We start from the raw sequence: 286,302 nt of genomic DNA, 5'->3' as shown, positions 1-286,302 counted from the left end.
CGTATGAACCTTGAAATACAACAGTTCCCACTGTTACAGTATTCAAGCACCTCTGTCTTGTTCAGGTCCTAAGTCCACCATTCAGGTATCACTGAAATAGTTAAAATCTCCATTCTTCTGACCTACAAGGCATCACCTAACTCCACAGGCATTTAAATCCCTGGAGTGCCCAAGTGTCCACGGGTTGATGCCTGCTAAACACAGGGGCTTTCTTGCATCTGATCTGCTGCTCAGAGCCCCACACCACGGTGACCAGGGGACCCAAAGCAGGACCTTCAGTCAAGGTGGACAAATGTTTATTTTCCAATACCTGCCAGCTGGCAGCATCTACCTTGCATGAGCCCGAGGCCACTAAGAGGCCAAGGAGTAATAGCCTGTCTCTGCAACAAACCGCAGAACTTACAGGGAAGAGGATAAAAAGGAGCTGCCAGAGCTGGACATGCAACGCTGTAGAGTTGGCTGACGAAACTTGCAATGGTTGGGTTTACTAACCTGGGAGAAAACACCATGTTTCCCAACTGCCATCACTTCCAATGTCCGAAAGTGAGTGAAGCCAAGGAACGGCATGACAAGTGGAAGAATGCAGAGGCAGGGCTTGCTCTGCTGACGATTCATTCACTGGCCTGCAGAGAAAAAGAAGGCTCAGAAACATAAATCTTAGGGCCAGAAAACTGTTAGGAGCTTATAAATGTGACCTCTGCAGGACACAGATTTTTAAAATGTCAGCTTTAGTTTCTTACATATCCTCCAACAGAAAATAGCAAATGATGCCTGGAAGCTTTGCAAAGCTCTCAAAGGCCCTGGGATGATGGATATTACGCTAATATGAGCAGTTACTGTTGTCATTATAGCAGTGGTCTCTGCAGCAGAGCCCCAGCTAGCTAATTGTTGGGTGTATTACCAAGAAGAAATAGAATGAAAAAAAAAAGTGAAGCAAAGGCATTGTCTCTGGAGAAAGAAAGAGAGAAGCAGAGGGAGAAAGTAACCAGCAAACACTTTGATAATGAGCAGGGTCCCTATATCTCAATCCTTCAGAGAGTTTGGTTTGTCGTCCCTCTGCTGCTGTGGCAGGCTGACATCTCTGCACCCCAGAAGCAATTTGAGATGTGTCATACTCTGGATCTTCCCTCCTCATCCTCCTCCTACATCTTTCCCAGATCAAATTTTCAGAGATTTATACTTTAAGTAATAAAGAGCTTTGAAAACAGAAGCTAACCTGGAGGCAAGTTTGTTGATCAGAGTGATATTGCTTTGGGACTAGGCATTTACGTATCAGAGAGCCTGTAAGCTCACTAAGGTTCACTTCTCTCTTTGCTTGGAGTAAAAAGATTCCACTTTTCCCCCACATCCTTTGAAGCAAATCACCAAGGTTAAACTTCGTGAAACACAACAGTTTAAACCATTGGCAAGAGCAGACTCGATTACCATCCTGCACAGATGAACCAGCACCCCAGAAGCCATAAACAGTGACCTAATCTTTAGCAGGGGCTGAGTCAGAAAGTTGATTTGATTTTAACTTTCCTCAATTCTACCTGGAAAATAAAAGTATGAGCCAGGAAGGACAAACAGTGCAGTTTTTGCTTTTTGGCCCCAGTCAGAGCAAGGGGAGTTGGAGCAGGAGCTGAGCGGAGACCTGCCCATTTGCCCACACATACCAGCAAAGGGAGCCCTGGAGCAGCACCTGAGCCCAGGTGGAAGCTCCTGCTCTGCTCCCCATTGCGTGGCAGAGGCCAGGCTGTTGCTCTTCTTATGAAGAGGAGCTTCCCTGTCAACAAACCACCGCATCTGCACTGCAGCTCCCACCTGTCCTCTCCCCTCCTTCCATCTGCCACCCCAAGCATCGCTCTCCTTCCACACTTCCCAGGACTGTGTCTCTTTTAACTGACACCCAAACTCTCTGTCACACAGCAACAGTTTCAAGAATTTTTGAAATAATTTGTTGAAAAGAGAAGGAATAAAGAAAAAATCATCAACTCTTTTTCCCAGAGTTTATTGCTTTCTGGGAAAGATGCTTGCACCAAGCAACCTCTACCAGAGCAGAGTAAAAGCAACCCCTCTGCCTGGCTACTGCCAGCCCCCCTGGAGCACCACCTTGCTGAGAAACCAATAGCACAGGAGACAGGGCTGTCCACCAACCTCCTTCACAAACACACATGTCCTTCACTTTGGAAATCTTGCTCCACGTTGTTAAGCTTGCAATGCCCTCAGGAGCTGTAAAGCCCTGCTGCGGATTGCCACCCACAAGGGAACGAGGATTTCTTCTGCTCCAGACCCTGTGTTTCCAAAACTGGAAGCAGGGATGGCCATTTGTCAAGCTGGACCCCTTCTCCAGGAGGACAGCAGGCTCCCCCTTCCAGGTGTACAAGCTCAGCAAGCAAACAGTGTCACATACCAGGAATAAACAAGGCTGCATAGCAACCCCTTCTCTGAAGAAATCTTGAGCGTGAGATGCAAGGAATATGTTTTGCCTGCAGGGCTGGCAGGCAGGTCCCTGAGTGCTGCAGCCAAAAGCACCCAAGGGACCTCAGCAGCACCCAGAGCTTCAGGCAGGGACACGCTCTGAACCACATTGTGCTCCTGGTCCCTCCCTGCCTACCTACAACCACTGTGTGAGAATCATCCCTAAAGCTTTGCACAGCGTGCGAGCAAACAGCAAAGTCTGCAGCTGCTGGAAACTGATAAAAGGGAGGGGGATGTTTCCAGCCCCCTTGCTGCAGGATTTGATGACATCTCTGCATGGCAAATGGCTCAGCTGGGCAGTGTGAGTTTGAAGCCCCTCTCAGATCGTGTTAAGTCCATACCAGCCCTACAGAAAGCATTGTATTCAGGCAAGATTAGGAAAAGCGGAGAAATTATTCCTTCAGCCTGGCCCTCTCCAATGTGTCATGGCCACATTCACTGCAGTCTCCACTAAAAGCTGCCAAACAGCAATTCTCCACCACCCCCATTACAAATATTTTATGCCTATCCCCTCTGCTGTGGATAATTGTGCAATAGGCAATGCAGAACAGAAATTTAGCTTTGCTGTAGTTATGCTCACTCAGAAGATACTTTCAAATGTAAAAATCATAATATTTTCATAATGTCCATGTTGAGTTTGGATATCGTCCACAACAAGGTTGCTTCTGGCTGTATTTAAAAACCCCATGTATACAAAAAGAGAAGGAAATTTTGTGCAGAAGTACAAGGGCACACCTGAGGTTCTCTGTTAACCATGAGGAGCAGCAGCTCAACCTGTCTTTACAATTATTTGTATGGAAAGTGTCCCCATGAGTGTTATGAGAAAAGGAATTCAGACAGTAAGCAGCGAGTCTCAAGCCAGTGTACCCAACCTGTAAGCCAACAGATAAGTAGGGAAGGATAATTAGCTGTAAAAATGCACAATAATTCAGCTACTACAGGAGAAAAAAACCCACAGAAAACCATCTGCAGGAGTTAACAATCCTTCTCCAACTAGCACAGGCAGCACACACACCCTGTTGCGATTTGAGGAGGTGACTGTCACATCACTTGGTAAAAGCAGCAGCAAAGCCAAAGGGAACTATCTTCTAGTCACTGCCAAGCCACCCTGTTGTTACCAGCACTGTAGGAGTAAAGGATTCCGCCTTACAATGAGTCACCTTAAACCACACCATTCTCTCAGCTTCTCCAAGGCTGAGTAATCACATATATGAGAAAATAACAACCCTATATATATTGTAGAATGGCAGAAAATGAACTGACTGCAGCAAATGGGTCTCCAAATCTGCCATCTCCTGCATGAAACAGGAGAATTCTCCTGAAAGACTTCTTGCTTTTGCTACAAACAAGAGGCAGAGGACTGCCCTCAGACTCCTGCACTGCTTTAGACCTTAGCAGACACAAGAAAAATTCTGCCTCAGCCGTGTTGCAGGCTTCAGGTAAGACTTAATCTGCTCCAGCCTCTGTCTGCAAAGCAAGCATAGCAGAAATGCTGCTTGTTCACCTTTCTCCGTGTTTTCTTTTAAGGCAATAAACCCTTTAAGGGAGGGAATTGTCTCTTCCTAAACATGTGTGCATCATCTAACAGAGCTGGCGCAGCAGTCAGCTAGAGGCGTTACCATAAAATAGTGGTGTGTAGTGGTAGTAAATTCGACGAATCCAGACGCCGGCATAAGCTCTTTGATCGAACGGGCGGGCCGGGCGAGAGTAAGGAGTCTAATTCAATGTGAATTTACCATCCATACTCTTTAATGAACTCTTAAACAACACTGAATATCAATGTCCCCGAGACCACGTTTTTCCAAGCCTTATATACTCTATACCAAAAGGCCATGCGGCAAGTGCAGGCTACAATTGGTTACACTCACAGTCACTCATCCCCCCCCACTATGGTGATTGGCTGCAGGGCACTGTTCACAGACTGTTCATGGGCAGCGGCAACGCCCCTCCTGCAGCCTGGGTCGAGGGCAGAGCAGCTTCTGTTTACTTTCCTTTTGTCTCTGGTGTCTCAGGGAAATCCTTCCGTGTAGCACAGCCGCATCAAGCCCTGGCTTGTTCACAGCACACAGCCAGAGACTCTCCACAATTCCTCCTTTTTTTTTTTCTTTTTGGACAAGCCAGGATTGATTAGCTGTGTGTTCTAATCCTTCTTTGATATGTGATAAAAAACAACTTATACATAACATATAAATAACAATAACAATCAACATAAACAGTGCACTTTGCAATAAACCTGAGGTATTCCATTGCCATTTAAATATCGCAATGGATTGATTAAACAAATTCCAAGAACTTTGGTTTAAAGATACTCAACTTATAACAAACGATGTGCTGGGTGTTGATAAACTTACTCAAGAGGTAGTGGTGTTTAAAGATCTACTTATATAACTATAGTACGCATACATGTCACAGCTAAATCAATGCAAAGGTTACACCTCACTCTGTGACCTCCGAGGGTTCTGCTGCAGGGAGTTGACTTGGTTGAGTTTGTTTCAACTCCGGCTTTACTGCTCGGCTTGGAACCCACAATGGACCTTGATCTGTGGAGAGACACATATACCCTCTACCATTAAAAATAACAGGTACTGGTCCTTTCCACAATCCAGTGGTGGGATCACGATATCTCACCATGAATTCCGGTAAAGTGTTTTTCCTTCCTAGTCTGATCTGATAATGATGAATGATCACAGGAGGCTCCTCATGGTCTCCAGTTAAACATAAATAATTCAAGGTAAACAACACCTTTGCTAAACGCTGTTGACAATCTAACTCTTCCTGCTTCTGTTTGCTCAAATACCCTTTAATCATTTGATGTGCTCTCTCGATGATTCCTTGGCCTGTTGGGGAATGAGGTATACCTGTAACGTGTTTCACTCCCCATTTCATTAGAAGAGTTCTAACTTTCTGGCTAACATAGGCAGGGCCATTGTCTGTCTTAATCTTTTCTGGGACACCCATTACAGCAAAACAAGCTGTGCGATGTTTACATACATGTAGTGCTTTTTCTCCTGGTAAAGCAGTAGCCCATATCATTTTTGAAAAAGTATCAATTGTGACATGCACATATTTAAGTTTTCCAAATTCTGGCACATGTGTCACATCCATTTGCCATACTTCTAAGGCTTTTAAACCTCGAGGATTGACACCGATTCCTATACCTAACATCTGGCTTCCACACTGAGGACATGCCTGTACAATACTTCTTGCTTCATTTAAAGTTAAATCAAATTGTCTTTGGAGACCTCTGGCATTCTGATGAAAGCTCTCATGACTTTGTCTCGCTTGTTGGAATTTATCTGTTGGAGGCATGTGCTGTACTGAACTTACTAAACTATCTGCAATTTGATTTCCTTCACCTAGACCAAGATTCCATTGATGACTGCGGATGTGAATCACACGACAGGGTTCTTTTCTTTGATTTAAAATAGCTCTCAATTGTACAAACAATTTTCCTAATCGAGGATTATTCAATTGTCTTAACAGAGCATTTTCCATTCTGGGTATTACACCTGCTACATACAAAGAATCTGTGACAACATTTAAAGCAGATTTCAGCCAATTATTTAAGGCCCATATTACTGCTGTGAGCTCTAAAGTCTGCAATGAATCCTCTTTTGAACCTTCAGTTAAATGGTGTTTCCATTGACTATTCTCTTGCCAGACACATGCTGCCTGGTGTCTTCGTTTTCCTGCATCTGTATATACTGTAAGGCCTTCAACAGGTTTTGCTTTTACTTTGCTTCTCTCTAACCACTGATTTGTTCTAAGGAATTGCCATAGTTTACCTTTTGGTTGTCGTGAATGTACCTTGCCTATAAATCCTAATAATGCATTCTGTATAGGCATCGAATGTCTCAGCCACCATTCTAAATCGGCTCCATTTATCGGAATACTGATGTCATCTGGTTCCTGACCGCTAATTTCTAATATTCGAGATCTTCCTTTTTGAATCAATTCTCCAATTGCTTCTGGTCTCGTTTGAATACTGAATTTTGGTTGGACACTGAGAAAAATCCACTCTAATAATCGCAAATCATTTTCTGTTTTCAATCTGACAGTGGCACAAAAGGAAGAATCTGTAGCAACATCTATGGGGAATTCCCCGTTTTTGTTTTGCCACTGGCAGATGATTGCACACGGATGTTCTAGATTGCTAATAAGGAGGGAAATTGGTCGATCAGAAAGTCTTCGGCTAGACCAATTTGTCTGTACTTTTTGTGTAATATCAGAAAGACATTTGAGATGCACGGACTCTAAGCTTATTTTCTTAGCTGGATCACCTCCTTTTAGAAGTGAAGTAAGAGGTGCTATATCATTGTTAGTAATGCCTACGCAATTTCTAATCCATTGTATGTCCCCTAACAATTTTTGGACATCATTTAATGTTTGTAAATCAGTATGTAATTCAATTTTTTGTGGACGAATCTGTGCATCACAAATGGACCAACCAAGGTATTTCCAAGGTGCAGACTTTTGAACTTTCTCTGGAGCTATAACCAACCCCTTTTCTTTGAGTTTGATCGTAATTTGGACTATGGAACTTTCTGTGAACTCAGCTTGTTGACAGAACAGAATATCATCCATATAATGATAAATAATTGTTTGTTTCCATGATGCACGAATAGGTTGAAGTGCCCATGCAACATAAATTTGGCACAGTGTAGGAGAATTTTTCATACCTTGCGGTAGCACTACCCACTCATACCTTTTAGCTGGTTCCGCTTTGTTTACTGAAGGCAGTGTAAATGCAAAACGCTGTGTATCTTGCTCATGTAAAGGAATGGTAAAGAAACAATCCTTTAAATCTATAATTAGAATATGCCAATTTTCTGGTAACATTACAGGTGATGGTAATCCAGGTTGTAAAGCACCCATGGCTTGCATTTGATCATTTACCTTTCGCAAGTCATGTAATAATCGCCACTTTCCACTCTTTTTTGGTATTACAAAAATTGGGGTATTCCATGGACTAGTAGAAGGCTTGATATGGCCTGCAACTAATTGCTCTTCTACTAATTCACGTGCCTTTTGCAGTCGCTCTTCTGTTAATGGCCACTGGTCAACCCAAACTGGGCTATCTGTTAACCAGGTCAATGGAGGGTTGGGCAACTGCTTTCCAGTGACCACTAAGGAAAAGGTGAAGTAGTTAACACGGCACCAAGTTGCCCCAAGACGTCACGGCCAATAAGCGCCTCAAGGCTGCTTGGCAATTCCATTATATACACCCTAAGGGTAACACACTGACCTTCAGGGAAACTGATGGAAATGGGATCAACACTTATATTTGGAGTAGTTCGACCCCCTACTCCAGCAACAGTGGAAGAGATTGATTTTTGAAGTTTCCAATTTCGTGGCCATTTGAATTGACTAATGATGGAGACATCAGCTCCAGTATCAAGCATTGCATTTACCTCTACAACAACAGTAGAATCAGACTGAAATAGTTGCACACGTAACATGGGACGCTGAGTCATTGATGAGGTGAAGCAAACTGCAGGACCGGTCAATCCAAATCCTTTATCATGCCTTTGTGTTGAGGATGCTGGAGGAACTCCTGGAAGCATTGGTAGGCAGTTTTCCAGTGCTACTACCTGAGCTATTCTACTCCCAGAAGGAATAAAAATTGGTGGATGCAGAGTAGTAGGCCAGAATTTGAACAGTTCCTGTGAAATCTGCATCAATTATACCTGGTATTACTAGAAGACCTTTGATACTAGCAGAAGAACGGCCAATCAATAGGCCTCCAATGTGACTATCTTGTCTAAATAAAGGTCCTTTAGCATTAGTTGGTATTCTATGAATTGCAGTATTGGTCAATGTTATATCTACTGCTGTCTCCACATCAACTCCGAGGCTTCCTGCGGTGCTTGGCTTGTTGAGGTGAAAGAAGCCTGGTTCACAGTTGGGTCGCTGATTGTGATACAGGTTCGGAGATGTTCTTTGTGTCTGGTAGCTGCTGAACGTACACCATAGTTTGTGATTATTTGTTTTGCTTGCTGCAAAATTTTCCAATCATGTGGTTCCCATACCGCTGTCTGAGTGTTCATATTTTGAATTACCGGTAGGGCTAATTTTGCTGGAGACCAATCACCTTCTAGGATGGCATCTTTGATGACCCCTGACCATCTGCCACGTCGGGGCTGCGGCTGGTCAGTAGAATCTATAGGCACCTTTGATTGCATTGTTTGTGAAGGGCAAGCTGGTTTTTGAAACTCAATTTGTTCCTTATTTTTCTCTACATTTGACACTCTTGAGTTGTTCAAGCTTGTTGGTAATGACTTGCAGTAACTGCTCTACTGCTTGGGGTGAGCCCAATGATGTAGGAGGAGGCTCACAAAAAAACTTCCGCGGGTGCTTGCGGAGGCAAAGTTTGAGGCGGCCCCGGCCCTCGCGGCGGCGGCGCGGCCGGTCCGTGCCCGGCCCCCACGCTTTTCTCGGAGGGAGGGGGGGCGTCCGGCTCGGGGCAGGGCAGAGGCGGAGCGGTAGGAGGAGGGCGGCACTCAGGGCCTCCCACATCCGGACAGTCGACGAGTTGCACTTCCGCCTTCTTGGCACATTGCCCCAGAGACTCGGAGGGGGAAACTTCCGGTCCTTTGTTTACGAGCCGCGAAGTTTCTAATCCGCGTTGCAGATCGGATTGTGAAAGTATTGGCTGAGCCAGGACCCCGCGACCACCCCGAACGGCAGGCAGACCCCACAGAGTAGCCCACAGGCACCTCTTTTCTTTTGGACAAGTTTTATCAGTCCAGGTTTGTTCTGGGACAAGCGCCTCCGCGGCTCTTAGGGCGGCACGTTGTTCCAATTTCATAACTTCTAACGATTCTAATACGGTTTTCCACAATTCTCTCACAGCTTTAATTTCTTTCTCTTCTTCCCCTCTGATAGTTTTGTCCCACATAGTGTCCCCCACTGATCTCCATTCCGTTGGGGAAAACAAAAGTGGAACTTCTCCAAAGTGTCCCCACTTCTGAGCTAAAAAAATCAATGTGATTAGCTTTTCCTGTGGCGATTCAATACCTCTCTTAGAGAGAATAGTCGTCAGCAGTGCCGCGGCTGTTTCAATATCCATTATCTTATCAGCGCGGTCTTAACGTAGGATGCGAGTGGCCAGCTCGACAGGTGCCCGTCTTTTGATATCGGACTAAGCACACTATCCCACACCCCGGCTTGGCTCCGTTTTTTATGAACGCTGCTTACCGCAGTAATTTCGATCCGGAGCGTTATGCTTTGCTAACGATCCATCCTTCTGCTACCATTTGTAGATCCGGAGCGTTATGCTTTGCTAACGAACCATCCTCTGCTACCAAATGTAGTGGTAGCAAATTCGACGAATCCAGACGCCGGCATAAGCTCTTTGATCGAACGGGCGGGCCGGGCGAGAGTAAGGAGTCTAATTCAATGTGAATTTACCATCCGTACTCTTTAATGAACTCTTAAACAACACTGAATATCAATGTCCCCGAGACCACGTTTTTCCAAGCCTTATATACTCTATACCAAAAGGCCATGCGGCAAGTGCAGGCTACAATTGGTTACACTCACAGTCACTCATCCCCCCCCACTATGGTGATTGGCTGCAGGGCACTGTTCACAGACTGTTCATGCGCAGCGGCAACGCCCCTCCTGCAGCCTGGGTCGAGGGCAGAGCAGCTTCTGTTTACTTTCCTTTTGTCTCTGGTGTCTCAGGGAAATCCTTCCGTGTAGCACAGCCGCATCAAGCCCTGGCTTGTTCACAGCACACAGCCAGAGACTCTCCACATTGGCTTAGTACAGAAACAAATTACTTAATGTGTAGAGAACAAAACCGTAGCAGAAAAATAAACTTTTCAGCGTAAGAGTTCAGTTTTTCAGATACCTAGTGGGGCAGCCTTTTCTGCTGCTTTCATGTAATGCTGTAGTAGAGAAGGGCTGAGGTGGTGAGCTGGATGCCTCTTGTGCATCAGCAATGGGATCCTTGTGGCATCCCAAATAATGGCAGCATCTGTTGGTGACCTCCTTGGGCTCTGGGAGCTGCTTCTGTGCATGAAACCCCAGCGGCTGCCACATCGGGTCCTGTAGAAATGATGCCAAACTGACCACAGTAACAGAGTTGGGGCACCCTTGAAAGTGGCTGGTTTGCTTATTTGTTGTTTTGACACCAAAGATTCCTTAATAGAGATTATTTCTTGTGTGGCTGAAAGAATTTCTTCAGAGCACTCTAAGCAAACTGATTTTATACTGTCCAAATCATGGGCACAAAAATCTGTCATCTTAAACTTTTATACATTGTACCCTTCAGAATTATTTGCAGGTTCCTCTTTTCTGGTTGTTATGCTATTCTCACTTTCCAAACTCTGGGCTGTTTTTCCCTTCCCCTTCTTCAGACCTTGTTTTAAACATTTCTTGTTTTCCTCTCTACCTGAGGCTTCTACTTCGATTTTTAAAAGTCAGCCCAAAGCAATCTGTACAGCCCCATGTTGATGCAGGCCCATGTTGCTCTTCCTATCAGTGCAGACATGCCAGAATGAATTTCATTTTCTTAAAACCTGAACAAGCAGCAGTCTGGTACATATACACTCAAGACCCGGCCTCCTCTTCCCAAGCACATACACACACTTCATTTTGTTATCTTTCTTTTCTTTGTTTAGGTATCCCTTCTGCTACACAGAATTACAAGCAGTCTCTTTAGGATCCTTTGCTGCGTAGCTTCGAAGTATGCTTTCCCACCACCAAAATGCTTCCAACATTTGTTTCCAGAGACTAGGCAACACATCTAATTAATATTGCCAGCCTTGTTTCTAGCTATTTTTCTGCTGCCCTATTGCTAAGCTCTCTGTTGTTCTGCTGTTGGCAAAGTTTTATAGCTAGCCTGAGGTATAATCACTTTTTGTATATCCTACTTATTTATGACCTTAAAAACCTCCTTCTGAGTTCTGTGCAGCCTCCTGTGTGGCTGCCCCACCTTGGAGTGTGGTTTTGTCGTTGTGCGCAATTTCCTCGGGGCTTTCTCTGCTGATGATTAAGAATCTTCTTATTCAAGGCAGATCTACCTTGTGATAGTAAGTATTACAGAAGATTTACAAGGTAGTATTCCTCCCTTCAAATTCAGAGAGAAATTATTAACTAGCTGCTGATAACCTTGCAAGACTTAAAGATCATGTCCTTAACCCATACAGCTGCTAAGAGTGTTAGTGCAGTGCTAATGCCGTTGATCCTGCCTCCTAAGCCAGGGTCTCAGGTCTTGCTCTTAAATTATCTTGTGACTTGCACCACAAGGTTCGAGTCCCATAGGGCAACTTTGCACCTGCACTTTCAAGAGCACCGTCTGTATTGCTGCCTCACAAAATATGGTGCCCGTTGTTCTCAAGTGCTGGTCAGTTAGCTGTTTTCCACTCAAGAAAGAAGAAAGACAACTCTGATAAACGTAACACTAACTTACAATTTACTTCTGCGTATTAAAAAGAAATCAAAGATTTATTGAAGAAGAATTTGCAAGTTAATTCTCAATAAATTCCAAACTTGAAAACTGAAGGAAATGAAGTCTAAGAAACTATTTAGATTCTGATACTTGCTGTAGTGGCAGAGGAGGAGGCTTGGGGTTCTTTTCTGTGATTGAGGAAAGTGCTGAACAGGCTTTCCACAGGAATACAGTGAGGACTGGAGTGTGGACACCAGTATGAAGCACTTTGCAGAGATTGTCCTTTAAAACCCATGTACAGTATTTGTTAACTAGTATTGCTAATACTTGAAAGCATTTTTCTGTCATTTTTCTGTCAAATAGCTACCTTGTTTTGCTTTGCAATTTTACAGTTTTCTATGGCACACATCTGGTACAGTAGCAATTATATTCCTACAACAAAGTACTGTCTCAAGGGCTCTTTTGTACTGACGATGTCAAGCCATTAATGTCAGAGGCTAGTCTGGCAGAAACATGGGTTTGGGTCAACACCAAAGGTACAGATTTCAGACAGGGTTGTCAGATCTGCTTTGAACAAGGCTTTATACAGCTTATTTCTTGACCAATGCACTGTGGCAGAAGGCTTTTCCACACACTGCTGGATAATGCTTGTTCTTAAAATGAATCAGTGTTGCGAAGCCATGAACATTCATGGCTTGCACAGTAGCATTTTGGTATCTTGTATACAGGAATGAACAGTCCTCCCCATCGCATTTGGAAATACTTGCCTTTTCCCTACCTCTTTTGCAAGGATTGTGTTCATCTGTTTTTCTTTATGGACACTGAGTTCTCTGAGTCACTGAGTACAGTTGCCAGCTCTTTATACGTCAGTCCGTAACCTTATGATATTTGTTGCCTCTTCTATCAGGCTGACTAAATATGATTTTCTGTTGGAAATAGCAGCAGCAAAGTTTGTTTACTGAATGTAGCTGGAGCTTTTCCTGATCATCCCTGGCTTGGTGTTCATGCTGATGGATTGAGTCCATAAAGATGCATAATCAAGTTCCTTTTGACAAAACAAAGCTATTCTAATCTGGGACTTGAATCAGCAGCACTGTCTGCCATCCTTGATGAACTTTACCTAAGGACAGGACTGCAGAAGATCGGCGCAAGTCTAAATCTTTCACGAGACAATGAAGTGTTTATGACTCCACTTCATCTAGCAAGGAATACAAGCAGTAGAGTAAACGAGACAAACTCAGCTGTTTCTCATATTCAGATCACTGGCCAGTTATTATGATGCCTTTATAACAGGATAAAATGACACTCGGGAAGATTTTATCAAAATATTTACATTGAAATACTTTTTAATAAAGAAGTCAATCTGATTTTCTTCAGCAGTAGAAAAATACAAAATGTAGAAGAAACTTACCCTGTGCAATGTGCTTGCTCAGAGATGTTAAGATGACTTTAGTTAGAATCTTGCTATCAGTACGTTAAGTGCAATGTATGATCTGATTATTTTTAGGATGCTAAACATCCTAGAAGTGTCCAGTTAAATGTACTACCACACCAGAAAATAAAAACCTGAGGTCATCCATCTGGATATTGTCTTAGTTTGAATGGAGACGGTGTTCTCAATTCTAGTAACTGGTTTTTGCATCCTCGCTCCTTTCCTTTCTAAATGCCTGGCTTTCAGGAGGCCATGATGTGGGAAGTGCGGGCTAATGCTTTTGACAATTCAGACCCATATCAAACCCATGATGATTGCAATTTGTTATTATTTCATGCCAGATGAGCTATTCAGAGGCTCATTTCTAAGAGGTCTCTAGATAACATCTGACACAAGCTGATTTCCTTTTTTTTTTTTTTGTTTTTTAAAGCCAGTTAGTTGTCTGGAAATGTGGGCTGCTTTCATTCCTTTCAGCAATTTCTCCAGGTGAAGGCTGGGGCACATATCTGGACTATTTGAAAGGGAATTGACTCTGCTCTTACTACTTCTATTTTAGATAGGGGATTTTGATTGCCAGTATCAAGGCAGTTGCAGCTGACAGTGTCTAGTAAAACAGCTCCTCTCAAACAAGGGGAGATACCATCAACTTCTATGGTTATCAACAATCAGACCACCATCAATTTTTGAATGTTTTATTCAAGAATGTCTTGCTTTCTTTTCACTTATTTCTTGCCACCAGTACTCTATTACAAAAGGAAAAAAAATACTATCTAATTTTACTGACTTCTTTCCATAATAATTTGAAAACAGGGAGAGTGGTATTGTCCTGGACAACAGAATTTCTGTCTTTCCATCAGCTCTTTTATCTCTTCTTGGTTATTCCAAGGGCTCACTTGTTCCCTGCTCCCTCTGTCTCAACATACTCTTCCCTTCTAGTTTTGTCTTCCAGACTTTTCTTCTAAACAGGCTTTCCAGCACCTCAACAGGTCTCTTTCTATTTCTCCTTTCATCTTCACTCCCTGTCTCTTGCACCTGTCGTGCTTGCCTTTGACTTGAGCATATCTCTCTTCACCTTTCTGGTCTGAAGGCTGGGGGAGGCACAGAGCAGCTTATTCTGTGTGCCCAGTTCTGGTGCTGCCCACTGCAGCCCAGGGTGAGTGCTGCCCACCTTCTCTTGGGCTATTCAGCTGCCACTTCTGGGGAAAAATGTCTGCCAAGAGGACATGAACATCAGGTTGTGAGAGGCTTGAAAACTGGCCTCATGGAGGTGAATTTCACAGAAAGGGCCATGCAAATGAAGCAAGCACTTTCATCAAGTGATCTGAAGGACTCTCAAGAACATTAAGACCCTGCTGAAGTAGGTGGTACTACGCAGATGGGCACAATCAAATGTTAAAGAGATGTTCTAGCAGAACATTAGTGAGGCTGATATTCAACAGAGTGTGGCTGAGTGGCATTGCATTTACAGCATTATTTTTAGTAGAAGAGTGCAGGTTTTAATGGGGAGAAATAAATCTGATGTTTCCCTCACCTCTGGCACTGTTTGAGGAGCAGGTATTAATCCACTAAATTTCAGCATACACACAAAAATCTAGATTCTGCATTTATTGCAATGCAGAAACACTTGTAGAGGCAAAGTTAAGAGAAAAAAAGCGCAATGGATTGTTTGTAGACTAGGAAAATCCTACCTCTGCATCTGCTCCTTAGTCCTCATCATGAGCAGCACATGGCAGATGCATTTCTACCCTGCAGGTAACAGGCAATGCATGTACTCCTTCCATGTTCTCTTCCCCATTTCCCTCCCAGCTCCCCTTATTGTGTTCATACTACCTACTCCTAAGACACGGATGTCTGAATCGTGTCCATCTAACTGAATTGTGAACATTTCTTTCTCAAATTAGTCAGTACCCAATCCCAATTTCCTGTGCATTTGATGCCTCATTTTAATTACCTGAAAGTAAAAAGCTTCAAGAGCAGAGAAATTAGAATTGCAAAATCTCGATGGCTTTTTTTTTGTAGTTATTTGACTCTGCAGTCAACTTGAATAGTATGCCTTTTGGTGTTGTGTGGTTGGTGGGACTTTTTGTCTTATTAGGTTTACGTTTCTGAGAGAGCCACAGGCTTAACCACAATGGAAAGGCTACATTCTAGCTCCAGAACACAGAACATGTTCTGCTTTACCTATGTTCTGGGTGAGATGTTGCAAATCAGTAAAACGAGCACTCTCTTTCTTTTGAAGGTGGACTCCACATAGGAAGGAAACTGCCATTTGCAAAGATGAGAACACCTAATATATAATGGAGACTCGGAGATGTATCAGAGGGGACAAAATGGGAGTGAATCATGTTGTGTCCAGTTGAAAAGCCAGAAGTAATTCAGAACAATCACACAATTTCTTTTATCCAGAAATTGAATATTCCATGAAATCAGAACTTATCATGGGAAAAGTATTTTCCCTTAGAGTGACCTAGATGAAATATTGGTTTTGTGAACTGACCTTGAATAGTTCTTAGCTATCTGTCCAGGATTACAGTGGATGTTTTCTTTATAGAATCATTTTGATGTGAAGACACCCTTAAGATCCTTGATTCCAACCATAACCTAAGTCTGGCACTAAACCACGTCCCTAAGAACCTCATCTACTAATCTTTTAAACACACCCAGGATGGTGACTCAACCACTTTCCAGGGCAGCCTGTTCCAGTGCTTCACAACCCTTTCTGTAGAGAAATTTTTCCTAATATCCAATCTAAACCTCCCTTGGGACAACTTGAGGCCATTTCTTCTCATCCTATCGCTTGTTACCTGGGAGAAGAGCCCAACCCCCTCCATGCTACAACCTCCTTTCAGGCAGTTGCAGACAGTGATAAGGTCTCCCCTCAGCCTCCTTTTCTCCAGGCTGAACAGCCCCAGTTCCCTCAGCTGCTCCTCATCAGACTTGTGCTCCAGACCCCTCACCAGCTTTGTTGCCCTTCTCTGAATGTTCTGCAGCACCTCAATGTCTTTCCTGTAGTGAGGGGCCCAAAACTGAACACAGGGTTAAAGGTGGGGCCACAGCAGTGCTGAGAACAGGGGGACAATAACTTCTCTACTCCTGCTGACTGCACTATTCCTGATACAAGCCAGGATGCTGTAGGCCTTTTTGGCCACCTGGGCACACTGCTGGCTCATGTTCAGCTGCTGTCAATCAACACCCCCGATCCTTATTGATCAGGCAGCTTTCCAGCCACTCTTCCCCGAGCCTGTAGCGCTGCCTGGGGTTGTTGTGATCCAAGGGCAGGACCCAGCACTTGGCCTTGTTGTACCTCATACAAGTGGCCTCAGCCCAACGATCCAGCCAGTCCAGATCCCTCTGTATGGCCTTCCTACCCTGCAGCAGACCAACACTCCCACCCAATTTGGTGTCATCTGCAAACTTATTGAGGGTACACTCAATCCCCTCGTCCGGATCACTGATAAAGAGATTAAACAGAACTGTCCCCAATACTGAGCCCTGGGGAACACCACTCGTGACTGGCCACCAACTGGATTTGGCTCTGTTCACTGCAACTCTTTGGGCCCGGCCATCCAGCCAGTTCTTCATCCATTGGAGAGTGCACCCACCCAGGCCATGAGCTGCCAGCTTCTCCAGGAGAATGCTGTGGGATACGGTGTCAAAGTCTAAGTACCCACCATCCACAGGCTTTCCCTGGTCTACGAGGCGGGTCACCTTGTCATAGAAGGTGATCAGGTTGGTCAAGCAAGACCTGCCTTTCATAAACCCGTGTTGGCTGGGCCTGATGGCTTGTTTGCCTTGTATGTGCCGTGTGATGGCACTCAGGAGGATCTGCTCCGTGACCTTGCCTGGCACAGGGGTCAGACTGACTGGCCCGTAATTCCCCGGATCCTCCTTCCAGCCCTTCTTGTAGTTGGGCATCACACAGGGATTGCTGAGAGATAATGGAAAGTGGCGTGGTGATCACCTTGATCAGCTCCCTCAGCACCCTTGGATGTATCCCATCTGACACCATAGACTTGTGGGTGTTTAAGTGGTGTGTCAGGTTGCTAACCATTTCCCCTTGAATGATTGGAGCTTCATTCTGCTCCCCATCCCTTTCTTCCAGCTCAGGGGGCTGGGTACCTGAAGCACAACTCTTCTGACTGTTAAAGACTGAGGCAAAGAAGGCATTTAAGTACCTCAGCCTTTCCCTCATCTTCTGTCACTATGTTTCCCCCAACATGCATCAGGGGATGGAAATTCTCCTTAGCCCTCCTTTTGTTGCTGATATATTTCTAGAAACATTTTGTGTTGCCTTTCGGAGCGGTGGCCAGGCTCAGCTCTAGTTGGGCTTCGACCCTTCTGATTTTCTCCCTGCATAACTTTGCAGCATTCTAGTATTCCTCGTGAGCGGCCTGCCTCTCCTTCCAGAGGTTATAAATTCTCCTTTTATTCCCGACTTCCAGCCGCAGCTCTGTATTCGGCCAGGCGGGTCGTTTTACTCACAAGCTCGCCTTTCGGCACATGGGGACAGCCTGCTCCTGCGCCTCAAAGATGACGTTCTTGAGGAGGGACCATCCTTCCTGGAATCCTTTGTCCTTTGGGTCTGCCTCTCAAGGGACTCTGCCAGCCAGGCTTCTGAAAGGGTCAAAGTCTGCCCTTCACAAGTCCAAAGTAGCAGTTCTGCTGACCGCTCTTTTAACTTCTCCAAGAATACAAAACTCAATCATTTCGTGACCACTGTGTGACCTCCAACAGACACGTTGCCCATGGGTCCTTCTCTATGTACTTTGGTAGCATCAATGCAGGGCTTGGTCACATCAGAGCTCAGTTGTTGCTGGTGGTGGCTTTGCTGTTGGGGACATGACTCTCCAGCAGCCCATGAACCCCACTGGTGCCCAGTGCCCTGACCTCTGCAAGTGGGACCCGATCTGTGCACAGGGACCCCCTGCCCCCCAGGTGGCCGTGCCAGCACCCCCAGCTGCCTCCAGTCCTGGGAACCCAGAGCAAGCGGCAACCACAATCCAGCAAATACAAGAAAAAGACAGAGAGCTCAGGTCGGAAAAAACATAAATATATATATTTACAGAAAAAAACCCAACTAAATATAACAAACCAAAAATCTCCCTCCAGTAAGGCCCACCCTGTCCTACCCCGTCCCACCCTGAGCCCTGGGGAACACCACTCGTGACCGGCCACCAGCTGGATTTGGCTCTGTTCACCACAACTCTTTGGGCACGGCCATCCAGCCAGTTCCTGATCCATCGGAGAGTGCAGCCATCCAGGTCATGAGCTGCCAGCTTCTCCAGGAGAACACTGTGGGATACAGTGTAAAAGGCTTTAACTGAAGTCTAAGTACACACCATGCACAGCCTTTCCGTCATCCACTATGTGGGTCGCCTTGTCAGAGAAGAAGATCAGGTTGGTCAAGCAGGACTTGCCTTTCATAAACCCCTGTTGATTGGGCTTGGTCACTTGTTTGTCTCGTATGTGCTACATGATGACACTCAGGAGGATCTGCTCCGTGACCTTGCCTGGCACAGGGATCAGACTGACTGGCCTGTAATTACCTATATTCTCCTTCTGGCCCTTCTTGCAGATTCTCCCTTAGTTCACGCACAACCAAGTTTTTATGTCCTTTTTCACAGGGTTCGTTCTTTATCCCTCTAATGGGAAAGCGTGTCTCCTCCAGCCACAACGTGGCATGCCATGGAAGTTGCATGATATGAGAACCATCATCATGAGTGCTGATGGGAAAACTCTTTATACAAGGAATATCGACACCATTTGAGTGTCAGTGTATGACTGTGCCATCCAGTACTATGGCATCATAAGGGAGTGCAACTGAATGATGAACTGACTCTGAGAGAAATAACGCAAGTCAGCTATGTAAAGCAAAGCAAAACATGCTGATGAATGAACATTCCTATTTTGCTTTAAAAATGCAACTGTGCTGCTGCTTTACACAGTGTTTAGGTGTTTTGAACTTAATGAAGTGTAATAGCAAAGCCGAAGGGTCCCGTGTTTTCTCAGACTTAAGTTACTTTGTGGATAAAAATCACTCTGGTATAGGAAAAATTTATTAATTATTGAGTGAAAAATAAATGGTTTGTCAAATTGCTAAATTTCAAATCTGGTATTTGTTGCCTTTTACCAACTTGTTTTGTTTCTAGGACTGATGTGACTGCTTTTTCCCAGTATTGACTGTTTCTTAATGACTTTTGCTTGTAGCCTTCTGTAATAATTTATCCCGTGGTCGTGCTCAGTTATTATCTACTGGCTGATCATAGAGTTTGTGTTACAGACAACATTCATTGTAATGGAGCTGTTCAGTACTGGCACAGGAAGCCCTGGAAATAACTTTTGCAGGTTACTGCATCAGGAAGTATCTTGTTTTCTGTTCCTGGTCTGTGACAGCTCTAGTGACAGTGGTTGGAGTTTGTGGTTTTTTTCCTAACATTTAAGTGTAGAATGGATTTTGATGCCATTTTAGCTCAGAAAAGTATTTTAAACATCCTCTTGGAAAGTTCAAGATGTTCTTGGGGACAAAGACATAGCCTTTATTGACTGTCTTTTTATGCAGTTCCCTGTTCTGTTGAGAATAGTTATGCAGATTGAAAATCCACAGGTTGTCTTTGTCAGGAAGAAAAGTTGGCAGTGAGGCCAGTGGTTTTAGTTATCCTGTTGATTGGAAAGCCTTGTGTTCCTGAAAACTGGAGACATCAAACACCATAATTTTTTTTTTTTTTCCACAGCTTGTGTAGGCCAAAAGCCACTTTAGTCTTGCTTCTGGGCTACTCCCAGTACTTACTGAGCTATGTTTGATATTTGCTTCTTTCTGTATGTGATATTCCTGGTTTTATTTGTTTGGTTTTGACTCTGTTTCAATAATCTGTACTGTATCATCCTACAACCTTCATCCTGGAATGACTGCTGGAGGGTGGCTTTGCCGATCCTTATTCCCTTTTGCAAAAGCCATCAGTATTATGCGAGTCCCATCCATTTGCTAGGCAATGCAATTCTAGAGTTATTTTTTAATGTTGTAGAAGAGGTATAAGCTCTTTATGTTTTCATTGACAGAAGGAGAAGGAAGGGAGAGAGTGTTCCTCCAGCTCATTAATCAGAATGAGAATGAGAAATGGAAACAGCTTCCAATTTATTTGCTCCAAAGTAAATCTATCTAAATATCAGTGCAGTTATGATAGTGAAAAAAAGGGGGGGTAGGGGGAGGGAATCAGGAAAAAAGCCTCGTCAGTAGCTTGTCACACTCTGTGGTAAGGTATATGGGAGACCAAAGATATATGTACTATGCCACTTCTGTAATGAAAACTTGAGCAATAAAAGTATCTTCTGCTATGTCCTAGAAAAGGGACCCTCAGAGGAAACACATTAACAATATTTCACATTACAAATTATTATTGCATATTCAACTATTGTTTCAAAGGAGAATTTTGTCTGTTACAGGGAAAGCAATGAAAGATACAGTTAGTATTTCTTCTGTAAGCATAATTAAGATTTTATGGATCTGGATATATTAGTTCTATCCTATAAATTTAAGTTAATACTTTCACAGAATGATGAGCCAGTTTGTTATAGGATACTTGACAGACTTAGGCATGTAGTTTGGGTTACACTAATAGTGGCTGAATATATTAATCTCTTTACTTACACTGTGCTTAAATGGAAGAGGGTATCCCTGTGTGCCAATGAGACTTGCTGGATATATCTGGTAAGAGGTGGTCTCCCACACTGGATCTACAGACCTCATGTCGTAGAAGTTGAATAATACCAAATAACAGTATCTGTGCTCTAAGTGCAAACTGCATTTTTCCCACCATGCCTAAAAATTTTGAATTAATTAAATGCTTCGTTTCATCCACTCCCCTCTCTCCATCCAGGAGGGATCTGTGTGTGAAAAGCTGGTTATTTTAATTCCTTTCTTACACTAATTTCATGACCTTACACAGGTGATCACAGTTGTCTTCACAACCATTTGGAGAAGAAGTTTCAATTAGCATTGAGAGTTTCTGTATGAACATGCTGATAGCAGAAAGCTATTTTTGTGTTGTTGAAATGATGACTTTTCTCCTTCTTTCTCTAGTCTCCTTCCTAGAGGAAGAAGTGTCGTCTCTTCATCTTTACCTACTGTCCTCCCCTGACTGGAGAGCCAAGTGGTCCACCACTTTGTTCCCTTTATGCTCCCAAGAAACACCCTCCAGCTCTTCTCTGAGCTGAGTTTAGCTGGCTCTGACCACACACCTCAGTTTCCAGCTTCTGATTTCTGAATGAAATTATTGTTATGTACTTGCACTTTGGAATTTGGCTTCAAATATGTGTGAAAGTGAGAGAGAAATTATTTTTTGTAGTGTGTTAGTTTCGGGGTGTATAAATTGAAAAGTCTTAGAGACAACAGTTGTTCCAAAGGTCGCTTGCTGCCAAAGTTCCTAGTTCTATGTTTGCTCCATTAAGGATCAGAAAACTGAGTGAAGGGAGAACTGGGTCCTATTTCCAGTTTCTGCATTAGCTTATATAAAAGGCAGGAGGAAGAAAGAGTGTTTTATCTTAAGGTTCTTCAGTTTGGCAGACTCTCAGGCTGACCTAAGATTAGATGGGGTCAAAGTAACATCTCAACACTTTGACTGGCAAATCACTCTGAACTTACAGAAGACCTAGGCTGACATTAGCAGAAATCAAGAGATGGGGTTCACATGGGTTTCATTCTGCTGTTATAATTGCTGCATTCTGGCAACACTCCACTGTCTCACCCTGCTCACCTTCCTTGTGGTCTGGCAGGATGGGATGCTGGACATAGTTGCCTTGGAGGAGGCTCCAAAGAAGTGCTGCACAAAGCTTGCCTTTTCTGTCTTACCTACTGCTCGTGTTTGTGTCTTAATGATGTTGCATCAAGACAGTAGGATGTCTGATCCATATCAGCAACACCATTCCTTCATTCATATTTGCATTAAACTTATGTTAACAAGATCATTAACATCTTACTGATATTATAGTGTTGCTTTAGTAGTGTATTCTCAAAATGCTCTTCTCGAAAGAGGTTTGCTAAGTACTGTATTGCTAGCCAGAAATGATTCTAGCAAACCACTGAAACACTCTCAAATTAAATGAAAGTAGTTAATTTTCCTTTTTTTTACATTGAGATAGCAAGCCATAGTGGCACCCCCAGTATCCTGTCTCTATATTCAACATTACAGTGAATATTTTTCCTCTTCACATTTGTCTGGCAGAGGATCTGAGCCACTCAATTTACTTGCAGTCCCATGTGTTGTCAAGAAGGTACGAGCCCCAAAAGTTCTGGAGAAACGAGGGTGAGAGCGACAGTAACTCAAGTGTTGATTTGCCATGAGGTTTCCCATCCAAAGTAGGTTAATCTTGGAGCTCAGGTGTGAAGGGAGACATCTTAATTAGCACTGCACTAAAGACATACTGTGATGAAATGAAGTTATTTACTTTTGTAGAGGTAATGCAGCTGCCAGTCTATATAGTAAGTACAGCATAATACACAGGTGCTTATCAGTGTCCAGCTGATTAGAAATGAAACAGCTTAACCTAGGAAAGGTTTTTGGGTTTCCTCCTTTATTTATTTCAATATTTCTAGTATTTGGAAATTAGTTTTCTTCCTGTGGTATTCATTTTTCTCCAAAACAGAGAGATCAAAGAGGGCTTTTTTATGAATACTTTGCTGTTTCTTTCACAATTTCTCATCCATGACCATTTGTAGTAGTAAATGTGTTTATAGTGATATTCGCAGGAAACAGGTACAATCTGAATAAAAGCAAACTGATTTTAAAAGATCAAATAGGTGCTGAAAACACACTTGTTGCTTTCTTCTGTATATTATAACCTGTCAAGTGTGGATGCTGTAAGGCTGAATTCAGCAATGTGTGTAAAACATTTCAGGCAACTGGCAATGGGAAGAGTGTCCTCAAGTGTGCATGGCATCACTTAAGTGGAACATGAGGTTTCTAATGTATAGGAAAACAGGTATCTTATGCTGTGTGTCTTCAGTGAATTAACATCAGGTCTTTCATGTGTCCATTTCAAGCCCTCTTGATTATGAATCTGTCCATAGAGTTTAGTAGTCTTTCAGTCGAGTCTGAAATCATCAGCCAGGAGTGCAGCTCTGTTTTAGATGTGTTTTGCTTTCCTAATGTGCTTTGAAATAGGTGGAATCGATTACTGCATCTATGAAGTATTTTTACATCTATCTGGTTTTGTATCTACTGTGTGGCAGATAAGTCTGGAGAGAGGTTCTTCTCCCCCTCTACTTTGCCCTGGTGAGACCACATTTGGAATATTGTGTCCAGTTCTGGGCCCCTCAGTTCAGGAAGCATAGGGAACTGCTGGAGAGAGTCCAGCACGGGGCAACAAAGATGCTGAAGGGAGTGGAGCATCTCCCTTATGAGGAAAGGCTGAGGGAGCTGGGTCTCTTTAGCTTGGAGGAGACTGAGGGGTGACCTCATTAATGTTGATAAATGCGTAAAGGGTGAGTGTCAGGAGGATGGAGCCAGGCTCTTCTCAGAGACAACCCATGATAGGACAAGGGACAATGGGTGCAAACTAGAACATACAAAGTTCCACTTCAATTTGAGAAGAAACTTCTTCTCAGTGAGGATCTCAGAACACTGGAACAGGCTGCCCAGGGGGGTTGTGCAGTCTCCTTCTCTGGAGACATTCAAGACCTGCCTGGACACCTTCCTGTGTAACCTCATCTGGATGTTCCTGCTCTGGTGGGGGGATTGGACTGGATGATCTTTCAAGGTCCCTTCCAATCCCTAACATTCTGTGATCCTGTGATTCCCCGTACCATCTTTGGTGGTACAATTTGAATCCCAAAATGTCCAGTAAGAGAAAGATTTATGCAGAAGGAAGGAAATTTAATGATAGATGGGATGCAAATACATGTTTGTGTTTCAAGGACAAAAACCAGTATGTCTTTTGTGTTATGAGACAGTGTCAGTGATAAAGGAGAAAAATGCACGTAACTGAGTGGCAAACACAAGGCCCACAGGCTGAATCCTAATCCAAATTACATTCAGCCCTTTGAAGGCAACTGTGATGGTGATGTGGCCCCCAGTGAAAATGAATTTGACACCCCTGTGCCACAGCAATAAATAAGGTACTCTAATATATGACATGAATTAGCCATATGTAATTTAATGCTTTGCACTTCAGCAATAACTTTCAGGTAAAAATCTGAAGGACTTTATCAAATAATAAGGATTTTTATGACATCTTTTCTGCTGACTTAGAGATAGCTGGTTAGGAGAACAGCAAAGCTAAGGGACTGTTCACAACTCTGTATTCAGAGCCCAGCAGTCCTGTGTCGCAGTTGTGTGTGGCACTGTCAGACTTCTTCATTTCTGAGCCGTTGTCCTGCTGAACGCTTGCTCTGACCCTTGAAGAACTTTTTTTCATCACATTATTTATATTTCTCTTTTTTTTTTTTTTGTTCTCTGTGAGTGCTGCTTTGTCATCAAACAGCTGTAATCAGGATCCCAACCTTCAGCTCTTTACGTGCTAAAAGGAAATTTTGTAATGAGAGATTTTATAGCTTTAGTCTGATAAAACAGAACAATAGGTGGGCTCACTTCACTGATCAGGGTAAACTGTTGCCCAGAGCAGGTATGATGTCTTAAAATATCTTCCAGAGTTCATTGGGAAATAGGAACAGAGATATTCGTTTGCATGAAGAGAACCTGCCCTAATTCTGAATATTGTACAAAGCGTGAAATTTATAGAGATTCCAAAATGTTTGATTCTTAGAGAGAGTATAGCACTCTGCACCACCACCACCACAGAGGCTGGAGCGGTTTTGTGCCTTCAGACAGACTGGAGGAGGCTGGAAGATAATCTTGTGACAATTTCATATTTTAGTATTATTATTATCCATTTATCTTGATATAGCAAGTGTAATCCCTTCAACAAACAAGTGGTAGTGCTGGACTCTTGCCAAGTGTAAATACAGATTGCCAGCACTAGTCAGTATGGTGACATGGATAGAATATTTTCCTAGTAGCTGAATACACTGTCTTGACCTGCTGGCGTGTTCTCTTCCTAGCACAGCTCATAGCCTTTGCTGTTGCCTTGCCTGAAAAGATGGTAGACTTCAGGTGATAATTTTATAGCATAGGGAGGGTTAGGTCAGACTTGGGACCACTAGCTAACCCTGTGTCCCTGTTGTTCCCTTTTGTACTCCTCTTTCTCCTTGCACAGGGACTCTTTGTTTCCCTCATCAAAATAACAAATACAACTCAGTAATTAAAATTATGAGACCAATCCTAAACATTCTATGCAGAGTCTCTGCTGCTGTAAAGACTGTAAGATTAACCTGAATCTCTACTCATTATAACAACTATTGACATTCATCTCTCTCAGAAGCTGTTGATATAAGTGCCAAATCAATCCAGGTTTCCTCAAGTAGGACAAGTGGCAGGAAAGCCCTTCTCTGGGAAGACAAGTAATACCAGTGGTGCAGGCATACAGTTATAAAGAATGACGTTTTGAAGTCTGTGGAGCTCTCTTTTTATTCTTTAGCTCTTTTTCACTCATCATTATCAGCTTTCAAGTTCAGCATGATTCTTCAACGGAAGTTGAATCTTCACAGCACAGAGTGCTGGTATTGAAAACTTTCATGTCCTTGTGTTACACACAGTTTCTTCAAATCTCAAGTGGTCTTTGGAAATTCATTCATTCATTCATTGTTCCTGACTGAATCAGTGGAGATGTGTCCACTTGCAACCTGCTAAATTAGGTATCCTTCCTTTCTACTGTTTCGTTTCTAATTTCTGGTGTGTAGTATAGAGATCTCACACATGGCATTCAAACAGAAATGCATATAGCAATTTTGGAGGGCATTTAGCCTTCTGCATTATGTTCTGCAGGCTGCCAGTATCCTGTGATGGATCCAAGCACACAGGTGGTAGGATTGTGTTGATGGGCAATGTGGCTTGCCCTCTTTTCCCATGTGGACTTGGAGAGTGGGCCAAGCATGGGAATTGGACCAAATGTGGAAGCTGAGATTTGGCTTTGTGAGTTATTGGGAACACAGACTAGATCAGATCTTTCTCAGTCTAATATTGTGTTTCCAGGAGTGGAACAGGCTTTTTGAAAAACTTCGCATTAAGTTGATGCTGGATTATCTGCTTTTCTACATCATAGATTTTATCCTGCTTTCTTAGCCCAGTATTTTCTATAGCTAAAAACTGCTTTAGGCTTTGAAAGAATTAGGTTCATAAAAGAATATCTTAGGAAAGTTTTTGTTTGTCATTAATTAATTTTTTACCTTTAATTGTTTTATGTTGTAATGAAGACAACATCTTTTCAAGTGCTAGGTGTGTGTTTCCTTGTCAGGCCTTTCTCTCCTGTCCTGCAGAGCAGCCTGGCATATTTCCTTGCACACACCGTAGACCCACAGCCCAGACTACTTGCTTCCCAGTGAGTATCAGCCTTGAGATACGGTTCTGTCTGGCTTATAACTGGGATTTGCCCATTTGAATGGTGTTTGCAGTGAGGTGAGTATTGATCCCTCTTTCTGCTAACAGAAATTCCGCTTAGAGATGGAAGTACAATTCAGATTGGTATATTTCTATCAAAAATTTTGTTCTTATACATTTTCAATTTGAGACGAAAACACCTTTAGCCAGATAATTCCCAACAGAGTGTCTTCTTAACAAATCCTTTTTATTATTTTTAATATTAGGTACTGTTATAAAGATGTAGTCCTTCTCTGACTAGGTAGTTGTAATGCCATGTATTACAAAAGACAGCTTGTTTGTTAGTATTAGTTGTCTCCCAGATGTAATGTTTGGAAGTATGAATAATTGTCATTACTCTGGGAGGAGGCTTTGAGTTGTGACAACTGTTACAGCTGTGTGTTGGTTCTATGAGGAGTGAGTGAATGTCTGTGCAATGAGTTAACAGCTTAATCTGCTCCCTTTCTCCTGACATGACTCACTAGAGCATTTCTGTATGCACTGCTGTCACCTCTCTCCTCAGTTGCTGCTTGATTGACATCACTCTGTTTGAGCTCTCCATACATGTGTTACTCTCTCTGTACCATACAATTTTTGTTGTGGTGCTGGTGCTGACAGCTTTCAGATTCTCATGTGAGATTCCCCTGAAAGAGAATCTGACTCATAGACCCCTCCTGAGATCCATTTAATGCACTGAATAAAATTCAAGTACCTCTTGATGCTTGTTAGCATCCTCTGTCTGACTGACTAGGATCTGACGCCTCCTTAGTCCTGATATTGTTTGTAATATTACATGTGTACATGGTATATCACAGATTTACATTGCTCCAGGGTCCTAATTGCCTTCTTTTTTCTGACTGTGTCTCTATGAAGAGATACAGAGTATGTGGTCTCAGTTTACACTGTGTCCTTAGTGTGCAAGAATTTCTCTGTTTGCTTTCTTAGCAATTTGTCCTTCTGCAATAATATGTTGTACTCTCTGTTTTGCATACAATTGTACACTGCAATGCAGTCCAGTGTCATTGACTGAGCTGGGAAGAGAACGAAGTTCTGTGTCTGGCTTGGCTGTTGACCTGCTCCATGATCCTGAGCAAGGCTTTTGATCTTAATTTCCTCAGCCTTGAAGAACATTAGGACCTTGTTGAAGAATATGCGGTGTTGTAGCACCCAAATTATAAACATTTGGCTGCAAAGTCTTTTGGAAATATTTGAGTGGTCACATGTAGTTTTGAAATGACACCCTAGTGAGACCCTAGATAGGTGTTATTTCCTTTCACAGAAATAATAGTCAGGAGGTGCTATAAACCACACATTTATATCTGCTAAGTCTGTCTGAATTTTTGATTGGCCAGCTAGCAATGCCATTGGGCATTTTCACACCATTTCCCCGACTTCCAACCTCACTGTCTGTTGACTGTTTTGAGGGCTTAGATTCCTTACATAGATCCCCTAAGTTGAGTGATACCCTAATCTTGTGTCAGTTCTTGCCTTCAAGTGAAATTATGAAGCCAAAATAATGGTCATTTTTGAAAACATTGACCTAAGTAATTAATCCAAAATCATATCAAAGCCCAGCTGGAGATGAAAGAGTAGCAAACGTGAAAGCCAACAAGAAGGTACTCTAGTAGTACAAGCAAGTTCAGTGGAAGTATTTGTCCACTGGTAAAAGGCAAAGGTGAAAGTGATGGATTTTTTTTTAACCCGAGTACAAAGCCTGGTCTGAGACCTATGTGCATGTGATTACAGCTTGGAAATGAGAAGTGAGGCCAACATCAGAGAAGCAACAAGTCAGGGACTACCTTACAGGAGGTGCATGTATTCAAACCCATAGATCTGTATGGACCCAAGCGTCCTGAAAAAGCAGGCTGATGTGCTTGTGGGGCTGTCTATGATGTCTATGACAACTTATGGTAATTGGAAAGGAGGCCAGAAAATTCACGACTGAAAATAACAAGTGTTATGCCAGATTTTTGGAAAGGCAAGAAAGTGAGGACCTGGGGAACTCATCAACCCCATTCCTGTCTGCGGAAAGGGCACGGTGCACATCATCTTAGTATCTGTTGGACTAGATGACTTCCAACCAACATTTTTATGATTCTCTTGTCTGCAAATGGAACCCTGATCTCTGAATTTTGTCTCTTCATTTCAGTTAAAGCTCTGTTTTGTATCCCCAACTGTGTTTTCCTAAATGTTATACGCTCATGATGGGCCTCAAATCGATGCTGTTTGGAGTAAAAATTCCTGTGAACTTTCAGAAAAGTTGGGTCAGGTCTGAAGCTACACATTGCAGATTAGGTGGTTTGTATTTCAACTTTATTATCCTTAGCAAACCAATATTCAAAAGGGATTTTCTTTCTTTCTGTGAGATCATTGAGTCTGAGTTTGTCCAGTACCTTGGAAGAGAATAAATGCAGCAAATTTAATATCTTGCAGGGGTCAGAAAAGACTGACCTCTTTTCACTTTATGATGCTGTAACAATTGTTTAATGTGTTACAGCACTGCTGGGTTTTATCTCTTTCCCAAGCATTGTGTAGCAACTGTGTGCTGGAGGCAGATCACAGAACTAGTGAGATCAGTAGATTGACACATCTTATGTTCAGGTGATATGCAACTAGGAAACATACTGCATTAAGAATTTTAAGTTTTCTTTTGCCTATTACATGTTACAGTTTCATATCATTAAACGTTTCAATGTATACTTAAATACTAGTGGCTCTGAAATGCGGAGAGGCTTCTCAGTTTAATGAGAAGGACACTTCTATTGCTGTTTGTACACTTTGATTAAATAGAAGATACAGAAATTTAAGTCTGATTATGTTTTCAGGATGACATAATTAACAATAATTTGCTCTTTTCCTAATCCAGTGAACACCTTTGAGAGATAATATTTTTTGAAATGCCAGTGTGCTCGGTGAAATGAAGTCAGTGTAATCACGCCAAAAAGTGAACTTCACATTCCAGGACTCTTTCCGTTGACGCTAAACTGCTACCCTGGCAATCTCAGGTTGTAGTTCCTGAGCCCCTGTGTCTTACACGTCTTTTACTGCAGTATGGAATGTCAGGGGGCACAGGAAAGTTCAGACTCCTGTCATCTATATCACAGCTAACCAGTCCTGGGTCAATCAGCTTGCATGTACGATGAAAGTAATTAGTGCAAAAATGTGGAGATGCACTGGAAAAGTTAGTGCCAAGGCTGATTTTCATCCTTACACTCCTGTGCCTTTCCTAATCTTCTTCTTTCATACCGACCTCAGTACAAGCTGAGCAGGTACAGCCCAGGCTCCCAGACTGGTGACATCTGCCTCCGCATGGCCAAACACCCTGTGGCCACTTGGCATGGGACTGGGTCTGGCTGGCCAGCCCAGCTGAGGGGACAGGACTTTGCCACCCGGGCCTGCCAGGGTGTGCAGGTGGCACCAAGCAGGAGTCAACGCATGTTGTGGCTGCAACCCGGGGTGCATGAAGCTGTCACGCTACAGTCCACATGCGTAGGTGTGCTACTCAGAGAGGCTCCAGGGGGATACCCCCCAAAATGTGATGAACTCCTTGCCCTTTCGGGCAGAGGGAGAAGACCTGAGACAACCCCTGCCCTGCCGCTGTCGAGCAGAGGTAGGGGACAGAAACGATGACGAGGGCTGGAAGCTAGTTCCAGTTTGGGGCTGTGGGCAACCCCCTCCCACCTGCTTTGCTTCCCCAGGTGCCCCTCTGTAATAGGTTTGAGGCCCTGGATCTTGAAGAGGAGGTAGGTGAGAATGTGGTGCAAGGCCCACCTACAAGGTCACACAGAAAGAGGCAGTTGACCCCACGCCTCAAGACTGCCTCAAATAAGAAAGAAAGAAAGGTAATTGTAGTAGGCAATTTGCTTCTGAGAGGGACAGAGGGCCCAGTTTGCAGAGTTGACCCTCATCATAGGGAAGTGTGCAGTCTACCTGGAGCTCAGATCAGGGACATCACCAGGACGTTCCCCAACCTGGTGCACCCAACGGACTACTACCCACTGCTGATCTTCCAGACAGGTGGGAAGGAAACTGCATCCCACAGTCTGACAGGAATGAAAAAAGATTTCAAGGCCTTGGGATGGATAGTAAAAGAGTCTGGGGCTCAAGTGATTTTCTCTTCCCTCCTTGCAATTTTGGATGAAGATATGGGATGGAATAGAAAAATCCAGTCCCTAAACAATCGACTACAGGACTGGTGCTACAGGCAGGCCTTTGGGTACTTCGATAACGACTGTTTTTACAAGACACCAGTCCAGAGAGTGATACGTGAGAAAGGTTTATCTCCCAGGGGCAAAAGGATCCTGGGGCAGGAATTAGCAGGGCTCATTTGGAGAGCTTAAAACTAGACTTGAAGGGGTATGGGGTTGTAGCTGGGCTTGCATCAGTAGGGCATCACTCTAGAGTTCATGAAGGCTGGGAGGCCTCCCATACCTGTGAGGAGAAATTGGAGTGCTCAGCTCGCTCTCTGAAATGCCTGTACACCAATGCAGGCAGCATGGGGAATAAGCAGGAGGAGTTAGAAACCTGTGTTCAGGCAGGAGATTATGACCTAGTGGCAATTACAGAGACATGGTGGGACAGCACACAACTGGAATGTGGTCATGGATGGCTGTGTCCTCTTCAGGAAAGACAGGCCAGCCAGGCGTGGTGGTGGAGTTGCTATTTATGTGAGAGAGCAACTACAATGTATTGAGTATTGTCCAGGCATGGATGAGGGCTGAGTTGAGAGTCTATGGGTGAGAATTAAGGGGCAGGCTGGCAGGGCTGATACTGTTGTGGGCATCTGTTATAGGCCACGAGATCTGGGTGAGGAAGTTGATGAGGCCTCCTACAGGCAGCTGAAAGCAGCCTCACAGTCACAGGCCCTGGTTGTGGTGGAGGATTTTAACTTCCCTGATGTTTGCTGGAAGGACTGCTCAGCCAGCCAGCCACAGTCTAGGAGGTTCCTCCAGTGCCTTGACAATAACTTTCTGATGCAAATAGTGGAGGAGCCAACTAGGAGAGGTGCATTGCTGGGCCTCATCTTCACTAACAAGGAGGGTCTTGTTGAAGCAGTAAAGGTTGAGGGCCGCCTTGGCTGCAGCGACCATGAGATGGTGGAGTTCAGGATCTAATGTGGCAGGAACAGGATAGCAAGCAGAATTGCAACCCTGGACTTCAGCAGGGCAAACTTTGGCCTTTTCAAGCAATTGCTAGGGGAAATCCCATGGGCAAGGCTGCTTGAAGGTAAAGGGGCCCAAGATAGCTGGTTAGTGTTCAGGGACTCTTTCTACTGGGCACAAGATCAGAGCATCCTGACACGTAGGAAGTCAAGGAAGGGAGCCAGGAGATCTGTGTGGTTAAACAGGGAACTGCTGGGTAAGCTCAAGTGGAAGAGGAGAGTTTACAGATCATGAAGGAGGGGCTGGCCACTTGGGAATATAAGAATATAAGGCTGTTGTCAGAGTGTGTAGGGAGGCAACTAGGAAAGCTAAGGCCTCCTTAGAATTAAACCTTGCAAAAGGGATCAAGGACAACAGGAAGAGCTTATTCCGATATGTGGCAGATGAAACTAACACCAGAGGCAATGTAGGCCCACTGATGAACGAGGTGGGTGCCCTAGTGACAGAAGATATAGAGAAGGCAGAGTTACTGAATGCCTTCTTTGTCTCTGTCTACTTTGCCGGAGGCTGTCCTGAGGAGCCCCGTATCACTAAGGCCCCAGAGAAAGACGAGACAATGGAGGAGTTTGCCTCAGTTGATGAGGGCTGGGTTAGGGACCAATTAAGTAATCTGGACATCCATAAATCCATGGGTCCAGATGGGACACACCCGCGGGTGCTGAGGGAGCTGGCTGAGGGCATTGCTGGACCACTCTCCATCATCTTTCCCAAGTCTTGGGAAACGGGAGAGGTGCCTGAGGACTGAAGGAAAGCAAATGTCACTCCTGTCTTCAAAAAGGGCAAGAAGGAGGACCCAGGTAACTATAGGCCGGTCAGCCTCACCTCCATCCCTGGGAAAGTGATGGAACGACTTATCCTTGGTGCCATTTCAAGGAATATAAGGGATAAGAGAGTCACTAGGGGCAGTCAGCATGGCTTCACCAAGGGGAAGTCATGCTTAATCAACCTCATCGCCTTTTATGAGGACATAACAAGATGGATGGATGATGGCAGAGCGGTGGATGTGATCTACCTTGACTTCAGTAAAGCATTTGACACAGTCTCCCACAGCATTCTTATAGCTAAATGCAGGGAGTGCGGTCTGGATGATCGGGTAGTGAGATGGACTGCGAACTGGCTGAAGGGAAGAAGCCAGAGAGTTGTGGTCAATGGGGTGGAGTCTAGTTGGAGACCTGTATCTAGTGGAGTGCCTCAAGGTTCAGTACTGGGGCCTATATTATTCAATATGTTCATCAGTGATTTGGACGAGGGAATACAGTGCACTGTCAGCAAGTTTGCTGATGAGACGAAGCTGGGAGGAGTGGCTGACATGCCAGAAGGCTGTGCTGCCATCCAGAGAGACCTGGACAGGCTGGAGAGTTGGGCGGGGAAAAATTTAATGAAATATAACAAGGGAAAGTGTAGAGTCTTGCATCTGGTTAGGTACAACCCCAGGTTCCAGTATAAGTTGGGGAATGACCTATTAGAGAGCAGTGTAGGGGAAAGGGACCTGAGGGTCCTGGTGGACAGCAGGATGACCATGAGCCAGCACTGTGCCCTTGTGGCCAGGAAGGCCAATGGCGTCCTGGGGTGTATTAGAAGGGGGTTGGTTAGTAGGTCGAGAGAGGTTCTCCTTCCCCTCTACTCTGCCCTGGTGAGACCCCATCTGGAATATTGTGTCCAGTTCTGGACCCCTCAGTTCAAGAAGGACAGGGAACTGCTGGGGAGAGTCCAGCGCAGGGCAACGAAGATGATGAAGGGACTGGAGCATCTCCTTTATGAGGAAAGGCTGAGGGAGCTGGGTCTCTTTAGCTTGGAGAAGAGGAGACTGAGGGGTGAACTCATTAATGTTTACAAATATATGAAGGGTGAACGTCACGAGGATGGAGCCAGGTTCTTCTCGGTGACAACCAATGGTAGGACAAGGGGTGGTGGGTTCAAACTGTAACGCAAAAGGTTCTACTTAAATTTGAGAAGAAACTTCTTCTCAGTAAGGATGACAGAACACTGGAACAGGCTGCCCAGGGGGGTTGTGGAGTCTCCTTCTCTGGAGACATTCAAATCCGCCTGGACACCTTCCTGTGTAACCTCATCTGGGTGTTCCTGCTCTGGCGGGGGGATTGGACTGGATGATCTTTCGAGGTCCCTTCCAATCCCTGACATTCTGTGATTCTGTTATTCTGTGTGCGTGTTCTCTGAGAGCGCAACACCGACTGGACTCTCACAGAAGTTGTTGTACTAGGTTCTTGCCACCTCTTGGCTGAAAATCACCCAAACTGTCCCGTTCCAGAAACAAACCTGCTGCAGGACAAGAAAGTTACCATCTCCCTGCCTTCTGTGCAACTTCAATGAGAGAGGGGCTTTATTTTATTAAAATGAAGAACTCCAACAAACCAAAGCAAAAACCCAAAAACCTCCACTCTGTTATTGATCAGCATGATACCACTGCTTCTGGCTCTGTATTGCTGTTCCATCCTACCCTGTATATTACAATTCTATCAACAAGAGTGATCTGAGAGGATAGAGACATGGGAGAAAATATCCATAGGGTCAGCATGTCATTGTGGAGAAGGAATCACTATTGTGTTTTATCAAGTCCTGAACAGCTTGGTCTGCTGGGGATAAATGTTTTTCCTTTACTGCTCTCTGGAATCTTGGCATTCTTCATCCGGCATGATCCCATGGTGTGCAATTGAATTGAGATTCATATGTTGTGGATTGCCATCACAAAAGCATACTTGAGAACTGCCTGAAAAACTTGCCATTTGAGGGGAGATGTTCACAGGATAAATGCTTTCTCCAGCCTCAGTTACCTTCAAAACTAAGTCAGAGGTTGCCATATCAGATATACCAAAGTCTGTTGGGTAACTACTAGCATTACAGGGGCCTGGTTGCCCCTGCAGGCAGGACTCTGGCCCCGCCAGCCATGGCTCAGGGAGGGTCTGCCTTGATTTAGTCTTGCTTTTTCTTAAGAAGCCTTGGGGAAATGCCTTCAACTACAAGTGCTCTAAGGCTGTAAATCAATGCCATTGGCACTGAGTACCGCTAAAAAGATCTTTTCAGGGCTGGTGGCAGAATTTCGGTTTTCTTTCTTGTGTTGTTACAGAAGTGATCAAAATTGGGCCATTAAATGAAAACAAAGTTAATTCACACACTGTCAATTTTGAATAAATAAATTATTTTTCACTCGCTTCGCTAGCACATTTCAATTTGCAGCTCTGGAAGAAGGAGGAGCGGGAGCTACCCGAGCATCTGTAACTAATGCCTGCTTGTGTTGGAGGTTAATTGTCAGATTGCCTTAAAATATCTGTAATTTATAATGATTATTAAAGGAGACTGAGGCTTTGGGTTGGGTTCTTATATATTCAAATTATTTATTTTGTGTACCTAGTACTCTTAACTAGACATGAGCTTTATAAAGCATATGCTTTTGTACTGAATTTATCTCTTGTTTCTTTTTATTAGTCATATTTCAACTCCCTAGTATTCATAAATCATGTGTCTGTCTTGAAACTAATACTGATGGCAAGTTCTGTTAATTTGCCTCAGGCTTTTGAAACCTTACCTCATATCTTTAAACCTTTTCTTCCCCCAAAGCAATGATGACTAGAAACTTTTAAAGATAAATAGTTTTTTGACATTGAGGAAGACATCAGATGTTGGAAGGCTTGTAATGAATTCACAAGAGATGGCAAGGCAGAGCATTTTGAAGACGTAAATGACTATGTACCTATTACATCCACTTTTCTAAATTATTAGTAAGTAGCTGTGTACAGAAAGTGTCACTCAGTAGTGGCTCATTTTCCCATTGAAGCATCTGTCTTGCTTATAGCCCGAGGGGTCTGTTTTGGGTACAAATCAGGCAACTGCATTTGAAAACCTGGCTGAAATCTATCATGCGATCAAGAGGAATATCTTCTCCTTATCACAACAGAAACCATTTGTACTTAGTGCCAACACTGTTGCTGGTACACTTCTGATGGAAGGCCAAATGCCTTAAATGATCAGCAAAGCGAGGTTCTCATCCTCCACCTCCTATGCTGACTGCTCCCTGCGGGCTGCAGCCCAGCGTGCTGTCCTGGCCTTGTGTCCCGTGTCATTGCTGCAGAGCAGCCTGGCATTTCACCTCTGCTCCTGTCAAGACATGGCTGCATCTGGAAAGACTCAACATGCAGCTTTAACAAAGTGTGCTTCGTTTGTGTGTCAGTGCACGCATAGAAACATAATGAAAGTGTTGAACCTTCTGGATCTCAATCCCATTGGTCTGGGGTAACATGGGAGTTGGAGGAATGCCTTAATGCAGTTCCGTGGCTTGTAGATGCTGTGGCAATGTAAGTACTAATGATTAAATAAGAATTCAAATGTTGCAGGGATTAGACTGAAGTTTACAGTTGCTTCATGTGCTATGTGAGGACTTCTGAATTTAAGGACAAACTTGCATTTCATTTTCCAGCTGTCTGTCCATTTACATGGTTCAAAATTCAACGAAAAGTTGGAAAGTAATAAGTCTCTAGCTGTGAGATGCAGCCATTTCTGATGCTGTGCTTTCTGTTTTTTAACAAAGGCATGATAAATGTCATTATTCTTTGATGAAAACTGAGTTAAACTTGTTTTCTATTAACAGCAAAGGAAAGCAAAATTATGCTCATTTTTGTATTCTTTGCACCTTGCAGCACTTACAGTGTTCATAGTTTCCACCTGTACAGAGTTTTACACTTCCTATATTTAATTTTCACTTCTAAAAAACTCCCTAACCCCTTTCCCATTTTTCTGGGAAAAAGAAAATTCAGCGTTACTATCTGAAATTGGGGAGATGCAATATTAAATGTGATACATCAAATACATAATTCTGATATACTTGTAAGACTTTGCTTACTGGTTTTAATATGGCATTAGACTGTACCATCATCAAAATGTTTGCTTTTTCATTCTGTGCAGTATCTCCTGTCTCACAGTGCAGCCTGGTTCAAGCTGAAATGACTTAGCACACTATCTAAAATTGTGCTGACTGTGCTTGCAAACACAGAAAGCATGTGATTTAAAACTACCAGTAAGTGTTTGACTTTCTGTCCCTGCAAATAACTATTGAAATGTTAAGCTTTTTGCCTAGGTACCAAAACAGTATAAAGCTTTTAGGCAATTTAGCCATCTTCTGCAGATACCAGAAACCAAGGTATGAAAAGCAGAGGGAATGTCCTGAGGCCTCACATGCCTGAATGACACCACCAGAATTATTATTTTTTAGCTGATTATCCTTTCATTGGTCTCTCCTTATCTTTATATTTGTTTTACTTGAATTTTCCCTTCAATAGTGATTTTTTTTTCTCATTCAAAAATTGCTAAAGGTAGCGATAGGGTCGCAAAATGTTGGATCCAGCCACTTGAATACATCAGTATCAGGATATTGAATCCCTCTGAATTCCCCTTTAATGGGCCAAATCTGCACATTCAATGTGAACACCTCAAACTCTAAGATTGGATTTCAATTTGCATTCAGATCAGATTGCTGGCCATTTGAATCTGTCTACAGTTAAAGCTGATTTGAAAGAAACATCAAGTACACATGTCCAATTAAAATGAAGGTATTGTGCAGCATATCAATTGCAATCCATCATTCTTTTCAGCCTTCCTAAAATTCACTGACTGTACTTAATTCAAAGCAGCTATCTTTGTGGTTTAGGAACGTACTGCAGTAGGGCAGAGGAGAAATGAGCTCAGCTCTATGTGGTGCTTGTCTTTTGTGGTCTAAAAATGATGTGTCTTGACATATTTGTCATCAGCTTAACAGTAGAATAGGCAGCATCTCACTGCTTCCCCCTGCTTCCCTGCTGCAACCACGTCCTTCCCTTGGGCTCTGTTGGACGTCTTTCCTACCTTCATTGCATTCTGCTACCTTTATGGATTGCATTTGTATAAATCCCAGGAGCTAAACCAAAAGTGGTACCTAATTTGAAATGTCATTTCAACAGCTTCTTTGCGCTGCTTGCTCATGGTCATGAGTGCCAAGGGGCTTCTCAGATAAATGTTCCAAAAATACACTTTCATGCTTTTATTTTTTTAATAAATATTTTGTGTGAAGAGGATGAAGAGAAGATGGCATAAATCAAGTCATGCTAATGCAAACAAAGTACCTGATGTGGAGAGGAGGACTACAAACTGCTTTGATCCATGCTCACCTGTAAGGGTGATGGAGAAAACTAGTTCCACCACACTTTCGTATTGTTTGTATGAGTATCCCAGATGTCTTTGCCTTCCTGTTTCATTTAATGTAACTGTATCCCATTGATAATGTAAAACCAGAAATTTTTTAAAAAAATCCATCTAATCCAAATGGTTGGAGTGAGAGGCTGGGCTGCTGTGTAGTCACGACAGAATCACTCTGTCACTTAGTAAGAGAGGGAGCTTAATCAGAACAAAAGCTAAAAGTTTTTCTCCTGGCCCACTGCTAGGGGTGTGTAGTGACAGAGCATTTAATGTGTAACAAACTTCTCTAAAACACAAAGACTAGAGATTGAAGATAACTGGAAGTAGAAACTACTCCCCAGTCTGTAAGTGAAAGGTTCTGGTTCTAGTGGTCTGATTCATTGTCATATATATAAACAGTAATTTAAGCAAAGTAAAAAATGGAAGGAGGAATTTTAGCCATCTTTAAATTTTTCACCAGCATGCTTAAGACAACAAACTGAGGCTGAGAAATATGTAAACTGCCTTCTAATTAAAGTAGTTCAATATACAAAGGCTTCCTGGTGCTGTAACTTTGAGGTACAATATGCATTTAATTATCCTCAAGGCAAAAATTACTTTCGGAGTGGTATAATTCTCCCCATTCACAGAATAATATGGTTTACTGAACTGGACCAGGCTTTAACAAGGCTTGCAACAGCAGTAACTTTAGTGGCTCCTTGGAGGTTACAGAGTAAACATTTTAAAAACTCATTTATAGGGAATGCATTACTATGTTTTTGGTCAAGCCTAATTTATTGTTAACAGGATTATTACAGGGATTATAAACCAAGGATCATTCCTGCTGGGTATTATGCACCCTCTGCTCCCAGTCAGGTTGACCAAGACTCGGCATAGTCATTTCACTACTTTATGCAGATGTATAATAGTCTCATGAGAATATCACTTAATTCTTTAATTCTTCCATAAATAAAATTCCTTATCCCAAAGCAGCCCACCTCTAGTTTGTTGTGATTTCTTTTGCCTTGACATTAGAACTAAACAAGGTTTGGAACATGTAAAACTGTATAATAGCAGTCATTTTGATTTAGTGTAATGGCTGTGCTCTTTTAAGATCAATTGAATTTTTTTCTGTACTTAGCATTTAATAATCACACATCGTAAGATTTTTCAGGAATAGGGTCTAAGTTGCTTCAGAAACTTCAGAGCAGACTTTAGGTTTATTTTTTAGTTTAACTATAAAAGTCCAGGCATAATATTTGCTCTTTCAAATTCTGATTGTACTGCCTGTTTTTTTTAGGCAAAGAATCTGAATCTGCTTACAAGTTGGACTCCTGCTGTTTATTTCTGGGGTTTGTCCTCTGTAAAATGACCTACAAAGCCTGATTGACTGAAGATGTGCAGACCCTGGAGCAAAACCTTATTTTAAAGTATCTTAGTACCATCTTAAAATGACCAGTAGATTTATTGAGGGACATCAAAGTGTTCTATGTGCAGTATTTCTTATTTAGTCTTTAATTTAATTAAGGAAGGAGGTAGAAGCAGAGGGAGAGATTTCCAAAGGTTTGATTCCCCAGAGCTGCAGGTAGCAGGGTGTGTAGTAGCTGAAGTCACTAACGCATGGAAGTGTTTGAGCCCTGTCTCTTCACAGGTCCTTTTTACCCAGTTCTATTTCTGTTAGTATTCTATTTGTTCTTGCCAGCTGATCATGGAAGAAGTAGCTTACCAGGTTACTTCTAGTAAGGCACTAGTTAAGTCTAGTGATGTACCTTGCAGTACATTAATAGTAACTGTGACCTGTCGTAGCTGAAGAGGGACAGACAGGGTCACGTCAAATGTGAGTAAGAAACTTCAGTGCAAACTCAACCCTGTATTTTGCAGAAGTTCAGGGTTTGCAACTGACCTTTTATAAGAAGTAGAGGTTTATTTTGGTGTTTCTGGTTCCTTCTGTGACCAGGAGTTGAACAATTCTGAGCAAGGATTTGGAACAGCTTCTCAAGAAATTTCCATCTCTGTTTTACAAACGAGAGTACTTGAAAAGGTTCACATGCTTCTCAGAAGTCTTTGTTTTAAACCTGAAGCTATGATGTATTTTAAGCTACTGATGTTGTGGTAAATGTTTTGGAGGTCAAGCCAATTTGCAGGAAGTTCTGAGTTGTGTGAAATTTGTTTTCAAAGGTGTTTTCTCAAAATACTGTTGTTTGACCATGATTTCATCTCTGTCTGTCCTTTGCAAATGATAGTAAAGAACAGGTTACGTTGAGTAGTGGTGATTTCTTTTGTGTCTTGACTTCTTTCTGGAAGTTTATGTAGCTATTAGGGCACTATCTGTTGCTTAAAAGGAAAAACAGAACAAAGGTTAATCAAGCTTTTTGCTGCTTCTGTTTTTCATTTGCACAAGTTATTGTTTTATTACTTTTCCACTGCAATAGTTATTTCAGTTGAAGGGATTAGGGGTCATAGGTGTGGAAACTTATTGTTTGTGGTGTATTGGTGATACTTTGGAATAAGGACAGCAGAAGTGCTCGGAAATGAGAATTTATTTCTTCAGTATTTATCATTTGAATTCGTATCAGGCGTTCAAATAAACAACCCTCGGAGGTCACACCTGAGAGCTGCCCCCCACCTCCACTTCTTCTGTCTTAGTAACAGGGAACACAGTCAAGAATCAAACTTCAATGTCTTGAATTCTAGTCAACTGTGATATGTACTAAGCTGTCTTTTTTTCACTGGTAAAAGGGAAGGAAAACAGCAACAAAACCCACTTGTGGTACTAAATAGATGATAAAATCCTGATAGTAAACTGATGATTATTTGCAAGTCTGTAGAGCAGCTTAGTAAAGTGCTTGTCCATGTTTATGTTAAAATTCTAGATTTGAAAATGAATAGTTTTCCAACTCACTGTCCCTTAAATCAGCTAATCATCAACTTTGGAAAATTGTCCACAGCTCTTTGACTGTGCCATTGGTGTTGGTTTTGTATTCTGGGGGGAAAGTTCATCACCCTTTCCCCTTGCATCAGGAGGAATGCAGGTACACAAGAACACAGGCAAGCAAAAGAAATTATTGTGATTTTTTTCTTTCTGTGAAATGTTTAGAATTATGTAGAACGTCAATATATTGAAGAAGAAAATAAGACATATGACACCTTTGTTCCCAAGTACTCTAGATACAAATATATAAATAACATACACAGTTAACTAAAGTCTCCCTGGGTTTTCATTGATGTACCAAAGCTCTGCCTTTCTCAGTGCACTTTGTGATTAATTCCCTTGTTTTATACAATGGTTATTAGAACCTCAATGCGGTTGGTAATGTTACTGGTCTAATGAAAACAGATAAACGTCAACCTTGAGAATTCAACAAATGAACTGGTCAGGCAAAAAACAAGTCTCCAGGTTTTAATTTTATTTCTGGAGTGACATTTAATTTGAAGCATGTCTTACACATTTCATTCTCTGATTATCTGCACCAGGTGTTTACCCCGTTCTGAATTTGTCTCTTCTTTAATTAACTGCGGATATATCTGAACTTCTCCCTTTTGAATGCTCCTTAGCCTGTTCTGAAGGAACGCCAGAGCATCTAGTGCGGGGGGTTGAGGCTGCTGCTGGCAGCAGACCCCTGAGCACAACTTCATTGCATCTGATGCTCTCCTAAATCAAGGGCATTCTGTAGCCAAATGACCCACCTTTGAACCAAGTGCTGTCTCTCCAAACCCCTCAAAGAATGGGTGTGATCTGCAGCGTACTGTTGATGGTTTGGGCACGTCTGGTTCAACCGCTTCCTTAAAAGAAAGCAGCAGGGAGTATCTAGTCGAAGATGTCCCTGCTCATTGCAGAGGGGTTGGACTAGATGACCTTTTAAGGTCCCTTCCAACCCATACTATTGATTCTATGATCTGATGCACACAGAAATAGCCTGCGATCAGGGTTTCTGAACATGACTGTGCTTTAGGAAGTACCGTAGGGCTCTGCTGGGGAATGAAACACAACCATGAACCTGATGGCCCTTTGTCCAAGGCCTGGGAGTCGATGCATCACTCAGCTCTGCTGTTTCCTCCGCCAGGCAGGGCCCTGCCATGACCACTGCAAGCTTCAGCAGGGTTTCCCACAGCTGTAGCTCATGAAAGTGAGGGCGGATATGTGATAGGATGAGAGGAAATGGCCTCAAGTTGTGCCAGGGGAGGTTTAAATTGGAATTAGGAAAGATTTCTTCGTGGACAAGGTTGTCAGGCATTCCAACAGGTTGCCCAGGGAAGAGGTTGAGTCACCATCCCTGCAGTTGTTTAAAAGATGTGTAGATGAGGTTCTCAGGGACATGGTTTAGTGCCAGTGTTAGGTTATGGTTGGACTCAATGATCTTGAGAGTCTTTTCCAACCAAAATAATTCTATGAGTCTATGTTTTGCCTTTTGATGACTTGCAGTCCTCCCTACCCGAGTCTGGCCTGCCTTCGGGAGTCGTGTCATGGTTGAGCGATATCCTACTGATGGGTCAGCTCTGTTTGGCAGGAGTCAGACTTTGGTTAACAAGATCTGAAGGCAATCCCTGACTGGTACTGCAAAATACCTTAATGAACAGAAGAACATAAAATCCTCCTAAACTTTGTCCACTGAAAGAGAGGGATCACTGTGAAGTTTTCATCTTAGGGCACAGCTTATGGAGGGAGACAAAAATATATTCTACAGTGCCAAAAGTTGCAGTTTTTATTAGAGCTGCTCAGAAACTTGTGCTGTAAGTTTCTGTGAAATACTGCATTTTGACAGAAAGAAATTTTGTGGAAGCTTTCAAAAAAACTGCATAGTACCTTTTTTTTACTAGCTGTAGTTTATATTTAGACTAATACAGTGCATCTTTATTAACTTTTGGACCACTTTTTGTAGCCCAAGGCATTTCATCATTTAAATGATAAAATTTTGAAAAGCATACCTAGCAGAGAAAGGACAGTATTTCAAATCTTGTTTGAACACATGTTGCAAAGTACTGAGGTGAAGCTGTATGAGACCTGTTCCAAGTGGCACGATCTGCAGTACAGGGTGGCTTTTGTACCGGCAGTGATGGGCATAGGAGACATGGTGAATACATATTTTGAGTTTGTGTTTGAGCGGAGCAAGAGATATAAGACAGAGATCTGAAAGAAAACAAGTCTGGCAAGATAGGCTGGGAGCATATAGAAACAGGTTTTAAAGAAAGAGGAGAAATGCCATCATTCTCAAGGTTAGATGGGCTCCCTGCCCTTCTCCCTAGTCTGTAGCAGCATGATTAAGCTCCATATTCCATAATTACATTCTCTCTGTGATACCAGTTCAGTGGATATTCTGATTTAGCCCCTTACCCGAGAGCATGTGAAGCAATTCACGTACAGTTGGTCCTTAAGGGATTTCTTGGGAGAAATGTGCAATACAAATTCTCAATGACCTTCTTTATCCTTGTGGTTTAGTGCCCTATTTAGAACAGGGAGGGCCTTCTGGCGTGAATTCTGGTTCGTTTGCTTTCAGGAGGAGTGAACCATAGTTACATCTTACTTATTTTATGTGGCCCCATGCAGGACAGGAAATTTTAGTTGTTTCAGCAACACATTAGTATTTCTGGTAATTTTATCCTATGCATTGTTTTCTGATGTTCTGCAGTCAAGGAACAAAATTGTTAATTTTTTCCAAATGTGCATCTTAAAAGGGATTGATATTTTGAACTGAGTATGGTGATCCTTTAATAACATGGGGTGGATTTTGCTTCGCTGTGATGAGCTGAGCTTGGGCATCCAGGCAGAACACGCAGGCTGTAGGCTTGCGAATTGGAAAGTTCTATGTCTTTAAAAGTAGAGAAAAGTCTATTTTCACATGTTTGGTGTAGAAGAGATCTTTATCCTCCTATGTATTGTCTGGTTGCAGACTTTTTAACCTGTCAAGAGATAAATTTAAAACTTAAACTGGAAAACACATGAGTATTTTTGTTACCTGACTCTAGAAATATATTTCCAAAACAAATAACAGGTTTGCATTTGTACTGCTTTTTTATTTGGTTGTGCCATCTGAAAAGGGTTTTTTAGGGGGATGGGTATTTTTGTTTGCTTTGGGGTTTGCTTGTATTTAATTAGATAGCAACACTAGAGCCCCTAATCTTAGCCTATTAAGGTGTATTCAGGCCTTTCTGTATTCAAATCCTTAAATCTAAGTCAGCTTTTTACTTCTGGGTCTGCCTTGGCACAGCAAAAGAAAAACAGGGGCATTTCTCTGGTTTTCAGGCATTCACAAGGTAAAAACTACTTTCATTCAGTTTTAGTATAAGACGGCAACGTGCAGGAGGCATCCCACATTTTGACCAAAACCACCGTGAGATCTCATGACCTCTTCCCCCGGCACTGTGGTCTTATTCTCCAAGCCTTGTAATTAAAAATGAGATTAAAATCTGTGTTTTCCTCTTAGACATTATAATTTATGTTCTTTCCTGCTTACTATACTCTTACATATATATGCACATTCAAAGTATATTACTGAAGGATAAAATCAAGTATTCAAAATTTATGAAATGCCAGAATGTTTTCGTGTCCAATCTTAATTTTACCTCTTGTAATTATATTCATTATGGTACAGTCTTTAATTATATGAATCACAGTATTTTTAGTACAAGATACACACTTGATTCAGCACAGAGGATAGATGATGCTCCCATAATGAGTAACTATGCAATATTTTTTTGCTCATTGTTCAGTTACTGCCTCTATGGTTTATTTACTGCAATGATTCAAGCCTTGTTCAGAAGACAAAGTTGTTCATTCCTTTAGGGCTTTTATTCTTATCACATTCACAACTAGAACTTTGAATATTCCAGATACTGATTTGTTTCTACACCAACCCAGTCAGGTGGGGAGATTATTTTTATTATAGGTTCATAAATCTGGTCATAAAACCTGTGCATGTTGCCATTTTCCACTGGGGAGCTGAGAAAAATGGGGCTTCAAAAGTATTCACTGATTTTTTAAGAGCCCAATTTGAGACATGTATGAGAGACTTTTATTATGTGACACTGAATATTTGAAAAGTATCTCCCATGTATTTCACTGAGACAGTGAAAAATCGAAAGGCTTTCTGCACAGTTTCCAGCTTTTCCTGCCTTTCCTAAAAATTCGTCTTGAAAAAAACCCAAACAACCAACCAGGTAAAATAGTTAACCTTGGAATTTGGCCTCAGGTGACTACTTATCATGGAAAAAGTCAGACTGGATGGGAATCTACCCCCAAGATTCCCCCAAATTGAAATTCACATTTATCAGAGGTGTTGGAAAATATTAATATGTCATTATGGTATCTCATAATTATTGTAAACTTTTTATTAATAGTTTCTGGTGAATACAGGCATTATAAAAGTGCAGTGTATTCTTTTCCTCAGCTCTTATCCAATGTCTTTGTCATTTCACTGTTTCATTTTACGGTGTCTTATTTTTGTATGGGGAGAAGGTGGTTTCTCATACAGAAAAGATTCTTCTGGAATCTAAAAAGTTTACCAGCTGAACAATGTGTTCATAGGAGAAGCTCTCCCATAAACAGAACAGCATTTCTTGAAAATGAATTAATTATTAAAAATATCTTTGCTGACTGTATTGTGGAGTTTATTTGATCAACAGCTCATTAGATGGGGCTTGAGGAACGACCAGTGACACCTCTTATGCCTCTATCTTTTTCCTTTTATTTTTTAATTGACTGATTGAAATTGCATCCATGAACCATTCCAGTATAATTCTGGCATTGTAACTCATGTTTGATTTCTTGAAAATCATTACTTACCTTTTCATTCACATAAAATGGCTGCATGTTGAGTAGTTAATTTTTTGTCCTTATTAGCATGAAAAATGCTTTGGCCTGATTGTGATCATTTTGCTTTAAACAAAAGTATGAAAGTCAGTAAATATCTGGAACTAAAGGATATTCAGAAGTAGATGAGATTTTTCTCTGAGGTGATATTGGTTTTCCCTAGAGCTGTGCGGAATGAGTTTCTGTTTCTGGTACAGGCTAAATGCTGCAGTTTCCGCATAGACAAAACACCCACCTAAGCTGCTTGGGATCACTTCTGGCATAAGCCAGAGTTTTGCTTGAAAAACAGAATGAAGTTTGTCTTGTATGATCTTAGCTTAGCTTTCTCACTTAAATGAGGGGAAAAAAATTCTCTCTCTTCAAATGACAGGGAGAACTGGGTAAAGAACTGTCTGGATGGCTGGGCCCAAAGAGTTGTAGTGAATGGAATCAGATCAGCTGGCAGCCGATCACGAGTTGTGTTCCCCAGGGCTCAGTGTTGGGGCCAGTTCTGTTTAATCTCTTTATCAATGATCTGGACGATGGGATTGAGTGCACCCTCAGTCAGTTCGCAGACAACACCACATTGAGTGGGAGTGTTGATCTACTGGAGGGTAGGAAGGCCATACAGAGGGATCTGGACTGGCTGGATCACTGGGCTGAGGCCAATTGTGTGAGGTTCAACAAGGCCAAGCCCTGGGTCCTGCCCTTGGATCACAACAACCCCAGGCAGCGCTACAGGCTCGGGGAAGAGTGGCTGGAAAGCTGCCTGGTGGAAAAGGATCTGGGGGTGTTGATTGACAGCAGCTGAACATGAGCCAGCAGTGTGCCCAGGTGGCCAAAAAGGCCTACAGCAGCTTTACAGATTTCTGGCATGCTCTGCAAGACCAGACAATTTCTATCGGTAGGAGAGACCAGTATCAGAGACAGTATAGTCCACCTCAGTGAGACCCTCGACATGTACAACTGGGTATAAATAGGTCTTGTTTGTGCAAAAGAGCAGAAATTTATGAAGGCGTAACCTGTGGCAGCGGACAGACTACTTTGACGTATAACTACAGCAGTCCTCTGTCCTACTTGTTGTATTCTTCTGCTTTTTGTTATACTTGTGTTACCAGTTGGTGATGTTTGGTTTTTATTGGCCACTTAAAATGATATCAAAGAATCCCAGGGTTTTAAGGTAAAACACTGCACATTGGAGAATCTACCAGTTTAGATTTTGCTCCTGTGTTCAAGAGGAAAGTCAGGTGCTGGTATAAATTGCATTGGTTTAGGCACTCACTGGACTTTTTTAGTGTTTAGGTCAGTTTCTGAATTTCCCTGTGCTGCCTGTGGAAACTATTCTTCCTCAGTACTCAAGTTTGTCATTTAAAAGGAGCTTAATTTTAATATCCTAAGAGGGACCCATCTATACCTTCTGTCAGCCAGTGACTCCTAGACAACATGGCACAATTGACAAAGCAGCTGAGACACTTTGCTTCTGTTTAGGCTAGATAAAGAATCATTTTCTCAGGAGTTGAAAAGTTCAGAAGGAGAATGAAATAAGATCATTTTTCCCTCTGTACTTTACAAAATCCTACAAAGTAGACTAGACCTTTTTGCTCTTTCATCATCATGTACAAAGAAAGGTTAGGCTTTCATTGCAGAATTGCTCAAGGCACATTATGTGAACTCCAGAAGAATGTATGCTTGAAATTGTCCAGCATGATTTTCAGGAGAAAACAGCAAGAGCAACAATAAAGTCATATAGACTTGAGCAAATGCTGAAGTAATGGATGTCATTCTGTGTTTAAAAACCCTGAAGCAGATTGAAGTCATCAATCTCTGCTTCACAGCTCCCATCCAGTGTCTCCTCGTTTTACCTGCACAGTGATCTGCAGTACTTGAGGAAAGGACATTAGAAGATAACAGAGAACTCTGACAAAATATGTGGAGTGTGCTGTCAAAGTGCAGTGTGAAGACAAGCTGAGGCTCTCCCGAGAGTTGCTCTTCCTTCCCAGAGCCTCCTTGTCCTTGCCTAGGGCTTGTGTTGCTGACGGAGCCTCCCCTCCACCAGCCGGTTTGGTATCGGCCCTTCTTGTCACTGCTGGGCTGGCAGCGACTCCCTCCTGGTCCCATCAGCCTCCTCTGCCTCCATTGCATGTCGCCGCAGCAGGACCTGGGGATCATGGTGGACATCGAAGTAGCTCAGCGATTTAAAGGTGGTGAGTGCAGAAAACATGTTTCTTATGTTCACTGCTTTTAAAGGGAATTTCAGTCTCCCACCCTTCCCTCTTGACACTTTCTAAAGGAAGGGATAGGATTGTATTTCTGAGGCAAGAGAAAAGCAAAACCAAATCTTTATTTCTTTATCTTTTGGTCTGGAACCTCCTTATCACAGTTGCCACAGCTGCAGCTTCTTCAGCCTTCAGATGAGTGGCAAGACAGCTTTGCAAAGTGTTTTTTTTTCCTAAACCTTGTTTCTCAAGAGTACAAAATAAACCTCCTGTCTTCCTGACTTAGTATTCCCTTGGGGGTGCTTGTAAAGCAAGGTTATAACTTTTGTGGAGTCATAACCTACCACCTAACGAGCCTCTCAGCACAAGGGGAGGCCTGATCTTCTTGTAATGAAAGACAGGCAGGAGAGAAGAAAGAAACAAAACAAAATCCCTGAATAAAAAACTTCTGTAGTTTCTCTGTTCCTCAGAGAGACATGAGTCAGTGACCAAACTTTTCTTTTGCTTTCAACCTTTTGGCTGCTGTAAAAAGAGCATGACAAAGACAATGTCATGATTATCTTTTAATAAAAAATAAAAAAGTTGGAAGACAATTTTATTGTCTGATCCTACTGAAGTGTTGATTGTCTTCTCCCTTACACCATCAACACTGGGGAGAGAGAGGGGAGGAAGGAAGAGAAAGAAAATGCTGAAGAGGAGAAAGACAGAAATAAAACAAAGAAGTGCTTTCGACAACCAGGAGCATTTTTGTAAGTTACGATCTGTGTAGTTTGATGGGGCAAAACTTGGCTTTTATTTTAGAGAAGGTCTCACAGCCAGTGCTGGTGTGTGTTGGCTCTGCAGCTCTGATCTCTCCTGGTAGCAGTACCAGTCTGAATAACCAATATGGAACACTCGCAGAACTGGGGATTAGTGACTTCCAGGCGAATATCCCAATCAGCAGAGCCTTTCTCACCCTCTTGCTTGCTTTCTCCTTGCACGTATTTAGTACGTTACGTAAAATGAAGCGGGTGTCACAGGGGGGTGCTTTTTGGAATGTCCTTGTGCTGATGATTGAGGTGGGATTTTGATTTGACCTTCTAAACTGACAAAGGGATTTTCAATTGAAGTCCTCTTTAGCCAGACTGTCCTTAGCATTAGCTAGCAGTGTTTCAAAGTTTTGGGCAAGGAAATTTTTGGAGAAATACTGTTAGCACCTTTGAGACCTCAAGCAGTCTTAGTGTATTTGCATGGAACAATGTGCACTACAAATTAGAGTAGCTTAATTCTGTGTCTGTGTTGAAAGGGACACGGACAACATAGTTCCCACCTTCCCCTGCATCAGTAGGAGCACTGATTCACTTTTAAAGTTACTCAAAAAGTGGAATGATGAGCTATCTGTAATTATTGTTAATTTTGCTTTTCTTCTTACTTCCTGTTTTTCCTAAGACTGAGCTATTCAGTTCTCAAACAATAAGTAGAAACGCATCTGTTAACATTATTAGTCTAAGCATTTACTTGCAAACTATGACCTTTTATTCTAAGGTAACCTCCCTAAGGTAATTAATTTGTACAGCACATTATTTTCCAGCCTTTACCTGATAGAACAGAAAATACCAGTTGAGCATTTAGCTTTATGGTTTCTGGCAGACTTGGGAAAAGATGGTAAACATGTACTCCCATCCTCTCACTCCCAAAATCTAAAAATCCAATAATAACCAGTGTTATTTTGATGTTTTATGTTCTTGCTGTACTGTGGGAGATTTTGCCTTTAAAACCACAATACACCTTATACATTGAATTTCTCAGTATTTTCTTTTTGCTGTTTTAAAATGAAGCTAGACATAACAGTGCATGTTTACTAGAGGGAAAACTGTTTCCTTAGAGGGAAAAATGAGGTTTTTTATAGAATTCTTCAACATATGCCGTTTATTCTGAGGGAAGAAAAGATATAAAAATTTCATGAGGTAATCAAAACTTTAAAAGAGCAGAGAAGGCTTGGCCGATCAATGGCTTCGAGAGCTGTGTTTGCCAGCACATTCACTCACTAACTGAGTTTGACACTGACAGCATCAAATTTCTGTTTTTAGGACACTGCCCTGAGGATTTAAGCAACACATGTTACAGAAAGACATGTTCTAATGCTTTGTAAAGCGACAAAATTTGCTTTCATTCTGTCACATTGTAGTGTTGTGAGCATTAACTAACTGTGGTGGCGCTGGAGTGGACCCACGTGAATCAGAAACCGGGATTATGGTCATGCCCTTTAGTGAAACTTTGTATGTCTCCCAGAGCTGTGGTTTGCAGCCTGATACACCAATTACCACCAAAGAGATTGGTAATCAGTGCTGATTAACAACAGCAGGCTCTTTTGAACACAGAATTGTACAGAGAGAAACATGCCCAGCAGGTGCCCTCTCTGATATTTAATTATAAGAGAATCTGATGGAGAGAGGTGTTTACAGGACTGGCTCTGGATTACTTACGAGGGGGCTTCTCACAGGAAAGGTTTAAAAGAAAGCACACACTAGTGTCAGAGAAAGGTTAGGGCATTAGCTCAATTAGAGTTAATCAACGTCCTGCAAGAGCTTTGTTTTTTCAGCCACGCTATGTAACATCACGTGTGGTGCCGCACTGCACAAGAACTTTTTGCTGTGGGCTGTAAGAGTCATCCTAAGTGCCTTAAATCAAAGAGCTCCAATATTGTGCTACTGTAAGTCATAGTTTGCAAATGATCTTTGAGGGATTTAGAAGGTGTCAAGGCTATGACTAATGTTGGTTTTCAGGTGTGTGGGTGGACGCTTAAGTACCTTATAGATGTATGAGGTACTGCAGTTAGTGGATTGATTTGGTTGATCATGGGTGTTCTGGTGAAGTTCAGGATCAGGTGGTGTGTAGTTCCCTGATGAACTGGGTTAGAGTCACTGGAAGTTAAATAAAAAATTGAAATATTATATTCTTTACGTGAAGAAAATCAAAAGATTTTGAACACTTGATCATCTGCTGCATGGATCAAAAAATATTTTTGTTCAAAGGCTCTTCAGTTTGTTTTGAAATGAGCTGGTGAACTTGGCATAACTCTTAATGAACCCAGGTGGGATTTTCAAAAGTATGAACATTTGTCTGACTCTTGTTCATCCCTGGCTTCGTCTGGGGTAAAGTTCAACCACATCTCAGTGCCTGTTTTTGAGAAGCTTATGTTTAGTGCCCAGATGGCAGCGGTCTCCCTTACACCTGACGTTGCTTGGGCACCCTTGTTTGCAGTGCAAGCAGGTAGGTCAAGGCATAAAGAGGACCTAGACGCCGACCTTGCTTTCTGCTTTTTAATAAAAAGCTGCTGTTAAGGGGTCAAGCTGGGGGGCAATGCACAAATACTTGTAGTGCTGCCTCTAGTCCCTAATTGCTCTGAAGGTAACAGCCAGGCTTGTCAGGTCAACACAACCAAGATGAAAATGGTGGGTCCAGGCTGAGTGTATTGTGCCAGAGCTTACACATAAAGCTTTCTTCAAGTGCAATTTTGCAGATTATTTGCTCCTTTCAAAGAAAAGCTGGGGAAATAGGAGCATCGGTTTGAACACATTTGCAAATTGAAACAGGATGACTGATGGAAACATGAGCAGTAGCAATGCCGTTACGTGCTTCTGACACTACTGGACTGTGAGAGAAAGGAGACCCGCAGCCCTTCCTCAGCACCTGCAAATAGTTCAGGTACTTTGGGGCAGGTGTATCATTACAGTTTCCCACACAGAGGTGCCTCAGACTTGGTCAGATCATCCAGGTATTACCACACTCTTAATGGAAATTAATTCTTCCCACCTTTTCTTTCTGTCTCCTTATTTTGAAGACCATTTAAGATATCTTTTGAGGTAGCTGAAAAATCAGTGTCTTTTGCTTGTTCCATGTATTTGACTGAAGCCAGACAACGCACTTACTTCATCTTCCAGATGGTACATTGATAAATACTTGTGTTTTTTTCCTTTTTTTTTTTTCTGTCAATTTCTGAAAGCTTGAACAATCTAAACCTCATTGCTATTATTCCCTGAGTTAGACACCCAGAAGGATAGGACACAAACACTTAGGCTTGAATTACTGAAATATGTGTGTCTATGCAATGGTGTCAAGACTTGCACATTTTTATGCCCAAGGTAAAAAAAAAAAGCACCTTAAACCAAAGTTAAAGTTACAAACATGTCAAGATTTTTGTCAATTAAATCGTCATTTAAACATGTAATGAATATTTCATTTTCACTAGAGAAATGTAAGAGGATCTCTGATCCAAAGGTAATTGCTTTGAACTCAAACTGTAATTTGAGGTTTGTTTCACTTGTCACCAGATTTGCTTGTAGTTTACTGGGCACCTTCACTGAACCTATTCTGTTAAAGGCAGAAATGCAATTGTTTTGAGGTAGATATAATCAGTTTTTTCTAATACTCTTCTGAGCAAAAAGAATGAGAATTACCATTGAGAAATCTCCATAGCAGTGGGGAAACTCTGAAGCATCTCGAACAACAGGGCACATGTGAGGAGTTATTGTGCATCTTGCCTGAGAGGCAGGATGGACCAGGGACAATGTAGGAAGTGATGCTTTTAGCAGCTGCACCTACCTCAGGACTGTTTGAGTCCTGGTGGTGCCAAAAGGCACATTAATAGCTCCCGCTGAGCCCAGGCCAAGCATGGAGCAGTTCACCTCTCCGGGCACCTGCTCATGTGTAAACCCACCAGCCTGTTGTTTTGGCTGCATGTGGTCACAGGTAAACGAAGGTGAGAGGTTGCCCACCAGAGAGTGCGGAACTTTCTCTCAACCCAGCAATGTGCTCATACCCAGCACCTGTTTGGAATGAGCCTTTGTGACTCTGGATGAAAAGCACTAAAGAAATGTCTTAAACAGCTACCTTGGCAGGCTAGCAAATGATACTGAACTTTCCACATTAGTGTTTTGTTAAAGGAGAAGTCAGTGATGCGAAGCCTGAATTTATGCTGAGGAAATTGCTTTTCATCCTATAGCATGGGTTCTTGAGCAGAACTGGGCTCAAACAATATGTTGAAAATTATCTTTTCACAGAACTTTGATCAAAGTACAAATGTCCTTGCCTCAGGAAGCAGTTTGTTTTCCCCTGAGAAGTGATGCTAGAAAAATCAAAAAGAGCAAAGTCTGCTTTGCTGGCCAAAATTCACCCATGAATAAATTGCATCACAAAGCTACCAACAACATACCGTTTTCAAAAACCATGTCATGCTGTTGCTATAGAAAAATGATCCGTGAAACTCAGCATTGTGTGGGGACTCTTGCCGTAAAAAATATTATTAGAAAATATTTTTGTTTATAATACAACAGAGTATAGACATCTAATAATAATTGTTCTAAATTAGTGGGATCCAGACCTGAACCAAGTTTTGCCAGTTTCATGGTTTGCCTGTTTAGAAAGCTTTGTGTAATTTTTTTTTCTGTGAAATTATGTTGAGGCCTTTTGTAGGAACATACCTATATTTAGTCATCTATTGTTTAGAATAGCAAAAAAAATTGTAAGTACGGTTAGATATTTGAATCCTGAAGGATCCAAAGGAGCTATTCAAATAATGCTAAATGCTCACTGTTGCATCATTTTACTTATTTTAATTTTACTTGTTTGTTACAAAGCTGAAATTCAAGGCTTTTATTGCTCTTAATATAAATTTTTGAAACCCAGGAATCTTCATGTGTCAAGAGCCTCTGAATAGGCATAAATCATTGTTCATGACATGTATTTTTTCTTTTTTCTCTTAGAATTTACCTTTTACTAAAAATACCTGCTTCTGATTCTGGTGTGGAGTGACACAGTTCTAAACAGAGAAGCCCTAGTGAAAAACGATTCTGATGGTTTACTAGTTTGTTGGGGGTTTTTTTGTTTTGTTTTGGTTTTTTTTTTATCCCAGCATTTTTTTCATGTATTTTTGCATGCATACAGACTCTCTCTGTAAAAGGACGTCTGCACTGCCAGAAGAGTTTCAGCTCAACTTTCGTTCATCCTCCCCTGAACAGAAGGATGCGTCTGCAGCTGAGACTTTTAATGTGTTTGGTTGAAAGTCTAAATTCTGTTGGTAATGGTGACTTCATCTCTAATTCCACACCAGACTGTAAGGTTGAATAATACTGTTGAAGTCCTTTCCCCAGTAATTGACCAGTGGAATCCCTAGTGGGTTACTGGTGGGCGCGTTAAAGGAAAACTTTTCAAATGCATGTTAAGTTCAGCTGCTGGCAGCTTTTGCTGAGTGTTTCCAAGTAGTGGTGTCCAGCACAAGGTGGACACAGCTGCTCTACATTGTCAGCTTGCACGCACTTTCTTAGCAGGCTTAGCTGAAAGAACATCTCGAAGTGCTCTTCCGGCCACCTGTTGGTTTCAGACATTATTCCCACAGAAACCCACCTCTGTGGAATAGAAATGCTTTAGTCCTCTGCTCTATGAAAGTGAAGAAGCATGAAGAAAATATGCATTAAAAAACAAACAAACAAACAAACAAACACAAAAAAAAACTTGAGAGAAAACTTTCTTACAGCACTCTAAAGGCCCTGTTCAGAAACTTCCTTTGGATCAAGGCTAAGGGTAGGTAAATCTATTCAGATAAGATAGAAGAATTAGGTAGGAATCTGAACCATTATGGAAAACTTGTACAAATACTTGCTGGATTTGTCATTAGGGCAACAAAGATGATTAAGGGAGTGAAGCACCTCCCTTATGAAGAAAGGCTGAGGGAGCCGAGTCTCTTAAGTTTGGAGAAGAGGAGACTGAGGGGTGACCTTATTAATGTTTATAAATATATAAAGGGTGAGTGCCACGAGGATGGAGTCAGGCTCTTCTCAGTGGCAAACAATGATAGGACAAGGGGTAATGGGATCAAGCTGGAACACAAGAGGTTCCACTTAAATTCGAGAAAAAGCTTCTTCTCAGTGAGGATACCAGAGCACTGGAACAGGCTACCCAGGGGGGTTGTGGAGTCTCCTTCCCTAGAGACACTCAAAACCCACCTGGACATGTTCCTGTGTGGCCTCACCTAGGCGTTCCTGCTCCAGCAGGGAGGTTAGACTGGATGATCTTTTGAGGTCCCTTCCAATCCCAAACATACTGTGATACTGTGATACTGTGTGTGATACCCTACTTGTGGCGGTTGGTGCAGTAGAGCGGAGCTGGTGGTAATCCCAGATCTGCTCAGAAGTAGAGTCATGCCCATTTTCATTATTTTTCAGGCATGACTCTAAAGACTGCAGACACTTAGTGTGTTTCTGGTGGTTTTTGCTGGTTTTAGTGCATTAAGTGGATCTAGCCTCTTTGGAGACTTACGTGTTCCATTTATTTGGAAATGTATCCCTGCAATGCCAGTGGGTTTCAACCGTAAACTACAGGAATAATTTTTGGTGGCAAGAAAAGGATTTAGTCTTCACAGTCTGCACAGACTCCCAGCATGATTTTCAAGAGAACCTCTCTCTGGAATGGGGAAGAAATAGCTAGGATGAAAATATGAATCTTCATCTTTTGTGCTTCATCAGACATCCCGTAAGTATGAATACAGCATCCTTGTCTATTGGGATTAGGTCTGTCTGTATCACTTGTACCTGTCTCCAGAAGTTCTCCTTCTCTGTGTGCCTCACCTGACTGCTTCTGGCTGTCACCTCAGCTGCCCTGGCCCTATACATACCTTTCTGTTGACACTTCAACTTTATTGCTGATATATAATCCACATATTGTCATTACCTTTTCTTCAGAATAAGTTTAGAAATGAGGGATTTTTGAAGTCAGGTGCATAAAAATAGGTGGCTTTTTTTTTTCATATGTAGTGTTTTCCAGCCAAATTTAGAGACATGGCTGGAAGTCCAACATCCAAGTTCAGTTTGTCACCAGAGGGTGAAAACCTGCACAAGGGTTGGTAAGCTAGAGACTTGACACAAGCTTTTTGTTTGTTTTGTTGGTTTGTTGTTGTTTTACTTGTGTTTTGGTTTTGGGTTTTTTTAGAAAAAAAAATAAAGAAGGAATGGGGGAATAGGCTTAACCCTGCTGAACTTCTGAATCTAAAAAGCAAACAGCTTTTGATCGCCATCAGCTTTTGACTGAGTTAAAACATGTAACTTAAATTTACGAACATAAGACTGGGAACAATCCCTGGGATTGCAAGAGCTGTGGCATTAGTTAGTCGGTGCCTTTCTGGTCCCTGCACTGTAATGGAATATTTTTTTTTTACCTCTCTCCAAATCAGTTGAAGTTCAGTAGTCTCACCCATTTGTACACAGATTGCTTATTTCAGGAGGCTGTGTCGTGTCTTTAATCTGCTGTCTTCACCTTGTCCCGTTCTTCTTTCTTTTCCTTTCTCATGAGTCCTTGTCTCCATCCCCTCATTTCCTAGAAAGTGATGATGTTGAAATTCACTACTAAAACTCCTTTTGGTATGGTATTGTTTTCCTCAGGCATTTTTAGATAGGATTTCTGATACGTGTCTTTAAGTTTCAGTTATGTGCTGTTTCTGATACTAACAGATATTTCTGTGAAGGTTGTAAATACAGGATTGTTCCTAAAGACAGAGAAAGAACAACAGCTGAGGTCTTCTCTGGACTGTAATTTGCGCAGCTTGGGTTTCTGCCATAGAGATCACTCTGCTTTCTTTCAGTGGCTTACTTCCTGAGATGTTTCACAGGTTGCCTGGAGCCGTTCAGAGAATGCTAAATAGTGCACAGAGTGTTTCTTTGCTCTTGACTCACAGCTGTAACCTGACATCCCAGGGGCTGAAGGGAGAACAATACAAGGCTGAGGCAGAAGAAGTTTACCTAGAAGAAGAATCAGTCTGTGCTGGCCTTCGAGTGTTTAAATAGATGGTTTTGTTTGTCTTGATCTAGGCTGTTGTTTTCACCCAGAGGCATTTGAAAGAGCACCCGTTTTCCCATCCCATGTGAACCACAAACTACAGCCTCAGGGAGAATGTGGTCACAGTCTTGGCTGCCTCTGGGCTATCGTGTCTGCGGCAGCTGGTCTCTGGGATTTATTTTGGCCATCCTGCTCTTATCCACATGTTTGTCTGTTCCGGCCTGATCCATCACTTGCCAGTGGAGTGGCCCCTCAGTCCTTCTCCCTGGCCCCTGCTCTTTGACTCACTTGCCAACAGATGAACTTTCTGGCCTGGATATGATCTGCCTGTGTTCTTCAGTGCCCTGTTCACAAAGCCATGTATGCATTTCAGAATTTTGAATGTTTCCTTTTGCTAGCACAAAGTAACAAGAAATAACCTTTTCTCCTTTCTTCCTTCTCCCTCTGTTCATAGAGAATAGTGACCAGGAAAACAAACTACAAGGTGAACAAACCACACAGCAGAATGTCTAATAGGGTCTGAAGGGTCTCCCTCCAGGGAAGAACTGCTTGAGACTTTCAAACTTCTGCACAGTTAACAGGAAAATGGTTCTTTCACTCTGAAATTGATTTCAGAGAGGACTGAGGTTTGAAACATATGACAGAAGCTTCATTAATAATTCTTTATGCTCTTCTAGTTCTTTGCATTTTCAAGGCCTACATGAACAGGAGCAAAGCACAGATTACTTCAATAAGCTGATAATAATATGCATTTTCTTTTTCATGTATCCTGTTTCAGTGCAAGTTGGGTTCATTCAACTGAAGCTCTGAGTCTATAACTGATAAAGAAAAATGAAACATGTGGCTACTGTTGAGCCTCCAGTACTATTGATCTGGGAGCACCAGCAATCCAGCATGCTTTGTTAAAGAAAACAACAGTGAAGACGGATATCTTTAGCCAGAGGAGCATCTTCTATACATGCAGGATCACAGAATAGTTGAGGTTGAAGGGTATCTCTGGAAATCATCCAGTTCAGCCCCTTTGCGCAAAGCAGAGCCAAGGCAGGGTATTTACACAGATTGATAAGATGCTACCTGAGCCTTCTCTTTTCCAGGCTAAACAATCCCAATAGTCTCAGCCTCTTCTTGTATGTCAGATGCTTCAATCCATACAGTCATTACCTAAGCTATTAATCTAACATCTACTTATTGAAGTACCTCGAAGCTATTTTTCCGCTTGTGGCTGTAGGGTTGAGAAATCTTTCTTCTTCTGGCAGAATTCATGTCTGGGTCAACTGAAGTGGGATGTTCATGGAGACAGAATTCAGGCCGTCCAGTAGAAGAGGGCCTGCCCCATCCATCCATCCTGGAAAGAGTGGTGCTGCTCCGTTTGCCACATCAACTGTTGTGACCTCAGGCTGCAATTTCTGTGAACCTTTAGCAGAGTCTTGTGGTGGACTCTTGTGTGTTGCACCTCTGCTTCTCCACTTTTATAATAAGTGGACGTGAAACTTTGTTTAGTGATATGTTGAGGACTACGAAGTGCCTTTCCCTGGTAACTATGTTCAAGCTGAGGGGATTACATTATGCTATAGTGCTCTTTTAAAATGCTGGCAAGTCTCAGTCTGGAAGTAACTACACTATGCTGGTGTATCAGTATGGTCAGAGGAATAAAACTGACTTTTTGTTTAGGCAGAATTTAGTGAAATTCAATTTGTTTTGTTTGTCCACTCCATTGTGTGTGGTTGAACAGAAATTCTCTCAAAGGAGGAATCTCTGTGTGTGCTTTTGAGCGAATTGCATTATTTTCTGTATAATAAATGCTGTCTGAGAACTTAGATGTCTGACTAACAGAAGTTGTAAGGCAAGTTCTTGAATTTACACGGTTCACATCAGCAGGCTGAAATGTAATACATAGATTCACCATTTCTCTCTTTGCAATGGAGAGATGATTACCTGCTTGAAAATGAACATTTTGCATCCACTAAGCACCTCAGGATTCAAATTTGTCTCTGTGAAAGTAGGAGAAGAGAGGAGAAGGTGCCTAAGTGTTTTCTTTTTTTCATGAAGCAGAAATTGAAAAACACATAAACAGCAGGATAGGAATGCTGGAGTTGCTTGTACTTGGCGTACTGTGAAAGGGGTTTGTTCACATTTGCAAAGCAAAAACAAAAATCTGGAAGGCTGAAACGGAAAACGACCAACTGCAACCAAAGCATTTGCTGCCTGTTTGCTGTGAATGTGCAATTGGCCTTGGTCTTTTAATTATAATCCATAAAGATGGCTCTGTTCCCTACCCACCCTTGAGCTTCCAGTAGCACTGAGTGCTTAGGACTTGGGCTGCTAATGCTATAATTGAAACAGCTGCTCTGCTCTCTAAGTACTTTATTCATTCACCTTTGAAAATGTTGATGGATCTGTGGCATGTTCTGGGCCTTTTCTGTAGATACGTATCTCAAACACAGCCACTTGCTAGATAGAACTAATGAAGATTATTTGCTACAGCTTTTAGTGTGTTGTCTCAGTTGTTAAAAGGAGAAGAAAAAGGGAGGGGGTGAGGCAGGGGGGGCTGCTTTTAGGCCATAAAGCTCTTTGGACTAAATTCACTTTACCTACAAGACCAGACACTGTAATTCTCTATTATTCTCAATGACTTAAACTACAAGTGAATGTAAAATATTACTAGGCCAAAAGGTCATTATTTTTACATTCTGCACTGATTTTTAAATTAGCGCACACAGAGAAGAGCTACTGGGAATTGTGCTTTAAATGAGCAGAGCATTGAGGGGGACCACAATAATTCATGAAGGCCTCAGGCCAGTGGCTGCTCTGCAGCCCCCCATTTCTCTCTAGCTTTGAGACTGCAGTGAAAGGGCTAAATTGCTGTTGCAGTGCTTCTTGCTGAAAACATCAGGCCATCAACAGAAGCTCAAGTACACCCATAGCCTTTCTCAATATACTTTCCTTTACCTGTCGTTTTTACTTATCCTTGTATTCAGCTGTTTTCTGAACTACTGTCCAGAAGATGTTTGTTGTCATGTCAGATCAATTCATTTAATCAGCGGGAAGTCATCCGGGTGTGGGCTAATGGCGAAGCCGGAATGCAGCTGGCAGCAGCTAACATGGATGTGTTCAGCAGGGCTGCGGCAGAGATGGAGTTACTGACCAAAACGCAGTCACTTGACTGCCCCGATAGCGCTTCAGCATGATGGTGTCTTCCCTCCGGCCCATTGCTCAGCTCAGCATGTCCTACAGACTCCAGCAGCTCTAACCTCCTTGTGACTACAGTTCGGTATATCCAGAGGCAGTTTACCCATGCAAACAGGGTTGTGTGGGAGCATCTGCAATCTTAATTACCCAGGAGCTGGTTCACCCAAGAACAAGCTGGAGCTGTGTAAAACCCTTGAGCTAGGCAGAGGCAAGGGCCGCTGTGGTCCATGGGCTGATTTTTATTCAACAGTATTGATTGTTCTTGGCAGATATGGTGCCTGAGGGCTTTGTGGTTGTGTTTGTTAGGGAAAATTAGAGGTCATTGTGAGACTTTGAGAGTCGATAAATCTAAATTTTGATGAAAAAGGCAAAATCCAACTCTGAAGCAAGTACTCAGGCAGCCCATGTGGAAAAGCAGTGAGGGAGCACAGAAAGGGCTGGAAATTTTACTGTGTTTTACCTGTCACCCTGCAGCACTCAGATTACAGTTGTATTCTGTTCAGGAGGAGGAACAACAGCGAGGAAACCTAGAAAACAGTATGTCCTAGAAAACAGTATGTTGTGAAATCCTCTCCATGTGACATGAAACAGACGATCAGTGTCAGGAAATGCAGTCTGGCTGTTGCTACCCGGTTTATGCTGCATGCAGGTGAGCTGACAGTGTGTACCCCTGCACAGATAGCGGGCAGCACTGCAGCCTTTGCTCTCTGAAGTGCTCAAGGGTTGTTGCAAGTCAGTGTACCAAAACTCATCCTTGGTCAGAGTTTGATTTATAAATTCAAAATAGGGTTTAAGTCAAATCTGAGGAATGATGCCTGGATTAATTTGGCATTTTTTGCTGAGCTGGGTATTGTTAACTTACTCGAGCCTTACAATATCCTCAGGCACCAATTATGCCTTTTTATACCTAAATTCACAGAAATGTCACAATGTTTCTAAAGTCACACTGGCGTAACATAGGAGGGACCTTTTTCCCCAACTCAGCCTTGTGAGGGAATTGTGGAATTATTTTCTTTCCAGGCTTTGCTTAATACAGGTTAGCTTGCAAGCAAGACTTCCTCATTGAGGCTGAGCTCATGTTTCTGAGCTTTCCAGGATGCTGCAGCACATGGTCTCCTTCCCAGAATGGTGTCTGAAGGCAAGAGCCATTCCAGCAAGTGTACTTGAATTGCAATTAAAGATGTTATTTAAACAAGAGAAAAAAAAGACTACTTGAATTTGAGACACAATTTAATGTGATACTGAGACGAGTAGCATTGGCAGGACTGTTGTCTTTTGTGAATGCATGAAAAGGCTTAGGTATTTTCTTTATCAGTAAATAGTAATGACAATCATCATCATGTTTTTGTGCTGTTTTAAAATCACTGTTCAAAACCACCTTCAGTTTCATTGGCAATATTAACCCAAAGAAATGAGCTTCTTGGTCTAGGTACCTTTTTATTTGACTGTGAAGAGCCAGTAAATTGTACTAGAATATCTTGTGGAGTCTGTTTTCTCTGCATGTTCCTTGTCAGGGCTTTTCTTATTTATGCTCAAATGAAGAGTGTATGCCAAATGTTGAGACTAACAGGCAAATGTGTGCTGAGCTAAATAAAACATCTCTGCTCTCCAAGTTCTGGGAAGCTGAGATCCCAGACAGTGGCTTAAACTTGTATTTCCAGGCAGTGGCAGACATGGTTGGCAACTTTTGGCTTCCCTTCAGGAGGTTCAGCATGACCTGCTATGATTCTCTTCCTGAGAAATACCCAATACTAAATGAGGGAGATTAGATCAGGGGGACAGAAACAGGCTCAGCATCTCTGGCAAAAATTAGTCTTGAATGTAGGCATCATTTTTTCCGTTTTGACCTACACAGCAGATGTTATATATATTCCAAATGTAGTAAGATAGTGAAGACATTGTTATCACATCTGATAGCATTGCTGTGACTGCTGCCATGTTGGAAGCTGTGCACACCTCGCTTTCATGGCAGTTCTCTCCCTTTCAAGTTGACATCTCAGTTGTTAAGTAGGTGCTGGCCTCCCGACTTCCATTTCTTCGAGTACACTGACCAGGTGATTGGTTTTAGTCACTCTTTTATTTTAAACACCTTTCTCCATTCAAAGTTGAGTCAATTCAAAAGTCCCCTTCTCCAACAGGTTAGCTCTTAAAATACCCGCTATGTAAGCAATAATGAGCACAACCTTTCTGCATTTCTAGCCTCATCTTTCCCCCTTCAGATCCTTCCTAGTGAGTTGTTTCTTTCAAAAGTCTGTTTGAAGGATGCAAATTAAATTGGAAAAAGGAGCTGTTCATCAGGAAATACATCTTTTGTCTTCTTCCCTGCAATTTCCTTTCCTGCTACCCCTCACATGCTTATGTGTAGACATCTTCTGTATTGCACAGTTTTATGGGCAACATTTCACTTCTATTTTTTGCACCATGTTTTATTTTTATTTACTTCTCTATTTTGCACTGCACATGGCACACCCCATGCCCAGTGTAATCACCTGGCCTGCCTCTGTCTTGCACCCAAACACTGGATAGCTGAAGTTATGGGAAAGGTGGCATTTGCTCAGGATTGTCTGCCAGACCTTTTGGTTTCTGGGAATCTCTGGAATGTTGTCAGTTTTCTAACTAGACAGATTTTAAGGGGTTTGACCATTCTAGGAACCTCTTACGGGAGATTGGAGACTGGTGTGCAGTGGACAGGAAAGCCTGGAGTGAATGTTCTATATATACTTCTGAATCTTATGATCCAAACAGTCCTTTATCTAGTCCTTAATCTTTCTTTGGATATACTGATACCTTATTTTGAAGTCTAGGTTATTAAAGTGGCTAGATAATTTCAAAGTCTCCCTAAAGGATACAGAGTTAAGCACAGCTGTTCTATTAAGTAAAACCTTCCCTCCCATCCACTCTTTCAGCCATTTAACCTAAAATCTTTCATGGTTTTTATTCCACCATATAGATGGTAAGCAGACACAGTATTCGTACTTCCCGTTAGCTGTAATGTAAAAAGCCCTTGCTGAGTGCTGAGGTAAAAATCTCAGTTTAATTGGTCACCCAGACACAGCTATTGAGAACTCTGTTATATCAGAATACGTTGCCACTACTCTTCTCTTTGAAATGACATCCTGTCTTTCTGAAGCCTTGAGTGTACTTGACTGTAATTAAGATTAGATTATTTTTTACTTTCAATATTTAAATAAAACCCCAAAACTACTCTTTGGCACACCGAAGCAGTGCTGTACATTGGGTTGAAAGGATGGATTTCCTTCTGATCCTCAAAGACAATTAAGTTACTCCCTGAAGCATGAAATTTAATTACCCTCATCAGAAGCGGCATGATGCAGTGGATTAGGACATAGAAATAAGAATCAGGAATTTTTATTTCTGATCCTAGTTCTACCATCTAGTTATTGACTGAGTCATATAACCTTCCTGTGCCTCCTGTTCACTCACCTGAAAAATGAGGTGTTTGATTTCTTTGCTAAGGGCTGTGAGGTCTGTATGAGCATCTAAAGATGTAACAGCTTGTGTGAATGCTAAGTGTTCCTGGGATTGCCTCGGCTTACATGCTGCCAGCAGTTATTGCAATTTGGTTTCATACAGTGAAATCTCATTTTTTTGGCAGTGTTAGTTTCATTAAAGGAAGTATAATCAAGTTCACATGCAAATAGGGAGAGGACTACAAGAGGAGGTGACACTAAAGAGCCATTGCGCATCAGAAAAGTTTGCTGAGCTGTCATTCTTTTCACATCAGTTTTGGTGCTGTGTCTTAGATGGGATTACTAGTTGTAGCATCCAAGGGGTGCCTCCAGCTGTGCACTTCTCAAGAGGTGGAAGAAAATGTTCTCCATCTTGCATGGTTTAACTAGGGAGCAGAAAGGAATGTTCAGTGCCAGATGGGCATACTGCTCTGGGCAAGTTGTTTAGCTCTTCCGTGTTTGAAATTGCAGCAGTCTCTTACTGGAGTGATTAGTCATGTCATGTCAGTAGAGAGCTCCCATGAAAGACTCAGAACTGTTTATTGGAGGTGATAAAGTGGCTAATTAAAATAATTTGTTCTGCTGTTTAAAAAAAACAACAACGCGTTCTCATATCTCAGTCCCACTTAACCAAGAGAGCTTTTGAGTAGATGACCTTCTTAATATGCATTTACCATTGTTTAAATTTAAGAATTGTCAGTAACAAATATCGTCCTGTAAGTATCCAGATTACTCTTTCCACAGACATTTTAAAAAGGAAATCTGAACTAATAATAGCCCTGCCATTATGTTCCAGTGCAAAGGTGCCAGTTTACGCTGTTGGAAAGAAGTTTGCCCTCCACCAAACTGCATAATTTCATTGTCTGTCTTTGAATCCCTCTGCAGTTCCTCTGCTCTTTCTTCCAGGGCCTCTCTCTGTATTAAACTCCATTAAAAGATTCTCATATGTAATCTCAAGAATTAGATTGAGTTGTGAGACTGCAATTCTTCAGTTACTTACCTGATTCAATTCTTTACAGCACTCAAATGTAAGTCTTCAAATTTTCAGAGCAGGAAATTTACTTTAACCAGGTTAGTAAAGCAAAATCTTTGTAACAATGATTTTTCAAAGAGATCCTCAGGAAAGAGATTTAAAAAAAAAAAATCAAAAAAAACCAAAAAAAAACCAAACCTCTATGGAAGTTAACAGGAAAATGTATTTTTCTGTATCTTTCATCTTCTGCCATTTGAATACATTTTCCTGTGTAGAATAGTTGTGTTGTGGTCTTGTAGCACACTCTAAATATAGGAGGAGATCCTATAACCAATGAAACTCTAGTGGCTTAATTGCAAACTTCCACTGTTATCCAAGAACAAGTATGACATAAAAATAACCTTTATTGGTTACTTGTGTCTCACTGAAACCTAAAGCAATTCATGCCATATTGTGATATCTCCCCAGTTGTACAATTTTCAGTGGAGTAGCTGTACAGAAGAGCCCAACATTGCAATCCTAAAAGAAGCTTCTTTCCCAGTGCACGTGAGGCAATGTCATTGCAGTCTGGAGCCAGAATCTTCTTGGTCTCCTCTTCTAGGCAAGGTAATTGCACACCATATCTGAGTCATTGGTCAAACCTAGCAGAATTACAGAGCATTTTCTTGGAGGGGATGTTATTTTATCCTAAAAGCATAAAAAGGTAAAAGGAAAAAAATAATTACTATTATTTAATATTTTTTATGACAAAACTTTTGCAAAGCCGTCTTCTAAAGGCATTATGAGGGAAGGACAGGGAAGCATTCTTGGAACCAGTCACAGGGATGTTAAAGGTCTAATGCAATGACACTAATAAAGGTCTTAACTGTATTTAACCAACAGTTATGTCTTGCTTATGCAAAAGGCCATAGAAAAGGGTAGAAAGACAACTGGCATTAAATCAATAGACAACAATGTATACCACTTTTTTTTCCTCTTATTAAGTGGAATGATGCATGAGCAGAAGAGTTTGCATCGCAAACTTCCTGCATTGCACATCAAGAATTATCTCTTTTAGAGTTTGTCTCTTGCATTAATACATAGTAACTTTGTTGCCATTTTAGAAAGTAGATCCTTTTCAAGACTGTATCATCCTGCATCAAATTCAGGCCCTGATGTCTTTTAAGTAATTTTAAGATCAGTAAGCTGAAATTAATTTAAAGTTGATAATTTAAAGTAATTATAAGGCGGTGTATTGTATTGTTTGAACTAATGAGAAAAGAGTCTACACGGACTCTTATGGATCATTGTATTTTTTCTCCCTTCTGTGTTGTAGAATTGTAACGGCATCTTCTTGAAAACAGTTTTTAATTTTCTGTTGGCTGCAGCCTGAAGGGTCTGTCTGGTTCTTCCTTTGTGCAGTACCCATTAGTTGCTGAAGCAAAAGAAAGTCTGCAGCAGCATGGAGGCAAGATGCAAACTTGTTATAAACTCCTGTATAATTATGCAATGGCACACAGGATGGAGAAAGTTAGATTCTTTCACCAATTCATCTAGTAAAGCGGAAAAATCAACTTTTGAGCTCCTACTGTTAATTTTCAATTCTGTCCTTAACAAGGTTTCATTCTCAAAAATCAGCTTCTAATTTTTTTACTGCCTTTATAATGCCACAGGTGAATTTTGATGTGAAGTACTCTCACACAGCTGCTATTATTGCTATTTAAGTTTGTAATTCCCAAAATTTTGCATGGCGTTTTGCCAAAGAGGTAGACTAAGTCCTTGCCGAGATACGTTGCGTTTTGCTCCCAGGCTCACCGTGGTCAGTGCTGGTAACAACAGAAGTATTTCAGATGAGAGGGAGCCTGTACCAGGAGCAATAAAATCAGACTGTAACTCAACTTAGTTATGAGAAGTCTGTTAAATTCCACAGTTTATTTCCTGTGGTGAGTGGAGATGAGAGAGCAAAACACAGCTTGAATTCAGAGAGTTTTTTCTTAAGGTGAAGGGATAGTTTGAAGTGCCTCTTTTCCCTCAGCCTCCCATTAATAGCTGCTGGGGGTGCACAAGACGAATTGGGACTCGGGGGCCCATGGAACTCTTTATTTCCCACCCCACAGCTCGGGTGCCTTTTGCCCTCATTTACTATATATAAGGCAATAGAATTTATGAGTTGTTATTTGGGTTTTGCTCATTGTTTCCATGTTTTTCTCATATGTTGAAGGCTTCAATTTCAAATTGGTCTCTAAATGTGAGAAAGCAGTGGCTTTACGAGAGCCAGGCTGGGATAGCATTCTGGGTAAACTTAATTTGTGCCTAGGGAACAGTGCAAACTGGCAGTGCACGGTACTGAAGAAACGGGTGGTAACACAGGTGTCAGGCTGGCTGGCGGCACAGAAATGAATTCTACCTTTCAGATGTAGACAAATGTCTGGAGAATGGTCACAAATATGGTTCCTGTATAGGGGATGTCAAGACTGAAGTCCCAGTGCTTGCTGGAATCAGGCATTAAGAAGCACCTCTTTAGCAGGATGAAAGAGCACCCAACGTGTATGTGTGTGTTAATTGGATTCAAAATCATTTATCTGTGAAGACAGACAAATGCAGGATTCAAATATTCTGGCTGGAGATTTTACTTCAGACTTCTAGCACTTTTTTTTTTTTTAATTCATTGCCTCTGAGAGAGCATCCTGACTTGCACTTGCAGTTAATCAGTGCTGGCATTACCCAGAGGAGCTTGCAAAATGGCATCTAATGCATTAGTGTATTGATTAGAATTAATCAGGAATGTGTTCCTCCTGAAGCTACAAGCGGCATGAACAACTGAAGAGTGTCTAACTATAAATACCTCTCAGAAGTTAAGTTTCCATGAAAACTGGATTATGGCTTCTGAAACTGGGTAACTGCATATGAAGTAGAAGCTGGAAAGTAAAACCTGTTACCTGGAAAACTGAGTCATAGATAGGAGGAGTAAGAATGTTTGGGTTACAGAGACATACTTTGGCTTGTTCGGGTTCTATTTGCTCACCTAACCACTGGAGGGGCTGTGCAAGGCCTGAGTTTGTTTCTATGATACCTTCACTCTAAGGAGTGCGAATGAGTACGGTTCTGTGCACCACACTGTAAAAATATATAAAGCTACTGAAGAGTGTTCAGAAGAGGACTACAAAGTTGGTGAAGGGTTTGGAGGGGAAGCCATATGAGGAGCGACTAATGTCACTTGGTTTGTTCAGCCTGGAGGAGACTGAGGGGAGACGTCATGGCGGCTACAACTTCCTCAAAAGGGGAGGAGGAGAGGCAGGCACCAAACTCTTCTCTTTGGTGACCAATGACAGAACCCAAGGGAACGGCAGGAAGAGGTGCCAGGGGAGGTTTAGGTTGGATGTTAGGAAAAGGTTCTCCACCCAGAGGGTGCTGGAGCACTGGAACAGGCTCCCCAGGGAGGTGTCACAGCCCCAAGCCTGACAGTGTTCAAGAAGAGACTGGACAACACTCTCAGACACACGGTGTGAACTGTGGGGTTGTCATATTGCAGGGACAGGAGCTCGACTTGATGATCCTTGTGGGTCCCTTCCAGCTCAGGACATTCTGTGATTCTGTGAGTATACAGAAGGTTGCTTGAAAATTCAGTCCTTGTACTATGATGAAGTTCCATCAACAGTATCTTCTGCTTTGTGGAAGAATAATACATCCTCATAAGAGAAATTCTGGGTGTAGCCCAGGTTTTCTTTAAGCAACACGTTCTCTGTAGTTAATATATCCAGATCTGAACTTGCCTAAATTCTGAAAATTTTTGAATCTAGGATTTTGAGATACTTTGTCACTGAAGGCTAAGGTGTTATTAGTTTGCATCTAAATCTTTATATCCTGCAGATTCTAGGTGTCTGAGCCAACTCCTTTCTGTTTGTAACTTCAGTGAAGGTCCTGTTGGGTGGATCTGACCCACTCTATCAAGATACTGAGCAGTGCCTAAACAACACAATGTAGTGTGTTGCTTTGCAGCATAAAGCTTTAAATTAAGATGTTAAACTGTGGTCTCTCTTATTGCTTGGGGCAGTTATCTAGAGAGGTCATCATGGTTATTATCGCAAATGTTGTTGTAAAAATAGGCTTTGATGTTGAAGGCTGTGTGGAGATGATAGTTATGTGCACAGTAACTGATGCCTTTGTCCTTGCAGTTGTCAGTTTACCAGTCTGATTCATCACTCTGTAGCATGCTTGGGGGTTATGCAGAGGATAAAAGGAGCAATCTGTTATCAGCTGTAATTTGCTTTTGGGTGCCAGGTTTCACAGAATCAAAGAACGTTTGAGGTTGGAAGGGACTTCTGAGACTGACTAATCCGACTTCCCTGCTCAATGTGGGGTCAGCTAGAGCAGGTTACCCAGAACCATAGCCAGTCAGGGTACGATTGCCTCCAAGGATGGAGATTCTCTAAGATTTCTGGGCAACTCGCTCCAGTGTTCAGTCACCCCTAGAGTAAGCAAGTTTTTTCTTGCGTTAAATTAAATTTCTTGTATTTCCATCCAAGCACATTGCCTGTTTTCCTTTCATTTGATACCACTGTCTGATTCTGTTTTCTTGCGATCCTCCCACAAGACAGAAGCATGGATAAAATCATCCCTGAGCCTCCTCTTCTCCAGGTTAAGCTGAGTTTTCTCAACCTCTCCTCATATGTCAGTTACTGAAGTCCCTTAATCATCTCTGTAGCTGTGTGCTGGACTCACTTCAGTAAGTCCCTGTCTGTCTTGTGCTGGAAAGTCCAGTATTGGACCCAGCACTCAGATGTGTGTTCCCAGCACTGAACAGAGGGGGTCACCCCTTCAACCTGCTGTTCCCAGTGCAGCCCAGGAAGCTATTGCTCTTCCTTATCAATGAGGACACATTGCCAGCTTATGTTCAACATTTTGTCCACCAGGACCCGCAAGTTTTTTTGGCAAAGCTGCTTTCCGGCCTGTCCTGGTGCCTGGAGTTATTCCTCCTCAGGGTCAGGACTTGGCATTTCTATTTGTTGAACTTCATGGTCCCTGTAGGCCCAAATTTCCAGCTTGTTAAGCCCCCTCTCAGTGGCAGCCAAACTGTCCTATGTATCAGTTTGGCTGGAAGCTTCCTGATCGTGCAGCCTGTCCAATTATCCAGGTCATTAATGAAGACAGAAAACATTACTGGCCCCGCTGTTGGCCCAGAGGTTTACCACTAGTGACTGGCTTCCAGCTGGACTTTGTACCATTGATGATAACCCTCTAAGCCTGGCAGTTCAGCCAGTTTTCAGTCCACTTACATAGTCTGTACCTCCATCAGTTTGTCAGTAAGGATGGGATGGGAGACAGCATTGAAAACCTTACTATAAAGTCAAAATAAGCAACACTCACTGCTCCCCTCGGCCACCCAGCCAATCATCTCAACATAGAAAGCTATCAGATTATTTAACATGATTTCATGACAAGGAAGCTCAACACAGAGTATTTTCCATCTATATCAAAAGATGACTGAAATAGCCTTTCTGTTACCTTGCTAAAATCCTTTCTAAAATTAGATTCTTAACATATAGGCCACTAATAGAAATTTAATAAAGTTACTGCTAATTAACCTCCAGTGCCTATCAGTTATGCTGAAGTAGATCTTGCTGCTGCCAGGCATCCTGTGGTACAGGATCTGCAAATGAGTATGGGTGTGTTAAATACAAGGTGTTGTATGGAAGGGTCTGGAGATCAGAGTACTCATTCAATCATGGAATGACAGCAGAACTGAATCTCATCCGAATTGCCTACAGGTCTCTCTACTGACCCAGCGGCTATTTTTAAAGTCCCTGATAAATCCACCAGTTAGTGTCATTTTTAGCTCATTTATTTTTGTGTCTCTGAAGAAAGAGGCTGATACTCTGGATTTCTTTTCACATGAATCTTTGAAATTCAGACAACCTATTGTAGGAATTTGTACCACAAAGTATGAATATATTTTGTAATGAATCTCACTCACTTGAGTGAGTCTGCCTTTTCCCTTCTTGCATTGCAGTGATATAAAATACCTGCTTGGCAACAGCTCTGGGAGTTAATAAAGTTTCTGTGGTAAACTATGAGAGGCCTGAGAATTTCAAACTAAAGTTATTGCACCAGTAACTCAGAAAAGCAATTCCTAAAACTTCTGGCACATTTATCCAGAGGGTTAGCAGTAGCACAGAAATGGAAATCATTGTTGAGAGCCACTGCATACTTGGAATTAAAATCCATCAGTCTTCTGAAGCTGAGGAGAACAATTTTCATGACATATAGATGCTTCTGTGTTTTATAACAAAAATTAAATCTGGGGTGGTTTTTCACTCTATTTGTAGGGAAATTCGTATCCTTTAATCCCTATAATATACCTAACTTGGGATGACATCTAAAGAAATAAAGCACACAGAAGGTAGGCATTTAAAATACTCTCAATGCTTTATTAAATTTCAGTAAAAGCATTATCTATTTGGGGGAGGGAGGTGGAAAAAGAGTGAGGATGCCAACAATCCTTTCTTAAGTGGGAACCTCGAGCATGGAAGATGGGATGTGGAAATGAAGATACCTGTAAACAAAAATGGAACTTAGCAGTCTAGTTTTACTCTTCTTGCTGGAAAAGAGAGGTAGGAAGAAACCTAGTAAATAATTAAAAAACAGTATTTGATTTTCTAAGTTGCAAGTCGAGCTGCATTAGCTGTCAGCAGGGTCTTTATGCAGCACTTGCTTAGGACTTTTCCGTAGGTCCTTAACATTGCTCTTAGCAGCTTCCTTACCTGCTGGGAATTTTGTCCACTTCAGCGGAGTGTGATGACACCATCGTGTCCCCGATGAGACACACAGTGCAACTGACTGTGGAGCAAAGAAAAGTCTCCTAGCTGGTAGCAGTATAGATCTACAGAATCATAGAATCATTTTGGTTGGAAGAGAGCCCCAGGATCATTGAGTCCAACCATAACCCAACTCTGGCAATAAACCATGTCCCTAAGAACCTCATCTACCAGTCTTTTAAATACCTTTAGGGATGTTAACTCAACCACTTCCCTGGGCAGCCTATTCCAATACTTCACAACCCTTCCCGTGAATAAATTTTTCCTAATATTCAATCTTAACCTCCCCTGGCACAACTTCAGGCCATTTCCTCTTTTCCTGTTACTCAGTAGAAGAGCCCAACCCCCTCCATGCTACAACCTCCTTTCAGGCAGTTGCAGACAGCGATAAGGTCTCCCCTCAGCCTCCTTTTCTCCAGGCTGAACAGCCCCAGTTCCCTCAGCTACTCCTCATCAGACTGTGGATTCTTTGATAACAGCTGGTTTTACAAGACACCAGTCCAGACAGGGATACATGAGAAAGATTTATCTTGCAGGGGCAAAAGGATGCTGGGGCAGGAATTAGCAGGGCTCATTTGGAGAGCTTTAAACTAGACTTGAAGGGGGATGGGGTTGTAGCTGGGCTTGCGTCATTGGGGCAGCACCCTGGAGTTGATGAAGACCGGGAGGCCTCCCATCCCCCTAGAGTGAAATCGGCCCGCTCTCTGAAATGCCTGTACACCAATGCGGGCAGCATGGGGAATAAGCAGGAGGAGTTAGAAACCTGTGTTAGGGCAGGAGATTATGACCTAGTGGCAATTACGGAGACATGGTGGGACAGCACACATGACTGGAATGTGGTCATGGATGGCTATGTCCTCTTCAGGAAAGACAGGCCAGCCGGGCGTGGTGGTGGAGTTGCTCTTTAGGTGAGAGAGCAACTACAATGTATTGAGTATTGTCCAGGCATGGATGAGGAGCAAGTTGAGAGTCTATGGGTGAGAATTAAGGGGCAGGCTGGCAGGGCTGATACTGTTGTGCGTGTCTGTTACAGGCCACCAGATCAAGATGAGGAAGTTGATGAGACCTCCTACAGGAGGCCTCCTGAGAGCAGCCTCACAGTCACAGGCCCTGGTTGTGGTGGAGGATTTTAACTTCCCTGATGTTTGCTGGAAGGGATACTCAGCCAGCCAGCCACAGTCCAGGAGGTTCCTCCAGTAGACTGATGATAACTTTCTGATGCAAATGGTGGAGGAGCCAACTAGGAGAGGTGCACTGCTGGACCTCATCCTCACTAACAAGGAGGGTTTGGTTGAAGCAGTAAAGGTTGAGGGCCGCCTTGGCTGCAGCGACCATGAGATGGTGGAGTTCAGGATCTTGTGTGGCAGGAACAGGATAGCAAGCAGAATTGTAACCCTGGACTTCAGCAGGGCAAACCTCAGTCTTTTCAAACAGTTGCTAGGGGAAATCCCATGGGCAAGGCTGCTTGAAGGTAAAGGGGCCCAAGATAGTTGATTAGCATTCAGGAACTGCTTCTTCCAAGCTCAAGATCAGAGCATCCTGAAACGCAGGAAGTCAAGGAAGGGAGCTAGAAGACCTGCGTGGTTAAACAGGGAACTGCTGGGCAAGCTCAAGTGGAAGAGGAGAGTTTACAGATCATGGAAGGAGGGGCTGGCCACTTGGGAAGAATATAAGGCTGTTGTCAGGGGATGCAGGGAGGCAACTAGGAAAGCTAAGGCCTCCTTAGAATTAAACCTTGCAAAAGGGATCAAGGACAACAGGAAGAGCTTATTCCGATATGTGGCAGATGAAACTAACACCAGAGGCAATGTAGGCCCACTGATGAACGAGGTGGGTGCCTTGGTGACAGAAGATACAGAGAAGGCAGAGTTACTGAATGCCTTCTTTGTTTCGTCTACTCTGCCGGAGGCTGTCCTGAGGAGCCCCGTACCACTAAGGCCCCAGAGAAAGCCGAGACAATGGAGGAGTTTGCCTCAGTTGATGAGGACTGGGTTAGGGACCAATTAAGTAATCTGGACATCCATAAATCCATGGGTCCAGATGGGACGCACCCGCGGGTGCTGAGGGAGCTGGCTGAGGGCATTGCTGGACCACTCTCCATCATCTTTCCCAAGTCTTGGGAAACGGGAGAGGTGCCTGAGGACTGAAGGAAAGCAAATGTCACTCCAGTCTTCAAAAAGGGCAAGAACAAGGACCCAGGTAACTATAGACTGGTGAGGTCAGCCTCACCTCCATCCCTTGAAAGGTGATGGATCAACTTATTCCTGACACCATCTCAAGGCATATCAAGAACAAGAGGTTCATTAGGGGCAGTCAACATGGCTTCACCAAGGGGAAGCCTAATAGCCTTTTATTAGAACGTAACGAGGTGGATAGACGATGGCAAAGCAGTGGACGTGGTTGATCTTTATTTCGGTAAAGCATTTGACACAGTCTCCCACAGCATCCTTGCTGCTGAACTGAAGAAGTGTGGTCTGGATGATCGGGTAGTGAGATGGACTGTGAACTGGCTGAAGGAAAGAAGCCAGAGAGTCGTGGTCAATGGTGCAGAGTCCAGTTGGAGGCCAGTATCTAGTGGAGTGCCTCAGGGGTCAGTACTGGGGCCAATATTATTCAATATATTCATTAACGATTTAGATGAGGGAATTGAGTGTACTATCAGCAAGTTTGCTGATGACAAGAAGCTGGGAGGTGGCTGACACGCCAGAGGGCTGTGCTACCATCCAGAGACCTGGACAGACTGGAGAGTTCGGCAGGGAGAAATTTAATGAAATATAACAAGGGAAACTGTAGAGTCTTGCATCTGGGCAGGAACAACCCCAGGTTCCAGTATAAGTTGGGGAATGACCTGTTGGAGAGCAGCGTAGGGGAAAGGGACCTGGGGGTCCTGGTGGACAGCAGGATGACCATGAGCCAGCACTGTGCCCTTGTGGCCAGGAAGGCCAATGGCATCCTGGGGTGTATTAGAAGGGGGGTGGTCAGCAAGTCGAGAGAGGTTCTCCTTCCCCTCTACTCTGCCCTGGTGAGACCACATCTGGAATATTGTGTCCAGTTCTGGGCCCCTCAGTTCAGGAAGCATAGGGACCTGCTGGAGAGAGTCCAGCACGGGCCAACAAAGATGATGGAGGGAGTGGAGCATCTCTCTTATAAGGAAAGGCTGAGGGAGCTGGGTCTCTTTAACTTGGAGGAGACTGAGGGGTGACCTCATTAATGTTTATAAATACGTAAAGGGTGAGTGTCAAGAGGATGGAGCCAGGCTCTTCTCGGTGACAACCAATGATAGGACAAGGGGTAATGGGTGCAAACTGGAACACGGGAGGTTCCACTTAACTATGAGAAGAAACTTCTTCTTAGTGAGGGTGCCAGACACCAGAACAGGCTGCCCAGGGGGGTTGTGGAGTCTCCTTCTCTGGAGACATTCAAAACCTGCCTGGACGCCTTCCTGTGTGGCCTCATCTGGGTGTTCCTGCTCTGGCGCTGGGATTGGACTGGATGATCTTTTGAGGTCCCTTCCAATCTCTGACATCAGTGAGAGACTGAGAGAGCTGGGTCTGTTCAGCCTGGAGAAGGGAAGGCTGAGAGGAGATCTCATCAGTGTTTATAAATATCTCAAGGGTGGGTGTTGAGAGGATTGGACCAGATTCTTTCTGGTGGTGTCCAGCAATAGAATGAGGGACAACAGGCACAAACTGAAGCAAAGGAGGTTCCATCTGAGTATGAGGTGAAGCTTCTTTACTTTGAGGGTGCCAGAGCACTGGAACAGGCTGCCCAGAGAGGTTGTGGAGTCGTCTTTTCTGGAGACATTCAAAACCCACCTGGACACATTCCTGTGTGATCTGCTGCAGGTGAACCTGCTGTAGCAGGTTGGTTGGACTAGATATTCTCCAGAGGTCCCTTCCAAGCCCAACTATTCTGTGATTCTGTGATCCTTTTCCCCCAGGCACTTTCCAGCCACCCTGAGCCTGTAGTACTGCCTGGGGTTGTTGTGACCCAAGTGCAGGACCTGGCACTTGGTCTTGCTGAACCTCATAAGTACAGGGGCTGCAATTTGGGAATGATCCATGGTTGTAGCAGGCATAAGTGATGGTTGGTCGGTGCAAATGTCATGCATATGTTGTTATATTTCCTTTTGGAAGTGTTTCTTCACTTGGTAACACGCACATTTTGTCATATTTCTGGACTAGGAGGTTCTTGTTATGGATACCAGATAAACTGTGGTTTCTTTTGTTCAGAACATCTGTTTCATTTCCATTGTCCAAGAAAAAATGTCGCCTTCTACACAGCCCACGTACTGGCACAAATCCATACGCTCAGAGTGACAGGGGAACTTGATGAGGAAACGTTGTAAGAGCAGTGAAAAATGTATTGCCCCTGACCCGTTATGTCAACCAGAAAGTTAGTCTTCCTCAAAAATGCTTAATATTGGTGTTTGAAAGCAACTTAAGGAAACATACTAAGTTTTTGTTCTCATCTTTTAAAAATGGCAGCTGGAGCTGTAAAGAACATTTCGTAATCGGCTTTATTAGACCCCTGTTGTCTAGTTTGGGTCCAGCTGACCAGTTACAGTTCACTAAAAAGAAATCTTTTTTCACTGGTGCTGCATTTTTTCCTGTAGCAGAAGAGAAATATGAAGCAGTGGATTAGTAGGGACTGAGTGACTTTACAGAATCTCTTGTGTCTGGTCGTGTTTATGGTTAGTGAGTAGCCATGGAATAAACTGGGGTGAAATGAGTGATAGGCTCTGTATCGCTGCCGGAGTAATACACACCTCGTGGGAGGCAGACCTTCCCAAATGATGTCAACAGATGGTTTTACTGACAGCCTGTCCCCAAGCATGAAAGGTGAAATGGGCATGTTATCGTACAAGTGTTTCATTCCTTAAAGTTTTCCTTGAAGATCAGAATTTCAGTATAACAGGGAAAAAGCTTACATTTTTACTGTCTGTCATTAGACATGTCTTGCTGAACACAGAACATTTGAAAGTTAAATCAGAGGGGGATGTGTAAGAGCTGAGGGTCTACCCATAGTTCTTGTGCTGCCCGGTGAGGTGTTTTGGGTGGACCAGCAGACCCAGCTGGCCGCAGGTGAGAAGGGGGACATCAGAGTCAGCCAGGCCTTGGTGCCTGCTAGCACCTCAGAGAAGAAATTAAGCTTATACAGAGTTCTTGTTCTCATTTACTCCTAGCAGCAAGCTAAGTTGAAACACTCATGGAGTGGGGATGTTAGGCTCCGGGGCTGCCAATCCAGTCTCTTAGTTCCTTGATTTATTCGGTGGGAGTGTTTGTTTGTTTGTTTGCGAGGTGGTGAGGGAAGGAGTGCAGAGGAGGAGTGTTTTAGTTGTAGTGCTTCATGCACTCGTAGACATTCCAGCCAGCTCCATTAGAAGCAAGGCGTGTTACCTCAACCAGTGACGCGGTGCTGGGAATTACAGCTATTGCTCAGGCCCTGGAGACTGGCTTATTGCCGGAGTGACTAAGAGACACCACGGTGAGAAACAGGAGGAATAGTATTTAGAGGGGGTGTGCACGTATACTGCAGATCTCACAGCTTGCCTTGCAAAGAAAGTTGGGTTTCTTTTAAAAAGCAGGCAGACATCTGTGAGAAATCCAGAAGCACAGAAGTGTGACAGAAGAGAGCAATAAGCTACTATTTAGCTGGGTTTTCCACATCTTAGCTGGGTGGAAATCTTGGCGATTAGAAGCGTGCTTTTGCAAAATCCATTGGAGGGAAAGGCTTTGACCATGGGACACCATGAGGGGTGTGAGGTTTGGGGTAGAAGGCACGGGGTGACAAGCCACTTGTGGAGCTGCTGCTTTGGAGGATTTGGTGCTTGTAAAGTAGCCTTTCTTACCACTCTTCTCCTTTGTTCTTTCCTCTCGCTGTATGATGAGACCAGATGGGTGTTGCTTCAGAGGAGAGTTGGACATCTAGAGAAACCATTTCGAATCTCACTGGAGTATGTTGCCAATGGGAACAAGAGCGTAGCAGCTGTGGATTCCTTTGCGATGAAGAACTGCAGTACAGGTAACATTTTATTGCTTCTAGCTCATAGCGTTTTGGTGCCTTTTTGGAGGGGAGCATGATTTCTGACTGTTACAGAACTCTCACAGAATGAAGGCATCTTGTCAAATCAATCTTTTAAATTAAAAAAAAAAATTCCCTTCCAAGGAAAAATTTTTTTGATGTTACCTTAGAAGTTTTTAACTTCTTAAACGATGCAAGTTGTTTTTAGTATAGTTTGTTGGTGGGTTTTTGTTTTTTTTTTTTCCCTTTGGAAAGAATTTCTAGGAAAATTTCATTTTGGGAAAACCAAAGCAGTATTCATCCTGGCTTGCCAGATGCCTATCATTTCTGCATCAGAAAGCAGAACAGATGAGCAATTCCTAGACAGATAACTTGCAAGCCATCTTTTTGCTGTTTCTAGTAACAAATTTCATGGTTATTTTTTTAAACAACTGTGGAAAACTTGGTTATAATAAAGTATGCCTTTCTTTGGCAATGTTCCAAAGTAGTTATTGCTGAGTAACCCTTAATAGCTCAATGTGTGTGTGGAATTTTAATGATGGGCAACCTTAATGGGGGTAACTTTTTAAAATACGAGTTCTGTTATCAATTCCAGTGTGTGAATTTAGTGCTTCATGCCAGAGGCAGCTGCATTTTAGTTCTACCGGCTTTATGGATCTTCTGAATCATACTGAAATCTTTAGGTGGCATGTCAGTGAAGAACATTATTACTTATAGCACTTAACACATTACCTTTCGTCCGTTTTATTTATTTGGAGTACTGCTGAGTTGAGCTGCATGTCCTTCTTTCAACCTGTCTAGGACAGGGAAATTGCTGCAGAATATACATTACTTCGGTTATTCACGTTGCTCTCCACAAAGGCCAGTTGTATTAAGGGGTTTGTTGCACTATCTGCACGCAAAGGTGTTCTCTAAGTTCCAGCTAGGAACCACCTGACGTTCTGCCGAAAGCACGAGGCATGTTCAGACAGAATGCTCCTGTTCTGCTGCTGATGCTTGGAGCCTGTCTTGGTATCTCTCTCAGGCTGAAAATAAAGTGTTTCAGCTCCCCAAAACAAAGTGAGCAGGACAGGAGTCATTCAAATCTACAGTGCTTTGGGAAATCAGAGCAACAAATATTACCACAGATGGCGGGAGATACTCAGCTCCCATGAGGGTCCATGGATGCTCCTCTTGGGAGTACTTGAAGGAGAGCTGTAGGTGAAGGACGGTTGGCTGAGGGAAAGGATAATGTTCTGCCCGTTCTGCTGGGCACCCATTTGCAGATGACAGATGGCAGTTGCTGAAGCTATTAAGATACATTGTGAGAAAAAGAAGGAACAAATCTCCCATTTTGTCTACAGATTTCTGGCAGTAGGCTACTCCCCTTCTTTGCTTACAGGACACGGTGTATGAATAATACCAGGAGGGAATAAAACCACTTGTTCTTTTTCTGTTTGTTGAAACTGCCAAGCGTTTTGCACACAGCTGAAGATGCGGTGCTGTGTCCTTTTACTAGAAAAGAAGGTGATGATGAGCAGCCAAAGGTGGCACCTTAGGCTTGGAGGATATAGGGAAAGCAATAAGAAAAGATTAATCTAAACCTGATTTTTCTGCAACTGTTAGCCTTTGGGCAGCTTAGCTACTTGGGTACCTTGATGTCACTGAAGCACCTAAAACATGAGTGAATTTGGGAAGGAAACATCTGAGAAACACTAAGAAGCTTCAACCTAATTTTTCTAAGCCTTTTAAAGACCATATACACAACTTAAAGATAAATAAAGGCACGTAGACAATCTTAGGAAATTAGGCTACCATTTCCGTAGGTGAATACAGGTTTGGATCTAAATTAAATGCCAAGATGTGAAGAAGGTAGAAGTTTGAAGTTGGGGTTTGCTTCTGAGCATTGGGATTTCCATTTTTTGGCTTCTTTAATCATGGAAAAGATGAGATTTTTATTGCGTTTGAACTGAAAAAATAATAGCCTCTTTAGGATTGAATGGAAAATTAAGATTTAAAAAAAAAAATTCAGATGCGGATAAAATTCTTGATTCTTTTTTATTCCAAATTTAAAAATTCTAGATTGATATACCATCTAACTAAAAATGGTTGAGTACAAACATAATTCTATCCTTGCATTGTCTTCATTGTACTCTGTATTTCCCTTTCTTCATTTAGCAGTGCCGCAAATTAGAAAATCAAAGGGCTTTGTCACTTGAATATCTTCGCATTTCCAAATTCCCATCATACAATCGATCTTGATTGGGTAAAGATTGATAGAAAAAAGGAAAGCCCTTGCAAATTGAGGGATTTCATTTGGTTTTGATTGGAGTTGGTTGGTTGGTGTGTTTGCTTTGTTGTTGTTTTTTGTTTGTTTGTTTGTTGGATGAGGTGTTATTGTTGGGTTTTTTTGTGTTTGTTCGTTTGTTTGTTTGCTTTTTAATGCTCAGGATTGGCCACAACTCTATTTGCTTCATCTCTTCTCATGTCTGTAGTTCATCATCAACATACTCCATCCCCTGACTTTAATTCTTTAAAGGCTTTTTAGCACTTGATAGGTGCTAAGTGTTTGGGGTTTGTTTGGTTTGATTCAGTTTTGTTGTTGTTTTGGGTTTATTTGTTTGTTTGAGGTGGGGTTTTGTTTGGTTGGTTGGTTTGGGATTTTGGGGTTTTTTTGGTGGGTTTTGTTGTTGTTGTTGTTGGGGTTTTTTTTTGTTGTTTTTCACATAAAGTTTCCTGAACCATATAATTACTTTCAATCAGAAAGCCCCTGCAGTCAACAGAAAGGCTGCTTGGACTTCTATAGGTTTTGGATCAGGACATGAAACAGGTAGCATTGCCCATCATCCCACTGCCAATTGACTTTCAGTTGCTGTCTTAAATGTGAAGCAGACTGTGTTTCTGAGTAAAACCTATGCTATTGATTGTGTGATTTTGTTTCTTACAACTTACTATTTAAGTAAGTGCAATATCCAAAGCAAAAAAAAAAAAAAAAATTACAAATTGCAGAGAAGTAGTAAATTAATTTAATAACGTCAGTTAAGAATTCGTTCCTTCTACGAATAAAGTAGTTAGTACAGTGGCATTTTATAGTTGATGGTAATTTCTAGTAATAAAAATAGAGTTCATTTCCTAAGTAATGTATTGATTTATTAATGATATTTAATGGGTTTCTTACTCATTTTGTACTGCAGTTGTGAATTAATTAATTTGCTAACTTATTTCCAAAAGTCTTAATTAAAGTACTTAATAGTGAGCACAAGTAAATGACAAGACATTGTTTTACTTAGCAATGTTCGATTTCCCAGTTCTAAGTAACTTTTTAAGTAAGAGGCGTGGACATCAAATGCTTCTAAAACATGTTAAAGGTTTAATGTCGCTCCGAGGCTGTTTAAAACAGCTATTTCAGACACTCAGCCTGTCCAAGAGGAAGCACTTAGCTTTCAAGTTTTCAAGCTCAGTAAGCAACATAAAAAACATATTTATTTTGGAGTGTGTTGTGGATTAAGTTAATGTTTCTGTCCACTCAGCTATATCTTTTTTCAGTACATACTGAAAGTACATAGGAATACACTCATTATCTTCAGAGCTGGTAAGCAGTTAGTTCTGTAATGATGTCATGGTTATAATACTTATGCAAAGTTAAGGTTGTACTAAAAGCAAAATCCTTGATCCAAAGCAGACGACCTCTCAAGATAGGAAAAATTTTGAAGACTTAAAGGTGGTTTTACTGGAGAAAAAAAGGCAGTGGGGGTGGAGTACGCATATGGACTTGCAACATGTATGAAGAAATATGGGTAACTTCCAGATAGAATTTTTCATGATCCCATTTGATAAATAGTCGAGCAAGAGATTTATGAATCAACTACAGGAAGTCAATAAGGGCTTTGTCCAAACAGGATTACTTATGTATCTGAATCACTACTAAAATGATGTTTTTGTGTATTCAGACAAAACCTGAATATGTATCATTCCAGTTTTCCCACATATTCTCGCTTTTGCAGTTTGTCTTATAAATTAATTTGCTGACAGGGTGCTGTGGTTAACTGAACTTAATGAAGTACCAGTGAGCCACTTTTCAGAATGAGTTCTGGATGCTTCCTACTGGAAAATTGCCTAGCAAAGTTAACCTCTTCCAAACCAAGAACTGAAATAGTATCAGTGTATCCAGTGGAACTGTAAAACAGCCCAGGCTGGAATCAACCTCAGAAGATCATCTGGTCCAGCCTTTCATGGGGAAGGGAGTTTGGGTGAGATTATCTGCATCCAGACCAGCTGTATCTTCAAAATGTCCCGTGATGGGGACTCCACCATGTCCCCCTGTTCCAGTGAATGTTTGTTCTCACAGTAAAAAATTTAAACACAGGTTTCTAATGGAAGTCCAACATAACACACAGCTAATTGGGATGTTAATAATCAATTAATTATAAATGTTGTATTACTTTTAAGAAAGTTTCACTTGAGTAAAATTGCCATATGTTTACAGAAGATTTGTGAAGTCAATATTTTTTAATTAATTATTTGCTTAGTTGTGGCTATGGGGCAGAGGAGAGAAGACATGTACCTTCGCTGGAACCAACAATGTCATGTGATATGGTCTGGTGATCCACCACTGCTCCAAAATTCAGGAGATGGGTGAAAAGGACAATGAACACAGTTAGGATTGTGCCAGGGTTATGAAACTGAAAAATAGACGTTATTTAAAAAAAAAAAAAGGTAGTCTTAAACTTTAGAAATAGTTGTCTCTATTTGAGGTTTTGGACCAACATATACCGTAATACCTACTTGGCCTATCCAGGTCATTTTTATGTAAAGGAAGCTGGAGAATTTTCTTTGGTATTAATACCATGGTTAAGGAGCTTACCAAGCCACAGGATAGATCCAGTGCTAATTGAGGTCAATGGGAATTTTATTCAGTATGTTTGGATTAAGTTCTGAGTAGCCTTAATTTAAAAAAAAATAATAATAATTAGGCAGATTGGCTGCATTTTCCTTGGAGTGGCCTATCCTATTTATACAGTTCCACCGAGCTGTTTTTCCTGTGAATCTAATTTCACTAAGTAGGCATTTGGAAAAGCTTTACTATTTTAATATTTGCCTCCAAATTCTTTGGCAACCACCTTCCTCCCCATTCACCTCTGTTCTCCCATGAGATATGACTGATTATTCTGACTTCACGTTGTGTGCCAAAACCCATCTCTAACCTGATAGTGTTTTAATGCTGTAAGGATCTTGTGTTGGAGAAAAAACTGCTTTACAGATGAGTGTGGTGGCTGTAGTGAAGCTAAATCGTTTTAAGCTAATTCCAAAGTGAAAATTATTTCACTTGTGAGTTTGTGCTCGTTTAAGTAAAATAAATTTAATGCACTTGTTATGGAGCTTATATACTACTTCATTTTTCATTTTCATCTTTTAAAAATTAAGTTATAGTAATGCTGGGAATAAAAAATTAAGCAAATTTAGTCTTAATATTGCTTCTAGAAGAGGCACAGTAACTCAATTAGTTTCTTACAGTAGTTTCTTACTGTAGTTTCTTACAGTCATGAATTAGTGATTTAGCATTTCTGTTACTGACTGTGAACACCTGCTTCTTGTGGAGCCAAGTTTAGACAGTTATGGTTTTGTTAAATAATTTAATCTATTTAAAACATTAGCGTACTCACCAAAGGAGGGGTGGGAAACGAACCTGGATGACTAAAACATTTGGTTTTCATAGGTCTGTCGTGCCAGTGTGTTGGTCAATGGGACGTAGTACTCTGAGATATTTGGCTTTTTTAAGATATGAGGAGGGATATATAAAGAAGTGTTTTATATGGTATAATAACGCTTGTAAAACTGGTCTTTAAAATGGATGCATTCATACAGAAGGTGGAAAGGCTGAATTTTGCCACAGAAGGATGGAATTTGGGTATTAGACAGTCTTACCAGAGGGGACAGTTTCATCTGCTCTAATTCTGAAAAACACAGGTGACTTGGGATAAGAAACAGAATTGAGAAATACCAGCCTTTAAAATTCAAAGCATTAATAATCAAAAAAGAAGGGCCTGTTCATAAGAGGTACCAGGAGCTGCTTGAGAGACACTGCAAATCCCTCAGTTCCTCTACCAATGTTGGCAGTTGTGGCTCTTAAGTACTTTTTAACACCTTGAAGAATTGGCCAATACATTATCTTTTTAATGCTGTATATGATTTTTATACTGACCTTCTCCCTTAATTGAGGCTTATTTCAACAGGGGAGCCATTGATTCAGTGAAAGAAAATGAACTCTCTAATCTGCTTTCCCCAAATTGAACTTATTTTTATTACTATTAATTGCTGCCACTTAGTTCTTGTGATGTTTTAACTACTTGGATTTATTGAAACAATCATAGGATTCACTATTATCACTTGAGAAATGGGAGGACACTGATGATTTATGGGTGACCCAATGATTTTAAGCAAGTATTACTCCAGGTTCAGTGATTTATGCAAGCTCATCTGTTGCACAAGCAGATGATAGTGTCTCTCTCCCTTTCTCCCTCCATAACAAGCCCTTACCCCTGCAACAGAGGGAATGCGGAACCTTGATTTTGCTAAAACAAGGTCAGGGGTAGTTTTGCTCTGAGCTTTGTTTTACATAGATGCAGGAAGTTCACTGTTAACTGTAGGAAGGGCTTTTGATTTAGACAGGACTGATGTTTGAAGATGTTAAGACCTGGCTATGCAACTTGATTCCTGTTTGTGAGGAATTGCAGTGGTCTTTGAGAAGAGGTGAGAGACAGCAGGGAAACTTAGAAAGTAAGAGCAGAAGAGGGAGATGATCAAGCAAAAGGGAGGGAGTCGGACTGTGTGAGCAAAAGAATAAATGAGAGAGGGAGAGGTGAGGAAAGGAGAGAAAGCGATAAACCAGTAACACTGAAAACAAATGACAGGCTATCAGGCAAGAATAATTGGTCTAGAAACTGAAAATGTTTAAAGAATTTGACCAGTTAGAAAGTGATTGGAATAAACACTTACAATCCAATTAATTAAGTAGAGCAATCAAACTTGATCAGATAGCCACTCAGTCAACCAGACTGAATTAACTAGATGGATAATCTGTTGAATCAGCAAAGAAACCAATTGAGATTGAAGGGAATTCAGTGAATTGTGAAAACTGAATTTAATGCAAAAGGATTAGACAATTAACATTTACAATTATCAAATGAAAAGATAAATATCTGGATGTTCAGGTGAGTGCTAGCCTGTTTTTCTGGCATGACTCATGAGAGCCTGAGGGGCACTGGTGAGCAAAATCATTTTTGGAAGATGAAGAACAAAAACAAGGAGAAGATAGGATAAGAAGGAAAGAAGGTTTTCCGTGTGTGCTTCCAGGTTGTGGAAGATGAAATAACGCCAGCAGCAAGAACCTTATTTTTTGAAGGCCTGCATAGGTATCGTACACACCAACACTGGACTCTGAGGTACTGCTGCTCTGTAGCGGTGCAACACATACAAGATTCAGAAAACTTATATTTCCTCCTCTTTCCCACAGTGAGGACTTCTTTTGATTTTGGCTCAGGGTACTTCTATACCTCAGGGCTTATCGTCTGAAGTATTCAGTTTCAGCTTTTCTCTGTCTGAGAGGTCTTATTGCAGATCTGCCCCAGTCTTGCTATAAGACCCTGTCCAGCTCTTCCCTTTTCTTGTCCAAAACCTCCCTTCTTGTCCAAAACCTGCCCCAGGGAGCCCTGCTTGCTTTGGACTGCTCTTCTGTTTTTGTGTGTCTACTGCAGCCAGCTTTCTTAGCAAACCAACCGCTGCACCAAACCACCAACATTCTTTAATAATTCTGCACTGTATCTGTTATTGGAGGGGTATGGCACGTTGGTGCCAGCAGTGGTGGATACAGTGAAGTAGACACTCTGGAATAGAATAATTAAAACCAAAAAGCCTTGACCTTGTAGTTGCAAATCAAATCCATAATACATAAATAGAAATGCCAACTGACTAGACCTGGTACATTGATTTTTCCCTGAAAAATTTAAGAGTCTGTAACAGGGGACCAAAATTTTCTGAAAGGGAGTGCATGCCCTTTCAACAAATGAGACTCCTTTATGCTGTATTTGGAAACTCACAACCTGTAGCCACACATCAGAATCTCGGTCGAGATCATTAAACCTGTGTGTTGCGATTCTTTTGCTTTGAGATAATGAAAAATGTGGGGAAAGAGAGGATCTTTCAAAAGCTGCCAAGTGACTTAGGAGCACAAATTAATGGGAACCATGTTCCTTAGTCCCCCAGGAGTTTTCAAAAGTGCTGTCATTACTGAATTTTCCCGAGGCGTGCCTTCCACCTGTGTGGATGAGAAAGGACAGACACTGCGCAGTGCTTCCATGGAGGCAGTTTTACGGAGTCCCTCCATAAATGAAGCATGCAGGGCTTTTATGAATCGAGCCTTTGAAAGCCTTGCTAGTAAGGCACATTGATCCAGAAGTCACACAGGGATGGCAAGATCTTAAATTACCCGTCTGGTTTTATTACATGAAAGAAAATTTAAGAATACTTTTACCCCTCCTTCTTTAAATGATTGCCAGCTGAGGTGCTGAAGTTTTGTACAAATGAGAGGTTGTAAGCACTTAAATGAGTCGGCTGGGTTCTGGGGCCAGTTCCAGATTGAATTGTGTTGTTCATGGGGTCTGATTGACGGAGTATCAGCATATTTGTAAGTGAAATAAGAGGTTTGGCAATATTCTTCAGAACTACAAGGAAATACAATTTAGTCAACTCTTACAGAGCGATTTATCATGTTCCAAAAATGGTATCAATGGTGGATTTTTCATTTTATGTGAATGAAGATGTCCAAAGCAACTATTTTGATACCTCGAAACTTTGAGGGTTAAGAGACAATCTGTCTGGTTCTGTGAGATGATGGGTTGCGGCACACTGGGATCTGAGCTCTTTCGGTTGATTTGTGTGAGCCACAATCTAGAATAAATGATTTTGAGGAGACTACAGCAGTGAATATTCCATGCTCTTAAGCCTAAACTATGTACCCTGTTTTTAAGATGCCATTTAGGGCTGTAAGCAACAACTGCATAAATTGAGCATCATGTTATACAGCACAAAAAAAAAAAATGCAAAGGATCGAATTTCGATATTTCTGTAATATTATCAGTGTTGCTATTGATTTAGAGAAAGTTACTGTTGACTCTTTAAGCACCTCATGGAATAACAGTGTGTGTACATCAGTTTGTGAACATATGCTGATGAAATCATAACGAAAAGAAAGCTATCGTCACTGTAAGATCAGAAACACTAAGTGTAAAGTTTCGGCAATAGTGTTAACTCATCAGGCGCTTTTATTGTACACATCAGTAACAAAACAGTAGTAAAGTGACTCACCTGTCTAGAAAAATTTCCAAGTCACTTAGACAGCAAATTAACGAAAGTGTTTATTGCATGTGAGGTGTTTCACAAAGTAAAAGAAGTGAGTAAACTATGAAGTTACTTGGGTGGAGCTTCTGCTAGCAAAAGCCGTAAAAGCACATTGCGTGTCATCCCATTAATTGCTGGAGCTTTGACTTCTTGAATAAGCTGTCTGTATACAGTTATCAAAACTTTTGAAAAAGGATAAGCCTAACAAGATGTTTGATAGGAACATCACTGATTTGGACTTCAGTTTCTTTGTCATTGCTGGATTCTTCACAGCCAAAAGAAGAGTTTGGTTTGGAAAACAGAAGAGTTAGGTTTAAGTAATAGCTGTTCTTTCATTGTAGGTCAAGGAGGCTTGAGCCGATGCTTACTGTTTGCAATGGTACATACTACTATACAGTTACACTGATTTTTTAAAAAATGGATTGCAAAATGCATGTTGTACAAAGTATATTTTCTAAAAGTATGACTTTAAACTGATTAAGACAAATGAGAAATGCAGAATAACCTTTTTGATCTTATGTTGGAAAAAATTTCTACTCCAAGAGATGTTTGACCTGCTCAATGACAGAACCCGAGGGAATGTCAGGAAGATGTGCCAGGGGAGGTTCAGGCTGGACATTAAGAAAAGGTTCTTCACCCAGAGGGTGCTGGAGCACTGGAACAGGCTCCCCAGGGAGGTGTCACGGCCCCAAACCTGACAGTGTTCAAGAAGAGACTGGACAACACCCTCAGACACATGGTGTGAACTGTGGGGTTGCCTCATGCAGGGACAGGAGTTGGACTCGATGACCCTTGTGGGTCCCTTCCAGCTCAGGACATTCTATGATTCTGTGATCTTTGCACAGAGTGGTTTGCAGAGATCTTCCATGCTTACAGTGTTGTCTTCTGTTTTCTTCTAACTTCATCTTTGGAGCACCTCCAACTTCCTCTGCTCCCAAGTGAAATCAGGCAATTTCTCTCAATTGGGCAAGCCTATTTCTCCTCGTAAAACATTCCTGCTCTAATCTCATCACAAAACCTTTAGGGCAATTATTACTCCATTATAAGTTTATATTGTAAAGAGTAGTCTTCATCTTAATTGTTGATTTGTAGAATGTGGGCTAATTTGTGACTTCATGTAGCTCCCCTTAAATTATAATAGATGTGTCCACTTGCTGCTTCTTTTGCTAACAGTACCAAACATCAGCAGTGTCTGTAATGCATTACAGTTGTCTTTCTCAAGTATAATAGCAGTCAGAGCATTCTCTGGTTCATATTATTTTTTGACTTTTCAAGTAAACAGTGCATTTCTTTCCTGGACAATTAGGATAATTGCTGAAATGGAACTGAAGTGTCATGACCGGGCAGGATGCCACCAAATGGAAGTCAGTCATGCAAAATTTCCCTTCCTACACTGCAAGCCCACAGTGATACTGTTCTGTAAATACTACAGAGGAGTTTATTACTGTTTCCATTTATTCACGTTGCTGCACCATCTCAGAGCAGTACTCACAGGTGAGTCTGGTCTGTGCTGTGCACTGAGTACAAGCAAAGGACAAAGAAATGAGATTGTGAATTCCTTAGCATGCATATTACAAAGGCAAGCGACAACAGATTAATAAAGATGACCAAAGCCCCTTGGCTGGGCCGCAGTGGGTGAGCATTAGATTAGCTGACACCTGGGATGGAATTATTTGGGTGGAAATGGAAACAATTTTAAACAGCCTTTTCATCAATCTTAGAAATGAGAGACAAGTAGTGAGTGAACAGAGGCAGGCCAGTTGTGGTGGCAACAATAACCAGCAGTTTACTGGTGGATCTCTAACAATTTTAAGTCAAGGGATTTGACTGATGCAACAGGAAAGAGTAGACTTGCCGTCAGCTTTGAGATTTTAGTTAATGCCGGGCTCTGCCTAAGCTGGGACTGTGTTGGTATAATTGAGTGCTGTCACTGGGGAGTTTTCTTTAGAATATTACACTCAGTCCAAAAGTTACTGGGGCAGAGAGCTTGGTCATGGCAGAGCTTCCCTGTTTGCCTGAGGAATCTTGCTGTACTTGTGTGGGTTTTACTAAGTGCCAAGTGCCCATAAAGAGTGCGTAGGAAAGGCATTAGATGAAACGAAGACAGTTTCTTTTCCAGTTTATAAAGCCGAGCAATGGATTATTTCTTTGACTTAATAGTGTATAGGAGAACTCATTTTAACACTTCTACATTCTGCTGATGCTGTCTGCTCTTTTTAGCATTTGAACTAAGGTCAGAAAATATTTTCACTGGATAGGAAACAAAAAAGGGCTCTCCTAAACTCCAACTTGCAAAGCTAATTCCCAAGCAGTTCAGTGCAATTCTCAGCCTAGACCTCAACTGAACTGTCAGGAAATAAAATCTGTATAATAAACCAGTCATCTAATTCACGACGTCACGGGATTCAATCTCCCTAGGCAAGATTTAGTTCAGACATTCAGATGCTTTGTTGTGTGAAGTTAGACAAGGTGATATTCATCTTTTGTGACTTCAGCGATCTGAAAGTTAGGCATCATGTCAAAGCCAGTCTCCAGGTTCCCTCTGTAGTCAACAGAGAGAAAACGAGGCACTTCAGAGAGCAATTCATTCCACCTTTAACATCATAGCATCATCAGAGTGTCAGGAAGGGGACAATGCTTTGCTTGAAGAATTGTAGCCTGGAATTTCTAACAGAACTATCCTTTTAAAACCGATGGGTACTTCAGTACCTGTAATCTATAAAGTCTGCCCACCAATTCCTCACTTGTGAATTAATAGTGTCAGGCAAGGAATCTTTAACAAACAGATTCTCTATTGAATGTCCTCAGTGCTCACTGGTTAGCTTGCTAAACAAATCATTTTATAGTAATTATTTTGCAGGAGTTTATTCAGAGTCTGTTAGGATAAACCCTGAGAAAAATTAAATGGCTGCTGAGTGCAAGATTAATAGTGCTATCCAGGAATATTTTACAATACCAGCATTACCAAAGCAAGCTTCATTTGTGCAGTTTTGACAGGATGCTTCCAGTCAGACCTAGAAGCCTCTCTGCACTAAAAGCAAAGGCACCAGCTGTTCTGGGAAACCTGTATAAGCCGGAAATGTTTATCCTCTCTAGATACTTTATGAATGGGGATAGAGAAGGAAAGTAAATTTCTAAAAACAAACAAACAAAAACCCCAGTCCTTTCACACAGAAGAACATTAATCAAGAACAAAGTGCTTGTTGGTAGCAGGGCTATAGCCAAGAGCCTTCTAATGGAGCCCTGTAGATCGTATTGCTTTTCTGCATCCTCACAAAATCACTTACATGGAAAAGCTTTGATTTTTTTTGTTGACCACATTCCTTTTATGGGAGACCTCAATGAAGGCTTTTTGAAAAATCTACTTAAATTGAGTTGCTTTTGGACACTGGATCACATTATGCTTTCCACAGAGTGGTAATAGAAGAGCCACCTAGTCTTTTCAGTTACTTCCTTACCAGTAGGTGCAATTCCCTCTCTTGCATTATCTTGTTTATTTTTATTACCCTTGTGAATGACTCTGTCACTTCTGCTTAAGCAGAAGCAGTAACTCAATCCCTTAATAAAGCCTTAAACAACATTGCTGCTAAATGAGGTTAAGATCTATATTACATACAGCATTTGCCTTGAACCTTAATCTGTCCTCCTTCTGCAAGGATATCTGGTTACATTCAGGAATTAGTCATTCCAAATCCAGTTTCTGGAGATCATTGAGTTCCAGCCTAAATTTCAACTGACTGGACTTCTTAGGCATGATATACCATGAAGAGTCATGTCAGGGAATTTCTATTCCATTACATTAGTGTAATCAATGTTTCTTCTTTATTGGGAAAATGTAAAACAAAATGTTGCTTTCTGAACAGAAAATTGTACCGAGTTTTCTTTTAGTTATACGTGCATTGTGTTTTAATAATTTTTAATAGTATTCTGAAAAAAAAAAAGCTGTACATAAACACACCCTTTTATGTCCATCTTTGATTTAAAGAAAGTTCCCTCTTGTGCAGTTTCAAATTGAGACAGAATTTCGTCTGAACTTTAGCTTGCTTGCATTCTACATGTTTTAGAAGCAGACTTGAGCTGAATCTCTCAAATAAAGACCAAGCTGTATTTACAAGTTTTCCCAAAGCTGCAAAGGTGATGAGAGTTAGCAGTCCGATGTCCCACAGTATGCACTCTTTAAAAAGGTAAAGGGACATATTCCCTCTTCCATAATTTTATTTGCATGGAATAATAAGAATATTATCACGTATTGGAATTTTCTCACATATTAGAATGATACATTTTAAAAGTGACTAGAACACAGCCACTGAGTTGCTCCTCTACCTTGTAGCACCACTGTATTGTAGCTTTTCTCCTCTTGCCTTTGGGCAGGTCACAAGAGTCTGGAAGATGTTTTAATGCAGCCCAGAGAGCAGCTGCCATTTGAAAATGAGGCAAGTTAACATAAAATCCCCGAGTAGGTACGAGCTGTTGTTCTGGTCTCACCTGTCTGACTTTGCCTGCCATAAATCAGGGAGCACTCACATGTGCTGCTTCATCAGCAGATCCGGAGGGAAAGCAGCCCTGAGCAGATGGAGGCAATAACCTCTCCTGCCAGTGCAGCTGGAGGAGGATGTCCACCTGCAGCCAAAGGCACTCACCTGTACCACAGCCACAAATAACTCAAATAACTCCAGGATCTTGTTACCGTCCAGTTTAATTCATTAGTGTTGACAGCTGTGAGCTGGAGTGTTGTTGCTAAGGCTTAGAGCCTTGCATGGCCTGGGATTTGTGCAGGGCAATACCTTCACCTTGTGAATTTGTGACTGCATAGCTGAAAGTACTGGGAGTCTGTTGACTCATGGAGGGTAACATCCATATAAAATCTTAAGAGAGGAACTCTGCCTTGTTTGTAGTAGTTGGGCTAAACACGTCTAACTAATCTCAGGCCCCTTCTGTGGCATTTCTTGCTGCAGTTTCTTCAAGCAGCAAATCTATATTGTATTGAACATCAGCAAAACTCAGAGCTGGGCAGTTCTTGAAAGCACCTTTTTAGAGAAATAAATCACGTTTCTAAAGCACCTCTCCACCCTCAAATGCTTGTCCACTAAAAAGAAGCTTGGGTCTGGACTTGGTGCTGGTAGGTTTCTTTTGCTATTTTCCAGTACAATGAAAAGCAATTTCCACTTGAATTTTGGAAATCTGAGCAGTTATAATAGTATAAAGTACGCTAGTGACAAAGTCTGGAAGTAATTTTGGTCGGCAATTGGAAGTCTCTGTTCATAATCTCATCCTAAAACTGTAACAGATACTCAGTGCTTCACCTACAGAAAAATTAATGACTTGCACAGCATCAAAAATTGTTTGACACCACATATACATTGCTGAGTGAAGTTAGTGATTTATAACATTGCATGTGAGATGCTAATATCTAATTTACTGCATTAATCAGTGAATGCCAAATCAGTTTGCAGATTGCATGCGGATCAGTTTAATCTGTCACTTTAATTGTCAGTGAAATTTTTAATGTCGAGTTTACATTACCTGTTTTCCATACTGCATCTGCAATAGCAGCGTAGTACCTCCATAGCGCTCACGTGAAACTGTGCAGGCTCCATGGTTGCTTTTCACTACTCTCCAAATCTGAGGTTCTATCAGTTTAGTCTGTGTTTTGCTAATATTTGCACGTTTTAATACATGCCAAAAATGGAGAGAATGTTGTCAGTTCTGTCGGTGCTAACATGGTAAAAAGTTGTGTCTTTGGTGCACTGGCTGAGTGGGTACACTTCAGGGGACAGGACCAAGCTGCAATGACCCGGGGCTTCCTCAGACAAGATGCTGCATTAGCATGTGGTAATGACTCACGGGACTCTGTCATCTTCCGTGCTTCTCATTAGCAGTTGGTGATACACTCAGAATAGCCTTTCACTTGAGAGCCTCCATGTGTCACACAAGGGTAAGCAGCATCTCCATTTTTATCCTACATTTGTTAAAAATGCAACTTAGAAGGGAAAAAACTACATTTTAATACCTTTTCCCTGGACTTCAGTTTTTTGTTGGTTTTTTTTTTTTTATATATATATATATATTAATTTTTTTATTTGAAACAGTGTTAAAAGGCATAAAATAAGGATGAAAAATCTGAAATGAAACAAATTTTGATAACAAATATCCTGCAGCTAACCAATATTTTATTCCAGGTCAAATAAAATCTTTTGCAGTAATGCTGAGCAAATGTTTTTTTCTTCTACAGGGGACATTTTCATTTTAGATAGTTCTTAAAAATGAGATTTTTTTTTCTGTGCACACAAATATATGTAATTTACATAGTGCTAGTTCTGAACAATAATGGAGCCCCATATCTGTCTTTCTGTCATGGGCAGCAAGATGGAACCTTGAAGAAGTGAAGAGACTTATCCAAGATCACAGCATAAGAGCCAGTTCGGAAATCCTGATCCTCTGATTCCATATTTGATAGGTGGCATTTCTGAAGGTGATTGATTTGCTCACAACTCAAGGCCCCTGCACACACAAATGGAGTGCTGATTTGACATACCTCAAAACATGGTGCTGGGCTGCTGTGTTTTGTCTGCTTTTCACTCAGCCCTTGCTTATTTAATTTTTTCTTCCTTTTGTTGGGTGGAGGATGCCAGGGTTTTTATTTCCAAGAACACCCTGAATGAGCTTGTAACTTAGTTATGGTCCATCTGGAAGAAGCCTAGTGACTGCTGAGATACCTTTAACTTCTACTTTTTGCTAGCAGAGATGAACAAAGTTATCCAGACATCCGCCCAGCAGGGTTGTCACTGAACCAAACAGGAGAGCGAGGTAAAATAGACATAGGATGGATGAGTTCTCACAACGTGGAAAAACTTTGAACTGTTACTGTCTGTGTTGAAACTGCTTCATACACAAGGGGGCGATAATTTGGATTTGCTACCCTGTATTCGGCAGGTCTTAGTTTGCTTAGGTATCCTACTGTTGTGCTGAAAACCTTTCAGAAAACACAGAGGTTGTAGCCCATGAACCTGACTGCCATGGACATAGAGGCCTCTGAGCTTTTTATGTTACTGCCTGTCGAACAGTGGATCATTGATTTTATCCATAGGAGATGCTAGGGCAAGGCACTTTTATCATCTTTGTGATACCTCGTCGACAGACTCTTTAAAATTAAATTGCTCACTGAAAAGCAGCGGTCATTGCCTGTAGGGTAGGAAGGAAGGACACGGTCAAAGTAGCTTTGAGAGCCTTTGCTGGAAGTGCTGCTGTGTGAGAGTCCTGCTGCTGTTTGTCAGGAAATCCTGGAAAAGGGAGCAAGGCATTTTTCCTGGTTCAAGTACAAATTCCAGGGCAGTTGATTTTGTTGATAGGATTTCACCAGACTTTCTGAATGTAGATTCCCCATGCACTGTGGGTTACACTCCAGGCTGTGAGGTAGTCAGTGATGTGAGTAGTTGCCCGGTGACATTCATTATAGCTGGTGAACTGCGTCCACATCCCATTAACTTAAAGCCCCAGGAGGGCTGGAAGTCAGGTATTTTAACTGTTCTCTTTGTAAAAATATATAGCGGGTATCTAACACCTTTGCACTTGGTATAACTTAACTGTACCATGGAGAGGAACATGGGCAGCTTAAGATGAATGGAAGTACAAACAGCAACCCATGGATCACAGTAAAAAGCAGGAAGACTTTGTGTTCCCTAAGATGGCTGACTTTCCCAAGATGGCTGCTGCTTACCTAGAAGGCCTGATGAAATGCGTACTCATTATTTGGTCTTTTAAATTGATGCTTCAAGACCAAGGGTAGACACATCTAAATATAAAATACCTTTTAGGTCTCCCCTAATCTGTTTTATGGCCAAAAGAAAGTTTAGTGTTTCTTTTTTATTATTCAGTGTGTTTATGCAGTTTGTGCTGTCAAGTGAGTCCTGTCCAGTACACCTTGTTAAGTGTAACCCTCTCCTAAACTGCTGAGGTTTTTTTCCAACATTTCCTTTCAAGCTGCACCACAGTCCAGTAGATCTTTGGTGGAAACTATACAGAATTTCATTATTTCCTGAAACTGATTTATTTTTCTGTCCTCTTCATGTCTTATATGTCTAATTATTTTTTGACTGCAAGTCAGTCAGACTGCATGGCTGAGTTGGGTTCTGTGTTGGGTTCATGTCATTTCCAGGTGCTCTGCTTGTCCTTCTGGACCTTCCCATAATTATTTATGGCCAGTGTACTACCTCTGTTTGCCCTCAGACCAGACTAACCCTATTTCCTTTGCAATAGGGCTAGCAGACCCTGTTTTATATTCTCTTTTTATTACTTGTTTTGTACCCAAATGTTTATGTTTTCTAGGTCTCGATGAAGAATGAGCGATAAGCTGTGTGTCCTCGTCTCTATTTTGTATAATGAATCATTTTGCAGTTATAAAGGATTTAGTTATAAAGGATTTGTCTGCCAGGAAGAGGTACATTTGCATTGTAGAGATAGATTTATCTGGAATCAACAAGGTGTTATGCTTTCCTGAAAGCTACCTAGCTGGGAGAAGCATTTTACATAGTAACAGCATCAGAAAATTTGTGAGATTTTAATACTGTTGCTGATGATAGCTAAGAGATTAATTAATGGCCAACTGAATCAGTTAGCAAAATGGAGGGGAAAGGGCTTGGAAGAACCTTGAAGGGGAGCTTGCACACAACAGAAAGCCTATTGGCAAAGTGGGTAGAAAGGAATATTTTGGGTTGACATACATTTTATGGTGCTGAATTTAAACATGAGAGCAGTAAAAGAAATAGTTGTCAGTTCTGAGTAATTGTGTAAAATTTTCTGAGAGTTTGATTGCACAGTCTTAAAATCTAGAGTCATAAAGAGAGAAAAGACATGTTCTGTCTCCTTGATCTGCCTTTACACACAGTAACTGTTTTATTAAGATTCTATCACAGTGTTAAAATGAATACAAGAGCCATTTTAATATTATTTAACATTTGTCTAGCTATTCTACTGTGGCTAGCAACCCACAGGCATCTCATCCTCACGGCACGGTAATTCTGAGTAATGATACTGGTCAACTCTTATTGCAATTCTTTCTGTGCCTCAGTAGATGTTTGGGAAAGAGATCTTGCATGGAAAGCATTAACCAAAGTGTCCTTTAACATACCACAAGACAGTAGAGAGATTGCCTTAAAACTGGGTGGTCATCTTGTAATTGTAATGTCATCCTTTCTGGTGTTTTTTCCCTAATATCTTCAGTACATACCTTGGCTTACACAGAGCTGATTGCTTTGTTCTTCGCTGACATCTGTTTTTTTTCTGTAAGCGTTCCCTGTTTGTAAGTCTTCCCATGTTCAAAGATTAGCAGAAATCCTCCAGCAGAAACACAAACTCCAGGCAGGAGTCCTTCTCCAGGCTTTTTTTGATGCTGAGAGCCATTGACCTTCAGCAGTTACACTCCTGGGATAATTTCATTCAAGTGCAGCAAGGCCTTGAAGCACAGCCTGACACACGAGAGCAAAGAAGGGCTGCTTCTCCATCCCCCCGGACTGGCTTCAGAGCACTGAGACATAGGCAATTGTCAGTGCATTCAGCTGGAAGAGTCACCAGTGAGTCACAGCATCCACCAACAGACGGATGTTAGGGATGTGTGGAGCTGGGGTAGCACTGCAGCATTTCCTCTGGCTTCCCTGGGGCTGAAAGCTGGGTAGCCTCCGTCCCTTCCAGTGGCAAGCCGGTGATGTGTCACCAATACTATTGCTCTCCCTCACAACAAGCGCTCATGTGCAATTTCATTTTGCTTATGCTTTCAGTTTTTGAGGTATTATTGCTGAGTTTTTCCACAAAGTGGAGTATTGCAAAGGTTGGCACAATGGAGAGGGGCACGACATGAAACTTTCTTCCCCAGCAAGCTCCTGCTTCTGCCTGGAACAGCTATTGCTCTTTCACTCAGGGGCCAGCACAGGAAAGCATTTGGCTGTGATGTGAGGATGCATCACTGCACCCTGCTGAAAGGGACCGCGTCAGCTCGTGATGGTGCTGATTCGTGATATTCCACCCACCTCCCCCAGCAACTGATCTGCAGTAAGGCCATCAACCTTAATTCAATACTACTGACAGCTGAAGGAGAGATACTGCTTTAGACAGTTATAGAAGCAGAATTGCATTTTAGAAATGAAAAATAAGATTCCTATCTAAAATGACGTTTGAATACAATTAAGTGTCTTACCTCTGTTTGTGGTTTTCTTGACAGGGCATACAAATATACCTCTGTTGACTGTTTTGGCAGTGCTAAAAGTAAATGACTGAGAGATTACTGAGATGCAACTATTGCAGGGTTTAGAAAAGGTTATATGTGACCTACACGGAATCAGCTCTTGATGCGGTCTTCTCCAATCTCTCCTTTCCGTGGCTGTTTTCTTGCATCTGGGCAACTTCAGTCCAACTGGTAGAGGTAGAGCAGGAGTCGAAGAGTTACCCTGGTTTGGGCAATTTATTGTCTCATTTAAGTAACTGAAATTGGTTGATGTGTGCTTCAGTTTCCTCATCTTTACAATATTATTGATTTTTTTTGTGGTGTTTTTAGGAACCAATAATCGAAAAAAATCCACTATGCAGTGTTGGTTGTGCTTGGGACTGAGGGGCCTGAACAGGCAAAGATAAAACTTACTTTAATAATTGAAAATGGATTTAAACCAAACCCTTCTCAGAAGCAAAATGTGGAAAATTACGTGTGTTTCCTGTCTAACCAGCTCTTATAGTTTACCCAAGAGGCACACATGAAGTTTGGAAGCACTATTTTCACGTCCTTTCTCCAGCAGCCTTGTTTTATTTCATATTCAGCTCCATGTCTGACGTTGAGAGTGGCCCTGTGTTAAATCTGCTCCTGTTGTCTATAAATAAGCTTAGCGATCTTAACCACCTCATGATTGTGTCAGCGCCTGCCGCATGTGGCAAGTGCCATTCATCTTCCAGCACCGGCAATCAGTCCGGCCGGCGTTTCCCGGGGGTGAGCTTGCTGCCTGAAAAGAGACGGGTTCCCAGCCTATTCAGACCTGGAGAGGCCTGATGGGAATGGCAGAGCTAATAATAGAAGTTGAACCTTTTTATTTTCCCTCTCCAAGGTTTGTATGTTGAAAAATTCACTGAAAAATCACAGAAAAGGCTTTTTGGCCTTTATTTTTTTATTTTGAACCAGTTCCTTACTGTTATAAATACAGTAATCACTGCTTTTAGGAGAGATATGAAAGCTGGGGGTAGGGTTTTGTTGTTGGTGGTGATGGTTTGTTGGGGTTTTTTTCATCTCACAAATATGCAACAGTACTTGAGAGAAAAGGGAATCAAATAGCAAACGCAGTCTGATATCGAAACAAGGGCAACAAAAAACAACCAAAATAAATGAAATTTGGGTTTTTAACAAAATTACTCTATCTCATTGTATAGTTTGAAGGCAGGATGTTCATATTTAGGGATAAGAACCATAAAGATCTGCTGTGTGAGATGAAATTTTTAAAAAAGCCCAATTACTATACATGCACGGTGTTTCATAGGTATTTGGGAATAAGTATTTTCCATCTCTTTTGGTCCTTTACAATTTTGAAGATACTGCAGAATGTATAATTACCACTGCATGCTGAAAAATCAGACTCCTTTGTAAAATTCGCTGCTTCTGTTTACTTGCTTACTATTAGTTTTTGGATGTGCTGTTGGAGATGCTTATTCATTGGTTAGCAAATCACGGGAAAAAATACATATGTTACCTTGAGTCCTAATGAAAACAAAAAAGTAGCTAAATTTTGTGCAAGCTTAATAGGGAAAAACATTATCATCTCATTTGTTGCACTCAACAATTATTTGCTGTCTCAGGAGCTATGAAGATAAATATTAGATCCTAAGTCAACTTCTCTAATTGAAAAATGCAGAAGTGTGAAATATAGCTGAATTTCTTATTCCACATTCTGATTTCATTATAGTTTTAAGGAAGCTAGTTGTTGCTGTTAGTTCAGGAAGGCTACATCACACCAACATTAACGTTGGGAAGTCATTCAGTCAAAAGGCAGGAAAATGAACTAGACCTGGTCAAAGGCATTTCCAAGAGAACGTGGCGGGCCTGGCTGCTCTGAATGCTGCACGGCTCTGTGGAAAGTTCATGCTGCCGAAACGTGGCAGTGAACACGTGCCGGCTCCTTGGGTGTGCTGTGGAGCTTGCTTTGGTGTAAGCAATCATACAGGCATTAGACAAGGCTGAAGGAGCAGATGTTTTAAAATTTGTATACTAAGCATAATATCCCTACTTTGAAACAGCAGCAGTAGAGAGGGAAAACAGTTAGAACTGAGCTGGCTGAATTATTGACATGTGTGAGTTCCAAATCAGTAAGTTTCCACCTCAGTTTCCTGATCAGTATTTTATCTTTGTCTGAATTTACATTTTTAAATTTTTTGGGTTTATGATGATGTTTAGTTATGTGTTGAAACCTCTTAAGTCAGTATTTCCAACCCAGAATTGTTTTGAAACTTTTGTTCTGTGAGAAATTTGGGCATTTATATTTTATGTTTAGATACATTTTGAAATGTTGACATTTTCCATGAAATGAAAAATCTGTCTCTGTGTGGCTCTAATGAGCAAGATTTCTCTCCTTGAAGTGGTTCACTGTGGGAAGGCTGCGCCCTCAGTGTGCAGGGCAGGGGCTGCTCCCTCAATGGGAAGTTATTTACTGTCCTGCCTTCATCAGCTCTGTGGCCCTGTTCATTTTATACTGTAAATTATTCAAACTGCACTCTGAAGATAGAGTAAATAATTTCCTGACAGGTTTTCTTCATAGCTCTGTTATCGTAACATCTTAGTTCCTTACAAATGTTAATTAAATGAACATCACAGAGCTCTTGTGATGAGTTTATTCCCATCTTATGTATAGGAAGTGAAATAAGAAAATTAAAGCCAATGTTTGTAACTGGAAAAATGGGTAAGCTTCAGGCATATACAAACATGTGCTGCTTTTTCTGCCTGTGTGAGGCAGCCTAATAAAAAGAGATGGCCTCCTCCTACAAATGTGGCTTCACTTGCATCCTTAGGCAATGACAGCAACAGTAACGAAGCTGCTACAGAGATTAAAGCCAGAAATTATGAAGTGTTGACTAATTTTGGCTGCCTGGTGTGAGAAACCTGGAGCCCAGTCTTTTTTCAAAGCATTTTTTGAGGACATTGTGTTTTCCAAGTATCTCTCTCACTGGTCTCATTTGCAGCTGTGACCACTTGGCTTCTTTGCAGATCTGAATACAGGTGTCCTGGGGTGGGTGCCTGGAACACGAGAGCAGCGGAGCTTGCTGTGAAAGTTTTGATTTATATCATCTGCCCTGTATCCTATTAGAGTTCAATGGCCATTTGCCAAGGATGGCTTCTGTTCCCTTAAACACGAACTCATCTTTCTCTTCTTCCACTTTCTTAACTCCTTTATTTCACACCTTCCAACTTCTCTAATGGTAAAAGCAGGAGTATTAATGACTTGTATCAATAGAAATTTTTTTTTTTTTCTAGAATATGGCTTTCGTCAGCGCCAAGTGAGCCATCAGCCTTCCAATGTCTGCACTGCTATAAGGCTGGAGGGTTGGAGATGCAGAGTGAGGAAATGATGTGCCTGTCAGAAATGGCGAGTCATAAAAAATCCATAATCAGAAACTCCCCAGAATTCTCACTATCCCTTTTAGCTAGACACCAGCTTTCCTTTGTTTCACACAACCTTTAAATCCCCCAAGGACTCTCTTTTTAAATATCTCTGAGTTGAGGCCTTGAACTCAAACCAAAGAAGGAGCAGATGAAATTGAGAAGTTAATGAGAAATACTTGTGACAGACAAGCATTGTCAGTGAGGTTGCACAATCCCTGGGTTTTGGTGGCATTTAGTGGATGAATGTTAGGCTGCAGCACTAGCCCATTAGAAAGTATTTTAAAGAGGTGTAGTTAAGTAGTAGGAAAGTTTCTCTTTTTTGAGAGGTAGCACGTATGGTGAGATAAGCATGGTGGATTTCCTTGGGTAGGTATTTCTTACTACATACATGCAATTCAAAATGGAAGTTTTTCACCTTGTGTGCAGACAAGGTCTTGCCCCAAGAACCACTGGAGTCAGTTCAGCTGCATCCAGCTGGGATCCTTGGGGACAGTTCAGGGAGCAGCTTCTTCTTGGTAAAACATGCATGTGGGTGCACATTCATCCCAGGTCTTTGCAATTGCTGCCCACCTGTTTTTGCAGAATACAAATGACAAGGTTTTTAAGCGACAACCAAGTACTGCCCTATTAAGCTCTCTGTTTTAATGTGTGCAGAGTAGGAGAGCTTTACCTTATTGTGTTGGTCCCAAAAACTTTCAGTAGCATTAACAATTACGGCCTGAGAAGTTGAATGTAACACATGAAGGTATAATTATGTTCAACTGGATTAATTCTGCATGGTAATTAGCAGCGTAACCAGTTTGCAAGATAAGGAATACCTTTGTGAATGCCTGTAAGAACTTCAGTCTTCTGTCCCTCCTGACCAAGTGTGATGTCAGTAAGTTGGAGGTTCCCATTTTGCAGCGATCAGGTATCACAGTCTTCCTGGCCACATCCCTCAGAGCCAACTTCACTGGAACTTGCCAGCACAGTTCTATTTCTGTGCTGGTCAAGGGAGCGGGGAGGAGAGAAGAGGCAACCCAAGTCGCAGAAAATCTGCTGAGGAGTGAAATACATTCCCTTTGGCCCCACAATCTGAGCAGTAAGTTGCTTATCTCATGTTAGGCTAAGACACGTGATTTTGCCCTTTTGTGCTAATCCTGCTACATGGAAATGAAGTCCAAAAGCGTGGGCAGTCGAGAGCCCAGGCTGTCATTTGTGTCCAGGGTCTGGTACTGGGTTTGAACACTGCCAAGGTTGGATTGTGTTCAGAAGCAGGACCTGGGAGGTACAAAGTCAGCATGTGTTCCCCAAGGAGATGTTTGTTTCTCCTTTCAATTTAGAGCCTGAAATGCCATTTGTTTAATGTTGCTGTTTAAATAATGATTTATAAGACTCCAGGCCAGCCATGGTGCAGCTTAATGACTGCTATAATTTATGTATGCCACTGGCTATATAAACACTGCTGTAACTATAAAGGATGTCTCCCACAAATTTTGCCTTGATACTGATTTGATACCATTCATTTTCCTTTCCTTGCACATCTTTTGTGTGTGTTGGTTGAGGCCACTTGACTCAGTGATCCAGGTCATTTTGGCTCACCTTGCCAGGAGTCATTGGGGCTGGGAAATGAAAAGAGCAAATATCTATTTTTGTTACAAAATATTTTAATTAAGAATCAAGTTTTCTTGAGCTTGGATGCAAACAGCTGCATCAAGTGGCCTATTAAAAAGGTCATTTTTATTTGGGCTTTTTTGGTTATCCATTTGTTCTACTAGTTAATCATCTCTTTTATCCAATTCATTTTGCGTTTGTGCACACAGTAGGCAAACAAAAAAGAGACAGGAATAAGTCAAGCATTTTCACAGAGCCCAGCCGTTCCCCAGGCTTCAGCTTTGCTATTTGTGTTCTCTAACCTATACAAGGAGCATGTATATACGCATCTAATGTAAATCTGAGCTAATTCAAGCCCCGTCTCCACAGAGATGAATGAGCATGCAAATCTGCTGCTTTGTTTTGGAGGAAAAGCTCCTGGAATTGCTTGATGTCTAGTTGCAGCCGATGGCTTTTGAATACAACAGTCAGTTGACTTCAGGAGATTTGTGCTCCTGGGCTGCAACAAAGACAACTGGGAAGACAGTAGGTGCTCTTGAATGCTTTGGTTCTGTTATAAATAGTGTTAATGCAGTAATGTGCTTGGAAAACTGAGTGCCTTTAGAAAGTTAAATGAATTGAGTAAACAGAAAAACTCCATTGCCTACAGTAACCCCTCCTCTGAATCTCTGCATATCATATCCCAGCAGCTGCTGGGATAAAATATGGACGTTGCTGAAAAGATTGCAGATGAACTGAGTGGGCCGTGAGAGCTGGTAGTAAACGTGGGTGTTTCTTCAAAACCATTTGTGCAGTAATTCAGAAAGACAAAAGTACTTCTGATTTCGCGTAAAACTTTTTAAGAGTGTCATGATGTTACTAACCTCATGGAAGTGCTCTGGGCCTTGTTGCTTAACTTTTCTTTAGGTGATGCTTCCAGCAACATGGTACCATATAGGTTCATTGCATACCCCTAGGAGAAGGGATCACCTGCTGAGTTACCAGAGTTACTTCCTATGGTTTTCTGGCATCGTTTGCACACTGACCTGAGCCCACTGTGACTGACTTGTGACATGCGAAGAGCTTTGCTTCTGACGCAGGGAAGGCTCTCAACGGTGTCTCCAAGAGTGCACTTTTGCAAGGAGCACGGCAAGGCCAAGGAAGATATCTTCTCATTGCTTTAAACCCTCACTGAGGGGCCTGCAGAAATTGTTAGCAGCCAGCTCTGAGTTACTTGGTCTATTTTTTCTCCAAAGCTCTCCTCTGTAGTCAGCCTTGACCCTGACTGAAATACAAGGGCACTGTGCAGCCCGTATGCGGCAAGCCAAAATTGCTCAAAGGCAGGTGAAAAAAATTGAGCTGACAATAACACAGAGCACCCTTTTCAGGAGCCAGGGTCCTTTATTAAAAAGGTTTGGCATGTATTCCCCCCACTCCTGAATTGATTTGCGCCATAAAATGAGCCTGAAGAGAAATAGTGGTTGTTTTCCTACATGCTTCATTAATTTTTAGTTTTGGCAGGCAATATAAATAAAAGTATCAAGTGCACATCTAATTGAATCACCAGTGATTCCCAACTCCCTGTAGTACCAGGGAACATGATGTAGCTGTGCTGTTTAGCAAGCACAGATGAGTTAGGCAAACAGTGGCTCAGTCTGCCCACAGGCTTTGGTTTAATCTTGAGTATTTACCCATTTAATATGAGACAGGGCAGGAGCTGTTGCAGTGTGGGGTTTTCAGCACAGACCTCTTCCTACCTCTAGGAGCAGTGAACTGGAAGCACATCTTTGCAGAAAGTCAGGAGGTTCCAATTAATTGCACCTACACCCAGATTTTTGTGGAAGGGCCCTTGCACTTCTCAAGCTTGACCTCCTCCATACATGCTGACTGTATGATGTTGCTAAACTAATTCCTGCCTCCTTCAGATGGCTGATCTAGACCATCTATCTCTTAAAAAAATAAAAAAGACCTTGTCCTAAGTAGCTCACTTGGCCAAAATCAAAGGATGAGAAAACTCCTATAGGTAAGGAAAATTATACCCCCTGGGCTGGATGATCTCTGACTCCTCAGCTGTCAAGGGAACTGAGTGCCTTCAGAAAAAGAAGTACTCAAGTTCATTTCTGAGTGGATGGTACTGGCCTCTAATTATAATGTTCAGTGATCTCTTTTCATAAGAATTGGCTCCTTTCCACATTGCTAGCTGCCTTTCACTGCTTGGCATAGGTAAAATGTATTAGCGATTTTGGTATCTTGGTAGTTATAGTCTGCTGTGGGCTCCCTGACTCAAGAGGAGGGGAGTGCAGGATGCATGAGCAGGAGTGAGTATAGAAGAGAAAGAAAACGACAAGCAGAGATCAGGCTGTCTTCTCTCTTGCAGCGAGGATATAACAATGTGAGATATCTAAGTCATAGGTAGTATGTGCTGACAGGAGGGCATGATGAAAGCTTGTGTTCTTTCCAAGCCATGTAGTCATGTTGTTCCTGAGCTAGATAGAGAAGCTAGACTTTAGGACTGTCAGTATAGCAGTAAATTCACACATAATTAAAAATCTGTCATGTGTATTGTGCTGGTTTTGAGAAGTACCACAGAGCAGACTGCAGGATTTCAACCCTCTTTTCAAGGGTCAAAGATGGCTTCCAAGTTAAAATATCAGGAACGCCTGGGGAACTGAAGGTCACCATTAGGTGGACTACTAGATATTTAACAAGATTAAACAGGCCAAACAAAACAAAATAATTACTTTGTCACATAATTACTGGGTTGAAGGAATTTCACAAGGTGTTTTCCTCTTTGGTGCTCCCCAGGATCCTATGACCTGTTGGAGAAGAAGGCCCTTCAGTAACCTAAAGTGGTTTTTGTTTTCTTTTTCTCTAGGATCTGCCTCTGGCTCAAAAATGTCTCTGGAGGGTTCCTTCAGCTGCTGGAACGGAACGGCGATCAGGCTGGGGCAGGCGTGTGACTTCATCAGGGACTGCGCCCAGGGAGAAGATGAGGGAGAAATGTGCAGTGAGTAAAACGGAACCCCCAGGCTGCAGCCTCCTTTTCCAAAAGCACTGATCCTTCTGAATGCTAATGCCTGAGGCTTTAGCACTAATTTAGCACTAACAAAAGACCAGTATGCTGACCAGTATCTATAGGCAGTTTTACTGGATGTTTGTCTGGAGCAGACCATTTGAAACGTTCCTTTACTCACTTACATTACAGAATCACAGAATGTTAGGGATTGGAAGGGACCTTGGAAGATCATCCAGTCCAATCCCCCTGCCACAGCAGGAACACCCAGATGAGGTTACACAGGGAGGTGTCCAGGCGGGTTTTGAATATCTCCAGAGAAGGAGATTCCACAACCTCCCTGGGCAGCCTGTTCCAGTGTTTTGTCACCCTCACTGTGAAGAAGTTTCTTCTCAAATTTAAGTAGAACCTCTCGTGTTCCAGTTTGAACCCATTGCCCCTTGTGCTATCATTGGTTGTCACTGAGAAGAGCCTTGCTCCATCCTTGTGACACTCACTCTTTGTATATCCGTAAACATTAATGAGGTCACCCCTCAGTCTTCTCCAAGCTAAAGAGCCCCAGCTCCCTCAGCCTTTCCTCATAAGGGAGATGCTCCACTCCCTTCAGCATCTTTGCTGCCCTGCGCTGGACTCTCTCCAGCAGTTCCCTGTCCTTCCTGAACTGAGGGGCCCAGAACTGGACACAATATTCCAGATGTGTTCTCACCAGGGCAGAGTAGAGGGGAAGGAGAACCTCTCTGGACCTACTGACCACCCCCTTCTAATACACCCCAGGATGCCATTGGCCTTCCTGGCCACAAGGGCACAGTGCTGGCTCATGGTCATCCTGCTGTCCACCAGGACCCCCAGGTCCCTTTCCCCTACGCTGCTCTCCAACAGGTCATTCCCCAACTTATACTGGAACCTGGGGTTGTTCCTACCCAGATACAAGACTCTACACTTTCCTTTGTTATATTTCATTAAATTAGTTCTGCAGCAGGTTCTTACAATGCTCTTAGTGCTTTATCTCTTCTAAAGTCCTGATCAAAAATGCAAATGAAGTATAGCCTGAATAGCTAGATGCCTTATAGAATTAAGATATGTGTAGTTTGTTAGAGCTTTTAATCAAAATGTAGCACAGCATGTGGTAGAAGGGGGAGGAAGGAGAAAAATTCCAAGGTGAAAAATGAGTAGAGCCAGTAGCTTGTCTTTGACCAATTCCTTTGTCTTTGTAATTCCTCTTGTTTTCTATCCTCTCTTCTGCAGTAAGTAGTCTAATAAAACACAGTGGAACATAGATAGCAACCTGAGTTTTCTTAAAACTTCATGTGTCTGAATACTTTGTAATTGTGTTGCATAACCTAGATGCTTTAGGACTTTCCCTTAAGGAGTGGTGGATCGTCAGCTGTATGGTTATCCAAAGGGCAAACGTATTAAGAAAAATAATCGTTGGAAGTTCATCATTTATCAGTTTGAAGTTGCCAAGGGTTTAGATTGCGGGGTGACAATAAAACCCTGGCAGATGTATTGTTAACCTCCTCTCCCCCTGCCCCTTCTCCCTTTTGCCCCTCCCTCTCCCCCCTTCCCACTAAGGACAGGTGATCGGGAGGGAAAGAAAGACAGAGAGAAGAGAGTTGGAAAAATTAAAAACGTTTTACTAATGCTACTAATAAGAATAGAGAAAATAATACAAAATATACAAAACAATCTTGAAAGTCCCAGCAACTGCAGAGCCAGCACCCAAAGTCCTGGATTGGACTCTGCAGCCAACCAGAGCTGGATTCAGTCTGTCACTGGGCCTCAGTTCGCAGGGACGACTGGCAAGATCCTCTCCTAATGTTGGCCATAAGCAGAAGGGAAAAAAGGCACGAGATCCTCGTGATCTCCCACTTTTATATGAAGTATTCACGTGAATGGAATGTTATACTCAGTTGGTCAGTTTCTTGGTCACCTGTTTCTGGTTGCCCCTCTTGCAAGATGTCCATCTGTGCTTATCAATAAGTTTGCATTCCGTTGCTAGGTTTACCAAAACATGTATCTGGTTCTCCAGGAAAATGCAGTTAATATGAAGGCTCTAGCTGACAGGCAAATTCACTAAAAGAGAAACTTGTTTTTCAACAAAAGCAGGACAGAAGTGTATGTGTCACAGCTGATCTAGCCTATGGACTTTTGTCAACAGAGCTGCATTGATTTGGTATGCAAAAAATGTGTTCCCTGACCAAAGTACCAGTACTGGCAAAAGTTTTTGGAATAGAAGAGGCAATTATTCTCAGTTTAGCTTTCTATGTGACAGCTAGAGCAGGGGAGAATCTGGGTAACTCAAGCAAGCTGTGTTGATACAGGTGATGTCCAGACTTACAGACCTTTGCTGTTTCTTGTAGACACTTAACATAAGAGTGACACGTAACTTCTAGCAAATTCCAGTTATTTGCTGCTAACAAAGAAATAAAAGAATAGATTTTATTGGTGTGGAGAAGAGTAGTTTGATCTGGGATCATCTAGTGAACTAGTTAAAACCTTGCAACTGTACACTTCTCCATTATGTTAGACATTGTTATAATTTGAAGTTGTATTAATTAATGACACACACTCAGTGAATGTTAAATTTACTTTCATAGGACCAGCGTTAGTATAGAGAGAGATTATTTACCAGCAACTGTATGTCCAGATACACTGTCGTGTTTATCTGCTGTAAATGGCTCTGCCTTATGAGGGTGATCCTGTACCAGTGGAACCAACAGAGCTCGCAGGTGGAGCTGGACCAGTCGCTGATGCAAACTAAATACAGCCATGGGATGAGGCAGACCTAGAGGAAAACACTCGCCTATTCCTTTCAAACATCGGGAGCACCTGTGGCTGGTGTCTTGTCCATATTCACATATCAGGAGGCTGCTTTTACCCCTGGCTGCCACCCTGTATCCCATGGTTAGACAGCTGCTGAAGTCCCCTGTCTCTCTCACCTAAGCCATCCACAGGGGTTGGTTTGGGTGCCTTTTCCTCTTCCATGCACCATTCATCTGTAGCTGTTTGCATAAAGCAGTAAATAGCACTTACAGTTGTATCAGCAAAGAATGTATGGAGAATGTAAATGAGAAAATGTAAAACAGCAGAAGATATTTAACCACCTGTTTAGCAGAGCACCACTCTGCAGCTTGAGGAGAAGACTACACGTCTTGTTTTCAACCCCAGATACTGGGAATGAGAGTTCTTAGAGCCAAAGGCCCAAAAAGCACCGTCTTCCACCCAAACAACAGAAAAGACTGGCTTGCCAGAGCAAGAGCTCGAATTGTGGGTGTGTGTCCTTATCCACATATAAGCCTGCTCCGTTGTATGGCTGATTTCTCTGCTTTTTCCTTGTTACTGTCTTGAATATTGTTGGCATAAGACTTCTTACACAAAACAGAGAAATTATCTAATGTTTTACCTGTCAGTACATCCACATGGCAGCCTAACACAAAACATATGTCATCTTTCAGCATATCAGCTGTTATTTTACTCCTGAGCAACACGGATGTTTTCATCAGTTTTTTGCAAGTGTGGCAAAAAGTGATTCAGATATATAAAGCAGAAAAGTGGTTCCCCAAATGCTTCTGCTTACACAAAAGAGCTGTCAGCAAAAGATGCTCGTGAACTGAGGGGAGAGCTTTTAAAATGACCATTAACCAAAAGCTTCTGTCTTTGAGCTTGAAGGAGATGCTGGATTTTTTTTTTCCTTTCACAGTCAGGTGAATCAGTGCATGTACTGATTTTGTTTTTCTTTTTTCTTTTTTGCTGTGTGATTTTTTTTTTCCTATTCATTGGATTTTTGCTCTTTTCTTAGCTGAACAAAATCTCCCTAAAGCCAGCTGTTTGTTAACATCTCTTTACTTATTAATGCTCAATGAAATGTCACGGTGCTTGTTCTGCATGCAATCAACTGGTCTGTGTAGAGAGTATAATATCAGAGGGATGACTCCTAGAGAAAAGCATATTCTTGTTTGAGTCATAATCTAATATTCTTCCAGGAACAAAAGACAGTTTCAAAGAGGCAGATGTGGTATTGGATGCCAAACTGTGTTGATTTGGGATCAGACATATAGATTTAACAGACTGATGAAAGTGCCACACTGAAAATTACTTCACCGAAGAATACTTTGCAGACATACATTAACACTTCAGATACTGATTGTCTTATGTCTTTGCTAGTAAATTCATGCTTTTATGGATTATAACTTACTGCAAAAAAAATAATGTACTTATTGTAGTAGAGAATCATATGTCTAGTATACCTGGTATGGTACAGGACAGATGAAAATTCAAATTATTTACTAATATAGATTGGCACAGCTCTACTTTACAGAAAGGGAGAATTTGTTTCAGTGCTTTTGTACTTCTGTTTTTAGTTAACAATATATTGGATTTTGGTTCAGGAATCTTTTATCACATGAGAGCAAGCTTGGGCAAAAAATGAAAGTTTTACTGAGAAAAAGTGCATATGCTTTTGGCTAGTCCACAATTATTTTAATTCTGGCTCAAATTCACCAAAGAATTTCAGCCTGGGAAAATAGTGGATAGGAAAGATATGGATGTATTAAAAAAAAGAAAAAAAGGAGATGCTGACTGCTGACAGTACATTTATTATTTAGAGATCCAGAACTAGGAAGATTCACCCAGGATATCAGAAACCCAGGTCTGATTCTTTCTTCTGCCTAAGTAAATGTGAACCCTTATTTCCTATTTCCATTAAGAGTTTCCAAGACATTGTGGTCTGGAGTTCTGGTCTAGTTCAGAAGAAAAAGGGTTGCTCAAGTGTGTCCTGAGGCTCCTCTTCCACGTTTTGCAAGTTTTACCTGGAACAGGGATTGAAAGTAATGTCCTCCATCTTTCAAATAAATCTCATAACCACTGGATTATAGCGTAATTTTTACTCTTTGCCTCATTGACTATATAAGGCTGCTGAACACATTACCAGGTGAGGTAAGGAAGACGAGTATCTGATTTGTGAAAGGAGGGACTCGAGCTGGGCAGTTGGAGGAGTGCGTGCACACACCTGGCAAAAGACAGCAGCTGGACCAGGAACCTGTAAGGTTTGAATTTGTGATAACATGACCAAAAAAGCATAGATAAGTAATTCCACAGGGGCCAGTTTACTTTCCAGGCAAAAATGCATGAACGAACCGCTGGATTAATTTATAGCCTGGTGACAGATACAGCCCAGCAAAGTCTCCCTGCGAGCAAAATGATGAAGTAACAACCTATTGCCCTGCAGCGCTCTCTGAAGGTTCCTGTCTTGCACACTCTAAGCCTTTTGCTTCTGTCTTGATCAAAAGCTGTACTTCTAGCAATAAATTCTAACCTGTGGCAGTTCTGAACTCAGCAAAGCCTTCTGGCATTAAAGGATAACTCTTCATTGACTGTGTTGAAAAGTATCTTCCCTTTTTATGCTTCATTTCTGGTAGCGTTTGGCTGACCAACTTTGCTAGGGGCAGCCATTGAAACAAGCCCACGTTTAAGATTCATGTGTTTCTTTAAATTGTTTGAGTAGCTGATCTATTTGGCTTCCGAGATTTCCTCCTAAATTTATTAAAGGTTCATACGTACGAGAGTAGTCTTTTATGCTTGTGTCCTTTATAATATGAGTCTAGAATTTCACCCAAAAATTTAAACTGTAGTACGTGGTTGGTTTACACTTAGTTTGGAATCAAGAGCCTGATCCATTCACCTCATAAATTATCCCAGTTGCTAATTTTTCTTGCTGTTAAAGGATGAAAAATCTGAGTGAAAACAAAAATCCTTGAATTTATATAGATTTTGCTTGAAAGATAATTCATTCTGAAGGCTTGAAAGTATTTACCTAGGAACATGTTTAACACCCTATGGCTTCTCTCTACTTCATCACTCAAATAAAAGCAGAGACGTTCCCACAGTGCTCCAATCTCACTGGATTACTCTAATCTCTATCCTGTATCCACAAGCTACACCTTAATCCTGCTAAGGTCTAAGTCTTCAGAGGTTCCTGTCACTAATGATAATATCCAACATGGCACGTTTCAATAGACTTAACTTTTGCCCCCTCGTTTACTTAATTCTCCAATAAAGTCAGGTTAGCTTTCCCCCATCAGTGCAGTGTCTGCACCAATGTGAGTTTGAATTAAAAACATTCAGAAAATTGAGAAGCACTCATCGACAGAGAAGCACCAGGCAAAGAGATCTGTGTGGAGTAGCAATACGTGGAATCGCAAATGCTATATGTATTCAAAATAAGAAAGAGCAACTGAGAAAAATGCATCCAGTGCATGGGACATCTGAAAACTCATAAAAAATTAATTTGTGGAGGAGGAATGAAATTTTCTGGGAAAGTAATAGCTTCTTATTTATGCCCTTTACTGTCCATCTACAGTGAGCTTTTCATGGCCTCCAGGCAGGGTTTGCTACTTAGATGACTCCTCCTGCTGCTCTGACTTGTTTACATCATCCTAGGTAGTGTATGGCCATGAAATGAATTTGGTTGGACACTGAGCCAAGCTGCTTCAGTAGGAATTCAGGACACATTATAATTTGTCATTTTATTTCAATCCCAGCCTCAGGCTGCACGATGAAATATAATCAAGTTCTGTAGAGGGGTACAGCACAAGGAAGCAACTCTCTGCTTAACAGCTCCACATTTAAAGACTAGGCTGAATGAATTATGCGATTTTTAAAAGGAAAAACTTGAAAAAGCTTTAAGTCCAGGTTTCCATCTTTTCATAGCAAATTTGTATGCTTGCAGAAAATAAAGATAAAACATTGCTCTCACCTTCATGTCAGGTTCTAGGTTCAAATTTGGCCCTACTAAAAAGAGACATATGTAAGATTTGTTTCAGTTTCCTCTATGAAGTGAGATGAGATCCAGGCTACTAGAAAATCAAATACTCATGGTCTAGAAGCTACAGTTGTGGGATTCCCCAGCTGTTTTCTACAGGGTAGACCAAGGAGAAGGTGCATGTGCCACTGGCAAGGAATTGCCTTTTGAGGTGTGTGAGTAAAAGCAGAGGCCCTGTGAGTAGGTATTTAATGGACCTGCAGTCTCAGCCAGGGAGTTCTGCTGGTATTTGAACATTTCGAATGATCTGGGCTTTGGGTACTGGTGCCTCAGTGTCTGGCACCCGCTTTACAGACAGAATATTTCAGGCAGAAAAAATTTAATAGGCACAAGAAGACCTGAATTCGGGAGCCTCCTCTTTTCATAGAGAGAATAATGAAATTGCCCATATCACCTGAATAACACATCCTTTTGCTTTAGGAGTTTGTATTCTATCCTCCATTTTGTAAGTTAAGAAATTTTTACTCTACTTTTGACAAGCAGTTGAAAGGAAAAACTGATTTCCTGGATATGGAGTTTTATGATGTGTTTGCACATGAACTTTCATTTTTATCTTGCAGTTTTACACAGATTTCTTGTCTCATTTTCCTTTATTTCAAAAGAAAAAACAAAACAAAACAAAACAAACCCCACAAAACAAACAAACAAAACCCAACAAAAACGACCCCCAAACCCACAAGAAAAAAAGGAAGATAGTTTTAGGGGAAGTTTTAGGGGAACATGGAAGGAGAAAACAAATATGGACTAAGCTTTTTTAAGGGCAGATATGAGTATACAGTGGTGTAAAAACTGTGCGAAGTCAGAAGTATATCATCATCCCTTTTGCAGCTACATCTGTTCATCACAGCAGTTTTTCGAGTTTATTGGAAGGAGGACCGCCCCAAAGAGCAAGCGTGTCCAGGGGCTTTGTACTGCCAGCCCCAAGGACTGGTTAGTCTGGATAGCAGGCTAAAATGACTGGTTGCTGTTCTTCTCTTCTGACAGCTTTCTTGCCTAATGTAATTCTGTATTAAAAAGACACTTTTTTCTCCCAGGCTAGCTTTGTGCTCTATCTTTTCCCCGGTAAAACCCAGTTTTTGCCCTTTTATTATTGAGAAGCCCTCTGATATCTGACAGAGTTGTCAGCAGCACCCTCGGTGCAGAATCTGCATGAAGAATCGTTAGAGATTCACTAAAGGTGAAAAATCATGTTATAGTGATAGTGATTTTACATGGCATTTTATAAGGTTTGTTTTCTGCTGAGGTTACTTAATAAGTACAAAGTCTGGCCTCACATTGAAGAAGAGAAATGCAAAGGCAGAACTAGACAACAGTAGAAACTAGGGAGGCAGTGGGTGTTTACTGAGGGTGATGAGTAAAATAGCTTCATGAGTTTTGAAGGAAATGTGTGATACATGGCCGAGTAGAGGATGTTCACCTGTGTCAACGTAAGTAGGGCACGAGATGTGCTTTGCATCCTGTGTAAGAACTTGCAATGTAGATAGAGAAGGAGAGGAAGGCATGAAGTTACTTCAAATGAGATGACTATTACTTTAAAGCTGGTTAATTTAAAGGTAAAAAACTAGTGTGCCTTTATTGTTTGGAGCTGGAAACTTGCCTGAAATCCCAAACCAGTGACAGAATGAGTGGGCTTCAAAGCCTGAAAGTATGGCTTAAAATAAACTATCCTCTTCTCACCAAACAGATCCACAGGTTCAAAAACTGAGGCACAAAATGATTCAGTGCTTCTTCACCTGAGACCACAATAGTGTTGCTAAGCTGGGCTGACCAGAGATCTAGACTGTAAGGGAGGGGAATCATGTCAGGAAATTATCCAAGATCTCCTTCCATCAAGCTGCAGAAGCAAGGGTTAGGAAAGCCATCTCCAAGGTGTAACCTTGGGTGGGTGGAGCTGTAGAGACCAGGTATTTAGGAGACTCCAGAGTGTATAATGAGATGCATCTTTTCACTCGGATTCGTCACAGTCTGTGGGTTGTTTCCCTTGCCACTCCCATCCCCATGGTCAGGCAGGTACGCGACCCCACACAGAAGGACAGTGGGGGTGACTGTGTACCCTGGGCATCTTGGTCAGAATAGACACTGCAGCATTTCTGTGTGCCCAGGAGTCTCCTCCTCAGCTCACCTGGGTTCTTCTGTGTGTGTGTGTGTGCGTGTTTGTCTTTCCCTCTTGCAGAAAATCTTCCCTCTGGCTTTTACTGTTCGTTTGAAGAAGGAGACTGCGGCTGGATGCAGGGCCCTTCTGCGTCCCATCCTTCTCCATGGCAGATTGGGAGCCCGGAGCACAACCGCTTTCCTTCAGTAGAAGGTGTGTGAGAGCAAATAGTAAGTGCAGAGAATGAGCAGTGGAGAACAAAAAAAAAAAATTACACAAATTGGTTGGGAGAAACAATAAAACACAAGGCGCGTTTTCCTGTGTATTTATATATCCAGCCTCTGGTGGAAAAAAAAAAAAAGCCATCTTTCTACTCTGAGTGCTTTGAGGAAACGACTAACCTGCTCACTTTCTGTCTTGAGGGTATAGACTGGTACTTCATGTCTCCATGACTGACACCAAATACTGATCTTGACGCTTTCTAAACAACTTCACACCAAATATTCATCTGCATGACCCTCCTCCATACTGATCTGTGTTTTTCTTTCCAGTTTTCCTTTTTACATCCTATGTTTCCCTGTTCTGCTTATTTTTTCCCCTTCTCATTTCCTAATTCTTCTTTTCTTTGCTCCATTGTCCCTTGAGTTCCACTTCTATGGATAATTACAGCAAAACTGGTGGTTTATAATCCAAACATTGCTTTAGAATGTTAGATTCAGAGTGAAACATGAAGAGAAAGATTCTCTACTTTTGTGTGAGCTGGTGTAGGCTACGGTGCGTTTGTGCCATCTGATGGCTCAGACCACAGAGTGACAGAAGGACAGGTGAAAATGAAGGCAAAGAAAGGGAGTACTGTGGAAAGCTGGCAAGTGCTGGTGATTCATGATTTGTCTATGCTGTAGAGGCAATTATTTCAATGAAAGCCCAAATAACTGGACTCTAAGTATTGGTACCCTCCTGAGCTGGGGGGGGCAGAGCTGAAATAATGCAAATAACACACCTTTTCATGCAGAGCTGCCAAGGAGGAACCCTGGTGTTACTACTGCCCTTGTTCCTCTTTTTACAAGAAGTGATTAAAGGACTAAAGAGGCCTCCAGCTGCATTGATATTACTCTGGTGGTGTCTTACCACAGTTGTATTTTGTTTTGGGATTGGCTAAGATAAATATTCTCTTTCAAGTTACCTTTTTTTCATAAAAGATACATTTTGTTATTCAGCCTTGCAAGGATGATGACTCTGAAGTTATGGAGAAAAAAAGAAGATAGCTGTAGGGGGTAGACAGACTTTTTAAGTGTGTTTCCTGAGTATGTTTGTTGGGTTGGTGAAGCTGCATCCCTTGTAAATTGAAAAAGCCTTCTGCTCTCTGTAGCTGGAACCAGCTAACATAGGTTCTGAGGACGTTTCACAAACCCCGAAACCAGAAGGTGAATGCTGCAGTTTGACTTTCTTCCTGCTCTTTTATCCAGGTTGTGCACTTCTCCTTAACACCAGCAAAGCACCTGCAGTAGCAAACACTGTCATGACCAGCACTGCGTTTCCAGCTCCTCTGAGGAACTCTCCCTGTGAGGCAAGTCCCAATGTTCCCTTTTCTTTTGCAACTTAGAGAGCTTTTGTGTGCTTGACTCTGGTTTTCAAACATAGGCACTGGGTCAGTAACACAGCAACCACTTTCTCTGATGGCTTATCTGTAAAATACATGAATTTAATGCTTCTGTGTGCAGGTGAAAGATATGGTTATCTACTTGAAATGCTACAAAATGCGCTCTGAAAAGCTTAGCGTATCTTGTCCTCATTGTATGGCCTCACATGATGTATTACAATCTTCATAATTAGGTGTATCTGCTGTAGGGGTATTGCAGCCAGCATGACATAAACGCAAAGAGGGAGAAGCTTACTGTACGAACAAACACTGTATTTGCAAGATCTGAGAAAGCGTAGGCTTCAGGGCTGCCCCTGAGCTGCTCACAAAATACAGTGCATGCTTCCTCTAGCACAGCTGAGATTTGAGCTGGCTGCTCCTCAAGCTGCTCCTCAAGCTGCTCCTCAAGCCTACCAACCCTCCCGTAGGCCTTGTTCATAGGTGCACTGAAGTTAACAGCAGCAGAGATAAATTGATGTAGAATGGAACCAGGTTCTTATTCAAGCAGAAAAGCTGTTGACAGTTTTATGACATCAATGTAAGCACGTATATCGAGGCTTGCCAGCTCTACACAAATGGTTGTCATTTCTGAGTCAATTGTACTTAACCCTTAAACTGCAGATTACAGAAAGATGACCTGTCTGCATCGCTTTAGTCTATAGCCTCACATATTGTATTATCACTGATAGGACTTTGAACCATGCCTGGTGACTTAGACCATTTCACATCTTGCATGGTCACCCTGAAGTATCACACAAGCTCCTGGATCCTAACAAAGCAGAGTCTGGTGTTTGTTGGCTGAGCACTGAACAGACAAAATAATCAGATTCTCTCTGTTCCACTGATCTTAAAATGCAGAAAGGACGAGAAGGGATGCATTAGAAAGTCCTCTGGAATGAAAGCACGTAGAAATGTTTCTCTGGCTTACAGTTTGGTTTGGTTCACTTCTGTTGGATACCTCTCTTCATATAGCAAAGCTCGTCTGGGTTTGCTGTCTTGATATATTAATGTCCTCTTTCTTTAGGAAATACTTTCTACCTTGTTTTTCCTCCCTTCTATGACAAAGGCATATGCAGGTTCTCAATATTTTAAGGCCATGTTCTGCTATGGACCGGGAAGAGCGAGTGTTTTTCATAATCCACCTGACATAGGAAGCAAAGTGAATGATTTCCCAATATGTGATTTTTTTTTTCTTGTGTATACAACAGTGCAAATAATTAAACTTGCCGTCGGGGGAGAAGCTGCCATATATTTCATCTGCTCACATGCCATCCCACCTCCGTCACTCCCCTTGGCAGTTAAAAGGCATCCGCACGCATCCAGCATTGCAGCTGTCGGTAATAAAGAGTGAAGGAGTTTGGCAAGGGTTTTGTCTCTTGCCTTTTCATATAGTGTAAAAGCTTCCCTTCTCAATGAGCCCCTGGTGGCTTCAAGTTCTATTTTACTGGAACAATCTGTCTGTGAGCAGAATAATTTAATTCCACTTTTCAGCACAACACAAGAGGAGAAAGGAGATATTTCCACCCTATGTACTTATTCCTCCAGTAGGTGCCAACAAACTTCCTTATAGTGAAATTATAGTCAGAAAAGAGCTTGTGAAAATACATAGTGCTGTCCTGTATTTATTCACCCTCAATCACTTCTCAGTTGAACTGGCTCAAGTTCAGGCATTAAAAGATGAGTTTTCTTCTACCTGTCGCTGCTGACAGCTCCACCTGGCATGTCACAACCAGGACAGATTCTCTGGCAACTGAAATCCCACAGACAAAAAACCCTCTCATGATTCATGTGGCGAAGGGATATCAGCGTGTGTGAATTAGACCCATTTATTCTGCCGAAGTCAGAGTGAACCATAAACCTGCCCTCCCTCTTGTGTTTGATCCGGCTCACATGCTTCTTCAGATACCTGCTTGCTCTCCTTGCATGCTCACTTACAGAGTGGCTGGTGTTGACAGCTGATTCCAGCATCCCAGAGAGATTCAGCTCAGATTCACATCCTGCATCAATATATGTTAATGATGGAGGCTGTCCTGCAGCCTGTCATTTAATACCCTTTCTCCTCCTTGTATGGCGTGCCTGCCCCAGTGGCAACAGGAGAGCAAAAAGGAGCCCAGCAGACATCCCCAATTTGCTGATCTGGACTCCTCTCTCTCTGCCACATAGAAGCTCTGGGGCACTACTAGACCCACTGTTTACCAAAAGCTACTATTTTTCCACCTTCTCCCTCAATTGGCTTTTATTTTATCCAGTCATGTTAGACAATTACACCCACCACAGCAAATGCTGGCACCCTGCTTTTTAGCCTGAGCTGTGCATAGGAATTAATTACTTATCCTCAGCGTGAGGAGGATTACCTGCTGTAGTGCTGTTTACCAGGCTGGAGGATGCTGGTTTTTGGCCAGAATGTCCATGGAAGCAGGACTCAATGTTGATAAGGAAACAGTCAAGCAGTGTACAGTGGGTACCAGCCACAAAGAGTTTGCTAATGCTTCAGGCTTGTTTTTTCTCTCTCAGCGTGGCTGTTTAATCTTCTACTGTGATAGACTGACAACAAAAACAACTGAATAGTCTGAAAAAATGACTACTCACACCTTGGAGACTTGTGGGGTGGTCTGGTCCCAACATCTTCGCTGCTGAGCTTCTGCGCAGCTGTTTGCATCAGGGCTGACACTGGCTTGGGGGCACTCCAGAGCCTGGGTGATCTTTGGTGTATGTGTTGCCACTAAGCATAGGACAAGCACAACCATCCATCTTTGTGCTTTCCCTGGCTTGGGTTTGGTCACGGGGAGCGTGCTGGGCTGTGCTCCCCTGGCGTTTCCCATCCCTTGTGGGAGGCTTCTCGTTAACTCAGAAAGGGAGAAATCAGCCTGACCCACTCTGTACTGCCCCACATGTATCAAAAGATGAGATGAGGGTAAAAATGCATTCAGGGGATACAGTAATACACACAGCCTATACTTTCCCACACGTTTGGGATTGGCCCCAATGTGCCTTGTGTTTTTTGTGTAGCTTTGTATTGAACTTTGCTCCTGTTTGTTTTGAGCAGCTTTATGTTTTCATTTTCTTGTTCTTCAGTGCTTTTGTCAGGTCAGAGCGGTTAGTTTGTGATGCTGCCCTTTGTTCTTGGTTCAGTTAGTTTTTCTCTTTCTTTTTGTTGTTTTATTAAATCTTGGCTAGAGCATCCTGGCTTCAAACAATCTCTCTTGTTTGCAGTCCAGACAGTCCTTGTTATCTTTTTGTGTTGCACATTCAGTAGAGTCCTTTGCCTGTTGACCCCACTAACTGTGTGTTTAAAATCCAATTTATATGGAAGAGGGAAACTGTGGCACTTCTACTAAATCTTGGGGGAACGCAGGAAGTGGTACGCGTAGTCCATGAAAAGATGCTCGATTACCCAGAAGTAGCCAGAAAGGGGAGATGCAACAAAAAGCTCAGGAAATGCTTGAGTGACCAAACTGAGTCACAGTAATCAAGAGGGAAAACCTTTTAACCCACATGTAAAAGTTCATTGGAAACAAAGCACGTGAAATTGAGCATGCGGATGCACATAAAGTGCGAAGAATTAATACAAACAGTGGCCTGATTTAAAGGCAGAATTTATAGAGCTTGAGTAATAAAATGCGGCACTGTTCACCCCTTCTCTTCACACTGTGATTCCCCTCCTCTGAGTGGGAATCAGTTGGCCTGCACAAGGCTGACAGGGCGAATAGGATCATGAAGTGGTTAGACATTTCCTCTTTTTGAAGAATAAATCCATATGTGTGTTGTTAGTAGCTGTACTCCTGTCTGGGAATCTGGGAAACCACATTGCAATTAAAATCCAAGGGAAGTGCTGTCATCTCAGACACCACCCTTGGCAAAACTAAATTGCTTTGCCACAGCATATAACCCCTAGGTGCGCACAGTTGCAAGACTATGATGGCCACCTACTTCTCAGTACTTTGCAAAGGTGTCAGAGAACTGACACAAGTGCTGCAGATGTCCAGGGAGTGCTCACCTTCGTGTGGGAGCTGGAGACTCAGTTCTGGCCCCCCATCTGGACAGCGAGGCAGTCCCATCTCCCTGAGCCCCAGCGTTGTTGCTGTACAAGTGCCGAGTCGCACATGTTGACTCGCTTTTTATTCCATTTTTCAGAGATGCTCCCTGCTGTCTGCAGCCTCAGGTTTTGAAGGATGTGGTGATGCCTGCAGATCATCAGAGTCATAACTGTGTCTTCCCAAAGTGTTTGGGCTTCTGTCATAAAAATAAGGAAACCGTGTCTAGGACTGCTGCGGTCTGTGAGGGCTTGGTACAGTGTGTACCTGCCTGGGCAGCAGTAGTTGTATCTGTCCTGCGAGGTTTTATTTTGTGGTGCATTGTGACTATTACTTCCGTTTGAAAGTCACTGCAGAAACATGAACAGTCAGGAGACTGATATTTAAAAAGGCTGCACTTTGTTCAGCACAAGGGAATCTGCGATCGACCTTAGTGCCCTATTTGAGAAATAAAAGCCGTGCAAGCAGTTTTGGTGTAGGCTATAATAGAGAAGGAGAATGAAAACAGAGATGGTGTTGCCTGAATGGTGATGGACTTGAAATTAGCCTTAAATGTTATCACATGCATCTCCAAGAAAGGTGACTCCTTTGCAAGAGGGACTACATTGTGATTGGGAACCACATTATTTCATTGTTCTGTTAAATCCTGGGTCAAACATTTTTGAGGATATAGGTCTGCTGAAAAACAATGAAAACAGATTCCTATGATAGTAAAAGAGCTTTGTGCCTTTGGCCGTGTTTAGAATAATGAAAATATTTTTCTGATACTATTTTGACATTTCAACTAGCTATTTCTTGAAAGCCACCATTACATTATGTAAGTAAGTACTAAACTGAGCCAGACTTCTTTTAAACCTGAAATTACTTTTCAAATGTAAACATATTCTCTCTAGAAAATAAATATAATAAGTTGATATAGAACAGTATAGTTGAAGTTTGCCCTCTTGTTCACGTTTATTGATATAAAGATGTTTTCATCCTCTGTGGTTATTAATTCCGTTTTCTTTTCTATGCAAAGCATAGAAAGCATGTAAATCAATAATATAAATCATTCGTTGAGTGCATTCTGAGCCCCATGCTGACACCTGCAGAGTGTATCTCTTTTTCTCCTCTATTCCTTAAGCTTTAAATAACTTAGAAGGATACATGGTAATAACATTGACTCAGAACATTTATGAGCATGAAAAACGCAACATGGATACGCCGCTAGGGCAGCCTTTCATGTGCTTTATTTTGCAGAATGTTGTTAGCATCCTTTTTTATTTTAAAGTGTTGTTTTTACAGTCTGTACAGCTTATTCACTGTTATCTGCCTGTATAATTTCTAGCTTCCTTTGCCACCTGGCTTCTGTGTTGGATTAGATGATCTATAATATCCAAAATTTCTTAAGGCCCGGTCAGTCCACGCTACTCTGGCAGCAAAATTATGCACATTTTCTCTTTCTCTTTTGTCGTCATCTCTATTTTGTTATGTTGTTGTTTTTTTTTTTCCTGAAATGTAGGTGCTTTTATCAAGTTCTTGATTTTATGAAAGTAGATATAAGTAGGAAATAATGCGAGAATAAATAGCATGAAAATCTGTTCATACAAAATACAAGGTTCTTTTGCCTGCCTAGGTTGTGTGCAACCATTTCTCATTTCTAGTAAGAAAAACAATATTGCCAATATGATAAACTTCATGCCTCAAACGTAGTTCATATTCATGGACAAAACTTACTAAGACTTGGCAAAGGTGCCCGCAGCTGTTGTCTAATTCTGTGTAAACTGTATTCCAACTTGCAACTTCAGTTTCTATTCAACAATTAGGTGTTTTCCAAGCTCCTTTAATGTCTCACTTCATTTATTGAGTCAGGGCATTCACATCTGAAAACAACTTCCACTGTTTCCTGTCCCATGAAGAAGACCCAATACAAGAGTTACGTTTTTCAGAAAAAGTGTCTGTATTTCAGAATTCCACAGGTCCTGGTCAGAAAAATTTTGAGGAATTCCTTTGAGCAAGGATGATAGATGGGAGGAAACGACTGGGGGTATGAGAACTAAGTAATGTGGGGTCTCACAAGATATAAGCCTGTCATGCAGAGTTGGGGTGTGGGCAGCAAGAGAACCACCAGTGAGATCCAACTGCTGCAGATCCTTGGGAGAAGGATGCCTCTAGGGTCTTCTCCATCTTCTTAAAAATACCTTACTCCAAGACATGCTTGAAGTGTGTTCTTCTTTTTATCTTTCTTTTGGTTATTTGTGCTAAAGACAGATAACTAGCTTTTCCTGCCAGGTAGCACCATTGTACTAAAAGCCCGGGGCATTGCCACCCAGAAAGGGAGGGAAAAGAAACAGCAACACTCTGGAGTGCCACTGGGGAATTTTGTATTTATGCTGCTGTGAATGTGTGTCATTGGTTCTCAGTCAGGCATTTAAGCACTGGTTTCATACTGGAGTGTTTCTGGCCATTAAACTCACAGGCATAAGCAGGCCCCAGCTTTACCCAGAAGGCTCTGAGTGTTTCTTTTCTTTTGTGCATAAGAAAGTAAAATACAAGTCTCAGTTCTCAGGTGTTCTTGAAATTACGCAACTTGTGCTAGAAAATCTGCCCTCCTTGTTTTTCTTCGCCTCTCTGTTAAACCTGCCAAGTCCTGTTCATATTGATAAGGACTAGGTTTTTGCTCTTTCTTGGGTGAATTTGGTCTCCTGTTTGTCATTTCAGAAATTCCACAAAGTCAGAGGCTAAGGGGATTCTCAGAAGGCATCTTTCCAGATGGTATTTGCAGTATAGTGCATATGGCTGTCTGACCCAAGTTGCCTCAGTATGCTGTGTATTTACCATGGGCTCTCTCTCCCTTCAATTTTCCCCAAATCAGTTTAGAGCATTTCATTGACTGAGTCACTGGGTTTGCATCTGAACAGCTAATCGCCAGCTATGGTGAGTTCTAAAACCAGAAAACAAGGTGCTGTTGAGCCAATGTCTACCTGCAATGCTGAATTAATTTCTCAGTGATGTTTCTAGATTCTGAATATTGTCCTGCTGGTTTAACACAGAGGAAGATGTTTGATAACATAATGTTAGGGGTATGCCACCAACAGCCCAGATTCAGTTTTTTCCAACTGTGCCACTGCACTACTTACAGGCCGCATGGTGTATGTAGTACCATCTGCCACCGCTGATGCCATGTTGTGTGGAATGAATGCCAGCCCCATTCGTAAGTCTTTACTATGGCATCCAGCTCATCATCTGCTCTGGTTCACTTCAGCAGGTGTGAAAAGACCTGGACTGCCCTGCTGTGAAGCTCAGAAACCATGGAAATCACAGCCAAAAATGCCCATTTGGACACAGTGCCAGTCGATTCACTCGGAGCCAGTTCATTAGACTCTGCATATTGCACTTTGCCAACGAGCTGATCTCCCACATCTAATGCCAGCTATGTCTTTCCTTCAAACAGCTGACATGTGTGCAAAGGCATCCATTCCAATTCCTCAATTGCTTCAGCTTTTGCTCTAGTGTTACGTTAATAGCTATCAAAGGCTCACTCTTTTCTCACTCCTGACCATGCAGATGTTGGCTCTTACTGCCTGGCAGGTCTCCAGAAGAGGCAGAGGTCTGAAAGCTCCTGCATAGTAGGAGCTTCAGGTCTTTACCTCTCAAATTTTGAACTGTCAAAATGGCACAGTGAAGTCGCTCCAGTTTACCTGTATGAGAAATTTCACATAGTGCATTACAGCAGAGTTGGCATTAGAACCTAGAAGTGCCTCACATATGGGCCCTCAGTAAAAGGAGTTGCTTTAAACTGAGATGAGTGCTTTAAATGTCCACTGGCATTCCAAAGTTATTTAAAAAAAATAACTTTTTTCTTGAGGGAAATTACTGAAGTGGATCTGAAAGGTATTCTAATGATATTTAAGGGCAAGAGCAATCTTCACTGTAATTTCAGTAGTCTCACTTTATAGAACCCTGAAAGTATAAAATACCCAACAGGTTATTTAATCTTGATTGTCACCTGACACTAGGATCATGTATGCACCAAGAGTTAGGAGCAGCCATGCAGATATCAAGATTGAAGGCATCAGCCTCCTACACCATAAACCTTTGTCAGCAGCCTCTTCCACTGGTGTTGGTTCTGCTGAATGTGTGGGTGTGAATTCAGCCCTCCCCCAGCTGCCTCCTGCCCATCACCTCGTGTCAGGTCTGAAGCAGTTCTTTGCAGTCCTGCTCAACTCTACTTTTTCTCTCTGGTGTCTGCGAGGTGAAAATCCTCACAGTTCATCCCATGGTTTCCACTGTCTGACATTGTGGAAATGGACATGGGACTCCACAAGTCCTTTCCCAAACTTGGGGTGAGAGGGAGCTGGTAGTCAGAGTTGAGCAGTGGCTTGTCCCAGACGTGCTGTGGTCTGGTAGGCCCCACTGGTAGTTTGTTGGACTACTGAAAACCTACGTGTCAGTCTTGAACATCTGTGATCAAAATGAGGTAATGGGATGGATTCAGAGACCCATACCTGCATATCAGTTTGTACACCTTATCAATGCTTGTGTCATATGCACTAGCAGTTCACACGCAGGAGGGATTCCAGGCAGGTGCAGTGAATTTTGGACTGGATACAGAGAGGAACCACATCTAGATTTTTTGGTCTCTGCCATCGTCAAATTCAAAGTCACTGCTGTTTTTGCAGCTTTGCAGACAGCAGGTGAACTGCACTGTTTACCTAAATTCAATACTGATCATTAATATAATGGGTACTCAGAATTTTGTTTCATCCACCTCAGAACTGTGAGCATAAACTAAGAATAAAAGCAGAATTTCTGTCCTTTCAACCCCTAAATCTGACTTATCTGCCAGGACAGACTTACACCATGACATAGGAACAGCAAGGAAAATCTAGCAGTTCTGTTTTATGCTGGGAAATGGATATGAATAGTCTATGCTATCCAAGCAAGGAAGTAAGTAATGTTATCAGATATCCCTGTGTAAAATATAATTTTAATTTCTCCTAACTTAGGTCTTTGCTTTGAAGTATTACAAACCAGAGACCTATTTTTTAACATGCATAGATGCTTGATACTGTGCTGAACAGTTTCTTGTGTCCAAAAATCCATAATTAATGTGCCTTTAATAAACTCATTCCTTCAGCATTCTCACTTCTACTGGTTTTGAGATGAGACCCAGCTCCTGCATGTAATATATATGTGTATTTTACTTATGCTCTTCATTAACAAAGACCTAGGTTGTCTGCTTCCCAAGAAAATTAGAAGACTATATTCATGTAACATGGATTCTGAGACTAGCCTGATGCGGAAGGGATTGTTTTTCTTTTAATACAATGAGGGAGAGACAGTCATAAAATGAGAAAACTACATGAAATAGTTTTACATTTGGGAATAAATGCAAAGAACTGGACTCAGTTAGATTAAACTTGATAAAAAAATGTTAGAAATCCAGTTCCCTAAGGTATTTTAATTAATAAAACCTCATTGTTACTGAACTTTAATTGGAAAGTCTGTAGAAACTTGGAAAAAGGTAAGGAAAAACTTGATTGTTGAAAAGAGTATCTAGGGGGTGAAGTTTTGATTACTGGTGATGCTTGCTTCTTGCAGCTATTCTCCTTGTGATTTTGCTGCTGCAAGAATATAAGTTTATTGCTGAAAAAGTGGTAAGTCTTAACTTGAATCTTTTAGGTGGCATCTTAATTGAGTGTGATCTTTGTACTGTAGGTAAGAGAAGTATTAGCTTATACCTTTAAAACTGCAGACAAATATGTGAAAGCTAAAGCAGGTGTTTTGGGCTCAACTTTACCTAGAAAAAAGCCCAGTAGTTCCAACAGTAAATAGCATGACTAAGTATTACAAGCTTCCACATTTGTGGAGTTTTCTAAAATGTTTACATGAGCATAAGAGAGGAAGAATCAACTTTTTGGTGACTGGAAAACAAAGAAGTCAAAGAAGAGTTGGGAATTTTGCTAACTTTTGGATAATCTTTGTGAGTTTTAATCTCATATGTTCTCTTCCTTCTAGCTACGAATGTCATGGCTCATCCATGGTGTCTTGCTGGGAAATATATCCCTGGTGCTGGTCGAGAACAAGACAGGAATGGAACAGAGCCGGACGTTCTGGCATGTGGATAACAGCGAAGGTTTGGGAATATGGCAGTGGATGATCTTACCTCTCCCAGATATTCTGGATAGGTATGAGTCTCCTCATCATTCTCCTTCATGGTGATCAGTCATTCCATCACTAGCTACCTGGCAATGGAAATGGCCAGCAGCGCTCCTGGAAGTGGCTCCCACAGGGAGAAGCAGCGCTTTGTCCCCAGGAGGTATCTTCTGTTACAGGTGGAGAAAAAGAATGACTGAGTAGTTAGAGCAAAGCACTCAATTTTAGAACTCCTGAGTGGTGGTCTTGGTTCACAAACTGGGTCTCTGAATAGTATACAGCAAGGGGCTTAAACTTACGTGTCTCTGTTTCATTGACTGGAAATAATCATTCTCCTCACATACTGCTTCATGTAGTGTGTTTGATCATCTTACGTGGCTTGCTAAAGTTGGATGTGAGCTGCACAGCTGATTACTTTTCTGGGTATCAAAGTCCCCAGTGTTGAGTGTGTCTAGATCTGAGGATTAAAATGATGGGAGAAAAACCTGCTGAAAATCAGGTAAGGATGTATCTGAACACCTTTGTGTTAGCTGTAGCAGGAGACTCAGCTTAATAAAAGTCTGTCTCAGTTACGTCTGTATTCTGGCTTTAAGCACAAACGGTTTATCTGGTAGCATATGCTTAATCTGGTAGCATATGCTTATTTAAAGAGTGTTGTTTTAGCTGCTTCTTACAATTCAGCTTTAAGGGAATACTCCGTTGTTCACTGTTTACTTTTTATGTGTGCTCTGGCCTCTGGTGTTTGTGGAGAAGACACAGACATACTTCACCTCCTGCTGCCCTGGCCCCTAGGCTGTAAGATTCATCTACAATCTGTGTCATGAGCACTAGTGTCCTTTGTCTTTTTGGAAATCTGTGCCCTAGAAATAATGGATTTCATTAAGGGATAGTTTGCCTTACAAGAAGTTTGAACAAACATTGTATGAATATGTCTTTTATCTTGCTGGCTCTTGGGGATGCACGTAGGCTGCAAATACAAGGACACTGCCAACGCTTTGGTCCTGAATGCATAATTAATATTGTGCATCAAAGATTTAAAAAATACCAGCATTAGGCTTATTGTGCAGCCACTGCTGAAGCACCATTTGTAAAAATACCTGGTAGCTTCATTCCCATTCAGTGTTTCCTTTGAAGAATGGTATATTTTGTCATTATTATTTATGTGATTTATTTTCTAATGTTGCCAGGGGAATGTTTTGTACCTGAATTATTCTGTATTCTTATACTATTGCTTTCCTTTAAATTCTCTGTGGTTGCACAGTCAAGCAGAGACTACTTTGATCTTGGAAGCCAGGCTAGCAGGTTCATGTAGAATCACAAATCCAACTGCTACATGGGAGGTTAAGTCATAAGCAAGGAAATCTTTGAACTTTTGGTGTCTCCTGAAAAGTTTTGTCTGTATTTATTCACAGAAAGTGCACTATTTTAATGAATTTTATCTGAGTTTGATTTATTTGAAACCAGTCCTTCCTGAGAAGGAATACATCTTCCATGAGATTTGGAAATACTTCAGGTGTCTTTTTCATCATCTTGGAACCCATTTCTTAGGAAATATGAACTGATGTACAGATTAAGAACGAACTCCTACTTTGGAGATAAATGGCAGTTTTATTGAACTGTAAGAAGTGTTTAATTGATGTGAACGCAATGCTGGTGCAGCTGAAAGCTTGCTGTGTCTGTCTTTTTCTAATTGGTTCTTGTGTCAGTAGCTGTGAAGGTCTGCGTTAGAAGCATGATATTACAGATATTCCTACAGAAGGAGCTAAACTTTAAATCACCCCTCAGAAGTAAAGCTCTTGAATAAAGCACACCAGTATGCCAGTTCCACAAATAATTAAAGCACATTCCATTGTAATTGGGAAGCTGGATGAAAAGTGTTATTAATAACAAGATAATATGCTCTAAAACTGCTCAAAAGCATGCATGTTCAAAAGCTGCTTAGCCATAATTTCCATGTTTGGCTTATAGCACTTCAAAGAATCATTAGGAAGACTTCCAAGAAATTAGATCAGCTCTATCTTTAGAAACAGACATTTCTTAAATGTTTTATGTCCCCTGGGCTGTTCAGGGAAATTATGTTTTGGCAAAAAATCACAGCTAGAACATTTCAGGTGATTTGGCAGTAACGGCAAGTAGGGAGGAGTATGACAAAGATGCTAAATTGGGACTGAGGGATGTTAGATTTCTAGCACTGCCTTATCCTGGGCAACCCAGAATACATTCCTCATTTCCAAGAGTACGATGAGGAAAGGATTGTCTTCTTTCCTCCCATCTGATCCTTAGAAAATCATCCAGTTGCAATGTCACCTTGTGTGAGGTCTTTCCTTTCTTGCATGGCCTTTAAAGAGGCTGAAGTCCTGGCTTCTTACATCTTTCCAAAGTTAGCTATTCTTCCTCATCTTGAGAGTTTGCTCATGTGTTGTGGAGGTTAATGGAGCTGTAACCTAGTTCCACATGCTCGGTGTCCTCTGTGGAGGGGGGAAGGAAGGGTGAAGGGCCTGGTGAAGGATGTGCCACCAAAGCAGCCACCACCAATGAAGCCAGTTGTGGGCAAGAGCTTCTTGAGCTGCTGGATGAACAAATTGTGCTTACCAGAGGCAAAAGGCAAAGTCTCCAGAGGTGCTGAATTTTAACTTGCCATTTAAATATACTCAGCATGAACTAACAATCCTCATTTGGCCCCCATGGAGTCACCTGCCCCTCCCTGAAGGACAAATCAGATAATCAGCACAGATTAGTGAAAGCCAGGGAACTGGTAATTTTTGCATACTGAAATTTACACATTAATGCAGTGCTAAAGTGATTGGGTTGAGAGTAGTGTAGAAAACTGTGTTATTGTAAAACTGTTGTATTAGATGGAAGATTACCATTTGTTTTCCAGAGATGAGTCTGTTGAGAATTGTTCTTTTTCACCTTCACAGATATGCAAGTAGGAGACGGTCTTGAAAGCTCTGTCGTAGTTGATAGTTTGGGCTTGCTGTTTTTATACATTTGGTTTTAGTTAGTAAGTAAATGTGAGTTTGAATTTTAATAATGATATAGTCATGGGAATGTGACAGCAGGAGCAAACAGAAGCCTCATGTAATTGAAGATGAATGATTTGTGTAGCTAATAATTAGACATTTTGTTAGTTTAACAGTATGGTTAAGGTATATTGCATAGATAAATTGCAAGCACGTGTAACAAAGTGATTCTCTAGAGCTGGCTGTAGGCTGATGCTTATTGCCACCAGCCCACCTAACAACTGTTTTTCCAGACAGTGGAAAAGGTGGAAAAGGTTTAGCTCTAACAGGCTGAAGCCTGGCTGGAAAAAATTACTTTAAGAAACAAATACTAATTCTCTTGATTTCTGCTCTCTTGGAGAAGCTGAGGCCAGCCACGTGGAGTGACATGTAGACTAAATGTTCCGTGGGTCCATCTACCGCCTGGCTGGAGTTACCTTGAAGTGGACTTCACATGAGCCAGCCCAGCCCAACTCTGGTCTTTTAAGTACTATATTCTCTACTCTACCTGTATGTTTCTTTAGAGATTTCCCTGTAACTTCTGTTGAGAGGAACTTTTTAACAAATGGCAACTATTAATAGCAACATGCCCAACCTCAGTGCAGTCTTCTGATAGAAAAAAGATTGTATAGAAGTAAAAAAGGAAAGTAAATGTGTCTACTGGTTAGAAAGGCTTCCTTGGCCTCCTTCATCCTTAAGTTTATTTTTTTGGCATTACAAAGGCTAAATTCGTAGCCAGTCTTAAGTAACAATGGCCAGATGGAAGGAGGGCTGAGAGAAGGAGTTTACTTGAAGTCACTAGAAACTACATTTTTGATCATAAGCAGTGGCACCATTTGCCTTCTCACTGATAGCAGACTGGACTCTGTGTCCTTTTAGCAGGGCAGTACCTTCAGAAAGTGAAAAACAATTTTCTTTTGGTCTCATTGTGGTCAGAGAGCTTAAAAATTATTTTCTTGCTGATGATCTTCTGAACACAGACTGAGGAATTTTACTATGTTGGAAGAGAAAAATGTGACTTACTAGGTAGGTAGTATGGATGTGACTTTCCTGAGGAAGAATGCAAAAGTGTCTACAAACTTAAGTTACCCCAGAAGGTGACCTTCTGTTGCAACAAGTCAAAATTCATGTCCAGATGATTATATTTTCTTTCTTTAAACTGGTTTCTTTACCTATTCCATTCTTACTGGTTTGCTGGGTTTTTATGGACTAGGCTGGTGCTCACTGGTTTTTCACCTGTGTGCCAATGTGGGGTTCTGTTTCAGTCCTCAGGAGTGATCCCCTTTGCTCTGTCTGGCTCCTTCAGCCGTGCTGATCGCAGTGGCAGCCAGAGCAGCTGCGGAACCTCTCACTAATTGCTGCAGGAAACAGAGCAGTCAAAAGAAGTTGTCTCAGTCATACCACTCTGCTGCATTTCTGCCAGTTGTGGCTGAGCATTCTTCTTGTCTAATAATTCTGTCTTGCATTGCTCTGTCTTTCCCTTGCACTGCTTTCAGATTATCTTTCTAATGAGTTTCTGAGAATTAGTTTTCCCATCAAGGAAGAAAAAGAAAAAGAAAGTTCTTGGCAACATTTTGTACCCAGAGACCTGTTTGTCTCCTGTTATTCCTGAACTTTCATCCCATTCTATGGTGAAGAAACAGGGACCCTCCATACAAACAACAATCACAGAATCACCGAATGTTAGGGATTGGAAAGGACCTCGAAAGATCATCCAGTCCAATCCCCCTGCCACAGCAGGAACACCCAGATGAGGTTACACAGGAAGGTGTCCAGGTGGGTTTTGAATATCTCCAGAGAAGGAGGCTCCACAACATCCCTGGGCAGCCTGTTCCAGTGTCTGTCACCCTCACTGTGAAGAATTTTCTTCTCAAATTTAAGTGGAACCTCTTGTGTCCCAGTTTGAACCCATTGCCCCTTGTCCTATCATTAGTTGTTACTGAGAAGAGCCTGGTTCCATCCTCGTGACGTTCACCCTTTACATATTTATAAACACTAATGAGGTCACCCCTCAGTCTCCTCTTCTCCAAGCTAAAGAGACCCAGCTCCCTCAACCTTTCCTCATATGGGAGATGCTCCACTCCCTTAATCATCTTTGTTGCCCTGCGCTGGACTCTCTCCAGCAGTTCCCTGTCCTTCTGGAACCGAGGGGACGAGAACTGGACACAATATTCCAGATGTGGTCTCACCAGGGCAGAGTAGAGGGGAAGAAGAACCTCTCTGACCTACTGACCACCCCCGTTCTAATACACCCCAGGATGCCATTGGCCTTCCTGGCCACAAGGGCACAGTGCTGGCTCATGGTCATCCTGCTGTCCACCAGGACCCCCAGGTCCCTTTCCCCTACGCTGATCTCTAACAGGTCATTCCCCAACTTATACTGGAACCTGGGGTTGTTCCTGCCCAGATGCAAGAATCTACAGTTTCCCTTGTTATATTTCATTAAATTTCTCCCTGCCCAACTCTCCAGCCTGTCCAGGTCTCTGGATGACAACACAGTCGTCTGGCATATCAGCCACTCCTCCCAGCTTCGTGTCATCAGCAAACTTGCTGACAGTGCACTCTAGTCCCTCATCCAAGTCATCAACGAATATATTGAATAGGACTGGTCTCAGTACCAACCCTTGAGGCACTCCACTAGATACAGGCCTCCAACTGGACTCCACCCCATTGACCATGACTCTCTGGCTTCTTTCCTTCAGTTACCACATTACCACATATGCATTCATTGGTCACATCTACACCTAGCTCTCTTTATTCTTTGTTCTTATATCCATCCAACAAGCATAGCCTCTGTTGCTCCAATGTGGTCCCATATTACTTTGTTAAAAACAGAGTGAGACTTTAATGGCTCTATTGCTGCTCTTCTGCCCTGTATTGTTAGCTATGTCTGCTTCTGTCCTGCTTTTGAAGTAAGAGTTATTCTGCTGATGGCTGATGGCTGTTCTTTTCATCTGAAAAAGGGGGGTTTGGTGACAGTGTGTGCAGAGTATCTGTGACAGTTTTTGTACGTGTGTATATTCGGTATGGTTGCCTTTAATAACACTTTTTAAAATCTCTGCCTTTATTACTGGCTATTAAGTAACTTCCTGTGTGACAATCCTGTCCCTGTAACTGAGTTTGGTTAAGATGCTTGTATTTCTCCAAATAATCTCATTCTACCTAAGTATATCTTTTATCCCAAATAGTAAGTATTCCTTTGTGAAGTGAGCTAACAATGCATCATTTGTAACAGAGAAGTTAATGGGAACCTGAATGTAATAAGGGTTAGTGACCTGAAACTTCTCCATTCTGTAAGTACCTTGATCTCAAGCAGGTTCAGCTGTAATTATTTTAGCTAGGTAGAGAGAGAAATCACTTCCATCAGAGGCGAAACATTACAAGATATGAAATGGGATTTGTACGTATAGGCATGCTGTGATCGTGTCACTGTGTGGAGGATTGAGTACAGAGGAGATTAACATTCAATCTTGGTTAATAATCCCTATCTTTCTGATAAAAAGAAAAAAAATAGTGATTATGAGCTTTTCTAAAATAATAGCATGAAGACAGCTGCCTGAGTCTGGCTAATGGAAACATGAAATGTCTGTGTGAGCCAGGGACAATATTTAGGTGGAATTTGGAGTTGTTACTGAAGGGAGGGAGCTGCAAAATTTACACAAGGTCGGCTCTCTGAGGTCTTCAATTCAAGGAGAATGTTTTTTATTTCCTTCCAAACAGAAGAGGACATAATAAACCCAACAGCTAACATTTCTGTGTGATGAAGACTTAAGAATAGGTGACATAAGCAGAAGAGTTTGTCCTCATAGAGGTTATACCAACATAGCTATAGAAGTATTTTCATATTTTTAGCTCCGTATTTCCCTATGTAAATAAGCCCCAGATATTTTGGGAGGGAGCCAGTCTTCTGTTAGGATAAAGGAAAAAAATAAAAAAGTGAGCAAAAAGAACCAACTGAACAGAAAATCCTGGATGATGTGATGAAGTTCAAATGCTGACAACGCTGAAGTAAAAACCAAGATTTAAAGATCCTGAGGAATGAAGAAAATTACAGCCCAAAAGCTCTGATGTTATCCTGTTTCTGTCAGCTTTAACTGAGTTGGAATATGCTTGGTCCTACCTTTCATGGAACTGCTCATCTAGATTCAGATTTCATGGGCTGGGCCAAAGAAACAAACCAAAAAGCTTACTTGTTATGCCTTTGGTGCCATTTCTAATCTGTGACTGAAATATTTAATCAGTAGTCACCTTTGAGTGGTTTTTGAATTTATGTAAAACTTGTACCCTTCAGACAGCCTCACTGAGGTTCCCCAAGGGAGAGACCTGAACTAGGTTTTTTTGTCCACCTGGTACAGCAATTCCCACCTGTCTCAAGGAGATTTGAAGAAAAAAAAAAACAAAACAAGAAGTCCTTTGTATGAGTTGTATTCAAAGCTCAGCTGACACTCAACTCTGCGGGGTGTAACTTGCACTTCCCAGTTATCATACATCTAAGGAACATTTTTTCTAGCTGTACTCCTGGGGTCAAGTAGGACAAAAGAAGAGACAGATAAGAAGTAATTTCCACCAGTCCTCACATAACATTTTTTTTCTAATATCCAAGCCATGAAAGACTTTTGTAGCAGCCATGTTTTCGTTCCTATGAAGAAATCTAGCTTAGAAACACAGATTTATCTTATGAGGAGTTGAGTTCCATGTGAGGAAGTTACTGGGATTTATTAAGCAACAAAGTCACAACAAACTTGCCAGGGCTAATCTTGCTGTTCCTGTGTAATTTCCTTCAGGAATGCCCTTTCATGGCCATCCACCACAGTATCTGTATTCGCAGTGAGTGTGTCTGTTCAGTGCTGTGGACCAGTACCTGTGCTGTACGAGTGCCAGTTGAAGTACTGGATGTGCAGTCATCGTACCCCACTTTGATCTGTGCAAAAATGTCAGTGAGGTGTTGTCACCTCCCCTGTTAGAGTCATTGCAATAACATACACTTCTGGTGTGTCCATATCAGCTTTCACCAAAGTCAAAGGGAGTCATTTTTTTGATTTCACAGATCAGACAGAAAGAAAAAAAAAAAGGGGTGGTGGGGGAGGGAGCAAGGGAATGAGATTGTCTGTGAGATTTTTTCCATTTCACTGATGTGTGACATTTCCATCTTCAGTTTTGATTAAGTTTCTCTTAATTAGCCCATTAAGCTAAAACCACCAAAGCTAATGATTGAAATGTTGGTTAACTGATGATCTTGTTTCAATGGAACCTGAAAGACATCATATTTCTAAATTAATAGTGGCATTAAACTGGAGAAGAGAAAAAGATGAACTATTTGTTGCAGAAGTGCTGATCTCAAGAGAAGATTTATACAGAAACTTCATTCATGTTAGAAAAAAAAATCAGATTAATAGACAACCAGAGCGGCACTGATGGTCCTAACAGTGTTTGACATTCACATGATTTTTCTATTTTGGAGGCATTTGTGTCATTTTTTTTCATCCCTGGTGAACTTCAGAAAACTTCTGAAGTGTTCTGGTCCCAACGCTCCTGCAGGTGAGATCAGCATGGCTGTCTCTTAACTTGAATGAACTGCAAATACAAAATGCAACCTATTGTGTTCTTATATGGGCACGTTAGATGGCACTCCCTTCAATGACAGAAATACTGGCTTATATCATGCCTTTCTGTTCTTAGGGGCTGAACATTTGATAATTGTTCTAACTCTTTGTTGTCTGAAAAGGCATGACATGCACAGCGCATCAAAGGATAACACCTCGGGGCATGAAGCTTAAATTCTGTGGAGGAAACTGCCTGAAGCTATTTTCAGATGTATTTAGTTGCCAGGTACAAAGAAAGGTACATAGTAGTCTTTGCAGAAGTATCTGCCTCTTCTTTTATGCAACCTGAGCTAAAGACTGCAGAAGTGGAGGGTAGACACATCTAAGAACTGCTTGTCTTTTTCATTCATTTTGCAGCCTCAACTTAGCACCTTACAAACATAAGTACACATCAAAATATCCACATCTCCAAGTAGCATTTAGTGTGCACCCCCAGGAAACAGGCTGAAGATTAAATGCATCAGAGACTCAGTTCCAGTGGTCCCTTCCATGCAGCTCCAACGTTCACTGTGTGCAGGGCACTGATTTGCAGACACAGCCAACTGAAAGACATGTAGCTGAATCCATTTCCACCTTACCTCTTCCTGGGGGTTTCAGCAACACACAACAGAGAGGGAGAAGCTTCTGCTGAGCTACAGCCTGTAGTTTACAGCCCAAGGTAGGTCCTGGTTCTCCATCACATACCAGACTGTGATCTGTGGTGGTTCAGGACCTGTTTCAGGTAGGGTTCAGTCATCGCTGCTGCTGCCACAGTAACTTAGAGGGAGAAGTAGATCAGAGCCCCCTTTGTCTGTCCAGCAGCTGTTGTTTAAGCCTCACATGGCATGTCTGGAACTGAACAGTTTATGTTTATGCTAGAGCTTGTAATTCCATTTGGAGTGTTGTGGGATGTCAGCCACGGAGCAAACGGAGGGAGGAGGCAGGGGGAATAAGTACTTAGAAGCCAGTTTAACATCCAGTGATTTTATGTTTCTTCCGGTTCTCCTCCTAGACATACCTGCAGTGGGTTTCAGGTATACCAGCTAAGAACTGTGGGGATTCTGGCAACATCAGACCGTACCTGCACTTTGTGTGGATTGGAAAGTCAAAACATACACTTTTGTGGTCTCCAGATTTGTTTGGATGGAGATGCTACCTTTTGAGCTAATAATGATGCATCATTTAGCAAAGAAAATTATGTCTTGCTCTTTGGAGTTTCATTTAATGCTAGGGATACTCTTCCTTCACTATATCCACTGTTCTTTGTGTCAATTGCCTGCTTTTTCGTAGCAGTTGCTCATGTCTTTAGAGTACATAAAATCCATTTTAGAAATGTCTCTCCATATATTCAGTGTGTATCTCCAAGAAGCAAGACATTTCAGTATTGAAGCATTATTGTTTTACTTTACCAGAAATAAAGAAGGAGGAACGTAGTTACTATATCAACTCTTTTCTGTTGTGAACAGACGGTGCTGTGTTCTCAACCCTTTTGCACCCTTCAGGGACTGCTAGGATTTTTTTTCTGTTTGAAGCTTTTGCTTTGGTTGGGTCAGCTTTTCTCACTGGGTCCCCATCTGTAGCTTAACAAGAACATCAGTTGCAGAAGAAGACAGCACTTCAATATAGGTATCCTCAAAAGGCACAGATATCCCTGGGGTCTGTTTTAGCTTATGTCAAACCTCACTGTCATCACTGGTGGTGAAAGCTGCGCTGTATTTCAGAACAACATGGAAGATGATTGTGTTTGTTGACAGAGTCAGACGGCTGAAATAGTAAAAACCCTCATTGAAAACACAGGAAATCCTGTCCCAAAGTAAATGCACATATAAACAGAGAAGATTGACTTGAATTTTGTTTGAGGGGGATTGATTTTCTGGTAAAGGAGAGGTAGCTTTTAAAAACTATAGGAGACGACAAGACCAATGTAAGAATACTGGTAGCAGACAAAAAGCTAAGAGAATATTTTAGACCCATTACTATGCATAAAGGACTAGAATCTGCAAGAAGAAAAAAAAGTCTGCTGGTGTTTGAATTCTTGGTGCATTGAAGGTATGGGATTTCTACAGCCTTTCTAAATAAATAAGACTGCTCCTCAAAAATATCTTTTCCTGTCACCAGTTTCTGGTCCAAACTGGAACACCTGCAAGAATTTGCATTCATGGCTCATATGTAGAAGAGCAGAAACTGTCAGCCACAGATCCACAGTAAAGTGACCCACGAATGGCTTAACTTCTGGTGGTGTAAAACATCAAGATACAACAGAGAATGAAGTTTAAGTAATATTTCGCGTTCTCTGCAGCTTGTTCTACAGCATATGATAGTTTCATGTTTTTATAGTCTTGGTGCAACTTCTCAGCATCTTATCTCATTTCTAGGCCACGGGTGACTGCTTTTAGAAATTGTTCTCTTTCCTAAGCAAAGTATTATAATTTTATGTGGTAGATAGGGAACGGGAGAACATGAACTTGCTAAGCTAAGAGAAAATCTAAATCCATGAGTGCACTCTATTAATGCATGGTCAATATAGTATTAGATTAGAAGTGTTTGATTGTGGGTTATTTTTGCTCTTGCTGTTGACTTGTTATATCACTGAGGGTGAATTTACAGTGATCTTTCTTCTGGTCGTGTACGAGCGGCAGAACTCGCTGGCAAAGGCCAGCTGAGAGTGTGGAAGTGATTTAAGGCAAATTTGCTCAGCTTCTACAAGGAGATAATGAGTTCTGCTCCTCCTATGGATTACCCGATGTCAGGTCCTTCCTTTTGTGACTACCAGGACTGTCAGCCTTTGCTTCATAGACAGTGGATCCAGACCAAATACTTCCTCAATTGGTTTCAGCCTTTGATTGCCAGTTCCTTTTAGAAACTCCAGATGATTTCATGAGCCCCAGTCTAGTTATTTTTATTAACACTTTAGGGTGTAAATCACTTGTGAGAATAAAATCATTTAGTTGTCTGTTTTTTTGTTTGTTTGGTTGGTTTTTTGATTGTTTTTTTCCCAGAAGCTAGGGGACTTTATTTTCTAGCCTGGCACCCACACCCACACACATGCTTACACTTGCTTCAGGCTGTGTGCCTCTGAAGGGAAGACGGGCTGTATTCTTTTTTCAGTTTACCTATACTCATGCACAGCTCCCTTCCTCAGATCATCATGCTTGTTAAGGGCGAGGATACTTTCTCTGTCAATTTTGTATTTTTTTATATGAAAAGTTTTTTTCTCCATTCTAAAACAGCTTTAATTGTGAAGAGTTTTGAGTTTCATCTCTTTTAACAGAATTTAATCCCTGTTCTTCCAATCTGTGCAGGTTTTGGTTTCAGATCATAGCTTCATGGGAAGAAGGATCTGATGCTGTTATTGCTTTTGACAATGTCTCCCTTAGTCTGGACTGTTATTTAACAAGTAAGTTTTCCTTTTATCTGCGAGTGACTTGTCTTTTATTTGCCATGTAATTGAAATTTTGAAAGGGGCTGGAACTGTGGGGAAGGGATTTGGCGTTGTTATCTTCAAAAGACTCTTGAAATGTAAAGGCATGTTTCAGAAATAACTGTGCTTAGTTGGAAGAGGCCATTCAGATGCAGACCTGATTTGTGGAGCCGACCAGTGAATGGGTTCCGAGCTTGGCAGTAAATGGGTTGTAAGACATATGGTGTGTGAGCATCAGCTTCCAGATGAGACAGTGGCATCGCCTCTCCACCCAGGCTGATGCAGAAGCCAGTCTGTGATTATAGAGTTCCACATGACCAGGTCTGCTGTGTGACAGTTATCAAAATGAATGACAGTTGGACTCTGGCTAGGGGAAGACTGGCATCCTGTGATTGACACTAACTTTCCAATAACATTGGGCACAATACGCCAGTTAAATTAGAACAAGCTTATTTTCTTTGGACTGACATGCATTTAAGTCTGAATCAGAAACTAGGATCTTCAATCTCTCCTACTCTTGGGAAAAATTTGGATTCTGATCCAGACTTTGTGACTGACTGGCCTCTAGAATATGCCCAGTCTGTACCTCAGCTGCCAGATTTCACCCCATTTAGATTTTTATTGAACATTTGTGTCTGGCTCATCTTTCACAGTCTCATGCATAGTGAATTGGTTAATTTGTAAATGTGTTCAATGATCTGTCAGTCTGTACCTCAGACCAACAACTTACATGAGGATTGGAGGATTGCTGCTCTGAACATATGAAACTTCTACGGTGGTTTGAGCGGTAGAACTTGCCTTCTTTCATCTCCTAGGCTTGACGCTACAACCTGTGTTCAGATTGAAAACATCTAAACCACATCTTCATACAACAGCAGTCAGAATATTTCATCTGCTTTGTGTTATGTTAATTTGCACTGGCTGGGGCTGTGAGTCTTTCCATTTATGCAGTGATACCCCTTGGTTTCTGTACATGAGTACAATGTACCTCAGGTTCCAGCGTTGTAAAGAGGTCTTAAGGTTATGCTGTAATTAAAAAAAGTTGCACATGCTTTTTTATTGGATAAAAGAAACTTTCTAGCAGTTGCTAAAGATTGTGTTCTGTATTTCTGCTTTGTGTCTTCATTCACTTGCTATTTTTCACACCACTCATTCCTGTTTATTTTTCTTTTGTCACAGTTCCCATAACAGCAATGGAAAGACAATCTGCCCTTTCCTTTTAATAGTGTTATATCCTGTGGCTGCAGGCTCTTGCTCTCAGCGAAGAAGCCTCCAGCCCTTAATTTAGCTTCAGTTTTGGATTATGTACTGACTTAGCCACCCCCAGTGATAAACCAGTCTGTGGCTTCTTGTTTTCCAGTTAGTGGAGAAAAGACACCTCGAGGTACCACTCCAGACTCAAGCAATTTACTCACCAGCAGAGGTGGCCAGAAGAAGTTTGGATGGGAACAAAAGCTTCTGGGAAATCTCCAGCTCAACACTGCCCCCATTTCTGGTCCAGCAGGTAACTGTCTGGTCTGAGAAGCATTTTCAGACAGCAGAGATTTGCAGCTAGTGCAGATTTCAGTTAGATGTGGCTAAATGCAATATGATTCCTTTTTTTTTTTTAACCAAAGCCTTTGTTTGGAGCTTTTTTGCAAGTCCTTTACAAACGTAACAAAACAAGATGTAGAAAGCAATTACCTTTAGCTGTTAACTGTACCTTGGATTTTGATTGCAAGCTGGTGAAAGAAAGATCCAGAGGGAGCCTCTTCTTCAAGTGAAAGGTGCTTTTAAATGGCAAGAAAGGTTTGTTTGGTGTTGTGGTCATTTAAAAATAGTCAGGAATCAAAGTGAGATGTCCAAATTGGCTGAGTCCAGCATGTGATAACCTGAACACCCATCTATAGTTAATATAGGCTTGGTTTGAAATAACACAGTTTTCCTTTTTCAGTAATATTTTCATTGCCCATTTAAAAGAGTACAGTATTGGACTTTGTTTTAAAACATGATTTTTAGTTAGATAGAAATGTCAGTCATATATGGTGAATGTTGTTTCATTTTTCCTTGTCCCCTAAGCTCCCCTTTCCAACTTAACTGTAGTGGCATGGGCCCAACAGATGCAAGATTGCCATTCCCTCCCTTTCAGATTACTGTTTCCCAAATGTTTGTCTCTTCCCTCTCCCATGCTTGCCACACATTCAAAATATCTGTTTTGGGCCCTACATTTCTATTTAAACATGCTTCCTTTCCTTTCCTTTCCTTTCCTTTCCTTTCCTTTCCTTTCCTTTCCTTTCCTTTCCTTTCCTTTCCTTTCCTTTCCTTTCCTTTCCTTTCCTTTCCTTTCCTTTCCTTTCCTTTCCTTTCCTTTCCTTTCCTTTCCTTTCCTTTCCTTTCCTCTTCCTTGCCAGCTTTTCTTCCTGGTTTGAATCAGGTGGCCACAACATCCAGCCTATCTGGGGGAGCAGGGCTGGCCGTGCAAATGAGGGGTGATTACACAAGAGACGAGCACTTGCTATAACTACCACCCTCAGCACTGTGTGCAGCTGTTTCTTCTCACTTAGACCTAGGTGATTACCAATTTGAAGTACCAGCCCTTTTAAGGTAGAGCTGTGGTTGGTATATGCCTCCATAAGCCCAGGGGTTTGTTCCTACTGCCTCCTTCTCTCCCACTCCTCCATCTTAGAAAGTCTTCTTTGAGTCAGTTCTGTTCGAGTTCATGTTTCACTTTGCTACCTGCAGCATCCTGTTGAAATGCATGAACTAGTGACATAAGCTCTGATAGCAACAGCAGTCTGGTCAGCGTGATCAAAAGCTCCACACAGTTTTCAAAGCCTGCCTGAAAAGCTGGGTGTATTAGCCCACTGCATGCTGCTGCAGCAGGGTTGCTGCTGGTACCTGAATTCTCTTGTGAAGTGAGCTCTGACAGTGGAGGCCAAGAGTTGCCATCAAGTAGAGTTTGTTGGTATTTTATATACCGAGCATCATACAGCAAGAGAAGTGCAGGGGCATTGACAGGAGTCTTGGAAGAATGAGACAGAGGGAATAAGCCTGTATGAGGGGATGCTGGGCTGGGTGGGCCTGTACTTCAGCTATGAAGGTTGTGTCTAGCTCTGTTGCAGATGTGTATGAGCTTGGGCTGGTCACAAAGGTGTGATTTCCAAGAAGACCCTTACATCCTCTTTGCAGATCCTTTGCAGCCTTCCATTCAATATCTGTGTCTCCCTTCCCTGCCTGTAAGTGGAACCCCCTTTTAAGTGCTTTCAGTATTGCTCTTGGGTCAGTGATCTAGTGGCAGGATGCATACACAGGTATAGATTATGGACTTCTGACTGACTTCCCTTAACAGTATTAGTGCTTAGGTGGTGATGTAGTTCCCCAAGGTAGCTGCACATTTCCTTTCAGGGTACCTACTGGTTTAGTAACACAAAAGCTATTAGGTCGGGTTCTGGTTAGAGAAGGGCCTGAAGTTTGGATGCAAAGTTAATGTAAAGTGGCTGTGTGGGTGATAGGCTAGAAATAGGCTGTAGGTTTCTTTGAGAATTTTGGTACTTCCTACTTTTCACTAGACCTGAGATAATGGAACATCTTCTAGCTTTTCTGCTCCCTGTCGTATCTGAGGAATGCAATTTAAAGAAAAGCTTGGATAGTAGAAATAATGGGAATCAAATTGCATGGGAGTAGAAGGTCACTGAGGTATTTAGAGCAATTCAAATGATTTGTTATGACCTTGGGGTGAAAATTCAAGGCAATTCCTGTGGATTCTAAGACAACTTGTCTGATTTCTGGGCTTGGCCCTTGGTCCTGTTCGTGTTCTGTCTAAAATTGTCTCCAGCCTCTGAGGTTTGAAATCACTCCTACAGTAACTTTCTATTCTTTGTGCCCTCAGTGTAGACAGAGCAGAAATCTGAGAAACTAAGCTGCAGCTTCTTGCAGTGGGAAGTCATTGCATTGCTGTGGGTCTCCACAGCAAAGAATCACCTTTTTCCTTTGTGTTGCTGGGTCCCTGCTCTCAGTAAATGCTGCAGATGTTTGTTTGATCCGTGGGCTATGCATTTTGCCCAGCTTTAATCTTGTTTCTTTCTGCATCCTGTAATGCATTTGAGAAACCTCAGACTGAGTCTGTCAAGGCCTTTGCTTTGATCACCACATATTTACTTTTGTCCGAGTGAACCGACAGCATCAGTGCCACCCTGAAGTCCCAAAGACTGCATTGACCAATATGAGCTCATCCAAAAGTAATTACAGCTAATGTGATCTTTGGCTTGCGTGATGGATCGTAGGCTATAATATTTCCTTCTTAAGAAATCATATTAAAACAAAGAACTTTGTTCCTATAGCTGAGGAGACAACAGGCTAACAAAGTGCCCTCCCCAAGTCCCCAAGCCAGCTCAGCCTACACAGCAGGAAGTACAATTTGAAAGACAGGTACCACTTTGTTTACGTGACAGTAAATCCAAAGAAGCTCCATTACTTCCAAGGGCCTGTTTGTAACTGAGAACAACCTCATACATGCACCTGCTAGCTTTGCTTGGAAATGCATTTTCAGCAAAAGAGATAGTCATCACCACCAGCCTCCCTGTCCACTCTGTTCCTAGGCCCTGTACCCAGTGAATTACTTCTTCAGCCTTGCCATTTCTTAGCATGGCTTGGTGTGCCTCTGGGAAATGTACACTGAAGGTTCAAAAGACATAATGCAGCCATGCTGTGAAAGAGCCTAAAGCTTTCAGGAATCTGTTAACTACTGTCACGTGTCACACATGGAATGATGGATGCTCTGTGTAGAGAAAAAGATCCAACATTGCTACAACTAATGTGGTGGTGTTGCTCTGTCAAGTTTCTTGATGATGACCAGAATGAACAGAGAAAAATTCCTGTAGGTTTCAAGTCACACCATTACTTGCAGTGCAAGTTGGCCATTAGGTAGATGATCACCAAGCAATGCAAATGCTTTCCTTTTCAATTAATTAATGATGTGTTATTGCTGACATGCCAACTTCTTGCTGAAAGGTTGCAGGTGAAATTTGATTCAGAAAGAAGCCTGCAAAAAAGTTGTAAGAAAACCTGTGTGTACCAGAAGGTTGAAACAACTTCATGTGGAGCTAGGATTTTTGATTGAAATGGTTAAATCTGTGCACTGTTTATTTTGATGTAAACCAAGCTTACTTTGGCTTTATTTTTTAAATTTATTAGGTATTAGCATAAGTAAAACAGAAAGCTGCTCAAACCATAGCATTTCTCTACAGGGAGTTTAACTACCAATTAAAAAGCCAATTTATATCAAACTAATGCAATTTCCTTTTATAGACAAGGCCAGAATATGGGAAATTCAGGCAAATAAAGATACAGTGAGCAATAATGAGGAATTCTAGGTAAACAAATTACTATCATGGAAACTGGAGGAAACAAAATAGGATTCTCAGTAGGCAAAAGGAGATAACAAGACGCAGAGCAATCAAGCTTTAATTAAACATTTCTGTTGCTTCTGAATAGGCTGCAAATGCCATGAGGATAGCCTCTCTTTTGATGTTTCAGCTTCTCATCTGTCCCACTGACAACTTACTCATGTCAGGGCACACAGAACAAAAATGGTGTGTTGTGAAATGTACAAAAATATTAACCTTTTTTGCCCTCAAGTCTTGCGTTATTTTGTCTCATCTGATCTGTGTATCCACCAGCCATTGTGTGACCATGGTTTGTTGCATGGAAACTGTCATCAAATCATTTTCTCATCCAGACTGGATTGCTGTTTTTCTTCAGCTCCGGTCTCTTCTTCCTTGGTCGTTGCACAGATTTTGTCTTTTGCATCAGGGAGAGTCCTCTTATGAGTACTCACATATCTGTTTCTTGGAAGAACTCTGAGTCACGTTAGTTAATCAGATGAAAGAGCCGAAAGGAACAGCGGAGTGAGTATTAAGTAAAAGTAAATTACATTTAGTTGCTCTTTGTGTGCAATTATACTAACTGAACTGTTGGCATAATGCAATAAAGGTATCTGCAGAATTGTATTTTTGTATTAAGCATCAATTAACACAGTGAATAACTGCTCAGTGCCCTCCTCCCAACAAAAGTAGCATCCTGAACAGTAACAGAAAATGTTCAAAGATGGGTGGTGAGATCTCATATTATGTGGGCAAGAATTTCTTTCTTGCAGTGTTTACATTCGCTTTCTCTATAGGATTGAAAATAGCAAAGGTGCCATACTGAAAATCAACATGCAACCAGATCCCAACATATCAAGTTGAATTGACGTAAATGCTCTCCAGAGTTATTCATGCAATTGGAGTAAACAGGACCTAAATTTGGACCTAAATTTTAAAGCTGTCCATTCTTAAGAACAGCAGTTTAAATTGTGCAGAAACTGCTGTAAATCTCAGGAAAGGTCTTGAGATAATTTTTCCACCTCCACCCAACTTGGTCTTTATTATCCAACACACATTTCTACTAATCTTTGTAATTCTGAACATACAAATTCCAAAAAGTTAGTAGCATGTCTCGCTTTATGGAAGACTCCTGCTATCTCTTTAAGCAAAACATAAAAGGTAAGAGAAATTAGTTTTCTTCATGCTGCTAGAATAGTTTCTGGTCCCAGAAGATACCAAGAAACAAGCAATTCTCAATGCTGTTCAAAGTCAGCAATGCCCTTGCCCCATTCTATTGACCACAGATTCTTTCCTACAAAGATGCCCTGATAGTGTTCACTTTGTATGGACACATAAGAAAAAGCTTTGAGTATTTCTTTGAAATGATACTTAGGATCAGTCTGGCATACATTTGTCATGACTGCAGATGCTCTTCTTGTTGGACTCAAAAACATGTCCAAGTCTTCCATTGCTGCCCTCATTCTGAAAATGGAAAGACAGAGGTAGAAATAGTAACTCCATAAATAGTTGAAAAAACAGGGTCTTCTTAGTCTAACCGTACCTGTGTAACTCGTTCTGGTATTGCTGGCAAGACTCACTAATTTCTTTGGTCATCTTATATCCCATTAATGTCATAGTATAGACACATTTGTACATTTCCAGTTATTTTAGGCGGAAGAAAATGTATCTAGGGGCTGACTCTGTGCAAATCTTCCACTTCAAGGCTGCACATATTCTTATGCATGGGGTTTTCAGAAAGATCTGTCATCTTTATTGCTCGAAGAACAGGTTCAAAGACTGTGATTGTCAGCACAACCTAGTTCTGCCATTTACCATTATCTTTCAAACCCCTGCCCTGCCCCAGTAATCTCTGGCAAACTTAATATTGGAAAAGGTAATAATCTCAAATTACTGCTCACAGGACACTGTTAAACAACTGAACACAAAGAAAAAATTGAGAGGTTTTTCCTTCTTTACATCACTGAACATGTTTTTTAGATATGCTTGTAGTATATTTTGCCTGCAGCCTACCAGCACAGACCAACCCTGGACTGATGGGTAATGTATAACTGAGATTGCTTATGCATCAAGTAAAAGGTGTATCCCTCCACACACACCATGATGCTTAATGGCAGCCGAATGTTGGTGAAGGTTAAGATGGGCAATTTTCTGTAAGCCTCTGATTTCTCATACTGGCCAGGTATTGTAAGGGAGCTTGTGAAGTTTTTATAAATCAATGAAGCAACTATTCAGCTTGTTCATGTCATCAAGTTTGATTCCATCTGCCTTGGAGGAAGAACTAAAATGAGCTTCCTGAGGGACAGCTAACAGAATTGCGCCCAGAAGTTTAGTCACCGGGGTTCTTACATCCCTGAAGCATGAGACCCTGTAGCACTTATTAATGTTTTTTTTTTTACTCTGTTGGAAGTAGGAATAACCTCTTGGCCTGAACATGAGTTGTGGCAGCAAATTCCATAAACTGCCTACACATTTTTTAAAGCACTTATGCATTTCACTAGTGCATTACTCCAGATTCCAAAATAAGCCAAGTACCATGGTGCTTCATTGGTCATTTTCTCAAATCATAGTAAAATTTTTGTTCTAAATGAGTTGAACCTCAATTCAAACCAGCTTAATTTAACAAATTACATTTAATACATTTAGGCCCTGGAGGTATAGCTAAAATGCCTCTGTCTGTTTTGTGATATGGAGTTCATATGCTATACGTACCAGTGAAATAACTTTCCCTGTTAGAAGTACAAATGTGCTTTAGACTTTGCTCCGCTCATTTCTTTTTATTGTTGCTCGTTGTTATTTGCAGCATTGCCGGCAGCCATGCTGCCTGCAGCTGCAAGTGGTATCAGAACTTCACGTGCATTAATCTTTTTAAGTCTTGTGGGGTTTTGTTCTTTTTGTTTTCCAAGAGCAGGACATCAGTCTCTTTTGCTGTGGCTGAAATCCAATGCCTTGGTTGTTGTGCATTTTACATATCTAGTCAAGCTGTTTGAAAACTAGAATTTCAGCTGTACAAAAGAAAATAAGCATGAGTGACTGTGTCTTTAAATGTGCCAGTAAATTTGGAAAGAAAAGTTGAGAAGAAGGAATTTTTAAAAATCTGTTTTAATAGAGCCAAAATGGCATTTCTTGCATAATGTTGTTGCTGAGACCTTAGCAGTGTGTTGGGGACATTGCCAGTGAGCTTGAGGAGGGCAGGTGTGTGGGTGAATGGGCAGAATACCAAATGTTTCCTCTGCCATGTTTCTTGTGCAAGTGAGGATTCCATCCAATGAGTGATGTATAAATTATTCACTGAAGTGTAGTACCCGAATTCTGAATTTCAGTGTACTCTTCACTACTTTTCTTTTTCCCCCACCTTAAACAGGAATTTCCAGTTTTTAAACCCAGTTAGTATCTTGCAACTGCTAGTGACAGAATCTATAGGGACCCTACATTTAACTACCTGTTAGTTGTCATAATGGGAATGCTCAGCTGTTTCTGGAAACCAGGCGTCTGTAACTTTTGTGAAGTTGGGCAAATTTCTGAAATCTACTCATTGTTTGGAGGGATTTAGACAGGAGAGTCCTGCTTTTCTTCCCATTGTGTGAGCATGAGGTGGCAGCGACGTTGTCTTGTCGCAGCCTGCGGAAGGACCGAGAGCTGTGCCCTGCAGTATGCGACAGCCCACACTTGTGTACCAGTGGAAAAAATCGATGCTTCTCACCAAGCTGCTTAAGGAGTTTCAATTCAGCACTGCTGCTTTAGTCTTTGGAGATCAAAATAATGCTTCAAATTGAATTACTGTAAACTGCTGTGGCATGCAACAACCTGTAGAAATGCTCTGTCTGAGCTCATGAGAAATGTTGCAGTCATTTCTAGGATCAGGAGAAAATCAATACTTTACAGGGAGCGAATGGGTTTTCTTACTTCAAAAAAGAAGTGGTGTGTTATCTAATACGGGCAGTACTCTGTTCTGTTACTAGTGGTTTAAGATCTTGGGCTGCTGTTAGGTCTGCAGATTGAGGGTTGGCTTTGGGAAATTTTTCAGAGACCAAATGGAGGGAAGTGCGAGGGTTTTAGTCTGTATCCAGAATTGTAACTAAGGCCCATCTGTCCTAATTATGTTGAAATGAGGGGTGACTTCTTCCCATGCCATATTCTGTCCCATTTAATTCAGTGACAAAGCTGTTAAATGTTGGACAGGCTTTCGGTATTGCATATGAAAGTGGATATCAACAGGAGGAGGACTGCTTGCAAGTCAGTGCAGCCGTGACAAGTGAGGAGACCACACAACACGTGGCTTTGGGTTTTACCGAAATCCTTGCTGGTTCAAATCAGGTGCAGTCTCCCCATAGACTTCGCTTGGGTCAGACGTCCTCCTGCAATGATTAGGGCAAAGGTCACTACCCAGCTCTGCTACTTCTCCCGTTCCTGCCTGACATCTACCCAAACAGAGCAAGTAAATGTGTCTGCTGGCACTGACTACAGCAACTGCAGAATCTGAGAGGCTTTACGTATCATCTTCTGCAATATCACCTTATCGATTACAACAGGACTGCTTTTGAAATCTGAGGTAGTACCTCCTGTGCTCACTCATCTCCAGGTTCCTTACATCACACTCCCTGGCATAATGTATCTGTGGTTTTTCATTCCCCAGACCTTCCATACTCTGTTTTAGAAGCCAGATTCTAAGAGCTGAGATGCACTTTCACTTATCTGAAAGTGCATCTCAGCTCTATTTGCTCTATTTGCTCTTACCCTGGTACTGCCTCTGCACTGAAAGTGAGCCCCCTCTGTTCTGTCCAAGAGGCAGAAAATACAAAAGTTGTTCTGGATGCTTCAGTTCAAAGTCTGGAGGCATAATGTTTGCAGCAGGAGGGCATTTTTCTTCTGTTCCACCAGGGCATTGAGCTTTTAAGGAAACCAAGGGCTATTAAAAGGCATTTTGGAATACAACGTAGTTCATTGATGCCCTATCCCTGGAACCCAGTGGGAGTCAAGAGCTGCCGGTTTCAGGTCCAGCTGTGCTGTGTGTTACATGTGTGATATCTAGAGATACTTTCGCCAGGGCCAGTAAGCAGATACATAAGCAATGAGATCTATTTAAAGGGAGTAAAAAATAAATGTAAGGCTTAACCACAGCAGTATGCATATGCTGTGGTCTGTGCTAGGTTTTATCACTTCCAGTTTTCCATTTTGATTCTCTTGTGTTTTGAGCTTATTGTCCCCTTGAAGGTCACCTGCTTCTGCCTTTGGGAACATATTTGATGTTTCACCAGAGACATCCAAATGGTTTCTTATTGTTCCAAACGAAGACACTTACCTGCCTGCTTTACTAAACATATGTTTCAGTGCAGGTGGCTTAGCCCACTGGGATACTGCAATGTTAAATCACTCTGATAGCTGACAGAATGAGTTTCTCATCTTCTATTTTGTGTTAGATTTTGCTTGAGTTTGGGGATTTTTTTGAAAAATAAACATAGGTAACTTCTGGTGCAAAACACAATATCAGAGGTAGTGAAGCATTTTGCTTAGGAACTTTAAGACCTTGCGTTCTCAGGTGCTTTTCCCCCTCTTACCTGTTTTTCTTGGGGCTTTGGGGGGAGTGCATTGGAGACAGAGGAGGGGGGTAGTTCTTCAATTCTTCTATTTGTTACCTACTAATTTTAAGACTTCATACTGCCACCTATTGCAGAAGGATGGAGAAATAAGTAAAATAAGTATGTGAGTATCCATATAAAACAAGTAACAGTAGCAAAGTCTCTAGGGGACTCTTGCAGGGAAGTTTTAAGGAGGGGTGGCATAGATTTTGCAATAAGAAGGAAGAGATTGTTCTCTCAACATTGGAAAGCTTTCCTAAAGTACTAATTTTACATTGCTTCTTGGAATAGCCAAGACTATATTGCAAAACTTTTTTTTCAAAAATGCCAGCCACTTTCTTCTTAAAGTCCTGCCAAATTATTTGATCCATTTCATGCATTGCACTTTTTTATGAGAAGGAATTTAGCTCAACTTCAGAACTAGTCTGTGAAAAGATAACTCAGACCTTGTGCCTGGCTAAACTAATGTGTTTCCCTGTATATTTGGTGGGTGAACCCGTCCAGTGACAGTAATGATGGAACTGTTGGCCTCTCCGGTCCAGACACATGGAAACTATCATTTCTAGACCTGATCTGCTTAGAAAATAGCTCCACATTCCAAGAAGGAGATCAAGCTTTTGATCTATCTGACCTATCATTGCTAAAAAAGTGGAAGCTGGGGGGAAAATGCTACCCTTTGAAAAACCCATAAGGAGAGCTGGCTGACCCAACATCATTCGTAGAAATAATGTTCTTTAGCTGTATTTCAAGTCTTTTGTCTTCAATGACAATAGAATTAAGTAACAGAGTTTATTGGATTGTGTATATTAACTCATTAATATAATAAATATGAATGATGAATCATGTAGTGTACATAAAAAATGCTTAGTCTACTTATTTGCCCTATAGATCTTAGTTTTGATTACACATGAAATATTTCTGGATATACTAGCAAATATGTTAGGATGGGTGTTACAAGAGCATTGTGGTCTTGCAACTGCGATGGCCCTAATAATGAATCTTTAAGGACAAGAATGGCATTTTCAACATAATCTATTCGAATTTTTAAAATTAGATTTTTGAGGCACAAATTAGCAAAGTCTTATTTTATAAATCTGTTTGTATAGAACTGGTACTTCCGGTTGATGGAAATGGCTGTAACAGGGATGCATTTATTTACACCTGTAGATCTGGCCTAGAACATGCAGAGCTGAATGCTTGTTTTGTAGGCCTCAGTTAGGTGGTTTGCCTCTGAAGTTTAACTTGAATCTCTTGTGAGCAAATAATTATTCAAAATACAATTAGTTTATTGTTATGTTTTAATCACCGAGGTGATGTTGTATTTACAGGGTTTTATGTAATTAACAGCTACTTTCCCATTTTAAATAAATTCAATAATCAAATGCCTGTAGAAGCTGGAAGGGCTAAAATGCACTGGTCTTGAGGTTACCAGCGTGCATTTTAACAACCCAGAGACCACAGCCTGAAACTGGTTGGTCTGTGTTGCGTTTTACTCTGTGAACTTTGCCTTTATGAACCTTAGAAACAGTAAAGCTATGTTCGTAGTTGTGATAGCTTTCAGGATATGAAAAGCTGTCAAATACTGAGATACACAGTGCTATGAGTTTTTTAAAAGAATTCTGTGGGTATTTGTTTTGCCTAAAACCTAAGGAGCTGGGTTCTTCTCTTGGTGCAACAAGAGAGTGAATAAAGCACTGAACAGCTGCTCGATCTTTGGATGTTCAGACGATGCTTTGTATATATCCTCATTTCAGATCACTGGTTATTCACAACGTGTGGTGCCAGTGGACCCTATGGCCCCACACAGAGCCAATGCAACGATGCCTACAGGAACTCCAACCTGAGTGTGGTTGTGGGAGCTGAAGGGATTCTCCAGGGCATTCAAATCTGGAGAGTACCAGCAACTAACACATACAGGTAAGGGAACCATCTCTGATTGTCATGATATATCTTCGCATTTGAAACTAATCCAAGCTGCAGATACATGCTAAGCATGTATAAAGTATTATATTCAGAAGTTGGACCAGACCTACAGGGGTTATAATTCTCCCTGATCCTGTGATTGCCCATCCTCCCAGTCTCAGATTTGTTGTCTGAAAGATGCAAAATTTTGTTGAAAGAGAGAAAAAAGAGAAACAGCCACCTGAGGCAGACAAATCTTTAACCTGAATGGTTGCAGGTTGGGAGACTTCTATAAGTAACTGAAAATTGAGTGTTTTGACCTCCTTAGGCCAAGGGGCAGACATATCCCGTATGCTGTCCGTCGAACTCTGGTCTTAGAATAAGTTTTTCCCACTGTCCACCTGGCATAGGAGGCACAATTGTATGTCAACATTTCTTATGGGACAGCTTGCATCAAGCTCTGCTCAGCATCTTGACTTTTTTGAATCTAGGCATATTAAGTTGAGCCTGTAAGCCTGGCACACCACTGTAGAATTGATTTTGGAAACCAGCCATCTTAATGTTCGGCTCTGTGATACTGAGGGCTCTAATGCTTGAATCCCTCTGTGGAGTTATTTTCAATGGGAGATGATCAGATACGGTTCAATGCCCCTTAATCAGGTTTTTACCAATCATTTTTCTCTTTTTGCTCTTTCTGGGGAAAAAAAGTACAATCAAAGTTTAGTTCAGTCTCTCTTAGTGGTAACATCAAGCCATTACATGCATCAGTTTGTAAGCAGAACTGTCTGAATCAATGACTGTCTAGTGGTGTTTTTTTAGTCACCATTCCTTGTTGAAATCAATGATGGCATTGTAGATTTCAAAGCAGAACATTCTACTGAAAGCTTTGAACAAATTTCAGTTAAAGCTTACTACCACCTTCCTTTTTTTCTTCTTATTGAAAAAGAGTATTAATATTGAGGGATAGATGTCAGTCTCTAACTGAAGTCTACTGCAAAGCAGTTTTGAGAAACTGGGTAGGCTAGGCTGGGCACAAGTTCTGCCTAAGTGCCTATTACCACGAGGATTGATGGTAATGAAAAAAGCATTAATGATGTTTTACTCAGCTATCAAAAATGAGTTGCCTGAGGTTAATAGAATTTTTCAGAACCAGCATTCAGTAAATATGGTTATAAAGTATAGCCCAAAAGAGAAGAGGCAATAAACTTACAACCTTGTCATTTCTTTAATATCACAGCCCAGCCCAAGAAGAGCCAGAATTCCAGTGTTAACTGTGGGCTCATTTTTGCTCCGCAGTAAAAACCGCAGGTCCCGCAGGGAAGACCTGTCTATTTAAGTCCTATAAATGACCTAAAAGGCTTTAGGTTCTGTATATCTAATAGATAGGTAACCTATATATGTGGATGACATTCTCTTCTATACCTCTTAAGGCTGTAGTAGAGAATTCACAGCCTGGGGAAAGGAGGAGGCAGTTGTGGGCTTAAATTAATTTGACGTCTTCCTGACTCTGGGCTGCCGAAGGGGCAGCGGAGTCCCCCAGTGCAGCATAGCCCTAGGAAAATGTCGAGTTGCGATATCAGTTCTGGACTTCCCAGAGTCTGGACCCACAGCCTGTGTCTAGCTCTCCCCTGCAGGCCTGCTGCACTGTGGGTCCTGTCAGCCTGAGAGCCATCTCCAGGATACCAGACCCAGAGATAAAACCCTCCAGCTGGCTGCTGGGCTCTGAAGAAAGCTGTTATTATGCTGTAATAGCACGTTTCACACTGCACAATGTAGAGCAGTGAGTTACATTCCTGATAATTGCATAAGAGGGATATAGATTGTGTGAACACGAGGCAGAATATGCATTGTTAAAATGCAAAGACGGAAAGCTCAACTTTGCACAACTTTCTGCTCACACAAGCTAACCCCACCCAGAAAACCCCACCATCTCTGGAGCTCTGGATAATCTGACACATACTGTAGGTGACCTCATTTGAAGACTGGAGTCCTATGAGCTCCAGTGATTGATACAGACAAAATCATCTGGTTTCCTTCCATAAGTACTACACAATGTATAACAATAAAGATAGGCAACATAAAATACTATTTTTTTTTCAGATTTCCTTCTAAGCATTCAGGAGGTCTCGTCATCCCATATCTAGGCTTATGATCAAGTATGAGAGAAGTGAACTGTAATAAATTACACGTTACCATCCATTATCCTAATTCTTTATAAAAACAAGAATCTTTGGTTCATTTGCTGAGTGCCCCATTTGTTATCACTTCCACTGCCCTCTTTTGTCTGGTCCCTTCTTGTAAGGTGGCACAAGAGTATGGCACAGTGGAATGCAAAAATGTGTCTTTCTAGGTTGGCCAGCCTAGGCACTACATTTTCTCATATTGTCAAAACTAGCTCAAGCATTTGCCCTGACTGTCTATCTAGAGGTGGGGTTGTTTTTTCCAGTGCACAGTGATCCTGATCCTTCCTGAATTGCAGTTTTCTTTTTCAGCTCCTACAAGTAGTAAAAGAAAAGGAGGAAGACAGTGGAAGGTATTCTGTGTTCTGGATATATCTGCTCAGGGTGGTCTGAATCTTTCTTCAAGGCCAATATGGTTAAATGGATTCCTCTTGTGAAAGAAAATTGTGCCTAAGGAAAGGGATCCTGCTAACACTTGAAGTCGAGATAACCCATCTGTTAAAATAGTGACACACGTTTTGAATAGGGAGTGACTGTCATCTCAGTCCACTGGGTTTTATTTGTCTGCAGCCTTTGAATGAGGCCAAAATGGGTTCTTCTGAACTTACTGACATCACTGCTTGTATGTGAATCTGTTTATGCACAGAAAAATATGGCCCCTAACTGCAGCCGATTAGCCCTGCCAGGTTGCCGTGCCTGATAGTGCACCTCATTAGCCATTGCCAAATCAACTCAGTCTTCAGATACATGCAGCATCTGTTCGGTACAGCCCAGTACTATGTCCATCACTTTCTCTGCTGGCTCCAGTGCAGCATTACTGAGGAATGATTGTTTTGGATATCGACAGTGGCATGAACATAATCATGTCACATTGTGAGGATCTAATGTGCTTTATGAGTCACTTGATGCTCCGTAGTTGCTTCGACATCAGAACTGCTCGATGCTGGCTGCCTCAGAGCAGGACCACGAGGTGAGTTCCTCATGCTAATGGTTCAGACAAGTTGGGGGGCTGAAAGCGAGCTGCCTGCCCAGCCTGTTCAGGGTGCTCACACACAATGAGCACTGCTGGTGCATTCTGCTTGTGACCTGTTTGCATGCAGGACTGTGCTGGGCAAAGACCAACCAGGTGCTGGAGGGAAGGAGGAGTTAAAGCAGAGCAGCTGTACTGTAATGAATAGGAAGCCAAGAGTAAGTTTTATGCTCTCAGCCCTGCAGTCACCGTTCGCGTGCTCCAGCTTGAACTTCGCTTTCATGGAAATAGCTGCAAAGTTACTAATGTCAGTGGAGAACCACCTTCTTATTTCAGTTCTAAGCAGGGCTTGCTGTATCACTTGCTCAGAAAGTTGAGTATCTCTTTCTTTTGTTGCAGCAGAGATGCGTGTTTTATAATGATTTTTATAAAGCACTTTGAAATTCTTTGATAAAAGAATTGCTTCAAGTATGTAAATTGTTTACATACTTAGAAAGTGAGAGGGAAGAGCTGAGACATACAGTAGTACAGTCAAATCTTTGAGTACATCAACAACAGTAAGGACCTCTCAGTCATGACTGCCTGAAATAAAAGCTCCAGAGCCTGAACTGGGACTGCAGCAGCCTGTGTGTGCAACCTGACTGCTCCTGGCTGGAGACAGGGACATGTTCCTGGAGGCTCTGAGTTCAGCCAGGGGCTTTTTGCCTTCGTTTTTCACTGCAGGTGGTGGTGTGCCCATCTACTCTTCTAACTCCCTCTGATCCTGGGAATAGGAGGGCTGTTTCCCATCTGGTCCATGCTACCAGGACCAGTTGTGTTGTCTCCTTTCTCAAATCTCCCCGTCAATCTCGTGCTTATTGTTCTCTTTAGCCATATGTGCTGTACTTATCGGTTCTCTTGGTTCTGTTTTTTCTCTTCCTTGCTGCAAACCTCTCAAGGGTATGCCTTCTGGGAAACAAGATGTGTTTCGTATATTAAAGTTTGAATCTACAGGGGCTTGCTCACTCTATCCTCAGCAAGTGTTTGCCTATGAATCAATGTGAAAGAAGCTGTTTTGTAGCTACCCAAGTTCATAGGTCCATATAGATCAGACAACCTCAGTCTTCAAGTTTGGGTTTAGAATTATTTATAGCAGGGATGTCAAATTCGTTTTCACTGGGGCCACATCAGCCTCACAGTTGCCTTCAAAGGGCCAAATTTAATTTTAGGACTGTATAAACGTAACTACTCCTGCATTTATACAGTCCTAAAATGAAAATGAAATTAATTTGACACCCCTGATTTAGAGCGTCAGGTCTTCAGGGCACAGCCCCGTGATGATGTGCAAAACATGCAGTTTCCAGTTTGTGCTACTTTCTACCTGTCTGGGACAACTCAGATGCTGGACTCTTTTTTTTTTTTTTTTTTTCCTTTTTTCCTGCAGCATCTCAGGCTATGGAGCTGCTGGTGGGAAAGGTGGGAAGAACACCATGGTGCGGTCCCATGGCGTGTCTGTGCTGGGAATTTTTGACCTTCAGAAGGATGATACTTTGTATATCTTGGTAGGACAGCAAGGAGAAGATGCTTGTCCTAGTGTAAGTCATTGCTCTTTCTGTTTTGCCTTAATTCCTTCTTACAAATCTGTGGAGTTTTGTTTGTTTGCAGAGAAAACTGTTGTCCTTGAGGAGTTTTGGGTTATGTGGTTCAAGGGTTAGCTACAGTTCTATGGGGAGGGTGTGAGTGAGAAAAGGCAAAATGCCATGTCACTGTGCTCACTTCTTCAACAGTCAGGCCCCACTGATAATAGACTACAGTTTCCTGATTGATCTGCGTATCTCAGAGCATCTTTCTGGGGTTTGGGAGGAAAAAGACAACCCTGCCTTCCTTTCCTCTGGAGATCAGTCTTCAAGGTTGATTTCACAGGGCTTTGTCTTTGCTCCGCTGTTGAGCCCAGCCCTGCCTCCGGAGACACCCACCTCACACGGCCTGTTTGGTTATTATCTGTATGGGAATGGGAGAGACAAATTAATCGCTGCTAAATCAGTCCTGATTTTTCTGTTACGAACCAATCATTGCTGCAAATGCCTTGACAGAAAGTGCAACTTTCACCATTTGCAGGCACAATAATCTATTAATCATTTAGTATTCTTTGGAGGATGAGGGAATAGGAGATTCTTATGGAGGAAACTAAGCATTATCTGATGAAATTTCACCTACAGGTTTGAGCTGGACATGTAAATGCTGTGCATTTCTCACCTGTTAGTGGCTGGCATCCAAGAGATGAAAGCTTAGCAGTCTTTTACAGCAGAGAAAGGTTGAATGATGTAGACAAGAAAGAGGGGTTCTCAAGGTTGGGTGCTGAAGTAAATAATGTTAAAACTGGAATTATACATATCTACAAACAAACCATTAATATGAAGCCTCTTTGAAATGAGAAATGCCCTAACTCAAACTTCCATCTAACGTCTATAACTAGGACATTCCAGCTGAGTGTAATATATGGACTCATTAAATTGCAGGCCCCTGTAATCTTAGTGAGAATTTATTGAGTGCTAATGTAATTCTTTCATTGAGGCAAAGAGATTGCATAGACTTGTAGAAGGGACTTTTACTAGATTGGATTGTAATCAGTTATGTCTCTGCCATGAAGGATTTTTTTTTTTTAAATTCAATTGTAATCTAGTGGTTCCTTTGGGTCATTGACTTTGTCATTTTATTAATCATACCCACCCAACTCCAAATCAATTAAGGAGAGGGAAGACTAAGGAAAGGAGGATTGTTTAGTTCCATAGGCAAGTCCACACACACAAAATGGATGCCATTCATTCTCTGGCACAACCTAGGACACGTTTTATGGCCAACAGAATAATTTGTAACTTGAGGATGCTTTTATCAGGCTCCTTCTCCAAAAGAAAACACAGAAGAAGGAAGTAGAAAGAAGCAGAAGGTCAATCCTACTATAACAACTGTTTGTGAATTTTTCCCTGAAAGTGTTGTTGACTTTGTGAGTTCAGTGTACATAAAAAGAGATTATTTCTGAGGTGAAACATACAAAGTAAAACAAGCTAGAAGCAAAGCTTGAAGCTTACAAACACAAGAGTCCTTCTTGTCATGCACAATCAAAGCAACAGTTACCTCTCTTAGATCATAGTCCAGAAGTACTTATAAACGATGGTTGAATGTTTTGCTTGAAATCAGTTAGTGAATTCAGTGATTTGCCTAATACAAAAGGTTCATTACATTTGGTGCTAATTGGTGAAGGGGAAAAAAATGCTAAGTAGGAAATATGGAGGCTTTTTAGTGAGGTATTTCCCATAACATTAGGTCAACATTGCAGTCAAAGGTGGGATTGCAGGTGTCTTGGTAGGTTTTGAACTAGCTAGCACTGGTAATTACAGTAAAACTGCTGCTACAATGTAAGCATCGGATCAGCATCAAAACTTGCTTGGAAACCTAAATAAACAGTGGGTGGCCAGTCTGTGCCAAGCTTGTTGCTACAGTCCATGCTGTGGCAACCTAGGTTAAAGCTAGCTCTGGTACATCTGCACGAGCCACCAATACACCTTCATTCTGGATAGATGCACACTGTCTGCCTGGCCCCAACCCATGGGGTGCTGGAAGACCCCCCAAGAAACTTGGATTCTCTCTATGTTGCTACCATTTGTCTGTTGCTTGACATGGGGCAGGTCACATCATCACCGAGTTACTCCCTCCTCCAGTTGTGAAATACAGATAGTTAATGCTGGGAAGTATTTGCAGTGAATTCTGCTACATCTTCTATGTTAAAAGCTTATGGAGCTGTTTTGCATGGTAATAGATACCAGCACTGAGCTTACTTCGAAATAATTCAATTAAAATGGCAACAGATTATTCTGATGAAGGTTGAAGCAAAAAGAAAGATTCTTCTAGAAGAGCATTCACTTGCTTCTGCTTATGGAGTTTCACTGGAGGACAATTTATTGGTTTGGGAGGGTGAAGGGTCCATGAGGCTTGTGGGTGTACAAGGACACGGCAATTTATTCCCAGAATTCAGACCCAGTCTTCTGTTTGCAGACTAACGATGTTATACAGAAAGTCTGCATCGGAGAGAACAATGTGATTGAAGAAGAGATACGTGTGAACAGAAGTGTCAAAGAATGGGCAGGAGGAGGTGGAGGTGGGGGAGGTGCAACCTACATATTTAAGGTATGGAAACATAGTCCCTGTGCACCTTCAGCATGAACACATCCTGCCACTTGCCTCTAGTATCACAGCCTGAAATACCTGAGAACCCTTTATACATCTCTGGGGAAGGGTCCATAAAGTGAGCTCTGGGTATGGTTAATTTCCAGTTGATAGCAGTAGTGAGCTGGGTTGGCCCTTTATGGTTCTTAGGACAGCTACACAGTATGGCCACACTTGCTTCTGTGGCTTGGAGTTTCCTTGGCAAAGAAAACAGCTTGAATTGGATTTTTTTCAATGCAAGCTGAGATGCTGAAGCGTAATTCTACAGTAAAAGGCAAATTCCACAGGACTTCATTCAAATCTGTCATTGCAGAACATTAGACTTCAGCTACACATTTGATCTGTATGGTGTAATGACAAGAAAAGTTGAGGATAGCCTGTATGTTTTCTGTTGGCAACCCTATAGCTAGGCACCACTGATCTTTTCTGTCATGTACTAGCTGAGACAGTACTAATTCCAACACTGGTTTCAGTCATTAACAATATGTTTGGATCACCCAACTTCTATGTAATTCTACATAACCCTGCATGCTCGGACAGTTTCCAGTGTAGCAGTCCTTTACCAGTGGAGACACTATATTGCATTACATAGAGCAGCATTCCTCAGCTGTTTCATTTGATGGAAGTCATCACATGGTAACATTACAATCTTTCTAAGAGCCATCAGCACTGCAGGTACAATTCACGGAGCTGCTGATGCCACTGTTCTCTGTTGCAGAACGTGGTTGAACTAGCGCCATTCATTAATCTTTTGGATGTGGTTGCATAAATAATGCAATGGTAATTTGTAGTGCTGAGCAGCCCTAGATGCCTGATTAGTATAACATTACAGTAGCTAGCATGTGGTTGAACTTCCATTTGTGTGTCTGACTCAGTTTGAACGCTGCCTTTATTTCTGAATTTGTTAAGATAGAGAATGGAGAACCTGTCCCCTTGATAATTGCAGCAGGAGGTGGTGGCAGGGCCTACAGGGCCAAAACAGATACATTTCATCCAGAAAGGCTGGAAAATGATTCCTCCATTCCAGGGTTGAATGGAAATTCAGGAGCTGCAGGTAAGGAAAGTTTAATCTTTTAAGAAAACCTTTGTGAATATGTGATACTCCCAGATTCCTCCTCACAAGGAGGTGAGGTGAAACTCACGAAAACACAGTTCAGTGGGAGCAAGGGTGTTAAACAGATGGGCTAAATACAGGTATTGAAGATGATATAGCCATAACAATGGCAATATTTTCCCAAAATAATGTAGTATTTCTCATAAGAAAAGATGTTTGATTTTTTGGTGTGGGAGTTTGCAGTGCCAACTTAGCCATCCTCCTCCTTGCACCACTTCCTGCTGTGTAGACATACAGTTTCCCTGGCTTATGCAGAAAGAGCATAATTGCACCCTCGTTAGAAGTCTCTGTGAAGAGACCTTGGACTGATCATCCAGCAGAGATGAAAGTGAGTCACTGGTGAGTATGTTGTATTTAGAGCAGGACTGGGACCTGTTTTCACATCCTTTTCACTAAATATGCTTTTTTCTCCACTTCAGAACTGACATAAGGGTTTTTCAAAAGTATTTTTTGCAAAGAGAAGGAGAAAGCTCTGATAGCCAGAAACAGGTGACTGGGGAGTAGGCAGGGATATCTTTTTACATTTTCCATAGAAAATACTTGTCCTGTGTGGTAGGTGAAAAGAGGTGCAGATGACTGATGTGGTCAAAAGCCCTACAAAAAGGTCACTGTAGCACTGTGTAGCAAGCACATCCCCTCTTCTAACCAAGGCATGAGACTCACTTTCAGCTGAGGTGCTTCCAAAGGAGGGCTTGTTTTGCAGCTCCCTGCAATGTTTTTTTACACAAAATAATCCCTACCTGTGCCTTTTCTCTTCTCTTAACTGCAGGTGGTGGAGGTGGCTGGAATGATAACACTTCCTTCCTGTGGTCAGGAAAATCCTTGCTGGAAGGTGCTACTGGAGGAAGATCCTGCCCCCAGGCCATGAAGAAGTGGGGGTGGGAGACAAGAGGGGGTTTCGGAGGGGGTGGAGGGGGGTGCTCCTCAGGTGGAGGAGGCGGAGGATATATAGGTAAAGTGGCTTCATGTTCAAGGTGTCCCTTCCCCTCCTTTAGTGCTAATGATCAGCAAAACACTGATAGCTAATTCTCCTGTAGCTAGTGTATTTGACTGTTATGTACTAGTATGTCTGTGTTGCCTTTTTAGCATTACATGAATGTATGGCGTTTAGTCTTTGAGCAAATAGCCGGATGTCAGTCCTTCAGCTGTAATCCTGGCTTTGCACTCTGCAAAATGTGCCATCAAGATCCTGCTGCGATTCTTGAGCCTTCCATTGGCGGGTTACAGTGCTGAAGAAGGAGGAGCCACAGGCGATGTGCTCCCATTGCCAACACCTGTGGTTGGAGGACTTTGGTCCTGGGGACCGGCAGCCAGGCCTTATGCCAGGGGAAGGACATGGCTTCTTCTACCCTGCCCTGCTGTGGTCCTGCGCAGATGGCCTCTGGGGACAGGTTCAGGCTGCCAGCCAAGACCCCTCTTAATAACGATGGTAGTGTTGACTTCAGTCAACAAGGAGCTCATTTCGTGTGCTGTGGGTCTCAGGACAGCTGTCAGATGGCATTATGTTGATTATAACTGGTGTGGGCCAGATTCGAGATCTCTACTAACTTGTAATCTCCTGGGCCACATAGTTTCTTCAGCCATCTGCACTGTGGTGAATGTTTTAACCCCTGGATCCCCACAGCTTAAATCAAGTGTATGATATACTAGAAATCCTGAGAGGAGGTAAAGTGCTTAAACCATGGGTGTCAAACTCATTTTCACATCAGTCTCGTGGTTGCCTTCCAGGGGCCGAATGTGATTTTAGGACTGTATAAATGTAGGAGTAGTTACATTTAAATGATGAAGTGCATGTTTTGTACCAATGTTACTGTGTAATGCTGCTTTTTCCAACAGAATGCCTCACATGACATAATTTTAATGTCACTGAAGATGGTTAAAGGGGAAAAGCCATTTTTGGGTGGAGTGGGGGACTCTTTGCATGCTTGTACTACATAATACATGGCCCCTACTGTGCTTCTAATATGTTCTATGTATTGCCCATACTTTGTTCCTAATGTGTTCTATATGCCCAAGCACAAGTGAGTAACTCATAAATTCCTTCAGTCCCCACTCCTGGTGGACCACCCTGCTTTCAGGGTGTAAAGAAGAGAAAGGATATCGAGTTATTGATTCCTGACACAGTACATACCTTGATCAGCAAGGGTACTGAACTTAACCCTTGAGCACTGGTCTTTTACCATCTCTTGACCACATTAATTTTAAGAAAAACTTCTGTGTTTTCGCAGCATCCAAATGGTTAAAGGTGAAGTTTCTGGTTTAGGTGTGCCTTAGTTTGCAACAGTCTGCCTAAAACAGAGCTAAGAAATCGATTGTCACAACGTGTTGTGATCAAATTGAAGTTCTAGAGATGAAAGACCAGTGGTTCATGCCACAACTCACGAAGTGTTCCCTATATGTGAAATACTTTGATTTATTTCTTTTCTCATTTGGATGCCTCCCTAAATATACTGAAGTTCTGCATGTTGCAATGCTTATCTGTATTTTAGTGCTAATGAGCCTCAGTCTGTTAAGGTAACTTCTGGTTTGATGTAGGTGGCAATGCTGCAGTGGACAATGACCCAGAGATGGATGGGGAGGATGGTGTGTCCTTTATTAATCCAATTGGTACTTTATACACTCCAGCGCTTAAAGGTATTAATGTTGGTCAGAAGTCTTCTAGTGGGTTTCTTTCATGTTAAGAATAGTTTGCATCTGTAGGACAATTTAAAAGCCTTTGGGTACAGCTTAGTGTCATTGTGAGCATAAGGAGAAAGAAAGATAGCATAACAAAGTCCAATGGAAAATAAACAGAAGTAGTAGGAAGACAGCAGGTGGAGAAAATGTCATGGATGTTAGAAAACACTTCCCAACGAGATAACCTACCAGACTATAGAATAATTTTGTCCAAAAAAAGTAGTAACAGAACCTCATAGTTCAGGTAATTTAGGAAATAAGCAGATAAAGTACCTGAATATTCAGTAACAAACATGTTCCTTAGAGCATCCTTCAGCAAAGTATCCAGGCTGGACCAGGGAGTTTCTACAGAAAACAGTGCAGTGCTGCCCAGCAGTCTGTGGGAGTGATAAATACTGCCACTCCAGCCTGTGTTTGCTCAGAAGTCATCATCTTCAATATGTTTGAGATGTGTTCAGAAAATACAAAAATATTTCTTTATTCAGGAAAAAAAAAGTTTGCTTCAGAACAGCCAAAAGTATTTTCAAATACCGATGAACTCTGGCCTGACAAATTCAGCCGGAAGGTTTTGAAAACATTGCAGTGTTTGATCTCAAAGGGAGGAAAGGCCAGGATGAGAAGGGTGAGCCTCAGGGACTGCTGAAAGGGCAGGTTTCTATTAGGCTGGGCAGCAGACTCCTTCCTAACCTGGTAGGACCACTTGCTGCAAGAGAGTCGGTGCACCTCAGCTGCAGTGGGGCTTATTTAGCTGAATGTTATTTTCTACATGAGAAAGTACAGGAGCCATGGAAGGTGGGGAGAAATCAGTTTCTTAAATGGGTCCCACCCTGCCACATCCAGCAATTGTGTCTACCGTGTCCCCTGTTTCTGTCAGAGCCCAAGGGAACGATATGAATAATCTTTACAGTAGTTAACTCAGCTTCTTTCATCCACTCCCTAGTGACAGAGGGGCATGGAGAGGTGGATATTAGGCTGCATCTTAACTGCAGTCACTGTGAGATGGACGAGTGCCGTGTTGATCTAGAGACTCAAAAAGTCATTTGCTTTTGTGAACCAGGCACAGAGTTGGCTGAGGATGGTGTGTCTTGCATAGGTAAGTAGATGTATGAGGTAGGCTGGTAGCATGTGAAACAGAAAATGCATGGTAATAATCTGTATTCTGGACTGTAAGACATCCTGAAAGTGTTCTCTGGTCTCTTTCTCAAAACTGGCTCCTGTTGAATGTTACCTTCTTTCCTGATGGTATATGCTGCAGAGTTATTTTGCTAGGCTATGGACACATCGGTGCTAAGGCACTGGTTTGCTTTACAGCAGTATGTTTGGCATACTGGGCAGCACTGAGGAGAGTCAGATTTTGCATCTGGTTGTGCTGATGCTCACATTCTGCTCTGAAATCATGAAAGTTTGCACACTGAAGGAGTTGTCCAGCTAAACTTAACTTCCAGGTCTGTCCTCTTAGAAGGGAAAAAAGGGCAATGTGAAGCAGAATATACTTCCTGTGGGTTTGGACATAGAAGGTGCATGTGCAGAATTGATAAGAAGTTCTGAGTGAGTGATCTCTGAGGAAAAAAAAAGGCAGTGCCTGTACTTGCCTTACTTAAAAAGCAAGTGCTCAGAGCTCCATTACTTGGTTTCCTTCATATTCTTGCCCAGCAGTTAGAGCAAGTGCCTCCAGGATCACTCAGCATCCTGCTCTCAGCTTTATCACTGGCATGGGAAAATTGTTCTATATTTCTACCATTCCCATCTGTAAAATGGGTAAAAAGCATGTTCATATTGACAAGGTGAAGTAAACCTTAATAGATGCCTTGTGTGGTCCCAAGTGAGCATGCAGCTGTGGGATACTTAGTACTGCACTTACTGTTATCAGGTTTTTCTGCCTGGATTAGGTGCATTTAGGAGATTATATATTGCAGTCCTCTTTCTGCTTTTGCTGTGGTTTGGCATTGGTAGCAGCACTTTAGTGCCCTGACAATGTAATGTTCTTTCCACCTCCCTAACCTCCTGCCCCTTGTTTTTATGGCCTTGTTTTCATACCCAGAGAGTGCACATGTTAATTCATTGATAGCAAACCATCTGTTTTAATGGCTTGATATTAACTGAGGGAAGTGAAACAATGAGCTATTAGAGGTCATAGATCCTGAGAACTGCTCATGCCAGAGGTTGCTCCTGCACTACAGCAGCAGCAGATGAGTCAATAGAAGGAAGAGGAGAAAAATCTGAAAAAAAAAAAAAAAGTGGTTGCTGAAAGATCATTTCAAACGTAATTCGTTTTTCTCCTGCCTCCATTACAGCTGAGCCAGTGGTTCACCTCCCTCTCTCCTTGGTCTTGTCTGTAGTGACTTCAGCATTGGTGGCTGCTTTAATTTTGGCTTTTTCAGGAGTCATGATAGGTGAGTGTTTCTCTGCAAAAGATATTTTCATATGAGGGCTGGATCTGAGCCAGGGATAATTGGGCACTGGCAGGCAAAAGGATTCAGATCTTTAGCTACTGCTGTATTTAATGACACCTTGGCACACACACGCCTTAACTTCAGGTTTCAGTAGTTGTTTCTAACTGCAATGGCCAATTTGAGGAGGTTTCAGTTACTGACTGCATCTTGAAAGAGACATTACTGCTAGTGTTGTGGTGTGAAGCTGTCAGAACACAACTGCCACTGTTTTTGTGAGAACTGTTGGTGCATAATGCCTAAAAGCAAGCTTATATTTGTGTCCCTATGTACAGATTTGCCTCTTAATGTGTGACATTTAAGTTTGAAATTCTCACATAGGTTCCCCTTTTACTAACCACTGCTTGGTAGGATGTGAGAATTTTTGGCTTCTTTATTTGAAATCCTAAAAGGTATTTTTCAACCTTTCATTTTCTTATTTTAAAGTTGCTCACCTGCATTAAATTAAAAGCAGAATAGATCTGAATCAATGAAAAGCAACCAGGGATTCAAACCACAGCTTTGCCAATTTTCTTTGTCCACGCTCCCTGGGAGAGCAGAGGGATGCAGCCAGAGCAGCAAATGGCAACTATTAAATTAGATTTGTGCAGCTGTTTCAGTTTTAAGAGTTTCAGGAGTTATCAGTTGTGCACACATGGTCCTACATGTATGACATCTGGCCTGACAGTACTCCTTTAAAATTACTAATTACTTCTCAGGGAGTGGAAGAGTAATCCTCTTTCCATCCAACTAACCTATCATTGCCATCTCAGGATAGAGCAGCAATTTAAAAAATCAAAGCAAAAGCAATGAGGAGGAAAACGGAGGGCAGGTTTGTGGGTAAGTCATTACGTCCGTCTGCCTTTGCCAGTGCATGTTTACCCCTTAAATTCTTCCCCTGAGCAACATCTGCTAGAGAAGATGTGATAGCTATTACTGTCACAGTATTTGGGCTCAATCCAGCTCCCACAGAAATCAATAGTAAGGGTAATAGTGATTTAACCTGCTCACAACTGGCATCTTGCTTTGAAAAAAAGTACTCCAATATCAGTTACTATTTCAAGTAATATCCACAGGATGTCTTCCTTCAAGGTGTGATTTCTAATGACATTTCAGAAGTATCAGTGAGGTGATTCAAGAAATATAACACTACCATAAACTGATTTCAAATTTAATCCAACTTTGTTGTTTAGAAACAGGAAGTTTTCTTAAATGAGCTAGTTTAATGTACAATGTTATTCTTGAGCTAACTGTTTAATCTGTCCATTTCGAACAATATGATGCAATAAATCATTTCAGATTTTAGTCACCTCTGTGTGATTTAGGAAGGTGGATTATACCCCAGCTCCCTCAAGTTCAGGTCTAGACTCATACTTGGAAGGTCCAGTTAAGCTACATAGAACAAAACAAAAACCTCAGAACTGTGAAATCAGAGATCTCTGTAAGTGAAATTCATTTTACTTCTTCATGAGCAAGCCTGTTTCTTCATAAGATGTGTAAATCGAAGGTTCCTGGATAACTTGAGATTCCATTTTCTATCTGTAATTATTTGACGTACAGAAATATGACAGTGTTACTGTCTGGTTTGATTCGCTGAAAACTGGCCACACAGCAAATGCCAGTGACACGTGCTGCTGACCTGTTCCAAAGTCGCTCTGTGTCTCTGGTTTACTGTGTTCTCCATATTTAGTATATCGTCGGAAGCACCAGGAGCTACAAGCCATGCAGATGGAGCTACAGAGCCCGGAATATAAGCTGAGCAAGCTGCGTACCTCCACTATCATGACAGACTACAATCCCAACTACTGCTTTGCAGGAAAGACCACATCCATTAGTGACCTCAAAGAGGTGCCTCGAAAAAACATCTCCCTCATCCGGTAAATTCACCTTTGCCTTCCCCGTGTTTCACACTGTACACTCACATATGCTGTCTCTCTTACATGGGTGTGAACTCATGTCCTTGTGCAGACACATACAAATTCTCATGCACTTCTAGACTCGTGCTCCTTTTTGTGAGAAGAATGTAAATCTGCAGTAGTTAGGCTTCTGAGGAGGGAACTAGACTTTGGCAGTCTCCTTAACCTTTTACAGGTGCAGTGTTAATCTTCTGAGATTATGAGAGGAACTGAAGAGTCATCACCAGTAATTCAGACACACCTTTTGCAGACTGCACAATGAATGGCCCATTTCCACTTTTAACTGATGAAATGCTGGGAAGTCTGAGGCTTGTAGGAGGCTTTTTTAAAGTCTTTGATTTCATCTTTGGTAAAGACAATGACATCCTTAAGTACAGTAGCAGGAAAAACGATGTTTTGAGACTGCCAGACAGTATTAAAAGGACTGGAATGTAAAGCAAGCAGGATAGTCATGTCTAGACCAGAACTTCTGGAAAGTTTGAAATAGTCTCTTAAGAAGAAAATAGGAAAATTCAGAATTCTTTCCCACCTTGCTCTCCTCCAGGGTGCAGTGCATGCCATTTGTGAATGTGACGTTACCCTGGTACTGGTACTGTGCAGTTTTACGCAAAAAGCCAAGAAGTGGAAGCATGAAAGCTTGGAAGACTAGGGAACTTACAGTGCTAAAAAAGATGATGTTAAGAGCAGTCTGTGCAGTCGGCAGTGTTTTGCTGTCTCTTACCTCATTTCCCCTTACCTGCACATCTTGCTGGTCTATATCTGGAAGTTTCCAGGGTACTCTGTGCTGCTGCTCTCCTTTGTCACTTGGGCTCTGAAAGGATTTTTGAAGTGTGGCAAGCTGCAGAGAGCACAGGCTACAGCCAGGATTTGATAAGTGCAGGGGAAGATGGGCATTTTGGGAGATGGGTTAGTCATAACTAACTGAGCTGTAGAGATCTGGTTCATACCCTCAGCTTGTAACAAGTTGGTCAGGCATAGCCAAGAACAGTGTCTCAAGCTGATACCTACAAAACGTTATTAAAAGAAGCAACTGAGTCACAGACAACGCAAGTCCTCAGTGCGGTTTCACTGCCTAGACTGGTCTTTATCCTGGCAAAACGACAGACAGAGCTTATGCAACAACTGAGCAGGTTGCCCTTAGCAGCGCCTGATTGAACTGCCAGCAGGGCAACAGCCCATGCAAAACCTGTCCACTGATATACCAGAGAACAAAATCAGTGCAGCTCTCATGCCAAACCTGGCTCTACCAGGAAAGTCCATGTCATAGAAAAGAGCCTTTTGCCCAGATCGAGATGCAGGCATGCCTCTTAGAGGTTCAAACCACAACTACCCGATGTGCAGCCCATCCAGTGTTAAGAGGGACTAAGGATCTGGGATGCAGCCTCATTCTCTGCCAGAGTTCGCTGTGTTGTTACAATATGCCACCTGTGTGGTATAGCTGTTGTAGCAGTTGACTTAATGTTAAGCGAGTGAACACTGAATAGACAGGTATGCAATATCTGTGTCACAAGGGCATAGGATAGGATCTGTTGTGTAATTACTCTTAATTCCTTTCTCTTTTTCTGGTACCCTTATTCAAAATAAAACTGTAAATTTCATAATATGATCAGTCCCAGAAACAAATCTCAGCCTGAATTTCCAGAGCTGAGTGCTTTATAAAGCACTATCATCACCATTTACTGGCTTAGGTGCTTATCCAGAATCACAAAATAAATCAGGAAGATACTTGGTTAAGAATTCAGGTCCTTTGAGAACCATTGTGCTTCCTAGTTTCTTGTTCAATGTTTTCTTTAATGATGATGCATAAACATCATGGGAACTCTTAATGTGCTTAGAGTATGGGAACACCAAGGCTTATGACCTATCTTTATTGACCTGTTATGGAGCACCCAACACTAAAGCACTGACACCAAAGCTGTAGAAGAGTGCTATCCATTACACATTGCACTGCCAGCAGCTTGATTGCACCAAGGACTGTTCACTTTGGGAGATTGTTTTCCCTACCAATTAAATACATTATAGGTGAAGGAAAGAACACATCAAGCTCTGGTCCCCCGTGTAGTGTGAGGAGTGATATCCTCAGTGTCAATATCCACTTCTCCCTGTTTCACTACAATGAAAATTGTGAGCCCATTCTGTGAGCTGTGACCATAGTGTTATAATGTGTGTTCTCTGTAGTAAAACCTTCTTGTCTTCTCTGGTCTGTCCAGGGGTTTGGGCCACGGAGCCTTTGGTGAGGTATATGAAGGTCAGGTGGCAGGGATCCCCAGCGACCCCACTCCCTTGCAGGTGGCTGTAAAAGTAAGTGACAGTGTATGAGTTATCATGATGGTTTCATGCACCTCTCACCCAAGAGTCCCAATGCATTATAAAAATGAAGATGAATTAAGTATTACTGAAGGATGTGGCTGGAAAGGTTGCTGCTCTACTGCAAGACTTTAATCCATCATAGTGATGGTACACCTCATAGTATATGGGCTTGTGAGTCTATTAAAAGGGGTCTGTAAGTAGTAAATAGGCAAAGATTTCCCATACAGCTGCAGTAGACAGCAGGTACGAGAAATAAATCCATCCTCTGTCCATCCTCCACATGCTACACCTGGTTTTGTTACCTGTCCAAAGCCTTTGAGTCAGAGACCAAAAGTCTTCACAGGGTCAAGAGCAGCTGGCATGTACATCGAAGACCATGCAAGTAGGAGACGTCTGGTTTTCCAGGGATCTCACCACTCCACTACAAGGTGGATATGTACTGGATGTGAAACTAAATCCTACAAGATCCTGGTAGGGTTCCGCAGGCCTTCAGTAGCCCAGCTAGCTTGTTTTTACCTAGAGGTTACATAGCAGCACAGTCATACTGCTGGTTATAGTTCATAGTCTTGCTGGGAGGTAGCAGGATTGAACTGTCTGAGAGCTCAGGAACTGTGGTTCTCATTCTTCATCCAGCAGAGTCCCATATATTGAGCACCGTTCCCTGTATGCTCTGAGCTATTTCCTTTATTGAGAGGAAGATGACAGTGGCATTAATGGGCCATGTGTTCTCATCTGTATCCCTCAACAGGCTTCACAATCTACTTTAGTAATGGTGTAGCTATTACCTTAGAATGTGGTTTATTTTAGTGAAACAATCGTAGAAGCAAAGAACAGTTTGGGTTGAAGGGACCTTCAGAGCACATCCAGTCCAACCCCCCTGCAATGATCAGGGACATCTTCAACCAGATCAGGTTGCTCAGAGCCCCGTCCAGCCTGGCCTGGAATGTTTCCAGGGATGGGGCATCTACCACCTCTCTGGGCAATCTGGGCCAGTGCTTCACCACCCTGATTGTAAACATTTTTATGGCATGGAGGATTGCTGCAGACAATGCAGATATCACAAGGATGACTGCAGACAATGTCAGTGCTTTTGATTGTGTCAGGTATTCTGTATCTGTAAGTTTAAATATATTCTCCTTGTCAACCTGTTTTTTCTTTTCCAGACATTGCCAGAAGTGTGTTCGGAGCAAGATGAGCTGGACTTCCTCATGGAAGCTGTCATTATTAGGTGTGTGTGAATAAGATCAAACACTTGTGTAGGCTTGCAAAGCCCAGCACTGTAAGGAAAATGATGCTTTAAGAGTTTATGTCCATGCAACACATCTATACGGTAATTTTAGCCCATTGCTGTCACTATTTTACAAAGAGGATAGGCATTACCAACCTTTTGTATTCTTCTTACAAATGAAGACACCAAGGCAACCAAATTATTAAGGGCTGAATTTTCAAGAGACTCCACAGCGGATTTCGTTATCCAGATTGAAAATCTTTAGGCCCAGTTTTCGGAATTAATAATAGGGTCCCTTGATTTGTCTTAGAGATCAGAACATGAGATAAAAAGAAACCTTAGGAGTTTTGGTTTGACCACTCAAAACTCACATATGGCATTGACCTAATGCTTCTGTCATATCGCGTCTCAGTGACTGAGTCCTAAAATCCACAGAAATAGTTTCCCATCATACTGAGGTCTGCAGAAAAATGGAAATACTAGTCTAGACCTTGAGGAATATCCCCTACATAAGCAGATCCCTTTGTCAGCATATTATTTTGAACAACTCTGCCCTGGCTCAGCTTCTACCCCTTGAACAGTGAAATTAGGAGGAGACTTTTATTTTAGCAGACATTCTTTGCTTCGTGTGACCCCTGAGTCTTGCTGTAGCCCAAAAAGGATGCAGAATACAGGAGGTGGAAAAGCGGCCAAAAGCTGTTACTTTCCCACCTTGATTTCTGCACTACTCGGACAGAGAGTGCAGGGGTAGCACTTTGGCTTGATCCAGCTACCCTGCCTTTGAGATTTGTTACTTATTCTGAAAAAAAAAAAAATCCCCTCAGCAACACATTTTTATTCTTTTCTGTAGTTGTGCTTTTTGGATCAAAGCTGCTCCATAATTGAGTCTCCCTGTCTCCACAGCAAGTTCAACCACCAGAATATTGTGCGCTGTATTGGGGTGAGCTTGCAGGCACTGCCCCGTTTCATCCTGCTGGAGCTCATGGCTGGAGGTGACCTGAAATCGTTCCTGAGAGAGACACGGCCTAGACCAGTAAGAAAAGAGAAAATTGAATTTTATTTAGTAAGCTGCTGCCACAAGGCAAGTATGTAACTATAAAAGAGCTGATCCTGCAGCTGCTGTTTCCCACCATTTTAGAGGGTTGGAAAATTTCTGTTGCTAGAAGACGACTCTGTTGGCAGGATGCTACTGGGGTTATGCAGAGGTGCCTCATTTCCTGGACTTTGCTACATAGCATTACAGATACTATCTAAAGAAAGAATAAAATTAAAATTAAAAAAAACCCCAAACTTCTACTCTTACCTTCCTCACACCCTCTGGGGGTGGATTGAGGGGAAACATTAAGCTAGTAATGATAAATCCATTCTTTAAATTACTGATCAGGTGCATTTCTGTGGCTAGCTGTCAGTACCAAGTTTGACACAGGCAAGAAGAGAATCAGGCCTGGAGCTGTTGACTTAATAGAAAATATCTTTATTCCAGAGTTTTAAAGATTTTCCCACTGTAATCAGCATCAGTAGGAAATGAGTCAGTTAGAAATGTATGAGAAATAAATTATGACTTGAAGAGAGGAATCAGTAGTTCAGAAGAATAAAGTTTGCTCTGAGCACCCAGATCAGGGAAGCACCCAGATGTTGTTGGAGTTTAGCACCATGGCCCAGCTTCATACTTTGCCTCTACATTTCTTTGACACAGGGCAAAATGCTGGATTTTATCAGTACAAGAGAAACACAAATTGAATCTAACACATATAAATAAGATTATTCTTCAAGGCATTTGGAAACAGATTAACTTTGTATTTTTTCCTTGCAATTTGGTTTTCAGACATATAAAATGGTGTGTTGCCCATGAGCGGTGCAGTCTTGGATAGATTGCAGTGAAGTGGCTCCTGCCTGGATAGAAAGCTAAACACCCAGAAAGTTGAGATGTTTGAAATCGGAGCAGTCTTTATAAACAGAGGTTGGCTTTCTGTAGCACCTAGGGATGCTTTTGTTAGCTTATACAAATGGGCTGAACTTGGTGGTAGGTGAGTGGGAAAGCTCATGGTTGTTTTCAGTGTGGGCTCCGTTCTCATCCAGTGCAGAGCAGAACGGCATGGGCAGGATATGCTGCCTGGGAGGTGCTTTGTTCAAAACTGCCAGAGCAGGCTGTGCTAGATGGATGAAGTGGCAGGTGAACCAGGATGGTGTAGGGCAAGGGTATCCATCACTTTGCAATGGAATCATCTTTTTGGCTCATTAAATTAGAGGGAGAAGCCAGCTCAGAGTCTTGTGAGGAAACACCAAGAACATTAGTGTTGAACAGCAGGAATTTTTACCTACTTGCAGTAAGATGAAGCAGTTGCTTTTGTGGATGGAAAGCCTTTAATCTTCATAGGATGCAGTCACAGGAGCCTTCTGAGCTGAGGGATTTCTTTCTGTCTGCCCCTACCCCAGTCATCAGTTCCTCCTTGCATGCGAGGGCTTCCATTTCTGTTAGCAGTAGCTCTGTGCGACCCCTGTGAACGCTCATGTCAGAAGAGGTGGGCAGTTCACTCCAGGCACAGCATACACTACTTCCTTGCTGTTTCTCTTTTTGCCTTTGCTCTCCTTCCCTGCCTCTTCTTTCATTGTCTTTCCTGACCTGTCTGAGGTTATCTGGGACTGACCATTAACTACTACTACACACTTCTGTTACCAGCACCTTGAAATCCTCCCCTATTTCTGCTTTTAACTTTCTCCCAGGACTGAAGCAGACCTGGGACTGAGGCTGCTGTTTTCTGCTCTGTCCCATGCTTGTCACTCTTGCGGAAAGCCTGAGGTTCAAAGGCAGGTGGGCAAGTACAAGCCAGAACTGATTCAGAAAAATAATTTCCAGTCCCTCTGTAACAGCTGGGTGAATGTGCATGGCCTATGTGCAGACACAGATCCCTGTGTTTCATTTCCACTCCCAACAGCTTCCTTCCCCTTGCCTTGCCCTGCTTCTGCTGCCATCCCATGCAGTGGATGCCTGGTGAGAATGACAGGGTAATTCATTCTCTGGCTGCTGGGGCAGCTTCTGAGGGGCTAATGGTAGCTGTGAGTGCTGAGAAATCAGCCTCTGGTGCACAAGCTTGACTGCTGGCTCAGAAACTACGAGGCTAGGAGACTGACTCACTGACAGAGGTGAGATGTGTCAGGGGCGTTGTGCTCTGCGAGGTACGGGATGCAGCTGTGGAAATGGATTCATCCTCTGCATGTACTTGAGATGTGACAGAGCCTCTGCACATGAGGCCCATGGCTCAGTACTGTCAACTGTATCTTTGCATTGCTCTTAGTGAACCGTGAGCTGCTTTGTTCCTCTTATTCCTCATTCAAGGACTGAAGGTAGAAAGCAGGCGTAGCAGACTGGATGTCTAGTTTTCCAGGTCCATTAATGGAAAGACAAGGAACACTGCAGAGTAAACAGGCTTTTGTGAGCTTTGCTTCTAACAGGAATGAACTGAACACACAAGACCTGGTTGACTGACTCAGTAGCAGAGGTGCACTGCTCACTGTGCAGTAAGCACCATATGAATTACTGTTGTCATTTTTGCTTGGTTTCTCTTTTTTTTTTTTTTTCCCCAGTTTTGGCTTTTCTATCTGATCTCCTTACTACCTTGTCTTTTTCACCTACTTCTGTTTTCATTCTGATTGCAGAAGATAAAAGACTTACGTGCTCATTCTCTACCTTCATCCCCCAGGTGTTCTCCCCACTCCCCTGCCACTAACCTCAAATTCGTTGGCCAGTTTCAGTGAAAGTTAATAGAGGTGCTGAAGGCATTCTTATCTCCCAGGGCTCCTGAAAGGAGAAAGCGCCATCCTTGAATGACCACTGAGCACAACAGTTGTCTTGTTTGGCTTGCCAGCAAGAACCTGTGTGACTTGGAGCAAGACACACCAGCACACTGCTGTGAGCTCAGCCACGGAAAAACATGCAAGAGAGCAGAGGGAATGGAGGAGAAGGAGGCAATGCGAGGGAAGGGGGAAGTTAAGATGTTGTAAGGGACATGAAGTGAGAAGCTAGAGCTTCTGCAGAAGGTATCAGGAAACGGGATGCAACTTAATGGGAGATCAGGATACTGCCAGCGCACAGGTTATTGTATGTTATTTGTCTGTGTTTTTCACATAAATAATGAAAGCAATGTTCAGCCAACACGTGGTGATTCTTCTGGACTCTAAGCAAGAACTGATGATATGTGTAAACCAAATATTCATCCAACATCACTGATACAATACCAGTGACTTTTGTGGAATATTGTCGATTTGTACCAGCCACATCTACTCTGTAAGCTTCAGACTGAAACTTCTCCATGGGTCAAAGGTTTACAGTCCTGAAGGGCTTCTCTGCCCCATTTCTAATAAAGTTTCACATCTATTATAGGATTACCCCTTCCTCCTCATCTGGAGAGAGGCATTCTGGTAGATTCAGAAATGCCTGGAATCAGAGCCTTCGCTCCTTATGAGTGTTGCAGAATTGTCCCTTCTGGGAAGTTCAGTGCTGATCTTTCTCACGCACACAGCACAGCAATCAAAGAACAGCTCTGGAAGATAAATTGTATATGGATAAATGATTCCCCTCCTTTGTGTTGTGCAGCCTGTTGCACAGAGCAGTGATTACGCTGAACAATACACAGAATTTCCTTCACCTTTAGCAAGATTCAGCCTCACCCAGGGAGATGTCACGCGAGCACTTCCAGCGTGCCCAGTGCTCTGAGCAGTGGTGCATTGCAGCTGCCATTGTCCATTCATCTGGGGAGCAAAAGCTGTAAAGCGAATCCTTTGGTGCCTCAAGGCTGCTCCCCTTGCAAAATGTATCCCAAACCTCCATTTTTCAAACAAAGTACATGGCTAAATTGTCCTTGGGTGGGCAGTCACATCTGTTTTAGGACTGTATTTAGCCAAATAAAAGGTGGAAGGAATCCATCCGTGCAGGAGAAGGAAGGGAAAAAAAGGGAAAAAGAGAAAAAAATGCTATGCTGTTGAAATCAGCCTGTGGCTTCAGCCTACTGACTGCCTTGCTGTATAGCTCAGGTCTGGAATCGATTGCACGTAAAGAATTGAGCTTTTTACTCAGTTTTCACTTCAGGTTTCTGACCCTTGCTCAGAAGAGGAAGGAATGGATAGAGATATTCATTTCCCTTTGGTTATGCCCTGAAAGTAAAAAAAAAGGCATCTGCGTCCTTTCTTACTGTAGCCATATTGTGTAGCTGGTGAGTCAGTTTAACATGCAGAGATAAAAAAAGATTATTCCCCCCTCCCCATGAAAGTGGGGTGAGAGAAAGGCTTTGTGTTTTCAGGAAATTGTTAGTCTACAAAAAGAAAGGTTTTAGGGGGAGATGCAGTCTGGTGTTTTAAAGAATCAGTTAAGTATATATATGCAACGAACTATACTGTGTTAATAATAAAATATAGGCAGGTGGTACGTAGTCATGAACAGGCTTTGTTCACATAAAGATGCAGCATTTTTCAATTATTGCATTAGTTGAGTGTTGAGGCCAGGTTTTTCCTAATCTCTTTAAGACTTTTCTTAGGTTTCAGCAGCCAGTATTTACTGTTTAACTACTGGCTGCTGCCTGCTGCAGAGCCTGGACTTCTTTCCAGTCCCAGTTAGCAGTGGTTTAGATCAGGTGGGATGGCCAGCGCAGCATCATGTCAGTCTAGAGATACGTTTCATCACAACTGATGGGCTGACAGGGCCAGCAGTCCCTGTCACTGGAGAACCCGTGCTGCTTTGTGCATTGGTGGGAGAGACACGTGGGCAGGTGTGCCTTTTGGGCACTGGGCATCATGGTAGGTGTCACAAGAGAGAGCCAGAGGGTGGGACAGGCTTGTTTGGTCAAGTGACCAAGGCCACAGAGAAACACTTAGCTAGCAAATGGCAGCTGTAGAGTAAGCAGTCACAGAATCATAGAATGTCTTGGTTTGGAAGGGACCCACAAGGATCATCAAGTCCAGCTCCTGTCCCTGCATATGACAACCCCACAGTTCACACCGTGTGTCTGAGGGTGTTGTCCAGTCTCTTCTTGAACACTGTCAGTCTTGGGGCTGTGACACCTCTCTGGGGAGCCTGTTCCAGTGCTCCAGCACCCTCTGGGTGAAGAACATTTTCCTAATGTCCAACCTGAACCTCCGCTGGCACATCTTCCTGCCTTTCCTTTGGGTCCTGCCCGGTTGTTTGTCACCACACTGGCAGCAATGATCTCCTCCTCGCCCACAGGACTGGCTGCAGGGATCACTGCTTCACACCTTGGTGCAGAAGCTGATGGTTTTGTTTCAGAGGCCAGCAAACACAAGCTGGTACTCAGCCTGCCCTGCTCACTAAAGCATCTGCTCCTGCTGGCAAGGGCTGTAGCCTTCATCAGAGGGGCAGGGACCAGGAGTTGGCAGCCTTACTCTTCCATAGCCCTTGGCTACACAAACCTGTGTCAGTGCTCCAAGGGGCAAGATAAAACCTACACAGATGTGGAGGAGGGAAAGAGCAAATGTGACTCATGCCATTATACCAAATGTCATTCTCATTGTTCAAGGTGACTTTAGAGAAAATCTAGCAAAATTACAAAGAAACTGAGTGAGGACCAGTTCAGGCTACAGATCTCCTCAAAAATCTGGCTGAAAATTCACAAGTGTTTCCCATGAGAATGGGGAGCAATTCTTACAGAGCTGGAAATTCAGATCCAGCTGTTCTGATTCTGTCCCTGGGATTTGCATGACATTGTGCCTGCACATCCTTCACAGAGTTCATGCATATGAGCTCTCTATTGTGCATTTTTGCTATTTTGTGTGTTAACATCTGAGCTATGTCACATGTTGGAGAGTTCCCAGTTCTGTACCAGGGATGAATCATGTCATGTTCTTGCTTTTAACCCATGTTTGTTGCTTGCCTTTTGGTAGAATCAGCCATCCTCCCTTTCCATGCTGGACTTGCTCCATGTGGCTCGTGACATCCCTTGTGGGTGTCAGTACCTGGAAGAGAACCACTTCATTCACAGGTAGGTGAACACACCTGTGTCAGCATGGGCATGGCTTACACACAGGCCAGCACAGACTTGTAATGTGCTGCTTGATATGTTTATGTCCTGCTGCACTCTAGTGGCTGGATACCTTTAAACAAGGTAGATAAAATCAGCATAATAGAAGCAATTAACAGACAGGCTGCTATAAACCAGGGTGCAGAGGACTGAGGTTTTACCAAAGTCTCAGTGCATGCACTTGTGCAGCCTGTTTTGCTACTCTGCAAATGGAAACACAATCGTGTGACAGAAGTCTTCAAAGCTCTTCCCGTCGTAAATTTTGCTTAGTGCCTTTCTGCTCATTCTGGAACCCTTTTCTTCTCCCTCTTGAATAATGGAAGTACAGCCAGAAGTGCAGCACCTTATGACTATCATTACCTGGTCCTGCAGAAAGGGGTGTTTGGCAAATGTCCATTATTCTACCTGGAGCATTATGTAGAGATGAGTAGAGAGAGATTGTAGTTCACTCTCCTGAAAGAGCTACCCACAAGATATGCCACCACATTATTCAGATCTCAAGGTTTACTTCAGCCCAGCAGAGGTGAAGCTGGAGCTTTACCTGCACACATGGATTCAAGCCTGTACCTTCAGTCTTCAGAACACCTGCACATTGTTGTTCATCCTGTCCATGACAGTACACCCATTTGACAATGTTTGAACAAGCATGGTAGTAACAGGTCAGCGGATCATTCCCCAGACAACTTAGTGTTGGTACTGGCACATTGCTGAACTCAGCCCCACTCCTTGCAACTCCTTAGAGACTTAAAAATAGCTCCTGGTGGGAAGGGAGGCTCATGGAGGTCCATCCTTTCAGCTGAAAGTTGTTACATGGAGATTAAAGAGGAAATGTTAAAAAGCTAAACTATTCTTGCTTTTGGGCTAGATTGGAATTTGGGACATCACTAGTTATCCATAAACACTGCCTTATCTGGCTTTTGTGGGCTCTCTGCAGCTCAGGAAAGTAGCTACTATTCTTTGTTTTCTTTTTGGCTGGCAAAACGGTTGAATGATTAAGTGGTTCTTCTCTTTCTCTTGCTTTTCTTCCCTTTCCTTGTAGGGATATTGCTGCCAGGAACTGCCTCCTTACCTGTCGAGGGCCTGGGAGAGTGGCTAAAATTGGAGACTTTGGAATGGCCCGGGATATATACAGGTAGCAGAGCTAAGCCCAGGGTATCTGCAAGTGGCAGCTGGCTGAAATGAGTGAGGAGTGGTGTTTGTGCAGGAGAGCAGGCTCTACCCTGCTCTGCATAACGCTAGCAAGGCAGAGTGGAGAGATCCCACCCTGCTGAATCCCAGCTAATGCATTTTTGGTGTTTGTCTTCGTGCGTAGTTTAACTGTGCTCTGCAGACTTTTCCTACTCCTGACAGCTTTCTTCTGGGTGATGAAGTCTGATGGTCATGGAGGGCATTTTTCCTCCCTCTTGTACTATGTCCTCAGTTTCTTGTCTTTAGCTTCTCCACACTGAATGGCATCGATGTGCCCTTTTGTTTTTGTGGTCCCAAATCATTCTGAGTTTAATCTCTCTCCTTGATACTACCTCTGCCCCTTTGGTTTGATGTCATCAGTAAATCTCCTCAATTTACTGCAGATAAAGGAGGAAGGTGCAGAGGAAGGTCAGGAAAATGTAATCAACCAAACTGGAATTCAGCCAGGATGCAGGGTTAACTACTCTGCTCTTGCGGGAAGTGCCAGGAAATCTTTAATGACCACAAGCAGTCAGGGCTGCAGTTTGATACCTCATCTTCCAGATAGCACCTCCAGAAGCACAGCACCTTGTCCTGCTGTGCTGAGGAACTGATTTGCCTCTGACTCGGAAGAAGGAATGCCTTGTTCTCAAGTCACCCACACTGTTTATTCCAGTGCCTTGCCTTCTTTTTTACCTGCTTGGGGATTCTCCTGTGCAATTACTAAGCCAGGCCTGGCTCTGCTTAGCTTGAGATCTGACAGTATTACAACCTGAGGTGATGCAAACAGTGTGCTACCTGCAAAAGCCCAAGTGTGTCAGAGCTGCTTATTTTTTTTCCTTCTCTCCTCCCTCTCCCTTCACAAAGAGCCCCCGCTCTGCCACACTGTCTGATGGGACTCTGCTGGGGCAAAGTAGCATCTGTCACACAATCAGCAGAACCAACTGCCAAGATGAATGCTTTGGTGCTGAGTTTTCAAAGATGCCTTTGAAGTTTGCACATGTTTCTGTGTCCAGGAACATCCTTTGGATGCTCTGGCTGTGTAGTTATGAACAGTGATACCACAAGCAGCCTACTGCAGCTGCCAGTATGGGATCCGAGGCTTGTAGATTTTATTGTAAATGACGATGACACTAAAGGACGGATGTTCTTCCTGTCTCAGGAGCACGGGAGGTGGTTTGTGTACTCCTGTCCCAGCTCTAACAGTGAAGCATCTCCCTCATTAACCCCTGGTTCTCAGGGTTTTGCATTTCACTTGCAGTTCTTCAGACTGGGTACATATGGAACAGACCTTGTTCATTTTTGGTGGGGGTGCACAAGTTGACCATGTGTGAGGCAAGGTGGAGATCTTGCTGTGGCTGAGAGGTGCAGGAGGATGGCCCTGCCAGCAGCAGAGCGGTGTGTGAGTAATTCAGTAGGAGTGTGCACACAGGTAACCATAACTTGGGTTCACCAAATCAGGCCTAAAGCGAGGGACATGAGAGCAGTCATTCCCTGGTCTGCCCATTTCCGCTGTTTTTGTGAGAAGGAGCAGATCTCTTCAGCTGTGCCATACTGTTTTGTCTAAATTGGTCTCTCCTCTGGCTTATAATTTGGATATTTGTAATTATAAAAATTCTAAATTAATTATATTTTCTGAATTCTTGGCTCACTCTCTGTTTCGTTTGTTCTTTGCAGAGCCAGCTACTATCGGAAGGGGGGGTGTGCAATGTTGCCTGTCAAATGGATGCCTCCTGAGGCTTTCATGGAAGGGATATTTACATCAAAAACAGACACATGGTGCGCTTCCTTTCTTTCTTAGTCCCATCTGTCTGTCTGTGTTGTAACCTCTTTTGTAGAGTGTGAATATTTTGTAAAAAATGCATGTTCATTTCTCATTTACTAAAAAGACAAGCTAGGTCTTTCAAAGCCACTAATCTTGGAGGAGACAATAGAACAGAAAGATCAGACCTGTGTGAAGGCAGGTGCTGCCAGGGAGGTGAGCAGGCGGGGAAGGGAGGTTGAGGCAGGTGCAGGTGCCACTTTGCTGCTACAGGGAGGAACATCTTAGTTCCACGCTGAGGAAAGCAGCACGGGAGACTGCAGGCAGGGTCCATCCTCCAGTGAGGAAGAAGAGCATCATGTACACTGGCCCAGGTTGCCCAGAGAGGTGGTAGATGCCCCATCCCTGGAGACATTCAAGGCCAGGCTGGACGGGGCTCTGAGCAACCTGATCTGGTTGAAGATGTCCCTGCTTATGGCAGGGTGGGTGGACTAGATGAGCTTTGAAGATCCATTCCAAACCAAACTATTCTGTGATTTTATGTATTGTGGCTTTCATCTTTCTCCTGGCCTGCAGCAGCACTGTGAGCTCTTGAGTTGCCAGTGGCCACAAGAGGGCGAGGGAGATTGGGTGAGCAGGAGGCAAGAGCTCGGGAGGTGTGTGGAGGGGATGCAGCTCCAGAGCAGGCCCCGGCAGAGGGGTGTTGATATGAGCTCTCTGTGGCTGAGCTGCTACCTGTTGCAGCACCAAGCACAAGAGTTTCCCATTGCTGCACATAGCGCTTTGCAATTTGAATCAGTAAGGGGGTGATTTCCAAGCAGCTGAGCAGATTTGGAGGGAGTCCTGTCCTGTTGTCCCCAGGGCTTTGCAAGCCACACCACACAAGCCCAGCACTGTGATATTAGCTGATGAATATTTTTGTTGTACTCTGAGCTACAGGTGGGGGCTGTGGGGCTCAGAGCATCAGTGGGTATTCATTGGTGTGTTATTTCATGCAGAGTAGCTTAATCGAGAGGGAAAGTTTGTTGTAAGTGATCAGGCCACTGCTCCACTCAGTGCTGTCTCCAGCAGGGACTGATGTCTCAGAAAAGCATAACCTGACTTTCTCATTTATTACATCTAGTTGAGCAGTGCTGAGTACAAGGGTAAAGCAACCATATTTACCTACCTAGGCTTCACTCACTTAACAGTCAACTATTAGCATTCATTAAATTACTCAAAGTCCACTGTTACAACTATGCAGCTTATTTATGTCTGAATCCTGCAGCGGTGATTTCCACAAGCTGCCTGAGAACAGACCACAGAGAGCAATGTTGACGGTGCTGCATCCAGGGGTGTTGCCCCTCAGTGATGGTCATTCCCATATCCTTCACTTTGTTTTCCTTCTCCTCTGTGTTCAGGTCCTTTGGCGTACTGCTGTGGGAGATATTCTCTTTGGGATACATGCCCTACCCTAGCAAAAGCAACCAGGAGGTTCTGGAGTTTGTAACCAATGGAGGAAGGATGGATCCACCTAAAAACTGCCCTGGCCCTGTGTATGAAATTTTAGCTTCGATATATTCATACAAATAAGGTTACGTTTGGATGCTGTTCTCTAGTCAGAAGTTAATCATTTGTAAGATTTATCTTATCTTGACTGATCTACCTTATTGAATTTAAGTGCCAGTGACTTCCCTACTAGTTAAATTTTCTGTGTGCTTTGGAGAAGAATTCCGGGCCCCTTGGAGAAGTACTGGCTACTGCTTTTGCAGTCAAAGATGGTGCCATATTTCTGTGTCTTAGGTTAGCCCTGAAACCACTAATATATGAGGTTCTTCACAGGTAGGGAAAACTGGTCTCCATTACCTGTAGCCTTGCCTATCTCTAGTGAATTTCCCAAGGGATTTCAGGTGGGTGGGTTATTTCTCTGATGTGCTGTGGACGTCACCCCACTGGTGGCCACATTCCCGTGGTTACCATCACCTCAGCTGTCTGACTCTGGGGAAGGCAGAGCACTTGTATTTATTAAAGTCAGAGTGGTGATGTGTGCTCGTGGTTTCTAGGATGCAGCAAGTTGCTGTTCTGTACCAACAGGATCTGCTATTTATGAGCATCTCCCGTTCTCCTCTTCCAGGTACCGCATTATGACCCAGTGTTGGCAGCACCAGCCGGAAGACCGGCCAAATTTTGCCATAATCCTGGAGAGGATTGAGTACTGCACTCAGGTATCAGTGTTCATTTGACTCGACTGAGAGGGGTGGGGAGGGTTCCCGTTGAGGAGCAGTTTAGGCGAGGCAGAACATGCAATGAGCAAGCAGTACTGCATTTCTGCAGTCAGCCTGGGACCATTACTGTGTCAGCCTGGGACCAGTGGCTGGGGTATTTACCCCAACAGAAGGCTGATCCTTCTTGTCTTTTACTGCCAAAAGGCACAAACTTAGCTTTACAAAGAGTAGACCTGTAGTTCTGCTCCTAAAGGCACAGATTCTAACAAGCAAAAGAGCTAAGACAGGTCAGCACCCATACATGTTTCCCATGTGTCATGTCAGCCACTCCATCCCAGTGTTCACCCTTAAGGTGTGGTCAGCACTGAGCAGAAGTGGTCCTGGCTTAGAGCACCTTTTCCAGGTGGTTTCTGCGTCTGCGCACATTTTTCTAAATCTGGCCTCAGTCAGTTTTCTTTCCCTCACTGGTCAGGAGGCTTGTCTGGTTTTCATGTGTGTTTGGATCCTGGGATGGAGAGGCATTGTTTTCTGCTATCTATAGCTTGCCATGTCATCCTCAATAATTAAAAGTTGCTCAGATCACCACATTTTCTCTCAGTTTAATTTTCAAAACTGCTTAAATAGCTCAGAACCGCAGTCCCTATGGATTCAGGATTCAAGGGGTCTGGCAGTATTGCCTTCTCTCTGCATTCCCATTCCTCCCTTGTTGTGTGGAAGCAATACTTTCATGGCTGAAACTTTCTCATATTATCTGAGAATGTTATGAACTTCGAGATGATATAGATTCCAAAACAACATTCCCACGGGAAATCTGGCTGGACATAAAAAATGTTTTTCATTGGCTTTGTTCCTCTGCTGTTCTGTGATGAGTTTTAGGGTTGCTTTTTTTTGAAGAGTTCAATTTTAAGGGTATCCTATTGCATCTCATGGCTAACTGTATTTTGCCAGCATCCTCTACCTATGGAATATGGGCTCTGGGTGGTGGGAAAGATGCTCTGTGATCATAGCACGACAGCTGTCAGGCATGTCAGGTTTTTTACCAAGTCTGAGTATGCATGATGGTAGCAGGCTTTGAGAAATCCTCATTGTTCTCCCCGGCAGGATCCAGATGTCATCAACACTGCTTTGCCAGTAGAATACGGCCCATCAGCTGAGGAGGAGGAGAAGGTAGCGATGCGCCCTGACGATCCAGAAGGAATTCCTCCTCTCTTGGTCTCCACACACCAAGATAGAAAGGATGACAAGCAAACTCTGCCATCTCCACCACCCCTGCCATCAGCCACTGCTGCTGGAAAAGCTCTCGGCAAAGTGGGAACCTTGGAACCGCCAGTCCCGGGGAAGGTGCAATCATCCTCAGTGGGGGGACATATCAACATGGCCTATGCCCAGTCCAATCCTCCTTCTGAGCTGCACAAAAGCCGGAGCTCCAGAAACAAGCCCACCAACCTCTGGAATCCAACCTACGGTTCCTGGTTTGCGGAGAAGCAGGCCAGCAAGAACAGTTCTCTGCTGGAGAAGGAGATGCCCGAGAGGGAGAATTTGGGACAGGAAGGAAACTGTACTGTGGGGCCCAACATTGTGACTGGCCGACTGCCTGGGTCCTCCCTGCTGTTGGAGCCATCTTCCCTAACAGCAAGCATTAAAGAAGTGCCTCTCTTTAGGCTCCGCCACTTCCCCTGTGGGAACGTCAACTATGGGTACCAACAGCAGGGCTTACCCTTGGAAACCTCCACGCCACCTTGCACGAGCAGTTACGAGGACCCCGTCCTTAGAAACAAGAGCCACATAACCCAGCAGGGGCCGTGAGAGCCCTCTACCCTCTTGACTTTTCCCCCTGTGGCCCCTGAGCATTGAAGAGATGTCCTGTTACCCAACACACCATGAGCAAGGGATCCGGCTGCATCACCTTCCATTCTGTGCCAGCTTGCTCCAAAAGTGCCACCCTCGAAGCTGTAATTTCAACTGACCTGAGAAGGTTCCAATCATTGGAGTAAAAGAACCAAGGGGGAGGGAGGATACAGGAAAGAGATGCTATCTGCAAGGCCCGGCTGCTGTTGCATCAACTCATACGCATGGTTGTTGTCATGCCCTTCCTGTGAGCTTTTCTCAGTTGTTCATTCTCTGCTTAAGTGTAAAGCTGCAGCTCACCGAGTGTTTCATGTCTGGGGTTTCCTTGCCAAACCTGTGGTTGCTGTGGAACACCTGGAGGTCTCCGGCAGCTGCCAGAGGTTGTAGTGGGTTTGGGGAGAGCATCCTCCATCCAAACTGAAAAAGGATACAAGAGCACTGAATGGTGACGCGATGGCACGTGCCCAAGTTGTGTCCCAGCTACAGTCCGGTCTTCGAAAGTCCTTGAATGCATAGTGGTGATGGCGGCAGGGCAATACACTGGTCATACCACATTCCTTGAAAGAGAGAGGAGAGGAAGCACAGAAGATGGGTGTAGATGCTATGAGGTGTATTCTGGGTTGGGAGTGGGGAGGGTGTTGTTTGGCTGGGGTTTTTTTGTTTTGTTTCCTTTTTTTTTTTCCTTTGCTTAAGAACTAAAACGGAGTAAAGCCCTTTAAAATTCCTTCTGGCCTACGAAAGTAGGAATGTCCTTCATCAGGAACTTGTGCATGTCAAGCAGAACCAAGGTGAAGTTTTAAAGGACCATAATCATGAGAGGAACTTTCACCATGCCCTGAAAATGGACAGCCACCCACGTACCTCAGAGGTTTACAAGAGCCTTTGATGTACCCTGTACAAACGACAACATAAAAGCAGAAGACTACATCGTGCCACAACCTGGATGCCAGATACCGTCTGTATTTGCGAGGTTTAGCCCTTGTTCTTTAACAAAAAGTGTATGATACTGGTTTAAAGATAAGCACTGCATTGACTCATTTTGTACACCTCGTGCATGAAAAATATTCCAGTTAAGTGTATTGTCAAAACATAGGTGTAGGAAATAATTCATGTGTAAAGTTGTGAATTAGTAACTTCAACTTAGGGTTGCAAGGAGCTGTTTTAGCATGAATGCTGTCTGAAAAAGGGATGCCTGTTTCCAAGGAAATAGGTGTAACGGAGCACCAGCAAAGGAATGTGGATGTGTTCTTCAGTCTGAGACTCTTCGTTTCAGTGAAGTGACTGAATCTGGCCCTGGATCCAAACATGGAGGTAAGCTCCTGTCCTCATAAGGGAACAAACCAGAATCCATATATGCTGCTCCTAGCCTTTGACACATGCAGACCGACAGCAGAGGGCTAGGTTTGGGCCACCATCCTTCTAAAAAAATAATAAATAAGAAGGGGGAGGTAGTGTGCTATCCTAACCTGCCCTTCTGCCACCTCTGATACACAGAACAAAAAACCTTTTTTAGATGAATGCCAAAGCTGAGTGTGAGGGTCGGGTAATAGGGCTCTGTTCTTGTGTTGGGAAGCTTGAGTCAGGAGCTGCTCCAGATTTCATGTTCATCTGCTAGTAATCCAATGCTGCTGCGTGAGCTTGGTGGGGATCACAAGGGTTACACGCCTCGGCTGCTCTCCTGCTGCGTGCAGGCTGCTTTAGCTTGCATTAAGAGAATATTTGTGATCTGCGAGATTATGAGGCTCGCAGCTCCCATCGTGGAATAGCCACTGGGGAGGGATTCAGTCCAGCGTTGGACTGTGTTCCTGTCACACGGGCCGCTCATTCAAGCTCAATGGGGTAGTTTTCCAGAGTCTCAGGAAGGCTGATTAATTCACCAGGTAAGCACTATCAGAACAGTTTCTTACACTGGTCTGTTACTCACATATAATAGCAATTTTCATTTAAATATTTTAGTTTTCTCATTTTCAAAAGGGCTGAATCTCGTCATCATTGTTTTATTTGGCTCTTCTCTGCATAGGAGCACTCTGAATGTTTGCTGTCCTGCCTTTTGCATGTTACTGAGTGCAGGATCTGACCTGTACACTGATGAATGTTCTTAAATAATACACAAGAAGTTGCAAAGTTAGTGATGTTTGACTAGTGGAAATTATTAATTCTTAGATCTGGGGCAGAAGCTCTGATGTGGCACAAAGGCAGATAGGCTGCCAGGTGATGATGTCAAAAGTAGCATTTCAAAAAGAAGCGTTAAAAGAGCGAGCAGCAAGATATGATTGTAAGTTTGTGGGAGTGAAGGGGGTAAAAGGCCCCTGCCGTGCTAGGCAGTTATTTTATCCCAACTGAAATACTATTAGAAGAATGAGAGTTGCAAACAAAGGAGGAGCTAAACACATTACTGCTTCTTACCTATGGAATACGTGAGGAGATAATTCTGGCCGAGGGAAATGGTGAATTACTGCGGAAATTCTCCAGTCTGTTGAGTATGGTGCATTGAGATAAATCCTGTTCCTGCACTAGCAGGTGGTTTTCAGTAATCTTCCTGCCAGTGTCTCCAGTGTACAATGCTTTGTTGTGGGGTTTTTGTGTTGTTGGCTTCTTTTGAATCCTCCCCATTAACTCTTGGAATTGAGAGGAATTCAGAAATCCAGTTTGCGCATATTGTTAATATGAAAAAAAACCAATTCTGAGCTCTTCCAGAGGAAGCATTCAGGCTGGTAGCCCTGTGTGCTGTCCAAGTACAGTACTCCAGTTTGCAAAAATCATTTTGTAAATATTGATGCTAATCAAATCTTGCCACTCAAAAACAAGGCTTGGAGCATTTGCCTGTCCTCTTTCTTAGAAAACAACTAATGCCATCAATGACAAATGATTTCCATGAATTAATTGCCTGTACTAAAGGCTGCTCTGCTACCTGTGTGCAGCTGCACCACAGAGTTTCCTGGTCGTTCTGCAGTGGCATTGCTTAACTTTAAGCACCTGTCCTGTTGCCAAGGCATTGCCAGGATTTCAGTGACAGTGCAAGATTTTACTGGTATGGCTGGGATGCTGTGAGGAAAGCTTTTCTTAATGGTACCCAGTTCTTCCATCACTCAAGTAACAATTCACACTCAGGCTCAATCCATTACTACAGCATCCCAAAGGGTAAGGCCAACAGACTGCAGTTCAGAGGTTCTAGACTTGGCGTGCGTGTAAAGAGCTGAGTAACTTACTCAACACAGTTGTAAGGAGACTGGCTTACATTCTGTACAAGGAGGTACTTGATAGAATTTATCATTTCTTTTGCAACATCTAGAAGTGTTCAGTGTCCATGTTTCTTGTGTTCCAACTTCTAGCAGTTTCATTCTAGCACATTTTCTATAGCTGTACACCATTAGCAACAGCATTTTGTCCAGTCATAAACCAGGAATTTTGAATTTGTGTCCTGTTCAGTTCTCAGAGCTGCAGGGAACAGAGGGGCTTAGTCACCATGAGCTATCAAGACCAAAGCAGCCCAGCATGTGTTAATGCCAAATTCCCTCACAGTGATGTAGGAGGGAAAAAAAAAAATATCAAGTTATTTTAACCCTCTTACTTGTTTTTGTCTATGACTTTTTAAAAAAAAAATATAATTCATTGAGACAATATAAACAGTTTTAACGAACTTGTTTTTAAGACTTAATCTTTTCCATTGGCAATGATTACGTTCTTGTCTTACGTGTCTTCCTCACTCTGCAGGGGAGCAGCAGGAAGCAGTATGAGCTACAGGATGTAAAGCACGACTGGGAGAATCCTGTGCTGCCACTCTTACTCTGAAAATGGCTGATTTCCACCTGGATTTTAACTGTTTCCTGTAAATGTTAGGTAGGTGTCTGATTCTGTAAGCTGCTGAAGGTAAATGAGGTTGGGATGCCTGTTTGTCTGCCTTTCCACCTCTCCATCTTCCTTTTCGCTGCTGAATCTTGTTTCTCCATCCTGTGCCTGGAAATGGAGGCAAGAAGTTTGGGTGGTTCTGCTTCCTCGAGTGGTGGCAGGAGAGGGGCTTTGCTCTAGCGAGGAAGGAGGTTTTGATACCACGGGTTGAAGGCAGGGGGCTGCGTTAATGTGGCTGAGCCCCTCTCAGTGCTGTGGGTCCCTTGGTGTCCCCCCGTCTGTGCCCAAAGGCCACAGGTTCGGCACCAGAGCAGCCACAGCAGCGCTGGGGGCAGCTGCTCACGCTGCCTGATGTAAGAGGTGTGAAATGGGCTCTGAAGGACTTAACTTTGCGTGTCTGCTCCTGTTACTGAGCCCGTCTGCTGGCTGACAAGAACCTTGAGATAGGAATAACATAAAACAGCCTTTCACTGCAGCAAAGACATCAGCGTTTGTCTGTCCCAAAGCTAAACCCATCACAGGAAAATGTCCGAATTGTCTGCATCTGGCTTCTTTTAGTAACAAAGCTTCATTATAGGAGTGTCTGTCTCATGTACAGCAGTTTATGCAACATTGTTTATAAAGGAAGGGCCTGTGGGCTTCAGGGATACTATAAAGAAAAATACTAATATATGGTCATTGAGTATTTTGTATTGAATAGTGTATTTGTATTGTAAACAAGTGTAGTGAACCACAAGGCATGAAGACAAATAAAATGGCTTTCTCTGTGTTGCGCTGTGTAATGATTGGGTCAACGTCACATCATTTTTGTAATAACCAAGGGATGGCTCTGGAGATCAGTTTTCACTTGGTAAAGCTACAGAAGGACAGAGAAAGGAGTTGTGGTGTTAAACTGAGAGTCACCTTCCTGGTTGGCAGCAGCAAGTTTGACTTGTTTGCATTGCAAATGTCGCATCTCCCAGTTTCTTCCAGAGAAAGGTGCCAAATCACCAAGGTTGGCCTTTACCTGTAGGAGACTGGCCAGTATAAAGAGAACAAAGTATATGGTTGAAGAGAGAATCTAGGTGTTTGCATTCTTTAACACTTATATCCCAAGACAGCATTTTTCTTTGAGTCTGTATGTGGACTTTGAGTAGGTCTAATTACAAGCTGCATTTTAATACAGTGGAGTGTCCTACAGTCCTGTGACAAACATGGGAAGAGGTTGCTCCTGCCCTGAAATGTTCTTTTCCCCTCTCTGTACCACTCCCGTGCTGCAGGTAGCTGCTTTCTCAAGAAATGCTCCTTAAAATGAGGACTGACTTACCTATAAACCGTATTCTCTTGCACTGGCTTGGCCATATGCTCATTCTCCTGCAAGACTGATCTGTGGTTTAGTTAACAAGACTCTTTCCTGAGCAAGTATCTGGCAGGCACTCCTCCTCTTCCTCCGTTTCCCCCCTTCCCTGAGAAGGGAGCTCTCCTTTGCCCTCCCAGGAGCACCTCCAGTCCCTGGGCCCCCACCACATCCTGGTTCAGATCTGGCACTGGCTGGAAACCTGTGCTCTGATGTACCTTTTTTTTCCAGAGTTTTCTGTCTGCAGCAAGGCAGGAGAAAGGATGCAGGTGGGTGCTCTGCTGGGTGGCTTTCATGGACATGGTTTCAGTTTCCACCTGGTGTTGGACAAGGCTTCTGCAAAACTAGAACTCTAAAAGCTGTGACTTAAATACTGGACTTGCCTCCTCTGCAACACTCACAGGTAACAAAGCTAACTTCTCAGAGAAATTAGGTAATGTTTTGAAAATCTGCAGAGCCAATTTTGGATCCTTGTGCCTCAGATCTTCCTAGATAGCAGCACTTCAAAACACAGGCTTCCTGCCCAGAAAACCATTACTGTCAACATCTGGAAAACTATCCCTGAATCCAACAGGATTGAACTCTAGAAATGAGTTCTCCATCCCAGGACACTTCAAGAAAGTGACTGTCCTATTGTCACACCTGTGACCCTTCCAGCCAGTGTCCAACAAATTTTGAAAGATGTCATTGCTGAGAGCACTGAGGAAGTACCTTTTCTGAAACTGGACCCCAGAAATGTGCTGTGGCACAAGGACAAGCCTCGAAGTCTGCACAGGCAGCACAGAATTGCTGGAGACCATCTCTTTATTTATTTATAAAACAGATAATATCTATTTATATGGCTTAAGGCGACTTTGAGGATCATTTGTCTTCTTTTCTAACCAGTCCTGGGCTGTGATTGCACAGACCTCAGGACAGCACCTAATTTCAAACTTCACTGCCAGTTATTTTCAGAATCTTGTTTTATGACACAAAGTGTCCTTCTGCAAGAACTGGAGAAAAGGATTATGGCAACTTACCTTGGATTTAAGGAAGCACAAATCCCTTCACATCACCAACTTGAAGACAGCCATCAGTAATCCCTTCTGGAACGGAGGGCATGATTTATTTCTGTTTCAGGCCACATAAATTTACAGAGCTTCTTGCTTTGGTACAGAAGATTCTCAGCTCTGTACTGATAACAGTCCTGACTTGCTCCTGTAACCTACAGTGCTAACCTACAGGCAGAGCTTTCAGGAGAAGGGTGCAGCAAGCTGAAGCTGAAGGGAGAGCACGCTGCCCCAGAACTCAGGTGGCACCTGTGCCCTCTTGGCTGCCCCTCAGACAGGACTGAATGAAGTCCTGCAGGCTTTGCTACCCGGGCCCCAGAGACTCCCACTTCCAGCTGACCTGGGTACAGCTACAGACCTGCAGAAGGTGCAGCCTGACACCCTTGGAGGAAAAAAGAGTTACCAGTGAATCAGAGCGCTCTTGGATATAACTTATTTCCATGTGGTTCTTCCTCTGTGCAAGATACACAACATAGAAATGGTGTGACTACAACCAACTGCGTGAGCTTGCTGCCTAACCCTCACGTGCCTTCTGCGGAACTCCCACCGCCCGTCAGGAAAAGCAGGTACAGCCATTCCATCGTGTCAGGCAGGAAAAACAGCAGCTCTGACAACAGGTGTTTCATCACAGAAACTGAACTGCCCACCTGGGAGCATGGTGCCGGGACAAACCAGCAAAACATGCACAAATGCTTTGTTTGACAGCTGGCGGTTTGGTACCAAACAGCAAGAAGATATAAAAACTACTGGTTTATATACCACAGTTGTTGTTCCACCCTTTATCTCATTTGCCTAATTTGTACCTAAGAACAGAAGTGAGAGGATGTACATCCTGTAACAACCTAATGGAAATTATTTTTGCCAAACTATTCACCAGGGTTTTATTTTACTAACACCAGCAAGAAACAGATATTGGACAAAGTTCAGTAGATGACTGAACATCTACAGCTTCAAATACAAAGCACTGATTTTTTTTTTTACATTCAAAATTTACAGCTTTTTTTATTCAGTTAAAAATTCACATAAGTTAGAATACAATACGCATTATTTTAAATACAGCTCAGGAAAAATAGCTACAGCACTATTTAAAAGAAGGTAACAGCAGCAGAATATTGTCTAAAAATAGGTTATTATGATGTAATTTAAAGTGTCACTTCTTCAAGTAGGTAAGAGTGAGCAGATCATTTAAGAATAAAATTACTGTTCTGGAACACTAAACCATCCTGATAATGTTTACATATGCTGAGCAATTAAAATACAATATATGTTTAAAACCTGGACAAAATGTTAGCAGTTTTAAAAAGCTGATATGCAAATAATGTCACATCAAGGTGCGTTAACAATGCTGTACCTAAAACCATCTTTAATTTCTCATAAGACTCTTAAAATAAATTTAGACTGCAAACTGTTCCAAAGGAAACAAAAAAGAAATGTATTGCAAACAAATCAAATCATGGTAATAGCTTACTTGAAAACCCTGCATATAATCCATACCACTGGCAGGAATTACCATGCTGTATTTATACAGTCTTAATATTAATGATGAGGCTATTATGTATAGTTCCACTCTGGGTTTATTTGCATTTAAAAACTGTGATACTCATAGCCTGCAGCACACCAAACAAAAAGTCTTTAAAAATGAGGGAAAGCTCTCCAGGAGAGCACAAAGTGCATTATTTTAAAGAGTGCTTCTTATATGTAGCTCTTTCTACAAATGCATCCAGCAAAAAGTGCTTTTTACTATAAAGACTGACATGCAGCATTATTTGTGCTTTTTTAAGGGCTTTGTATTTAATTGCTGCTGTACACTAGGATAGCCACAAATACTTCTATTTATCAGCCCTTTTGTGTTCCGGAGAGGAGAACAGGAGGGGCGAGAAGAGGAGGGATCTGAATGATAACATGTAAAAATACTTCACAACTGCTTGAAAAAATTGATCTTTTCTTTTTTGCTTTCTTATTGCTAGCAGCTGACATTGGAACTGACAAAGTGCCTGGTGACCACACTAATGTCACTCATTAACCGCCTCCTCTGTCAAAAGCGGGCAATGTGCAAAGCAGTATCAGTTCGTTACTACACGGAGGAAAATACCACATGAATCACAAAGCAGCTTCAGAGAATGTTGGTGATACATTCTCTAACTGGAACATTATTCGAATAATTCAGCATCTCAATCCCAAGATGCTTTTGCAATAATCTTCCCAGTCAGAAGCTGAAGAGTGGTTTTACTTCTTAATGAGACTGAACTTTGTCTCTATATATATTTTTTTATTTATGTTAAAATTTATCTTAGATATACTTATATAGAATTAATAATTTAAAAATAAGTTTGCATTCTAGATGGGGTCTTCTGTGCTTTAAATACTTATTTCCTATTGTATGAGGACATTTTGGCTCAGCAAATATCATCTACAAGTTTTGCCCCATTAATCCCACGATACGTTACTCGGCTGGGTCGAACCAAGACCCCATGGTTCAGCTTACAGGTGAAATAGCGCTTGTCCCCCACAGAACCGTCATTCTTTCCCTTGGCACTTCTGAGTTCGAGCCCCAGCCATATCCCTGGTGCAAAGTCTGTAGGACCAATGTACCTGATTGTCCCCATTTCATTGGAGCTGGTCAGAAGAACCTGAGAGCCTTCGTGCAGCTTCACCGGTCCCTCCATGGTAGCTGTAGTGGTGTTACTCCAGCTGCGCCGCAACACGGAGCTCTTAGATCTAGTTAGGAAAAAAAAGGAGGAGAAGAAAAAAAAACAAAAAAGATATTTCTTTCTATAAAGTATCCAGGCAAATCTATAATTTTGTGAAGTGCAAGGGCAAAAAAACTCAAATTCCATTCTAAAATAATTGGTTTGATCTCATGTTACTAGCAAAACATGTAATAACATCGCCAGGCTAGAGCACACAGCAGTCTGAAATGCTTGGAAAATCAATGTCCTCTCACCTGCTGCCAGGCTGTACAGTATTTACTGCAGGTGATAGTATTGGTAAATTCAGCAGTACAAAACATTGTATTTGGGGCTTCAAAGAGTTTAGCCAAAACTACTTTTAGTGTGCAAGGATCAGTCACAATCACCATGACAAAGTGGAGGCCTTTACAAAGAGCTCCTGAACTTCACCCAGCTGTGTGAGAACACAAGAATTTGGAGCATATGCAGTGAACTGGAAAACAGTTTCAATGCCAACCTGAATCCAAGGACTGTACTCCTGTACACAGAAACAGAGTCTACTACTGGTCCATTTTGGAAGGAAAAAAAAAAGGAACATGTAAAGATCTAAATATTATACACAAAGGTTTTATTTTGAAGAAGACACGGTAAAGCTAACAGCCAGCTCACCCAAACATTTTTAATTCAAAACACTCACCTAACAAAGGAGTTTCTTCTGTTTATCTCCTTTTGTGAAGACGCAGAAGTGGTGCTTAGACTGCGTCTAAAACCTAAGTGGAAAGGTTAAAAAGCAGTGTAGTACATTTTTATAATATCTTTATGAACTCATATTCTTTGTGGGTTTTTTTATATTCCTTCTTCTACATTTGATACACATTCTCTCCTCCAATTTGGAACTTAAGTGATGAAACTTCTCATGAAATTAAGTGCCCGTTACATTTTCAAATGTTCAGAGAGCACAGAAATGAAATTAAACAAATGGGACAAGGGTAATTTGCAGCAGTCTTTTCACAAAAAGCTGAGGTAAGGAAAAATAAAAATACTTCAAGTTTCTCACAGGAGTTTCAGTAACTGCATATAGATCCCTCCCCACACTTCATCAATCTCAGTTTAGATTAAGGAGAGTTTCAATTTATGGTTAACTCTGATTAGAATGCAATACGGTGATAAGGGAAGAGTGGCAACAGTCTTAACTCTGACAATTATTTCTGCCAGTTCAGGGTTAATAACAACGGCAGTACTCCACAGTTCCTTTCACTGGCTACATTCTTAGGAAGGGAGCAGCCAGACTATTGGCTGGCATTTGAGTTCCTTGAAAACCCGTTGTGCTTTTGGAGAAGGGGGCTTTGTGCTGTGGGTTCTGGTTGTAGGACGGTCACCTGCCCAACCCAAGTCACTGCATCTTACGCTCCTACCTGGAAAAGTGTGATTTAGTTTACTCGATGAGGTCTCTGTGAGTGAATCCAAAGAACCTGTTAGTCTGAAAAGCAAGAACATAATGAAGAATTCATTGCAACTCAACTCTGAACTGCTGGAGTCCTTTTTGTCAAAGTTCTCATTCCTTCTCTTCTCCATCCAACTCCAGGAGACACTAAACTTTCAGTTGTAATCAGGCTGCTATGTAAGAGGTGCCTGGAGCAAACTCATTTCTTCGAGTTACTTGCCTTTTATTCAGCAAGAAAGCATGTATAATTTTGAGGCAAGGTCTTTAAGTTTGGTGGAGGATATTCAGGGATAGAAAAGCAAGAACATGTCTGGCAGAATGATGAGATACAAATGCAGGAGGAAAAAGCATGGTATTCCTCAAATGTTCTTCCTGAAACCTCACAAAGAGACTACGAAGTGGTGGATGCTTAGTGCAGTTATCTGGAATGAGAACAGCATTTCCATTCATGTCCAAGGCAACCTCCTTTTATAACCAAATTCAGCTTAATGCATCAGGATTGGGTTATGGAACTAAGATTTAATGAACACAGAATGTATCAGAAATGGAGGCCCTGGATTGAAAATACCTGAACAGGTTGCAAGAGAAATAGGGAGCTGCATTTCTAATCTGCTTTAAAAAAGCTGATCTAAAACCTACTAGTTTTTTAATGGATGCTATAAACTTTCATCAACAGAAGAAAACATTTGTTTCTTCCATTTCTGCTACAAAATGTTTCTCACTGGAAACGTATTAAGAAAGCGTTTGGCGACACAAACATTACAACAGCGTCAGTGCTTACCTCTGCACACGAGATGGTGGTGCAAATATACCATATCTGGGAAGACAACTGAAGTACTGAACGCCTCCAACAGAACCATCGTTCTTCCCGTGAGGCTTGTCCAACTCAATTCCGCACCAGAATCCTACATTTCAAAACAGTAAAACCACAGTATTTCGAACAAAACACCACGGGCTTTTCTTCATCTAGATAGCTGGTGCTGTTGGCATTTATCCACATCAAGGAAAATGGTTTCTAGTTAGAAATTAAGAGTTGTAATATATATATTTATTATTATTATCATCTATGTAACTATGCAAAAACGCATATCATAACCTAAAGAGAATTATCTCTGCATTTTTGTTTGCTTTCAAGAAAATTATTGACATTTGATTTAATGCAGAAAAGGTAAACCCCTTGATATACGTACTAAAGGCAAACAGAATGTTGCTGAATGTAACAGTGGCCATTTGACAAAAAAGGAGACGAGAACAAAGAGCAGCAGTGGTTCAGGTTTTCCTCTCCAATCCTCTGACCACACGGTTTATGCCTCATCTGAGATCATCAACAGTAAAATTAAAGTTTTGATATTAATTCATTCCTTCTCTCCATCTAGCAAGTTTTAATTAACACAAATTGCAAGGCTGGTTGTATGATTTTGGGAGAAGGGTGTAAGAACCAGACCTGGCCAGCAATTCATCTCGTACAGAACACTGAGCAGGCATCAAGATGGTAATAAGCTTGATCATTCATAACCTGTGATAAATGTGAGCTAATTATGTAAAGGTGCTAAATTTCATACTCCATTAGCAGTCCTTATGCTATCCATCCCCAAAAGACTCAAAATTTAATTCAAGTCACTTGGTACTAAGGCACTGGATAAAATGGTAATTGTAATTAGCAGCCCAAGAAACGCAGGGCTGACAGCTTATCAATTAGAAGGGCTCAGAATGTCAGGTGTTGTTCCCTTCCTGTTTTCCAAATGAAATAAAGACCTGCATTGCAGTAAAAAGAAATTAAATTTAGGTAACTTCCAGAGCTTTGATCCACATTAAAATTGAAATACTTAAAAATGCATCTGTTACATTTGCTATAAATTTCTGGTTTTGCAAATGGTGAAGACTTGTGATCTTTCCATCCTCACTTCTTACAGTACCATGTTTTTCTAGGAAAAAAAAAAAAAATAATTTCTTAACTTGGAGGGAGAGGGAGGAGACTCACATTGTCCAACAGCTTTCTGATTTTACGCTTATTACAGTAAATTTGGAAAAGCAATCCTTTTCTCATTGTTTACTTTTTAAGTAACAACACGAAGGTAAGAATGATCACATGGAAGTGTAGAATCAGTTAACTGCAATATCTTAAGCAAAGACTTGCCTACAATGAAACTGGGGAAAGGGGCAAGAATGAAAAAAGTATGTAGTTTGTACCACAATCTCACATTCTGTCATTCTAACTTTTTCTTCTTTTGTTTTAAATATTGATGCCACAAAGTGTCAAGACAGAGTATTGCCGCTCACGTATCAATCAAATGACCCTCATTTAAACTAGGCACTTACACCAATACCAACTGGTTTTGCATTACTCTTGCAAGATTTTAGATAAGGACTTAAAGAACATGGACTTCAGTTGGAAAAAATTAGTATTCATAAATCAGTTTCCATAATTCAGAATAATGCAATTCCATCTGAAAACACCTGCTTTCACTGCAGTGTGGTTTTTAGCAAGGGTAAGGGAGGGAGGAACTGAAAGGGAGAAGGATGAGAGAATGGCAGTTTGGGGCTTTTTGAGATGCTCGTAACTGCTCATCTGTCTGACCTAAACACTTCTTAGTTAAGATTTAAACGTTCACAATTACCCTCTTAAAGATGCTAAAATGATAAGGATGAGACATGTATAAGACATGGTATGAGCACCAGTATTGCAAGAGAGGAGCTGTCTCAAAAAGACTTACTACAATAAGTAAGGAGTAAAGGCATGTGTTTTCAATAAACTATATACCACTTCGGAGCCTAAACTGAGGATTTTCAGAAAGCTTTGTAACAATACCTACAATTTCAACATCAAAATATTTCTCCTGATTAAGATAAGTTAGTGGACAAGTAAAAAGTCATATTTAAAACCATTATTTTTCCTGGCAGTTACATTAAGTTAAAAAAAAAAAATCAATTAAATTTAGGAAAGAGGAAGGAAGAACTTTGAAACAACACAGTAAATTTAGATATTTGTTTTGGAGGGAGTGAGGAAAAAGATGGAGTTCTCTTAATGTTCACGTGCTCACATATAGGTTATTCCATATTGATTCTACAACATACGCGAAGACTATTGCAAATACCTGGTGCAAATTTTGTCATCCCACAAAATCTAACAATGCCTGTTCTCTGTCCAACCACCAGCACTCTGTCTCCAACCTGAATTTCTCCTTCATCAAAACGATTTTTTCTTGTAGCAAGAGAACTATACAACCCTGTTCAACAGAAGAACAAGATCTGCAATTAGTGACATTATATCTTTAAAATTTTAAAAATACTTACATAGTGAGCCAAAGGATTAGTAAACAGTATCTATCTTTAATGTAGTGTACCTTTAACCCATGGCAACATACCGCAAATTTTGCTTAGACAAGGAATTGCTTTGCTTCCTCATGAACTGTGGACTACAGCCTTTTCTCTGCAGTTGAAAGGCACAGTGACCAGCTATAAAAACATTTTTTCCTCTTGAATGTGTGCTAAAACCTTTTTTTGAGTTGCCCAACTCAAGTTTATGGTTAAACTACCTCCCAGGTGTCTTTCCTGAACTATCTCAGATTCTGAAACAGCAGAAGTAGTTCTACATAAGTATTCACTACAGCAGTAAACTCCCACCTGTCAAAATACACCTCAGTAAAACAGACCATACCAGCACTAATTTTAGATGAGGCAGAAGAGACTCTAGTCACTGCTTTTTTATTGCTGCTAGTTGCATTTCACTTCTTGGAGTAATTCTGTTTGCCTTCCAAGGAGGTAGTAGAAGAGGAAGAGCTGCTGTACCCAGGAAAACCTAAAAGACAGAAGTGGAAATAGTCCTTCAGAGATCATTTTTGGAAAAGGACAGATGAAGCAGAAGGGAAAGCTTCTGTATGAAGGACGTTATCTGTTCTCTGTGGTGGGCAGAATACAGACTAAAGAGCCAAAACTAGAAGTTGTTAAGCAGCACTTACACAAACACCTGTCAGGAATGAGACAGGTGCACCTCACCCAGCCTCAGGAATACGGTGATAGCTGAGTGCTGGAAGAGGTCTCCAAAAGCCCATTCTTTTTCACTCTGCAAAAGTTCTAAATAGTCCCAAGCAAATTTATTAAAATATGGGAGCCTTACTAATAAGAGATCACACCACCACACTTTCAGCATCCAGCCTATTAAAGATTTGATGAGAAGTAGAAGGAAGGTGATATTATGTGAGTGAATTATTGTCTGGATTAAAGCCTACTATATTCCATTACATACTGTATTAATATTAAAAACTGTACTCTAAAGTAAGAATGGGAAATAAATCACTTTTATCTGCATTTGCAAACCCTGATGTCTAAACTGTCTGATAAGATTTATGTTCAGCTTTCCTCCTTCCTTTTCAAGGCTCTCCCCAGTTCCTCCCTTTCCTACCCTCAGGAAGGCATGCCTAGGCCTCAGTTTCTCAATGTGAAAAATTTAGATAGTATTGGATAAAAGTTACTCCTGGGGAGATCTTGATGGGACACAAGAGGGAAATTTTTCACTATGAGAACAATCAGCCTTTGCAATAATTTCCCCAGGCAAGCAGTGGATTCCCCAACACCAGACACTTCTAAGTTGCCGCTGGACAGGGTGCTGAGCCATCTTTTCTAGACAGTATTTTTGCCAAGAAAGCTGGGACCAGATGACCCTTGTGGTCCCTTCCAACCTGGTAGTCTATGATTCTATGGCTTATAGAGGTTTTCAGCATTCTGAGAGGCTTAATACTTTAGGTTTCACAAAGCAAAAGAGTTAACATGTTCAATTTTTTAATCCTTCAGTTTGGCAAAACAGTAAAGAACTGCAGAACAGTAAATTCAGTGGGTCAAAGCAAAAGCTTAGGTACTTGGAGATATCAATCTAAAGACTGAGATATTGGCTGCAGCTGTCCTACAATGAAGAAAATGCAAATTACTAAATGATTGGTGACTAAACAGGCAACCTTCAAGTCAAAGGTATTATATAAATATTCACCTGCGTTTGTGAACACATACTGCAAGTCCATATTTAAAAGTCAGTCCAGTAATGGATTCACTGGAGGTCAGACCATCACCAAGCACTTTTACATGAGTGTAACAAAAGCTGCTGAAACTAAACCAGCCATTGAGATGCTTAATTTTGTAGGAAATCATGGGGCAGGAGAAGGAAGAACAAAAGGGACTTCAGCAGGTCTTACAATCTACTTCTCTTCATCAGGCAAAACACCTGTTTGTTAGCTCACTCCTGAGAAGCGAGTGTTTGACCTGTTCTTAAAAATCTCCCATCAGGGCGATCTCAGGACTTGTCAGCAATATATTTCACCACATCATTATCTACACTGTTCAAGGGATTTTTTTTCCCCCCTAATATAAAGGCCTAAATTACCACAGTTTTAGCTCAAGATTTCTTACTCTTGTTACACATGTTGTTAATCACACAATCACAATTCCAACAGTCTCTACTCCTAAGTCATGTTTTATATCTCCAGTTACTGTGGTGGCTTCTCTGAATTCTCTCCAGATGACTCGCATCTTTTTGAAATGTGGTATTTAAAGCTAGATCTGTATCCTAGCAGAGACCTTACCTGTGCCAAGTGAAGCATCCAGGTCACTTTGCATTACCTCATGGCTGACAGCCCATCGCAGTGTGCTTCCCCTTTTGCAACGGGACAGCATAGATGACTCTCGTTTACCCTGTAATCCTCAGTATCTCCAGGTCCTTTTATGCAGAATTATTACTGGGCATATCATTTCCAGGGTGTATTTATAGAGTTGACTGTTTCAGCCTTGCTCCAGAACTTTGTAGTTGGCCTTACTCCTCTCCATCTTTTTCCCTCCCCACCATCCCCCCAAGAGTTTTTCCAATTTGTCAAGGGTTTCTGGGGAGTTTGTTTAAAAACAAACAAACAAACACCACACAACAGAGTCAGCACAAACTCCAGGAAAACCCCAAGCTGAACTACTTTCTAAGTTGGATTTTTCTAAAGGTTCTGCACCTGCTTTATAGCAGTATCAGCTAAACCACTAAATCACAAAATGAGGCTTCACATCACTTACAGCCTGTGAAGCCTTTGGAGTCCTATTAATTGCAGATATCATATATCCATCAAACACAGACACTATCCTGCCAATTATTTTCATCGCATGACCAGAACCTGAAGACCAAGCCATTAAGCGCCCTCCATGAACAAAATGTTGGAAACCTCTGTCTACACAAGTTTTCTAGCTCACCTCTGAAAAAGTACCTGATTGGACAGTACTTAAATACCTTACACTAGCCTCTTGCCCAAGTCTCTTCCTTACAACTGCTCACTGACAGAGGATATAAAAAGATGCTTTTCTTCAAAGAAGGTATACTGAAATTCACACTTCAAGTTATTCAAAGAAATATTGCTTTTACCAACATTCATAGTATGATTCTAAAGAGAAAACCTCAAAGGAAACCGGATTGTTACAATTCGTTAAAGACAGCCCTGAAAGCGACGTCCCTTTATGTTTTCATTTGGCAAACAACATACTGATGCAATAGAAGTCACTATCCCATTCTGAAACTAGATAATTGCAGAGGATGATTTGTATGTAAAAGGAACTTTTGAAAATGCTAGAGTTTCATTTTTCATATTTGAAGTTCGTTATTATGAGGCTTCCATGATACAATGCCAAGACTGTTAAGTACTGTTAGATGACAACACTTTATAATACAAGTGTGAACATACAGATACAGGAGAGAAAAAAAATTCCAACAGAAGATGTGCACGACTCTTCATTAAAATCTAGGCAGTAACGACACAGGGCAAAAGGTCTCCTCCCCTCAGAAACCCTAGAAGGTAACTCTGCAGATCCTCTGGAAAATCATTCACTACGAGACACCTTTCAGCTCTAAGGGCTTGTCAATATTCTTGGCCACACATATGGACCAAAGCTGTTATCAAACCAACACAGAACGCCAGCCAAACACCCACACAAATTACTCTTGCTCCTGGGAAAATAAATGTGTACAGCGTGCTTGGGACTTGAATACAGACAGGCAGGGAAACTCTTTCCTATAGATAAAGGACTTTTTCAGAGGTATGGCAGTAATAATACTTCCTCTGGTCTACTCAAAATTTTTCTCAAGATGTTAAAAAAGTTTTAAAAATTTCATTACCGTCTTTTGCAGGTACAGCTTTGCCCCTTTTAGGAGTCATAAAGTTGGTTTCAGAAGCACTGTCTTTTTTTGGCATATTTAATCCTATAAAAAATAATATATACAATTAAATATATACATCCTAACAATGAAAAATAATTTTACAGGTAAGTCATACACAACAAACATTTGACAGATCTGCAGATGAGCGGATGCATGGATAAAACAGACAGAACCGTACAATTTCTTAGACTCTTGATAAATGGGTAAGACAAGACTGCAAAATTGTTCTGATGGATAAGCACAAATGTTTAAACCCCTTAACACATTAAACCAGTGCAAACTATCTTGACCAACAATAAACAAATTATCTGAAAATTATTAATGTTTATATTGAAGGAGCTTTACTTAAATTTTTGAAACATTTATATTTATTATATATGCAACATACACTTTCATAGTACTTAAGGTATACTATTCACTAGGATTAATTTCGCAATTTCTGCATTAAAGATTATGCATAAAAGTTTAGAGATCAAATCTTCAGGCTGTCTACAAATACTGAAGTATGGCAATAGCATCTCTTAGAGCAGAAATGTTGTGATATGCATGTGAACTAGTATTGCCACAAAGTTATAATTTGTGAACAGTCATTTTGCATTTCTGACAGTTTCCTACCCTAACTCAATGAAGAACAAGCTTATCTATGATGAATCCTCTCCCATCATGAAAGAAAAATCGTATCTTTTTTATGTAACTATTTCTCTCAGCTTAATTCAGCTACAGGGAGTGAAGTAGTTCACAAATCTATTATATTTTCAAAAATTGTATAGTTTAGCCATTAAGGCATCAGAGCTAAAAACTAGTGTTTGTGACAGATAACATATTTCTCAATTTGATCACAATAATCCTTTTTCTAAAAACATGAAAAAGACCTATTATCATCAATTTGATGGATTGTTCAAATCCAGTAGAAACAAATCGAATTTGAAAATCATATACAGTATTATATTTTACTTTGTAGATATGATTATAAGCTGAAAAAAGCGTATTATTTTTTCTTGGATCATTGCAAACCAGTGTATCGCAGGGATGAAGTTTAAGAGAAATAAATGTAATATGGAGATGGATGTAAACGCTGCAAAACAAAGTTCTGCCTCTGCAGCCTTATCCTCCCACTCCAGCCTGTGGATCAGCCAGGCACATTAAATGCTAATGGAAATTTCAACACAAGAACATCTTATAAACAGCAGCTTCCAGATGACTGTTAGTGGGTGTAACTCTGCTGGGCAGATGATGCATAACTCACTGATTTTTTACCTAAAGCAAGCATCAAATGTTTAAAATTTACAAAGACACAAACGCACCTTTGTGACAGAAACTGCCCGGAACACGCTGTCTGTGACAAAGGAAACAGTGCTGCTTTCCATTTTAGATTAGTGAGTTACAATCAGTTCACAATAAACTGAATCAACCATTGAAAAATACTAAATAGAAAAGTCAGCTCAGATCCGCTCCTCATTTTTCTGAGAAGCTTTTTATGCAGGATATCCATTCATAAATAGCTTAAATCTTGTGCTAAATGTAAATACACATAATTAGGGCTTGCTTCCCCCTCAATCTATGTAGGGAAGAGTTACACAAGTCATCCAAAATGCTGCCAAAACCCATCTTTTCTACCAGCCTGGCACATTCTCTCTGTGCCCTGCATATCACTGGTAAAGAGCAGAGTGTTTTAGGGTGCTTGAGTAAATTCCATGAGAATGTGTGCATATCTTCCATCCCTTAGCATGTCACCTAAACAGGGTTTGGAAGGGAAAAGAAATGCTAATGTAATATGCTTAATGGCATCATCATGTAACCAGCCAGACATGGGGCCAGGCTATGCATGGTGGGCACTGTACAGAGCAGGAAAGAGCCTGAACTCCAAACACCTGGGAACCTAAACAGGTGAGAAAAGATGCAGCATTCTTCCTTCACAAGAAGAGAATTCAGAAGGATTGAATAATTTGAATTAACTACTAAAAGACTAAACCAGAGACTGAGCCTAGAACTCCAATGAGTAGACCAAAGCCTTATTACAAGGACATCTTTCTCTTCTAATTCCCCTCTGGTCTTACTCAGATAAATTAATTAGCAGATAAAATGCAATCCGTTAAATAGTTCCCTGACCATTTTGCCAGAAAATAAACTACATTTCTTCAATTTCTATACATAAAATTGTCATAGATTAGTTTCTAGATTTTCACTGATTTCAGTGAGAAGTTTCAAATGACCCAGGATGATCTTAATAAATGAAATCACATTAAGTTTAGACATTTAACTAATATCACAGTCAATCAAAAATTAACTTTAAAGGCTTGAGAATAAACGTTGAACTTTTTTTTAACAGACTATAAAGTCTAGTCTATAAAGACTAGAACTTCTTATAGTACATCAGACCACTATAATCACTAAGCGACTACACACCATCTCCTTCCAGTGCCGGTTTAAAGGCTAGTGAATGAGAACACATAGCTAATGAATATCAACTTCTCATCCCAAGTGATGAACTAAAAACAAACAAGTATTTTAATATCAAAATTTATAAGATTGGTGGTAATTCTTGAACATTAGTATCCTTCTATCCTGTCTCAACACACAAGTAAATACCCACCAGAGTTCACTTTGGAAGTTATGTGCGTCACGTCTATTTTCTTGGATTTGACCAAAGGTGAAGACCGCGTGGAAGAACTTCGTAAAGAGCTTTTTTTGCGATCGGAAGCTTTGCTTATTTTAGAAAGAGGTGCAAAGATACCTGGAGAGAAAATCGGATGTGCCAAAAAAAAAATCAGGAGTAAAAATAATGTAACAAAACTTTCCAGCTACTATCTCTTACACCATTAAGTTTGGGTTTTGTTCAGCTTGTTATGCTGCTGAAGCACTTGCAGGGTAGGAAGAACTACCTCAAAGGAACAGTGAAACCAAGAGACTTATCAAGAAACTTGAACAGAGTAATTCAGGAAGGCAGTAAAACTATCGATTAGAATCTCCTTTTTGTCCTAATAGTAACATTCAGTCTCCACTGTTACAAAATGCAAGACTTTGTATATCTGTGAAATACCAATTGAAATACCTCAAACTGGAGGTTAGAAAGCTGTTAGAAAACAGCTACAAGTGTGAGCCTCTTAAATTAAAAGGAAGACAAAACAGGTAAAGAAACATGGGCCATTACTGTTACAACACAAACAAATAGCGTCAACAATACAGATGGGAAAACAAGAAAGACTATTACCTTACACTTTCAAAGAAGTAACAGGAAATTTTGACTAGTTGGTTGTTTGAGTCGTTTTGCAAATAGTTGCAGCTAAAAAACTACACGCAGCTAAAAGAATCAATAAAACAAACAAAGCAAGCACTACAAAGAAGAAAAGAAACACAATCCATTATCTGTATTTATTCTCTCATATCTTCCAATACTTTTTTTAAATTCAGGTTTCAAAATAATTTAAAGAAAAATATTGAAGGTCATACCGCGTTTCGGTGCACACTTGAAGTATTGGACTTTTCCAACGCTTCCATTGTTCTTTCCTTCTGGTTCATCCAGCTCCACGCCAGCCCACTGGCCACTGGCAAATTCTGTTGTGCCACAAAATCTTAATGTACCAACCTAAAGCAAAAGCATCAACATAGAATGACTTTGCTAAAAACTTATTGTCCACGAGGACATAGTCTAGACTACAAAGAAGAAAGCAAGTCACCACCAAGCTTTCAACCAGAACAGAGAAACGCAAACATAACAATCTCCCTTGATTATTGACATTCCTATCTTTGGATGCCAGCCACTGCATGTTCCAAAACGCATTAGTTTTTCTGCATATATTTTTGTATCAAACAAATGCAGAGGTTATTGACAGATCTCATAACAGGCAACAATGAGACACCACTACTGTACAATACAGCTCCAAGTCAGTAAGATACAGCAGTATATGTCTAACTAGAAGTTTTACTTCCAGTGCCTTCCACGACAATAGTTCCAGAATCACAACTGGGTGTCTTGCTGAACTGGACATTCCATGGAAATACTAGATTAAAAACTCCATAAATATATATTTGTGTGTATAAATATAAACACATATGTATTCTTATATATATTGCAAAGGTTAAAGGGTAAACTTCAGAGCATACTTAATTTTTTTCTTTGGAAAACATTCAAAAATCTTTTATTCCATCTGTATGATGGAAAAAAATTTAAAAAGGCAGGAAATGTTCTAACATTTTTTGCTGTTGCAATATATACTATATAGACTCTGAACAGATAAGTATATCAAGAATATCAAGACAGACCAGTCCTGCCAGTGGGCCTCAGTCTCCACAAATATGCATTATAAGCTCACACACTTCATCCAAACGGAGGAGGAATAACTAACAGAGGTGCATTTAGCACAGATTTAAATTCATTTTTATATTTGATTTTTAAATTAGTATTAGTAATAAAAACCTTTGATCTTTCAGTTGCTCAGTTTTCATTTACCTCATGTGACCTTAATACTATTAGTTCACTTTTACCATGACTGCACTGTCCAATCCACCCTCAGATATTACAAAGACAGAAACCCTTTATTTTCTTTACTACAAAAACTTCCAGTTACTCTTTCTTAATGTTCTGTAAAGAAATAAACGTGATCCGGACCCTATTCTTCTTTTACTCTGAAGGTCTCTTTTAAACTTGATTGTTATAGGCAAGTACATCACACTAATCTAGACCTAGATGTTTTCAGGCCCAAGTACAAGCACAGATCAAATTCAGCCAGAGGAAGCCTGGCCAAGCGGCCCAACAGATTCCTCTACTCTCCAGGCACCAGCCAAAGGGCACGTACTGGGCAGAGGAACAAGAGCAGCAGGCATCTGAAACAGGAGATGGAGTTGGCAAAGCTGACGCTCCAATTTTGCACAAGCCCTAGGACTTGTGCAAGCAAGGAGCAAAGGATATCTCGCACAGGAGAAACGGGCCAGGAACAGGAGGAAGTTTTCTCCCAGCTGTTAGTTTCCCTGCACTTGCATTTTCATTGAATGTCGGTTTGATAAGATATAATCTAGCAACAGCAGGAGCCTGTGAAGCTGAAGGGACCTCAAATCACATACACAAACACGTGCTTACACAGCTTCCTACCCTGTAAGACAACTAGAATGACAGGCACAGTAGGAATCGAGAGAGGAATCCATTTTCCCTCTGGCATCTGCTGTGCATGGCTTTCAAGCTTCATTACAGCTGATACGTTAGGAGACTGCAGAAGCAGGAATGAGCACAGGAATCCGTAAATATTGCTCGTAAAAATACTGCCATCCCAGCGCCCTCATCCCCGCTCCTGTATTCTGGAAATGAGAACTGATCCAAGAGGACATCAAGAATCGGGCACCATTTTCATCATCCTGTTCACACTTTTGCTCTACCCTGCATTTGTGAGTATAAAAGGGGAGGGGAAGACAGGGCTGAGATCCACATATTCATTTGGACAAATGGAGAAAGGGAGTGGGAAACAATGTGGGAGTAATGCAGAACCACTCCTCACATACAAAGACAGGAAGAGAGGAAAGCAGAGGTGGAAAAGGAAGACCAAAAAGCACAATCATAGTTTTGGTTCCCTTAAAAAAACTGGAAAGCCCTGCTGGCCTTTGCCAACAGAAAAACAGCCTCCAACAACTTCTTAAAACCACTGCCTTTAAAGAATAAGCGCCTTCCTGTATGTACTTCAGTTAGAATGCATTCTGCATAGTTACTGATTCCTTTACTTTTCCTTACCCAGTTTCAAGAACACACCAAATGACAATACAGAACGGAAGCTGCTTCGTGCTCTCGGTGTGGTTCACTGTAGAACACTTCAGTTGTGACAATTACAAATCTGAAGTTAGGCTAGAAAACTTATTAAAGCTACTCAAACAAATTTTGCTCACAAATGCCTTCCGTATTTACCAGAAAAATATTTGAAATCTTCAAAAGAGTTCTGGCATTCCTAATTCATTTCAGAGCCCTTGCCATCAGAACAAATAAAAGGTGTGACTACTAACTGCAATATCAATGTTGCATTTTGCAAATACATTTTTTAAAATGTGTCTAGCAAAGTAGCTTCTTAAAAGCTATTCACATTGGAGCTGTACCAGAATTAGCTACATTCTTACACTTGCACAGAATCACGTATTATAACAACGCTGTTGGCACAGCATTGCTTCAAAGATTTTAGCTGCATTGCACCAGTGAAATTGGGTTACTACAGCAGAAGCAGAATCAAAGTTTTCTTTTACTGCCTTCTGGAAACTATCAGGGGTAATTCACAAATGCATACTCAGAACTGAAAGCTGGGTAACACACAAAGTAATCTGTAAATTTTACCATCATTTTGATGTGACACCAAAAATGTTAATAAAATCTGAGCCACATTGATGTACTACAGGAGAACTGTTAAAAAAATGTTTACAGATACAAAATGCAGTCTGTGCCCTTCAAAACAGCTTTTCATAGTAGTGACTGTAACAAATAACTGTTCAGCTTATTACTATCTGTAACTAGATGCTTACTGCCATACAGAGTTCATACCTTCCATAAAGTATTTTACACCCTCAAATTTGAGGTATGTCTCCAAAGGGGTAAATAAATTGACTGTCTAGAAATCGTGAAGGTAGTATCAGGCTGGTTATCATACCTTCTGTCCTGCAATAACAACACGATCTCCCAGTTTCAGACCAAGCGATAAAAGCATGGCCTTGCCAGTGACGTGATCGTAGTTTGGAATCATGGCTTTTGAAATGTCACATGAGAGAGGCACTGCATCCAGCAATATCTGCTTGATTTCTTTTGCGCTGGCTGCTGCATCTGCCATTTCCAGGGGCATATCCACTGGATCAGGCACCACATCCGCTGGAATCTGCCCTTTGTCATTCTGTAGAAACATAACATAGCATAGGACTTTGTTTTGTGACAAAGATACACCTGGTTAGCAAAACTATAGTAGCTTATGAAGTTCATTAGATATTTGATAATATAAACAGTTATAAAAACATCCACATTTTCACAGAAGGATACCAAAACAGCCTTAGATATACAAACTAGCATTTACAGTGACTTATTTTCAAAAGTGCTAAGTTACCGAAATTTTACTTTAAAGAACATTATTGCTACTCAGAACACATGAAAAGCACACCTGTATGTATACATGTAACTTAACATAGATTTAGAAAAGTAAACAAGAATTCTAGTCTGTAATACCAATACTGTAATGCCAATACTTCCCAAAGAATTTAGTTTTACTCAGTGTATAGCTTATTCCTTGATGAGGCTTATTCCAAGTGTAAGAATTTAATTAATACATATTGCATGCACAGACTATACAAAGTTGATATCTCATATAAATACTTGAATAAAGCTGTTCAGATTTAGACATAGACTATTGTGTCAGAGATGAATGCAGGAGAGAGTCCTTTCCAAACACTTCCCATTCCCAGCAGGCAGTGACTGTGACTCCCCTGTGTCCCAGGTGAGACTGGCCCTTGGCCAGAGCTGCTGGAGTACCAGCTCACCTGGAGACAACTCGAACTCCAGGCCACAGCCAGACTGCAAGTGCAGTGTTGGGCTGCCAGGCTGCTATGATGGCAAGTTCTGCCCGCAATCTCTTCAGCGAAGGCATTAGTAACAGATCTTCACCTATCTGCCAATTTTCACAGTCTGTGGAAACATAATTATCTTGGTCTTCCAAATTTGTCTCAGCTGAGCCCCTGGATTCAGAAATTACCAGAAACCCAATGAGGGAATGACATAGAGTAAGACTCTGTCTGCTTTGCTCCCTTAAAAAACAGACTGAAAGCTCAACCTTCCCTGAGCCCCTATAAATCTCCCTGTCTCATCCTTAGAAAACTATCATCCTTACTCAGCATTTACACTGCTGTCCTCATATGAGCAAGCTCTACACACTGTCTCTGGTCAGAGCTTTATCATGGGATTGAAGAATCAAATACCTATCATTTTCTAAAAATCTACAGTCATTCCATAAGTAAAAGTTCAGCCCCATTCAAGTCACAGTACCTTAAAACCACGATATAGCCAGGTTAAGGTTGAGCTGGCAGCTTGTTTTGAGTTTTTAGTCATCACATGAGCGATTGTTTCAGTCACACCAGTCCTGCAAATCTTTGTGTTACCACAGGGCACGGGACCGAGCACAGGCAAGGCAGCAAAAGTGGGCACCATGGCACCAGACTGGTTTTCTCAAGGGCAGCTTCACCAGCTCAGGCTTGTGCAACTACAAACCAGCACTCCCTGGGACAACAGCCTTTCAAACATACAGCTGCCATGGAATTTGAAACATGTACATGCACTCAATAGTAACGAAACAAAGGAGAAAAACAGCATTTTTAAATTATCTAGATTGAATTATCATGAAGAACTACTGTATGAACAATGATGTTCCAGAAGATTTCATACCATCAGTGATACATAAAATAATGGCTTTTGAATAGCTTTAAAACAACCATGATTTCTCATTTAAAAAAAAAAAAAAAGAAGAAAACGGAGAACTGAAATAATGCCTATGCTAAAAAAAAACAAAACACCAAAAAACAACAACAACAAAAACCCACAACACTAAAAGCCAAGATTTGTGGCTACACACACAGCAGCATTTTATACTATGACTCACGCCAATTATTTGGTTAGTAAGTGAAGCAGTTAATGTTTCTTCATTACCAGTTACTTATGCTAAGACTAAGTCCACTGCTAAGCGATACACTGCGTTTCTGGAAGTCACAGAGTGCACTGCTGTATTTCTGAAAGATCCACCACTGCTGTGACAACCGTTGCAAGACACAAAGGAGTATTAACAAATGAAAGTCCAAGCAACAAACAGAAGAACACCTTGACAGCTATTTGAACTACTGAACTAGACCATGACACAAAGCCAAACTTCAACACAAGAGTATGAGAAAGCATACAAAGTTACAAATAATTTTTCTGAGGCACTATCACTCCATGTAACATACTTTCAGCTAACCAAAACCCCACACAGACTGTTCAGTCTATCCACTTATTCACTTTTTGGTGAATCTACAGCCTAACTCCTTACCCTAAAGGCAGGATTTGCTCCATGTTCCAGCAAGCACTTGACAGCTCCTGTACACAGGTTAAATGCAGCAATATGCAAAGCTGTTCCAAAATCAAAATCACTACAGGTGGCATCCACATCTGCAATTAAACATCACATGTGAGGTATGTAAGTGTTATGTGAACATTTCACTCTACAGATTGTTTGAGAGGACATTAATTTATTACAGTTTATGCTAACATGTATACAGATACCATTAGTTATGTACCAAATGCATATAGGAAGTGATTCTACATAGAATATCAACTTTAACTGCATCTGTTTATTCACACCATGAATCAATCTGGAAGATGAGCATTTCCTTTCATTCATTTTATAATACTGATGACTTAACTGCAAAAATGTTGCTATCAAGATACCCAATCTACTGTGCCAACATTAACAAGTTAGTAAATTTAGGTTTGCATGTAAATTAGTGTTTCAGAAAATATTTCTATTTTATTGTTTCTAGGTATCAAATTTTAAAATGAGAGGCATCTTCATCCAGTTGTTTTCCTTTGTGAGCAGGTAGTGGGGCAAGCAAAAGCTTACTACACCTCTGCTTTACATTGATTTAGTTACTAATGGCCAAGAACAAAGTAAGAGCTAGCAATTTTTATAATTTGTTTTCAAAGAATTGCATTCTGAAAGGTCTTGCACTGATAGTTTGGAAAATAGAGCACTGTATTTGTCTAGAAGATATTTAGCATACTACTTATTTCCATCAATTGTTTCCAATGTATCTTTCAATCTGCTATGAAGTTATTACTGTTCTATAAGATTGAAGTTTTAATGCCTATTTAGTCTTTGGCTCCTCTCCTAAACTATGCAAGAGATGCCAATTTGAGTCAATTATGTATATGACCATTTATTAAAAATGCCAACTGATTTAATACACAACCCAAAAGCCAACAAGTCTTAGACATAATGTTCCAATTTGAAATACTGGTGAGGAACATAAAACTTTCTACCTCAGGGTTGTACAGTCTCCTGGTATTTTCCAGTTACAGTCTCTATCACAAATAGCACTAGCCTTTCTCACAGTGTGATAAAGTATATCCCAACTGTATCAACATCCTTATATAGTTATACTAAATTAATATTTTGAGGGCAAATAAAGCATCAACATATATAGAAGGCAGATAAATACATCTGTGTATATATATGTCAACCTTATACACTAGAAAAGATTGATTCTGAATTTTATAACGATCAAAGGTAAATTTTTAACAGTTTTACAGTTGCACCAGTATGAACACAAACTTAGCTATTTTAAATTTAATTGGCACATGCACAAAAAAGACTGCATTGACATCACAGCTACGTATGCAAATGTACCTTTTACAGATCAAATGTCAAATAACTATTGCCAGTTTAAAACTCAGTAGAAGCTGTGCAGTTGTAAACAACCACTGGAAACTTCCATGTTTGATAAGGCTATCAAAGCATTTTCTGCACACATAGGAGGAACCAGTTTGCAGAGATGCTGATCAGTAACATCAGCTGAGTCAGCAACAGCTGTACATACTCCTATTTTTAAAAGTAACTGATATATAGGTTTATGGGTTTGTTTTTTTCAAATTAGACTACTATGACTTCCTCAGACTTGCAAGCTTCACACTTGGAGTTTGTAAACCCTGTTTTCTTACACCTTTGTTCTATGTCTAAGTTGGCATAGTCCATGTGACAAAAAGAAACACATATATATCAAATGTTATCCAGTAACTATGCCCAAACTATCTATGGAATATTAATATGCAGCAATAGTCTGTCATTAGCAACCCATGCAGGTTACAGTCACTCCATAATGGTACCACACAACATTTCTAATTCTTAAGCTTTTAACAATTTTTCTATTTAAAACCTTTAAAAATCTAAGATCAAATTAGCTCTCTATTCTAACCATCGAGGAGTAAATCTGTATAAAGAATTTAACTGCAGAATGTCATAAAGGACATAGTTTAGCGGTAAATGAAAAGGAAACATCTGTGGTACCAGCTGTTTCACAATGGGTGCCTCAGAGTCAGTACAGCACTGTCTTGAGGAGCTATTTATACATCAACCATTTTTTCTCCAGTTCAGCATGAATCCACCCAAGGCACTTTTGCCTTCTCTGTACATGCTCCCTTCTCTGAAAACTGCCTGATGTAGTATGGAGCTAAGATTATTCTTTCTGTTAATTCAGACCATCCATTGTTTCCATGTCACAGCTAGGGCAAATCATTTTATGCATTTTCTGAGACTTAAAAAAAAAAAAAAAAAAAAAATCATCTGCTGATCCAAGAGTTACCAACAAGCAAAGCATTTAACCAGAGTAGTTTCCTTGGAAATCTGAGCAAATCCCCATCCCTTCTGTAGGCACTGCACAGGAGACGAGAACACCAAATACAAGTGAGGTCTGAAAGAAGAATTAATCTGCTGATGCAAATTATGGAGACCAGACTATTGAAATGTGATGTTGTTTCGTCTTTTGTTACCAACCTGCACATTACCTCCTAAGCACATCACACCAATAACAGCTCTGTTTAACAATTATTTCCATGATGACTCGCAACACGGTAAGCAACCCTTGTGTACTCCAAAAACCTACCACCTTTTCAGAATTTTGAGACAGTCTTTAGCTTCAACTAGTAAAAAAGGGAATTAATCATTTTGCAAAATAGCACAATCAGAAGGATATTCATTGGAACAAAGAAACATTTGTACAATTTTAGTATTAAAATTGCTTACTGGTTTTGATATTTGACAAAAGTAGGAACTAATGGTTCTGGTTCAGAACCATTTCTGTATTTCCATTTGCATTAGTGTAAATAGGACTCCAATTACCAATCCTTTATATTATCATCCTAAAAGTTACCATTTATTTATGCCAAACACTAAAGTCAAACTGTTTCTTACACATGACCTTCTAGATAGCCAAGATGTGGGAAAAATGAGCATGTCAAAGTTGCTTCGGTCACTAGTTTGCCACGTATCATTGCCAAATTCCCACTTCTCCTTTACCCTTCTCCCAGCATTTCAAACATACTCCTCAATGTTTAAGGCATCTTAAAAACTCTAAGAATTCACCAGAATACTTACATCATCGTTTTTCTGCATACATTCTTGTAGTCCTCAACAGCTTAGAATTAACCTGTTTGCTTTCCATTCTATTAGATATTTCTCTATCATCTTTTACAAAGCTCAAGTTTATCAACTTCAAAAAACAGCAATGGAATCAGTGCATTAAACCACAACAAAAAATAATGGTAGGAGAAAATGAACCAATGAAGCTGACTAAAAGAACAAGAAATATTTATATAATATAATGGGTAAACAAACCCCACTCTTAAAGACCACTATCCACCAGCTTAGGCTCAACACAGTAACAAAATACAGACAACTACCTGAAAGAAAAAGGAACAATGCCTACCTTTTGGCTTTGCATTTTTCAAAATAACTCTAATAAGTTCTGGAACATCAAAGTAGGCAGCATAATGCAAGGCATTCATATTTGTCCAGCGGCTGCGTAAACTGCTATCAGCACCCAAATCAATAAGCTGCGTCGCAAATTTTACAGCGGTTTCAACATCACCTACAAAGCAAATTTCATAAAATGTGCATCAGGGATTTATTTAAATGGCATCAAAAATATGCACATGCTTACGTGTAACCATAATGTACATTAAACCCCTAAGGCTCATAGCAGAACACTTACTAGTAGATGTCTTTCTTCTTAAGATTAGGACATAGGAAAGCTTTGCCTTTTATCATGAAGGGCTGAAATGTCTACTATAGTATATAGCAACACTACCTGTTTATCTCTAACGTAAATAACATGTCACCCATCAAAAACAGGGATTTTAGTATCTGATAGAAGAAAAAAAAAATTACACTTCACAATACTGAAGTTTATGTTAACAGACCTGCTGCCCCCAGAAAAGCAAACCTCTGTCAGACCTCACTCAGAAACTTAGTTCAAATTCAGAGAACTGGGTTTCGGTCAACAAAAGAGTAGCACAACATAGAAAAGCTAATCGATGTGTTCAAACAGAATTAAATACACTCTTATTCCAGTACTTACGATCATAATAATGCAAATGAAGTTTATTGTTTTCTTCTGACATGATCAGGGTGAAACAAAAAAAAAAAAAGGAAAGCCAGTCACCTAAATGTTCTGGTTTCACTGACGTAAGAAAACTGTCGATAGCTTAGTTCACAGTTTGCACCTCAGTCTGAAGCAGCCTTTGCTGCATTAAATATATGTTTCTGTTGATAACATTGTTTGCAATACCTATACCACTAACTCAACTTACTCCCAACTGCCACAGCCATAACCACACCACAGTTCTGTATCTTCCTTTCTGATGGCCACTAGAAGGGATAAAACCAATCACTAAAAAAAAATCTACTGCAAGGAAAAATTCAGTAATAGTTGATGGGATTAGCCTTTGTCAGGGTTTTTACATATATAATGATGTTTCTTTACTCACCAATACCATGAGCCCCTGATTTGCAAGTGTAATGCAAAAGAGTCATGTCGGTCAGTCCATCTCTGTCATTCACATTGCAACCCCTTTTAATGATCTGAGAAACAAGTGGAAAACAAACACATTTTAGCTCCAGCATATCACTGACATCAGTATTATTTAGTAAGTTATTTCACATATATGGACTCCTGGATTCATTTCAACAGCTAACAAAAAAGAAGCCTGTCAGAATAGAGTCTAACTGCAGAACTGAGCAACATGCACAAATGTAATAAATAGTATTATGTGGATATCATTAACCTTCATTGTTTACAGAATTTAAAGTTTCTTTATATTATTACTTCTAACATACATTTCACATGCTGAAAAGTTAACTGCTTAACTGAACAATAGGAAAACAACATCATTTATCAAGTCTTTCTGCTTGCTCTTTGGTCTCTCAAAAATTCCTGCCTCCCTCCGCTCCTCCCCCCTACCCCCCCCAAAAAAGCCCCCAGTTATACTATGGCAGGAAGAATCTTTGCCATACTTCCCACCTGGCTAGAAAAGCCTGCAATCCAGAAGAAAAATAGGAAAGTAGGAAGGAATTACTAGAAACAAGACGTCTTCTCAAAGCAGCCTACTGCAGGTTGCAAAAAGATTTCAGATCCTACCTCATTTTGTGCCTTGGAAACATTGCCTTTAAGGTCAGGCCTCACTGTAAGGTCAGACATTGGAGTTTATGATTGCTGCTAAGCATGAAACTGAAACACCAAGGTGAAGGGTGTCTAAATAACTGCTTTGAGAAGAAACATTGTTTCTATATTCCGTGATTCTGTGATTCTACCACCAATCCATATGCACTGATTTTTCACCCAGCATCTTTCCCTTTTCCAAACGAACGCTGACAACATGTGCAATACAAGGCACTGATCAGTAAGTACTTGTTACATGGCAGAAATTGTATCTGCATTTATGATTAGTTCTGCTTCTCCCTGAACTGTTTGTATTTGTTGTCACCATAATACTTTAACACTGAAAGCATTCAAGGATCTCCATTTATACCTCACCTCATTCCCAATAATATCAATGTTCTGCTGGACCTGTGGAACCCATTGCCTTAAGATAGCAAACAGTTCAGAAACTGATGTTTTGGGGTTGAAAAGTATTTCTTGGCATGCTGCATCATTGGGATCAAAGAAGGAAAACTCTGTTAAAAAAAAAAAAAAAAAGGAATCATTATGTACAATCATAAGTTTTAACATGCTTCTAACGTTTCAAACCCAGGGGCAAAGAAGAGCAGAGAGAGTCACTTTACTACAAGTCACAGTGGAAAAATCAGAATATTGAATTAATTTAGAAAACTGTGTTTAGCATCTGGTCTATTTTTTCTTTAATACTAACATTTATCTTGTACTTCTGAAAAAGCTGTGAATCAGCCACCAATACAATGGTACTGCAAGACTGATTTTAAGTTTAGGCAAGGACCAAGAGAGATGTACAATGATTATGCTAATATTCTTCCTTCAAGCTAGCAAAGGACTGCTGGTTCTAATCTGTTGCCTAGCACAGACAAGCCTCTTGATCTCTCAGTGATTATGTGTACATGATTTCTCCATATGCTGCAAAACATGTATTTTCCCCCTTCTTCCATCACAATTTACATAAAGCATACCAAAATATAAACATGTGCACAAATCAGGAAAGCATTCCATGGCCTCCAGTATTTTCAGGTATTTCATGAATCTATCAATCCCAGTTGGTGGCAGCTGCAGGTAACAAACACCTTCAAAAATTAAGCCAAACCAAGAATGGAAAAAAGATGTATTTTTAAGATTTTAAGCCTCACGTTGCTGAAGGCAACCCAAAGTATAGGTGTAAAAAACACCTTATTATTAAAGTATAGTATTTCATGTTACTTACAGGTGTATGTGTGTGCATGTATATACACATACTGTATTTTACATTTGTGGAATTTCTTCAAACTCTGGAAAATTGTATGAAAGAATCTGGATAGCAATGGCTATTAGGAGAGGGAATGGAAGCAGAACCTACTGTCATCAGCAAATTACTGAATCATGGAAAACAATGAACTTCTGGCTCCACTGCAGCTATCAGGGAGTTGCCTTTTAAAAAGGTTTCAAATAAATGTACAATGTCAGCTTGCATCAATCGCAGATAAAAGGCTCTCAGAACAGACATACAGGTTAAGTAAAACAGAGCATCAACCATCTGGGTGTATGACATGATATAAACTACCTCTAGATGAGTCATCATTACCTTCCCTCAAAAAGAGCATATCATACTTCTAGCTTGGATTAACAGATAAAAGCACATATGGTGCTCACTTCCTGGCTGTCTTGAGTTTGCATTGCCTTGATCCAACGAGGATGAAAAAGGACAACTTCACTGATATTTAGCATGAATTTTTACCTGTACCTAGCACACCAAAATAAAAAAAAGCAAACCCCTTATCTCCCAGCACTACACAAAACGTGTTTCTTACCTACATCCCATGCATTGACACAGATCTATTGATGTATTTACTGATATGTAACTTCTGCATAAACCACAGTTGATCTCATTCTGACAGCTATGAAGTAAACAGACAACTAGCCAACAAAATCAACGATCTTCCCCAACATGCGTGATTTTTTAGTCTACCAGGAAGCTTTCTAGCTATGAACCTGAAGTAAATTATATATCAGAAAGCAACTCTTAATAGACTGTTACAACCAGCATGCTAGGGTAAAAACCTGAGAATATATTAAGTATTAATAACAATCATCCTAAGTGCTTAACAGGTGATCAGCTGTAGTGTTTGCAAACCAAGAAATGCTACAGAAAATCTGTTAAAACAATAAGTTCCACAAAAGGACAGTGGCATCTAGAATACTTTAAAACACTGCCTTCTTGACCTGTATCTTTCCCATGCATTGATTACAGTGCTCAACTATATTAAGGAAAAATAAATGCACTTAATGTAACGACCAAGAATCTTTGTCTGTTGTGGTTTAACCTTCTTTACCCAGATTCCATAATATTACTGTTACACAGGTTACAGTAACCTCCTATAAAAAGAAATTTTTTTTATTCAGTAAGTAGGCATAGACTGAGCAGGTCTGATAGCAAGTGATATTGTGGTGGTATTAGGAGACATCACAACACATAATGGCTAAAGAAGGATGAATGGAGAATTTTTCTAAGGGATAAGAAAACAGAATGGAATAAATCACAGCAGTACTTACAGTAGAATAGGAAAGACAAGTTATGAGAACACGGCTGAACCATGTAAAAACACATGTTCATGTACTAAAATATATCCTGCGGAACTGTTAAATTTCCAACCTGTGCTAACTCATCAAATGGGTCTCAAGAACACTGAGTCTGTCAAAGACAGAACATTACATTATGTGTATTTATTTTTCCTGAATACAGTTGATTGTTGTAATCAATGCATGGGAAAAACAGAGGTGGAGACTAATTTTGAAGCTATATAGATGCTATTAACATCTTCTGCAACATTCAAAGACATTAAAATTGTAGCTATCTATGAAGATCCTTACGGTGATATTTAATGTTTTAATTTTTAATTAAATTTTATAATAATTTATACATATTTTAAATTTTATAATAATTTATACATGTGAAGACAATTCAACATTATTTCAAAAGCTGATCACTGATACTTGCTATCGTTATCTGTAAACACTCATTTCACAGTCCTTACCACCACAAACACCTACACTTCCAAGAGAAATATTCCCCTATAGTGTATTGCTTGCACACTGAAACTACGAAAGTCTAACTCTAGAGATTTTAAATGTGATGTAGACGCTTAACTACATTTAAATACTGCAATTTAACATTTAACACAATATCCAGCTCCACATCAAAATGTAAAAAACCTACGAACATCTGACCACACACAGAGAAGAAACAGTATGAAGGAAAAGATAGTATATTTTAAATGTGTGCAATCAAAACAACAGAAAAAGCACAGGTCTTCATATTTAATTTCCTTTAAAAAAGAATAGAGAATTCATTTAACAAGCAGTAAACTTTTTCTGAAAATAAGGAATAAATTAAGAGTTGAGAGTTTTTCTTAAAATTCATTATTCAAATATGTTGTCTGATGATCACATTCATTTTCTCTTAAAAGCACATACCACAGTCTGAAGGCATTGGTGCAGCAGCAACAGAAAAAGTAACAGAAGTTTCAGAATTTGGGAATAAGAACCGTTCTCTTTCAAAGAGGGAATCTCCTTCCAAGGAGGGTTCTGGGAGATCCTCTATGGTCATCTTCTAGAAAGCCACTTTAGGAGGAAAAAAAATAAATAACCTCATTAGAAATACTTTGGAACAGTCCTATCGGAGTAAGATACAATGTGCAATGAGACTAAAATATTTTCTTTTTGCAAACATAAAATAATACTATTGTATTCTTACAAACAAAGGAAGTTGATTAGTAAATTTAGCAGAGTATGGTGTTAAGGATAGCCAGCTTCTAGTTCTGACTTGGTCACTAAACTTGCATGTTATTAATGGAAAACATTATATTTCTCCCCAGTTTACCACTTGAGCAGTCATGAAAATAGTAATGCTATAATTAGCAAGGACACAGTGATGATAAATAGATTGTTACATTTTATAGCTTTATGAAAACGTGAAGCTCAAGTACCCTTCCTCATACTCTGCATGTATATTCCTTTCCTTCACCATGAGGAAGCACAAGCTACCAGCTACCGCCTTCTACTCTTTTAAAGTTCTCACCACTTTAATCTTCCCACACAAAGCTGCAGACAATTCATCACCGAGTGATTCACTCCTGGACTCTCAATTCCATATCAGCTCCTTTCCCAGCTTCTCCCTTCTATGTTTTAAAATAGCACACTTACCACAGTGTTGTAACCTCCACCCTGATGTTGTTTCCAGACAACTTTTCCTGCCTTAGCGCAATCTAGGAGACAGAAGAAAGATTAAATGGCTGTACAAAGTCATACTGACATTTTCCTAACAACCAGGTCAAGTCACATTCTAGTTATGGTTCACTTACTAAGGCCAGATTAGAGCTGGTTACCACTTGCAAGACATCTAGTCAGGCAAATTCAGTAACAAATAATAAAAACATTATTCTTAATAGAAACAGGCGTTATTGTCCTATCAGAGACTATAGCTTACAATTGAAAAACTGGAATTCTGCATCTTGAATTTTCATGGTTAAATACTCAGGGTAAAAGCAATGCTTCTACTAGACAACCTACATTTTTATTCTGGAGATTGCTATATAGCGCTCTCTACTCAGGAATTTGTTTAGCCAGTTCGCTTGACAGAAATAATTCATGGAGCTTTAAGGTATATTTGGTTTTATTATCTTTAACCTATACACATGAGTAAACAGGCAAAAGAAAAAGTAGTCTGTAGTAGACTTATAAGCAGACTCATTTTGGGGGTTATATCCTACACACAAGCAGCTAAGCGAATAGATTTACTCTAACATTTCCCCAAATAAGTTTATCACACTATTTGGGAATGATTTTAACAGCGGATTACAGATGCTAAACTTCAAGTAAATAAATGAAAGCCTTCTCTTCTTGGACACCATGAACAGTTCACCCTATCCTCAACTTGGAAAAGAGATCCAGATGAAAACTGCTCATTTTTCTCCAACTAGTTTATTTCTTCAGTCTTATGCAACTGTATAAATGCATGTGCTGGCACACCACTAAGATCAAGAAAGAGGCCATTGGGAAGGGCAGGACTATTTCTTCCCACAGCATTATCAAATTGCTTCAGCTTAAGCATTCTTAGATTCAACAAGGCCAAAAATATTACTAATTATTTCAATTATTATTTTCATCCAGTAAGGAGAAATTAGAGTTTACATTTTGAATGGCTTTATAGTCATCATAAATACGACAGCAACAACTTTCTCATATGAGGGACTAGAAAGTCCCTTAAGCTCCAAGTCACTAAATCTCTTTGGCAGGGCAAGAGAAATACATTTGCTGCCTTCTGGTATTTGTTCAGAGGCTATGGCAAAACAAAACAGAGCAAAGCTTTGTAAAATGCATGAATCCACAACAGTTTTGCACAGGTAGCACATCAGACACTCTCACGAAATGCACAAAGGAACAAGTAATGTGCATGAATGTAGAAGAGATGACAGCTGAACCTGTTAAGTCAGAAAAAGACAGGAAAGCAATTGTAAGCTTTTTAAACAGTGCTGCCAGTGCAACAGTGAGGAAACAAAAGAAACACCATGAAAAGTAGCCAGATCTGATTAAGCCAATGGTAACAGGAAGAGGTGAGATTTGTAAAGTACAATAACAAAAGCTGCAACAACTAGAAATCAACACAGACATTTGAAAATTAATACAAAAAAACTTTGTTTATTGCACACAGAAAAGCAGATTGAACAGAAGAGAATACGTGCATTTGCAAGTATCCAGGGCACCTCTTACTCTAAGGGGCCAGAGGGGAGAATACAACCTGTCATATGAGTGAAAAGAATTCAGCACGCAAGCTACCAAAGCAAAGCAGGCAGGGAAACAAGCCCTGTCATCGGGCTGGTGACATGAAGACCCAAATGCTACAATGCATGTGCCCACCCAACACTGTAAAGAGTGACTTCCCAGGTTCACACCAGTGGCAACACCTCCTGGCCCAAGCATGCACATCCCTCCACCAAAGGATTTTAATTTGGATCCAGAAATAATATTACCATGTCATGACACAGTACTGAACCGTGAAATGTCAAGGCAACATGCTGTGCACCCATGACAACCTCCAGAGCCTGCTAGCTCAGGCACAAGAACATCACAACCAGTTAATGTCACACACGCATACCTAGAAAGGCAAAAGGAAAGTAAAAGGTTGAAAACTATTCCAAAGGAAGGGAAAAAAAACATCATCCTCGAAGTAATGTCTGTTCTGAGCATAAAAAAAACTGCCTGAGGTACTAATAATATCCAAGGTATGTGGACTCCGGTGGGATGTCCTGGTGAAACAGAATGGAAGGTCTTCCAGAAGAGCAGTGATTTCCCTGCATTAGTAGGAGAAGTTTAGACAAACAGCATGAAATGGTTAGAGATACTAAATGAAAGGACAGAAATCTCCTGTTTGCAGTACTGCCAAACTACCACTGAAAGCAGTTTAGCACAGCACAGGGTACCATGCTTACCGTTTGACAGCCATACGTTCTTCTAACTGAACTCAATCTGAAAATGAAAAATATAAATATCATTGGAAAAAATAAAACAGAACTTGAAGAAGTCATCAAATATGCATGCACTTATGCTGGCAAGATTGAAGAGTAACTACAGGATTCCTGACATCCACACATTACAGAGAGCTACCACTGCATATATATATTTAAAAAAAAAATAGTTGTATAATACAGGATCCAACTTGTTCCTGTGCTCCAGATTCTGCAATATGTGTTACAGCACAAAGTTTTCCTGCAAGTGCTATAAATGCTAAAGCACTTCAAGGTATTAAATACAATTGCACTGGGGCTCTGACAGCAGAAGTTGTCATGAACGTGATGTTATTTTTGACAATAAGCACATATAATGGACTACTTATTGTGTACTTATATGCGTTCAAGAACTAAAGCTAAGTTCAGAAAGCAAGACTCCTGCACATACACTATCTGCTGGCTCTATAAAATTTACAGCAGAACGGCAGACACATTACGTGTGTACACGTACACCCCAGATTGGCTCTTCAGCTGGCGTGCGGGGCCTCTTGCAACACGGCGCTTGGTCTGGAGAAGCTGCCAGCTTCACAGAGCTTCAGAGCGGGCCGCGCTGTTTCTGCCCCTCCGAGCTTCCCTCGGTAGCTCCCGCAGCAAACGCCGGTCCGGCCCGGCCACGGGCTGGTTATCAGAGCGAACCCTGGGAGCGGAGGTTCCGGCCGCGGCCGCCGACTCGCGGGCCGGAACACCCGGTGATAACCTCACCGAGCCACCAGGCCACCGCACCGCCAAGCCCCGCTCCCGCCCTGCCCCATGCAACCCGGCCCACCGGGCGGCCCCGGGAGCCGCGCGTGTGCCCGCAGCGGCGGGGGCCAGGGCCGGGCTCGGCCCGCCCGCTGCGGCGGCCCCCGCACCACCACCCTGCCCCCACTCCGCACGGAAGCAGGCCGGGAGAGCACCGGGAGGCCGCCGGCTCCCGTCCCGCTCCCCCGCAGAAGGTGCGGAGCCGCGGTCGCCCCCCCAAGCCCTACCTGCTCCTGGCGGGGAGGGGCGCGGCCAGAACCTCCCGCGCCCGCCCGGAGCTGAGGGAACCGAGCGAGGGCCCATCCTCGCGCCCGCCCCTGCGCGGCCTCCGTCCCGCCCCTCTCCGCCCATTCGCCTATCGGCTGCCAGCACCGCCCTCCTCGCCCCGCCCCTCCCCGCCCACCTGCCTATCGGTTGCCAGGACCGCCCGCCTCGCCCCGCCCCGCCCCGCCGCGGGGACTGTCCCCGTGGTGCCGGCGGGCAGCGCGGGCCGGGTCCGGCGGATGCTCGGCCCGAATCGTGGGTGTTCGGGTAATTCCGGAGCGGCGACAGAACAGCGGGAGGGAAAACTGGAAAAACTAGGATAGGAGTGGTGGCTGGGAGAAGAGGGAGAGCAAAGGGAGACGGCGGCTTCTTAACTGATGGTTTCGGGTGCCCGGTATTCGTGGGTGCTTAACACCGTAACGTGTTCCTGCCCGCACAGCTGCGTGAAAGTGACTGGCCGAAGGTCACACGTAATCGCTGCTAGATTTAAGCACCGAACTCAGAATTTTTCATTTCCCAGTGCATTTCACTAACCAGCTGGAGGAACGAAAGTAGCAGCTTCCAAGAAGGCATTTCAGAGGGTGCTTATCCGTTCCGCTAAACCTAATAAGGATCTAAATCCAAAGATCGGTAATCTCTAAGAAACCCGTGCGGTGGTAAACCCATTTTCTTATGGCTTGAGCCCAGGCTACTTGAGGGGAATTTGACCTGGATAAAAACTCAGACAAGTTTTGCTATGTTTTTATGCTCAATGTGGGTCATAATGAGTAAATACAACTAATTTTTAGAACCAGTTTTTTGTTGCTGTTTTTTTCCAGTGATAATATTAATTGTGGAAGGTAGGCAGGGCAAATAATGGGAAGGACAAGTGGAAATTACCTCAAGTGAAGTACTGGAAAAGTCAAGAGCTGTAAGTGCTCTCAGATCACAGAGACTTGAAAACTGAAGGCAGTGGAACATGGAGCTGTGATGGTAAACATGAGACCAGATGGCTAGAGAAAAGCTGAGAGAATTCTTCCATTTCTTAGAAATGTTTCATACTTAGAAAAGGCAAAGAAAAATTGTAATCCAGGAAAATGCAGGCCCGCAATTTTCACCTCCAGGGTACTTTAGAAAGAGTTTGAAGCACAAAGACATGGATGTCAGCGAGATCAAATGTGAGCTTACTATTGGCAGTTGGTATCTGCTTTTTTCAAGATTCTTGATGTTCTGGGAAAGGGAAATATTTTATGGCTGATGCTGAATAATGGACTGTAGTGAAGTGCCTGAAATGGAAACTATTAGCAATTCTGGAGAATTTCAATTGAATTGCAAGTGCAGAGGGAAACAGTGTTGAGTAAGTTAAATGGAAAGTACTGGACTGGGGGAATTTACCAATGACATCCTGGGATATTATTCTTGGAACTTACCTTTTTCATATTTTCCTTTAGAGATTTTGACAGAAGAAACAGCAAACAGATGAGACAAAAAAAAAATTGCTATTAAAAAGCAATGAACTAAGAAGTTTGATGTATGGGATCTTCTTATGGAAGTGACGGGAGAAGAGGAAGATGCAATTGTAGTCAACAGTTACACAATGCAAATCATTACCAATACGATGCAATGGCATAAAAAGCAAACACTTATCTTAGGATGCATAGCTGGAGGCTCATGGCAGGGAAGTATTCATGCCAGCAGGTTCTGCCATACCCTTGGGAACCTGCATGCAGTTCTGACCACCCTTTTTCAGCAGGAGGCAGCTAATCTAGCACGTCCAGAGATTATTTGCTAGCACAGTCAAGGAAAAGAAAAATCTGGTTTAGGAGGTTACCAGAACATGGCTTGTTTAATGCAGCAGAATGAAAGCTGAGGCAGGGTAGGGTTGCTATTTGCCATAAACTATGGAAAATGCTCTGTGAATTCAAAGGTAATGTTGAATGTGAGGATAAAACAGTGTGTGAATACTTTCATGCTAGAAAATGAAAACAAGCACCTAACAAAGCATCTTGGGTTCTAGAACATCCTTCTGTTTGGAGAATTAAAGGCAAAAAACCCAAACATTTTAGCTTATAGAGTGAATCTTGTGACTTAGTTCTGCAACCGCAAAGGGTACTGGACACCATTGCCTCAGAAAATTCCTGCCTGTCCTGACTTCCACCCCTGGGCCCTGCAATGGAAATTTTTAAAAAATATGTTTAAACCTCATTCTGTACCTTTCACAATATCTTTTTCAGCACCTCCTACGTGCCAGGATATGAGTCTAAATACAAGCCTGTTCAGCCTATCCTGTCTGACTCATTCAGTGCTGCCATGGGCAGCAGAGTTGCTGAGCACCTGGAGAGCTCAGAACAATGGACTGCAGCAGCTCTGGCAACTTCAGAGGGAAGACGTGGAAACAATGCTTGTGAACAATAAGCTTATTTTAACTAAAATATTATTTCACTTCTTGGACATTACTAACCAGTTCCTTCATCTTCACAAATGTATGTGTCAGAGCAAAGGGATAATTTAAGTGGCTTTGGAAGACACTGCAGCTTTGAGTAGAGAGAGTGAGGATTAGGGCAGCAGAGAGGTTCTGAAAGGGAGCACACTTATATACTACATTCAATGTGGCTTTGGGACAGCAAGCATGTTCAAAAGACCATGGATACTGCAGGAGCTACCCTCAGAGCTGGACGTGGAACAAGGAAGCTGTGCATCCACCCACAATCAGGATATTTCTCTCCTACAAAAAAGGCCACTGGTTACTGTCAGTTTTTCCAGCCCTGCCCATTATTTCCCAAGGAACATGCCACCCTTCTTCCCTCTGAGCTTTAGCCAGTGCCCTGCTGTGTACATTGCCCTTTCCAGTTTCTGCCAGGTGTGCCAGCTTCTCAGATCACATCAACTGCTTCTGGATCCACCGCAAGAGCCACTCGGTTCCTCTCTCATTAGTGCCCCAGCACTGAAAGAGTAAACACCTGCTCTGCACACATGCATCAGGACTCGCAGCTGCCACGCTGCATCTGCCTGTGGGTTTGACGTGGTTTCACGCAGCAGTCAGTGCACAGCATGGTTGGAGAAAGCTCTGCGGGAGGAGCCAGGAGGAATGCCGTGTTTATCTTTGTTCTCAGGGAAACCCCAAGTGATTTAGGTGAGGGAATCCACTGGGAATTAGAAGAGGCACGGGGCTAAATATCTGTTCCCTTTTCTATAGCATCCTGGGATATTTTTCAGGAATATGAGTCACCTGGACCTCATTTCTAGATCTCAAGTCCACGTACCACCTTCCACTAGAAATGACACTGCCTACCTGTTGAGTTGCCAGTCCCTCACCTTGTAGAAACTCACTTTCCTTGAAATTGCAAGCACAAACCTGCTTCCACTTGTGGGAACTGATCCAACCACTGCCTGGGCTAATGAGACTGTCCCCTTTCAATTTTCTAGATTTGCATAACTCTGGAAATCTGTACTTAAAGCTTTATGCTTTTTCACACAATTCTTACTCCTAACTCTTACCTTTTGGCAGTTGCTGTCTTAACCATTGAAAGCAGCAGTGAATGTATTAGTTACAACAGATAGCAAGCTTTTAAATATCCATGGCATTCTTAGCAAAGAGAAACTATGACCAAGTGACCAGAATACATATTCCAAAAATAATAGACAAATGTAAATATATCTCACAAAACTATTGCTGACCTCAGGTGGCATTAAACTCACAATTTTTCTCTACTCCTTTGGATCGTCTTGGGTGTATCAACAACTCTGAGCAAGCAAACACCCAGAACTCTTTAATTTTTTATATATATATTTCTTCTTCTGTTAGTTCCTTTGTAAAGTATTTTTGCTGGAGCACAAAACCAGTTTCCCCTGCCTGTTTTCAACAACTTGTTTCTTCTTGTCCTGCTGCTGTTAAAAAAAAAAAAAAAAGGTTCTGCTTTTGCAAAACAGGTTTTTGAAAACATTGAGTTCATATTTATTGTGTCATGCAATCAGTCTGAAGCAACCTGCTTAGAAGTTAGACATAAAAGAAGAGAAGGCATAAGTTGAGCCTCAGACAGCCAGTTGTGAAAAGTTTATCCTTGACCCAGAGTCAGTATGAATTTTGTCTTTCACTTGCACCATCACCACTAATAAAGGCTCTGTATAGACTCACTGGGTTCATTTAATTATTTGCAACCAGATTTCCTTCAAACCCTGCTACTCCTATTCCTTACCGTTGTCAACAGGTTTCCACAGGGGAAACACTATGAAGCTTTGTAAGTGTTTCTGTCAGTGGTTACAGAAAAGAGAGAATCTACTCTATCTCCCAGGACAGCATCAGCTCTGCAGGAGAAGCTGAAATAAAAAGCAGCAATTTCTTATTTACTTAGTGATATCTAGGCCAACAATATGAACAGCTCCCTTGTTATATTCAATTTGCTGATATAAAAGAAGAAAAAGCAGGTTTCTTTCAGAGCAAAATAGCTCTTTAAAGTTGCTGTTATCACTCAAGCGCTTCATAATTCCTCAGCGAGCAGAGTGCACTTTCCTCAGAAATCATCCACCAATACAAACCTTAAATTTTTAAGATCCAGTATGAGCATTTATGCACATTTCTCTTTTAAATCTTGCAACTTCTCTGTTGTGGTTTAGCTCAGCAGGCAGCTAAACTTCTCACACAGCTGTTTGCTCACCCCCGACCTCAGGAGATGGGGAAGAGAATTGGAAAAAAAAATAAAAAGGTATACCTTGTGGGTGAAGACAAAGTTTAATAGGACAGAAAGAGAAAATAATAATAGTAACAACAACAATAATAATAATGATAATTATTATGATGATGATGATAATAATAATAATACTAATAATGATGATGATGATGCAAGTGATTCACAATGCAATTGCTCACCACCCACCAACTGATACTCAGCCAGTTACTGAGCAGCCAGTCTCCTGGCCAGCTTCCCCCAGAATCTATACTGAGCATGACATCACATGGTATGGAATATCCCTCTGGTCAGCCTGGGTCAGCTGTCCTGGCTGTGTCCCCTCCCAGCTCCTTGTGCACCTGGCACTGCCTGAGAAGCTGAAAAGTCCTTGACTACTGAGTGACAACTAAAACATCAGTGTGTTATCAACATTATTCTCATTCTAAATCCAAAACACAGCACTATACCAGCTACTAGGAAGAAAATCAACTCTATCCCAGCTGAAACCAGGGCACTCTCACAAGCAGTCCCTCATTATTATTTACCTTATTTCCATATTTTTTAAACTTATGTTACTGGTTTTACACTGTCATTTCATACAGTTTTAGTCAACTGACTCTTCCTTCATAAGGCTCTAAAATCCATCCCGTGGTTACAGCATTGGCAACACCTCTGAGGGCTGAGTATCACACATCTTCGCCTAGATTCAGGCCTTTTTCTTGCCTTTTCTAAGGCACTTACAGTGCCACTTTCAGACTAGTCTTTGGTTTTTATAATCTATTGTACCAACTATGTCTGATGGGGTTTAAATATTTAAGTTCTTCCCTTCAGGAGCAGTGCATGACCAGGCAGCCCCATCAAAATGACAGTACTGCCAATTTTAACAGTAGGAAGAAAGTATATGAAAGGAAGAGGAAAGGCAATTTATACACAATCCACATGCAAGGAAAAGCCTCCTTTTATCCTTAATTATCTTATATTTGGTGCTTTCATAGGGTCCCTTCCTCAAACACAGTTTTGTGTTCATCTGGTGCACTTGTAAAAATCACTTTAGTTAGCAAGTTTACAGGTAACACCACTTGGGCATCCACTTGAACATGACCAGCTGTTGCCTTTTCAGCCTGTGTTCTGCAAGTGGTAGCATTGTAAACCAAAATACATTACTATAGTAACTGCACTTGGAATGACATCAAAATACAGCTATCCTAAATCACAGATTATAGATTCATCTAATCCCCTTACACTCAAAAATATTTCCCTGTCGTTCACTTCATTGATATTCTCTTTTACCACTGTTTTTTACCTAATTTATCCATTTTGTCTTTATTTTTGTTGCATGACCATGAGCCAAAGCATTTTCCTTAGCATTTTCCACGAAGTAGAGGATTTGGTTTTTCTAAAGCACCTCAGACATTCCAAACAATATATAAATACTTAGTAACAGAAGTATTGATGGGGGAAATACAGTTTCATAAGTGGTTGGAAGCAGTTCCTGCGCTGTCACATAAGCTAAAAAATTGGACAGAACATTAAATAATCATGTTGCATATACATGTGAACTGCAATTACAGTTAGGATAAAACAGGTGCCTATTAAAAACATGTTTTCCATGACCATGATTCTCTAGTTAATAGTAAATAAATAATAAACTTACTACTGTTTTAATATTAATATTTAAAATAATAAAAGACTATATAATAAATAAGCATAAACCAGGATTTTGCATTTTTTAACCATGCATGTATTTCCTGGAAGATATTAACACATGGCCTGACAATAACAAAAAAAAAAAAAGTGACATGAATGGATAATCAAAGGAAAAAAGTAAAGAAAAATGACTTCCCAAATACAACAAATAACTCACATGGAGTTAATTGTCAAAATTCCCAGTGCTAACAAAGGAACTCTTGGAGCTGCTTTTCAAAGGAATGTCTGATGATATTTTATAGCCAAAGATGTCTCTTAACTTCCACTGTAACCAAAATAGGTGCACTAAGGCTCACTGCTTGGTTTACTGTGTTTTCCTTGACTTACGAAGGAGGGCTACAGCATCCTGACTGTGAAGCAGCTGCCTAAATCTGCTCCATTTCTCCACTTTGAACATACTAGATATGTGCTTAAAAGGGAATGGAAAAAGAGCTGGGACCATTGTGTAGAAACCACATCACAGTGAGACCCAGAAGCAGCCAGAGAGTGAGCTACATGACTTGCAAGAAGCAGAGCCAAGAAGTAATTACCTGATACCTTCCAGAAAAGCTTTGAAGGAAATTACTATGCCATCATGTATATTAAGTACAATTTCTGTGTTCCAGAAAATTATTTTAGAGAAAGCACGTCGTTTTAAAAATTTTGCTGGGAATCACTGACATGCCCTGTCCCTGGTAAAACACTGTCCTGGTTTTGTTAAAACCAAGTTTCTCTTTTAGTGAATTTGCCTGTCAGCTAAAGCCTTCATATTAGCTGCATTTTCCTGGAGAACCAGATACATGTTTTGGTAAACATAGCAATGGAATGCAAAGTTATTGATAAGCATGGATGGACATCTCGTGAGAGGGGCAACGAGAAACAGGTGACCAAGAAACTGACCAACTGAGTATAACATCCCATTCACGTGAATACTTCATATAAAAGTGGGAGATCAAGAGGATCTCGTCCCTTTTTCCTTATGGCTGACATTAGGAGAGGACCTTGTGGGCCTTCCCTGCGAACTGAGGCCCAGTGACAGACTGAATCCAGCTCCGGTTGGCTGCAGAGTCCAATCCAGGACTTTGGGTGCTGGCTCTGCAGTTGCTGGGACTTTCAAGATTGGTTTTGTGTATTTTGTATTATTTTCTCTATTCTCATCAGTAGCATTAGTAAAACATTTTTAATTTTTCCAACTCTCTTCTCTCTGTCCTTCTTTCCCTCCTGATTGTCTGTCCCTAGTGGGAAGGGGGGAGAGGGGGGGCTAAAGGGGGAAGAGGAAGGGAGAGGGGGTTAGCAACACATCTACCACGGTTTTATAGTCACCCCACAATCAAAACCCTCAGCAAACACAATAATCTTATTGCCCCCATTGAACATAAAAAGAGATTTCAACAACAAGGCTACAGAGAATAACAACTTTCCATGCAGCTATTGCAGTCCAGCACCAAGGAATGAATCATGTAAGCTGTTCGTTAAAGTCTAAGAATGTTTTATAGCCTTGGTAGCATGCAAAGATTTTTAGGATTCAGACATGTTACCCTCAACCATGCAGTTAGAAATCTAGAGAGAAGCTGCAGGTGTCTACCCAGCATTAGATTTGGCCACTGCTGTCTGTGACCTTGTGACACTGAGAAATGGCCACCTTTGGCAGAAAAGCTGTATCTGGAAATTAGAAGACTAATCCACTTAGGCCAGTCTGAGTAATGAAAAGGGAAACTGGCGTGGGGGGGATTGCTATTTTCACCCTCATCCACATACCACCCTTCATAAATCAATACTTGGAAAAGATAAATATCTTCTGCTTCATTCAATTCCTACTTTGGCTTCTTAAATTTCTCTTTCAGAAAGGATTATTCTGTTCTGATCTCAGAAGTGAACCAAACAACAGTTTTGTGGTTTGGTTGGTTGGTTGGTGTTTTTTTTTCAGAAATGGGTCTGTGTTTTTAATTTTTTAGCTTTTTTCTTATAGTTTTAACCCATAAAGTTTTGCAGTTCAGAGAACTAAGCCCTAAGTGATGAAAAGAAATAAAAGTAAGCAAATCACTTTTGTGACTGCAAAGAAAACATTCAGATTTTATCCCAAGACACTCAGAGGAAGGAAAATATGAATTTGGATTTAATTTTTCTTTCATCTAAAATTTTACAGTTTAGATCCATTAGAGGCAAATACCATCTCGACAACATATGCAAAACTTATTCTATAAATACTGTTATCGTGCAGTTCACCTTTTCAGGTTGTGAAACTATCTAGAAGAGGAAAAAAACCACTTTCCAAGAATTATCAACTGAGGGGAAGAAAAAAAATCAAAATCTTGTTTGGAAGTCTTAGAAGGAAGAGTAAACAGCTTGTCACTGGCAAGCAGGGGAAAAAATTGAAGGCCCTCAAGGCAGAAGTCTAACAGGTGTCTCTAACCCCTTTGATTTCGTGTCTTGTACTCTCCCATAGAAGTATACTTGGTCAAGGTCACCTTTCTCTTAGTTCAGGAGTATCATTTATGCACCTGTTCAAATAGTTTCCCTTCAAAAAGGCCTCTAAACTACAGTATCTTCCTTTGAATCTCTGCATTCAGCGTGTGTTATGCTTTTGCAACAAGGGAAATAAAGGAGGGACAGTTACCAAGTCCCTTTGCCTCCCAATATAGTGCAGAAAAAAACCTGCCTTAATAAATACAACACGGGTGCTGACTGGCTGGTGCCTGCTTACCCTAATGAGCTTAAACTCTTATTTGTAGTGGACATCTGTCAAGACAGAAGTGAGGCACACAAGTCCTCTTAATCCATTAGCTCTAAATCCAGCAGAGCTTTCACACTTCTTTTTTTGAATTGAAGAAGAAAACCTGAGTGGGAACATAAAATGAGGCAGTGCACAACTCAAGAGAAGATCCTGGGCAGTGAGCACCTGAGATTTTGAGGCAAACAGCAATGAAAACCAACAACAAAACTGGAATTGTGATGGAAAAGCTGTGAGAAGAATGCCAGTCTGCAGTTCAGGATGAAACAGTAAGTTTGAATTTTTGTTGTATTTTTCCTATTTCATTTGGATTTTTAATCAAAGATAAAGCCAAAGACAGAGAAAGGATGGGCTGCACACCCTCTCACAATGAGATTGCGAATACAATTGCAAGAAGTGGTCTTAAGGCTTTCAATAAACCCAAAAGTGTTTTGCGTATTGATCCGGGAGATAAAGGAATCCCACTGCTTGTTAAAGGTTCATCTTGCTACAATATTGATGAATTCCACCAGTATGGGATCCAGGGGAAAGAATACCTGAGAGAAAAGGAGGATGAATTATCGGACCAGGACAACAAAGATGATTTGCAGTTATCTTCCAAGGCCCATTCAGATCCTCAAGTTTCCAGGGAAGACAAGGAAATTGAGAGGACAGCCACAGATGCTGAAGTTGTTATGTCCAAACTGATTGAGTCTCAAAAAAGTATCACTGAGGCCATACAGATCAGAAAGCAAAGCTCCTGTGAATCAGAAGCGTCACCTTTCATTTGGGATGACAAGGATGAAAGCAATGCAAAGCAAATTCCCAAGAAAGGAAAGAAGCAAAAAATCACAAGCTGGCAAAACAAGGTCGATCTAGCAAAAGTAAAGAAAAGTCCATTTCGTCACCGTGCGAGACAGAGAAAAAAGTAGATTTCCCAGAACTGCTTGTTAAGGCTCATCAGAGTGCATACACCTACTTAAATCCCAACCTCTCGAAATATGAAACTATACTTCATATGGCCAACCAGGCTACCCAAACTCAACTCTTCCTACAGCAGCTGGTAAGCTTTCTTGTGCTTCGTTTTGATGAAATCAACCAGCTCTTGGAAGAAATTGCCAGTGATGGTGAAAGTCTCCTCAAAGACATAGGTGGGAATCTGGCATGGCCAGCAGAAAAAGGTGATTTGAAGGAGCACCCTGATCTTCTGCAACAACTACTGCAGTACACAGTCAATAAAATGCAGTTAGTGAGTGGGACACTGGCCTCTCTCACGTCTGACGCCCTGCAGGAAACATGCAGCTACCTGCAGTCTGCTGCAAGCAACCTGGAAGGAAAACTGAAAGCAAAGCAAAGCTTTGATGAGCGCCTGCTGAGGATGGTGAGGCTGCTTGAAGCCTCAGCAGTGAGATCCTCTCAGTCCCAGGGTGATGACAGGACTCTCTGCTCTGAGGACAGTGGCATTTGCGTGGACAACGAATCCCTCAAAGACTTCAGTGCTCTCAGCCAGCATGGAGGACAAGCAAGCTGTGATTCCTATGCACAGGGACATCCATCCCAAAAGTATGCCAGAACAGTGCGTGATGGGACAATGTCGCCAGGCACAGCCACATCCCATGACTGTGCACTTGAAAGGCATTTTAAAGATATATTTTACTCATCTGTGCGGAGTAAAGAAGCAACTTCTTGTCAGGGTAGAGTACCAGAAGGCATTTCTACCACGCCCCAATATGCAAACTTGAGAAAAAGTCATTCCTATAACTCCTTCCAGTCTGACTCTATTCAGGAAGATGAACATTTCAAAATATGTGAATCAACAGATTTTCCTTATGATGATGATGAAGATGATGAGGGAAGCACCCTGGGCGAGGATGATGACAACACAAGTTTATCAGATATGGGGAAGGATGCCCTGCCGAGGAGGCCCCTGTCTTCACCTGCAGTCACTGATAACACGCAAAGACAGTCCATCAAGAGGACAGAGAATGCAGAGAGAGAGGAAATTATTCTGAAGATGAAATATGCCATCAGTGAAAAAATCAAGTTTGTCCCAGCTAAATCCAGACATAAAGAATGGACAGAGGATGAGAGTGGAAGAGCGGTTTTAACAACAAGGCCCAGTACAGCAATGGGCAGACAGAAAACCTTCAGGAAACAACGACGGTCCAGGTCAGAGGAGTCCCTCAGAAGCCAGGCAGAGGACCTGACCCTCCTAGAGCTGCAGAGAACTCAGAAAGAGCTCAGCAAAAGGCTTGAAATGTTTTATGAGAAGAAGGATACACATAGCAACCCAGAGCCTTGGAAATCAAGAGCAGCACCCTATTTACAGGATGAACAAGTTACAGCCAGGTCCTCTAGCAAATTGAAGGCCTGCCTCAGAAAATTTGGACTTCCAGTTATTCCACCCACCATTCCTTTCCAGAGAGGCCTGGCACCTTTAAATCCTAAGCATCGTATTTCACCAGTAGAAGACACGGACCCTTCAGACGCCAATGGAGTTTCTTCTAGCTTTCCAAATGCCTTTCCTCCTGCACTAACTGCAGAATTAAGCAAGAAGGACACAAAGGAAGAAGCTGACGAAGACCTTGAGAACCTGCCACCACCACCACCTGAAATGTTAATGGACACGTGTTTCGATTTATCTGAGCCTGAAGAAACTGCAAAAATAGAAGGAAACTCTTCAGAAGATGCCAAAAAGCCTGCCAAAACAGAATTTCATGCTGCTAAGAGAGCACAAGTTTCCCCAAAAATGAAAGCCTCTGTCCAGTCCATTGACTTACTGCCAAGTAAAAACATCAGTGGCCCCAGTGCGATCACTAATAAAGGTCTAAGGAATACAGGAGCAGGGGACGAGAAACTGCAGAGGTACTCTCTGGAGCTGAACCCTACCAGTGTGCACATACCTAGCCAGGAGGAGATACTGGAAACCCAGAGGAAAGAGGCTGCAGATTTGTACAAGCAAACCCATAAAATCATTCCTCTTCAAAATCCCAGTGGGGTTTCAAAACCACACATCAACAGCTCAGAGAGCAAAGAGCCCAATTCACCTGCGACTTTGGTGCAGTACCAGAAGCAAGGTTCTCCTGATTTGCTCAGGAGAAATGAAAAAGGCTCAGCATTTGCCAGGAGGGTCTCCCCAACGAGAACTCCTCCTCCTCCTTCTCCACCAATGGAGAAACGGCTTTTTAGCCCCCCAACACACCACAGACGCTCTCTGCAGGCTTGTAGCAACCCGCAACCAAGCTCACCCACCACGCAAAGGAAACCGAGTCCCCCCGCAAGTCCCAGGGTGCCCAGCCCACCCTCACAGAAGAAGCTGCCTTCTCCACCACCCCAGCGAAAACCGCTCAGCCCTCCCACGGGACACAAGCAAAGCTCGCCAACACCATACCGGATGCTGGGCTCCCCAGCCTACCGCCGAGATGCAAGTCCCCCACCGTTCTCCACCGCTCCTTCCCCACCAACCTCCCCATCCCGCTCCTACAAGGGGCCAAGACCTGGGCTGGATGCTGGAGATGAGCACCAGCTCTCCTCCTCCAAGAGAGGCAGCAATGTTCATTCGATATTTTGCCCAGCCACCTCTTCCTTATTTGAAGCCAGACCTCCACAGGAACCCACCAAACCCTCTGTGGAAGCGACCAGTCAGCCTGAAGCTTCATCACTTTCCCAAAAGACCAGCCTGCTTTTCCGGCAGCCTGGAGACCGGACCAGAAAGCTATCCCTGAGCGCTGCCAATCCTCAGCCGTTTGTGAGGAGAAGTTTCTCTGACCGCCGACCAGGGGTCCTGTTTCGTCTTCCAGCTGCCGTGACATCTGGCAGTGAACCCGCGCTTAACCACGCAAGGTAAGAAACTTCCCACTCTAGGCCAAGGAAGCGGAAGGGTAGCACTGCATTGGCTTTCTGAGCTCCTGATGAGAATTTAATGTCGTTGAGAGATTTCCCAGAAAAGTGCTCTCTTCATGTGCAGAACAGACAGCTGGGCAAAGATACCATGGCAGTTGCACTAGGTGATTGTTGTAGATCACTTCCAACTGAAATATTCTGTTCTATTTTCTCACCCCAGATTTCAGTCTGCCAGTATGAATACAGGGAGGAGTTAAGCTTCCATGGGTTGCTCAAGCCTTACACTTACATATCTGCTGTGACAGGTACCCCAGGGAAAATTCAGTGTTGGTTTCATGGCACAGAACTTCTCTTATTTGCATGGGGGCTAAAGATAGCCACATTCAATTCTTAAAAGCTCTGAAGTAACCATCAGGTTACACACATCTTTAAATAACCATTAGGAGGTAGGCTTGGACCAAGAGGAAGGGTATCATTCCTAACTTCAGCTTCTAAGCCAGTAAACTGTTCACCTGATATCTCTATTAAAATGTTTCAAATCAGCTGGCAAGAATGACAGATAATGTGAGCTTCTGAGCTTCTCATGTAGGCTTTCAGAACTAGGTGCCAATTTCAAGTCTAATGAGTCCACAGCCCAAGCCCAGTTTTCAAAGTGGAGAAACCTCCCATGGCTACTGAAGATTAATTGCTCTGAAAAAGTCAGTTTAAACAAATTGGAGCATCAACACACCAGTTCCATGTTTGCAAGCATTGGTGGCCATTTTTAAAAAAATCTGGGCTTACCTTTAAATTCTCTCTACCACTTAAAAAAAAAAAAAAACACAAACAAAAACAAACAAACAAAAAAACCCACACAAAACAAAACAAAACAAAAACAAAAACAAAACAACAACTCAGAACCAGCTAGGAAACAGAAATGGTATTTGGGAATACTCAAAGATCAGTGTAACAGCCCGGAAGTAAAAAGGGTTGTTATTCTAGTTTCTTAGCATCTTAGGATGTTTAAGTCCATTAAGCTCTAAGCTACGCAAGAGGATTAAGACCCTTCTCAGGCAGCCTTTCCTCATGTGAGGAATATTGTTACTCTTGCCAGAGAACAGCTGAAATCATGTGAATCATCCCCATGAGCAGAGATTGCAAGACCAACACTAGCAGGAGACAAAACTGCACTTGTAAGTGCACAAGCACTCCGCACATTGTAAATACTGGGACAGTCCTGGATACTGAATGAGTAAAGGGACAGTCATAGGCACTGAAGTAAGGTGTCCAGGAATTCCCTCCCTAGAGACAGAAAAAGGATCAAGTTTCCCACAGGGACAGTAGAGAAAAGTGCTGAACAAAACATGTGAAGAACACGGAGAAATGCAGACCGGTTTGCATTCCCAGTTCTAATATTGCAATATATTCTGACATTTGAAAGTTTCCTAAAAGTCCTATATGTTGTTGCTGTGTTTTCTGTTGTTGTTGTGTACTATGTGAAGTCAGCTTTGCCTACTCCAGTGCCTGCTAGCAGATATAAATGTTTTCAGAAGAGGCTTTATATCAAACCTTGCAAGACAAAAGCCCTGGCAGTTTTATGGATCAATGTGAAAAACAGTCTTTTATAAATTGTTAGCTAATTTATACTTAAATGGGGTGTATTATCTTTCTATTGTAGTCTGTCAGAGCATAGAGAGTAATATAAAAAAAAACCAAAACAAACCACTGTAAATAAAATCTTCCCTTTCATGAAAAAAATTATATATGCTAGTGTTATGATATACAGCATTTTGGAAGAACGACATATATCCTGAGCCAAATTCAACTTACCATTTATACAAATGGACATCAAAAGTAGTCCTGCTGAGTTAGTCCAAATTTATATCAATATAAGCAAAAGGGAAAATTGGCCCATTAATTGCCACATACAGTGATTTAAAATGCAATACACTACCGTGTGTTTTCTTACATTTAAAATAAGCTGCCTGGAGGAAGCTTTTACAGACCTTACATCAAATGGCCTTATTTGAATATCACAGCAAATACACTGATGGGCAGAGAACTGTTTTAGGAACCAGCATAAGGCAGAAGCTCCAAGAGCTCCTCCCATCACTGCTGCTCATCTCCAGTCACTGGGGACCAGCACGGTTGCCACAGCTGTGAGCGCCACATCCCCATGCACAGATGCCGACCCCTGCTCTTGCAGCAGATGCCATAAGAGACAAACCACCATACCCTGGTCCGTCTTTCTCCTTCAAGTTCATTAAGCATACAAGGCTTCCTCTGCCTTGCCATTCATTCAGCTGACGGAGGGAAATTTCGAAACGTGTCCCCAAACCAGATGTTGTGCTCCTAAACCTCCTCGTTCTGGCCATGTTTGCATCTGGTCTCAAGTTCACAAGCTATTCCCAACCAGCTGTCAGTCTCCTTTCCTTCATTCCTTCCCTTGCTCTACCTCTCCTCTACAAATATAACAATGCCTATTTTTTTGTCTGTGTGGGGGTTTTGTGTGTTATTAGCAGCTCCAAGCACTAGTCACAGGAGGGAGGAGAGGCAGAGGCAAACCTGCAATAGCATCACTCTTTTACAGGTAAAACATTTTGAAAATCAGTGAGTTAGCCAGTTTCTACTATGCTCCCAAACTCAAGGATAGAGTCCTCCAATTTTTCCATGCCCAATTAAAACATCAATTTGCTGAGAAACAGATTGTTTAAGAGAGGAGCTTGTACAAGCAACATGTTTCTCATTAGGCAGCTGAGCATCCTCTCCCACCCACTCCATTTTAGAAGAAACACCAAAAAAGGGGGGTGACTTCCATCTCACTTGCTAACTGGTGTTGCCAGGCATTAAATGTCAGTGCTATACGCAGACTTGCATGTCTCCTGTACACTCGCTGATCCCCTAGAAGGCAAAAAGCATTTCTTTCCCAAGATTGTCTCCTGCCCATCCTGTTCTCTAAGGAGTATCAGGACTTAAGACATCATTAGCCCTAAGGCGGGAGCTAGAGCTTTTGTGTCCAGTCTTAGGGTACTTGATGAGAGTTTCAGGTTTCAGTGCTCAAGTCAGTACAACTGGTTCCCACATGGACAGCCAGTACATGGACAGAATGAGCTGACTTTGCTGGTTTCTAAGCTTGGTCGTTTGACAGCGATCAGCAGCTATTGGCATCTTATCAAGGCATAACATGTACAATCGCTCTGCTCACAGAAATCTTGCTGATCTGTAATAGGATTTCTGTGTGTGCAGTTAAACAAAATAATATTTTATTAAGATTCCTAATCTCCCAAGAGGTAGAACAAAGATAAAAGATTACATGCCTTTAAGATATTGTTCGAGGAGGGCTTGAGGATGGATTGTGTTGACTGAATCAGACCGAAAGCAAGTAGCCCAAGTGAGACCTTCTGCAACTGGGTGATATTTGGGTCTGGATTATTTTCATGACTGGTCACATATCAGAAATCTCTTCCTCAGTTCAAATAATTAAACTCCTAGCAGTCAGAATAGGAACACGACAGCTTGTCTGTAGTTGAAAGCTAATACAGTTTAACAGTTTATATACTTAAAACACAATAATGATTCCCAGATAACTCATGTTGAGCTTAAACCACTTTAATTAGTTACAGCAACACAGGGCACATTTCAGCATGAAGGCCCAAGGCGTGAGACATACATGACTAGCTCCACTGCTATAATAGATCTTGATTCATAAAGTCCCTGTGACCCTAAAGATTGCCAGTGTGACTTCAGGAACATCATTTACACTTTCCGTGTCTCAGTTCTCCTGACTGCAGCATCCCACAGTCATGTTGGCATACTCAGAAATCACTGTAACCTCACTCAACAGATGTGTAACAGAGGTAAGACCTTTCCTCCAGCAGGGTCGGAACAAGACTTTTTGTGCAAGTCTGTGTCCACCTGCAAGTAAACCCAGATTCATACTGATCCCCGGTTCGACATATGAAACGTTTGCTTCCCAGTAGACTTTTGGGAGTGAACAGTACAGTGCATATACACAGGAGACAGGGAATTACATAGTATTGTGCAGCATCTGTGCTTTGAGGGTTAATGTGGTCTAATCAGTGCTGTTTTAAAAAGTCACAATTCATTAGCCTCTTAACTTAAGCATCTTTCCTTCTGCAGCTTGGAGGAGAGCCCTAGGAAAGCAGGCGACTCTTGGAACAGCCCTTGCGTACCCGAAATCAAAGAGTCCAACAGATCCGCGTCCCACCCCGAGCTCTACATCGTGGGCCAGGGGCTGCAGAGGGACTGACAGCAGAAGCACCTGCAAAGAATCAAAGCCAGAGGCCCCAGGGGGCCTTAACCAAACCTCCAAAGCCTGGCTCCATTGTTTTTTTTAGGAAACAATATGACGGCATCACATGGAAAAACCCAGACTGGTCCTAACAATCTAGTGAAATATCAGTAGAGGGGTAGGCAGCTGCTTCTTCTTTGGATTGCATTTCGTGGCGCAACTCGAAGATTTACACTGAGCAAAAGAAATACTTCGCAGTTGGTCAAGTCTGAGGCAATTTGATTTGATAAAGACAGGACCCAGAGAGAAGTCCTTTGTTTCGCTGTTTGGCTAAAGGAGTTCAAAAACTTTCAGAAATTATCAATATTTGACAATTTATTTATTCAGGAGGCACCAAAGTTTCAGTTATGTAAAAAGTGTCTGTTGTGACATTTCCAGGGGGGAGGTAAAATCCTGAACCAATTGATTTTTCTTGCAAAAACATCAATGGCTTCAGCAAAACCACACCTTTACACTGGGTATTTGTCAACATGCAGAAAGAGAATAAGACCAATACAAGTTAAAACAAAATAACCTCTTTTAAAGGAGTAAAATTAGGGACCTTATTCCCTCAAAAAAGGCTTTGATCTTCTAAATCACCCTTGATCATCATATAATCTCATCACCTCTAGTTTCCAGGGTACAAGGCTTAATCCTGATTAGAGTAGTTTTGTAATAGCCCAATCAAACATTATGAATCCTGAGGCACCTAAGGACATGTATTTTTTTTCTTTTTTTTAAAGAGAAGAGAATGCTAGCATAGAGAACCCTGCTCTCCCTGAAACAGATTTATATTCTTTCTGATTTATGCCGTTTGAGGGGATTTATTGTCATTTCACTGAAGAGTCTAGACAGATGTTTGTTAATAAAAACACAAGTTCTTTACAGTCGATTAATCCCAGGCTTTTACAGTGGAATACAGTTTCAGAATTTACTGGATCTTGCTCACCTCATTTATCATCACAATTAAGATGCAAATTTGAATTAATGTAATTTTAATTACTTTAATTTGATGTGATTTTATATGCAACTTCAGCACAGAATGAGATCCAGGAAAAAAAAAAAGCCATTTGTGGTCCTGTTTTGATAGGAATAGTTTAAATTTTTCTTATGGTTTTCATGATAGTGGCATCTGGGCACTCCGCCTTCACACAGGATTTTTAACCTTTCCTGCCACCTTCATGGTGGGAGAACTGAGACTCGTGTTGTGCTGTACAAGGGACCCCTTTGGATACTGAGCTCCTGAGGTTTTAGTCTGGTGCCTTAATCACAACGATCCTTCTTCAATTATTTCAGTGCCATCTTCTGACACCTTAATTGTCATATTTAAGGTGAGGTATTGAACAGAAAGAAGCAACTCCCGGTAAGCAGATGCTGTGGATCGTCAGGGCTTTGTGAGCTTGAGGTGGTACAGCAGCCTTACCCAGAGTGTACAGCCAGGAGATGTCAACACATCCACCTTGCAGTCACACAGGCAGATGCACCGTCCCCTGTTGAACTGGGAAATCACTGCGGGTACTGCAAAGATCAACAGCAGGGCAAACTGCAGGCTGGCCTTCCCCCTCATCAGAAGTGTAGCTCCCTCCCAGATACACAGAGATACAAATACATTCGCGTGCACTTTGAGTTTGTCTGTTCTGCTGGCAGGAACTACCCAGAATGGAACCAAATCAGGAACATGACAGCAGAAAGTCAGCGCTTTGCATGCCTAAATGTGGCTTTGAAGATGAAAATGTGACAGAGTGGGAGGACAACTTCTGCTCAGCTGCTACAATCATTTTATCTCTTTATGGTTTCATGCTGAAATGTCCCGGCACCCATGATGGGTGATGAGAGAAAGTATTCATTTATATACCCCAGGCACCAAAATCTGTGGTACAAGAGCTACAGCGGCACATGGAGCAACACTTCAATTCAGCAATCAGGCTGGAAACCTCCTCACACATGTGCCAGCTAGACGTGGAGTCAGCCAAAGCATCTTCCCCCAAAAACCAGGCTCCCCTGAAAACCTGGCACACAAACTGTCATCCGACCACAGCATCTCTCCCAGCTTTGACTAAGCCCATGGTCGTCAGGAGGCTCATTGCAAACACAACCCCACTTGAACACTGCAGCTGCTGAAGGGTTCGGATGCTGCTCTAAGGACGCTGCAGAAAACAGAGAATTATATTCAAGAAACAGAGCTTCTCCAGGAGCGATCTACAACTTTATAATATGAATTTGTGACTACATACAGCTAACAGATTCTCTTCAGTACAGTTAATGTACAGGACTATTGCAAATAAAGTGTTTACCTTCAATTTGTATCGCAAGCATGAGATTAAGAGTAACTATAGTATGGAGGAAATTATAGTTTGGGTGGTCACTTTAAAAAAAAATGTTTATACAGTTTTTTTGGACAACACTTTCATTTTTCATTAATGTAATTTTTCTGGAATACAATTGTTTTATAAGACCATACTCAAATTTAAGATTTATTTTTTACTGATGTAAATAAATCAGAGTTTTTATATGCAAGGTATGAATTGAGCTCTCTTACATTCTGTATGCAAACAGCTTAAATCTTACCCCAATGTTATACTACTGATTTCTTCCTTAGTACGCTAACTAGTGCCCTGTGCTATAAAAAGTCTATTTGCTTCCTCCTCACCACAGTGCAAGCCTGTTTTATGTTTTACTTGTACATCAATTAAGGTTGCATTTCCACTACACAAACGTGCCTTCTTTAGGCTACAAGATCAAGCCTGTACACTGACAGAGCAGAGCAGAGATCAGCTGTGCTTCCACCCTTCCCGTGCCCTGATTTAAGCTTGAGCTACCTGGCAATTTTGTACTCTGTTTAGTAGAGTTCCTGCATGCAACCACGGCTAGTTTGAGCAGCAGGTAGTGGTTTTCCCCTAAGGATTAAAACCAGAGTGCACCTGCTGCAGTGGAGTCTCATTGCAGAGGGGCTGAGCACAGAGTGAAGCAGTATCAGTTTTCCAGCCAGGGCTTCACTGCTGCAAGAACAGTGGCCAACAGCTCTGTGTGGCACTTTATCTGCAGACCTTTAAAAAGCTGGCAGGTGCCCTTGCTTCCAGTGACGCTGCTCACATCTCAGACCTTGCAGGGACTTGTCATTCCATACCCTCAGTATCTGAAGACCACAAGAACATGAAAGCACTACTTATACTCCAGTTACTTCTTTGACAAGAACTACTCCAGATATTAGCAATCTGGTTGACAGCACTACGCAGGTTATCAATAAAACCAGCGTGTCACAGTGTTTGCGCTGCCACACCTCTGAACACCCAAAGCATTTCATAATCATTTATGAAGTTTCGTCATTAAGAGGAATATTCTGAGAAGTTGTTCCCTTTGCTCTATGTAGGAGGGAAAGAAATCTCAGCACAGAGATAGAGTAACCTGTTCTTACTGTCATGTCTCATCAGTAAGGAGCTGCCAACATCTCCTGAAGAGAAATCCTTCTAGATTAGCAGATCATTAATCCATCCACAGTAGATACACTCGGTGCCATCATGACTGCAGTGTGTATAGATGCTTGTTGCAGTTATGAACTTCAAACTCAGATTTTGATCTTCCTGGGCAAGATACTGCAGGTTTCATAATGCTTGCAGTATTGATTAGGGACTCATTTCCATGTTGTCCTCAGACAAATATAAACTCACTACTGTATATTGGATCAACTGAAAGTTTGGAGCAAAGATCCCAACTTTCCATTTCTTGCCCATTTTGGATGAATAATGAAAATGTAAATGTCAAAAAAAAGATGTGCAGATACAGACAGTAGGCACTCAGCTGGACAAGGTGGTCAAGACCCAGGACCACGTTATCCCTCTGATCTCATTTTGGTTCATCTCACATCTGCCTGCCCTGCATATACCCTGTTCCACCACTGCAAGCACAAAATTATCTGCAGCCTTCACCATCCCTAATTGCTCTCCACTTTACTGACATACTGAATTTCAAAATCTGGCCGCTTACCTGTCCTCATCCTTTCTTTAGTAATATTCCACTCTGTGACTGCATTAAGTAATCCTGTGAGGATTTCTGGAGTTAGACTGTATAGAGTACAGCCTTTATCAAGGTTCTTTTAAAGGAGAAAGGGGTTATAAGCCTGTCTTACTCTGTATGAATCCCTCTTGCTTTAATAAAGTTTTCCTTGAGGCATAGATGAATTGATTATATAGCAATTAAGAAGAAACTGAAAGCTTTCAGTGTTAAAGGCTGCTCTTCATTTATTATTACTATTACTAAACCACTGGGTCTTCAGCATATGAATGAATGAAAGCTGAGGCCTAGGGCTGCCAACACAGCAATGTCCTTCACAGTATCACAGTATGTTTGGGATTGGAAGGGACCTCAGAAGATCATCCAGTCCAATCCCCCTGCCGGAGCAGGAACACCCAGATGAGGTTACACAGGAACATGTCCAGGTGGGTTTTGAATGTCTCCAGAGAAGGAGACTCCACAACCTCCCTGGGCAGCCTGTTCCAGTGCTCTGGCACCCTCACTGAGAAGAAGTTTCTCCTCAAATTGAAGTGGAACCTCTTGTGTTCCAGCTCGATCCCATTACCCCTTGTCCTATCATTGTTTGCCACTGAGAAGAGCCTGGCTCCATCCTCACGGCACTCACCTTTTATATACTTATAGACATTAATAAGGTCCCCCCTTAGCCTCCTTTTCTCCAAACTGAAGAGACTCCCCAGGGCAGTGACTGTAAAGCTGGGAACAAAACTTTCCAGGCATTCCAGTAGACACAGAAAGATATATAGCAAGGCTGACATGGCGCTACAGGTAAAACCTAAACCAACAAATTCACTGGCTGCTTGGCTTTTGAGTGTGACTCTAAGAAGTCAGCCTAATGGGGCAATTTGCACCTTGCAGCCTTCCTGCCTCTTGAACCCAATATCAGTGTAAGAGTCTTATATTCAAACTCTAAATTAAACCTGTCGGTATAATACAATTTTTTTTTTTTTTGTTAATATTTTTAATGTTTTCCTCCACTTCGAAGTGTTGTGTCTTTTCTTGTAAATAGAGTTACCATAGACATTGAGGGCACAAGGTAATGCATCTCTCTGGAGTTTTTTAATACTGATGTTTTTTAATCAATAACCTGATATCCAATGCAGATCCTTTCATCCTCATATTTCGGAGAAAACACATGCATATACGTACATGCGTTAATGGCATACCAGTAGGCTTCCATAGCACGCTTTTTCATGTGGATAAACCAGGCAATGGGGAGCATGAGGGCTGCCCGGCTGGCGCTCAGCGCTCTGCAGACAGACACAGGGCTCCTGGTAAGCAGTTACCTAATTCTGAATCTGAGACAAATATAATGTCGATCCACGTATCACATTAACAACAGCTGGTAACAGGATATCTCTAAGGTGCAAAATGAAGAAATAATCTAGAAAGCACCATGGACAGTTGAAATAAAATTACAATGCTACATTCTTCATGTTGAAAACCTCAGGACTTCAGAACTACTTATCCTACCAATAGCCAAGAGTGGGAGAAAGCACGTACTGCACCTCTGAGCTCTGCCAGCCCAGGCGAGGCAACAATTTCCCCATCCAGCCCTGCAGATTTCTCTTGACAGCCAAAGAGCTAGGAAAAGCTTTTCCACAGGGAAATAAAAGAAAAAAAAGCTGCTGGAAACACACAACAAGCGCAGTAGGCATTTAGATGCCCAGTGTATTCCCAACACAACGGCTCAGCAGCCTGTCTGCTCCAGCCACACAGTGAAGTTTGTCGTAACTGCCACAGAGGCTGTTTACAAACCAGCAAAAATAGAAAGGCACTTCTTTAAATAAACAGTGTACTAGTAACTTTAGGAGTCCTTCGATGGGTTTGATTTAGACTCCTTGCAGTGAAAAGGAGACTAGAACTTGTGCGAGCGTCTCTGTTCTTCAGATGATGCTTCCCAGGAGACTGACATGCTCCAGAAGTTCAAGGCAACAGCTCTGGGGCTGAGCATCTCCCACCACCCATTTTGGGATGGCAGGCCAGCCCAGCAAAGAGGTAAGCAGAAAGCTAGCACAGGGCCCAATGGATCCAGTTATCTTGAGGTTTCTATCTCAATTGTTTTTTCCTCCTAAATTTGCATAATACTGAGCCAAGACCTGAGCTATATCTAAATTTAATTTTGTAAGCCAAGCACTTAGCAGTACTCTGAAGCACCATCAGGAGGACCATGCATCATCCACGTTTGTTTATTACCATGTTTGAAGACTAAGAAATGTTTCTGATGTGAAAGAGCAGTGACTTCAAGGAGAGGGAAAAATACTACCCTTCCAACAGCAAGTTTCACTGTCTTTACTACGGTGTTTTAAAAAGATCTGAGAAAATATTAGAGCAGAGAGGGGGGTAAACAGGCAGTCTGTTTCCATGATTTTGTCTCCAAGGAAAACAAAAAAGACATATTCACTTTGCTGGTAATGGCAACCCTGTAAGCTCACGGACTGTTCTTCCCTCCATCATGCTACCCTGCCTGGGCTTTACTAGGCCAGGATTAGATGATAGCTAAGCAAACACACACAGCCACATAAAATAGATTTTTTTCCTCCAAAAATCCTAATTCATACCTCACACATGCATTTTCTTTTGTAACATCAGAAACTGGCAACCATGCAGAATATGCTGACAGAATGTTATGGTTTGCACTGGGCTGTGAAGTGTTTTTTCCTAAGGCACAGGAATAATGGCAGCTACACGTTAAAATGTAAGTTTAGCAGATTCAAATGATTATGAAACAAAACTGTTAAACAATTTCTTAAGAGGCAGCAATGTCAATGATCACGCAGTTCATCAGGAGTCAGAGCCAAACATAGAAGCGCTTGTTCCAGCTACACAGGAATTCATTACGCTGGGAAGCACTGGCCCATGGCAATGAGTTGTCACATAGCTCTGGGCTGAACGGCACCCAGGCTGGAGTATAAATAGATTTGTGAAACCCTTCTCACCTGTTGTTGGCCTTATGGTCAGGTCATCCTCTACAAACAAGTTACAAACAACACTACTGCTGTTCTGGGTAAATGCACATATATCTGCCGTCTGAAAAGCAGGGCATGTTTTCCCCATGAAATACGTTTCCTCTTCTTACATATAAAATTGTGATTGAAGGCAGCTATAAGCCAGAAATTACTCGGATTGCAAATGTGCAAAGCTTTGGGATTTGGGCCAAGTATTCTTCAGGTCTGTTGTGAGCAAAGGATATATCTAGTTAGAAAACTTTATTCTATATAGGACCTTTTGGGTACATTGTCTCCCAAACGTGTAAATAAATGATGCCATTGCAATGCCAAATAATGAAAAGTAGCAGCGGATGACACAAAGAAGCCATGGCAAAAGACAAAGAGGAGGAGAGGGCCACTAAGGAAAGGATACAGTGGGACAGATTTATGCATTGTTGGAAATGCACTAAGGAAGATCTTAGGCCAGCTTTTACTGGGACAAGTGCAATCTGTAATTTTGAAAACAAACAAACAAACAAACAAAAACTATAGCTTCCTACAGGCATGAAACATGAACTACTGTCACCCCTGGGCAGGACCAAAAGAGGGGCACGCCGTTACCATTACCGTCAAATGGAGCATTAATGGCAGGATCACAGGGAGGTCCAGCCTGCAGGGCCACCCACCAGCACCACTGGGCTGAGTTAGCTGGTGGGTGGCCGTTCCCTGAGGAAACAGGAGCATGTTTTGTTTTCACTGAGTGATACTGAAAATAAAAAGCTGCCAGAATAATACAGCAATCAAAGCAATAGAGATCCTGGTACTGGCACAATTATGCACATGTGAAAGTCATCTTATTAGAATAGCCAACTTCCCTTCTTGAAATAACACGTACTACTACTTGTATGTTTGCACTGACAGAAATGTGTCAACACTGAGCAGTTTTATAGTCTGATCTATTATATACGCTGACAGCATGCACAGACGAGGACTATTGTGAAAAGGAAGTGTCTCTACGTATAGATGTGTGCGTACAGATGTGTGTGCATCTGCAGAAGAAGCCCCAGCAGCAGCAGTTGAATCAGAGGGCATGTGACATTTGAGGCCGTGCCCGAGAGCCGGGGCACAGCTGCAGTGCCGGCCGCAGGGCACCGACGACGTCCCTTCCAGGAGCCAGCAGCAGGGAGTGACAGACCTGCACATCCTGCAGCCTTCACCCCAGTCTCCAAAGGGGGCCGAGGTTGTACGTGCTGCTCTCAAATGCAGCAGAGGTGAAACCTGTTAAACCACCATGAAAATAGCACAGCCTTTATTTATCCAGGGCACAGCTATTAGCACAGAGCATGGCTTTTACAGCTCCTTTACCTCTGCCAACTGCATTCAAAGCTGTTGGGGGGCTTTTAAGGAAACACAGGGGCAGTTTGTTGGCCAGAGTTACTGTTTTTTTCAGCTAAAGATATCAAGGCAGAGTGGAGGCTTAATGGTTCGGGTCAACTCTAATTTTAACTAGAGTGGTTTTCTCACCTCTGTCTGTATCAAAGGCAGTATCACAGTATCAGGATTCAGTGTCAGCTGTCAGAGATTTGGTAGCAATGCAACCACTTTTATTCCCATCGTCACTATTTACCAAGGACTAAAATAGCCACCTCAGTGCAAATCCCCTCCCTCTGCTTGAGAGAGGGATTGCAGCACCTGGTTCCCAAGCTCACCTTTAACCTTGGCAAGAGCAAACTCTACCAGAATCACCTTATTATGATCCATGCCCCAGCTGCACCTCAGCAAAAGCAGCTCCCTTCAGGTGCATTCTTTAATTCTTTGGTCCACCTCTCACAGCAGCACCATGAAGCAGAATCAACATTCTTTACAACAGGAGCCTTCAGCCTCTGCACCATGCTTTGGGTCCAGCCTTCCTTCCTTGTCCTCCCAGTTTGCCATTCATTTTTCCATATCCTTCCCAAAGTCTTCTTGGCACTGCCAAGTTCATGCACGTACATTCTGCTGCAGGGGTTTGTGGTTGCACTTCCACAGGCAGATTCAGGGTCCAGCTAACCCATTTGCATGGCACATGCACTCCGAAGAGCGGGTAAGTCATGCCATCAGGTGTGTGCTTTGACTCTCGGTGAGAAGAAAGTGCCCATTTGAGGAAAAGATGAATTTTGCAGGCTGGATTCAGTGTATGTAGCACCAGTCTCTCTGCTCATGCAGCTTCAGAGTTCTAATGCCCCCTTGCACAGGGAGATGGCAAAAGACCACTCCCTACTCTGCAGGGGAATGTAAACTTTCTTCACTCCTTTATGGTAGACACCATATTTACCTTTTCTCCCCTGCCTTCCCTTATGACAACTCTACCTTCATCAAGCAGGAAGAACCTTCTGTGACAGCCAGGGTCTGTACTGGGCCTCTGGAAGGATGTAGGGTAAGAGTAAGCCCATGTACAAAGTTGCCATTCATCTATTTTCCTATCCTAACTTCTATGGTTTAGCAACTGCACTGCACATTAAATGAGTTAAACTGGGCCTGCAAGTGCAGCTTGCAGTTTCCTCTCTGGTGAGACTTCTGTAATAAAATTATAATAAAAATAAGTTTGAGAAGTTAAATATTTAAATTCTTATCAGTGCTGGAAGAAGGTTCAACACTGATTTGCCTTTTGTTTGTGCCATCCAAAAACCTTAGTAGCTTCTTAATGGCTTCTGAGATGTGCCCCTGTGCAAACCTGTGGCAGGAGAGCTCGTCTGAGCTGAATTAACCTTCACCCATTAAACCCTCTGCTTGTCACCAGAGACATTGTCAGCTAGATTTGATCTCACTGTTGTAGGACTGCCCCTCTTACAGGGAAACTGCCTCAGCTGGAGAGTTAAAAAAATAAAACACCTGGACAGAATAGGTACTGGCAGGCAATGCTTTATTCTCACCAGCTGTGAGGAGCAGTATGCATGAAAGCACCACTCAAGGCCAACAGAGAGTTAAGAAACCAGTTACAGGGGTTACATTTCAAACCAACTTTGCAAGTGCTACAGCTAAATGCATGAAAACACGCTCTAGAGACCTCATATCATGTGCACAAAAGCTTTTTTCCCCCCCAAGTGCAGAAGGTTCCCCCCACATTCCCAAAGGCCCAAGCATAGCCAAAGAGAAAGTAAAACTAAAGGACTGTTATTCAGCCCAGCAAAAGCAGCCTGTGCAGGGAGCACTTACTGGGCTCCGGAGGGAGAGACCTGCAGAGGAGGAAAACAGCAAGAATAACTTTTGAGGTAGAGGAAGCAAAACCAGGAGGCCCTCGAGAGATGCCAGTTGCTTAATTAAAACAAAACAAAACAAAAAAGGCAGAAAAGCAACCTGTTGAAATAGATCTCAGGCAGTAGCAAACTGCAGGTGCTTAAGGAAGTGACATAGTTCCAGATCTGCAATTTAAACAAGGGGCAATGGGTACCAACTAGAACACAAGAGGTTCCACTTATATATGAGATCTGCAAGGACTGTGGCTTCCGCTGCAGGATCTCCAGAAACACTGGTGTTTCAGAGCCAGGTCCCTGGCTTAGATCGCATACCAAGACTTCATAGAGATGAGTTCCTGAGTACTCCCTGCTACCAAAAGTTGGGAGTTCAAAAAAAAAAAACAAACAAACAGCAGCACAAAACATTTTAGAAGAGTCTACTAAATAATTTTGCCACTTTAATACTGTACTAAAAAGAGATTCCTTAAGAGGTGCCACAGTGCAACCATTTTATCTGGCAAGTTAGAGTCCTGCATAGCTTCAGACATACCGAACAATGCAGCACATAAACATAAGACCATAAAATTCCTGGAATGGTCAGATCTCCCTGGATTATTCTTTGACCTCCCAGCTTCCTACAAGGTCCTTGTATCTGTCAAGAACCTGTCAAGGCGCTTTTAAACTTCCATGGGCCCAGTGTGTCTCATGCTGTTATTTTCCTGTTTTTTCTTCTCCCCAAAACTTCTATTCTTCTTTCTTTCAAAACCCTGCCAGTATATGGAAGATTATGTGAACACAGATAAGGCTGCTTTGTTTTCATATCTGACTACACAGATGCACCAACATCTGCTGCTTTCAGCCCTTCCACTCTTCTCTCATCACTCCTCCCTCTTGTGCTTCCAAATCTGTGTATGGTGAAGGACTGGCACATCTCCTCCTCACTGTTTCCTGAATCTCAGGTTCAGAAGTGCTTTACTGGTCTGCATAGAAGGCAAATTCTTCACATCTCAAAAGACGGAAAGACATTTAGAAAATCTATATAGTTTTAAAAAAATATACCTTGTCCCACAATGCCTGCACACAGCTTACCTTTGCCCAGGACACCCTCAGCCCACTCACTGCCCACCCAGCACCCCATGTGCAAGGTGTCACAGCCCCCCTGCCACAAACCGCTCTCCTGCCCCTCCCCAGGGGTACCTCAGGGTGCTGGGTGGCAGTCAGATGGCACCCGTCACCTCACCACATCAGTCCATTGCATGTGGTGCACAGGGGACCACAGACAGGACGCATCCCCTGAAATGGGAAGAAAATTTCAGTGCATCTGGTGAGGTTTCTGCTGTCATTGGACTGGGGCTGTGAGCCTGACCTAGACATCTCAGGCCATTGCACCAGCAGCTACCAGAGACTTGTAAAGGGGCTGCCCGGCAGTTCGGCATCCGCTGCATACACTGGCATATACAGTGAGCTGCACATCCTCCCATAACCCCACTGCGTACCTTCTGGGCAAGCAGGTCCTGGCTTCTCATTCTATGCTTCTGAAATCAAACCATCTCTTCCTACAGTTCTAATGCTTCCAAAGCCCATCTCTTACTTTGTAAGTAAAAATATATGTATGTGCACATCTCTTAATTTCTATGTATATAAATATAGTATTTTCCTTTTTACAGTTACAAATTGCATTTACACACAGGTTTTATTTTTTTGGTATCTGTGCAAACTTCTTAGGGAACATGAGGTCAAGACATAAAACTTTAGAAAAATTCTTTTTTAAAATATTTTTTATTTTTAAAGAATTCTTAATTTTTTTTTATTAAGTTTTTTAAGATTTTTAAGTTTTTTTTAAAGTTTTTTTAAGGTTTTTTTTGTTTTTTGTTTTTTTTTTTTTTTTTAAACCAACATCAAAATATATTAAGTAAATGTGTAACTATAAACTCTATCAGGTAAATCCTCTTCTTCAAACACACGGAATAAAACGAATGCCACCACCACATCCACCTTTGCCTCCAGCTGTCCCACTCCACACCCCTCCTTCTGTTTCCTGGAGCACATCAAGCCTTCACATTCAGGTTCAAAAGATCCCAGAGGTTTCTTGTCACATACTGAGGCTGGTTGGTGGCATACTTCTTCAGGCTGGGGCCCATCACTTCGTCAAGGCTCTTTGCAAGCTTGGTGAGCACAGCCCTGACACTGCCGCTTCGGACAGGCAGGGCCTTGTTTCCCAAAAGGAACCAGAGCGCAGGCAGGACATAGCGGTGGACGAATTGAGGTTTCCGGGGATAAACAGTGGCCACAAGCACTGCCAGGTGAGAGAGACAAACAGATTAACAGCCGTAATGTAAACAAGTACGTTCCTTGTACCTACAAGTACCTACAAGTTTTGGTTCTTGGAAGGCTTTTCTGGCTAATATCAACAAGCACAAAGGGCCCAATGGTCCAGAAACAGGCAACAGTGGCTGATCATCCACTGAACAGCATAACCAACCTCTGAGGACCTTAATTTCTCCAAATCAGAGGCTTTGTATCCATGATAGACTTATCAAAGTGAATAATACACATTTTGTAAATAATTTCACTATCTGCTTCTGCATTACAAATGCCAAAAATGGCAAATCGCTGTTTATTTCCGTTAAGAAGTTGTCTAAACCAGCTGCTGAAGATTTTGAAATGCAGCTCAGAGAGGTAATTGAAAGATTTCTAACAAAAGGATGATTACTTTTTTTGTGACCTTTGACAAAGAATGACAGAAGTCCCGTGTGGCTGTTCCTTTTGCTTAGTGGCACACAGCAAACAGCAGTATGACACCACACTTCAAAACTTCAGCCCAGAAAAGATGTGTGTTGCTTGACAGTTTTCTTACAAACATCAGTGACTAACTGAGGTCTGTGACAGAAGGGTCCAAACTGAGGTTTTTTCCCCTCATACTTAGTGGCTTCTAATGAACAGCTGTTTCAAACTTCAGAATGTCTTAGATAATTACCCAAACCCCATTGCCATGGCATTTGAGCATCTCACGAGTTTAATGGCAATTGCCCTCACAACATTCCCTAAAATAGGGGAACAGAGAAAAATCTTACACAGGCGCCTGATATTTAACGCATTCTGCACATTCTCTCTGACGTCTGTTCTCAGCTCATTTTCTGAACTGAGCTCTATTAAATACAAACAAAAATTTACTATCAATAAGCTCCTTGCATGGCAGATTTTGCTGAGAGATCAAAATCTGAAATGGTCTGAAGAGAGCTTTGTTATCTTCTGTTCAGTAGAAACGTTATGCAGTAACTATTTATTATTTTGTAGTGGAAGGACCTTCATTTCCTCTATGCTGTTAATCTAGCATCAGTCATCAACATTTAAACGGCTCCTGACAGTACCTAAAACCAACTCTAGTAAGCAGGAAAAGGGTACCTATTTTAAAATAGGAGTTAATTTATGTTTAAATGCTATTAAACACAGTGGTCACTATGGAGCTTCAGAACAAAAAGAGCTGTCTGTTCCCACTGAATCCCAGAGAGAACATCTGCGCTTTCTAAAGTAGTTCCAATTTATGTTCAAATGCTGTATTTGAAAAAGAGATTAAAATAACTGTAAAAGTAAATTTTATGTTTACAGAGATTTACTTTATCCAAATTATCTTTAAAGGCCCTTTTATATTTGTTATGGCTAAACATGCCCTTTTGAGATTCATAATGAAGAAGCAAAGTGTATTAAACCTTGGATTAAAAGATGCTGGCATAACTAGAAGTGGATTTAGTCCTAATTAAAGCAAGGCTATAAATACTCTTCTCTAGTATATATTGAGATTATAATTTTTTCCATTCATTGGCTATTGCTGGACAGAGCAAGCTACTATTATAAATCAATTATCAGCTGTACTTCCAGTGTGTTGCACACTGCTGATACAGTAGACTGTTTGTACATCCTGAAATGAGTCCATATGATATCTGCAATACAGGCAGGGAGCCTCAGTGGGTTGGGCTGAACTGCCTCCTTCTGCCCCTAAATCCTGCCTTGCACAAAGTCCTTGCCTGTAATATGTGTGTTGAGTTTTCACCTACACTGTGACCCCCCAGGCTCTGCAGGACTCCGCCTCAAAAGTTTCCAACAGGACAACAAGAATCCTATGATGACAAAACAAACCGATCCTCAGAAATACCAGTTGCCACAATTTTTTTTCTAAAGGATGTTGGTTCGCTGTAGAACAGGGACCTCTTAGAGACCTCCATGACCTTTACTGTACTGTACTTCAAAGAGAGAAGTCAGCCAGGGTATTTTTAGGCCTTCTCTTTCCTGGAGGCGGGTCCTGAGATGCCTCAGTGAGAGCTCAGCGCTGGAGCCCAAGCGCTGTTCTTCTCTCACACACTGCAAGCCTCTGCAGAGGCCAGGCAAACCCCTGCCAAATACACCAAGTACAAGTATTTTGCAGGAGGAACAAGCTCAGGACCTTCTGGTGTTTGATAAGCGACTGCACTGTCTATTCTGAGGTATTCCCTCTAAATATTCCCTCTGAAGACTTCAAGAAGTGGAGATTAGTTGAAGAAGGCAATACCTGTGAGATGTTCAATGACATCCAGCAGAGCTTTGCCGCTGAGGTAACGCGCTCGGTGGGCAAAGATTTGCAGCAGCAATGTGTTATCTGAAAGAGAAACATGTATTTCTGCTCACTCTTCCGAGGTTATAAGAAAAAAAAAATAGTTAAAAAGGGAAGGAGGGGAAAAGGCAGAGGTAACTGCATTTTGTAAAATGAAGGAAATTTATGCCAGTTTCTGAGTCCTTTACTTCTTTCCTTCAGCTTACTTGGGAGGATTTTAAATTCAAAAAGAAAAGTTCTCATTTCACATTTGTAAATCCAGAGTTAACTGCTGTACAATGAGCTGTGTTAAAGCTTCCACATCAGGGCCCTCAAAATTTAAATCACCTGTAAGCAATGAAAATGTTTTGCATCCTGGAGCTTTGCAGAAGTGACCTCCTCCCTTGTCTAAGGAAAAGGATGAGAAGGCTCAAGAGTCCACGCATCCATTCACACTTTAAGGATAAGCTGGTGTTAAATCTTTAAACTACCTGTTGGGATCTATGGACAACACTCCAAGTTACTCTTACAAGAGATAATTGCTGCTCATTGCCAACACCATCCACTCTCAGGTGCTCTTATACTATCTCTGAAATCAGATCTCGGTAGAGAGACTGAAAAACAACCTGATTTCCCAATACTTGACTGCCATATATATTTTAACGTCTCCTGTGCTGCCTGTTTTGGATTTGAGGTCTTGTTTTAATTAATAAACTGCTGCCTGAATTGGTCTGCAAGCCTCCAGTCTCACTGCTTTGATATGCCAAGCAAAGCTTTTCTTGGAGGTAGAATGTTTGTGGGATGCACTACGATACCTCGCAGTGTCACCGGGAGTGTCACCAATAGGTAGAGTAAGCAACCTGCTTCTTTGTGAACCACTACAGAGTCAAATCCCAAAGGGGTTTTAAGTAGTACTGTGCTATTAAGTGCTCCGTTTTGCCTGAGATATAAAAAAGGTAGTCCCTAACAATCTCCTTGTGAGTGTGCAGTAATGAATCCGTTCTGCTACGCTAATTAAGCTTCTGCTTTGGTAATTACACTCTTCTCATTCATCTTTTCAAACAGACACTTCACTTTTTGTCCCACCCTCTTGCAGTATTGTCAGATGCTGTTTCACATTTGCTCTTCCTCCCCAGGGAGTTACCTTATAGCTGCTGCTTTGAAAAAAGATCTGGAGGTCTTGTGGAAGCACAAAATGTTAATTTGTCATTAATATTGGTATCTACATAGATTTTCAGGGGAACACTTGGGTTTGGGATGGGTGAGGGGGAGCTGCTTGTTTTCTTGTTTTTGTAGGAAGATAAGTATGTTAGCAGTATTCAACTTTCACTTTGAGAGTTTCAAATGCTCGGTACATTTTGAAACATTAAAGCTCAAGTAAATAACAAATTCACCCAGCAGTTACTTTTGCTGCCTTGAGAGACCTAAAGACAGAGGAGCTTTTAATAGCTACTAGAGAAAACAAGGCAACAGGCAGTCTGGTTCTTACTAACCCAGCTTTAATTCCCTGTACTACGTATCAGCTAAACCTGCTGGCCACAGGACAGGCAGCCCCGCAGTTGCTGTATTGAGCAGAGGAATCTGCTTCTCCGCACTCTCATTTTCACTGCGTTCCCCTCTTTGCTATGTTGACAACTACAGGGAAATTCCCCCTCCCCTCTCTCAGAGTGATGGTTCCTCTGGGAACCATCTGGGGCTGCTGGTCTGACTCCATGCCCTGGTGTCAGGCAGTGGCCATCTGAAGGGCATTTCTTTCATGACAGAGAACAGGGCAGGACAGATGTCAGAGGAGACAGCAAGATGTCTTGGTCCCATTGCAGTTGAGCTTGATTTGCTGATTCACCTCCACCTACAAGGTGGCTCCCTTGAGTGGGATTATGGTCCCAGGTCACAGCTAATGAATGTGTGTGGTCTTCAGCTGGGGACATCCAAACCAATGCCAGGGTTAAGGTAAACAAACTATTCAGGCACTATTGGGAAGCAAATTAGTTTGGTTTTAGGTAGAATTTTGGTCTAACAGATGGGGGGGGGTGTTTTATGTTCTTTATTTGTTTGTATGTCATTTGGGGTTTTTTTGTTTCACATCAAGTGATCAAACAATTTTCTAACCAGCTTGCATTTTTGCATGGATCATTAAAGGTGGCAGATGAGGAAGTCTCACCTAAAGCTCAGAATATGAGGCATGTCAACACAGAGCCTCGGTGCAATAGCTGGGCTCTTAGCTATTAAACTCATAGGAGCAATGGGGCAAGAGGTTGTGCTCTCTTACTCTTTGCTAGGAGCATTGAACAATCCTTTAGCGTTCTGGGGTGGTTTTGTCACTTTATAGCATATGGTATGGTTTTGCTCATGCATTTTTCCAGTAGAGCCTTCCTTCCCCCAGTAAAGCCCTAGGGTCTTGAATTTTGAAATATCTGTGATTCAGTTACCTGTTTGAACTTTTACAAATGTCCACAAAAATGAGCAGAACAAAAAATATATATCCCACCTTGTTTGCTTGAGAACCTGTCTCTGAGTAAAGCCACTGTGATAAGAGACAGATGCACCTTGCTCCTGTTCTAGCATCTGCCAGCATGGAAATTTTACAGTGACCTCTTAGAATTGGTGAGAGGGGAATGACGGAAAGCTTCATACAAAACCCTGAAGGGATCTATTTGCCACATCCTCTCTTAGCAGGATTCTGCAACTTTTCCCACACCTTCTCCCACGCACCACAAAAAAATCAGTAAGGGCCAAGAGCAGTAAAGGTCTCACCCTCCTCTCCTGCTTCATGATTAGGAACAACCCAATACTTGGAATACAGAAAGGCAGCAGGTCAGCAGATTCACTGAGTTTGCAAAGCAGCTGATGTGGAGAAGTTGTTAATTTCACTTTAACACCTGCCTCTTCAACACTGAATTTTTCAGGCATATTCACCCAGTGCTGCATTTTCACAGCTGACATAAGTCTGTGTGGCAAGAGAATTTACAGCAGACCTTGGCTATAGCAATCTTGCCCCATGCAGAACAACGTTTGGAATAAGCCATCATTTACAGCTTGATTTATCTTGATTTATACTTGTTTATTCTAAAGAAGTGGGAAAGAAGCCCAGCAAGAGCAAAGAGCCTCCACCACACTTCCCCCTATGTGTTTCAAGGAAAAAGCACATTCCTTTCATCTTGTTTTAGTGGTTGTAAACTTAACAGAGTGCACATATTAGAAATCCAATTCAATAAAAACAAAATGCATGCAGTTTCCCAGGAAAAACAGTCATGACAGATGCTAGTCACTTCCCTCATGCTCTTATAGTGGAAACTTAAAATAATCCCTAGAATGTCATCTCTGTAATAATCAGATCTATGACCCAGGTGATAAGCAGTGTCCATTCAGCTACACATCCCAACATGATACAACCGATTGGAATAAAAAGAATGCAGGCAGGACTTCATACACATCTTGCAGCAGCTGGATGTTCCCACAGACAACAACAGCCATCCACAGACTTAGCACTCACTTGGCTCTGAGATGGAGGAGCCGCAGCTGGGGAGAGTCAGTGTCAGAGGTCAGCCTTACCTAGGTGATCAATGCATGCTTCCAGCACCTTCACAGCTGCAGCATAAATCCCCAAGTGCTTTGAGTTCAGGTTCTCAGTGACTGCTGCTATCAGAGAGGTCAGGACTGGGTATAAGGCATCTCCAAGTATGGGTGTCATCAAAGCCAGTGCCTCCAGCGCCTGCTGGTTCACTTTCTTGTTGCAATCCTGAAGTCTCAGGACAAAAGCGTCAAAAATCTGTTAAGAAAACAAAGGACAGGAAATCTGGATTAAAATGTTCTTGTTTCAAGGAGAGATGTAGAAACAAGCACCCAGAAATGTAAAATATAATGTTTTCTGTTAGGTCAGCACTTACTAGCACAATTTCACTGTTTTCTTATGGGCTACTCACTGTAGTGGTTGCACCTAATGGTGGTTGGAAAGATCTTCATATTTTATTAAGAGGTTTGAGTGCAGACAGGATAGTTCATATGGTGTTTCTCTCTATATTATTTACATTATTATTTACATAAATCATCGCTACAAATCATTAAATTAATCCCATTTTAATAATGCAATATCTTTGGTGCAGAGGTATGAAAACAGGTATTTATGATACCCATTTTTCCATAAAGTTGCCTCAAGTACTGAGGGCAGTATTGATTTTGCCAAAACTGTGGCTGGATGTGATCCAAGTTTTGTTTTTATCTGTCTCAGAACCTGCATCTGGAGGAGTGCAGGGCTCTGATGAACTCTTCAGTACCCAGACCATTTGTCTAGCTAACAGGTAGACTTCTGAAGTTTAATGTGTTGTGTAGTTCTCATTAGAGCAGGTTCAGTCCCTTGACAGCCACATTATCAGGCACCATTTGCTGGAAAAGGGGAAAAAAAACAGCTGCTGGGAGGAAAAGGAAGAGATCTGTCTCTAGCCATTGTCTTCCTCTTTCCAAAGGGAAAAAAGGGCCCACAGGAAGGGTGAGAATGGTCCCAATCAGGAAAGGGATGAGGATAGAAGTAAATAGGCAGAGTTGTGTCTGCAATAGAAGAGAAAGTTTACAGGAGTATCCTTTAATTTTTGGTTTTTTTAATCAATGCATCCTGATACTTCTCCTCCACCCCAACTGATTTCTCTTCTAGGGAATAATTTCCAGCCTTTCAGTGGCTGTATTTCCTTTGTTTTAACCTAACTGGTAGTAAGATACAGCAAAAGCTACAGCAACAGGAAATTCTGTCTCAAGAACAGCACCAAGAGACACCTACCAGAGAAATACAGTTGGACTGAAATTGCTTGCCCTGATGCCTGGAGTTGAATGAAATTATTTGGGGTGAGAAGAGACCAGCCTGTCCCAGACAGCTAGTAGGTAACATAAGACGCACTGTTTTAACTTTACTGGTACAGGCTTGGGAAGGGACCTAACAGGAAAGGAGCGATGGAGATGCCCTACCTACCTGGGAAATGTTAGTGGAGATGAGCTGGGGTTTGTTTTTGCAGTGGTCAAGGAGGAGCAGCACTCCCTCCATTCTTGTCTGAAAGTCCTTAGCTGTCAGGAGCTTGCAAAGCTCCTGGCGCTGTTCAGTCTCTTCCTGTGATGGGCGACGGGCTGTCTGACGGGCTGTCTGACGGACTGTCTGACGGACTGTCTGGCGGGCTGTCTGGCGGGCTGTCTGGCGGGCTGTCTGGCGGGCTGTCTGGCGGACTGTCTGACGGGCCTTCTGACGGGCTGTCTGAGAGGGTGGCATGGGTACATAAGAGACAGACCTTAAAATGGAAAATAAAAACAAAGTTAGACCTTTTGGTGATAATATCTCCCTTTGGTTAATTGTGAGGAATGCAACTTGAGAAGACTTCCTAATGATGTGATTTCAGCTAGATCTTTATCTGAAAAGCAGCTTTGATCTCATGACAATCATTACAGGAGACAATCTGGACTTAACATTATCACTAGTGCTTACTGAGGAAAACCAAGGCACCAAGGATGGGATGCATCTCATTTATCTTCAGGTGTCTTCCCAGGTACTCATCCAGCTTCCCTATGTGTGGAAAAGTAGGCACTACAAAGTCTAAATGCCTCATCTTATGGCAGGTGTCTGTATTATAAGGAAATTAATTGTCCTGGAGAAGTGCCTCTACAACAGGTATGGGAATCTGGATAAATAGCTCAGATGCATCTGAACAGATGAATCCTACCCAGACAGATCAAGGGGCATAACTGAAGGGATCCAGAGGATCAGTAACAGAGGCAAAAACTGAAGCCAGCCATCCCACTACTGCGCTCACATTATTGCTTCCTTAGCAGCTGGATCCACAGCTTGACAAACCCAATGGGAACAATTCTCTTGGATCAGCCTCTCTCTGCCATGAGCACGAGAAGCTCCTAACCCCACTACTGAGGTGTGCGGTGATCTTCCTGCCACTGCTGAGCACAACAGAGCTAAATAAATCCACTCTGTTATCAGAGAAGGGCAGGTACAGGTAGCTCTCTCACCAGCATGGGGAGACAGCAAGGACCAAACTCCTATCTTGAATGCTGACTGAGGCACAAGGGAAAAAAATATGCTGTCCATCAACCAACCAATAATGGGTCTCAATGACATGAATAGCTACAGAGTCCACATTGATATGTCTCTTGACCAGAACTACCAGTACTGTTTTTGAGTCAGAAAGCAATGACTCAGACAGGCCAAACAAAATGCATAGGAAGTGCTATTTTTGGGAATGGCATCTTGGTTCTAGAATGGGACTTCTCATCAAATCACCCATCTCAAAAAGACTCCACTGAGATAATAATACCCTGATTGAAATTACTTGTCCCAAACCAAACAGCAGAGAAATGGCCCTCTCGCAGCCTCCACAACACTGTCCTCGCCACCGCACTGGATTTTCTGAACTAAAACTGGTGGGTGTCTCTTCCTCTCTCTCAATTTTTGTGGAAAACCCTCCAGAGAACTTGTGTTCAGCCTAATGTAGAAGTAGACATTTTTGATCACGAAATATTTGTGGGGCAAGGAAACAATCTCTGGTACCCCTTGTCTCCACCAGAAAGATTTTTTTGAGGAAGAGACATGCAAAGCTTGTCATGTGCTTTGTCAGATATAACAGAAGTGCTCAGTACCCTTCATTAGAAGGCAAGTTGTCCTGGGGCATCATCAAGCCATTTTTCTTAGACTCCTTGGCAGAAGGAGGTTCCTTAGACTCCTTGGCAGAAGGAGGTTCCTTAGACTCCTTGGCAGAAGGAGATTCCTTAGATTCCTTGGCAGAAGGAGGTTCCTTAGACTCCTTGGCAGAAGGAGGTTCCTTAGACTCCTTGTCAGAAGGAGATTCCTCAGACTCCTTGGCAGAAGGAGGTTCACATTCATGGTCTTCTGTCCCCTACACAAATATATAAAAAAACATGAATCTATAGAAGATAAAAGAGGAAATTATTTGTTTAAAACACAAATTATAACCAGGAAGGATCACTGCTACCAAGAAAGGCTTAGGAAAACATTTCCTAACTTAGAGAGGGAGATGGGCCAGAGATCCAGTGATGTCTACTATTTGTTTTCAATAACATAAGGTAGGTTATAGGTGCTACCATAATGGGCAGCAATACAAAATCCAGAATTCATTAGTCTTGTGCACAAGAATAATGCAAACTGTTAAGGAAACAAACTGGTGGGAAACATTTGGACTTTCTGGAGGGTGGCCCATTGTGTTGGGAGTTAATTTGGTTTACGCTCATTCTCCCTATCCCCGACAAAGGCACATGCCTGTCTAGAATGTAAATGAAAAGGAATGAAAAAAAATAGGGATGATTTTCCATGGGATGCTGAATTCATGAAGCTTCCTCCGGCTTCAGAGAGCATAACAGCAGGGCAGTGTTCCCAGAATACACACAATATGCGTACTAATTATGATTGCCTTGTGCATCTTTTGTATATTTGGAAATTTTTTTGGCACTAATACTTCATCTGTTGCAAAGACTCTATTACCTTCAGAAGCACTATTCTCCCTTCCTTGCTTTATTGGGGGGTGTGGGGAGTAGCACTGGGTTTTTTTAATGCTTGATGGTAGAACCATTTTCTCCTACTTTCCTTTCCTGTTTGTGGCTGATATTCAAAATACACCCACTTTCTTTCTAACTATACTAGTTCATTCACTGTCTGAAGATAAACAGGCTAAGGATCAACAGCTCATTCCCAGGAGCAAAATGATTCAGCAGAAGAAGAATGAGGTAAAGAAAGATTATATATGTTTAATCTCATATTAGCAATCTCAGTACTAGCATAAAGAAGACATTTCTCCTGCCAAGCACTTACCTTCCGCTTAATCATTGCCATAACAGCTTCCAAGTCCCGTGAGGGGGCAGACTTTTTCAAATAACTATCAAATTTTGGATGACTCATCAATAAATTCAGCATCTTCCGTCCATAATATCTAACATAGGAAAAAGAGAAATTAATACAGACTACTACTGTCTTTTCTCCCTGGCCTTGTGAATAAACGAAGGAAAAGCGTTAATAAACTGATATTTTAAACTCATCATGTGTAATACCTGCATGAGGAGGTATTACCTCTTCAGCAAAGAGATTTACCTCCTCTTACTGCAACTGCACAATGCTACCAGCTGAACACAAGAGGAGAACATAGGGTAACAGGAAAATACAATTTCACTCTGAAACTGAGGGTATGCTTCTGTGGAAGTGGAAGATCCCATGGGACAAGTGAAGACCACCTCCTGCTTGGATGTCATGGCTTATTTGCAGTGTCTTGCTGCCATTGCACAATAATTTACTTCCCCTTAACTGACAGAGAATCTAGGACAGATGACCTCATGCTTACTATTTATTATTCTATACGACATGTATGCACATGGGCAGCTAATTGATCATGTGTTCTTCACATCTATTAATGGGAATATAATTAATAATCAGACTAATGGTTTGGTTTGGTTTTTGGTTAGTTGTTTTGGTTTTGCTACTATGAAACTTCAGCTACTGTGAAGAGGAAATTTGGACGTCATTCAGCCACAGCCAACAACATTATACAATGATTGGGAAGAAAAATTTGTGACTACAATAGGCAATTAAATCTGCAGAAGGGATTTAGAATGATTGAATATATCACTTGAAAACAGCTGGATTTTTTCTAGGACAGTCTTAACCTTCCCAGAAATAGATGTTTGGGACCATTCAGTGACGAACAGTGGCCAATGCTTCAGCTTTACATTGCACACGTAAGGTGAAACAGAATTATTTGACTGCCTAATCTGAGCTCAGCTGATCTGAATAAAGAATCATTCAAGTCACAGGAATTTGTCAATGGCCTCTCTTGCTGGACAACCTCATCTTACTCAGTACAGTCATCTCCCCAGACGTTATCCACACTGTGAAGTAACTTTTTAAATTTTACCTTCCACTCTTTTGTGGTTTTATAATTTATAGCCAGGCATCAAACAGTTTTCAAATTTTAGGAGGTGAAATGAAGATCATCACCTTGTGTCCTGATGACAGTCCAGAGCAAGATTCACCAGCGTGTGCACCAGCACCTCAGTACTGGTAACTATGCCCGAGAGGAGTTTATTGGCTCCAGTTCGCTCCATCGCAGTCAGTAGGTGTTCGGCTGCAGTCTTGCGCACCAGGACATTGCGGTGTCTGCAAACAAGGCAACAAAGACTGGGGTAGGGGGAAAAAGAGGGCCAGAAGCACAGGCCTCGGTCACAGCATGGTCCCTGTCATTGCTAGGGAAAGGACACACAAGTTCTCACTGCCATTTTAGCCACCTGTAGGTGATTTGTCCTCAGATAAACACAAAATTGGCATTGTACAGAGAGGCTACCTGCAAGTAAGAGGAAGGAATTCTACCTCCCTGGACTATTTGATACTTAATTTCTTTCCTGAAATTTAGTCTAGGAAAGAGGGAAATGAAAGACAATTTTTACTGACTCATCAGAGGGCTCCACTACACAAACAGAACTGTAGCAGTCCTGGGGCTTATTCCACCTGTTTATCTCCAAATCTGCAGAGGGAAATTTTTCACAATGAGAACAATCAGTCATTGGAATAATCTCCCCAGGGAAGTGAGTTTCAGCTGGACAGGGTGCTGAGCCACATTGTCTAGACTGCACTTCTGCCAAGTAAGGTTGGACCAGATGGTCCAGGTGGTCCCTTCCAATCTGGTACTCTGTGATTCTATGATTTAAGGCAGCATTTGCTTCAGTTATCCTATGGGAGTCAGCCTGTGAAGGCACCTATAAAGCTGCTCACTATCTCAAGGCTGACTTGCAACATCAATTTGAATAGAAAGTAGAGATCTAAGGACATGACGGTCAGACAGAGCCCACTTAGTAGGAGCTGTGCCTGCTGAGCCGCACCCAGCACGTTCTCCCCAGTGTGCTCCATGTGTTAGCAATTAGCCTCCTTATTTCTCAAGTTAATGGCATAATGATGATGCATGGCTTTTCTCAGTGCCTCTGTGGTTAGCGTTGTGAAATATCAAAAGGCACTCACTGCTAGAATAGCTATTGTCCCTCTTCCTGCAAAGCCACAAGACTATACCACCACGCATTGCAGGAACTTTTGCTTCCCCATCATTCACCACATCTCACCAGCATTGACATATTGTGGGAACAAATAGGCTGCAGGAGGGCAGAAGTAGATGCAAGAGGAAGGGAGAGAGGTTTATGATCAGAGAATCTAATCACCGAGTTCACAGAAGATGCAGGAGACAGGACCCTTCCCTCCCATCAATTCCCTTCTGCCTCCCATCCCTTCCCTCTACCGACACAATTCAAGGTGAAGGATAGCACTAAGAAAAGAATGACGTACTGGACTCCACTAGCCATGAGAGCAGTCATTGCTCGTGCAGGAGTCACACTCCCCGCCATGAGCCCCAGGGATTCATTGGCTGCTGTCTGAATGAAGTCGTTGGAGTCCCCCATCTTCTGCAGCAAGACCCGAGCAATCTCATCCACCTTGTGGTCCATGTCCTTCTTCATGGTCCTGAAGAGATCTCCAAGAGTGTTGATTGCACAGCAACACACCTTTGAGCGGAGATTGTTCACCTGGGGAAGTCATGAGGGGAAATGTAAGAACCACCCTGTAGAGAAAATCAATTCTCCAGGTGAAAGTCCCATGAAACAACATGACTTCTCACTGTGTCCAGATGGAATATAAGAGCACAGTAAGAGCAGAGGACCACAAGTACAGGAACACACTTACTCTGACGCCAACTTCTTCTCTCTCAGGCCCACTTATACAATTTTAATGAGACTGAAGGCCTAAAAATATTGTTTAATCTAGAACTAAGTGTGCTACTCAACCCATAATGTGCACTGCTTTGATTTTAGACCTTAAAAAAAAATAAAGGCAATGGCTGTTTTTAAACTATAAAGGTACAATTCATAAAGACAAGACAGAGGAAAAGTAGTACTTTCTTCCTGTCCAAAATCGCAGCACTGGCAGTTTGAGCACTCAACGAGGAAACTGAAAATGCAGGCTCAAGTGTACAATCAGGCTAATATGCAGCATGGACTTGAAGTCCATCTACTGCTCTGCCTGGTCAGGAGAACCCCAGCTGTTGAACTCAAGGTACTCAAGCATTTTGGAGGTCACATATAATTACAGCTGCAACCCATGGGGTTTTGCAGCATTCAGGGCTGTTCTTGGGTGACCCTTGCTTCCAAAAGTCTCTCCCATAAGGGTAAGGAAGAAATAACTGAGAGTCACGTGCTTCATTTGAAAAATACTTTGAAGGACAGACCAGTATTTCTTTCTGCCAGAATTAGTTGTGCCTCTTAATAAAAGAAAACCATATAAGTGCTAGAAGTGCTTGTGAAAGCAAAATCTGGGACTGGAGTGAAACAAAAGCTGAAAGATGTCTCTGTGCATGATCGTAGAAGAGAGAGGAGGAAATTTCCTCAGAAATATAAAAGTGATATAAAAATCAGATGAGCTAAGCTGAAAGGGCTTCTTGCCCTAAGCCAGATCTCACAGGGGTAGAATCTGAGTCCTGCATATCTAAACAGAAGGGTTTAAAGAGTCCAACAACACAAGGAACATTCAAGCTTCCAATGTCATTAAATATTGGAGAGGAGGAGTTGCTTTCATGGAAATAAGCTGTCCTACTGTCTTCTGCAAGCAAAGGAAAATTTAATATATTTGGCAATCATGCAGTAAGAGTACAAGTCTGTGGCCTGAACTGGCTGCTAAGTGCCAAGTTGGAAATACAGCCACAGATGTTATTAATTAGCTTAGGGTGAGACCTCTGTGTTCACTGAGAGATGAGACAGTGAAGCTGTGTGTGACTGCCTTGCTCACCCCACAGCCAGGCTGGTCTAAGCACCCAGTTGCTGCTGTGCAAAATTCCACAGGCACACAGAGTCAGCAGTTTAGTGGAAAGGGCAAATTGCCAAAAAGCAAGCAGAAAGGAAGGAGGAAAAAACATCATCAGGAAACACAGGAAAATAAATACCTGCAGTCACTCACCCAGGTTGCTGAGGAGGAGGAAGAAGTGGGAGGAAGCTGGGAGGCAAAAGCTGCAGTGTTTAATTACAGCTTGGCAGAGACTTGGGCTGTGGCAAATCACCTGCAGTTTCTGTATTTGTATATTGCATGAGAATGACACCTACCTCAAAGAGAAGAGACACAGAAGCCCTGCATGCCTGTAAATACAGCTATATTGTGCAGACAGATCATATAGATAGGTGACATAGCCCTTAGAAAAACAGTGAATAAAATAGTGATGAAGGCAGACACCCACGTAAATGAAGAAGCACGTATCAACTCTATGCTCTCATGTACGAGGTGCATAGGACACAATCGAACATAACATTCTTACCTCTTTGATAACTACCAAGGAAACATCATGAAGTTTAGAAAGAAGGACTTCTGAGTGGGAGACAGCCAGGCGTCTGATGCTGGTGAGTCCCTTCACTTTCTCCTCCCTGAAAGGCAATTACCAAAAAGATCGACTTTTCTCACCACCCAAGAACTTGGCAGCACCCTCTAAAATTACCAGGGTGTCAGCTCAAACAAGCACAGGGAGGTGCTTCTTATACAGCACTTAATTAAATTGTGGACTCGTTGCTACAGGATGCGGTCGTGTTCAAAAGCACACATAAATGCAAAAGGCAAATAGATGGTTTCAGAATGGCTGGGTTAATTTGCAGCTGTTAAACAAGACACCCTTCCTGAAATCACTGGCACACAAAGTCTCTATGTCACTGCTTCCTAGAAGCTGGAAGACTGTGCCATGTTTCTGTTTCTTGCATCCTCCCTGTACCCTGTGTCTGAGAAACAGTCCCGTCTGGCTGTTACTGGGGCGTTTTCCCTCTTCGCCATCCCCATAGGGCAATGCAGGAGGGAGAGCCTTCACTGCCACTCCATAGCTTGAGTTTGCACTCTACAATTTAGTCTTGTTCCCCACAGCCTCGCCCTCCCCTCCCCCAAAAAAGACAGCATGTCATAAAATACTCCATACCTGGGCAAGAATAGACAAAAAGCTGGATTTTCCAGAAAATCCCTACTTAAAATAACACCTACAACAGCAACATGTTATTTAAAAGTAGTAAAAACCCACCTCTTTCAGCATTTTCTTAGTGAAGGACCTGAGCTACATGAAGACATGTTACAGTCACTGGTTCACCAGGGCGGCAGGGCAGGGCTGGGCATCCACCCCCACTGGGGTCCCTGAGTGTAACCCAGACCCTGCAGCAGCTCCCTGCACCTCACAGGGCATCAAACAGGAGTGGGAAAGAGAAAGGAGAGAGGGGCAAAACAAAGTGATATTGCACAAGGAGGTACATCATGGAAGACTTTTCATGGTTATCCCAGTGTGAATGGAGCCTTAGTGCACATATGCTGACTCAGAAATCAAAGGGAAAACCAATATCACCTGAAATTTGCTGAGTCTCCTCCTGTCTGTGTTCAATTTCAGGACACACTGTGATTATCAACAAAAACATCTTTGGCCCATATTAAGCAGTGAAGAAGAAAAAGTTTCATTCTAAAAGTGCAAGATTCCTGAAGGATTTTTTTTTTTCTTTTTACTTGTCTTCTGCCACAAGGCTTTCAGGGGAAATGACAGGCTGAGAAACTCCGTACCACATCTCAGTCCATTTCTCAGAAATAGGAACTCCCCATAGGTGCTTCTGGAACTTAGCTGCGGGAGGACCAGAGATAAATCCTTACTCAGTCCCACCCGGGCCAGTGACCTGAGGCACCCAAATCTGTAAACTCAAGACCACTTCCATCCTGCTTCTGGCTTCAGCCAGCAAATCATCTTGTTGTCAACTTTCTCTCTTCCCTGAAGGTTTCATTTGCAGCTACGTGGAGCAAAAAACCAACCTAGGAAACAGCAGGGACCTGCTGTGGCTCTAAGACTGCTATGGACCAAGGCAAATAAAAGGCTGCTCTCACATCTTTATATTGTGATTACTTTGGAGTGGTTTCAGTAGTTCCCTTGGGACATCTGGGATGTCTGGGCTCAGAGGCACTAGAAAAAAGGTTCTAACTTACCTTTACACTGAGAGGGAGAAAGACTGAACAGGGGGCTTTCTTACCAGTCATCGCTGCTGAGCCATGTGAGAGCATTGAGCAGCACCTGCTGTGCATTAGGGTAGGGTTTGGCTTCCCGGGCGTCCCCGCACTCTGGCTCATCTCTCCCCTTGGAGGAGTCCAGAGCAATGGGCGACAGTGAGTTCACTGTAAGGAGAGTGTCAGACATCAGCATTGCGTACCCCAGGGTGAGGCACCCTGCCACCGAGCAGATGGCAACCCAGTCCCCAGCCAAGATTACATATGCGCGCAAACTGGCATTGATTCAGTGGCTTCCCTGCTGTCTGGTTCATTTTTCCAGCACCCAACCATCTCACATTCATCCCCAGTTGGGCATCAGCTCCTTGTGTGAACCTGAAAATTGCACACACTGAGCCAGCTCCCACATCTGGATGGGTACCACAGCCAGCTTGCAGATTGATAGTGCTGCAGGGCTTACACTCACCAGGAGCCAGTGCTGCTCAGCAGGACTTGCTACCCCAGGAGTAAGCTCCTGAGATGTGCACATACCTCCCTGTATCACCTGCTGTGACCTGAGGCAGTGAGGACAGAGGGACCCTGTAACTTTCTGAGGAAACATCTCCAGCTGTCCCCAGCGAGCACCAAGCCTGAACAACCAAGTCCTGCTGGGCTTGGTCAAATCCACAAGGAGCAAGTGCCAGGGAATAGTGATACCTGACCTGCTGAGCCTGACAGCACCTCTGTTCCCATTTATCTCAACTATTCTGGACAGCAGGCAGCTAAGTGCACATACATTTTAGCATACCATTGGGAAAGTAGTAGTTTATGGATTTCACTATTTTCCGAGCATGAGGAATATTTACTATTTCAGAGGTACCCATTGGCTGTATTTTGAAGATGCTGAGGTGAAATTTATTTGTCATCAAATGTATTTGTTTGCAAACTATGCAATGCCTAAGCTTTCTCTTGTGGAAAAAGGCAATTTCTAGTCTTGATAGTTGTGACAAAAAAAAAGCCTTCCAAATGTGAACTGAGAATAAAAATATGTAAATATAGATGCAAATTGTTGGCAAATACAGTTTCTTGATGATAAATATACCAGGTATAAGAACATTCAGATGAAAAATGCATTTGTTATGAAACCTATTTATCATCAAAAGCATTGTAGGTCAAAAACTTCATGCATTGCCTGCAAAAGCTCATTTCCTAAAGTGTAGACGTAAACATCTGAGCTGTCTAAAAGTACTGAGTATAAATATTACATAGAATCTAGGCACTACTATGGACTCTGTAGTGTTTTTATGCTACCTTACGTGTTCTATGAAGTATGGAGGAACTGTAAAATCAAAAATATTCAGATGGGTACTAATTTGGATGTTACCAATACTACTATCACTGACATCAGTGACATATGTACATATGCACAAGTATGTGCATATACACAACTATATTCGAGGTGAACGGAGAGCCATGTCAGGCTAGTTCTGATCAGTTTTGAAAACTGGAGTAGCATCACTAGGAAGGAGCATTCAAAATATCATTCTTAGTTCCCTTTTTCCTAACTCTTGGTGCTCAGGATCATAACACAAGGTAGGGCCACCCACAAAGGAGAGCTGAGAATCAGTATGCTCACTATCTGCTGCATATTTGCTGCAGGGAGTGAGCAGCCTGGGAGCACCAGTAACCTCTCATGTACGTCTTCTGCTACAGAGAGCCACTGTATTTGGGTGGGCTGACCAAAATACAGTCGGAAATACAGGCACTGCTTGTTCCCAGTTTGCATTGCAGGCAGTGGGATGAGAGATGCTACAAGTCGTTAAGCACTTCTAGATGCAATAGAATGAATGTATCACTTCTCTAATTTCCATGAAGAGGCAGCCCTTGCTGCGATAGTAGAAAAACTGGCTGCAGAGCCAGACAGCAGCACAGGCTAACTGACCATGGTGGTACACATATGTGCATGGTGAGCACACCCTGCCAGACAGTACTGGAGCTCAGTCCTGCAGTTACAGCTGCTTCCCAGCACCAGTGTTATGTTTTGGACTATCAGTACTGGCAAAAGCTATAGCTTAAGGCTTTACCCCTACTTCATGCAGCTCAACTTCCCAGTGGATCTGTAAGCACCAACTGCTCCAGTATCACTGAGCTGGAATGGATCCAAAGGAGGTTTGCTCTCAGTCCTCTGAACAGGCTTTGGACCTGAGATCTTACCTGTGGTTGAGGAGTGAGGCAGTTTGTGCTCCTTGTGCTACGTACTGGTGTGGGGGCTGCAGGGGAGCAGGCTCACCTGAGGAGTTGCGTGGGACGCTGCTGTTCTTGTTGATGACAGGCATGCTGGGCAGTGCGGGCCTGTTGAACCGCTTCCTCAAAGCAGTACCAGTGCTCTCTTTGCCTGTATTGCGCATGCTGGGAGCTGTCCCATTGACAGGTGGTGGGCCAAAGCCTGCAGAGACCAAAAAGGATCTTGTTAAGAGGAAACATCTGAACAGGGTGGACTATCCCTCAACAGGGGGCTTGGAAAGGGCTAGAAGTCTTGCTGGAGCTGGGTAACATCTCTTTGTTATCCCAGACAATGATCACACAATGTGGTGATGCTTTCCGTAAGAAATGAGGAAAACTCAGTGCTGCTTTTCTTTTGCTTTCTTGTTTCAGAGGCTGGATAGGGAAGTTACATTCTAGAGGTTCCCACCTCAGCACTCCTCACTAGTACTTCACAAAATAATAGCAAGAAAAAGAGCAGAGAACCTTGTCTGATGCCCTTGGGCTGAGTGCTGACACTTAAGTTTGCTGCTGCTGTGCTCAAGGTAGTGCGTGCAGCTGTACAATCAGAGTCTGTCAGCTGCAATTAAGTCAGCAATGCTGCTTGCTCATGTGGGTGAAACGCAAGCTCTGGCTAAGGGCTCCAGCACAGCTCTATAGTGTGAGCTCCTCAGCAAGGAGTGGGGTGAGCAGGATAATCTGTCCTATCATGTGAGCAAGATATTTTGTGTTTTAATTAGATACAGTTTGATTTTGTTTCTTCCAGGGGCACCTTGGTTGAAAAGCCTTCTTTTGGACTCACCCATTCACCTTTCCTGGAGGCTACTCTCAATTAGAGAGTCTGAATCCCCAGTGTAGTTTGCAAGACAGAATTATCCAGTCTGAAAGACTTCATAGGAGAAGTGGGGAAAGTGATTTACTGTGACTGACTCAGTATGGGCCGGGAGCAAGACACATCATGGCTCTGTATTTTTCTTTGAAAAGTGGAAATAAGTCCTGTGTAAGCTTCCACTCAGATGCAAGTTTAACAGCCTTCCAGTCCAATTTCATAGACATTTGCAACACTATGTAAGTAGCAAGCAAGCAAACAAAAAGGCTCACAACTATTGCAACCACTTACTTTTGTTGGCTGCATCCCTGGGGTCAGTGTTCAGTGCAGGGAGCTGCAAGGGCTTTTCTGTCTCTTCCTCCCTCTCCCTAAGCACAATCTTCCTCTCTCTCATTTTATTGTAAGCTGACTTGCACAAGACAACGCGGATCTAGTTGCAATGGAAATAAATCATAGCACATGAAAAAAGATGCACAAACCACACACAACACCTCATCAGGAACACAGTGGTAGCGTGTCATCTTCTTTACTGCAGCTCCATATACATCTCAATAGTTTCAGAAGAATTCCTCCTTCCCTCACCTTGGCAGACAATTACAGCTAGTGATATGTAACACTCCATTGCCATAACCTTCTACTGGCCCAAGATGCTGTTTCTCAATCTATGTCAAGAAGACCTGCTTGAACCAAGAGAGTCATAGCAGCGCTCCAAGACAGATTAAGAGCTCACCTTACTGTGAGCAGGTGGTTCAGTTCCTACAGGCTATGGCAGGGGAACAAAACCCATCTGCAATAACCAGCAATGAGAGGTAATTTGCTGTTTCTTAACAGTCATGGCCAGTAATTGCAGTTGCTTCTCACTTCCTTGCTTCTGAATGACTCAGCTGCTCTCTGAGAACCCAGAGTCCAAAAAAGGAGTCATGTGAAAACAAGTTGGAGGAACATTGGTCTTATTGAATAGAAAAACTGTGAATGAGATGGCTGTGAGATACAGCAAGAAAGGTAACTAAGGAAAAGCAAGGTCTTCTATTTTATTCTGCAGCCTTCCTTGCATTCAACATTATAATCTTTGCTTCTGTGCTTCCAAGCATGCACTGTGCACATGTTCACTGATGTGTAACTTGCCCTGCCATTCAGATCTGCTCTAAATCGGCCTCCGCACATAAAGAATGCTTTTTGCCTAACCTTAGCACCGCCTCTCAACCAGTGACTTCTGCACCAGGGAAAATACTCAAGTAATTGCTCTGTAGTTGTCAAATGTATTCCAAATAGAATCTGCTCCACAAGAGGGGAAGATTATGATTTTCAGTGACATTTTGTGCTAAGCACTGAACAGTCATTGAAAAGGAAGCCTGCTCACCCCTGTCCTTAGCCATTACCTTTTCATTGCTGATCTTGAAGTCATCGACACTCAGAAGGCGAGGCCTCTCACGATGGTTTGTCTCCTTGGCCTGTCTGAGTGGAAGGCTTGGCAATGGGACCACAGGTTCATGCAAACGTCTGGCAGACTTCACATCACGAGCAACGCGATGCTTGATAGGAGGCAAAATGGGTTCCAAAGTCTGGACCTCTGATAAGACAAGGATATAGATCGTGTATGATAACAGTAAGGAAGATAGCACCTTTCCAAACAGATGGCGTACTACCATATTGCACTGGCAGCAGAAATGACATTGCTTTGTTGGCCACCAGACTCAAACCTACTGTGCGATAAAGGCCTCAGCCCTTGGATTCTGGTGAGCAGCTGTGTTTGATAGAGAAGAACAGAGAGATGGAGATTGCTCTTGCCAAAAGGGTTTGTCTCTGTTCCTATCCATTTTGATTTTAGTAAACATCCTCTTTTCCCCAGTTACTAAAGAACTACTGGGTTTTAATAGCTATATTTAATAGTCTTTGTAGAGGTAAGAATTAACATTTCCTCCTCTTTGCTGGAATATTTTAGAGGGCATTAAAAGAAAAGCTTAGGATTGCTAGAGTGTTACCAAAAGCAGAATTGTGCTCTTGAAGCCAGAATTCATTTTCCCCAAGGGGTTTCATTCTAAATTGCAGTAGGTCAGCCCACTTTCTGGGCAGACTCACCAAAGGCTGATTTTCTTAATGGGAATAGCACAGTACAGCTCATTCTGAAATACTCTCCAAAAAGAGCTATTAAAACTCGGAGAACTAATCATTCCTTACATGGCTTCACAGATGATAAAATCATGTGATAGCCAAGCAGTAAAAAAGGAATAACTTTCTTAAATCAGGAATTTTTTCCCTGCAGAATGGTCAGGTCAATAACAAAAGAGAGAGAAAGATGGTTTAATGATATATCTCATTTCTAGTCTATAATGTATCCATCAAAAATGTCACATTACTTGCTCAGCAATAGTTCTCCCTAGTTGCACCCAGCATCCTAGCTGCATATCAGCAATAAAGGAATCATTCCTATTGGGAATGCCCATTATTTGTCAGGACTAATACTGAGCTGAGGGACCAGTGGATCTTATTGCTTCTTCTGCATCAGCACAATTGTTTCTCAAATTCCCATCTCTCCTATTGCTACAAACCCACAGACGGCAAAGGGGCAGCAACGGTGTCATTGAGGTTTTCAGGTTAGAAGTACTGGCTGACACAGATGCACCAGACACCAGATTTTGTCTTGCAGAACTCTAATTGCTAGTGACAACGCAAGGCAGGGAGCAGAGGAAAGTCAGTAAGCATCTCCTACCCAGCCTCAGTGTGCAATACTGACATATGCACATAGAGTGGGGGAAGAGATTTGTAATCGTAAACCCAGGATATGTGACTTGGGGTAAATGAGTTGCAACAAGGAAACCTCATTACTCAGCATTGAATTTAGGCTTGTACTTAAAAGGACAGAGAGCTCAGGTCCTGCGTAGGCTGGATCCTTAAGTCTCTTTGTAAAAGGAAAATTCACAAGGACTTGCTATCATACAAGGTTTCACTATTTCTTCCAATGCAAAAATAGGCTCTGCTGATTAATCTACTTCAGATCTGAAAGGGTTCAGTTCAGAAGCTGCTCAAGATAAGGTTTTCTCCTTCAAGTGTTGGAGGAATGAGTGGGCACATTTCTCATTTCATGCAAAATGCCTCATTTTTCTCTAATCTTTGTGACATTAGAGAGCATGCTGGGGGTTAAAAGGTATAAGCATGAGTTAGGGGAACATTTTCTTTTCCTCCTGTGCATTTGCAGGGCCCCAAGGTACTCTTCTAGCTCCTGCCATTCATAACTCCATGCTGGAGTCATTTTCACTGGATCAACAGAGCACATTTCCCAGTGGCTGGTCTCTGAGGAGCCATCTGAGTGCATCAAAGAATGAAAAAAGTTACAGGACAGTTTTCAGCTGAATTTTCACATTGCCATCCATGAGTCACCTATGTTCTTTTTAGGGCAACCATGCCCTGTACCCACCTTGAGATTTAAATGTCTTCTCTTCACTTCTGCTGCCTGATCTTGACCTTAAGAAAATTGAGGACAAAATAATATATGAGGATACAGAAGGAGAGGCAAACTTCCTTAGCAAGATCCATCTGATGAAGGAGAAAATGCAACCCATAAAACCAACAATACACAAAGGTGATTAATTGTCACTAAATTTTCAGCTGCTGGAGTCACACAGAACTGGTCAAGCTCCAGCTGAAACACAGGATTTCAATTTGGGCCTTAACTATCCAATTCTGCTGTCTCTGCTTTCGGAGTTGAGTGGCTCTCACTGTTCATGCATCCTTTCTGAATCAGCAAGAGATGTTAAGCCAGCCATAAGTCTGTATTGAGTGCAGCTACCTTTATAGTGCTGTAGAAGCCTAACATTGCTTGGCCATGCCTTAAACTGATGGCAGTATCTTGTTACACGTGGAAATACCACTGCTGTCTCCTGAGAATAATCTTACACCTCCCTGTTCTTTTTAGAAGAAGGGTTTTTCCAACTCAGCTGGTAGGTAAGTATACTCAGATTGCACTGTAAAAGCTATGCTGAAGCTTTTGAATTGGAACTATATTTCTATGACTCCTTATTTATTGTTATAACTAGGATAAAGCTGACAGCTAGATTTCCTCACGCATATCGAAGCAAACATCTTTCCATCAGTTACAGCCCCATAACTGTTCTCTAGTACTTTCCACCCTTTGATCTTAAAACCATATGCAAATATTAGGCATCTATAGAATTAGACATCTATAAACAGAGATTTATCTGGGCTTCCATTTTACAGTGAAGGCCCAGACACAGAGAAGTTATAATTGATGTTTACAGAAGCAGCATCTGAATTTACAGACAGCTCTACAATAGTCAATATTTGCCCTAACATAACTTTGCAGGTACAGGTATTGGCAAAGATCACACACAAAACCAGATGCTGTATTCAGATCCACGCAATACAGTTCCCAAAGGGTGCCACAAAGATTACAGAGTGAATCAGTATCAGAGTTCAGCAGAGGACTTGCTTTTAAGTTCCTCTTAAGTCCTGCCTCCTCCTGTGCCCCACTACCCAAGATCTTAGAGGTGGCTTTGAGTTGATCTTAGAGTTGGTGAGAGTTGGTTGAGTTGCTTAGAGCCAATCTTAGATGTTGGCTTTGACACAGTGCTGGTCACCAGAGATACAGAAAGTGGTGAAAGTACAGAAGTTTGCATAAATATATTGAAGAACTGACCGTGGAAAACAATCTCACAAGATGAGAAGTGTGAGATGAAAAACATATTGGAGAAGCGCACACTTTGGCTTACCTCATCTCTGGGGCCTCTTCGAAATCCGCATTCTGAGAGCCTGCAGCACTGTCAGGAGTCCCATCAGAAGATGTTGCTGACTCGGGGATCGGGGAAAGCAAAGCCATTCCCCGTGGCTTGTTCCCATTTTCACCACTGCAATACGAATGCAGCAGGGAAGCCTGGAAATAGTAGAACAGTGCTCAGCTGGAGCATCCAGCGTTCCCCGTTGATGCCAGAAGTAGTTTAGCCATGCTCTTAGCTAGGACATACCAGGAAAAAAAAAGTCAAACTGGTGGAGCAACTTGACCTAGGATGGGCGATGTAAAGGGAAGTGATGAGGGAGAGACAATGTCCCCATGCTGTTGCCAGCTCTCTCCTCTCACTCACCTCTCTAGCAGTGGCTGCTTTCCCACCTGGTATCCATCTGCTCGACGTAAGGATGTTCTGCATGCCATTGCTTCTATAAGCCTTTCTGATGGTAAGGGAATGGGCTTAGATCACTAGCCTCTCGTCCCTAAAGCACCTACCAGGCATTGTTGAACTCCAGCCAAGTCCCCACGTAGTCATTCTGCAGGCTGACAAAACCTGCTTTGCTCAAGCCCATCTTTTTTTTTCTGCTTTCTGCCTTTCCCCTACTAGCCCTTTGGCCCAGATTCTACTGTGCTCTCTGGATACTTGGTGCTCTCCAGCTCCCACACAGTTAATTTCAGGCTCACCATCATTTTCTGAAGTTCAGCAGAGCTCCCACCCTGCAGCTCTGTGTCTCTGCCTGCTGAAATTACTTCAGGCTCTCCCTGCCATGGCTAGGAAGGGGATGGAGGGAGTGGAGGCAGACATGCACCCTTCCTTAGTATCCCATCATTCTTGTCACAGATAAAGAGCCAAATCAAGACCTGTTCAAATTCCAGTGAAACCAACAGAGCGAATGTCAGGGATACAGTCGGCCCTGTATCTGCAAGGCTGAAATCAAATACATTAGCCTTTTATTGGTTATCCAGTTTACAAAAATTGTTTTTCATCTGCCTTCTCCTTACCACCACAGCAAACCCAAAACAACTGCAGCTTCTATCCATCCTGAAAAAGTGGATGGAGTCTGGACTCCATTACCCATGGCCAGAGTTGGCAGTTCCCTTCACCTATCCCTGGGCAGAACCATGGGAGATAATGAAGCTGCACGGAAGCCACTGAATGTGGAGAGTTACTGGCTGTGTGCTGTGAACAAGCCAGGGCTTGATGCGGCTGTGCTACACGGAAGGATTTCCCTGAGACACCAGAGACAAAAGGAAAGTAAACAGAAGCTGCTCTGCCCTCGACCCAGGCTGCAGGAGGGGCGTTGCCGCTGCCCATGAACAGTCTGTGAACAGTGCCCTGCAGCCAATCACCATAGTGGGGGGGGATGAGTGACTGTGAGTGTAACCAATTGTAGCCTGCACTTGCCGCATGGCCTTTTGGTATAGAGTATATAAGGCTTGGAAAAACGTGGTCTCGGGGATATTGATATTCAGTGTTGTTTAAGAGTATACCATGTATACAGAAACGTGGATTTTACTAACTGTAGAAGAACATGCTTGACCACGTGAGACACATTTAGTTGCTCTGATTCATTGCTGGTGTGTTCTCAGTCAGAAAACACAGCAGGAGCCACTAGAGAGCACAGAAACTATTCTCCTATTGATACAGACTGAGGACATCAAGTCTGCAGCATGCATGTTGCAGAAACAGCCTGAAGCACAATGTCCAGCTGAGCACTTTCTTGGCTCAGCTGTTTCCCTGGGCTCACACTGCAGAAAAAGAAGATCTCAGAGCTCTGCCTACTGGAAATAAACTGAAGACCCACTACACATGATTTGGCTTGGTTTCCTTACTTTACATCCTTCACTCTCTGACATCAGCTCCGTGTTATCCTCATCACTGGCATCATAGTCTGTGTCATTTTCCTCATGCTCCTGCTCTCCATCGCTTAACATGCAGGTCTCTGAGGAAATAGGTCTGTTCTGGTTGGGAGACATAGTCTTGGAGGTTTCCAGGAGCTTCGGGGAAGGTGATCCGGAAACTACTGGCTTCAGGGTAACCCCCTCAGGGTCATCACAGTCAGTCAGGCCTGCAAAGCAGAGACACAAAGCATAATAGAAGCAGCACTGCAAACATAAAGCACCTGAAGCTAGATATTTCATTGGACAGATTTATTGGAAACTTCTAAATAGCTGCACAGGGAAACATGCTCATGCTGGCAGCCACTTGAAGCAGGCCAGTGGACAACACTTAGGCACTCCCACAGAGCCACCAGAGGAGCATCCTGGTCCTCTGAGCTCCTGTCGAATAACAGAGAGCCCATGGACCTGTGCATATCCAGAATTATTCACCTGCACATTCACTCTCCTGCTCCTCTCCCTGCCTCACAGTTGTACACCCCTACAGCAACAGGGAAGGTTATTGCAGGGGGCACAACTGTTCCCTGGGAATGTGCACTAGCTTTCTAGGCTGGGAAAAGACCCTTCTTCCCACAGGAGAGCAGGCAGGTTCCCGCCTTACCACTGTATGAGGCTGACAGACCGTCAGACATCCTCCTCATCTTCAGCTTGTCTTTGATCTGGATGGTACCCGGGTCAGCGCTGCTTGCCTCCCTCTCTTGGGGGTCCTGGGTCGAGGCTTGGTGAGAAAGGTGGGGGTGGTCACCTCCTTGCCCAATGCTGAAGTCATGCACATCAGCCTCACTGGCCCAGTCATCCGGGAGAGGATGCCTGATTTATGGCAGTTGGGCCACAATCCCTGTCCTGGCTGGCAGTGGTAGTGATTTGGCTACTGTTGATGAAGGAGAAAGCGTAATGAACTAATGATAGCGAGATGTGATGCCATATGCACCACTGAAGGAGGACAGGATCATCTGCAGCTCTCTGTCAGCCACCTACTCTGATGCAGAGCCAGCACATGAGGACTGACCTCCACGGACCCTTTCTCCCTGATTTTTTATTTTTTTTCATTTGGCTGAGGCGACCATTGCACATTCAACCCCCTTCCATCCTCACCTCCTTCTTCAGTAGTCCAACTGCTGCCACAAAACCGCAAGTTTGAATCAATGCTTCTGCCTCGCAGAGCCTTGTATCTGGGTTTGAATTTGGGAACGCTCCCGTAGTAGACAGCAATTGAGGTGTGGTATTTAGCTTTAAAATAAGAACAGTACAAAAGACTCAAATTCACAACATTTGATATGGAGACAAAAAAAAACCACCAGACACTTTTTTTCACAGAAGATTAACACACTAGTCCTGGCCTCTGGAATGGTCACTGTGATGTGTGCTCTCAACCTACACCCAGCCACACCAGCAGCAATATGGTACAGGCTCCAAAGGAGACAAAGGCCTGAGCTTTAGCCAGGCCAAGAACTTATTTTAGGAAACCCACAAGAAAATAGAATGGCAGAGTGAACAATGATAAGTTGTGGGTGCAAGGAGTCTCATGCAGACCTTTCCCACTGTATGCAATTTGACTTCAAGCCAACCACTTTATTCCATAAATATGACAGCCTGGGTGAGCCTACAGTGAGCTGTCTCTGCTAGACAAGCGTGGCTGTAGGGCAATGATCTTTTACTATTCACTGATCACTGGATAAGCACAAATTTAAGTTTTATACTAATCATTTAGCTCAAGTAAATGCATTTGAAATAGAATTAATCACTAGATTATAAGGTTGTGTAATTTTTAAGATACTGTCTGTCTCACTTTACTTAGTAAGCTAAATTTGCTGAAATCTTAAACTGTATGTTGTAAAGTTCTGCTCATATTCACTGAACTTGTATCTACTTAATGAAAACAAAAGCAGATACAGACAATCATGGACACGTAAGACAAGGCCGGTTTTGTACTTTGCTGAGCGAAACAGGATTCATTTCAACCAAATAATGCCTTCAAGGCCAGCACAAAGTGGCTATGGACTATAAACATGTCTGCAATTAAACAAAACAAAGGCCTGTCTGAAGACGATGAAAGAATCCAATGAGAAGCAAGAAGACCTCAGATTCAAATAATGCTATTGGACTGAATAATTGCATGAGGGGACATAAGCAGGTTGAGATGCAGAATGGTGAAACTTTTAAATCCTAGGCAAGCAATATAAAGAATTGCATGTGCCCATATAATCCTTTCGCCATAAACACCTATAATCCCTGGCCTGTTTTCCTTTACCCTTTGTGTCTCTTAGACATAAACTGTTGACCTAGTCTGGGGCTAAGTTTGGACCTAGCCACACCTAGACTCCTCTCCAAGAAGGAGTTTAGAAAGCAAGGGGATCCTTTCTGAACCTCATGACTCAACGGGAGGGCCTCCCTCTACCCTTTCACATTTCCTGCCCCCATATGAATCACTCTAAACAACTCTCACCCAATTCTCCTTGATATCTCCTTCACGCAGTAGGTAGCAGAGTACCTTTTGTCGCTCTCTTAAGCTGCACTCTGAGGTAAACACTGCACCGTGGCAAACTGTGGCAGTCACCCACGACAGTAACCTCAAATGATTCCGTTGGTTGGTGCACTTGCATTCCAGCATTGTGACAGCTCAACATTCTACATATTTGCATATGATTTGCTAGTTGTCCATCCATGACTGCAGGATTTCTTTCCTCTCCTTTCAAAGTGTAGACAACCCACAATGGTCTCTAGAGTTTGGCAATGTCTAATAAGTAGATACTTTCTGAAGTTATAATAGTTTGAAAGTCCTTCGTTCCTGTAATTCCCACTCCATTTTGGATTGAGTTTTGATTTGGTTTAGTTTTAGATTTCTCTTCACAACAAAGAAAATACTAGGACACAAACAATTAATCACTAGGTATCATAACTAAAAGAAGGTTTGCACTCTGCATTAGATGTCCCCATTGGCGTATTTGATTATTGTATCTGCAGGACACAAACTGTCCATCCAAATCTTCTCCTTTGTTCTGCTTCACCATTACAGGGCTTTACTCCCTGCTTTCTTTACTGCAGAGACACCCAAAAGCAACAAAAACATAGCCTGCCCCCCAAAATTTCTGATATTGGCTGTTCCTGAAAATTCAAGATTATACACAGCATGTTTCCCTGCCTCATGTCCTGTTCAATGTCTTCCCCATTCCCCAGCCTCTAAGGCTGGCCTCTCACTTGTACAGCATGAAGAATAGCTGCTGCAGTTGCCAGCATCTCCAGGGTCTCATGATCAGCACTTTGAATGCAGCTTTTGTAACACGCTCTTCCTCCCTGAGCTGAGCAGCATTCCTGGGCACTGGCACTGCCGCTGCAGGCAAACATCCTCCAGGCAAAAGCTGCAGAAACAGGATTGCAACAAGCCCAACTGAAGGAGTCTCCAGTCTGCTGCAGCCCTTTACCTGCTGTGAAATCATCTTGTGTGGCCATGGTGGGGGGGAGCAATGGATTCTTTGCAGATGAAACTCTACTTGATGTGCTGCTGGTCGGTGGGCCTGATACAGCTGCTGATGGGTTCCCCTGCAGCATCAGGAACCTGCATGGAAAAATAACACTGCTAGTGCAAGTGACAGCCACCGATTCCTGGCATTGCCTTGCCTACAGGGTTCCTGCGTACAAAACAACATTAAGATATATTCAAGCTACATTTTCCACGTTCTGTCAAAATCATAGCCATAAAGTACAAACGCTGGACAAAGACTACTGTAACGTAACTCTACCCCAGCAGCTGCTCTCCCCATGGCTGTATGGGCACGGCAGCAGAGGCAAGTCTCTCACCAGGCCCAGTGCTGTTGGGCCCAGCACAGTGTCTCAGGGTTGTTCCCACTGACCTCAGTGCTGCTGCCACTGCAGCAGGAGCATCGTTTCACACATTTGGTACAAAGAGCTGTAATGTCATGCTGGACTTACCCCAAGAACAACTGGAAAAATGGGGGATAGAATAGTTTGCTCTTTTTTAATACAAATGTACTTGGATTTTAGGGGGTTTACAAGGCTGATGATAGTGGAGACTGGTGTGTAACTCATATCTGTAGCACTTTCCACCAGTCTGCAAGACTCCTTTTCTGCAGAAAGGGGTAGGTAAGATTTTCTGACACATCCATGAGTAATTCTGAGCCACAACTCAAACCACAAGCCAAATACTTCCAAATCTGCCACTCCTTGGGAAAGGAAGAAGAAAAGCAGCTGAAACAACTGCTGTTGTAGCTGAATTGCCTACATTTATAGCGTTGCTGAGGTATCTATCATGCTTGCAGCACCTCAGCAAGCCTGAGGCTACAGCACAACCCATAGTCAGGGCTGCTAGCTATCCAGAAACTACCTGCCATTCTCACATCAGCAAGCACACATCCCAAGGGGCTCGAGGAGTTGTAGGCAGTGTTATAGTGCACAGGGTATATGAGAGTAAAGGAAGTTTATGCTTAGCCCTTCAGGTTAGTGCTACAGCAAAATGTGACATTTTTCAGCCTCAGTCTCTGCAGTCCGTTTCCTTAACAGTTTGGTTGCTTTCACTTCGAAACTCTAGAGATTTCTTTTCACCTTCTGATAGGTACTTCAGTCACCATACAGGGCTTTTGCTTCCTTAAATGGATTAACCCGTTTCTTATGGCCTAAATGAGAGGTAAGAGGGGATTTTGCTGAGTGTACCTTAGGATAAGAGGTCAGGATGATAAACCAGCAGTAAAATTCCTACAAACGTCAGTGAGTATAGAAGGATGCCAATGTGAGCTGCTTTTGAAAATCCACTCATAGGTGCCTCTAAAGGTCTGCCAACAGAACAACTATCACATGCTAGCTAAGTGCAGCCAGAAGGATCAATCACAGAACAGTTCAGTTAAATTATTACAGAAGGAAAAATGCCTCTGCACTAGATGGAAGAAGCAAAGGCAGGTTCCTATTAATGTATTCTGTAAGCTTCAAACAAATAACGAAGAATGCCTGTACAGAGACTTTAGGTACCCTCCTATCAGTCAAACTTATAGTCAGATAAAATGCTATCCTCAAGCAAATTTCAACAGAAATTGTTCATATTGCAGCAAGGCCTTGTACTCCTCCACCTCCTACTCAAGAGATTTAACTCTGCTCAAAAGCTGTCAAAGTGTTCATCTGGAATAAAGCAAGTGATTTCAGAAAGGCTGGAGTCAACTGACACAGTCAGGCCAGTTCTGGCTTTCACCCTTATTTTGTTAGTGTTGATAAATTCACAGAGACAGCTTAAGGTCAAGGAATGAAGGTGCTTAGAGGGTTTTTAGAGGCTAATTCCCATTATTTTAAATGGAAGGCAGGGACGAAATACCTTTAAAAATAGAGATGTAGGTCTATTTGGACTGCGTACTTTAAAACAAGCAATGGAGTTATAATTGTGAGTTGGACTAGGGCATAAAGCAGGGATTAAGGTATATTTTCTTTCATCTCACTGCATAGGATAAATACCTAAGAAACATGCCAGTGGCAATTTTGGCTGATTAAGATCACCTCATAAAAGAAGCTGAGGATGCCACATTTCTGAAGGTATTTCAAATGCCCAAGATAAAGTTGTAAGTACCAGGATGAGTGTATTCTGTAGCTAGGGGAGAAGGCTGCCTCTGCCACTCATTTACCCTGCACCACAAAGCCAGGCTCTCCATGCCTCAGGTCTGTTCCTCTGCCAGGCTGTCCTACCTAAATGCTAACACACTGTAAGTGCAACTAAGAAAGGCATTACTTACAACACCTCTGTGGCCTCCACAGGGTTAATTGCCTAAATTCAGGGCATAGTTCCTAATTCAGACCAGGTACATGATATGGAAAACCCAAAATGTACAGCTATGCAGGGCAACCCCTTTCTCCCTTGCACTGAAACCACTGTAACCGGAATTATCATTAGGCAGAGCAATTTGTCTGCAGCCTGGGGGAAGTGTTGGGTGTGCAGGACTCATCTTCTGCCACTACTGATAGGAGATCGGAAAACAAGCTGGTGCCATTCTCTGTACAGAGGAGAACGGTGGCAGAGGTTCCCTACAAAGCGAAAAAGTGTTTGAAAATGGCTTTCTGGAGAGGAAAAAATGGAATACAACTGCATTTGAACAGCTCCAGGCCCTGTGATGTTACAGTCAACAGTAAATGTGCTCCCTGTCATCCTTCTGCTGGGTTAATCGAAAGGAAATGCATCCTCTGGGATTTTCAGCTTCTTTGGATCATTAGTAACCAGTAAATTCAAACAGAGATTATTTAATGCTACCATTACTTTCTTTCCCACCTAACAAGCTGTTTCTCTGGTAGCTTCCTAGAGCAGTAAACATACAGTAGCATTACGTGAGACATGCTGATACCAACAACCCTGCAGAGTCCATCAGGATTGGAGCCACTGTGGCAGTTGAATCAAATATCTCACCAGCCAGAGAGTTGTTGTTAGGATAAAATTGACTTGGAGTGATGACAGTTGTTTGGGGTTTCAGTGGATTTCAGCTTACAGGGCCCTAATGCATCTTTAACATGAAGTTTTTACATGGAGTAAACAGCCATCGCCCGGTGGCACTGGGCAGCTTCCCCAGACCTGTGGGAGAATTGCGAGTCAGATCCCTGGGCTACTAATTGTATCTCTCACCCTTTTTCTATGTTCTTCGTGTCAAAGCTGCTTAGGTTAGAGGCACAGCTCTCAGGAAGTGCTCCTGTATCTTTCCTCTGCATGATGGTGCAAGTAGGATTACACATTCAAAATCTCCTTTCACTTACCGTTGAACTTACTGTTTTGAGGAATTTCTGAACCAGCAAACTGCTTTCTCAAATATTTACTAACAATTGTTACTAATTTTGCTTAATTTGTTAACAATATTAACCAATTGGCACACACCAAAGATGTAATGTTAAAAGCATCACCCACATGATGCTTTTTTTATAAGTTCTGCCCTCAGCTTTCATTCAGAAGATCTTAAAAGTTTAATGCCCCTATTGAAAATTCCTTTAATGGCTGCCTCTCAGCAGAGCGGGCCTGCTCAACCATGAAACAAGAGTTACCACAAGCAGCAGCTTACCCAGGGCAGCAAATCAAGAGTTAGGCATAAGCTGATCTGAATGCCAAACCTCATTAGCTCCTTCAAAAAGCACTTGAGCAATCCCTCATGCCAGCTCTAATGAGCTGTTGTGCTGGACACCACGGTTATTTGAGTACTGTACACAAGTTTGCTCCCACTGAGCACTGCGACGGTCTCTGTTGGAGATGTGGCCTAGGGCGGTCATTCCCCAAAGGTGGGTGATCGATTGCTCTGTGGGCTCCTGTGACTGCATGACACAATGAGACGAGAAAGAGCCAAGTACACTGACACACCTTTGCTTTGAGTGTAACCCAACCTCGACCAAAAGCGTCAAAACATTTCCCCTCCTCACCTAGACATTTTGAAGAAAACCTTCAAAAAGTGAGATCCGGAGCCCATGCAGGGTTTTGCAGAGCATCTCATGCAGAGAGGTCCTCACTGCAGGGGCTAGTGCTAGAAAAAGCATGCAACAATCAGCTGCTGCGTCTCTTCTGAGAGCGGGTCTTCATGGCACATAGGATTTCTGCCGTGGATGAAGGCCCTAGATGCCCAACACTCAAGGATTGGGTACAGAAGCAGTCACAATCAGCACCTTGAACTAGATGCATCCTCATATTAAGTCCAACCAGTGGCCCATGTCTTGAAATGTTAGATCAGCTGTTTCTCAGGTCACGTCTGTTTCTTCTAAAAGCATTTTCCTTAGAAATATTTGGCTCGTCTTCATCAGTGCCTTCCTCTCAGTAGCCTCGGGGAAAGGGATCTCCTGCCTCGTACTCCTGTGTGAAGCCATCTCTCAGGGCTACTAAAATACATTCCCTGGACAGTAG

At 42.0% G+C, this 286,302-nt stretch overlaps 4 protein-coding genes, 1 long non-coding RNA gene and 2 pseudogenes across 7 annotated transcripts; 4 read left to right on the top strand and 3 right to left on the bottom strand.

The window, feature by feature from the left end:
- The first annotated feature begins 77,216 nt into the window (after nucleotides 1-77,216).
- On the top strand, nucleotides 77,217-158,815 carry LOC136099681 (ALK tyrosine kinase receptor-like). Of its 2 annotated transcripts, none has more exons than XM_071805905.1 (10): nucleotides 77,217-77,339; nucleotides 104,786-104,917; nucleotides 113,917-114,048; nucleotides 115,302-115,402; nucleotides 125,509-125,678; nucleotides 137,533-137,627; nucleotides 139,012-139,155; nucleotides 150,345-150,507; nucleotides 155,066-155,216; nucleotides 157,675-158,815. In XM_071805905.1, the coding sequence occupies exons 1-10, from the start codon at nucleotides 77,321-77,323 to the stop codon at nucleotides 157,840-157,842; spliced, it is 1,275 nt and encodes a 424-aa protein (XP_071662006.1). In that variant the 5' UTR covers nucleotides 77,217-77,320; the 3' UTR covers nucleotides 157,843-158,815. The 2 variants fall into 2 exon arrangements, with proteins under 2 accessions (XP_071662006.1, XP_071662007.1); XM_071805906.1 differs by lacking the exon at nucleotides 77,217-77,339 and adding an exon at nucleotides 103,966-104,041.
- A 94-nt stretch (nucleotides 158,816-158,909) lies between these two features.
- Nucleotides 158,910-183,499, top strand: LOC136099751 (ALK tyrosine kinase receptor-like). Of its 2 annotated transcripts, none has more exons than XM_065834271.2 (14): nucleotides 158,910-159,837; nucleotides 161,495-161,593; nucleotides 162,576-162,728; nucleotides 163,930-164,028; nucleotides 165,755-165,941; nucleotides 168,191-168,281; nucleotides 169,454-169,518; nucleotides 170,422-170,551; nucleotides 176,410-176,507; nucleotides 177,586-177,678; nucleotides 179,391-179,492; nucleotides 180,876-181,010; nucleotides 181,589-181,679; nucleotides 182,781-183,499. In XM_065834271.2, exons 2-14 carry the CDS (start codon nucleotides 161,527-161,529, stop codon nucleotides 183,483-183,485), a joined length of 2,016 nt encoding a protein of 671 aa, XP_065690343.1. In that variant the 5' UTR covers nucleotides 158,910-159,837; nucleotides 161,495-161,526; the 3' UTR covers nucleotides 183,486-183,499. The 2 variants fall into 2 exon arrangements, with proteins under 2 accessions (XP_065690343.1, XP_071662005.1); XM_071805904.1 differs by lacking the exon at nucleotides 158,910-159,837 and adding an exon at nucleotides 159,887-159,911.
- A 7,119-nt stretch (nucleotides 183,500-190,618) lies between these two features.
- LOC136099424 (CAP-Gly domain-containing linker protein 4-like) lies at nucleotides 190,619-222,896 on the bottom strand (annotated as a pseudogene).
- A 90-nt stretch (nucleotides 222,897-222,986) lies between these two features.
- Nucleotides 222,987-226,066, top strand: LOC139827516 (uncharacterized). The gene is made up of 3 exons (XR_011738164.1): nucleotides 222,987-223,076; nucleotides 223,628-223,781; nucleotides 225,023-226,066. It is a non-coding gene; the product is annotated as an uncharacterized lncRNA (long non-coding RNA).
- A 5,859-nt stretch (nucleotides 226,067-231,925) lies between these two features.
- On the top strand, nucleotides 231,926-242,481 carry LOC136099943 (photoreceptor cilium actin regulator-like; annotated as a pseudogene).
- Nucleotides 242,482-252,022: 9,541 nt separating this feature from the next.
- Nucleotides 252,023-273,450, bottom strand: LOC136099683 (TOG array regulator of axonemal microtubules protein 2-like). Its single transcript, XM_071807261.1, has 13 exons — nucleotides 273,181-273,450; nucleotides 272,093-272,231; nucleotides 271,001-271,156; nucleotides 268,758-268,899; nucleotides 267,035-267,140; nucleotides 265,024-265,259; nucleotides 263,692-263,850; nucleotides 262,516-262,633; nucleotides 261,335-261,586; nucleotides 259,666-259,863; nucleotides 258,258-258,474; nucleotides 254,685-254,771; nucleotides 252,023-252,434 (listed from the first exon to the last, which is right to left on the bottom strand). The coding sequence occupies exons 1-13, from the start codon at nucleotides 273,448-273,450 to the stop codon at nucleotides 252,187-252,189; spliced, it is 2,328 nt and encodes a 775-aa protein (XP_071663362.1). The 3' UTR covers nucleotides 252,023-252,186.
- Nucleotides 273,451-275,190: 1,740 nt separating this feature from the next.
- Nucleotides 275,191-282,202, bottom strand: LOC139825455 (uncharacterized). Its single transcript, XM_071807260.1, has 6 exons — nucleotides 282,108-282,202; nucleotides 281,864-281,997; nucleotides 279,537-279,671; nucleotides 278,376-278,611; nucleotides 276,529-276,689; nucleotides 275,191-275,263 (listed from the first exon to the last, which is right to left on the bottom strand). Exons 1-6 carry the CDS (start codon nucleotides 282,200-282,202, stop codon nucleotides 275,191-275,193), a joined length of 834 nt encoding a protein of 277 aa, XP_071663361.1.
- Between the last annotated feature and the right edge of the window lie 4,100 nt (nucleotides 282,203-286,302).

Source organism: Patagioenas fasciata, chromosome 3 (assembly GCF_037038585.1).
Source record: "Patagioenas fasciata isolate bPatFas1 chromosome 3, bPatFas1.hap1, whole genome shotgun sequence".
Classification (NCBI taxonomy): Eukaryota; Metazoa; Chordata; class Aves; order Columbiformes; family Columbidae; genus Patagioenas; species Patagioenas fasciata.
Note: the sequence above shows the minus strand (reverse complement) of the source record. Positions and strands in the feature narration are given on the sequence as shown.

Bases quoted from the DNA above. Each gene is read 5' to 3' on its own strand.
- LOC136099681 (XM_071805905.1), top strand. The intron at 137,628-139,011 runs GTAAGTTTTCCT...CTTGTTTTCCAG, and splicing joins TCTGGACTGTTATTTAACAA to TTAGTGGAGAAAAGACACCT. The intron at 150,508-155,065 runs GTAAGGGAACCA...TTTTTCCTGCAG, and splicing joins CCAGCAACTAACACATACAG to CATCTCAGGCTATGGAGCTG.
- LOC136099751 (XM_065834271.2), top strand. From the start codon at position 161,527: ATGGATGGGGAGGATGGTGTGTCCTTTATTAATCCAATTGGTACTTTA. The intron at 169,519-170,421 runs GTGTGTGTGAAT...CTGTCTCCACAG, and splicing joins ATGGAAGCTGTCATTATTAG to CAAGTTCAACCACCAGAATA. The intron at 181,011-181,588 runs GTATGAAATTTT...CTCCTCTTCCAG, and splicing joins AAAAACTGCCCTGGCCCTGT to GTACCGCATTATGACCCAGT.
- LOC136099683 (XM_071807261.1), bottom strand. From the start codon at position 273,450: ATGGTAGTACGCCATCTGTTTGGAAAGGTGCTATCTTCCTTACTGTTA. The intron at 268,900-271,000 runs GTGAGCCTGCTC...CTCTCCTTACAG, and splicing joins CGTCCCACGCAACTCCTCAG to TGAACTCACTGTCGCCCATT. The intron at 265,260-267,034 runs GTAAGAATGTTA...TGACTTCCCCAG, and splicing joins CCTTGGTAGTTATCAAAGAG to GTGAACAATCTCCGCTCAAA.
- LOC139825455 (XM_071807260.1), bottom strand. From the start codon at position 282,202: ATGGGGAGAGCAGCTGCTGGGGTAGAGTTACGTTACAGTAGTCTTTGT. The intron at 278,612-279,536 runs GTGAGGATGGAA...TCTGCTTTGCAG, and splicing joins TTGGACTACTGAAGAAGGAG to GCCTGACTGACTGTGATGAC. The intron at 276,690-278,375 runs GTAAGGAAACCA...TACTATTTCCAG, and splicing joins CAGAGAGTGAAGGATGTAAA to GCTTCCCTGCTGCATTCGTA.